Genomic DNA, 256,395 nt, shown 5'->3' on the forward strand with positions numbered 1-256,395 from the left:
ACACAAATAAACACTGTCAATTAAAAACAAATGAAAAGAAAGAAATCTGTTTAACTGTTATATAATTAGTATTGACAGCTACTTGTTTGCAAAACTTACTGTGTCCGAAATTAATGGGTTTGTAAACTTATTATGATTACGAAAATGAGTTATTCGATGAATGAAACCAAGTATCATCTAGTGTTCTAAATGTTATTGAAAATAAATGTGAACAATATTACATTATAACAATTTACAATTATGTAGACTGAATGACCAAGAAATGTTACTGTTGTTTCTATATAAAGAGTTTTTACATCACTGATTGGAACGATCTAGTTCGCGTTGTCTCTTAGCCAATAATGCTTCAGAACATGACCTGCCTGCGAGTCGTCGACGTCCGCGTCGTTAATCCACGATCCTTGAGCGTGTAATCCAATAATTTGTATCGTCTTGCTTAGCTCCCTGATCGTGGCTGCGTCTTGCGAATCTAACAGGAACGCTCGTTGTTTGAGAATCAATCTCAGTTTGCGTATCTGCATGCAACGACGAGCACAAAACACGCTTCTTTCCAATAACGCGTGGCATAATCTGATGTCATAATTTTTGTTAGGCACAAAATTTTTGTTAGCCACATAATTTTTGTTTACCGAGAGTTTTCAGACCTATGCTTTGCGATAGCGGCGCGTCAGTTTTCATCGTATATACGTCCGCACTACGGAAGTAGATCAAATCGGTTGTGCTGTATACCATTAGTCCGCGATTTAAACAGAACAGTAAGTGACGTGGGCAGTTGTATACGTAATCATTTGATCACTCGGTGATCAGCACACCGTACATCCAGAGTTGAAGTTTTTTGTACCAATATACCATATTCTGTGTTTCATTCCGCAGTTCGTGGTACGAACTAAGTAGTTTTCTATAATCGAAAACATCTTTATGGAGTGCAGACAGGTTACCATACTGCACATCAAAGTTTTATACTTAATGAATTAACACGCAGTTCCGGCAAATGAGCAATGTGACACGTAAAGTCGCAGTACACATCACCATCACAAACCTAGCACTGTCCAAGCACTGCCATTTCTCTCCGGCCACGAACACAACCTGTACCAGAACACGCGCGGCGCTACAATCACTCTGTACCTCCCACTCTCGACTCTTTGTTGACGCTTTCTGTGTCGACGTATCGATATGGTTCTACGCCGCTCATACGTAACACTTTCTAAGATTCTGATTAACACGATTTACAGTTTTATACAAAACCTCAATTTCATTAAAATAACATGTTAACAACTAAGAAAGCACACAACATTACAATAACTGAAAATAGCAATCACGTTCATAATAGCTACATTACGGAAACAGAAACAAGATTGTACCGAGAATTAAATATAGAAAACCTATTCTGAGATAACCTTTTCTATGTGTGATGAAAATAAAGCAGGAAATAAGTAAACGAAAATATAACATTTGCCCCCAAGATGGCCTTATCTCACGTACGTGAATGTTTTGGTGGAGTTTTGTGACAGACTTTGTCTATGTGCCTTCCCTTCCGTCGCCTTTCACAGTGACCTTTAAACAAAGATAAATGACATACCGATCCGTGGTAGTCCATCTGCACCAAGCTAGTCGCAGATTTATCCACGTGTTTACGATGTCAATGACTCCAAATTAAGTACCCGCTTAGAGTACAAATGCCTGTAAACGATGACATAACGCCCCTGTTCCTTAATTAAATGCACGTCTTCATGTTGGATCAAAAGAAAATACCGAGTCGACCGCACTCTACACTTTCACATGGCTGTGCCCATCTGTCTGTTGTCGTTGACTCGTAGATAACGCCTTTCCAGTGGAACATGTTACTGAATGCCACCGATCGACAGACAGACTGATGTCGCACCGACTCCCTCGTGGAGGACAGAAACTGAAACAGTTGAAAACAAGTAAGTCGCCGTGTCCAAACAGAATCCCAGTTCGGTTCTACAGGGAGTATACTACGGCGTTGGCTTCTTATTTAAGCTTGAATTTTTCGGGAATCTCTCGCCTAGCGAAAAGTACCTCGCGTCCAGAAAAAAGAGCAGGTCACTTCTGTGTATAAGAAGAGAATAGATCCTTAAAATTAGAGACCAACATCCTTAACGCTGGCTTGCTGTAGAATTTGCAGCATATTCTAATTTCGAACGTAGTAAATTCCTAGAAAAAGGAAAGCTTCTGTCCGCAGACCCGCACGAATTTAAAAAGGATCGCTCGTGCGAAACTCAGCTTGCCCTTTTCGCGCACGATATTCTGCGAACATGGAGGAAGCACAACAGGCAGATTCCATATTCCTAGATTTCTAGAAAATTTTTGACACGGTGCGCAGCTGTAGACTTATAACGAAGCTTCGAGTATACAGAATAGGTTCGCATGTATGTCAGTGACTCGAAGACCTCTTAAGTAAAATAGCATAGAAGGTTTTCCTTGGCGGCGAGTGCTAGTAGAGGTAGTGGTAGTAGAAATAGTAGTAGTTGATTAGAGACAAGGGTATTGTCAGGGGAGCGTGGCACGACCTCTCTTGTTCTCTATATACGAAAATGATATGACGGATAGGTTGAGCAGCAATCTGCGACTGTTTGCTGTTGACGCTGTAATATACGGGAAAACATCGTCGTTGACTGGCTGTGGGGCACAGGACGAGTTAAACAAACTTCAACACTGTTGAGCCAAAACATTATGACCACCAGCTTAATAGCTTGTCTGTAAGTCTTTGGAACGAAATACATCACTGATTCTCCGTATCAGGGATCCACCAGTTTGTTAGTAGGTTTGCGAAGGTATGCAGCACTGGATCTCTACACGCACAGGTCATGTAGTTCACTTAAATAACGGACCGCTGATGGCGACTGATAGCGACCCACATGGGTTCCATAGGATTTACGTCAGGCCAATTTGGTCGCCGAGACATCAACGTGGGTTCACTGCAATGGTCTTCAGACCACTGTAGTACAGTTCTGGTTGCGAGACTCGGATGACAACGCTGTCGGGGAAGACATCAAGCGGGAAGGGATGCTAGTGCTTGACAGTTGTCAGCGTGTCTTCGATTACTACCGCAGGTCCCATACAAGCACAAGAGAATGTCTCCCATAGCACAGTACTGCTCCCAATAGCCTGCGTCCGTAGCGCGCTGCACGTTTCGATCCGCCGCTCACCCGAATGCCTGCGTTTGTGGAGACGACCATCGAGCTAGTGTAGCAAACATGTGATACACACGGAGATCCGACACGTTTCCCTCGATCGACGGTCGCATCCCAATGGTCCCGTGCGCGCTACAATGGTAACTGACGATGTCGTTGAGTCAACTCGTGTAAACGTAGGTACATTTTCAACAATGTACGATGAACGGTGTGCTCCGAAACACTTGTGCGTGCACCAGCATTGCGCTCTTTTGGCAGAGATGCTGCCCTACTTTACAGGGCAGATAAGTCTCCGAACCATACGTTCTGTGAAGAATCGTGGACGTCCAATCATTTAGCACCTAGTGGTAGTTTCACTGTCCTTCTACCTCTCTGTCCGTAGATGCCAAGGACAGTAGACCTTAGCCGTTTTCGAGACACTCGTTCACAGGCTCTGTGTAATAATAATCTGTCCTTTGCCAAAGTCGCTTATTTTAATGGATTTCCCCATTTCCATCCAATATTTTCTCCGGGGTGGTCCACCGTTCACGTCTGCTCCGCTAATGCAGTTTTGTTGCCGCGTCACGTGCCCGCAACACCGACAGCAGGCATCCAACATAGCGGTGGGCAGGGGTCACATTGCTTTGGATCGCCAGTGTATTTGGTGTGGTGGATGGCAAATGTAGAAAAATGGAAGTGGGTGCAGATGAGTAGGTAAAGCAATCCTGTAATGTTCGAATACAGTTTTAGTTGTGTTATAACTGCCCCCTGCTTCCCGGGATTTGCGAAATTACAACTTAACAATGACCGTGAATTATGAATTTTGACCCGTGTCGGGATAACGCGTCCGAATCCGAAGTAAATAATTGTTATTCCGCGGGAAACAGGAGACGTTATAACTTGATCGTTATTGAATGAGTAATTTAATTCAATAACGATCGGTAAATGAAATAATGGAAATAATTTGGAAATAAATTTTGCCAGTGGAAATTTTGCCGAAAGAAATGATTAAGTTGTAAAAGCAATCAAAAAATCGATCTCCAGCTCAACTGATGAGCGATAGTACTGTTAAGTACGTGAATAATTGTGTCAAAAATAAAGTTTACCTGTGTGTAGCGCAGCAGGTGGAATGGCAACTTCTACGTAAGTGCTGTGTCAGGCTCAGTAGTCATATAAAATAATGTCATAACAATCTAACTACACTTAAACATTAATCGTTAACTTTCAATAAGTATTTTGATAGTTATTTTGTTCATAATTTGTCAGCTAAGTGCAATTATCTATCGACATTTTGAATAATGGACTGTCACTCTGTCTCTAAAATTACGTACTTTGCACAGTTTCATCTACTGATAATGAAATATATTGCCAATAATTGATTAACTATGTTTTGAATGATGATAATTCATTAATTGGGCGATTGTCAGGTGGAATAAGCTTTATAGTTGCATGAAATATCCTTGAACTAATTTCAGCTGAATATGCATTGAAATAAATCTTAATAATCAAATTTATTACTTCAGTCTATTATTAATGGTTGGCGTAAGCTTATTAGGAGCAACAATTAACTACGATAACCAATCGTTCAAAACAGTCTGAAATTTACTCTTCACCGTCTATGCAAATAATTTGATAATTAACATATTTCCTCTTGATAATGGCGTGATACACTCTGTTCAATAAGGTAAGGATCGGAAGGAACCTACTTGGCGTTATTGTCGGGTGGAATGTAACTGCAATACTTCGATTATAAAGTGCTTGTTATTAGTTGTTCAACTTCAGATAAAGGCACAGTCACTGGCAAGCCTTCTACAATTTTATCCTACGAAAATTACGTAGATCTTACTTCCCTCGTTGTCGGTGGATCGACGGAAGTCCACGGCGGCGACACAACGTGGCAGCGGGCTTTTACTGTTACGACTTGGGCCCACAGTGCGCTTCACATTTAAATTCTCGTTTCTTCAGCACTATGTCCATTAACCCATAATAACTTGCCCGGCCATGCTTCCAGGTATGCCGACCATTACTTTCCCGTCGTACTTAGATCCACACACTAGCCGTTGGACGTTAACACAGCTAGGACTAGCAGCACTCGACTGTATTTCTTACTCCGAGCACGGCGTCACTGCTACTACTGCCCGCTGGCGCGCTCCCGCGCCCAGAGGCGCGACAAAACAATCTCTCTGACTTCAGCGTTAACTAAATATGCCCTGACTTGCCAGTGTTAAATATTACATAATTTAAACATAGGCCTAGTATTTACAATACATATTTACACTAGACAATACATCGTACACAAACAGTTTCATGTGTTACGTAAGCGAAAAAATTCATAGCAAGGACTGCGTTGTAGCGTGACAGTGTGCTGTTTGGCAGAGTCAAGTCGATTAAGTGACATGAAATGAAAAGAGCGCATAAGGACATCTTAGGGGCTTCAGTTTATTGGGAGAATTTTAATGAAGAGTGGCTTTTCTAGAAACGAGACCATGTGTAGTAAACTTGCCGAAACATTCTTGAGTACAGCTCGATCGCCTGGGATACCCACAAGGTCGGATTAAAAGAGAACATCAAATGGTTCAAATGGCTCTGAGCACTATGGGACTTAGCATCTGGAGTCATGAGTTCCCTAGACTTAAAACTACTTGTACCTAACTAACCTAAGGACATCACACACATCCATGCCCGAGGCAGGATTCCAACCTGCGACCGTAGCAGCAGCGCGGTTCCGGACTGACGCGCCTAGAACCGCTCGGCCATTGCGGCCGGCAGAAGGACATCGAGGCAGTTTGAAGCGTGCCACTATATTCGTTACCGATATGTTCCATGAATACGCGAGACTTACAGAGATGCTTCGTGAACTCAAGTATTAATTCCTGAAGGGAAGACGACGTTCTTTTCGTGAAACACTATTGACAAACTTTAGAGAACAAGCATTTTTAGCTGTCTGTAGAACGATTCTGCTGCCACCAAAGTACATTTTACGAATGGATCACGAATACAAGAGAAATTAAGTCTAGTGCAGCGGCATATAAATAGTGGTTTTGCCCTCGTTTTCTTTGCGAGTAGAATGGGCAAGGAAATAACTAGCGATGGTACATCGTGTCCACCGCCATACACCGTACGGTGTCTAGCGGAGTATGTGTGTGGATGTAGCTGTGGATGTTGATCCTCGGATTAGGACAGAAGCTGCCTGAATGGTCACATGCCAGCCGCACATTAAAGCAGTTTGATCCGATATTGTAACGTACAGAGGCTCCTAGTGCAGCACCGTACAGCTTCATCAAATTTCGGGAAAGTAATATTGTTCCATATATTTCATAATATTGTTATAGCACTATAAAGTGTTCTAGTTTCTGATGATTATTTCATGTTACAATTTATATAAACGGTAACGTGTGTAGTACTGCATCCATAGTGCAGGTCATTTTCATGGCGATATTTTCAAAAGTGTGTAACCGTATAGTATATATCTAAGAAGGGCATTATTGCCAACGAATTAAATATCCGTTGTTTATTCCTTACCAATCCCACTTGACTCTAAGTTCATTACGACAAATGTATATTAAATAAGCGTCAACGATAATTTACCGTAAAAGAAAGGTTTCCAGCAGTAGGTGATATAAAGAGACTGTTCTTAGAGTTTAACAATCTTAAACACTCTACTCTTATTGTTTTAGCTGAAACAACGTGATCAATCATTCGAAGCTCAAAAGTGAGCCGACAGACAGCACAATGCGTAATCCAGAAATTTTCGAGGATGGAAACAAGTCGTTTTGGCTAATGCACGATTTATCATCACTGTCGTAACCGAAGGCCTCCAATCGGTACAAAAACACCGTTGACTGTTGAAAAGCGAACTTCTGAAATCATGTAGACGCACCTAATTTACATGGTTCACCAATAGAAACCAGTAAAGACGTCGAACCAAAGTGACGTTTCCGTTAATGGAATTGCTGCATACTCAGCACGAAAATGCTTAAACCAAAATAGCTAATTCTGACTTGCTTGAAGACGCAAGGAAGAGTGAGGATTTATGTACCAAAGATAACGAAAGCGTCAGATAATGATCAAGCTACAAATGGACGATTACGAGGAAAGAAACTGACGGATCGGTTTTCAATTACATTACCGCAGCATTTGCCACATGTGATTTAGGAAAAGCACAGGAAACGTCCATCTGAAGGTTAGACAGTAGTTGGACCCCATCTCTCATAGAATGCGAACCCAGCAAGCGTAGTCATTACTATTATCATCATTAGCTATGTGACGTCCACATCTGAATAAAGGTTTGCTCCACATTATTTTGTGTCAGTCTTCAGCGACACGCATTCGCATTACTTTGCAAATCTTTCCAACGTCTTCTACCCACATGGCGTCAAATCTTCATCTCGACATTTTCTTATCCGTTTGGAAGTTGACAAACAATGATTTTTTTCAATGAAAGGTCTTGCCTCCATTTCATAGCACACATTCCAAACATACTTTACATGAATATTGTTCTTCGCCATTTTTTTGTACTTCCTGCTGTTAATTCACAGAGAACCAGTGTACATTGCGTATACACTAGCTGCCAACAAAGTGTATGCTGTTGGGAAAACTGAGGGACTTGAAACACATCCATCCTATTCACCAAATTTGGTAGCCTCTGACTTCCGCCTGTACCCGTATCTAAACAAGTGTGTGAATGAAAAACTTTCAATCAAAAGTTTGTAGCAGCAGTAGACCGATATCTTGCAGACTTTTGCAAGTGCACTTTTTATCTGATGCACTTTAAATAATATCAAACTTGAATATAAAATATTTTTTGACAAATCTCACTTTTCATTACGCCATAGTTCGCTTGAATGCTTTTCAGTACCTTAAAAAGCAAAAAAGAGAACGTGTCAGAACTTTTATTGTAATTTGTTTCCGAGTATTAATGGCTGAATTTCTCACTTATCTCTTGAACAATGTCCTCTACAGCTTCTTCATATACTTTGCACAGCTAGTCTCGGTGTATGATATTACCTGTTTGACGAAGGAGGCTATTGTGCCCATAATATTTTTTGTAATTAATTTTAAATGAAAAGTCAAAGGAATTTAATTCGTTCCTTAATCATTTTAATTAATACTTCTTATATTCAACAGTCACAGTACAATCTGCCTAACTGGTACGCACAACAACTTACGAACACAGTCCCACACGATCCCGCCAAAAAGTGAAGAAAGATCATTTAGTTATAGAGAGATACTACCTCACAATTAGATCGCTAGATAAAGAGAAAATTGCCTTTGTGTATGTTTCATTTACAGTTTAGTATCTCAATGTTATTGTTTTGCAATTCAATAAGAGATCAAGAAAACCAAGCCGTGGGTATCACCGGTCAAACAAACCGTTAGGAGAATACCAAATCAACGATTTAGCAATTAGACAAGAACCACAGAGAAATCACGAATCTACCAGTCAGAAGAGGGGCAACATCTGATCATTATCTGACCAAAATTAAAATCAGGTTGGGACCAAATAGAATGCGTGGTAAGGAAGAATCAGCCACGAGACAGAGAAGATAATCAGTAAAGCGAAAGAGAAAATTCCTCTAACCGAAAAGAAGAGGCATCCATGGTGTAATGTCTCATGCGATAACGCATCTGAGAACAACAAGAATACAGCATATAACAAATGGAACAGTGACAAACCAGAAGTTAATCTGGCAATGTACATAGAGGCGAGGAAGGAAACGACAAGACACATCAGGAGAGTCAAAGCAGAATATCAATAACATCAATGAAAAGGAATACTAGAGGATTCCCGAAACTATAACAAGAGAGACTTCAACATTTAAAATGAGAATCGTAGGATACCAAACACAAAGTCTGTGTTTCAGAAAAAGAATGTAGAACTGACACTAAACAACAAAGATAACTGCGAGACACTGGCGAAATACTTCAGTGAGCTCCTGAATTGTCCTGAACCGGCAGCGAAATTCCCAAGGAGCCAGCAGATAAGGAGAAATGATAATCCAAAAGCACTAGACGAGTTAGATGTCAAGAGATAAATCATGAAACCGAAAAACGGAAGAACAGCGGAAAAAGGTGGTAAAGGAAACTGGGCCGAGTAACTTCGGAGAAATAACAAATATCATTCAAAACATATGGGAGACTGAAGCAATACCAGGAAACAGAAGTGAGCTGTTACACAGCCAGTACGTAAGAAAGGGGATAGGTACGATGTTAACGACTGCAGAGGGATATCTTCACCGCTCGTCACGTAGAAAATTCTGTCATAGTGCGGAGGCGCTGTTCTTTCCGTCCCTTTTACGATGAACCTGCACCTACCCGTGAACATTGTCTCAGCAGATCATCAGTAGGGAAGCCGAGCGAAATCTACTGTACTTCGACGTGAACCACGCTCCAATTAAAGTCAGTAATCTACGTTTCGGGAAAAAGTTTTCACAAGAAATGAAAGGTTGGAAATTTTGTCCTCAATTAATATATTCTGAAACTTAGGTGAACAAGTATCACTGCCAAGCCCGTGCTAGTCTTAACACAGTCACTCACAATCCTTTTCACTCACGTTAGCAAGTTTATGGTGTTGTATTTCCCGAAAACGTAATAGCTACAAAAATACTGATTGTTTTTGATTGAGAATGCTCGCCAAATATTAAGTCTGTCGGTACCAAATGCAGTCACAGTTTTTAGCCACCGACCTGCTCAATACGCCACGCGGAAAATATGTCCTTTCTCGACACTTTAACATATTTTTGATGTATGTAACACTGCTAGATTCGGCAACTTATCATTTCCATCGGAACTACTACTACACACGTCCGAACTGTTTCATGGCTAGGCTCCGACTCTTCTCGAGAATACTCTAAGTCTTCTCTACCAGCAGAGAAAGGCGCGCGAAGAATATTGGAATATTGCTTTACCATTGGTCAGTTTACTCAACAGCCAATAGCAAAACGACATTCTCTCGCGTCAGTCCGCGCTTTTCATCAATAACCAATCGCAAAATAGTAAACCTAACGCCTGCACTTTTTACCGACATAATTATCTAATATGCTGAAGTTTTGTTTATGCATAAAGTTATTTACTATTGTTATTTATACCTGAATTAACTTTCCCTTTACCATAAACTTACTTCACAAATCTGTTCTACAAAAATCCCCTTTGTCCATATCCATACGTCTTCAAAATGTTCCCACACTAAATCCTACTACATAACTCGCTAAACAATTATCTTCATATTAACCTTAAGCCACACTCACGCGTCATTCATACTGCTAAAACACATTTATAACATTTTACATACACAGAAAGACATAATAACACTTTATGAAAATACTAGAACAGTTTATGAAAAAGATTCTATTACTTTAGTGCACTCTAGTGGGCACAATCGAAACTAAATCACAGTCCCCTGTCCGATACTGTCCTCCATCGGCTGATACATAAACTACGTGCGCGTCCAGTCTCGCGTCACCATCTGTCACTGTCCAGCTCTGAGGCACATCTCCCACTTAACCGCCTCCAAGGCAGGATCGGTATACGGCGCGACGCCTCAATAGGGCCTTCTATATATTGCACATTTCCTACTCGAAAACAAATAGAAGTATACCAAGAAGGCATCAGGCCAAGAAAATCCTTTGCTGAACAGGTACTCAATTTAAAGGCAGTCCTGAGATACCAAGCGATGAGAAGCAGGGAGACCGTGTGCACCGTTGTACGAGGGACGTTCAATGAGTAACACAACACATTTTTTTCTCCGCCAATTTCGGTCGAGAAGTGCGGAATTTGTTGTGGGAGATCGTGGAACATTCCCGCTTCAGCCCCTGCAGTTTAATGAGCTTCAGACTGGTGGTGGCGCTATATATAGTCTTCAAAATAGCGTCTTTAACGGAGGTATGTTCCATCCAGAGAGCTGGCATTGAGTTTCTTGTGGGTGAAAATCAGAGCACTGCAGATATTCATAGGCACTTGCAGAATGTCTACTGAAAACCGGTAGTGAACAAAAGCACGGCGAGTCGTTGGGCCAAGCGCCTGTTATCATTGCTACAAGGTCACGCAAACTTGTCCGATGTCCCGCATGCCACCCGGCCGTACACAGCTGTGATTCCCGCAATGTTGGAACGTGCGATCACTCTCGTTACAGCTGATTGACGGATTACAATCAAACACCTCGCTGTTCAACTGGATATTCTGTTGGTAGTGTTGACACACTCTTCCATCAGATGGGATACTCAAAAGTGTGTGCCCAATGGGTTCCCCGCCGCATAACAGAAAACCATAAAGAGCCTTGAAGGACTCTCTGTGTAGAATTCCGCGCACGTTGCGAGGTTGATCGTGACAGTTTATTGCCGCAAACAAAGATTCATGACTTCGAACCGGAAACAAAACTGTAATCCATGGAGTGGCGCTATATCATCCATCCTCCAAAGACAAAGTTCAAAGCCGCACTGTGAGCCGGTAAAGTAATGGCAGCGGTCTTTTGGGCCTTTGAAGGGGCCGTTATGTTTGATGTCCTCGCTCATTATGCAACGATCAGCTCGGAAGTGTATAGTCCTATCCTCAGGAAATTGAAGTAACTTCAACGTGCTTGTTACCACAAAAAATGCAAGCGAACTTTCTCCTTCTCCATGAAAACGCAAGGCCTCAGGTAAGTCTGCACACCAGAGAGGAGCTCACGAAACTTCATTGGACATTTCTTCCTCATCCATCCCACAGCCCTGATCCCTCACTTCCCGACTTCCATCTGTTTGGTCCAATGAAGGATCCATTCTGCGAGAAACTACGTGGATGATGGGGAGATTGTTCAAATGGTTCAAATGACTCTGAGCACTATGGGACTTAACATCTATGGTCATCAGTCCCCTAGAACTTAGAACTACTTAAACCTAACTAACCTAAGGACATCACACAACACCCAGCCATCACGAGGCAGAGAAAATCCCTGACCCCGCCGGGAATCGAACCCGGGAACCCGGGCGTGGGAAGCGAGAACGTTACCTCACGACCACGAGATGCGGGCGGGGAGATTGTTGATGCAGCCAGACGTTAGCTGTGACGTCGGCCACTAGAGTGGTACCATGGGGGCATACAGGCCCTGCCAATAAGGTGGCATAAGGTGATCGCTTTGAAAGGAGATTATGTTGAAAAACAGGGTTTTGGAGTTAAAAGAGTGGGAAATAATATGATGTTTTGGAATACCGAACAAAATCAACTTGAAACTTCCTGGCAAATTAAAACTGTGTGCCCGACCGAGACTCGAAATCGGGACCTTTGCCTTTCGCGGGCAGGTGCCCTACCATCTGAGCTACCAAAGCACGACTCACGCCCGGTACTCACAGCTTTACTTCTGCCAGTACCTCGTCTCCTACTGTTCCTCAAGGTTCGCAGGAGAGCTTCTGTAAAGTTTGGAAAGTAGGAGACGAGGTACTGGCAGAAGTAAAGCTGTGAGTACCGGCCGTGAGTCGTGCTTCGATAGCTCAGATGGTAGAGCACTTGCCCCCGAAAGGCAAAGGTCCCGAGTTCGAGTCTCGGTCGGGCACACAGTTTTAATCTGCCAGGAAGTTTCATATTAGCACACACTCCGCTGCAGAGTGAAAATCTCATTCTGGAAAATCAACTTGTTTTTAGAAAAAAAGTATATTGCGTTACTTACTGAACGCCCCTCTTAGATTTCAAAAAGGCATATCTCTAATTCAAGAACTGGAAGAGAAGGTCACCGACTAGGAAACGGTGCACATAATCAAACAGGCACTAACAAACACCAAAATTAAATTCATGGGAGGGTTATCAGAGTCCTTCGAGATTAGAACAGGAGTGAGACAGGTCGATGGTATTCCGCCACTATTACTCAATATAATATTGGACAAAGTTGTCAGGGAATTGGATAAATGAGACACAGGGACTTTGCAAATCAGTTGGGCTAGGAAGGAAAACTAAAGGACTATATCTTAACTATATGGCATTCACTGATGATCTGACAATACTCACAGATAACTCAGAAGCTGCAGTAAAGCAAACTGAGGTCCTGAAAGAGAAGGCTGAAAAGGCCAGACTACAGACCTCCTTCGGAAAAGCAGAATACATGTTAAACCAAAAAGATGCACCAGAAAAGATCGCGGCAAAATATGGTGAGATCAAGAGAGTTTACAAATTCCATTACTTTTGGGAGGAAAATGGGATAGAGAAAGAATCTTCCGAGCAGTGCAGCCAAAAGGTGAGTAAAGCATTCTGGAAGACTGCAAACATCTACAATAAACCATTGCTATCAAATAACGTAAAAGTGGAACATTAAAATGCTGTCATCAAACCAGAGATCTTACATGCATCAGAAACGTTGTTCATGGGTCGGAAAGGTGCTGTATTCCGGGGAAGACAGGAGGCCGAACTGGTACTTAACATAGCATATGATATGAAGAAAAATCGACTGAAACTTTAGGGACATGTCAACAGAATGCTGGACACCGAGAAAAAAAAATACAGATAGTATTAAGAACATAAAGTGGATCACCAAAGTGAGAAAATACCTGAACGATGGTGGCATAACAGACTCAGATATACAAGGAGAGCAAATATTCAAGTACAAAGTACCCAAGTGAAAGTGAGTCAAGAAGTCAAGAAATTGGTCGGAGGAAAGGCAGAAAATGCATAGTGCGAAGATGAAAGAAGTGCGGAGCCTTAGAATATCTCACCTCAGATAGACATTTCGCGTGGTCCTCTAGTGGGCAACATGTGTATAATCATAATAATATTGACTATTGTCACTAGTTTTAAAAAATACGAAATATATTTCTTTGAAAATAGCTTTGAAATTACTATCTTTCTATGAAAAACAACACTTTCATATTAGTACACAATCAAACTGCATATCAAGATCTGTACAAATGCAGCCGGCCGGGCTGGCCGAGCGGCTCTAGGCGCTACAGTCTGGAACCGCGCGACCGCAACAGTCGCAGGTTCGAATCCTGCCTCGGGCATGGATGTGTGTGATGTCCTTAGGTCAGTTAGGTGTAATTAGACCTAAGTCTAGGGGACTGAGGACCTCAGAAGTTAAGTCCCACAGTGCTCAGAGCCATTTGAACCATTTGTACAAATGCAAATAAAAGTGAAATATTATGTTTTGCAAGAAATATTACTGGACTGGGTGGCAAATTCATGTATGTATCGTGTTGTATACTAGAGAGTTTAAATCTGTTATTGACCGATTCCACTACACACAACAGGGATGGAAGTTTCTCCTCGGAAAAACTTTGGAGACAGAGAATGATGTCGGAAATCCAAATTTAGGTTTCCCGTGGTTTTTCTAAAACGCTCTGTGTAAATTCTGCGGTGCTTCCTTAGAGAAGGGCGGCTGATTTCCTTTCCCATCTCCACCCACAAGGAGCTAGTGCGCTGTCTCTAATGACAGCATCGTTGGCAAGACGGCAAACCTTAATGTTCTATTCACCATCAGAAAAATAACCGATTATTCAGTCTAAAAACATTTACTCACTGTAATCCCAAAAAAATGTGGTCTTTATTTGTAATAAATATTAAGAATCTAAAAGATCTAAATTAATTTGGAGACTTTGTAGCAGGCAGTTCGAAAGACGCTACTAAGGGGTAGCCATTCCTACTATCTCTTCCTGATGCAAAGAGCTTTAAGAGAACCAAATATATAATTAGATAATTTGACGACCGACAGTAAGGAAATAGTAAAAAAGTAAAAGCATAATTTAAATTAATGTTCACAAACTTTAGAATAATATCTTTCATGTTTTTTGTGTGAACTGCAAACTCTGCTCGCATTTGCAAGCTACTTAACAGTGTAGTGTAAATTAATTACTCTTCGCTAAATGAAACAATACGAACTTTCCAGAAACAACTTGCTATAATAGAAAACAAATATTTATGAACATCTGAATTTGAAAAATCAGTAAAAATTGGCAATACATATGTTAACGCAAAGCTATTCATTAAGCGGACTGTTTTGCGAACAGTTAACTTTTATTTGCATATGTTCAGTACAAATTATTTTGCTGGTTTCCTGATTAGTTTACGGTATCAACTGTGTTTTTGCATTTGAGTGCGAGTCAGTGTTTTTGGCTCCCTTATCGCCTGATTAGTTAGTAACATAGTTATAAACAATATCATACAGTAATTATTTCCCATACAATGACCTGGCGCCCGTTCTTCAGTAATTGCAATCTAAAATTATAAAAATTCAGATTATTTATTCCAAATTTAGCGAACTATTTCTTATTTTTGCCTTTCTGTCAAAATTTCTTTCGATCGTGATCGTGTAAAAGTAGTCGCGGGTTGACGACTCTAATATAACTGTATCTGCACTTATGCAGATTTTAATTATTTTTAGGAATAGATGCCTGTCCCAAACGATAGGCAAATTAGATGCACTTGTCATTTAAAAATCCTAATTAAGTGTAAGTGAAGGTCCGTTATAAGCTGTTATATTTATACTCTTCCGGTTCCGATTGTTACCATCATGACATTCCCGTCATATATGAGCCATATAAATGTAGAACAAATCTAATTTTCATAATATTCTGACTTAACACAGTGCTTGGGAAAATACAGTAGCACACATTTGGTAATACGTCCACATTTAATAATAGACCAATTAAATTATTAAGTATGGAGTATCAACAAATGTACGCTACCGTAATTGTGCCAAGGTACAACGTGTGTATACGGACTATATTATGACACTCTATTATGACAATTATATATGTTCTACATTTGTATGGTTCATATATGAAGGAGATGTATGGTTGATCCATTGATGTGCAATGTTTTTCTGCTTGACGACGACTGTAACAATCGAAGCCGGTAGAGAATAAAACTAAAATTGTGCAGCTGATGACACAAAATGCTTTTTCCAAATTATTTAACAGGTGTAGACAATCACGTACCGGTACGAAAAACCATATTACCATTGCTTGGAAACATTTTCTTTTGCTGGTTGTACGGTGGAGGTGAAAGGCGTTCTTGTAGTTGCAGTCCTCTGTTTTATTTGCCCAAAGGTTTCGTTGAGCGAGAGGAAACAATACTGAGAAAATACTCGGTTAAAAAAGTGCTCTCGTCAGTAAACAACACTGAAAAAGAGAGTAAAAGATTAAGAAGAATTCTTCTAGTATACAGCCGGTGCTAAAGCGCGTTTCGAGTTCATCTTGTTAGAAGATTTTTATACCGACATCTCTTCGGCACATTAACTGCGAAGAGAATCTCTTATGGACGTTAGTTGCTCATCGTTTTACTTGTGCGGAGGAGAGCAAACGATCCAGAAAATGTCGCGGACCTCGTTAATCACGAGGGTCATTTGTCACTGGAGCACAGAAGCACGTAACTGCCAGTGCTACCAACAAAATAGACTACTGTAACACGGACCACAGTGTTCAAGAATTGCACGAGCGAATATGAGTTTTCGACTAGTGTGTCTTTCTCTCGTAGGCGACCTGTATGTTGGAAGGCAAAAAGGAGGAACCCGACAACATGGCTGACCGACTGTTGCCCCGCGCACAGCAGGGTGAGGGGGAAGCAACCTATTGTGCTGTTACTAAAGGAAACATCACGACATTCAGCTCACGCCGTTTGAAAAACCAAAAGCAACGTATTTCGGGATTGCTTGACGTACTGGAACCTTGCTTATCTCCTGTACATCTACATCTACATGATTACTCTGCAATTCACATTTAAGTGCTTGGCAAAGGGTTCATCGAACCACAATCATACTATGTCTCTACCATTCCACTCCCGAACGGCGCGCGGGAAAAGCGAACACCTAAACCTTTCTGTTCGAGCTCTGATTTCTCTTATTTTATTTTAATTATCATTCCTACCTATGTAGGTTGGGCTCAACTAAATATTCTCGCATTCGGAAGAGAAAGTTGGTGACTGAAATTTCGTAAATAGATCTCGCCGCGACGAAAAACGTCTTTGCTTTAATGACTTCCATCCCAACTCGCGTATCATACCTGCCACACTCTCTCCCCTATTACGTGATAATACAAAACGAACTGCCCTTTTTTGCACGCTTTCGATGTCCTCCGTCAATCCCACCTGGTAAGGATCCCACACCGCGCAGCAATATTCTAACAGAGGACGAACGAGTGTAGTGTAAGCTGTCTCTTTAGTGGACTTGTTGCGTCTTCTAAGTGTCCTGTCAATGAAACGCAACCTTTGGCTCGCCTTCCCCACAATATTATCTATGTGGTCTTTCCAACTGAAGTTGTTCGTAATTTTAACACCCAGGTACTTAATTGAATTGACAGCCTTGAGAATGGTACTATTTATCGAGTAATCGAATTCCAACGGATTTCTTTTGGAACTCGTGTGGATCACCTCACATTTTTCGTTATTTAGCGTCAACTGCCACCTGCCACACCATACAGCAATCTTTTCTAAATCGCTTTGCAACTGGTACTGGTCTTCGGATGACCTTACTAGAAGGTAAATTACAGCATCATCTGCGAACAATCTAAGAGAACTGCTCAGATTGTCACCCAGGTCATTTATATATATCAGGAACAGCAGAGGTCCCAGGACGCTTCCCTGGGGAACACCTGATATCACTTCAGTTTTACTACCCCATAGGCCCGCAGCTTGATTAGAAGTCGCTTGTGAGGAACGGTGTCAAAAGCTTTCCGGAAATCTAGAAATACGGAATCAACTTGAGACCCCCTGTCGATAGCGGCCATTACTTCGTGCGAATAAAGAGCTAGCTGCGTAGCACAAGAACGACGTTTTCTGAAATCATGCTGATTACGTATCAATAGATGGTTCCCTTCGAGGTGATTCATAATGTTTGAATACAGTATATGCTCCAAAACCCTACTGCAAACCGACGTCAATGATATAGGTCTGTAGTTCGATGGATTGCTCCTACTACCCTACTTAAACACTGGTGCGACCTGCGCAATTTTCCAATCTGTAGGTACAGATCTATCGGTGAGCGAACGGTTGTATACGATTGCTAAGTAGGGAGCTATTGTATCAGTGTAATGTGATCCCAGTGTCTTAAAACCTGTGGTATCTCGTCCGGAGGGAAAAAGAAAGGATGTTAGCACATACTTTTTTTCTGTCATTATTCGGAAAAACTACTGGCCTTCCTGATACGGCAAAATATGTTACGAAGTTACGAATCAAATACATTCAGTCAGAACGGCACCAACTGAAACTGCAAGAACAAAGAAGAAATGGAAAGCTACAAAGATTACAGAGAATAGAAAGAAACATTGAGGAAACTTTGGTCGACATTGCACTACAGCTGCAGAAAAGGTAAAAGTCCGTTACAAGAAGCGCGAAGGAGCGGAATAAGAAAATCGTGGCTGTGGATGTAGTAATATTGGTCTCACCGCGGGCTTCTAGTACTCAGCCACACACAATTGATATCATCAAAGTGTACCGTCCTGAAGATGACGTTGACGTAACGTCGAAACTAGTAGCCAAATAAATATGAAAACTTAAATACAGCTGACGGAGATTCATTTTCAACAAAAAAAAAAGAATAATAAAAGGCCGGTGGCGGACAACTATTCTGTGGCAGTGCTAAAGTGCGTACTGTGCGGGCTGCGGGGGGGGGGGGGGGGGGGGGGGGGGGGGGGGGGGAAGACGTATCGAGGAAACATATAGTAACTCTATTCTGTACATGCACTGCAATATGAACTAATGGTAATATCAACGCGTGGGACGACGAGTGGTAGGAATCATCTGCAAAGATGGTTACGCCTTCTTTAGCTATAATCTCTCAGCACAGGGCCGTCAGGTAATTCAAAATTTGTTTCTTGGAAACGCGAGCACAGCCTCTTGTGTGGATCCACAGCACCGGCGTAATTTCTGAGTGCTAAAACCATTTTTATGTACACTGCAGGCTGTCATAGATTTACATTCAGATGAATTGTATTGCGTGATGCAGTACATTACTGGACTACAGCCACTTTCAAATGCCTCCCAGTATCAAATATTACACTTTTCTAACATCGCTGCAATTTGCAAATTACAACTGCTGTTACTTTGCTTACAGCTGCGATGGCGAAATTTGTGTCGATATATTTAAAAACTATTTCATGCCAAGTGGAAACAGAGACCTGTTCGCACAGGCACGTCGAAAAGATTCGTAAGTCATTTTGATCATCACATTCTGCATACAGAAACGCATTGTGGAGTACGTCATGCAACTGAAATGCTGCTGACAAATGATTTTAAAGTCCTTGAATGAGCTTTTTAACAGGAAAACGCGTCCTTTCACTTCTGTAGACGTAAACGCGAAACAGGCAACGCTCTAAAAAGTATGCTGCGCGGGGTAGCCGAGCGATCTGGGGCGTCTTGTCACGGTCCGCGCGGCTCCCCCCACCCCCCCCCCCACCCCCGCCAACCTCCCCGTCGGAGGTTCGAGTCCTCCCTCGGGCATGGGTGTGTGTGTGTGTGTGCTGTCCTTAGCGTAAGTTAGTTTGAGTTAGATTTAGTACTGTGTAAGCTTAGAAACCGATGAACTCAGCAGTTTGGTCCCAGAAGACCCTACCACAAATTGTAAATTTTTTTGAAAGTATTTTTGTGCCATAACATTCCTCTGCCACGCACTCCACAGTGGTTTGCAGAGTATGGATGTAGATTTCGTAGAGGTTTGATAGATACCGACAGAGTGAGCTATAGTCATCTCGCCACAGTATTTGCATGCAAAAGTGCCCTGTCATTATTCTTAATAAAACACATTTCATGATGTATGTTATAACTGTTTACAACAACGTTAGTGGTAAAATCAATTACACTTACCGCTGCATTACATGTACAGCGCTATTACAAATGATTGAAGCGATTTCATAAATTCACTGTAGCTCCATTCATTGACATATGGTCACGACACACTACAGATACGTAGAAAAACTCATAAACTTTTGTTCGGCTGAAGCCGCACTTCAGGTTTCTGCCGCCAGAGCGCTCGAGAGCGCAGTGAGACAAAATGGCGACAGGAGCCGAGAAAGCGTATGTCGTGCTTGAAATGTACTCACATCAGTCAGTCATAACAGTGCAATGACACTTCAGGACGAAGTTCAACAAAGATCCACCAACTGCTAACTCCATTCGGCGATGGTATGCGCAGTTTAAAGCTTCTGGATGCCTCTGTAAGGGGAAATCAACGGGTCGGCCTGCAGTGAGCGAAGAAACGGTTGAACGCGTGCGGGCAAGTTTCACGCGTAGCCCGCGGAAGTCGACGAATAAAGCAAGCAGGGAGCTAAACGTACCACAGCCGACGGTTTGGAAAATCTTACGAAAAACGCTAAAGCAGAAGCCTTTCCGTTTACAATTGCTACAAGCCCTGACACCCGATGGCAAAGTCAAACGATTTGAATTTTCGGCGCGGTTGCAACAGCTCATGGAAGAGGATGCGTTCAGTGCGAAACTTGTTTTCAGTGATGAAGCAACATTTTTTCTTAATGGTGAAGTGAACAGACACAGTGTGCGAATCTGGGCGGTAGAGAATCCTCACGCATTCGTGCAGCAAATTCGCAATTCACCAAAAGTTAACGTGTTTTGTGCAATCTCACGGTTTAAAGTTTACGGCCTCTTTTTCTTCTGCAAAAAAAAAAAAAAAAAAAACGTTACAGGACACGTGTATCTGGACATGCTGGAAAATTGGCTCGTGCCACAACTGGAGACCGACAGCGCCGACTTCATCTTTCAACAGGATGGTGCTCCACTGCACTTCCATCGTGATGTTCGGCATTTCTTAAACAGGAGATTGGAAAACCGATGGATCGGTCGTGGTGGATATCGTGATCAGCAATTTATGTCATGGCCTCCACGCTCTCCCGACTTAACCCCATGCGATTTCTTTCTGTGGGGTTATGTGAAAGATTCAGTGTTTAAACCTCCTCTACCAAGAAACGTGCCAGAACTGCGAGCTCGCATCAACGATGCTTTCGAACTCGTTGATGGAGATATGCTGCGCCGAGTGTGGGAGGAACTTGATTATCGGCTTGATGTCTGCCGAATCACTAAAGGGGCACATATCGAACATTTGTGAATGCCTAAAGAAACTTTTTGAGTTTTTGTATGTGTGTGCAAAGCATTGTGAAAATATCTCAAATAATAAAGTTATTGTAGAGCTGTGAAATCGCTTCAATCATTTGTAATAACCCTGTACTGTGATTTTGATAAAATTCTTTTGCTTTCTTCCTTTTATTGGTCCGATTCCATATCTTTCGAGGAGTTGGCAAGTTAATTTTCGAATTTGGCAACGGTAGTGATAGAGGGTGGCCGGATTCCGTTCCTTGTCGCCAACCCTTCCACCTCTACAAGAAAATTGTGTATCCCAGTTATCTGCAGCTAGTGAAATGAAATCATGCTATGGCAATGATGACCAGCAGTCCGCACCGGAGAAGTTCGGTCGGCGGCATGCAAGTCTCAGTTGTCGACACATTACCCGATTGGTGTGTTGATGAGGATGAAATGATGACGAGGAAAACACAACGCCCAACCTCCGAGCGGAAAAAATCTCCGAACCGGCCAGGAATCGAGCCCAGGTCTGCTGCATGACAGAACACTGACCACTCAGCCAAGGGGGCGGACCGCACGTACTGCCATCCTGTGCGAAACTGCGCAAACATTTTCTAACTGTCTCTGAAAGTTATAACTGAGGTGAGGCGTGGTTGCCGAACCAGTATTCGCCTAGTCGGATGTGCGAAAAACCACCCATTAACCACATCGCAGCTGACAGCATACCGATCCTCACCGTTAATATACCGAGCGAGGTGGCGCGGTGGTTAGCACACTGGACTCGCTTTCGGGAGGACGACGGTTCAAACGCGCGTCCGACCATCCTGATTTACGTTTTCCGTGATTCCTCTAAGTCACTTCGGCAAATGCCGGGATGGTTCCTTTGAAAGGGCACGGCTGATTTCCTTCATCCTTCCCTAATCCAATGGGACTGATGACCTCGCTGTTTAGTTCCCCCCCCCCCCCCCCAAATCAACCAAGCAACCACCTTTAATATGTCAGAGGGATTCCATCCGAGGCCGACATACCCCGTGCTAATACTCGCGGCTATCAGCGCTGGTGTTAAAATTCTGCTGAGTCAGTGGTAAAGGTGGTTTCCCGTACTCATTACTTTGTATGATCCTTACAAAATTCACAATAACGTCACTGATATAGTAAAATACAGTGGTGATTACTACTTAAAACGTAACGTACGTAGTTTGGTAACATCTTACACAGCATGATTCAGCTTCCCCCACCAATATTTTTTTATGCAACCTACAATGTTATATCTCACCTTCAAAAGGTACACATGAGTTTTTTGTAATCTCTCACTCACTACGCGTAAACTGTTAGTTCTGTAGAAAAACGAACAGGACCCTTTTTCTAGGAAGATTACTTTAGTTAAATTCTGTACCGAGATACGTTTTCACTAGAAGCCGTAGTTTTGCTGGTTATTCTAGGCAGACGTAAAAAAGTAACCTTCAAACGCACTCCCAGCCCTCTACAGCCCCCACCTGTCTGGAGTTGTAGTATATTGTTCACGGCACTCTCTGCTACCACCATAAAAAAATTTTGACTGCCCGAATTATTTCTCACATTCGAGCTTTTTTGGTCTTCACTGACTGTCTTTCTTATACAACCAGCTTAGACGAGCAGTTACAAATTGTAAAATTGACTTTTGTGTAAAATTTTATTCAGCAGTTTTGTGTATTTTAACAACATAAAATAAACAATTATTTCGTTATATTGGTTAGACCTTCTGAACTGAATTGTCAACATAATTAGTTTTAGTGTAACGATTACAAAAGTTTTTATGAAGGTTTCTCGGGTCTCCAGCCGGGTGGTAGCGTTGATATCTCGTGACGTTTAAGAGTCAAACTACACCAGAAGATGGGTAGTAGGACACTTCCCGAAACGTCGCGACATATCAACGCTACCACCCGATTGGAGACCCGAGAAACCTTCATCAATGGATTACGCCGGGAAAGCCTGCAGTCACGATTACAAAAGTTGTGTCCGTTAATGACCCTCACGGGTACGTTTGCAAAATAGCCGACTATGCTGGTGGTGTAACAGCCCAATCAACAGAGACCAACAAAAGGTCGAATACTGGGAATAGTTCGTGTAGTCGGAAATTACTGTACAGTGGTAGGACAGAGGGTCATGAACGACATGGAGAAATCCTGACTGGTGAGGGATGGAGCTGCACTTGAAGGTCACTGTAATAAGTTTTTCTTGAATACCTCCAAATCGTGACCTCCAGCGGGAACGCGTCCCAATACAAAATTTAACTACATTGAATCTACCACAAAAATGTCACGCTACTTCTGTAGGTTTAATAGTTCGCGCGTAGCGAGCAAGAGAATATGAAAATCTCACACCTGGTTTTTGAAGGCCACATATAACACTACTGGCTGCATAAAACGACATCGATAGAGGCAGCTGAATCACTTGATGATGAATGCAGTCCCTCGTGTTCATTGGTTCACATGAGACTTAAAACATGACTAAAGTCGTTCAACTGCAATTCAGCTATATCAGGTGCTACAAAATGAACTCTTGTATATGATATGTGATGTTCAAGAAACTATATAAACTTTATAAAAGTTTCCATCCATGGATGGGCCTCCCAAATAGAACCTATCTCCAGGTAAGGTAGAGCCATTCTGGTACTAGCCCAATAGTTGCTATTCATTGTCGTCGTCGTGCGTCTCGCCTAGGCTGGCTGGAGCTACTCTTCAAAGCTTGGTTTATCACATCCCATCTCTTTGTCTGTGCCTCAGTTCACAGTGTGGACTATCACCACAGTGCTCCAACATCTGCTATCCATCTGCTGTTGATCCCCTTATCACTGCTGTCTTTTGTCCCTGACTCATCTACATGTCCACCTACTCATCTCTTCGCCATAGATATCATCTCATCACGTTTGTGTCCTTATCACCAAGAGGCGAACGGCTTCCCTATGTATCTCGTCACCAACCACATGTTCATCCGTTCAGCTTCACAGACTTCCAACGAAATTCCCAACTACAACGTTTATCTGCACATTACCTTCTCCAGTTCCCACACTCACAACAAGGAGAACTTCCTTCACTCCATCACCTTATACCTTCCCTCCCCATCCTACACTCTTGTCTCCAAATTCTTCCCTGCCCTTACACAACCTCCCCTGTCAACATTTCCCTTTGTAGAAACGTCCTCAGAACCATCGACAGCCATCCCAACAAGAGTATACATCCAAAGAGCACTCCATCATGAGTCATCTCGAGGAACCTGCATCACCTTCAGGCAGCGTACAACACTGACATATAACGGCACCTCCCATGCCAACCAAGTCTCCGACCCCCCCCCCCTCCCCAATACTACTGCAACTATAAAGTGTTCGTCAGGATAGATGTCAAGAGCAGAAAATTGTGGGCGTTGCAATAATTAAAAGTAATTAAGCTCGAATGGACCCTATTTATTCATGTAAAGATGGTACATGGGTGCCTATGCAGGGCTGAGCAGCCCCAAGAGGGGTTGCCGTCTGTTCATCAGGAGGTTTGAGGAGAGAGGCAGAGGCTAGAGGAGCGACTACTCGGGGCCGAGGTCTGAAGCTAAGAGGGCGCGGAGCTGTTTCCGAGCCGCCCTCGCCGCTCCCGACCGCGTCCCCACGTGATCACACGACTAGTCTCTGATTGGAGGGTCGATTCCGCCAACGCGCTCTGCTAGTAGCGTACCATCGTCAGCGCAACCAACCCGTGGGACTGGAGTCTGACCGAGGAGCACGTGGCAGGAATGTGCCGACCACGGTCTTCCGGCCAGCACCTTCCACCACAGTATGCCCCCTCTTGGGGGCTCTCCTCCCTGCACAAAAGCCTCCTAACCGAGTCAGAGGTATCCGTTCTGGCAAAACCACCAAAAATCGAAACCAATCTAGATACATACAGATACATTACAAACTCCACCATTCAGCAAGTAATGCCCAGGACGGATTCAGTCCTGACCAAACCAATCTGAACCTCCATACTGACCTCCTCCATGAACTCTCACATATTACGTTTGGTCCCAATACCCATCTAGCTTCACTCACCACCAACCACCTCCCAGCCAAGACAACCACAATCCCCCCACTATCCCCTTTCCTTCGCCATTGTGATCACACAGGTCGAGCTTGAGGCCGGTGGAATCAGAATTTGCTTCTTATCCAGACATCGAAATCCGTAAATCTCTTCAAAGCAAATATAACTTTGGTCCCATCTTCCTCGTCCGAATTATCAACAAATCCGTCTCTACAATAGAAACTATTTTAGAGAGAGAGAGCCCTGATTTACCCTCCAACGTCAATAAAACTGAACCTTCAAAACCCCGATCCCAAACGCAGACCTGCCATGACCAAAAGTGCATAATGTACAAAGAACACCTCACTGCCCATTGTAAAAACTCACCAACCTGCTCCCTTTGCAAAGCTCCTCATTTTCTAAAACAGTACTCCAATCTCACACCCCTTCCCACCTACTTGTGACCAGTGCCGTCCTTCCTATTCCTCCACCTTCAGACCCAAACCAGCTATTCTCACTACAGGTATCGTTCTTTTATAACCTCTTTGACACTGTAGTCTAGACCCCTATCTAAAGGTTTGTCATGGCACTGTGGTAGTAAAACATCCTTTCCACAGTATCTGCTCTTTCCCAAAGTCAAGTTCATACTTTTCTTCTCATTGAAACCTTCTTCCAACCTTATCACACCTCCCCATATTTCCTACGTCATACAGATAACGCACGTCCCCTAGCTTGAGGTGGAGTTGCTTCTGGATACCAGAACAACACCCCTCTTCACTCACAACTGCTACGCACTACACCCACCGAACAACTCTTCTTCAGCTCTACAATCACAACCCCTATAAGACCATCTTTATACAGATTGTTGCGGGACCTCGGCTGCTCAGTATAAAATGTCGAATCAAAACACCATCAGCCGTCTAAATTTCCAGTTGTTGTTTAATTGGGGCAACCAGTTTCAGTACTATATTACCCCATGTTCAGGCCTCGTGACCGAAGTTTAGGAAGACACCTACGTCCAGTGTAGTCAAAATAAGGGAGAGCATTCAGTGACTGGCATCTACAGATTTCTTCTTAACACGGCAATCCCTTCGATCATGAATTACCGACAATATAAAACTTCATGAAACCCTGGACCTAGGAAAAGTCTATTCTCGCATATATCATTACGCTCTCCACCTCGAACACCAGACATGTGTACTTCCAATTAACTAAATCCGCCTAATTGGTTCCTTTCTACCTAAGTATCCACCTTTTGTCACTATTAACACTACTAAATTCTGTGTATTCTAGCCTGCTGGAGGTGTGCCCTAAGGCTCTGTCCTCTCTCCACTCCCAAATGTCCTTTACACTGTTGACATGCCAAAACCACCAACTTCCTGACTGTGTCCTCCAGTAAGCCGATAACATCGCCTTCCTAGCCCTCTAACCTACTCCCCAGAAATCCGAACGCTCCTTCCTGGTCACATTGTGGTGCGACCAGTAGCACCTCATGATTAATCCCTTCTAAATCCAGGCAATAATTATAGAGGAAATCACTTGCAGTTGCTGTCTCCATGACTTATTTGCCTTACCGTTTTCAATCGTCCTATCTGCTTCTCAGAAAAAGTAAAATATCTCAGACTAACACTTAATTGTAAACTAATGTGGGTGCCCCACCTCCCACAGAACACGGAAAGCCCACGATAAAGGAAAACTACTAACTGACCGAAGATGGGGGTTGCATCCCTCCATACCTACAAAGCCTTGATGCGACCTATCCTCGCCTGGGTACCTGCCCCACCAACATTCTATCAATCCCTCCAATTCCTTGAACGTCAGGCACTTCACCCACCCTTAGCGTAATCCTTTACCAGCTCGTTTCTTTTCCCCACCTTTTCGTCCACATTAAACACCTTTTGTCTGTCCTATATGTTCCATAAACTTGACTCCCACTATCCTAATCATAAATCCTGGCATGCTGCCTCACATATATCAACACATCCCACCCACCCTACGTTTACACACTCCCCATACGCTCTCCCATAGCAATTTTAACGGACTCCCACTCTCTGAGAACGAAATCCGCTCTGCTTCTATCCATCCTGTAAGATTTAACCTGCTGCTCCCTATCTTTTTCCGATTTCAGGACTCCCCTCCCTACTCTCGCTCCCCATTACTCACTTCTCTTTCCTTCTCTTGATCTTGGCCTGGACCCATCCTAGCTACCTTGTTCCAAATCCCATGTTTTCCTATTAACCATCCTCCCACATTGTAGCTATCCCCAAAACCCAACCCACCTGAACCTAATAGCTCTGTAAACAGTTTAACTAACCCAAAGGACTATCCTACTGGCCTCGCCTCATTACTCCAGCTACATGCAGATTCCTCACAAAAGATTACTCTTAAATGTTATAAACGTTTTCCTATCTGTTATTTAAAAGATTATCAACGAAAAGTATTCTTTTATATATTTTAAAATATCTGTGTTTAGGTCATCAGTTTGATATTTTTATCCCATCTTCGCATCTTTCAAAAGTTCTTCTGGCTGAAAAGCGGAGTAGAGTTACATTTCTGGCCTACTCTCGCCCTTCTCCGACTAGGGAATGAAAAATATGACAAAGAAAAAAATTCTGACTACCTACGGTACACACAAAAACGGTTTCAGCATTGATATCTTCCCCGTGCTACTACTCTGACTTCCTCAACATGTGCTCCAAACCCATTTACATTCTGTTGTACAAAGGGTACAATCTTAACAGTGACACTTCGTGCTTTCTTTGCCCCAATCTGTTGTGTGACAGGAGGAGGTCAGTTCGAGGGGCTTGTTTCTTGTCTTAATCAAATTTCAGGCTCTGTAAATTCGTGGTTTATTCTTCATCAGACTCACCACACAGGATGAGTGCACCTTAGGGTTATTTCATTTCGTTCTCCTTCGGTGATTTGGTCACTGTGGACACATTCTTTAGCTTTGATCTACATACCTGTTGCTGCGAACTTGCAGCTTGAGAAATACGTTGTCTGTGGAATTTGTTCGTTGCGTGGGGGACATACACTATGTGATCAAAAGTATCCAGACACCCCCAAAAACATACGTTTTTCATATTAGGTGCATTGTGCTGCCACCTATTGCCAGGCACTCCATATCAGCGACCTCAGTAGTCATCATACATCGTGAGAGAGCAGAATGGAGCGCCCTGCGGAACTCAAGGACTTCGAACGTGGTCAGGTGACTGGGTGTCGCTTGTGTCACAGGTGTGTACGCGACATTTCCAAACTCCTAAACATCCCTAGGTCCACTATTTCCGATGTGACAGTGAAGTGGAAACGTGAAGGGACACGTACACTACAAAAGCGTACAGGCCAACCTCGTCTGTTGACTGACAGGGACCGCCGACAGTTGAAGAGGGTCGTAATGTGTAATAGGTAGACATCTATCCAGACCGTCACACAGGGATTCCAGACTGCATCAGGATCCACTGCAAGTACAATGACAGTTAGGTGGGAGGTGAGAAAACTTGGATTTCATGGTCGAGCGGCTGCTCACAAACCACACATGACGCCAGTAAAAGCCAAACGACGCCTCGCTTGGTCTATCAGAGGCGGTGGTGTTATGGTGTGGACGTATTTTTCATGGAGGGGGCTTGCATCCTTTGTCGATTTGCGTGGCACTATCACAGCACAGGCCTACATTGCTGTTTTAAGCACCTTCTTGCTTCCCACTGTTGAAGAGCAATTCGGGGATGGTGACTGCATGTTTCAACACGATCGAGCACCTGTTCATAATGCACGGCCTGTGGCGGAGTGGCTACAAGACAATAACACCCCTGTCATTGACTGGCTTGCATAGAGTCCTGACCCGAATCCTATAGAACACCTTTGGGATGTTTTGCAACGCGAACTTCGTGCCAGGCCTCACCGACCGACATCGATACGTCACTGCAGCACTCCGTGAAGAATGGACTGCCATTCGCCAAGGAACCTTCCAGCACCTGATTGAACGTACGCCTGCGAGAGAGGAAGCTATCATCAAGGGGCCAACACCATATTTAATTCCAGCATTACCGATGGAGGGCGCCACGAACTTAAGTCCTTTTCAGCCAGGTGTCTGGATACTTTTGATCACATAGTGTAAGTGCAACCCCGTCATTGCAAGTGCAAGAGTTTGTTGCGCGAATTTCTTTTCTGAACCGCTGTTGTTGCCAGTAAAACAAAAGATGTTGTAAATTTGGCTATTTCTGAGCGACATAGATAAGTTGCAAGTACAATCATGTTAAAAAGAAAAGAAAGCAGAACACCTTGATCTACTAGAGATAGGGCGTTCATATTCATAGGAGGTGTACATTAGTATGCTCTGCAGAAATGATTAGCATTTCGGTCACCTCAGCTCCTGTTGGTTAGTAGGTACAAGGACTGCCATGAACCCTCGTAACTTGCTCCATGTGTGATGGAATCGTTGCGTATAAGGCGCAAATTGCGTCCTGTAGTATAGCCATCATGCTGCATTCACAAGGTTCCAAAGTTCATCGTGGTGGTCGACATTGGGTCACAGCACTGCACTTCTTATTTCACCATCCACCACACATTTTCTATTGGCGACAAGTCTGGAGAGCTGGCGGGCCAGGGAGAAAGGCTGACACCCTGTGACTCCGAGAAGGCACGTGTTGGCGCAGCAGCATGTGGTCGTGCATCGTCTTGCTGAAAAATGGCGTTTGGGGTGTCCTGCAGAAAGGGTCGGAAGGTGTCATTCACGTAGGTCACACCGGCCACAATGCCCTGGAGACGCACCAGTCGTGATTTGTGGTTGTACCCTGTAGCACACCATACCATAAGCTCTTCGCTTGACGCCGTATGTCTTGTGCAAATGCAGTCACTGTCAGGCCGTTCCCTGTGTTTGCAAAGAACCAAAATGCGGCCATCATTTTGAATCAAACAGAACCCGGCTTTGCCAAAAAACACTATCTGCTGTCTTTTCTGTCCCCAGTGACGTTGTTCCGTACACCATTGCCCTCAGGAATGTTTCTGCACTTGCGTCAAAGGTAGGTGGAGAAGTGGGCGACGCACACGTAACCCATGCAGTAATAAACGGCGACGGACTGTCACCCCTCATAGTGTACGGTGTGTTACACCGTTCCACTGTTGCGCCACAGCCGAGGATGACCTAGATCTGTCCTGCAATGCCATTCGGTTGAGGTATCGATCTTCTCGGGGGCTTGTCTGGGTAGTGCGACTTGACCCATCTCGCTGTGTTCTACGGCCTTCCGTGAACCATTCTGCATGGACCCGTTGCACTGGCGACACACTTCGCCCCACACGAGCTGCGATTTCCCGGATGGTTGCATCACATTCTCTCATGCCAATAATGCGCCCTCCTTCAAACTTACTAATTTGATGGTATGGTTCGCACATACGTCTGCGAGTCATTTTGCAGGTCTGCTGAAGTCACACTGATCCATTACCTTTAGTTTACAGCGACAACGAGAGCCGAAAGCACATTTTACCGGTAGATGCTGTTGCGCCGCCGTGTCGATGCTGACCTTGAACCAGTGGGCCGACATGGTTCAAATGCTAATCATTTCTGCAGAACTTACTAATGTACATGTCCTATGAATATGATCTTCCTATCTCTATTTGTTCAAAAAATGGTTCAAATGGCTCTGAGCACTATGGGACTTAACATCTATGGTCATCAGTCCCCTAGAACTTAGAACTACTTAAACCTAACTAACCTAAGGACATCACACAACACCCAGCCATCACGAGGCAGAGAAAATCCCTGACCCCGCCGGGAATCGAACCCGGGAACCCGGGCGTGGGAAGCGAGAACGCATTTGTTCAAGGTGTTCTGTTTTTTTATGAACACTAATGTAGTTTATTCTTCTAGTGAATGTTACTTCCTGAAGTTTGTTTTCATCGAAGAATACTTGACAGTGACAACTAGAAACTGCATGGTAACCATTGCAGTATACACAGAATTGGGGAGCGTAACAATGGCTCCCGTCTTCAGCGCAGCTTGCCAACATTTTCCACATATCGCACGTTTGTTACGCTGTGTGCTGCAGTGGTGAGTCCATAGAGCAGAAAATTGAAACAGTGCACTGGCTTACTTATCGGTGCATGAACGCTGCGGCAATCTGCTAAGGTGAAACTAGAGAAGTGTTGTCAGATGGTATGCAGCCATCATCTCTAGTTTCCTATTATGTTTTTGATTTCTGTTACATCAACTTCCTCCTTCTATTCTTGCACATCAACACGCGTTGGATCTCTCGAGATTACTAGAATTTAGGACTGCAGTAAGCCAGGACTGGGTATTCCGCTAGCGCTTTTGCTTCCTTCATCTGTTCAGGTTGACATATTCCTTGCATAGTAGTCTCCTATTGGCTAAAAGCTTAACAGATTTCAGTGTGCTTGCACTTTACTGCAACCCTTTATGTACACACTGAGGTGACAAAATTCATGGGATCCCCCCTAACATCATGTCGAACCTCCTCTTGCCACCGGGCTCGCATTCGGGGGGACGACGGTTCAGTACCGCGTTCGGCCATCCTGATTTAGGTTTTCCGTGATTTCCCTAAATCGCTCCAGGCAAATGCCGGGATGGTTCCTTTGAAAGGGCACGGCCGACTTCCTTCTCCGTCCTTCCCTACTCCGATGAGACCGATGACCTCGCTGTCTGGTCTCCTTCCCCAAACAACCCAATCCCAACCCTGCTCTTGCGCGGCGCACTGCAGCAGCTGGTTGTGGCGTAGACTCAACAAGTCGCTGGAAGCCCTGTACAGAAATATTCAGCCACGCTGCGTCCATAAGACTAAATTTACACTGCCCGCGATGCGATGCGATGCGATGCCGAGCCGAGCGGAGCGATGAAGCGCTGAAATCGCGTGACAATGGGCAGGCTTGGTTTAACAGTGGCAGCAGAGCGGTGCCCGTTTAGACTGCAGGCTGGGCCGAGCGATGTGATGAGGTGCGATGCGATGACTCCGCCGTAGTCGCAACCGAGTTTGCGTTTCGCGCGAGTGTTTGGAGCGATTGCTTGTTTGCGCTTGAGTCTGGAGTAAATGCTTGCTTGCGATGGACGTCGAAAGACTAATTAACAATGTGCGTGAACGCCCCGTGTTGTGGGACCAGAAAAATGAATATTACCACAATAGGGATTTTGTTCGTCAAGAACGGAATGAAATAGCTGAATATTGTGGAAAAGACAGTAAGTACAAAAAAGTAAAATAAATAGCTACAAGACTCCAAGAAATAAGTAACACAAACAACTTCGTTTATTTTCTAATTTTAATTGTGTATAGATGCTATTACAGTATTTTGATAATGAAATGACGTTCGCAATAGTTACAGTATTTGATAATTTCGACATGAAATATATTTGCATTAATGACTGTTGACATAGTTTTTGAAGACCTCTCTGACACTCCTCGCTCTTCTTGAAGCACTACTGTTTGCTCTGTCATTTTGGAAGCATGGTGCTAAAGCACTGTGTTCTGTTATGTCCTCGTCAATAGACAATTGAAGGGAAATGTCAGGCCCATCTTTATCGATTATTATATTGTGCAAGACGCAGGTGCACTGAATAATAATGTCTGCATGTTCTACAGAAGTTTCAATTTCCTTTCGGAGAAGACGCCACTTGCTGGCCATAATTCCGAAAGTGCGTACCACGACCGTTCTAGCCCTCGATAGCCTCCTGTTAAATAACCTGTCTTCCTCAGTCAGTGACAGTCCAGGGAAAGGGCGCATTAAGTTTTCCAGTAGTGGAAAGGCTTCATCTCCAACCAACACTAATGGGGCTTTTACTGAAGTACCTGGTAGGTCTTTCGGTGGAGGCCGTTTTCAGTTTCGTTCAAAATATTATTGTACAAGTTACTTGCTCTACATGTGCCACCATCTGATTGCTTGCCATAGCCTCCAATGTCAACTGCTATTAATCTGCAGTTAGCATCGGCTACAGCCAGTAAAGCAAGCGAAAAATATTTTTTGTAATTGTAATACATTGTCCCAGAATGAGGGGGACATTTAACCCGAACATGCTTACCATCAATGGCCCCCACACAATTCGGAAAATTCCAGTTGGCATACATGTGTTTTGCAGCGGTTTGAAGCAGTGGTATAGTAGGAGAAGGCAGGTGTACAGGGCTCAGAATTTCACATATTGCGGCGCACGTTTCATGCACACATTGTGCGACTGTAGTTAGACCCATCCGAAACGACTGTGGCAGTGCATGGAAAGACATCCCAACCGACAAATATCTCAAAAAGAATGAAATGAGCCTAATTGAAGGATGTGTAGGATCTCCGTAGTATTTGCAGTTAATGTGCTAAGGACAAAAATTGTATTAAGTATACAGTGTACTTAATTATTTACGCATGTTTTCACGTCTTTATTTTCAGGCGAGGTACTGAAGAATAAATGGAAGAACCTACGTGACACTTTCCGCTCTGAACTCAAAAAAACTCGTGCTGAAGGTTCAGGAGACGAAGGTGGCATGCCGCCTTTCCAGACCAGTTGGCCGTGGTACGAGCTAATGACCTTCCTGACTGACATAATGACGCCACGGAAGACCAAGACTAATAATGTTCATCACAGTAAAAGAACAGCATCGCAACTCGACGACGCACACGACGACGTACCATTCTCACCAGCTCTTACAGAGAGGGAGAGTGTTTCACCTGATGAAACCAACCAAGCCAGCTGTTCAAGACTGTCTGCAAGTTCAGAGGGTAGCGTTTCTATGCCTCCTCCCTCACCCAGCCTACACACAAGTCAAAACAAGAGATCCAAGAAATCGACAAACTCTGAGTTGCTAAATATAGAGAAGCAAAAGTTGAAGCTAATTGAGCAGCAAATGTCGAAATTAGAAATGCAAGATGACAGCTATTATTTTGTAGTGAGTTTGCGAAAACTATCACCAGCAGCTCAGTTGAGAGCCAGGATAAAAATTCAGCAGGTTCTTTAGGAAGAATTGGAACAATCAACCACTTCCACTGCATATTCGTTGATGTCACCCTATGCACCTGAAAATCCAGTCGAAATCGTAATTGCTGGAAATCCGCAAAATGAAATAGTCATTTCTGAAATTCAACCTGATGACATTGTTATTTCAAGCCACCAAGATTCTAGATTAGATTAGATTAGATTAATACTAGTTCCATGGATCATGAATACGATATTTCGTAATGATGTGGAACGAGTCGAATTTTCCAATACATGACATAATTAGGTTAATTTAACAACATACTTAAGTTAATATAACAACTTTATTTTTTGTGGTTTTTTTATTTTAATTTAATTTTATTTTTTTTATTTTTTTAATATTTTTTTTCTTAATTTCTATCTAAAAATTCCTCTATGGAGTAGAAGGAGTTGTCATTCAGAAATTCTTTTAATTTCTTCTTAAATACTTGTTGGTTATCTGTCAGACTTTGCATACTACACTCCTGGAAATTGAAATAAGAACACCGTGAATTCATTGTCCCAGGAAGGGGAAACTTTATTGACACATTCCTGGGGTCAGATACATCACATGATCACACTGACAGAACCACAGGCACATAGACACAGGCAACAGAGCATGCACAATGTCGGCACTAGTACAGTGTATATCCACCTTTCGCAGCAATGCAGGCTGCTATTCTCCCATGGAGACGATCGTAGAGATGCTGGATGTAGTCCTGTGGAACGGCTTGCCATGCCATTTCCACCTGGCGCCTCAGTTGGACCAGCGTTCGTGCTGGACGTGCAGACCGCGTGAGACGACGCTTCATCCAGTCCCAAACATGCTCAATGGGGGACAGATCCGGAGATCTTGCTGGCCAGGGTTGTTGACTTACACCTTCTAGATCACGTTGGGTGGCACGGGATACATGCGGACGTGCATTGTCCTGTTGGAACAGCAAGTTCCCTTGCCGGTCTAGGAATAGTAGAACGATGGGTTCGATGACGGTTTGGATGTACCGTGCACTATTCAGTGTCCCCTCGACGATCACCAGTGGTGTATGGCCAGTGTAGGAGATCGCTCCCGACACCATGATGCCGGGTGTTGGCCCTGTGTGCCTCGGTCGTATGCATTCCTGATTGTGGCGCTCACCTGCACGGCGCCAAACACGCATACGACCATCATTGGCACCAAGGCAGAAGCGACTCTCATCGCTGAAGACGACACGTCTCCATTCGTCCCTCCATTCACGCCTGTCGCGACACCACTGGAGGCGGGCTGCACGATGATGGGGCGTGAGCGGAAGACAGCCTAACGGTGTGCGGGACCGTAGCCCAGCTTCATGGAGACGGTTGCGAATGGTCCTCGCCGATACCCCAGGAGCAACAGTGTCCCTAATTTGCTGGGAAGTGGCGGTGCGGTCCCCTACGGCACTGCGTAGGATCCTACGGTCTTTGCGTGCATCCGTGCGTCGCTGCGGTCCGGTCCCAGGTCGACGGGCACGTGCACCTTCCGCCGACCACTGGCGACAGCATCGATGTACTGTGGAGACCTCACGCCCCACGTGTTGAGCAATTCGGCGGTACGTCCACCCGGCCTCCCGCATGCCCACTATACGCCCTCGCTCAAAGTCCGTCAACTGCACATACGGTTCACGTCCACGCTGTCGCGGCATGCTACCAGTGTTAAAGACTGCGATGGAGCTCCGTATGCCACGGCAAACTGGCTGACACTGACGGCGGCGGTGCACAAATGCTGCGCAGCTAGCGCCATTCGACGGCCAACACCGCGGTTCCTGGTGTGTCCGCTGTGCCGTGCATGTGATCATTGCTTGTACAGCCCTCTCGCAGTGTCCGGAGCAAGTATGGTGGGTCTGACACACCGGTGTCAATGTGTTCTTTTTTCCATTTCCAGGAGTGTATTTGGTAAGTGACCAAAGACTTTAGTGCCAGTATAATTCTCCCCTTTCTGTGCCAAAGTTAGATTTAATCTTGAATAGTGAAGATCGTCCTTTCTCCTAGTATTGTAGTTATGCACACTGCTATTACTTTTGAATTGGGTTTGGTTGTTAATAACAAATTTCATAAGAGAGTATATATACTGAGAAGCTACTGTGAATATCCCTAGATCCTTAAATAAATGTCTGCAGTATGATCTTGGGTGGACTCCAGCTATTATTCTGATTACACGCTTCTGTGCAATGAATACTTTATTCCTCAGTGATGAATTACCCCAAAATATGATGCCATATGAAAGCAATGAGTGAAAATAGGCGTAGTAAGCTAATTTACTAAGATGTTTATCACCAAAATTTGCGTTTCAGCAGATCATCAATGTGTTTCTTCCAATTTAATCTCTCATCAATGGACATACCTAAAAATTTGGAATATTCTACCTTATCTATATGCTTCTGATTAAGGTCTATATTTATTAATGGCGTCATACCATTCACTGTACGGAACTGTATGTACTGTGTCTTATCAAAATTCAGTGAGAGTCCGTTTACAAGGAACCACTTAGTAATTTTCTGAAAGACAGTATTGACAATTTCATCAGTTAATTCTTGTTTCTCAGGTGTGATTACTATACTTGTATCATTAGCAAAGAGAACTAACTTTGCCTCTTCATGAATACAGAATGGCAAGTCATTAATATATAATAAGAACAACAAAGGACCCAAGACTGACCCTTGTGGAACCCCATTCTTGATAGTTCCCCAGTTTGAGGAATGTGCTGATCTTTGCATGTTACGAGAACTACTTATTTCAACTTTCTGCACTCTTCCAGTTAGGTACGAATTAAACCATTTGTGCACTGTCCCACTCATGCCACAATACTTGAGCTTGTCTAGCAGAATTTCATGATTTACACAATCAAAAGCCTTTGAGAGATCACAAAAAATCCCAATGGGTGGTGTTCGGTTATTCAGATCATTTAAAATTTGACTGGTGAAAGCATATATGGCATTTTCTGTTGAAAAACCTTTCTGGAAACCAAACTGACATTTTGTTAGTACTTCATTTTTACAGATATGTGAAGCTACTCTTGAATACATTACTTTCTCAAAAATTTTGGATAAAGCTGTTAGAAGGGAGATTGGACGGTAATTGTTGACATCAGATCTATCCCCCTTTTTATGCAAAGGTATAACAATAGCATATTTCAGTCTATCAGGGAAAATGCCCTGTTCCAGAGAGCTATTACACAGGTGGCTGAGAATCTTACTTATCTGTCGAGAACAAGGTTTTAGTATTTTGCTGGAAATGCCATCGATTCCATGTGAGTTTTTGCTTTTAAGCAAGTTTATTATTTTCCTAATTTCTGAAAACTTTGATACTTAAGTGAGTGAACTGTGATGTATTTTACTTCTCGTTGTCAACTACGTCAAAATTTATTAAAAGAAAGTTTGAATCTATCACAATTTGTAAATTTTTCATAATAAAATGATTGCTGTAAACTTAATATTGTGTACTTACCTGATGGTGATCATAACTTTCTCTTCAGGGGTAATAGCCATTCTGAAATTTGTGTTTTGCTTCTGTAATCTATTTGAAACAGACGACACTATATAATCAAATGTCTCTGTACTCATTCTAAAATAATTCCAAAATTTATTCTCATCTTTTCTCAAGTCACTGTAGAAATGATGAAATTCTCCTGAAGCCCTCCTCTCCTTGTTGATTTCATGCACCCATTCACGACTGCGTTGAATTCTCAGAGCACTGTTTTCAAATAAAAAAGAATTTATCGGGTCGAGGAAACACGACATCGTGCCGAGACTGCTCAATTGCTGGCCAGATCGCGCGCGCGCGCGCTGCGTCGTGTGCAATGTGAACGCTCCATCGCATTGCATCGCTTTGAACATTATACCTCGCATCGCATCGCGTCACAGGCAGTGTAAAAGTACACTTAACTCTGAAGGTGCTGCCATTACAGGACTTTGTGCACGAACTGACCTCTCAGTTATATCCCATAAACGTTCGATTGGACTTGGGACGAGTGATCTGGGCGGTCAAATCATTCGCTCGAGTTCTCCACAATGTTCATCAAACCAGTCCCGTCGACTGTGACCTGGTAACATTGTCATCCACAAAAATTCCACCGTCTGTTTTTGGGAACATTAACTGCATGAATGGCTACAAATGGTCAATCGTGTCTTCCGTTGGGCCAGAGGACCCATTCCATTCTATGCAAACGTTGCGCACACCATTGTGGAACCACCACCAGCTTCTACAGTGCCTTGTTGACAATTTGGGTGCATGGCTTTGTGGAGTCCGCGCCACACTCAAAGCCTACCATAAGCACTTACCAACTGGAATCGGGGCTCATCTGATGAGGCCGCTGTTTTCGAGGCGTCTATGGCGCAACCGATACGGTCACGAGGCCAGAACAGGCGCTGCGGGTGATGTCGTGGCGTTAGCAAAGGCACACCGAGTCGGTCGTCTGCTGCCGCAGCCCACTGAAGCAAAATTTCGCCGCACTGTCCTAACAGATGTGTTAGTCGTACGTTACACACTGTAATTCTCCCGGTATTTCACGCAGTGTTGCTCATCTGTTGGCACTGACAATTCTGCGCAAACGCCGCTGCTCATGGTTGTTAAATCAAGGCCGTCGGCCACCGCGTTTTCAGTGATGAGAGGTGATTTTGGAATTTGGTGTTCTCGGCACACCCTCGACACTGTGGATTTCGGAATATTGAATTCCATAACGATTTCCGAAGAGGAATGTTTCATGCGTGTAGCTCCAACTACCATTCCGCGTTCAGTGCCTGTCAATTCCCGTCGAGCGCCTATAATCACGTCGGAAGCCTTTTCACATGAACCACCAGAGTACAGAAGGCAGCTCCGCCAATGGACCAATGTACTTTTACACATTGTGTACGCGATTACTATGGTTAGGTTAGGTTAGTGTTTTTTAACGTCCCGTCGACAACGAGGTCATTAGAGACGGAGCACAAGCTCGCGTGAGGGAAGGATGGGGAAGGAAATCGGCCGTGCCCTTTCAAAGGAACCATCCCGGCATTTGCCTGAAACGATTTAGGGAAATCACGGAAAACCTAAATCGGAATGGCTGGAGACGGGAGCGATTACTATTACCATCTATTATGTAGTAGTAGTAGCTGTATTCGTCCCTCTTCTTACAAGGATATAGGATATGTCACGGTATTTACAGGTCTACATCAATTTAAAATAAGCTAATTCGTATACACATACATTTACAGACTTCTAGTTAGAGACGATCATTAGCTTTACTCCTGGTACACAATACTTCTTTTACAAATAACTTATTAAATATTGTAATGCCACACTGTTCACTCATATCTCAGTCACTGCAGACACTGTACATACATTGTTTCATAACACTTCACCCACTACACGCACAAACACACACACCTATCGCTGTCGCTTGATTTTTGTCATCCCAGTGCAAAAAAGAGATTTTTTCGAAGCTCCCCTCCTTTCTCTTAATGATCAAAAAACACATTTTGAGACACATTAAGTATGCCGTTGAGGACTAATATGCTTTCTTCAACAGGAGCTCTCTGTGGCTTCTCTGAAGCTTTTTTCCTCGAGATGCTCTACTTCCTAGGTGCTACACCCATCCTGTAAGTTTTTTGTCTTGGATTCACAGTGATTTCCTCACTAGTAGCTAGGAATATAAAAAATCACGTAGGCAGAGACCCGATTGCCTGGTTATTCTTCATACTACTTAGGTGCGGCGTTTTCTGCAGAGGTTGCCCACTGACAAACGTTTCTCTTTAGCTGATAAAGAGCAAAGTGTTATAATCACCTCTTTAATAGTGTGTTGACTTATTTATTATTTATTTGTTTATTGTTCCGTGGGACCAAATTAAGGAGAAGTCTCCATGGTCATGGAACGAGTCAATACATGAAATTATAACACGATAGTAGAAACAGATAAAATGAAACATAAAAAACATATTCAGGCGACAAGTCGTAAGTTTAAATAAAGAAAATCAACAATGCAACACTGGAATTTGCTTAATTTTTTAGCTCTTTCAGGAGCTCCTCGACAGAATAGAAGGAGTGAGCCATGAGGAAACTCTTCAGTTTAGACTTAAAAGAGTTTGGGCTACTGCTAAGATTTTTGAGTTCTTGTGGTAGCTTATTGAAAAATGGATGCAGCAGAATACTGCACTCCTTTCTGCACAAGAGCCAAGGAAGTGCATTCCACATGCAGATTTGATTTCTGCCTAGTATTAATTGAGTGAAAGCTGCTAACTCTTGGGAATAGGCTAATATTGCTAACAGCAAACGACATTAAAGAAAATATATACTGTGAGGGCAATGTCAGAATTCCCAGACTATTGAATAGAGGTCGACAAGAGGTTCTCGAACTTACACCACATATAGCTCGAACAGCCCGTTTTTGAGCCAAAAATACCCTTTTTGAATCAGAAGAATTACCCCAAAAAATAATACCATACGACATAAGCGAATGAAAATATGCGAGGTAGACTACTTTTCGTGTTGAACTGTCACTTATTTCAGATACTGTTCTAATGCTAAATAAAGCAGCATTTAGTTTCTGAACAAGATCCTGGACATGGCCTCTCCACAACAGCTTACTATCTATCCAAACGCCTAGGAACTTGAACTGTTCCGTCTCGCTTATAAAATGCCCATTCTGTCTGATCAAAATATCGGTTATTTTTGAATTGTGAGTTAGAAACTGTAAAAACTGAGTCTTACTGTGATTTAGCATCAAATTATTTTCCACAAGCCACGAACTTATTTCATGAACTACATTATTTGATACTGTTTCAATTTTACACACAAGATCCTTCACTACCAAGCTGGTGTCATCAGCAAACAGAAATATTTTTGAATCACCTGTAATACTAGAAGGCATAGCGCTATGTGATTCCCTGTTGGAATTAGGTTTCTATATAGTTCACCTGCTATATTCAGAAAGTGATTATTAAATACTGTACATATATGCGACTTATCAGTAACACGGACATTCCCACTACGCACTGATTCTGTGTCCTCGACCTGTCTCTGCAGACCAGCCACTTCCTTTACGACTGACCATATGGTTTTAATTTTATCCTGAGACTTAGCTATTCTATCTGCATACCACATACTTTTTGCCTTCCTAATAACATTTTTAAGCACCTTACAATACTGTTTGTAATGGGCTGCTGCATTTAGATTTTGCCTGTTTCTAACGTTTTGACATAATTGCCACTTTGTTCTACAAGATATTCTTATCCCTCTAGTCAGCCACCCAGGCTGCCTGTTTATGTTAGTACCCTGTTGTGAACGTTCTAACGGAAAGCAACTTTCAAAGATCACGAGAAAAGTCTTGAGAAAAGCATTATATTTATCATCTCCTGTATCAGCGCTATAAACGTCTTGCTACTCTTGTTCCTTGATAAGGTTAACAAAGGTCTCTACAGCAACTGGATCAGCTTTCCTGAACAGCTGATGACTATATTTAACACGTGTTGCAGCACAAAAATCTTTTAGACTTAAAATTTGTGCATCATGATCTGTAAGGCCATTCACCTTTTTGGTAACAGAATGCCCTTCTAGTAATGAGGAATGAACAAAAATGTTGTCTATGGTTGTTCTACTGTTCCCTTGCACTCTCGATGGAAAGAATACGGTTTGCATAAGATTATATGAATTAAGGAGGTCTACCAGCATCCTTTTCTTCCACAATCACTTGTACAATTAATGTTGAAGTCACCACATATAACTAACTTTTTGTATTTCCTATAAAGTGAACCAAGAACCTCCTCTAGCTTTAGCAAAAATGTTGTGAAGTCGGAGTCTGGGGATCTATAAATAACAACAGTTATAAGTTTAGCTCCATTAAATTTAACCACACCTGCACAACATTCAAACACCTTTTCAGTGCAGTACTTTGAAACATCAATTGACTCAAATGGGATACCGTTTTTCACATACATGGCTACTCCCCCACACCGCAAAGAGCTCCTAGAAAAGCTGCCAGCCAACCTGTATCCTGGTAAAGGAAGCCTCTGAATTATCTCCTTATTTAAGAAGTGTTCAGATATACCAATAATTTCAGAGTCAACATCCATAAGCAGTTCACTAACTTTATCTCTAATACCTTGTATATTTTGATGAAATATACTAATTCTCTCATTACTCGGATACCTAAGCTTTGTCAAAAGTGGTTCCTTTGTTAGAGAGACTTCCCTTAAGCAGAAATACCTATCAGCTGACTTCAATCTAAAAAAGGTGCAGCTCTAACATCCACTACTGCAGGAATTTTCCCATGAGTGATCCCACCACCCCCACCTATGCTGTCACCTATAAGCTTTGCTAACCTCCCCTTCCCATACCTGTTGAGGTGCAGGCCATGATCCACATTAAGAACGCAATATAGCTGCGATTCTGCGTTGCTTGGATTCACAAGTCTTTCCGGACGTAAGTCGTACCAGTGGTAATTATATCAAAATGTTAATAGTCACAACAGTAGCCTATCACAAAAGTACTGCAAGATCCTTAAAAATGTTATTAGGAAGGCAAAGAGTATATGGTATGCAAATAGAGAAGCTAATTCACAGGATAAAATTAAAACCATATGGTCAGTCGTGAACTCCCTGTCTGGTGAGTAGCACAAGGTAGAGGATATAAAGTCAGTACATAGTAAAAATGTTTCTGTTACTGATAAGTCAGCTATATGTACACTACTTAAGTCACTTTCTGAACATGCTGGATAATTAAATAAAAACTTATTTTCTGTGGCGAACCATACAGCTGCCTTGGAAAATGGCTTTTCGAGACTGATATCTGCAACACTCCTCCGTGATACTGACAAGGGGCAGATTGAGTCAGTAATTAAAACACTGAAGCCTAAGGACTCTCACGGATATGATGGAGTATCTAGCAGAATACTAAAGTACCGTGCTGCACATGTTAGCCCTGTACTCAGCCATATTGGTAATCTTTCCTTGAGGAATGGTCCGTTTCCTGAACGATAAAATTGCTCGGTTGTAAAGTCGTTTTGTAGAAAGGGAGAAAGGGACAATGTAAACTATTTTAGACCTATTTCTATGCCACAAGTGATTGTTAAAGTTATTGAAAAGGCTGGTTATGCAAGGATAATTGATCATTTCACATAATTTGCTGTCAAATGTATAATTTGGTTTTAGAAGCGGTTTAACAACTGAAAATGCTATATTCTCTTTTCTCTGTGTGCTACTGCATGGATAACCAAAACGATTCGAACGCTAGGCCTCTTTTATTATTTAATTAAGGCGTTTTATAGTACTGATCACAAAATATTGCTCCAGAAGTTGGACCATTATGTAATACGGGGAGTAGGTCACAAGTGGTTCACCTCTTAACTTAAGAACAAACAGCAAAACGTCATTCACGACAGTATTGAGACTGGCTATGATGTGGTTTCCAAGTGGGTGACGGTTAAATGTGGTGAGGAAGGGGGGGGGGGGTGTTTGCCCCAGGGATCAATGCTGGGACACTCCAGTTCCTTACTCATGTGAATGAATGCCTTCTAGTATTACAGGTGATTCTAAAGCATTTCTGTTTGCTGATGACACTCGCTTGATAGTAAAGGATCTTGTGTGCAACGTTTGCATTATTTCAAATAGCGCAGTTCAAGACATAAGTTCACAGCCTGTCGAAAATAAACTAACGTTAAATCGTAATAAGACTCGGTTTTTACAGTTTCTGACACACAACTGAACAAAACCTGACGTTCTAATTAGACAGAATGGGCATATAGTTAGTGAGATTGAAAAGTTCAATTTTCTAGTTGTTCAAATAAATAAGAAACTGTTGTGGAAAGTCGATGTTCAGAATCTTATTCAAACACTTAATGCTGTCATTTTTGCTATGTGAAGCAAGTGATAGTTCGACACGAAAACTAGTCTACTTTGCTTATTTTCATTCGTTGTAGCCTCTCCCCGATGTTATTCAATCTGTATATTGAGCAAGCAGTGAAGGAAACAAAAGAAAAATTTGGAGTAGGTATTAAAATCCACGGAGAAGAAATAAAAACTTTGAGGTTCGCCGATGACATTGTAATTCTGTCAGAGACAGCAAAGGACTTGGAAGAGCAGTTGAACGGAATGGATAGTGTCTTGAAAGGAGGGTATAAGGTGAACATCAACAAAAGCAAAACGAGGGTAATGGAATGTAGTCGAATTAAATCAGGTGATGCTGAGGGTATTAGATTAGGAAATGAGACACTTAAAGTAGTAAAGGAGTTTTGCTATTTGGGGAGCAAAATAACTGATGATGTTCGAAGTAGAGAGGATATAAAATGTAGACTGGCAATGGGAAGGAAACCGTTTCTGAAGAAGAGAAATTTTTTAACATAGAGTATAGATTTAAGTGTCAGGAAGTCGTTTCTGAAAGTATTTGTATGGAGTGTAGCCATGTATGGAAGTGAAACATGGACGATAAATAGTTTGGACAAGAAGAGAATAGAATCGTTCGAAATGTGGTGCTACAGAAGAATGCTGAAGATTAGATGGGTAGCTCACATAACTAATGAGGAAGTATTGAATAGGATTGGGGAGAAGAGAAGTTGTGGCACAACTTGACTAGATGAAGGGATCGGTTGGTGGGACATGTTCTGAGGCATCAAGGGATCACCAATTTAGTATTCGAGGGCAGCGTAGAGGGTAAAAATGGTAGAGGGAGACCAAGAGATGAATACACTAAGCAGATTCGGAAGGATGTAGGTTGCAGTAGTTACTGGGAGATGAAGAAGCTTGCACAGGATAGAGTAGCATGGAGAGCTACATCAAACCAGTCTCAGGACTGAAGACCATAACAACAACAACATGACGTATAGTATAATAATTTTGGGCGGCCCTGCTCATCCTCAAAGGGTATTTCTGGCTCAGAAACTGGCAGTTCGGGTAATAAGTGCTGAAAGTTCGCGAACCCCTGTTCATTAATCTGGGTATTCTGACACTGGCCTCTCAAAACATATTTTCTTTACTGTCGTTTCTTGTTAACAGTATTCCCAAGAATCAACACTTTCCACTCAGTTAACACTAGGCAGAAATCCAATCTGCATTTGGATCGCACCTCCTTGACTCCTGTGCAGAAAGGTGTGTAGTATCACGCTGCATCCATTTTCAGTAAGCCACCACAACAGGTCAAAAATATTAGCAGTAATACACCCACTTTCAAATCTTAACTGAAGAGTTTCCCCATGGGTCACTCCTTCTATTCTGTCGAGGAGTTCCTTGAACTTGTCAATTGCATTTATATAAACTTATAGCTTGTTGTCTTTTTAGGATTAATAAACATTTTATTTTATCTACACACATCAAAAAAATTTTGCATCACCTCGGTTCCGAGAGTTTCGGAACCTGTACAGAAAATCTAAATAGAAATCAACATAAACACCATTTCCGCCCTTTTTATTGCTCATGAAAACCACACTTTGCATGTTATACCACCATACAGCGAGACCATCAGAGGTGGTGGTCCAGATTGCTGTACACACCCGTACCTCTAATACCCAGTAGCACGTCTCTTGCATTGATGCATGCCTGTAATAGTCGTGGCATACTATCCACAAGTTCATCAAGGCACTGTTGGTCCAGATTGTCCCACTCCTCAACGGCGATTCCGTGTAGATCCGTCAAAGTGGTTGGTGGGTCACGTCGTCCATAAACAGCCCTTTTCAATCTATCCCAGGGCTGTCCGATAGGGTTCATGTCTGGAGAACATGCTGCCCACTGTAGTCGAGCGATGTCGTTATCCTGAAGGAAGTCATCCACAAGAGGTGCACAATGGGGGCGCTAATTGTTGTCCATGAAGACGAATGCCTCACCATTATGCTGCCGATATGGTTTCATTGTTGGGCCCATATGTACCGTGGTGCATGGTGTCTTGGTTGCAAAGATGGGCCTCGCCATCGACGTCGGGAGTGAAGTTGCGCATCATGCAGCCTATTGCGCACAGTTTGGGTCGTAACACGACTTCCCGAGGCTGCACGAAAAGCGTCATTCAATATGGTGGCGTTGCTGACAGGGTTTCTCTGAGCCATTAGGTAGCAGTCATCCACTGCAGTAGTAGCCCGTGGGTGGTCTGAGCGAGGCATGTCATCGACAGTTCCTGTCTCTCTGTATCTCCTCCATGTCTGAACAATATCGCTTTGGTTCACTCCGAGACGCCTGGACACTTCCCTTGTTGAGAACCCTTCCTGGCACAGAGTAACAATGCGGACGCGATCGAACCGCGGTATTGACCGTCTAACTGTGGTTGAACTACAGACAACACGAGCCGTGTGCCTCCTTTGTGATGGAATGAGTGGAACTGATCGGCTGTTGGACCCCCTCCGTGTAATAGGCGCTGCTCATGCATGGTTGTTTACATCTATGGGCGGGTTTAGTGACATCTCTGAAAAGTCAAAGGGACTGTGTCTGTGATACAATACCCACAGTCAAAGTCCATCTTCGAAAGTTCTTGAAACCGGGGTGATGCACACTTTTTTTTATGTGTGTATATTTAGGATTTAAAAGTTTTTGTTAAAACATTTTGGAACATTGTTCCAGGAAAAATAGCAATCTGTAATATTGTAACTTACTTTAATACAGTCGTCTGTCTTTAGACGACCGGTTTCGAGCTTCTAAGAAATCATCTTCGGATCTTACGTTCCAGTGGCCATCAAGGAACGTAAGATCCGAAGATGATTTCTTAGAAGCTCGAAACCGGTCGTCTAAAAGCAAAAATAAACAACTTAAATGCGATCACGGCTGTGTCTACTGAAATAAGTCACATTTACCATTACTTGATAGTCATTATCATCGTCATTATTATTATTATAATTATTGCATTACTATGCTGATGCTCACCTTTGCAATCAAGCAAAACATGTAACAACTGTCCTTGTGGACAGTTGGGAATGTGGGTCTCACTGGAAGCGTGCAAGGCATAAGTCCCTGCAATCGCGGTATTCATCTGTGTCCTCGGTGGCTCGGATGGATAGAGCGTCTGCCATGTAAGCAGAAGATCCCGGGTTCGAGTCCCGGTCGGGGCACACTTTTTCAACTGTCATCATCGAGGTATATCAACAACACCTGTCAGCAGCTGAAGGTTTCAAAAAATTATCTTTTATCCTAGAGAAGCTGCACGGTCATCAATGGTATCTGTTCGTTCGAAAACAGTTACTATCCTCATATATATATACTTTCAATAATAATGAATGACTAGCAACACTTCATGGAAATTGGACTGTATTATGCAGCTTACTATAATACTATCTGTTTTAAAATATGCTTAGTCGTGACAAAAATGATTATTATTTTTCACTCATTAATTTGCAAATGATTGCTTTTTAAGTTACATTTTCATAAACAGCAATTTCTGACAAAATTTCCTAATCCATACATTTGCAAAAAATGGTTATAAACTCGGGAAATTTGAAATATACATGAGGTACTGGATTGTAGTGTTACAGGTGAAGACAGGAAAGGAAGACTCAACGATAAAATAAGAGACGCAAAGCAGTTAAGCGGGAGACAGAGGGATAGAGCTCAGGAAATCTATTTTCTTAAGATGGTATGCTGATGAGATGAATTTTCAGGTACGGAGAGTTAGGAAATTGTGAAATAGAGAAAATCATATAAGGCTAATTGACGATGAAGCATAGAGACACTGCAGACGCTGAATGCAGCAAATGTTCAGAAATAAAGAGATCTGCACAAGGCAGAGAGGAGGACGCCATCGAGCCATTAGAGAGACCAGTGATTGTGTACAAGCTTCCAGCGACGCAGTCTATCTAAAGAGATTTGTTGCAGGGAGGCTGACGAGACAGTGTGAGTGATGGCAGCTGTTACGAGGTCCTCCACACAAGAGACAATTACACACCGACGGCAGCGCGACAACGCTAGAATGCGACCCATCCTCGCAGCTCGCAATAAGAAACAATATCTCGCGAAGAGCGCTCCCGACGTTAATTGCCATTTCGCCTAGAAATCAATCGAAACAGAAACTCTTTTTAGAAGTGGTGCAACCTTTCCTTTCTTTATTAAAGACCAGAACACCCTAACGATTACTCACGTATATTTCTAGTACTTTCCGCTCTGTGCTCTTGCTCTTTAGATAAATTTTTTCTCGTATTTTCTGCAAGGGCAAAGTAAGAGCATTAAGCGCTCTCTCTAAAACCTTGGGCGCCCTGCACTCCATATTGATTTCCACATCCGCTTTCTTTACCTCATCTCACGTGGATCCTCCAGCATCCCATCAATATCTACCACTCTTCAATGACACTGAACACCTCCACATGCCCAACATTATTCACGAACTGAAGTCCAACAACCTGTGACGTCGGTGGCATTCGTTACGTCATATACAAAATAAATTACACACACACACACACACACACACACACACACACACACATATATATATATATATATATATATATATATATATATATATATATATATATTTTATTTTTAATTTATCAGCATGATTCTTTCTCTCAGGGATATTGTCTTTTCTTCTCACTTTTACTTACGTGCCTAAGTAAATATGAAACGGGTTCTTGAAGGGCCTCAGTTGTTCATGTACCAACTTTAGATTTTGAACATGATGACTAAAATATAGTTGCCGTTAACTGAATTGAATGTAATTTTATTAATTTCTATTTATTGATTGCAAAGCAAGGCTCGAGAGCATTTCGATTGTTGCCGTGGAGCGGCCAAGATAAAACTTACTGAACTCATGCAATCTGTATAATTTAAAAAATTAACTTTAACGTAAATTAATTATCTGTTGCAATTTAAAAAGGTTCTTACAACGAAATCTCTCGCATTTACATTTACTGTTAACACCTTGAAAAATAAGTTAATACTTCGGCGCGTAATGGCCGGCCAGAGACTGCATCGGAAGATGAGCTTCTCGCAGCGCAAATTACTGAAAAAATTCTTATTAAAAATAGTTAGCTACTGTGAGCATTTGAGGTGACAACTATTACAAAGAAATTCATTTTGTGATAATAACAATTTTATTTTAGCAGAAATACGAATAACTTACATAAAATATGTGTAGCCGCTCAATGGCTGCTTTCCTTATAGCGAAACAAAACAGTGTGTGTCCCATAAAATACGTTCTTCCCCCTCGGCCGTACAATCGCGTCTCTTTCGATCCTTTTTTATTTTCATAGACATTAAATAAAGATGCTACTCTTAAATTATCGCTGCATATCAGTTGTTTCAAGAACATTAACTATATCTTTTACACTAATTATATTCATAAAATACTTTAACTGCGGTTTACAACCGATAAAAATGTCAATATTTATGTGACGTACCGTCACAAGCCCTATTGTTTCCCCCCTAATCACAAAGTATGGTATGCTTATGCACGCACCCCCACCCTATCCCAACGAAACTTCCAATAACTTCCCCTCACAGAGAATGAAATTCCCCATCATTATCCATCCTATAGTAGTGGGTCTGGGTACATTCATGCCCAAAATTCAAGGCCACAATGTAACTCATTACCCTGCCCACGCCTTTAGGGTAGTTGTTTGTAGTAAATTCATAACGATGTAACCTGATACCTATCAAGCGTAAAAATACACTCCTCCCTTTCCATGGCGCCACGGTCGCGCGGTAGAACAGATTGCGACGGCGTCTAGGATGACGTCGGTGTGATGGCTCTGTCCGCCGTGGTCGTCACAACTATACGTCTGCTCGATTTACTCTTGATTAACCCGATCGCTGGTTCCCAAGCCTTGCTAAGATTATAGCCACAGTCACGGTTAATGAGGTCGTCATTGGTGCGAATTTCGATGGCGCTGGGCGCGGACGGCGGAGGTTGCGCGCCGCGGGCGGAGGGTATTTAAATCGGCCGCCGCCGCGACCGAACCCAGTTCCCTCTGAGCAGCCATAGCGTACGGATCTCCGTGCCGGCACGTTCACAGGAGCTCAGTCCGTCAGTTCACCTGATGATGGCGACATGTTTGATCGCCGAAATATTGTGCCCGTTGGACACTATAGACCGGCAGCATACCCGTGGATATTTTTATAAATGCTGCTTTATTTAGCATTAGAACAGTATCTGAAATAAGTGACAGTTCAACACGAAAAGTAGTCTACCTCGCATATTTTCATACACTTATGTCATATGGTATTTTTTTGGGGTAATTCTTCTGATTCAAAAAGGGTATTTTTGTCTCAAAAACGGGCTATTCGAGCTGTATGTGCTGTAAGTTCGAGAACCTCTTGTCGACCTCTATTCAATAGTCTGGGAATTCTGACATTGCCCTCACAGTATATATTTTCTTTAATGTCGTTTGCTGTTAGCAATATTAGCCTATTCCCAAGAGTTAGCAGCTTTCACTCAGTTAATACTAGGCAGAAATCAAATCTGCATGTGGAATGCACTTCCTTGACTCTTGTGCAGAAAGGAGTGCAGTATTCTGCTGCATCCATTTTTCAATAAGCTACCACAAGAACTCAAAAATCTTAGCAGTAGCCCAAACTCTTTTAAATCTAAACTGAAGAGTTTCCTCATGGCTCACTCCTTCTATTCTGTCGAGGAGCTCCTGGAAGAGCTAAAAAATTTAGCAAATTCCAGTGTTGCATTGTTGATTTTCTTCATTTAAACTTACGACTTGTCGCCTGAATACGTTTCTTGTATTTCATTTTATCTGTTTCTACTATCGTGTTATAATTCCATGTATTGACTCGTTCCATGACCATGGAGACTTCTCCTTAATTTGGTCCCACGGAACAATAAATAAATAAACAGGAAAATGTGATTAACACTGTGGAAGGTGACTGCTGTGTCAGTACCAGGCAGTTGGCCCGCCAGTACAGGGTAAGCCAGACGACCGTGTGGAACATTCTCCATGACGTTACTGCCCTTATCACTTAAAGCGTGTGCAGGGCTTACTAGCGACAGACTTTCCACATCGGGAGCACTCTTGTCACTTGTTGCTTCACCAGGCAACCACAGTTCTGGGATTTGTGTCATCCATCCTATTCTCAGATGAGGCCACCTTTACACTGATTGTATGTTCAAGTTTCATTAAACTCATCTGTAGGATAGTATTCATAACCTCCATGCTAAGATGACAGTGAATCATCCGCATCGGTGCAGCCGGAATGTGTGTGCTGGGGATAATTGGCGAACATATTTTGGGACCAGTCTTCCATCCACATTCACTAACATGTGGGTTACTTTGCTCTCCTGCTGGAAGACGTTCCACTGATGATTTGGAGGGTTATATGTCTGCTACATGATGGTGCTCTTGTTCACTTCGCCATTAACCTCCAGACGCATCTCAATCATGTCTTTCCTGGTTTATGGATCAGATGAGATGGTCGAGTTGCATGGTCTGCTCGTTCACTGGTTTTCAACCCGTGTGATTTCTGCTTATGGGGCCATCGCAAAAGTATCGAGTATGCTAAGCCCAATCCAGATGTGGAGACAGTGGAGCAACGTATTCATGCTGCTTTTGACACTGTTCGGATGCAGCCTGGTCGATGTGAATGTGTGCGACAGAACACGCTACAGTGCATACACCCATGCATTGAGGTGCGTGGAAACTGGTTTCAACACGTACTGTAGCTATGGCTGTATAGTACAGAGCGTGTTAGACTGCTGTCTCTGTAACAGTACATGATCGAATAAATGATCTCTAGCACCGAAACCATGTATTTCTGGACATAAGCTCATTAAATCTCTTTTGTTCCGTATCCTCTCATCGATCGGTCCCTAGAGTTTGTACATGGTGGAAAAAATCCCCCTGTGTAAGCAAATTAATTTCAGCTTTATTCACAATATATATTTTCTTCGCTAACAATGTTATTTGTGCTATATGCATTTGTTTGGCAACAATTTTTTTTGTACGGAGATACTTGAATAATGAATAGAAAGTTACACATATGCTGAGGGATACTTTCTTTACACTAATACTAGCAAAAACGATGAAAGACAAAAATAGAGTCCGTGCGCCATGTTTCCCATGACAATCTTTAAAAAATGTTTATGGCAATCATTCTTTTCTGACGCAGTCATCACATAACTTTTGTGATACAATTATCATCCTTTTTTACCAGTGTTTCAACATATAAACCTTTATTATTTACGTGGGAAATGAGACATATTAAATAATAATACTGACTGCTATAGATAAAAGCAGGTGAAAAAGTTATAAAACACACACACACACACACACACACACACACACACACAATATACTCAGATGTGTACAAGTATATAGTACACACACACACACACACACACACAGACACACACACACACACACACACACATATATATATATATATATATATATATATATATATATATATATATATATAACACATTGCATATAGGCCTGCATATCTATACATATCTATTTATACTATGACAAATGAACCATACAATTCCACTTACCCTTGACCACACAACCACTACTTATCAATAAATTAAATAAATACGCATCCACTATCTTTCTCTCTGTCACCCAAGCAAATAGTGTATGTGAGGGTTTTGGTTTCTTCATTATGAATGAAACGTTTACCCACACAGCGTGGCATCAACTTTTACACCCAATACAGTGTGTAACACATACTCCCACGATCGAGTTTTGGTCCACCATATGCAGAGGTTGGTGCAGAGCACTGTCAAGACCACCGAGCAGACGCTCTGTGTAAACAGCAAGCATGAAAGCCTTCCAGCCTAGTACCAAATTTTGGATTTATTTTTTGAAAATAGGCGAACGTAACAGAGATATCAGGAAACTGGCTCGCATGATAACGAATGAACAGGTGTTAGACAACGTGTTAAGTAAAGTCATTTAGACTATACAAATCCAAGACTTATCTAGTAATAAGGATGGAAATTGGTTACTAGATAATAGAATATTATACTGGAGTTAAAATAATCAAAGGGTAACGTGGAAAATCTGTGTCCCAGGCCATGTTATAAGTTAATGGAGTACATCCATCAACGTTATGGCCATTTTGGATCTATGAAATGTACACAGCACATGGTGAAACATTATGACATTAATAATGTGTATAAATTTATAAAAAACGTAATTCGCACTTGTCAGCTGTGCCAAAGAGTAAAAGAACTAAAAGTAAATAATAGAATGTACCCATAATCCCCACAGGGTTATTGGATCTGGTATGTGCTGATTTGTATGGACCTTTACCCAAAGGAAGGAGTGGATGGAGACATATATCGGTAATCATTGAATGTTGGAATATTGGTCTAAGTATGTTCGATTACATCCATTAAAAATAGCAAATGCTAGAAGTGTCTCAAACGTCTTTTATCTGACAGTGGAAACCAGTTCGATAGTCGCTATTTCAAGAGTGTATTGGAGAGGTATAATGTTAACCATTTAATGACTTCAAAGTATCTTCCTCAAAGTAACCCAGTGAGAGGAGTGGCGAAAGAATTGGGGAGGTCATGTCGTACCTACTGTTGGAGAGATATACCAGGTGGATAGACATCTTATCAGAATTTGAAACCATTCTCAATGAGACGCCTCATCACAGTCCTAGGAGCACCTTGACTTCCTGTGTTAAAGTGGTTTGAAGCTGTGGATAGTCAAGTAAATGTTTCCTCTTCTACAATAGAAGAGAAGTTGAAAAACAATGTGAAAAATAGATTAAATAAATAAAATAAAGTTACTTTGGAGTCTGAAATCATATAAGTGATAGGGTTATAGTTCAAACCCATAGATGGAGTTACAAGTTTCATAAGGAGGTCGGAAAGTTTTTTATCTTTTCCAAGGGCGTCTGGAACTGATTCATATCATGCACTCATAAGTCTTGCTGTTGCAGGAACCAGCAGCCCAGTCAAGTTAAGGATTTTGTAAGAGGTATGGGAACTGTTATAAAACATACTGGATGTCAAGTCTTACACGCAAGCTAAGCTCACCATTGAAACTGTGATACAGGTATGTGAATAGTAACCTGAAAGTTCAGGATTCTTTAAGTCAACAATAGAGTCTGACCATGCTTTCAGATAGAACACCTATGATAAAGTAATTTCTGTTGTGGCCTATGTAAACACATAAAAATTGGTGCAATACAGGTTTATCAAGGACAAGTGGTTTAGTAAATTATAGCATCTCCTGGAGCAGCATGTGGCAGCTATGAGCCAGGATGGTGCGTAGTTGGTGAAGATGAGGTGGGAACCCAGGTGGCTCCAGAGAAAGGCAGCTGAAAATGTAACAAGTTCTTTTATTGACACATCTGCACTGCTCAGTACGCTTGATTAGTGGCTGATTGGTCACTGAATTCTGCTGGGCTGGCTGCCCACACACCCCATGTTGCTGACACTACACCACGCTGGAGGTCTCGTCGCGTGTTCAGGTTGTAAATACAGACCCCACACCAGGTGTGCGAACTCGATGCTGCTGTGGCCACTATGACTCCTGCAGCCGTCCAGTGGCTTCATGGCGAGAGATGTCCACCTCATTGAAACGCCCATCCAGTGGCGGCAGACACTGGCTGGAGTGCAGGGGAAGCGACCCTCTGCTTCCTGGGTCAGGCGTTGGCCGTGCTGCTGGAGATGGTCAATTGTGGGCAGTGGCTCTGTGTCGCTATGTCCAGGGAGGGACTTAGTGCACAGAGCTGTTGTCCTGCCATGGTCTCGAACCGGTGACCAATGCTGGCAGGTCCGTGTGGCGTCCTCATCTGGCACAGTTCCGACGTCCTGGTTGGGTTGTGAGACTCAAAATAATTCTATTACAAGAGTGACCAGTACCTACAGTCACCAGCAGCGCACTCGTTGTGTATATGCGCCACTACCAGTCACGTGTCTTAAAACTCTACTGCTACTGTTGGTGTGGAAATCTGCCTTGCCCTAGTCGATGCAGTGCCGCTGAGTTCGCCGCTTCAGTAAGCTAACTCGCCTAGCAACATTTTGCTGGCCTCATTGTATTATTTCAGTGACAAAATCCCACGATCGCCCACCTTCAGTACTGTTGCAATACACTGCTCAGACTCACAATAATACGCCCATAGAAGGTTGTTATGCCACGTTACTCCCCTCTGCGTACATGACCCAGTCCCTTGGGTCGATCTTAAAACCAGTTTCCTATCAAAGTACATGTCCATATGGAATACAGAGAAATTATGTAACTAAACAATTGCGACCTGCTCATATGGGTTGGATAGGGCACCCAATCTTACTTACTGTGCTGCTTTTTACTACTTATTTATGAGTCAACTTCTTACATTTGTTTTGCACTTCAACCTTCATAGCATGTCTTGTTGCTTCTTTCCCTCTTAGCTCTATATTTCCACCTATTCTGCATTCACACCACAAGGTTTCACTCTCACTGTCTCATATGCTCTATGGATCCAGTCTTTTGGAACCTGGACTATTGGTGGTTTATGCTGATGGTTGGCTCTCCACCTCAAAAGAATACAAGCCAGACACAGCTGAGTTAGAGCCACAGTACAATCAGTTGATTAACAAGGTATATTAAGATTTCCAACATTAAAGGTTTTTAATTGCTCAACTGGATCTTACTTTAAGTTAAAATTATTTAATCACAGACTGTATCAAGTACCTCCACTATTCAATTTTGATGTAACTAAAATCAACATATAGCAGACAGCTGGATGAAATGGTCGGATCAGGATACGATCATGACAGTCGTGAATTGACAGGTTTCTGTGGCCACATGCCCACTCATCATTGTAGTCCTTGGAACTAATCAGAACATGGCCGACAGCCATGTACAAGGGCACATGGAAGAATAGAACATCTGAGTTGAGGTATCCTGCCTTCTCTATTTTTCATTAAATAATATTCTGACTGCTGACCATGAATTTAGGTTGACTCCAATAAGCAGTCAATGAGCGGTCATATAAGAGCACAACACAGTTTGGTTACTTTTTTCATTTATTCTCGAACAGTAATTGATGATAATAGTTCATGTCTTTATTCCTTATGTGACAGTCATTCAGTGTCCACACCCCTAGCTCATTAGCCTAACAATTAGGCATCGTTTACCTTCCTACATAAAATTAACCACAAAATCCTTTGTCAGTTTTTATTTTTCACCCACTACTTCTTGAAGTATTCTTTACATCTGTATTCAGGATATATACTAAGTTTTAATTCGAAACATAACCAACTACTCGTAAAAAAAGACCTTAAACGAGGAAGATCGACACCCAAGTCATGACTTACCAATTGCAAAGATTAGTATGTAGCAACTATATAACGAATAGCTTAGAAAACATATGTACTATTACACTCTCTCTCTTTGACCCATGTAAAGCCAGTAATTTACTATGGAGTAGGTTAATTATTAAAATCTAGACAATGAGGCAATCCTGAAACTATATTCCTCCTAAAAACTTAATCAATATGTTCCTTATTACTATTGAAAATCACAATCATTCATAATCTTATGCTTAAATAACATTTTCTATTTGATCAGCTTACACTAGTCTACCAAATAAGATAACCAATCATACTGTACATATATATATTCATCGATAAACCTTTTATCACAACTATCAGAATTAATTAAGATTACCACTATTCTATCTATAAATTCTCCAGTATTATAAACAGTTGGTGATATTTTCTCTGTTATCTAATATCACCTCTTATCATTAATTTGTTTCTGTACTTATGTTCAATTTTCCTTCGAATTTTATGTGGGTACAACCCTTTCATTCTTCCAGTAATAGGGTACATCAATAAATAGGCACCAGGTATTGGATATCCACTATTCGAAATGGTCCAATATAAATCAACTTATTATTTTGACATTTACACCATGATAATTTTGGATGACTACATAAAAGGAGTTTTGTTCTTGTACTACACCATTGCATTCTTGCAGTATTATGTACCTTGCTTTCCTTTGACTAAGTTTTGATATTAAGGTAACTATTACTTCTCATACCTTTTGTTCCCATACCTCAGTGTTCCTGGGAATGTGGGGTTATTTATCCACCCATTCATTTCTCTCATACATCTGTAACATTAATTCTGATGGTGTCCTATTTGTTGAGGTACAGATCAAGTTGTAAATCTCATCGAACGGCTACAGATACTCAAACCATGAACTGTGCACATGAGAACTGTAACTGGTTTAATTCCCCGATGAACTGGTTAATGGGGTTGGGTTCAGGGTGGTGTCTTGAGGCTAAAATTTGTTTTTCCCTGCATAAAATTCCTACAACGGAACACCGTGAAATAAGATGCGTTATCTGATAACAATAGTTCGGGCTTTCCAAGCTTATGGGCATTGTAATGTTACGCGTACTTAGCCGAGCTAATCGGCCGCCTAAAATTAGTGCAAGATAAGAGGAATTTGTTTGCGGAGCTGTGCGGTCCCTGGACCAACAGAATTACGCGGCTGGGCGGGCCGCCACGGCAGCTCCAGCTGAGCTACGTGTGTTACCAAAGGACCGGATGTGGAGAAAGTCAGGAAGCTGCGCGTTTGGACGGCTGTTACTCGCATGTCCTTTGCGTAGCAAATGCTCCAGGAAATGGAGTGTCAGAAAATGTGAAAGATGGCTAAGTTAGAGCTCTTTGACATTCGACAATAACTCACAGATATTAGCGCAAATCTGAATATATCTGCGATCTCCGGAAAATGAGGCACATCCAGAGACACAATAATGTCGCAATCTCTTTAAAACTACACAAGTTAATATCTCACAGCCAATAAACATGTTCACTATAGCCCGCTGAACTAACAAGTTTTAATCGCTTTATGCGATTTCAACAAACGATACCTCAGATGACAGCATTGTACAACAGCTGTCACCTCTGAAAGCTACATGTCTGTGTCTATCTTAATTATTGGTTTACGACGTCTTTTACATCTTTTTCACTATGCAAATGTTTGCCAGAACATAGTATTCTCCACATTTACACAACAAATGAACATAGCATGAATAGTCACATTTTGTCATTCTTGTGTATTTATTGAATAAACAGTTTACTACTTTGCCAGTAAGTTTATTTAAACGTTGATTGCAAGTGCTGTTCAAAAACTGTGATAATTTAGAGGTGGTTAGTCGCATGCGTTAGCGGACACCACAATTGAAAAGAGAACGAAAAGAGGCTTCTATCAAGAAGGCATAATAAATTGTTTAAAAGATATTTCACGACAATTCGTTACAGTACCATTTAAAATGAGCGCACTTGCCCGAGAACGCTGACTTATTTATTTATGAGTCAACTACTACTTATGTTTATCGTAAATGGTATGAATGTAACCGAATGTTTATAATATTTCTTTTATTTAAATATTGTTATAATATATTATTTTAGTGTGGGAAAGTGGTCAAGAGAGTCAAACGTATCTGTAAAGCTTGAAAACGTTGTATTTTTGGTGGGGAAAATATTCAGCCAATAAGAGTTGGACAGTGGCGGAACACTACTGGAGTAAAGTGGAGACACAGACTTTTCGAGTGAAGAGCTCAGGGGAGCAATTCTGCTCTTTATGTCAAGTGCTGGAGGAAGGCAGACTGCCGAAGGTAACGTGCGTCATTATTTGGTGTGGTTGATTGGTTCTGGGCGGTGAACGGCAGGTACAATATTCTAACTTTTGAAGGGAGTCTAACTCACGAGAGATCTAAATGTGCTCCACTTATATCACGAAACTGAGGACAGACAGAGTATGGGTTACTATTCTCTGTATCGCTTATGTTAATTTGTGAATCATCATGTTGAATTCTGAACTGTTTTAATCTCATGAATACACTCCTGGAAATTGAAATAAGAACACCGTGAATTCATTGTCCCAGGAAGGGGAAACTTTATTGACACATTCCTGGGGTCAGATACATCACATGATCACACTGACAGAACCACAGGCACATAGACACAGGCAACAGAGCATGCACAATGTCGGCACTAGTACAGTGTATATCCACCTTTCGCAGCAATGCAGGCTGCTATTCTCCCATGGAGACGATCGTAGAGATGCTGGATGTAGTCCTGTGGAACGGCTTGCCATGCCATTTCCACCTGGCGCCTCAGTTGGACCAGCGTTCGTGCTGGACGTGCAGACCGCGTGAGACGACGCTTCATCCAGTCCCAAACATGCTCAATGGGGGACAGATCCGGAGATCTTGCTGGCCAGGGTAGTTGACTTACACCTTCTAGAGCACGTTGGGTGGCACGGGATACATGCGGACGTGCATTGTCCTGTTGGAACAGCAAGTTCCCTTGCCGGTCTAGGAATGGTAGAACGATGGGTTCGATGACGGTTTGGATGTACCGTGCACTATTCAGTGTCCCCTCGACGATCACCAGTGGTGTACGGCCAGTGTAGGAGATCGCTCCCCACACCATGATGCCGGGTGTTGGCCCTGTGTGCCTCGGTCGTATGCAGTCCTGATTGTGGCGCTCACCTGCACGGCGCCAAACACGCATACGACCATCATTGGCACCAAGGCAGAAGCGACTCTCATCGCTGAAGACGACACGTCTCCATTCGTCCCTCCATTCACGCCTGTCGCGACACCACTGGAGGCGGGCTGCACGATGTTGGGGCGTGAGCGGAAGACGGCCTAACGGTGGGCGAGACCGTAGCCCAGCTTCATGGAGACGGTTGCGAATGGTCCTCGCCGATACCCCAGGAGCAACAGTGTCCCTAATTTGCTGGGAAGTGGCGGTGCGGTCCCCTACGGCACTGCGTAGGATCCTACGGTCTTGGCGTGCATCCGTGCGTCGCTGCGGTCCGGTCCCAGGTCGACGGGCACGTGCACCTTCCGCCGACCACTGGCGACAACATCGATGTACTGTGGAGACCTCACGCCCCACGTGTTGAGCAATTCGGCGGTACGTCCACCCGGCCTCCCGCATGCCCACTATACGCCCTCGCTCAAAGTCCGTCAACTGCACATACGGTTCACGTCCACGCTGTCGCGGCATGCTACCAGTGTTAAAGACTGCGATGGAGCTCCGTATGCCACGGCAAACTGGCTGACACTGACGGCGGCGGTGCACAAATGCTGCGCAGCTAGCTCCATTCGACGGCCAACACCGCGGTTCCTGGTGTGTCCGCTGTGCCGTGCGTGTGATCATTGCTTGTACAGCCCTCTCGCAGTGTCCGGAGCAAGTATGGTGGGTCTGACACACCGGTGTCAATGTGTTCTTTTTTCCATTTCCAGGAGCGTATTTCGTATACTGTGATCAAGAAGTAGACTTACTATTCGTGAGTCTTTGATGACTGTTTAGTTTGGGGACTTTTCTACCATTCTCGTAACGCTCTTGAAATAACTTTGCTGCAGTTGATAAGGCTGTTTTTTGTCTGTATTTTAACTGAATATTGTAGGGGCACTTCCCGTTTATTTGAGATGTCCTTCGTTGAATGAACATTACTTAACATAATTCTCTGTCGCCTACATCACTTACAGACGTTAGAACAGAACTTTTGTTATTAAATTACTCGTTTAACGTTTACTTTGTATTTCAGTGTATTTTATTAACTCACAATTCTACGCAATGCATAGTCTATTTGACTGCATGATCATGGGTACAGGTAATAATTTTCAGCGAATTAGCTTTGAGGCATGAAAGCAGACCTGAGCGATTCGACCCTATGACTGCATGAAGATATTTTTTTTTTAAACAGAACCGTGCACAGCCCCAGTGCCTAAAGTACGAGTAACCACAGGTAAAGACGAAACCAGTTTGCTCGTATGGTATCCTGTTTCGAAGCAACTCAGCAGCAGTAACAGTTAGGTACAGTCCCAGCATACATGATGCAGATTTTAAAGGATGAAGTGTGATGTACTTTGAGAATAGATAATCAAATCCTACAATTTATTATAAGGTCCAACTAAACCAACATATACAATCTGCAGTGGTCTTTTGCTTATCATTGAGTGTAGCATGTCTCAAAATCCCTGACTTGAATGGTTGACCTTTTATCCTTCGTACTTTACATAGTAAATTAGGTGTATAACAGTATTTTCCAGTCTTATCAGCACATCAAACCACTGCATAATGTCCTTATGTGTGGTGAGTCCATGAAATCAATTTTTCCTGGTATTCAGATTGAATACAAACACACCATTGTTCTGATATTTCAAATCGTCTATGAAACTGCTCTTTTATATTCCTGATAGGAAATGTTTCCCTAGCGTTTTGTTTCAAAGCAAATTCAAATGTAACAGTGTGTCAATTCCTAAGGGACCAAACTGCTGAGGTCATCGGTCCCTACAAAACAAATTGCTCTTGGACATAAATCCACCTTGGATGCTACTTCTGCAATGAAACCATGTTGTTACACGGCAATATCCAGGACCTTTCATGAGAAGAAGATGGAATTCTGAAGATGGTCTGTTTATTTCGTGATTCTCCCTCAGTCCCTCAGGCAATGCTTGCAAAAGCTCAATGCTTGATGGTCGCAGTATACTTTTGTATTTGTACCTGCCAGGTAGTAATTGAACTTTTTAAAAGAGCAAACGACCAGAAAGGCTTCTAATTCAGTCATGATATAAGCTTATTCACAATCTGTCAACACAAATGCGATTGTGCGGAAGGTAGGGGTACCAGGTTAATTGTATCTGGAATAAACACAATCCCAATTCGTACAATGAAGAATCAGTCACTAAGCAAATATCAAGATCCATGTTGGGATGATGCAATAATGTAGCATTCTCGAGTGCTTCCTTAATTTTCTCAAAGGCATCCTTACTTTCACTAGTCTATTGCCACTGAACATCCTTCTTCAAAAAATTCGGTAATGGTTGTGCATTCATCAATTGCATATCAAGAAATCTTCGACAGAATAATGCTAATCCTAAAAATTTCTTCACTTGTTTTGGTGTTCTTGATGTAAGCACATTCTAGACTGTTCTGATCTTCTTTCGATCTGGTAACATTTCAGTTTCTGTAATGTGATTTCCAAGATATTTAATCTCAGTGAATCCAAATTTAGATTTCTTAAGATTGGCTGTTACACCTGCCTGATCAAACTTATTGTGTAGCAATTAACAGGTCATCCATGAATAAGAAAGATTGGTCTTTAATCTTAGGATCCAAGACTGATATAGATACTCCAGCACTTATGTTCAGTCCAAAAGGCATAACAGTAAATCGCTAGTTCTGCATATTTCCTTGTTCCTTTACCAACCGGAACCTGCAAGTACAATGATCTCATATCAGTACTAGTTAAGTATTTATCATACAGAAACTTTTGTATCAATGCGTCATAACTGCAGGGTCAGGTGCATACTAGTAGAATAATTGTACTGATTGTACTAGCATTCAGTACCAGGTGCACTCTACCTGCTGCTTATGCCACCACTAACAGTTGAGTTCAATGTGGACTTTCCGATCGCTCAGTTATTCCACATTGTTATATGTTCCTTACCTTTTGGTCAGTGACTGTTTCTAATGCCCAAGGTACTACATATTAACCGTAACAATACGTTTTATGAGTTTTCACTTTAAAATGGCACTGATATCCCCAATAACATCAGGTTTTTCATCAAAAACCTGTGCAGAACTCATGAAAGTAGTAATAATACATTCCTTTCCTCTTGTGACAAAGTATCTAATCCAGAAATTTTTTCTCTTATCTGTTCAAGTATACTTCATATATCACTGACAACAGGAGATGATTTTGACTTGACCCAGTGTCTATGACCAATACATCTGATGCTCAATCCCTGGAAATATTTTCCATCCTTCACTACTAGGTCAGCTGAAGTTGAGCTGTCACCATTCATAAATTTCAGCTTGCTGGCAGGAAAGTAGGTCGATGCATCTTTCCCTTGTAACCAGGCAAGTCTGAGAATACATTTTATGACGAGATTTGATATGGCTAGCACTTGTATTCTGTAACTCCATTACCTAGTGTCAATATTAGTCATGTCTGTATTTTTGCCAAATGTGACTGACCTCCAAAATCACCTATTATACTACAATTTGTTAGAGGGAAAACCAGTAGATTTGTTCTCTTCTGAAGTTTTCTGAAGAGCGTCGTTGAAACTGCACTTATAACAGCGCCTGTGTCTGAAATCACCTTTGCTATCACTTACTTAAATACATCCATCCCAGTGGAGTACTGGATTTAAGCTCGTGCTGCTTGGAACCTTCTGTCAGTGCCTCACAAATTTGCCTCCCATCATTATAGTGCAACATTAACATGTATTTATTATGTAGCACCTAGCACAAACCTTGATTAACATATTGGGGCAAAATGAGGTTGTTCTAGTTAAATGTCAAATTTGGTTATCTACCTCCATAACTATAGTAGATTATTATGTGATGCACTATGCACTGTTGCTGAATGAGATTGTGATCATTTATCTTGTCCATCATTGTTGTCATCTCCTGGATTAATTTGATTTCGCATCTTCAATTTCTGAATCAGTTGTTGTTCAGTGTGTTTCCATTGCCATTAACACTGTTATTATTTCGATTCCTGTGGTTACTTAACTGTTTATGTTAGCTTTGTGCATTGTCATTACCTAATGCTCTACTCTTCCCTTTGGAACTATATCCTCTTCCATTGCCCGAACCATTCAAATTAGCTATATGAAATGAATTCGTCGCACCGTTTTTACTGTCTACCTATAGCATCCCTATTGTGACAGGAACAAATAGGAACTTTTCCAAAATAGATTCATTCACATCGATTAATTTTTCTTGAATGTGTATTGGCAGTTTCGCCTTTAAATCCTCATCATATCTTAGTTCAATATTGGTGCCATCCAAATGTTTCTCGTTAATGTACATCTCAAATTCCTTGTGCAAACTATTTTGTCTTGCATTAAACGACTCTACATTGAAAACTTCTTTACGCAAGCACTCTTGAATCACACGTAACTAACACTTTACTATGAAAGCCTTTTCAAACTCTTCATACATACGAAATGCTTCTGCTGCCTCAACAGCCCTTTAGACTCCATCACAGTGTTTGCATCCAGTTATAAAGCTTATATTTTGCTCCTCTGTCCACATCTTTGGCAACGCTTCCTTAAAAGCATTTGTAAACACGGTAGGGTTAATAGTTTTCTTTTCAGCCGTAAATACCGGCAACTGTTTGTGTTTTATAAATTTCTCTTCCATGATACATTAAGTGTAATAAGGCCTCGGATGAATTGCATGTGTGGTAAGAAATTTGGTTGCCTGCTCTTATGTTGATCTAAAGAAAACGTCGGTTACAAATGTTATACATACCCATGATCATTCTCACTCACCATAGACATATTGTCAAGCAATTCTCTTCTTAGGCTTGTAACTTCACAATTCATATTATCAACACGTTAGTAATCTCAGCCTCCCATTGTTCAAAATTTTTAATTTTCCTTTCTTTAATCGTTCCAGGACCATTCTATGTATTTTCTGCTCATCATCCTTAATATCTTCGCTGAACTAACTTTGGAATGCACTTTTTCCGCTAACTGCGAATCCCTCTGTTTAAGTCAGGACTGAAAAATCTTTGTTACATCTCTTCTTTTGATCTGTTTACTGCTCAGCCATAACTCTTTGTAATTCTAGATACTTGTTCTACTAACCCATCCTACTGCCAGCTAATGATTCATGAATTTGCTTTATAATGTATACCCCTGTGTACACTTTAGTAAATGCTTCAGGAAAATTCCTATACACTTCTCGAAATTCAGCTATCTCACTGACAACTGCTGAATGTGATTCTGTTATCTCTATTACCTTTCATTGCAATACCATACGTGAATCTACTATTTCCTTACGAAGTGTCTTTCATACTTCTTTAATTTCAGCATTAAAACTCATTCATGTATCATGCATCTGTAACGCTAATTCCTATTTCATACCATCACCTACTTTTTGTTTTACTCTATCCTATTCGTCAAACGTTTCCTATTTATGTTATCTTGATATGATGGCAGATCCTGCTTAATATTATAATTGCTGTGCCCACAAATCATGTTTAATGTTATCTTGCTGTGCCAACTACTCTTGGTCATTGTTATCTTCCCATGCCAGCAGCTATTGTTTAATGTTATCCTGCTGTGCCAGCAGCTCCTGTTTAATATTATCTTGCTTTGCTGATAACTCTTGTTTAATGTTATCTCGCAATATCAACAGCCCCTGTTCAATATTATCTTGCTACACTGAGGCACCATACTAAGGGATCCTGCAACATTTGACTACTCGCAGTGATTTCTACGCTTCTTAGGCCTGCTCGATGTTGTATTCCGATTGCTCAGATGTTTTATATTGATGTCGAGTTTTTACCATGTCATAAAGAAAATTTGTCAGTTGACCTCAAATAATTTCTCAAAGTGACATAATTAATCCTTATGTCATTAATTAAAGTCGTTCCACTTTCAGCTGACTTAAATAACAAGACGGAATTTTATTTCACAACAAACAATATTGTAATGACTTTAGCATCATAGTCCATTCATCCTTGAAAACATATGTAATTCTAACCAAGCCTCACTAATACAACAGAAAAAAACAATTTACCACTGAACAACCCACTAACACACTTGGCACCAGTAGAATCTGAAAGGAATTCAATGTGAACAAATACTCGCAGCTCTACTGCGACACTGTGAGCAGGCTTACATGGACTGGATCTCATAGATTTTACACTCAGTTACCAATTTCCATACACTGGACATGAAATAAAGCATACATCGGTTGTGCACTATATAATATTGTAGAAAAACAAAAAACATAAATCAGTTATTGTAAGCACTCTCCTGGGTGTAATTGGTTGACAGATTTTACGCTATCTCGTCGATTTTGCTGGCATCTATCCTCAGCAAAACCTACAGTAATGTATTATGACAGTCTCTAACAAATTTCTCCAGATTCTTCTGAAAATAGATTGTCAGTAAATCAGTCATTGGTCTTGGCTCGGTGCAATGTGATCTAGGTATAGGAACTTGGAGCTCATTGCGGAGGCTTAGAATCCTGCATAGACCGTGTGCTGCAGGCTCAAGTGTGGTGTCCAAGCTCCTCACCGTGCATCCTAATGTCCTCCAATGTCTTATGTAACATTAATAAAGTACAGAGTAACATAATTACTGTTTCATCACCGTCAGTCTCATGGATCTGTTTCTTTTTAATTATTTTCGTAATGTTGCAGTGTGTTATCATAGCACTTCATAGAAACAACCTGTAATTCTTCTGAATAATTCCATATTCGTTGATCACTTAACAGAAAATATTCTTACAGGTATCATCTTTGTATGATAACAGATACCCTCTCTTATATTAATGAATAAAACCTAGGGCATGACGAGTATAATACAACTATAGCACATTCACATAGCGTCTTGGTCTACATAGTAGTGCATTTTCAGTGCCATGAATTGTAGGCGTTTTAGTTTTTCAATCTAAAGTCCTCTACTCTATTAATTCATAAATGTGATGTTATGGAGGATTATAACTCTATAAGTAGCGAATGCGTGATTAATTGTAGGGGATAGATTTAATATTACAAATACAGAGAGAGACTTTGCTTATTGACAGCAAATGGAAGACTGAAAAAATTGTCAGTTATTATTAAGGACCTGTCTGATATAAAACAAACTTGAGTGTTTATTTGTAAAACACTAAATAACATTTAATTTGCAACATTTAAAATTTATTAGTAAATTAAAAACATACTTGAACAGTTAGTGCTATGACACTAAAAAGTACTGTGAAAAGATAAGGTTATTTTGGAAATTGTGGTGATCTGATGGTTATATGAATCTTACTGACTTCAAAATAACGGTTGTGCACTATGTATGTTATTGATTGTATGAGAGAAATGATTTCAACTACACAGATATTAAAGTCTTTTGTGTTTCAGATCCTTAATACAAGGATAAAGTGATTATTAAATTTTCTTATTTGTTAAATGTTGGTACTATAAATGAAAGTGGAACTGCCTGAATGGATTATAAGATACAGAGAAAAATGAATAGAATAATCTTTGATAATAATTCTGTATGAAAGTACTTATATGTTTACATTACTGAAAACTATGGTTTTGTTATATTATGTGAAAAATATTGATTAGTACTTGTGTTTGTGATTCATATGTAAAAATTACATGACATATTTTTTCAAGAGATTAATGTAAATGTAAAACTTAGAAATGGAGGAACTTGTGTAACTACACACACATTGCTAACATTGTCGATCAATCAGAATCAGTTTTCATTTCATGAGGTGGCAACATGTGTATTCAACACGGATGACTAGTCTGACTTCCAATACCAGTTGGGTGACGACTTATGTGTACACTTATGACATCTAGTTACAGTAGTGCGAATTAAAGAAGCATAATGTAGTATGATTTGATGCTGTAAGAGCTTTACTGCATGGTGCTGTCACCTAGCGCCAATGATGCGACAAAATTAAATTTATTCTTCATTGTGTTTTAGAGTAGAGTACTGATACTGTAGTGTGTTGAAAACAAACTACTAAATAATGTTGTCCATGTATTTATTTATTTCACAATAGAGCACTGGCTATTAAATATGGTTGGTTACAGGGAAATATTGTGGGTCCATGGATGTTATATGAAGCCTGCTTTTCATTAGTCGTTCAGAGATGTGTTCGTCATACAAAAGCCAAATGTTTTACAGGAGATATTAGAGAATTACGACACTCATCCCAGATGTAGTCGGAGATAGAGAGCGCATTCAATAAGTAATGCAACATTTTTTGTGTGTTTAATTAGGTTAGTTTTATTCAGGATCCCAGTAAATTATATCATTTCTCACTCTTTTGGCTACAAAACCCCATTTTTCAAAATAATCTCCATTCAGTGCGATAGCCTCACACCGCCTTACTGGCAGGGTCTGTATGCCCTCATGCTACTACTCTACAGGTCGACGCAGGTGTCAACATCCTGCTGCATCCACAACCTCCCCACCATCTATATACTGCTTCCAGCAGAGTGCATCCTTCATTGGGCCAAATAGATGGAAGTCGGTATGTGCAACATCAAGTATGAAGGGTGGATGAGGAAGGACAGTCCAGAGGAGTTTTATGAGCTCCTCTCTGGTGTACGGACGTGTATGAGGCATTGCATTGACTTGGAGAAGGCGAAGTTCGTTTGCATTTTGTGGCTACGAACACGCTGAAGTCGTTTCTCCAATTTCCTGACGGTTTCACAAATATCCTTTCAGAGTTGATCGTTGCACCATGAGGGAGGAATCAAACAGAATGACCCATTCAGTGTTCCACAAGACCATCACCATGACTTCACTTGCTGAGGATGCAGCTTTGGACTTTTCCTTTGGAGAGATTTGGTGTGGTGCCACTCCATGTATTGCTGTTTTGTTTCCGGTTAGAAGTGATGAACCCGTGTTTCATCACCTATGACGATGTTCGACAAAAGAAATCAACCTCGTAATGCGCAAGCAGTTCTGCACAGATTGTCCATCGTTGCTCTTTATGGTTTTTTGTTAAGGGGGGGGGGGGTGGGAGGGGGGACCCAGCGGGCGCACACCTTTGACTGCAGCAACTGGTGGACTAGTGTGTCGGCACTACCAATGGAGACGCCAAGTTGAGCAGCTTGGCGTTCGATTACAATCTGTTCGTCACTAAGAATGAGAGTGTCCGCACGTTACAACACTGCAGGGGTCACAGCTCTGTGCAGCCTTCTGGCGTGCAGGAGGTCGGACAGGTTTGGGCGACCATGTTGCGATGATGACAAACGCCTTGCCCAACGACTCGACACGCTTTTGCTCATTTCTGGGTCTTTGTAGACATTCTGAAAGCGCCCATGAATATCTGCGATGCCATTTGGAAGGCCATGTATAGCGCTGATACCTATTGGAACCTCACGAAACTACATGGGCTGAGGCGAAAATATCCCATGATGCTCAAAAACAAATTCCACATTTTCTCGACCGAAACTGGTCGAGAAAAAAGAAATGTGTTACATTACTTATTGAAATCCCCTCCTACAGCACTTGGAAGAAAGCAGTTCTCGGCATTTTCCCTATCATTTTCAAAAAGTGCGCATACATGAGTCGCTAATGAACTCATGTTGTTTGATAATGCCGTCTATCCTGTTTATTTACAACCTATACAGACATTTTTGAAAACCCCCTAAACAATAACATGTAACGATAGTAAAAACAAAGGTCTGATACCCCCAAATACATCAAAACAGTGAAAAAACCATTGCAAACAAGGAAAACTTCAGCAGCGGTCGCATCAATGCTTTTTCTGCGCTATAGCAATGGAGATACTATCGAAGACAGTGCTGTCAAAGCAGAGTTACTAAACACAGCCTTCCGAAATGCCTTCACAAAAGAAGACGAAGTAAATATTCCAGAATTCGAATCGAGAACAGCTGTCAACATGAGTAACGTAGAAGTAAATATCCTCAGAGTAGTGAAGCAACTTAAATCACTTAAAAAAAGGAAGTCTTCTGGTCCAGACTATATATCAATTAGGTTCCTTTCAGACTACGCTGATGCATTAACTCCATACTTGACAGTCATATACAACCTTTTTCTAGACGAAAAATCCGTACCCAAAGACTGGAAAGTTGCACAGGTCACCCCAATATTCAAGAAAGGTAGTAGGAGTAATCCACTAAATTACAGGTCCATATCATAAACGTCGATATGCAGCAGGATTTTAGAACATACACTACTGGCCATTAAAATTGCTACACCAAGAAGAAATGCAGATGATAAACGGGTATTCATTGGACATTTATTATACTACAACTGACATGTGATTACATTTTCACGCAATTTGGGTGCATAGATCCTGAGAAATCAGTACGCAGAACAACCACCTCTGGCCATAATAACGGCCTTCATACGCCTGGGCATTGAGTCAAACAGAGCTTGGATGGGGTGTACAGGTACAGCTGCCCATGCAGCTTCAACACGATAGCACAGTTCATCAAGAGTAGTGACTCGCGTATTGTGACGAGCCAGTTGCTAGGCCACCATTGACCAGACGTTTTCAATTGGTGAGAGATCTGGAGAATGTGCTGGCCAGGGCAGCAGTCGAACATTTTCTGTATCCAGAAAGGCCCGTACAGGACCTGCAACATGCGGTGGTCCATTATCCTGCTGAAATGTAGGGTTTCGCAGGGATCGAATGAGGGGCAGAGCCACGGGTCGTAACACATCTGAAATGTAACATCAAAGTGCCGTCAATGCGAACAAGAGGTGACCGAGACGTGTAACCAATGGCACCTCGTACCATCACGCCGGGTGATACGCCAGTATGGCGATGACGAATACACGCTTCCAATGTGAGTTCACCGCGATGTCGCCAAACACGGATGAGACCATCATGATCCTGTAAACAGAACCTGGATTCATCCAAAAAACGTTTTGCCATTCGTGCACCCAGGTTCGTCGTTGAGTACACCATCGCAGGCGCTCCTGTCTGTGATGCAGCGTTAAGGGTAACTGCAGACATGGTCTCCGAGCTGATAGTCCATGCTGCTGCAAACGTCGTCGAACTGTTCGTGCAGATGGTTGTTGTCTTGCAAACGCCCCCATCTGTTGACTCACGGAACGAGACGTGGCTGCACAATCCGTTACAGCCATGCGGATAACATGCCTGTCATCTCGACTGCTAGTGATACGAGGCCGTTGGGATCCAGCACGACGTTCCGTATTACCCTCCTGAACCCACCGATTCCATATTCTGCTAACAGTCATTGGATCTCGACCAATGCGAGAAGCAATGTCGCGATACGATAAACCGCAATCGCGAAAGGCTACAATCCGACCTTTATCAAAGTCGGAAAAGTGATGGTACGCATTTCTCCTCCTTACACGAGGCATCACAACAACGTTTCACCAGGCAACACCGGTCAACTGCTGTTCGTGTATGCGAAATTGGTTGGAAACTTTCCGCATGTCAGCACGTTGTAGGTGTCGCTACCGGCGCCAACCTTGTGCGAATGCTCTGAAAAGCTAATCATTTGCATATCACAGTATCTTCTTCCTGTCGATTAAATTTCGCTTCTGTAGCACGTCATCTTCGTGGTGTAGCAATTTTAATGGCCAGTAGTGTATATTGTGTTCGAACATTATCAATTACTTAGAAGAAAACGATTTATTGACATATAGTCAACATGGGTTTAGAAAACATCGTTCTTGTGAAACACAACTAGCTCTTTATTCTCATGAAGTGTTGAGTGCTATTGACACGGGATTTCAGGTCGATTCCGTATTTCTGGATCCCCAGAAGGCTTCTGGCACTGTACCACACAAGCGTCTCGTATTGAAATTGCGTGCCTGTGGAATATCGTCTCAGTTATGTGACTGGATTTGTGACTTCCTGTCAGAGAGGTCACAGTTCGCAGTAATTGACGGCAAGTCATCGAGTAAAACAGAAGTGGTTTCTGGTGATCCCCAAGGTAGTGTTATAGGCCCTTTGCTGTTCCTTATCTATATAAACGATTTGGGAGACAATCTGAGCAGCCGCCTTCGGTTGCTTGGAGATGACGGTGTCGTTTATCGACTTATAAAGTCAGCAGAAGATCAAAACAAACTGCAAAACGATTTAGAAAAAATATCTGAATGGTGCGAAAAGTGGCAGTTAACCCTAAACAACGTAAAGCGTGAGGTCATCCATATGAGTGCGAAAAGGAATCCGTTAAACTTCGGTTACATGATAAATCAGCCAAATATAAAGGCTGTAAATTCAACTAAATACCTAGGAATTACAATTACGAAAACATAGAGAATGTTGTGGGGAAGACTAAACAAAGACAGGACACTTAGAAAATGTAACAGACCTACTAAGGAGACTGCCTACACTACGCTTGTCCATCCTCTTTTAGAATACTGCTGCGCGGTGTGGGGTCCTTACCACATAGAACTGACGATCGAAAAAGTTCAAAAAGGGGCAGCACGTATTGTATTATCGCGAAATATGGGAGAGAGTGTCACTGAAATGATACAGGGTTTGGGCTGGACACCAACTTTCTCCTCCGAATGCGAAAATATTTTGTTGACACCGACCTACATAGCGAGGAACGATCAGCACGATGAAATAAGGGAAATCAGAGCTCGAACGGAAAGATATGTGTGTTCGTTCCTTCCGCGCGCTACACGAGATTGGAATAATAGATAATTGTGAAGGTGGTTCGAGGAACCCTCTGCCAAGCACTTAAATGTGATTTGCAGAGTATCCATGTACATGTAGATGTAGATAAATTTGGAAACTTTTATTTAATTTTTTCTTTTTTATGTTTTGTCGACATATAACTCTAAATTACACAGAGGTGGTGGGTTCTCACCATTCACAGTAGTGTATGCTAGAAAGTTCCCTCACATAGTCAGATAGTTAAGCTTAAATCGAGAAAGCATTTGGCAGTTGTATGAGGAGCACGTTTTTGTACGACTAACGGAAGGAGGCCTCGCATTGCACGGTCCTGCAGTATTTTCCTGTAACCAACCCTATTTAATAGCCAGTGTTCTCTCCTACATCTGCTTGAACTAAACCCACTGTTTCACGCGAGAGGGTAGTTGCAATAACATTTTTATTCCCAAGAGTGCAATCTACTGTAAATAGTAATTCTTGGAGATACAGTGCCCATTGTGGCAGTCTCCCATGTGTCAACTTAGCATCTACAGGAACTGCAGAGCTTGTTGATTGTTAAACACGCTTGTCATCCTACCAGAATTTGGTAAACGCCCATGCAATTGAAAGTGCCTCCAACTCTGTCACAGATTAACTTCTTTCGCAACGCGTGAGCACCCAGCTCACAAAGGAGAGTGTTTTCCAAGAAGACGGCTAGCTGTCTTCTGCCACCTGGAATAAAACATGTACGCTCTACTATAAACTGTAATTCTTGGAGGTACAGTGCCCACTGTGCCAGTCTCCCATGTGTCAACTTAGTAGTTATTAAAAATTGCAAAGATTGTTGATCGGTAAACAGCTTTGTTGTACTACCAAATAAGTATTACCGAAATTTGGTAAAGTGCCTCCAACTCTATCACAGAATAACTTCTTTTGCAACGTGTGAACACCCAACGCACAAAGGAGTGTTTTCGAAGAAGATTGCTAGTTACCTTCTACCACTTGGAATGAAACAACGGCCACACCTGACAATGAGCTATGTGCCATAAGGCAGGAAACCTGCGACAGATCTGGATGTGCAAGGATTGGTGCATTGAGTAACACATCCTTCAGTCTCATGAATTAATCTTGTGCCTGCTGGGCCCAAACCCACAGAACATTCTCCCCAATCATGGAACAGAGATGTGGTGTGGAAGTCAGCTTTAGAGTCACGAAGCTCTTATAGAAATTGTATAAATATAAAATTCTCCTCAATTGATTTTTCATGGTTGGAACTATGCATTGTGCAATTGTGCTAATTTTGTCTAGGTAGGGCTGTATTGTCCCAAGAATTTTGATGTCCTTCCTACCAGACTGTGACTTTTCTAAGCTCAGGGTTACTTCACGTTTTCAAATGCCTCTAACAAGTGGTGCACTACTCCGTTATGATCCATTCACGACTTTTCTGCCACCAGAATGTCATCTACATACAGTGTTACTCATGATAACAAAACCTCTGGAAGAATATTGTTAAGGCCTGTAAAATAAAGGCAGCTGATGAAACATTCAGACCAAATGGAAGGCTTTTAAATTTACAGCAACTCCCATAACAGGAGAATGCAGTATACAGGCTGCATGCGGGGTGTAATACTATTTGCCAATAGCTTTAGCATAAATCAGTTGAGGACATCACCATTGTAGGAACTCAACTCTGTGATCTGTCTGTAGCATGATGCTAAAATTCACTTGACTAGAATCTAACACATAGATTGCAGATCTACTACGTTTCGGCAGTACTAATTGTGATGAATTGTATGAGCTCACCACTCGTTCAGTCACACCTTGGTGCAGAACATCGTTAATTTCACACTCTACCTGTGCCTTATACATCAGTGGAATGGGGTATGGCTTGAAAAAAAAATTGATTGTACTCACACACCCTAAACTGATACACGAATCGTTTGGTTGCACAGGTGCGTCTGAAAATACACTAGCATGATCTCGCAAATTGAGGGACAATCTATTTCAGTCCACTTTTAATGCTCCAACACTGGTAAAGCACCTTTCCGCAAGCTTCGCAAAACAGCATAGCTCTGCCGTTTGTTGGATGGACAGCTCAAATCACTACCGTAGTTGATGAGGACCTCTAATTCGGGCCGTGATCTGGATCGAGAAGGAAACCCCAAGCAGCTGACCTCGGGCTCGCTATGCAGCGCACATTCATTAAAAACTAAAATTATGGGACCTCACTCAATTTTAACAGTTATCATTCCCCCACCCAGGTCAATCATTGTCTGAAGGATATTTATAAAATCGGTCCCTATAATTGATTCTACTTTCAATAATGGTACAATCAAGGAATTACACTTACGTTCCTGCCCTTGAAACATAAAAATAACTCGAGCTTTCCGATTTCGAAATTCTTTCCATGGATTGCTCCCCACACTTCCATCCATCGCACAGGAAATCACCTGCCTTCTCGCATTTTCAAAACGCTGTTTCATTCAGAATACTGAAGGGGCTCCCAGTGTTCAGAACACACGTCAGTCACCAGAGGACTCACAGTTGGAACCGTTACATTAGTAGTGTCAAAAGTAGTACACCTTCCTCATGTCTTCGCTTGCAACAAACCGAACATCGCTGGTTCCTGTCACATTACGTTCTGCCACAATGCCCTCTGCATCAGTCAGTCATTACTGCAGTGTCCGCGATCTATGGTTTGGTCAACTATAGTGGGGATTTAGCTAACCAAATCTCAACGCCAGGTGCCGGAACAGTGTTTTGTAATGATTCTCACCACACTCATTACGGAAATGGTCACGATTGGCGCAAGTATACTGAGCTCCATTCAGTAATTTGTGCTCACCACGGCTGCAGCTTTCTGAATTACGATTCCAATCACTGGCGCCGTTATGACGCCAGATGTCTTGGCATGGTCGGTGTCGGTTGCCATGCCGATCGTGACCAGTCAGTCCCTCCTTCTATTTCTACTCTGTCTGCGGCTGTTATCGTGATTCATCGTGAGATTCCCATTTTGTTCGATACCTTCTTTCGTTTCGTTACCAACACATACTCATGCCCTGGTTTAAGACTTTTTTGTGCTATGGCTTCTGTGACCTTCCTCTTATCTGTGCATTTAAATTAAATGTTTTTCTTATCTCATATTTTGATCCTTGTTAATGTACGTCAATGGTAAATTTCCATGTTAATTCTGCACGTTAAAATCCCTTTTTTCGCTGTGTCTCGTCATGGAGGAGTGCCTTTATTTTTTTCTTTTCTCGGCTGTGTAAACCTCATTAACTGCATGTGGGTCTTTAAGTACTTGTATGCTTAACCCATCCTTAGATTATTCCCATTCCATAACCCACTAATTTAGTAGTGGACTCGGAACGAAGGTTTAAGATTTATCAAGTATGAAACTTCATATATATCAAGTACTAGCAATTGTCACATTTATTATGTTCACAAGCGTTTTAATTAATATATGGAAGTTAATAAATGTTCATTTTATCTTTAATTATATTGTCTTTCCATAAATCAAAGCCATCCTATCTTCCATCCGCCTCTGATCCAGGGTGTATTCTACAGCACTTCCTTGCGTGATAATTAAATACAGACCATTCTTTTTCATGAATCATGAATTATTTAAGCTAGCCCAAGGTGCGATAGGTTGGATCGTACATTCTCAAATCCCCAGGCGTAAGTAGCAAATCAGAGCCAAGACTATTTAGGCAGCAGCCGCGATCTTTATTTGAGCAAATTTCAGCGAAAAACGCTAGCTCTAGGTAGTGACAGACATCACTACAACTTTATTTAGTGTTGCAACCCTGTTAACTCAAAAAGTAGCAACCTTTTATAAGGCAACCCTGACTCTGGATTATGCTCCTCAAATGGTTCAAATGGCTCTGAGCACTATGGGACTTAACATCTATGGTCATCAGTCCCCTAGAACTTAGAACTACTTAAACCTAACTAACCTAAGGATATCACACAACACCGTCATCACGAGGTAGAGAAAATCCCTGACCCCGCCGGGAATCGAGCCCGGGAATCCGGGTGGGGGAAGCGAGAACGTTACCCCACGACCACGAGCTGCGGACTATGCTTCTCCCTGTGAATTTTTTGACAATTATTTAGGTTTTTGTAGAATACATAAATGTGTTTCCCTAAGCACTTGGACAATTTCTGTGTCGTCTTAAGCAATGACCACTGTGGAAACGGCGTTGTGGTGAATTTTTCGTTGTTTCTCTAGTTTCTATTTTATACATGAGTGTATTTGTGTGTTAATTTAGGCTCCGATAGTAGGATCATTGTCATTTGCGTGTGGAGAAATTCACTGGGTCGATTGTATTTGTTGCAATCTGTGCGTAGCACTCTGCAATATTTGTATTCAAAGCGTACGAGGATATTGCGTATGTGAAGCACCGTTCTTGTGTTAGCCATTTTGCTTGCAGAATCATTCCTGTGTAGACAAATTATCTGGTAAAAAATGGATATGATTAGACATTCTAAAAGTAATTCTAGATGAAACAAACCCGAGAACAATACGCCACGGAGAGAAGTTGATAACAGAGAATCGGAAAATATGGAGAATGTAGGGAGCAATGTTCCTGCTTCTCAGATTGTTCGCAGACCAAATGAGTCGTTCAGCGTACTGAATTTTAGTGGCTCTGCAGAGCAATAGGTTCAGAGGAGCGACTTGAGACACAGAGTTCTCAGAGAAGAGGCAAAATTCTTGCAGAATTCGATAATAGCACAGACACGAACCGAGAACCGTGTTTATTGGATTGAGCACAGTTTATATCAAGATTTGAGACACCTTTGGTTACGAACTCCTAACGTATTGAGAGTTTAGGGGCGCAAATGGCCGCAAATAATGAAAAAAATGTCTGAGGCCAACGCAAGAGTCGAAGGTTTAGGACCGCAGATGACTACAAATAATGAGCTAATGTCAGCGGACAAATAATGAGCTAATGTCAGCGGCCAACGTGCGGATTATTGATGTACAAGGCGAATTGAGAAACATGGCAATGATTAGTAAAGAAATTATCGTCGCTGAACTTGAGTCAAGGTCTGAGTAGCGCAGTGGCTTGACACAATACAAGCGACTCAGGTACACGTGAATAGGGTGTGCGAGGATCGTAGAGACTGTCTTGAACGGGGCTTCTGGGCACTTTCGGACAAGTGTGAACACGAACACACGAGGATGTTAGCCTCGGCGGACAGCTCGAGAGCTGAGGACAATAAGTGCACGCGATGATGAGAAGCTGAAAGAGAGGGTGAACAACTCAGATGCATCTGAGGGTGGTGAACGAACCTCGCCGATAGCAGCAAATGACAGAGAGGACGTGCAGTCCTTGCTGAGGTTTCAACAAGGGCAGTACGCGATCAATAAGAGACAAAGGGGGCTACGGTAGATTTACGTGATATCTCTGCTTGAGAATCGGATAAGTAGTGATGAAGAAAGGGATACATATTACGAAAAGGCTGGGCGAAATAATAACAGGGGCTCGGGGTATGAGGATGAATTTGATCTGAGAGAGGAGTGGAATCGCGTGAAGGCGAGGAAAATGTGGGAATTCTTGCGAGCGTTCTGTGAGAGGGAAGAATGCGACTTCGATTAAAAGCATTTCGTCACAGCGAAACGATTCAATGTTCGCTGTGCTCAGAGATGATAGCATCAGAATTCGCCCCTGGGCCTGAGTGGATCAATTTCAGTTTTCCTCGCCTCCCGCATGATCCAGTGCACATGAAATTGGATTTATGTGCGGATATCTAGAAGCAGAAACTGCTCTACTAATGAGATCAGTTGTGCATGACTGCAACAACGTGTACGAATTTTATGAGGCATTCCTTGCGGCTTACTGGTCGGAAACGGTTCAGTACCAAGTAAAAGATGGCATTACGATGCCAATAAACCTAAATCAGTCCAGTTTTACGAGTCTGGTGTGCCTATTCAAACAGGTGGTTCAGCGCAGACAGTTCTTGTACAGTCCGTATGGGCCAGCAGAACTTATTCGCAAATGTATGACAAAACTGCCGCCACATCTCCGGCACGTACTTTTAGCCAGTAGATGCAACGACCACGTAAAAACCCTACGGCAAGAGCTGGAGTCAGTGCACGCTGAACAGAGCGCACGTCGCACAAAATCAGAAAATCATTATAAGTTTTATTTTTTACTAACTGCACTGTAAACCAAGATACTAGAGACATTTAGGTGAGGTTACTTTAAATATAATATCGTGAAGAGGCTCACATAGATACGCCCATCGTGATGCTCTATGCAGAACCGAGACACGTCTGAATAGACAACATGGTGCCACTCCTGAGTTGAGTGTTATCTTTGGGTGTCGGCGCGCATAAATCTACTGTCACATCAAAGCCAGCGGCAACAATCGCCGTCATATAATCGGCCTGCCAGTGCTCCAGAAATGGCGCTGCCCATGTGGATACTTGTCTTGCTGCAAACAACTCCACTTCCTGACTCAAGGTGTGCGACGACATCTGTGACTGACTAGGACTTCACGCAAAGGACAAGCATCCAATGGTTCAAATCGCTCTAAGGACTATGGGACTTAACATCTGAGGTCATCAGTCCTCTAGACTGAGCACTACTTAAACCTAACTAACCAAAGGACATCACACACGTCCATACTCGAGGCAGGATTCGAACCTGCGACCGTAGCAGCAGCGCGGTTCCGGACTGAAGCGCCTAGAACTGCTCGGCCACAGCGGCCGGTGAAGCATCCAATGGATCCAGAATGTTGCCTCCACCATAATACGAAATTGCTGGGCGGTAGCGCTTGTTAAATTCTATTCCGAAGTGTCTCTGACTTGTCGAAATAGTTCGCGGGTGAACTGCCGGATGTCAATGTCGAACCGGCTCAATATTTCGCAAACGACCACGTTGCCATCATCAGATGCGCTGATGAACTGGCTGAGAACATCTGAGAGCGGTTTTCCGGAAGAAATGCTACAAGGAGTGGCAGAGTGTGAGAGCCCTACATCCTACACCTTGTGTACAACCGGCAGAATCAGAAGAGCATTCACAAGAGTATGCGGCCATTGCATTCATTCCTTTTTACAGCGCGTCATCAGGGAAGATAGGGAGAATTCTCTGGAAACTCGAAGTGAATATGGCCTTCTGCACATCAGCCAAAACACGGGCACTGTTTGGTAGTCTGAAAGACGATCTTGGAATACAGAAATCCGGAGATGTATCAGATACCCTGCGAATGTGGTAAGACATACACAGGTCAGGCGGTACATACTGTAGAAGATCGTTGACGAGAACACCAACGGCACACCAGATTGCAGCAGCCTAACAAGTCGGCAATCGCACAACATTACCTGACGGAATGACGTGGAATGGATTATGACCACACCAAGGTTCTGACACAGACTTCAAACTTCTGGGACTGCGTCATTAAGGATAGTATTGAGATTCGAGTAAGGGAACCGTTGATAAATCGTGATAGCTGTTACATCCTTCGTAAGACATGAGACCCCGCTATGAGGATGGTCAAGAAGAAAAAAGATACCAGACATCGAACTGACTTCAGGGGCAGGTGGAGGAACAGCAGAGATGCCCCCAACACGCGCACCTGGGAGCGGACGGCGGATGGAGCGGCCGATCTGAGGGACAACGGGAGGAGATAAAAGCGTGTCGCCGGTCCCCCAGCAATCAGTTTATCAGCGTCACGGTGGCAACGTTATCGTTTGCGGAAATATTGTGCACGTTGGACACTGACTTCCGGCAGTTCACCCGTGAACTGCTCGACATGAAGTACGCCTGGAGAAGCTAAAGAGTCATGTCTCTGCCTTGTTACAGTAATCCTCGCTTGTGTAAACTGCATCGCACAAAAGGCTCTCTTGTTGTGAGGCCGCCATTTAACAAACAGTAACAGTGCTTCTGGTGACGAAACTTGCCAATAACCAGTTTACAAAGATCGGCATCAATGTGTACCACTGTTGACCGAGTACGTCTTTAAACAGACTTTTGGAATTTCGTTTCTGTATAACTCTATCGGGCCGTACGAATTTACCTTTTTTGTTTGTAAAACGCTGTACTTATATGATTGACATCAGCCACTCCACAAACACAGTAAGGGCCGATGTCCCTGTCGACCAGATGGCCATAACAAGTCCTCTGTTATATGCAATGCCAAGAAATACTGATGTTTCTCAGTCATTCATTTCCCATACGTCTCCCGTCTATGTGCTCAGGATTGCATTTTTATACTTGACGAACATCATGTAGTCACGGGACTGACGTGATTTGTTGATGAGTCGCTTATAACTCTGTGATCGCTTATTGTGAGTAACAGAGCATAGCTATCAGTCAAACCGTGAAATGCCTTTTACTTACCACAACGTGTGTACATCTTTTTAGAGGTTTCCGATTCACTCAAGATTTATTGTTGCAACAGTGCATATAGAATACATGAAATTATTACATTTACAGACTTATAGCACAAGCGTTTCTGAGGTATCAGGTATCTACATCTACATCTACATTGATACTCCGCAAGCCACCCAACGGTGTGTGGCGGAGGGCACTTTACGTGCCACTGTCATTACCTCCCTTTCCTGTTCCAGTCGCGTATGGTTTGCGGGAAGAACGACTGTCTGAAAGCCTCCGTGGGCGCTCTAATCTCTCTAATTTTACATTCGTGATCTCCTCGGGAAGTATAAGTAGGGGGAAGCAATATATTCGATACCTCATCCAGAAACGCACCCTCTCGAAACCTGGCGAGCAAGCTACACCGCGATGCAGAGCGCCTCTCTTGCAGAGTCTGCCACTTGAGTTTATTAAACATCTCCGTAACGCTATCACGGTTACCAAATAACCCAGTAACGAAACGCGCCGCTCTTCTTTGGATCTTCTCTATCTCCTCCGTCAACCCGACCTGGTACGGATCCCACACTGATGAGCAATACTCAAGTATAGGTCGAACGAGTGTTTTGTAAGCCACCTCCTTTGTTGATGGACTACATTTTCTAAGCACTCTCCCAATGAATCTCAACCTGGTACCCGCCTTACCAACAATTAGTTTTATATGATCATTCCACTTCAAATCGTTCCGTACGCATACTCCCAGATATTTTACAGAAGTAACTGCTACCAGTGTTTGTTCCGCTACTGAGACACCAATATCAGTACGACGTGTTGCCACTACGGGTGGTATTGCAAACACTCACTCTGGGATCCAGTTCCTGGTACAGATGGCGAATACTGTCCTGGGGTACGTTATTCCACTTCTGCTCGTCCTGTTCTTGTAGTTCTGTAGGAGTTGTTGACTGACGAGTCACACAAGCCATTTCTCATCCGATCATACCCCACACGTGCTCGATTAGAGACAAGTTCTGAGATCCTGCTGGACAGCGAAGTTGTTGCACGTCTTGCAGAGTACGTTGAGTTTCACGGGTAGTGTCTTGCCGACCATTATCCTCTTAGAACAATACACCACCTTCCCGCTGCAAGAACGACGAAAGAACAAGTTTAACAATATTATGCGCTTACAAGGAGCTGGTTAGCGACCCCTCCAGAAACACCAAAGGTGAAAGTTCTTGACATCAGTCACGATATTAAACACCTTGTCTCACGCTATCGTCACCATGGAACAAAATGTGTAGACAAATATCGTACTTAATCTCAGTAGTGTCTTATCTTCCACGATGTATCATTTTTCAGAATCAAGTAATTGTCGAATACTTCTAAGCTTAAAGGAATCCTTGATCTTCGTTTTATACTGAATCCACAATTTTATTAATATTTGCTGTCAAAAACAGTCTTGATCACAAATTATTTATTCCGGTGACCGGTTTCGACCACAACTGTGGTCATCTTCAGAACAATGAGCAAGAACCTCCTTCTGGTGGTAAACCACTACCAGCAGAAGGAGGTTCTTGCTCATTGTTCTGAAGATGACCAAAGTTGTGGTCGAAACCGGTCACCGGAATAAATAATTTGTGATCAAGACTGTTTTTGATAGTAAACATTAGAAATAACATTGATCACTGCTTGCTCCCACAATATATTCAAAAGCCACAATTTTGTATTTTACTGCCACATCACCCCCCCCCCCTCCTCCCCCCCTCCCCTCCCCTAGTCGATACTAGAAGATTTCGATAGCATATGAAGGAAAAAAATTGTATACTCGTTCATAATAAACAAAGATATCATCAATATATTTGCGAAAAACTACTTTTCAACAAACTTCTTAAACTGGAAGATAATCCTTGTGTAGATTATGAAAGAAATTTGCAAGCAAATGTAATAGCGTCACAAAGAGTGCACCATGCGAGTACTCGTACTTTCATCCGCAAAGGAAATTTTATTTAGAAACCAACACTTTTTAGTTACTGAATGGAGTTGCGTATGAATATAAAATGACATGGCAACCTTACACTTATTACCGAGAAAAACATAAAACTAGGTAAAGTTGAATTTCTGGTGATATATACACGCACGGCTCGTTTTGGCAAAGGTATAATTTTAGAGGGCTTCGCGCTTGGCTGGTACAAAGCACAACTCATCCGTCAGGGAAGAAGAGCAGTCATTCGCAAGAGTGGACGGAATGCGTGCGGTGTGTGTGGTGTGGGCGGCCCTGTTATTTATGGTTCTAACCTGCGCAGCAGCCAGTAGGTGCTTTGAAACTGTTACTCAGTTTAGCAAGACAACCTAACAACAGAGTAGTGACTTTCAATTTTACATTGTTTCCCATAAACTGGAAAAAAATCACAAAAACAGCAATTGCTAGGAAAAACATACACTTATGAGTAATAGAATTAAACAATGGCGGCAGTTTGTCGCAAGAGAATTCAGTGGTTGTTTTATTGCTTAACGAGCAAAACAATGTAGATATCACGTTTTACTAACTGTTAGAAAGGTTTCGTCCGAATTAGTTGTTCTACACATTTATCACAAAGATAAAGAGAAATAAAAACATTAGTTATACCTTGTCATCTAAACTCTTTATAATAATATACGAAGGGGTGTAGAAGGTTACCTAAGATACAGGATTGTTGCTACCGCCGGCATCGGCTGGTGTGCTTAGGAACAACTAATCTATACTAGTGTCATAAATTATTTATTTATTTATTTCTCAAGTAAAGACCTGTTTTCTGTTGTTATATAGCAGGTCGTATATGGTGTGATTTTTACATGTTTTTTTTTTAAATAGTTTTAACAGATTTGTAGTTTTATCACTAGTACAGTTTTTTTTGAGAATTTTATGAAAGGATAAAATAAAAACAGCAAATAAAAAATATATAAAAAGTACAACTGCAGATACAATTTTGTTTAAACTTGTTGCTAATATTACAAATACAAAAGTAACTTTTTTACACTTTCACGACTAAATAGCTTAACCGATTTTGATGAAATTTGGTACAGAAATGGCTGGAGCGCTAAGGAAGAACACAGGCAACTCTAGAAAGTGCGTAGTACATCATATTTGCTTATTTGAAGAATATAGCCTGAAATATTAAACAATATTTACTCTCTGAAAAAGATGTTTACTCTCTGCCTCTTGAACTTTTATCATGTTTGTGAAAATGCTTTAATTGATTGATATGTTCTACATAATACGATTCAACGTGATGAATGCAATGGCTTATACAATCCTGTACATGTTACATCCGTACTTCCTTCTTTCAGTCAGAAGTCCTTCGCATTGTAATCCTAAGAAGGATTGCGATTTGTGTGAACAGCTCGTGGTCATGTGATTAGCATTACCGACACACGGCCATGCGGTCGCGGATTCGATTCCCGGTCGTGTCGTGACTGGATGTGTGTATTTTTATCATCATCGACGTCCAAATCACTGAAGGTGCGGTCACGTTTCAGAGACAGCCCTCTGATGTCGCTGCACAAGTTAACGGGCAATGCCAGGAAATGGCTCCATAATCTTAATGCTACTGTGTAATTAATTGTCTTCAATTTATGTGATTTTTGTTCCATTTAATGTAATAATGTAGTTTCCCTGACATAATTGTAATGTAATAACTGATATAATTTGTTTCCACATTGTAAGTTCCAAATGTTTATTGTGATTTATATTAATCTTATCTGTTCTTTGTAAAATGTTTCTGTGCAGATCGAACGAGAAATATGATAAGGTGCGGTCAAAGGAAAAGGCTTGCACCAAGCTCCCGAACACCCTGACCTGTATCTCTCGACCATTAAAGGCATATGCATATTTCATTCCATTTTACTGATACCTGAGGGCAGCCAGGGTAACAGCTAAAACACAGTGCTTCTACAATTCCCAGCATGTTTGATCCATATCAATCCACACTTCCACACTAATATTATAAGTACGAAAGTAACTCTGTCTGATACATTTTCACGATTCTACCGCTGAATCTGTTCCGATGAAATCTACTCTGGAGATAGCTCGAACCGTGAGGTCACTTTAAAAAGTTTTATTTTTCCTAGTATTACTGCCATTTTTAAATGTGGTGTACGTGAGTGAGATGTGGACGACTCTGGCACCAATGTTGGCGACTCTTATAGTGTTTGCAGATTATTCCAGACAGTGCTGATGCAATGTTATTGTGCGCGCGCGGTTTACCATATTGAATTGCTACTCCACTTGGCATAGCTGGAGAGCTTTTGCGGAGATACAACAATAAAACGCGACCATAAGCGCGAGAATGCTATTTAAAATTATTACGATAAGCCTCGCATACGTAAGTCTGATTAACCACGTAGTTCTAAAGGAGTTAGAGTTTCGAACGTTACTCGAATCCAGCAAACCTCAGAGCATTCTTAGGTCCGCCGGAACTTCGATACGGAACGTTATGCGGCCTTGAGAGCTACAAAGACAGTGGAACAATCACAAACTGGTCGCATTTTAGAAGCTGAACGTCATGCATCTCTAGCAGCTTCCGAGACGCTTAAAGACTCACGACCATGTTAATCGTAAATAAGTCATCTTAGTGGGGTGGATCAAAAATTAATGCGTTGAAATGGAAGCGAGAAACGGTTAGTATGTGTCCCTCTGGTAGCAAAATCTCACATCCAGTACTAGATGAGCCTGACGAAACCCTAAAAACGGTATTTCTGCACTAATGTAATGAATCGATGCATTTTTAAATATAATTAGAAAAGTAATGCATTCTTTAATGTTCGATATGCGGCAAAATAATAGAAACACATTCATTATCTACCTACATACCGCCATTGCACACATTTTATGTCTCTATACCACTGTATACACAGTAATTTATAAAGTACTAGCTTACTTACTCACCATCGCTCATCAGATGAAAACTACTAATATCTGAGCGCAGCCACCAATAAGGCCTAAAGAGAATACTGAGTCAGACTCATCGGTACTGTTATGGTAGAATGGTCGCCCCAATTCACGGACGTATTGATATGCGCTGTTGTGTTTCTTACACATTTGTTACAAAAGTTACAATACGGATAAAATGAGTTAAAATACAGCAGTTTAAATTTTAGCAATGAAGGTGGCCTTTAATAGCACGCTAGTTTCGTTATCAAGAAAGTCGAAAATCTTAAGCAAGTACTTAACCAGCGGAAAAATGCTCGTGTAGGAGCACAAAATGGCCAACATGTTCGTCTTGAAAAGGCTCTGACAGAATACTGGGGAATCAGCTGGCTCAATCCTCGTTCCAACTTCCTCACCAAAAATTTTGGCATGGGGTAGCATTCAAGCCGTTTTAACACAGAACATTTTATCCAATCTCTCTTTGATTGCCATTGCTATTGTCTTCGTGCGTCTCTCTCTTTCGCTGTCACTGTCTCTTTCCTAACATCACTGTGTCCTCTCTCCTTGTCTCCCATTGGCACTGCCTCCTCTCTCTTCCACCATCATTGTCTCTCTCCTACAATTTTTCAGCACAAAAACCCGAATTGTTCGTGTTCCTAATTTTTTGGTGTGGAAGGCAGAATGAGGATTGAGGCAGCTGGTTCCCCACTTTTCTGTCAGAATCTTTTAATGTGAAACGTATTTGCCAATTTTGTATTCCGACAGGGGCATTTTTCCGCTGGTTCCCTTCCTTTCCCTGCTACTGCAGGCTGTGCTGCTTACACAGCACGAATTCTAGGTCAGTAAAGTTTTGATAGGTTTTCTTATATACTTCGACACGTTCATAAACTTCGACACATGTAGACAACAAGTAGGTACGCACAATATAAGGTTAACACAGAATGCAGGAAAGGCGTTCTTTTCGTCCAAACGGGGATTTTCGTCAAAACAGAAAAAAATTAATTTTTTCACTATATTAAAAAAACTTATGGAAACACCGCCTAAGGAATAAAAAAAACAAGATTTTAAAGCATTGCTATAAACGTATGGTGCAAAGTGACCATACACAAAACAGAAGGTTCCTCTAGCTCAGTGTGAATGCACGAACCCATCCAAGGTAAGATCACTTCACACTACTTCGAGCTTACGCCTCCATGTGGAACCGTCAAATAAGTCCCAGGTCGAGACAGACTGTACAGGCGTCAAGTATCAATTACACACAGACAGCGCGTCATGAAGGTTTATTGGTGACAAAAAGCTGACTGCAAAGAAGGGCCGGCCGAAGAGGCCTTGCGGTTCTAGGCGCTGCAGTCTGGAACCGCGAGACCGCTACGTCGCAGGTTCGAATCCTGCCTCGGCATGGATGTGTGTGATGTCCTTAGGTTAGTTAGCTTTAAGTAGTTCTAAGTTCTAGGGGACTGATGACCTCAGAAGTTGAGTCCTCTAGTGCTCAGAGCCATTTGAACCTTTTTTTTTTTTTTTTTTTTTTTTTTGAAAAGAAGGACTGGTGACCTCAGAACCCTTGTTGTGACTCCAGAACCTTTGAAATTTGTTCAGAACGTCAGTTGTAACTGAATTTGTCCCTCAAACCGATTATAACGTACGTATTTTACCTGCGTAAGTGCGGTAACTTTGAACCTCTGGATCTCGATGACAGATAATGATATCTAAAGGAGTTCGAAGCTTACCTGAGGACGTCATCTTAAGAACATATGAAAAGTTTCAACGATTTGCCATGAATACAAACTATAGAAGTGGCCATTCCCACAATGGTACTTTAGGTATTCAAAAATCATGGTTTTTCAGGTGTACCTGGATAATGGATAACTTACTCACTTACTTATACTGGCCACACAAACCGCAGCTGGTCCTTGTCCTCACTCAGTCCAGTCCCCCACACTTTCCTGTCATCTCCGTCTTCATCTCCCAGACCCAGTATCTGCATGTCTACCATGATATTATCGTTCCATCTCATTCTCGGCCGTCCCAGTGGTCTCTTTCCTTCAGATTCTCCATCCATTACAGCCTTTATTGTCGTGTTCTCCCCTCTTCTCCTCACATAACGGATAAAGATTTTCGAAAGCGAGAAAATAGTGTTTCTAGGCAAATGTTAAAATAATATACTGTTAAAATTTGAGCCATTAACTATTGTTAGTTATTTAGATAATTGCGACCCACCGTGCAGTAACAAGGCCAGAACAAGTTTTTACTGTTTTCTCAGGTACCGCCTATGAACAAATGGTGCGTTTGCAAGCCGCATGAGGCCGCCCTAGACCACATGTAGTTCAGAGGAACCAACCGATTTGCTCAATATGCGTGGGCTGGAGGTGGTGTGGAACGCATAAGTTTGGACCCTGTACTGCCCGATAGCCACAGTCTGTCCTTTCTTCCGGTAGGTATACAAATGGTCACTAGACCGAAGCTATCCGTAACACTTGACTGCTTAGCTCTGTGATCAATAAAACCAGATATATGACCCCCTGAAATATCGCATTTGAGCGCGTGGCTTCTTGGAACATCTTGCACCGTGCACTGTCGAGCACGGACCGTTAGGTTACAATAAAATGACTCTAACATCATACAGCAAAGGACAAAATACAGAGCTGTATCATCCGTTAGAGAGTTGGAATCCTTAATTCACTCATGGTAGGCTGGGCTACTCTCAGGGTCACATCCTTGAAGGCGCTGCTTGATCTCTGTGCTCACCGTCGTCTAATATCACTGCAGTCTTTGTCATCACTGCTCGTCTGTGTTGCTGCAGCTCTGCCATCGTCTGCCATCCGTGGCTACTCATAAGCTGCCATCGCCTGTCAGTCTCGGAGCAGCAGCCACCGCAGTCATTCTCCGTCTGTCTTGGTGGCCAACGATATCGCACATCTCTTCAGCTGTCACGTCGTTTTTGGCATCCGCCATTACCAACACCAGCTTCACGATCTGACTTTCTGCCTATTAATTTCTGAAACAACCGATCTTTCTTCTACCACAACTTGCACTGTTACCTAAAGCCACCAATATTCCATTCCTACTATCACACGTTCCTTTACCCCTCCCCCCTGTTCTTTACTGTCTCATGGATTTCACACCTTATCTAGCTATCGCGCCGCCAGGGCAGTTCCTGCAATCTTTCTCCTCACAGCTTGACATTCATTATTTTACAGTATCTGTAATTCTTGGACGTCCAGAAGTTCTACTAACATAATCACCACCACACACAGCACCACAGCTACTCCATCATCATATGCAGCAGCCACAGCTGCAGCACCACCATTTGCAACAAACACAGCCACAGCAACAGCATTTCTGACTGCCAAAGATGTAACATCCCCATTTGTAAACATCACAGCTCCACCACCATAATCCACAACAAACACAGCCACAGCAATATCATATGCAGCAGTCACAACTGCATTACCATCATTTGCAACAGTCTCAGTTGCACCACCACCATTTGCAACACTCACAACCATACCACCAAAATTTGGAACAGTCATAGCTGCAGCACCAACATTTTCAACGGTCACAGTGGCACCGAAATCGTTTACAACAGTCACAACCAAACCAACATCATTCGCAACAATCAAAGGTGCACCACCATTATCTGCAACAGTCACAGTTGCACCACCATCGTTTGCGACAATCACGGCTGCCAGAGCAACATATCCTACAGGCACTCTCATCTGCAACAGTAACTAGTGCTTGGCAACACACATAACCACAGCTGTTACAGCCGTTACAACTGTTACAGCCGCACCACCAGCATTTACAACAGTCACAGGCACATTACCATTATTTGTGACAGTCACAGCTGAACCACCACCATTTTCAATAGTCACAAACACACCATCATCGCAGTGACAGTTGCTAATTGTAGTGGTGCACTTGTCTCGTGGACATGCAGCTCTGACTGGTGATGTGGCTGTAACTGTCGGGAACGATAGTGCCGTGCTCATGTTTGTTGCAAATGATGGTAATGCAGCTGTGACTGTTGCAAACAATAATGGTGTGCCCGTGACTTTTGCAAAACATAGTGACGTGACCATGATTGTTACAATGTTACAAGTGATTGTGGTTAGGCAATGGCTCTTGCAGATGATGAGACCTTATCTACACTACTGGCCACTAAAATTGCTACATGCAGATGATAAACGGGTATTCATTGGACAAATATATTATACTAGAACTGACGTGTGATTACATTTGCACACAATTTGGGTGCATAGATCCTGAGAAATCAGTATCCAGAACAACGACCTCTGGCCGTAATAACGGCCTTGATACGCCTGGGCATTGAGTCAAACAGAGTTTGGATGGCGTGTACAGGTACAGCTGCCCACGCAGCTTCAACACGATACCACAGTTCATCAAGAGTAGTGACTGGCGTATTGTGACGAGCCAGTTGCTCGGCCACCATTGACCAGACGTTTTCAATTGGTGAGAGATCTGGAGAATGTGCTGGCCAGGGCAGCAGTCCAACATTTTCTGTATCCAGAAAGGCCCTACAGGACCTGCAACATGTGGTCGTGCATTAGCCTGCTGAAATGTAGGGTTTCGCGGGGATCGAATGAAGGGTAGAGCCACGGGTCGTAACACATCTGAAATTTAACGTCCGCTGTTCAAAGTGCCGTCAATGCGAACAAGAGGTGACCGAGACGTGTAACCAATGGCACCCCATACCATCACGCCGCGTGATACGCCAGTATGGCGATGACGAATACACGCTTCCAACGTGCGTTCACCGCGATGTCGCCAAACACGGATGCGACCATCATGATGCTGTACACAGAACCTGCATTCATCCGAAAAAAATGACAAAAAAATGGTTCAAATGGCTCTGAGCACTATGGGACTTAACATCGATGGTCATCAGTCCCCTAGAACTTAGAACTACTTAAACCTAACTAACCTAAGGACATCACACACATCCATGCCCGAGGCAGGATTCGAACCTGTGACCGTAGCAGTCGCGCGGTTCCGGACTGAGCGCCTTAACCGCGAGACCACCGCGGCCGGCAAAAAAATGACATTTTACCATTTGTGCACCCAGGTTCGTCGTTGAATACACCATCGCAGTCGCTCCTGTCTGTGATGCAGCGTCAAGGGTAACCACAGCCACGGTCTGCAAGCTGACAGTCCATGCTGCTGCAAACGTCGTCGAACTGTTTGTGCAGATGGTTGTTGTCTTGCAAACGTCCCCATCTGTTGACTCAGGGATCGAGACGTGGCTGCACGATCCGTTACAGTCGTGCAGATAAGATGCCTGTCATCTCGACTGCTAGTGATACGAGGTCGTTGGGATCCAGCACGACGTTCCGTATTATCCTCCTGAACCCACCGATTCCATATTCTGCTAACAGTCAATGGATCTCGATCAACGCGAGGAGCAATGTGGCGATACGATAAACCGCAATCGCGATAGGCTACAATCCAACCTTTATCAAAGTCGGAAACGTGATGGTACGCATTTCTCCTCCTTACACGAGGCATCACAACAACTTTTCATCAGGCAACGCCGGTCAACTGCTGTTTGTGTACGAGAAATCGGTTGGAAACTTTCCTCATGTCAGCACGTTGTAGGTGTCGCCACCGGCGCCATCCTTGTGTGAGTGCTCTGAAAAGCTAATCATTTGCATATCACAGCATCTTATTCCTGTCGGTTAAATTTCGCGTCTGTAGCACGTCTTCTTCGTGGTGTAGCAATTTTAATGGCCAGTAGTGTATTTGCAACAGTCATAGCCACACTATTATTATTTACAACAGTCACAACTGCAGCTAATCCATTTGCAACAGTCACAGCCACACCTCCATCATCTGCAGCAGCCACAGCTGTCCAGAATCATGTGCTACAGGCACTACTGCACCACCATCAACTACAGCATTAACTGCTGCGTCACCATCACCTGCAACAGCACAACGTAACCACCATCATTTGCAACATGGTAACAGTCATAGCCAGATCACCATCAGCCACAGGCAAACCACTATTATTTGCAACAGTCGCAGCTGCATTACCATTATTTGCAACAAACACACGCACAGCTCCATCATTCCCAACAACTACAGCTGCATCACCAGCATTCGCAACAGTCACAGCTGCATGTCCGCAATACAGCTGCAGAACTACAGTTAGCAACTGTCACATCCACAATGCTGACATGAGGAAGACAATCACAGCACCACCATTTGCAACTGTCAGCTACACCACTACATTTTGCAACAATCACACATCAGTCATCATTATTTGCAGCAGTCACAGGTGCACCACTAGATTTTGCAATGGACACAGGTCAGTCATCATTTGCAGCAATTGCATCTGAACCACTATCAACTGCTATCATTTAGAATATTCATAGCCACATTTATTTATTTCTTTATTTGTTGTTGTACATCCGACTCCACAGTCTGGTGAGTCTAAAATGGGTTGTCACTTTTTATACATTTCTTTCAGTTTGAGATGGAACACACCAAATAAAAATCTGGAACTAAATTCTACAGCCATTTTAACAGAAAAATATAAAACAAAGGAAGAAGAGTGAAGTAAAAATGAAAGAAAAACGCAACATAACAGGACCCTCTTTCTCAATCCCTTTACGATGATAATGGGCAATCTTGGAATAGGTTAACTTTACTAACCATGAAATTTGCTGTGCTACATCTAAGTTTATCCCCATAATAAACTACTGCCAAATGATTCTGCGTTGCTTGGCAGCACTAAAGCCTTCTCACTGCCATTTGGGTTCTTATGACTAATGTTTTTGTGCAGTTTTAATAATTCTGTATAAATTAACAAACTACGTCACTGATTAGCCTAATCATCAGCATTCCATTCAAGTCGCCATTATCTCCTTCTGAACTTGGAAAGTTCGATCAAGTTTCTTCCTCAATGGTCCATTGTTGAACTCCTTCTCGAGATTGTCCTGCTGCTGCTGTTCTTCTTGTTTGCATACGATAAAAATCTCATTGATCTTGACCCTTTTGGTTACCATATGTATTAACCTACACTTCATCATAAATATCCCTATACTCCCTACTGTAAATGCCTTCTGCAACGGTCTTGATTTTCTACTAATAGCAGAGTTAAGTCATTTCCATCCATCATTCTCTTGACCTATTCTGCCCAAGTTCAAATCATGCAGTGTGCTCCCCCTTCCTAATTGCTGTAACTAGCAATGATGCCTTGATGTTCATGTGTCCCTGTTTCTCCACAGTTACAGGGAGCTGTTGTCCATCTCCCAATTCCATGTAACTGGACAGGGTAAGAATCTTTTCCAGTCTCTTAAATGGATCATCTAGGGTTGACTGTAGTATGTCTTTAACATTTGGGACAAAGTTATACATACGCCTACCAGTGGTCCTATCGTTCTAGTCGTACCGCCTTTCATTTGTTCTCGAGGCCTTGTGTTGAAATTTGTTACTGATATTTACCACTGTAAACTTTGCATTCGATCAAGTCTACTTTGACCTAACCAGTAGCCCACTGCTCTATACCGGATATGTCTATGGGGCAGATCCCCAGTATTACCAATATACCTTTGACAATTTTTATACCCAAGTCCCAAGTAAGGCTGAGGGGTACCCTCCTCTGTGCTCGTCTAAGTATTGGTCTGCAGCTCTCGAAATGCAGACGAGGTGCCCATCCGCCGACTGTGAAGATGAGTATGACACTGAAGAGGGCATTGTGGTACGCCCTGACGCCATGCAATAGTATCGCACAATTCATGATAAAGTTTTGCACAAACTTGCGCATAATTTTCACTGCTTTTTCTGTGGATAGATTAATATGCTTCACAAAACTGCTTCTTTCATCCAATTGGACTTCCAGACCTTGCTGCGTCATATAGAGGCGCTGTTAGTTCTAATCATAGGGATTTATTTGGTTGAGGTAATTGGCTGTTGATTAGAATGTAATAGCTTTGTGTGGTGCAATGGCTAGTTTATTACTGAACACCATGACTTCATCCACTCGAGCATACCACTAGCCGTTTCCTCCAGCTTCGAGAGTCTGCAGACACAACCACCAAGACATTGTCTACGTATGTCACTACCCCACTGACAGTGCTCTCATGAGAAGAAACAGGAAGGGTCAATAGTTAAGGCGCAGAAGATAGGACCGCTTATAGGTCTTTGTGGGCAGCCATTTGTTATCTTTTTTAACAACTTTTTATTCCAATGTGCTAAACTGAACAATATGCACATAGCAATAATCTTGAAACCTATTGTACAGACATTTTGGGACCCAAAGATCCTTGAGATGCTTGAACATTGTGGGCCACCAGACATTGTTGAACGCGGCTGCACTGTCACTCGCGATTGCTATTACATACTTACTTTGGGGGCCATAGCAATATAAACGCTCTACTGATTCCATCATTAACAGATCTTCTTTTCTGGGAGCCATGTTGCCACCGCCTAAGTCGCAGGAGCTCTCTGTGTGTCTCCAACTGATCGCACAAAAGGCACTCCTGGAATTTTGCCAGACTGTTCGACAGGCTTATCGGTCTGTAGCTCTTGGAAGCAGTCGGATCCTTACCTGTACCCTTGTTCAGCCTTATGGTTCGTGACACTTCCCAGTTCACGGGAAGCCTTCCCTGTGCTACAGGCTCATTACGACTACAGGCTATATTCCGTCCAGACTTGGTGGCACATTGTTATTTCCTGTACAAAGGGTATTACCATAGTTGGTACGCTGGCTTCCCTGAGCCTTACATGATCGTCATTGTCGAGGTTAGCGTCATCGTCAGGTAAAAGCGGGAAAATCAGATACTGTACTGATTCCCTCCAGCCCGTTATCTTATTACCGTCCGCTCTTCTGATAGTGGACAGAAATATTAGACATCTAACTGTCTTCGTAATCAACCTATAGGGTTGAACTCAAGCTTTGCACCACATTATTTCCCTTATATATTTTCTCCAGTGTGTCCGTTTCGTTTCAGACAGCATTCTTCTTTAGCTCTTCTGTACAGTTATAATGATCTTTCTTCCTGCTCTATAGTTGAATTCCTTTATCTTGGCGGCTCGCGCATGCCCGCCCAGACGCGGGAGATTGCTGCGTTGCCAGTTGGACACGACGTACGCGCCAAGAGAAGCAGCGCCATAGTATAGTATAGTTCGCAAACTTACGTTTAGGGGGGAGCGCACAGTTTATGAAGTAAAGCCACCATGGCCGCATTAACCCTTTCGCTGCTACAGAGACGTGCTCCCCGCATTTTGTCACTGCACTGCTCGCCTGTGCTGACACATGGTGTTTCTGACTGCTTTGACACACTTATCATTCGATTCCACAAAAACTATTTGGCCCAAAAATTAGATTTTTACACATCTTTTTGACTGATACCTTCCCCCCACTTCCTTTGACTGATTAAAGTGCTTTAAAATAAAGCCAAACGCGCCCGGTGTAAATAAAACTTTTATTAAAGTCGCGAAAGACGGAATATTTCTCAATATTACATATGACACCTATGTGGTACTTACATTAAATGAGATATTGTTATACGGTAAATTTTATATGAAATTTAGATACATTGTCCACATTTCATTCTCAACATTGTGGCAACTAAAATCGACCATACGGAAAGTATACGCTATGGACTTTTACCTCTGCAAACTCTTCAAAATTTCGTGCAATGGTTTTCTACATTTAATGCTGCACAATAACTGGGTTGAACATCGAAACAAAATTAAGTCATTTATGGGGGGAAGGTATCAGTCAAGAAGATGTGTAAAAATCTAATTTTTGGGCCAAATAGTTTTTGTGAAATCGAATGATAAGTGTGTCAAAGCAGTGGGAACACCGTGTGTCTGCACAGGCGAGCAGTGCAGTGATGACAATATCGTGCACAGCACGGAATGCGGGGAGCACGCAACTGCAGCAGCGAAAGGGTTAATGAAGAGACAAAGCACTAGAAATTTCAAAAAATTGCATTCAAACGAATAAAATTCGTGAAGTAAGACACTTCGATATTGTTTTTAAATAAAGAAAATACTTAGCATCGCACAAGGTTTGAACTCTTTACCTTTCACTTACTAATCCAATGCCCTAACCATTACGCTAGCGCAGCTCGTCCTGCTATGTCCCTCCATAAGGAGTCTAACAGGTTACGCAAAATTCTGACAAACACTGTTGGTATGCCTATGAATTACTCGCACTTCGTCGAAGTAGAATAGGAAATAAACAATTACCGCTGTTCTTTATTGTGAAAAAGCGATTCGTGAAATTGATACAAACACCTTTCCTTGCTATCGCCTGAATTAGGAGTCTTATTGCTTGTTTGGTTTAATTAATTAATAGAAAATGAAGCAACTGGTATAAAGAATGGTTTTTCCAAACTCTCTATAAAACAAAGTCTGCTATCAAGACATTGCTTTTGATCTATTAATTTATCTATGACTGAACGTTTCTAAAACTGAAGACACTGGTCCCTGCTCTGCTCTGCAGTCGAGATCTGGCAACGTCGTTCTCTGTTCATTGGCTGACTGTATTTTTTGACGTCAGATGCGCAGAACGAACCTAAACTCGGCCGCCAACATAAATGACGTGCACTTTAATCAACATTGCTACATTCTCCATGACGCCCTAAGCCTTGACTTTAAGTGCGACACCTCTATGCTCCATGGTGTTTTAGCTGGTACACTCCCTCGTTTCTTGGCAATATAGACTTTTTGGGTTTTAGAGTGTGCTGTGTAAGCAGCTGTGCAGCTAAATCAACATTCAGGTGTATCGATCTCACAGGTGGGGCAAGATTGGCACAAATTCCTTCCCAGTCTGCTTTATGAAGATCGAGCCTTATCGACTGCACTGTATCTTACATGAAAGGAGCTCAACTAAATGTGCAAAAAAATCTCCTATAACACCTGCCTGCTAAAACGCCTTTCTAGCGTAATAGCGCCACCTGTCTTAAGACAAATCTATTTTGGAATCATACTCTCCCACCTACAATATAGTAGCGAGATTTGGAATGCGGCACCAATCGTAACATGGATAGGGCTTTCAGAACCAGAAAAGAGCAATTTGCATAATAGATAATATTAGTAATCGTCAGTCTTGTAGAGAATACTTCATTACATATAACATACTAACAGTGTATTCATTGTATGTTCTCAGGGCTACACTGTTTGTAAAATATGAAGCATAGCATAATCGACAATGAAATCCATGATTATAATACAAGAAAAAGAGGGATTACCACGTAAAATTTAGCAACGAAAGAGCAACAGATCGTAGTCTATTCTCTGCTGGAAGACATTTTTATAACAGGCTGGCAAATAATATAAAACTGTTAAATGGAAACATATTTAAGGCAAAATTAAAGCAACTGTTCATTGCTAAATGTTTGTGCTCTATCAAGGATTTTTAATGTTGTTGTGTATAATTTATCTTTATTTCTAAATGTTATGGACAAATAAACTATTTATTTATTTATTTATTTTTATTCGATACTCTAATGTCATTATTGGGAGATTGCAGCTTAGGTTCGATAGCGTTGCGTTCACTCGAAGTACTGAAGCACCTTCGACTCCTCAGATCTCCCTGCTGCTGCTCTGATGGCAAATGTTATATCTATAAGGTCATGCAGCTATGACTAGCCCCCCCAGATATATGAATAAATGTTGGATGTCCATAACTAAAGTTCCAGTTTCAAAATGCTGTATAAACAGAACTAGTCCTCAGAATGATGTCACACTTTTTAATTTTTGTTTATTTATTTATATCCCATAAATCCAATACTATAAGGCATTTGCATGGATGTAGGATGTGTCAGAATTATTACAAATAATACAAAAGGAATGCATAAGAGGATATCTGGTATAAGACAAAATACACAGTAATAGGTATAGAAAAAATTACATTAAAAATATGGTAGATCTTAATAGCTAAATGAAAGACACAGTAATGTTAACAGTGATTGTAACATAATGCACAATAGCACATCAAATTAGTAAATGAAAAAATCAATTACAGTTAACTCTATTGAAATATTCTCCTTCCGAATAGAAGGAATTATCTAATAAATACTGTTTGAGCTTTTGTTTAAATTTGGGAAGCTCGTGGATAAGTAATTTCAGTGATGGTGGGAGAGCATTGAACACCTTGCAGCTCATGTAATGGACTCCTTTTTGTACAATAGTAAGGTTTTTTGATTCATAATGGAGGTCCATCTTCCTCCTGGTATTGTGGGTATGGTATGAATCATTGGTTTTGTACGATTGTCCATTTTTACCAATGAAACATAACAGGGAGTAGATATATTGGCATTCAGTTGGCAGTATCCCTAATTTTCTGAAAAGGTTCCTACAAGAATGTCTAGGCTGTTCTCGGCTCATTATCCTAATAACTCTCTTTTGGGCAATGAATATTTTTTGGATAGTAGCTGATTACCCCAGAAAACTATGCCATACAGCGATAATGCATGGAAATAACTAAAATAAGCAGTTTTTGTGGTGTCTCGGTCACATACAGTGGAAATAAATCGAACAGCGAATGTTTCTGAGGTGAGTTTTTTGTGGAGGTGCAAAATATGTTCAGACCATTTTAGACTGTTGTCAATGTGTACACCCAGAAACTTGGTTGACTCAATTTTGTAATAACTCACTACCATTAAATGTAATACTTAATTGATCCTCGACTTTTTTCCTTGCTTGGAAATGCACAAACTGGGTCTTATTAACATTTAGTGATAACACATTATTTACAAACCAATTACATACTTCAAAAGACAATATTGGCCGATTCCTCAAGATTGAGGTTGGGAGGTTTGTTGATGAGGATAGAGGTGTCATCAGCAAAAAGAGTAAAGTGAGTTTTAAAGCTAGTACACAAAGGAAGGTCATTGATAAAGATGAGGAAGAGAAGGGGGCCAAGTATAGAGCCCTGAGGAACACTACAGCCAATAGAGCCCCAGCTAGATGACACAGAGTACCCCTCAGAGTCGTTCGACGTGACCTTCTGCTTTCTTCCAGCTTGGTAGGATTTAATCCATGAGCCAACTGTGCCACTTATACCATAATATTTAGCCTTTGCTAAGAGGATTTCATGATTAACACTGTCAAAGGCCTTAGAAAGGTCACAGAAGATACTAACAGGAGACAATTTATTATTAAAAGACTCTAAGATTTGATGGGTGAAGGAAAAAATAGCTTGTTCTGTTGATACACCTTGTTGAAATCCGAACTGGCTACTGTTTAATGCCTTATAATGCATGAGGTGTTCAATAAGTCTTTTCTGAACCAATTTCTCAAGAATTTTAGAAAAGGTTGTTAAAATTGACATAGGCCGATAGATGGCAACGTCGGCTTTACCGCCTTTTTTAAAGAGAGGTTTGACAATAGCATACTTTAGTCTCTCAGGAACAACCCCATGCTGGATGGATTCATTGAATATGTGGCACAGTATTTTGCTTATCGGCTTATAGCACTCCTTCAGCATATTATTGACACAGGGGGAAACGTCACGAAACAAAATATCAGATCAAAAAAATTGGTTTTTAATTGTCTTGGAGCCAGAAACCGCATACAAAACAAAGTGACATTGGTTTCTAACTGTCGTGAGACTGACTCAAGATATGCTCAGTGTGCTGTCCACCGTTTTCTGGCACAAGGTGAAATCGAGAAACAGCATGTTCCACAACAGATTGGCATATGACTAATTTCCTGACGTTTACAAGTAATTTTTGATAGTTTCTAATCGGCGAATTACGAAACCGACTTTTTGTGTAATGGAACTATATACTTTTTTCTGTGGTATTTGAAAGAAGTATCTAAGAGACCTTCACTGATATAACATGTACGGGACGTGAGCAAATAGTATCGAGATAACAGCGCCGCAAACCTCTGTCCCGCCGTCAGAAGAAGAGGTTCCACAGACGCCTCACCTGTTACAACAAAAGTAAGCAAATGCGTAACTCAGATACAATTCGTTTGTTTAGTATCCGGTTGTCATACGATGTGCTGAAAATGTTGATCTTGAAAATTGCTACACGCTATAAAGTGATTCTGAAGAAACAAGATTGCTCGTTGAATTTCCTCTGGAATTAACAGCACAGCATTTCACGGCTTCGGCAGTCATCGACGATTCCTGATACAGCTCCAGTTTTAATTTTCGTCACAGATAAAAGCACAGAAGTGTTACGTTTGGTGGGTGTGCAGGCCATTTTGCGTTTCCTGAACGACCGCTCCAATGTTCTCCAAATGCGCTTTTAAGGGGGTCTCTCACTACACGTACCACACTGATTGCCTTATGTCCAGTGGTTGTCTTCCAAATGACTGAGGCAACAGCATTTCGTAGGAACTCGAGATACTTGAATGCATTTAGATTCTCATAAATACAATAGCAATACTGGTCTTGAAAAACAAGCACCAAACGTTGACAGACAGAAGAGCGTTGTGCCAGCCAGTGTGGCCGTGCGGTTCTAGGCACTTCAGTCTGGAACCGCGTGACAGCTATGGTCGCAGGTTTGAATCCTGCCTCGGGCATGGATGTGTGTGATGTCCTTAGGTTAGTTAGGTTTAATTAGTTCTAAGTTCTAGGCGACTGATGACCTCAGCAGTTAAGTCGCATAGTGCTCAGAGCCAAGAGCGTTGTTTTTATCGATTTCTTTGAGTCAGTTACAAGCGGCGGGTACCGTGTACCAGTCTTCTAGCCGAGATTACATCCGTGTCGCTAGTTGGTGCCTAACGTTACACCGAGCTGTTGATAGCTTAGATGCACGTCCATTTCGAATCTCTGCTTATTCCCGGCCGCGGCTGCCACAAGTTGTCAACAGTGTAGCATTTCATTACCCACAGTACATTTATTTAAAGTGCACTTGTGTCAACTAACCTCTTTTGTTTGCCTATAGAGACAGATCCGTCTGTCCACCTTCCACTCATTTATCATTAGCAGCAAGAACGTAACATTTGGATCCTCTCCATATAATGTCTACCAACACGCATCATAACAGTAGCCTCAAAGATAACACCATAGAGATGCCCAGTCGATATGGATCATGACACCCAAAGATAACTTCAAGATAAAAACAACCTCAATTACAACGTTTATAAACTAAAGTCATAAGTAATATTTGTACAAAAGAGAATAACGGTATGCGTACATTGTTACAAGCATCAACTATCAAAAACATTTTAATTTTCATGTTTTTAGTACAATAAATGTTATAAGCACATCAGTGTCCTATCTGTTTAATGTGCAATAAATGGTAATTATGTCATCTGTAACACCAACCTGTGAAATATAATTAAAACAAAAGTGCCAATAGTATACATTATATATAATTTTGAGTACAATGTACAATTCAGTGTGCTAGCACTTGGATGGATGTTGGCAACCAGGTTGCACTCAGCTGTTGCGAGGCCAATTGAGGAGCAGCTTGACTCCAGTCAGGAAAGCTGACAATGGCCGTGAGAGCAGTGTGCTGACCACGTTCCCTTCCATATCTGCATCCAGTGACACCTGTCGGCAGAGGGTGACAATGTGGTCAGTCAGTACCATTGGGAGTTTAGATTAGTATCACTTGTCCCAACAGACAGGGACTCAGGAACAAATGATTGAGGTTGGGGTTCCCAGTATATTACTAAGAGGCCATGTCATCACGGACCTAAGAAAAAAAACTAACCAGGTTTAAATGGTACATGGTACACAGTAGTAAAACTCAGCATTTTAATTAACGTTGCCTTAATGATAGTATGCAGAAAATCTATAATAAAAGGATTATTTGCTGTTCATACATGTGGCTGAAATAATGTAGTGCACAACATCTAACTTATAATCAAACAGGAATTATATGAAATCCATTTACATTAGAGGGATCAGTGCACAATGTCAAAATGTGTGAGATCAACATGGAACATCAGACAAACAGCAAGTGGCACATAATAATTATACAGTAACAAGGGAGCACTAAGGTCATCTGGTTTAGGCAGCTGACCAGTGTATAGAATGGGACGAAGAGTCTGACCAACCAGTGAATAAGTAAAGTCTTGGATTAGGGAAGTGGTTATAAAGAAAAAAATTTAAATCACTTCTTAACCATCACATCTTAAATAACTAATAGACAACATTGTGCAGTGCTGACAGGAGACATCATCATAACAGAGACAAGAATACTTCAACTCCAAAAATCCATACACCAATTATGAAGTAATCCCACTAAATATTGTAATATAAAATCCCGTATTTTTCATGAGGGACCAGAAGGGATACCATAACTTATCTGTATGAACCATATGTAACAGTATTAGAGAAAATTGTAACAATAAAATTAACAGGAAATGAATAAAGTGTAAATACATACATTCTAACTGACAAGCTTGAATATCTCAAGACATTCCTTTGAAAGAGAATAATACAAAATTTCTTATTTTACCAGGGGAAACAGAAGAAGTAATGTAACTCATGGGCATATGCACATGAACCATCTACAACAGTACCAGAGTAAAAGGCAACAGAAAATTACCAAATAGTACAAAAGGGTAGTACACTTATATGATAATGGACCAATCTAAATAACAACTATCATAATTTCCAAGAAGTGATCTGTCACATAATATGAGGCCACAACAGCTGAACAGAAAGTCCACAGAGTAAATCAATGTAAAAAAAAAAAAATTAAAAAAAGCAGCTATCGCCCTTGAATTAAATTCAAAGTTGAAATAGAAGATAAGTCTTGATTTAAGGATTTCTATAAATGTTAGTAGACATCACTTTCATATTTTCAGGAAACATACAACTACTGATACTATTATACATATCCAATTACGTATAAACATGCTTACAGACACTGCCTGTGGCTGATATACATCCTGAGCCAGATGAACTCATTTGTCCCATTTCGGAGGAAGACTCTCAGCCTGCAAAATTTGATCATTCTCAGAGGGTGGGATTACAGGTAGTTGGAAGCTCCAGTGTTAGGCATGTATTGGTACCCCTTAGGAATATGGCTGCCAAGGGTGGGAAGAAGTCGAGTGTGCACTCTGTGTGCATAATAGGGAGAGTCATCTCTCATATGGAACTGATGTTTCAGGATGCCATGGAGAGCACTGGGTGCAGCCAACTGCAGCTGGTGGCTCATGTCACACCTACTGATGTGCGTCACTTTGAACTGAGAAAAATTCTCTCTCGTTTCAGACAGCTATCAGAAGTGGTAAAGACTGCCATTCTCACTTTGGAGAAGAAGGCAGAGCTCACCACCTGTAGCATTGCCAACAGGACAGATTACGGACCATTGGTACAGTAACAAGTGGAGAGTCTGTATCAGTCTCAGACAGTTCTCTGACTGTGTAGGCTACGATTCCTCGACTTGTGCTGTAGGGTGGTGGGCTTTAGTGCTCTGCTTAGTAGGTTAGATGTCGATTATACCTGGGAGGCCACTGGGTGGTAGTGGAGACTGTGGAATGGACTGGATGCTTTTTTAGGTTAGAGGGTCTCAGTGGAAACAGGCCAACGGCCTTGTGACAGTGGTAACACCAGTTCCCGTCAGATCACTGAAGTTCTACATCTACATCTACATTTATACTCCGCAAGCCACCCAACGGTGTGTGGCGGAGGGCACTTTACGAGCCACTGTCATTACTTCCCTTTCCTGTTCCAGTCGCGTATGGTTCGCGGGAAGAACGACTGTCTGAAAGCCTCCGTGCGCGCTCTAATCTCTCTAATTTTACATTCGTGATCTCCTCGGGAGCTATAAGTAGGGGGAAGCAATATATTCGATACCTCATCCAGAAACGCACCCTCTCGAAACCTGGCGAGCAAGCTACACCGCGATGCAGAGCGCCTCTCTTGCAGAGTCTGCCACTTGAGTTTGTTAAACATCTCCGTAACGCTATCACGGTTACCAAATAACCCTGTGACGAAACGCGCCGCTCTTCTTTGGATCTTCTCTATCTCCTCCGTCAACCCGATCTGGTACGGATCCCACACTGATGAGCAATACTCAAGTGTAGGTCGAACGAGTGTTTTGTAAGCCACCTCCTTTGTTGATGGACTACATTTTCTAAGGACTCCCCCAATGAATCTCAACCTGGTACCCGCCTTACCAACAATTAATTTTATATGATCATTCCACTTCAAATCGTTCCGCACGCATACTCCCAGATATTTTACAGAAGTAACTGCTACCAGCGTTTCTTCCGCTATCATAAAATCATACAATAAAGGATCCTTCTTTCTATGTATTCGCAATACATTAGATTTGTCTATGTTAAGGGTCAGTTACCACTCCCTGCACCAAGTGCCTATCCGCTGCAGATCTTCCTGCATTTCGCTACAGTTTTCTAATGCTGCAACTTCTCTGTATACTACAGCATCATCCGCGAAAAGCCGCATGGAACTTCCGACACTATCTACTAGGTCATTTACATATATTGTGAAAAGCAATGGTCCCATAACACTCCCCTGTGGCACGACAGAGGTTACTTTAACGTCTGTAGACGTCTCTCCATTGATAACAACATGCTGTGTTCTGTTTACTAAAACTCTTCAATCCAGCCACACAGCTTGTCTGATATTCCGTAGGCTCTTACTTCGTTTATCAGGCGACGGTGCGGAACTGTATCGAACGCCTTCTGGAAGTCAAGCACTTTCGGGCTGGGCTAGCACTCGGATGGGTCTGCCGAGTGCTGTCGGCAAGCTGGGTGCACTCAGCCCTTGTGAGGGAAACTGAGGAGCTACTTGACTGAGAAGCAGTGGCTGCGGTCTCTTTAACTGACATACCCCCAGGAGAGTGGTATACTGACCACATGCCCCTCCATATCTGCATCCAGTGATGCCGGGGTGGGCTGAGGATGAGACGGTGGCCGCTCAGTACCGTTAGGCCTTCGTGACCTGTTTGGGTGGAGTTTAATATTTTTGTTGGGAAAGAACCAGAGCCCTAAGTTCTAATGGGGACCACTTATGCTCAAAGTGTTGTAGGAACTTAAAGCTGCCTAAAGCTGTAGATAAGTTCAGCACAAATATTTACAAAGGACCTAACAGTGTCCAGAACGGATAGATTAAATACAATTGGTGGTGGCATGTTTGTTGCTGTTAGTATATCTTCTTGTGAGATTGAAATAGATAGTTCCTGTGATTTAGTATGAATACTTCACAAGCAGAATAAATTAATAATTGATTCCTTTTACCTCCGCCCCTCCAACCTCCCCCCTCGATTCAGGGGATACAGTTGCTGAACGTTTCAAAGAAAACTTGAGTCTCATTTCAAATAGTTATCTTACTCATACAGCTTTAGTTGCTTGTGACTTCAATCTACGACCGATAAATTGGCCAAAACACATGTCTGAAGTTGTTGGTAGGCACAAAACATCGACCAACATCGTACTAAATGATTTTTTCGAAAACTGTTTTAAACAGTTAGTTCAGGAACCGACCTGCAGTGTAAATGGTTCCGAAAACATACTTGATCTTTTAGTAATAAATAATCTTGGGCAAATAGGGAACATCATGACGCAAACAGGGATTATGGTGGTTGAAAGGAGACTGAACGCTGTAACATCCAAACCTATCAAAACTAAAAACAAAATATATCTATTTAAAAAAGCGGGTGAAAATCGCTGACGTCTTCCGAAGAGATAGTCTCCATTTCCTTCAAACAAACTTTTTAAGAGTAGACCAGAAATAGTGTTGACAGTGATTAAGAGATTTATACCAAATAAATTATTAAGAGACGGAACTCATCCCCCATGACGCACAACAAAGGTCAGAAGACTGTAGCAGAAGCAACGGAAGAATCGTGCCAAATTTAAAAGGACACAAAATCTTCAAGACTGGAGATATTTTGCTTAAGCCCGAAACTTAGTGCGGACTTCAATGCGAGATGCCTTTAACAGTTTCCATAACGATACTCTATCTCGAAATCTGGCAGAAAATCCAAGGAGATTCTGGTCGTATGTGAAGTAGACCAGTGGCAACACACAAACAATATCTTCACTGTGCAAGAGCAATGGTAATGTTAACGAGACAGTTGCACTAAAGTGAACACGATTTTCCGAAATTCCTTCACCAAAGAAGATGAGGTAAATATTCTAAAATTCGTGCCAAATCAGTAACAGCAGTCAGCATGAGTAACTTAGAAGTAGATATCCTCACAGCAGTGAAGCAGCTTAAATAACTTAATAAAGGTGAGTTTTCCAGTCCAGATTGTATACCAGTTAGATTCCTTTCAGAGTACGTTGATATAATAGCTCCATACTTAGCAATCATATACAGCAACTCGCTCGACGAAAGATCCGTACCTGAAGACTGGAAGGTTGCACAGCTTTCACCAATAACCCGGAAAGGAAATAGGAGTAATCCGATGAATTACAGACCAGTATCACTGACCTCAGTTTACAGTAGGATTTTAGAATATATGCTGTGTTGAAAATCATGAATTATCGCAACAACAAAAAACGATTTATTAACGCACGGTTAACACGGTTTTAGAAAACATATTTCTTATGAAACACAATTTGCTCCTTATTCACTTGAAGTAATTAGTGCTACCGATAGGGGATTTCAAATTGATTCCATATTTCTAGGTGTCCAGAAAGCTTTTGACACTGTTCCACACAAGCACCTTCTAACCAAACTACGTGCCTACGGACTGCTGTCTCAGCTGTGCGACTGGATTCGTGATTTCCTGTCAGGAAGATCGCAGTTCATAGTAACTGTTGGAAAGTCATTGAGTAAAACAAAAATGATATCTGGCATTCCCCACGGAAATTTTATAAGCCCTCTATTGTTCTAATTTTTATAAACGTTTTAGGAGACAATCTAAGCAGTCCACTTAGCCTGTTTGCAGATAATGCTATCATTTGCTGCCAGAAGATGAAAACCAGTATACTGACAGCAGAACAAAAGCAACTGTAAAATGATTTAGAGAGGATACCTGTTCGGCGCGAAAAGTGGCAGTTGACTATAAATAACGGAAAGTGTGAGGTCACCCACATGAGTTCTAAAAGGAACTAGCATCAACTTTCTCCTCGAAATGCGAAAATATTTTTTTAGCCAACTTTCACAGACAGAAATGATTATAATAATAAAGCAAGAAAAATCAGAGCTCGTATGAAAAGATTTAACTCTTCGTTTTCCCGCTCACTGTTCCAAGAGTGAAACTGTAGAGAAGTAGTCCGAAGATGGTTAGATGAACCCTGTGCCATGCATTTAAGTGTGAATTGCGGAGTAATCATGTCGATTTAGATGTAGACTGCTACCACACTGACAGCCAGTACCCAGGATTCCACTGCTACTGTGTAACCACAAACATGACTGAGTTCAACTTGCAAGGTGACAACTTACACATATCAAAAAAACGTTTTGCATCACCTCCGTTCCGAGAGTTCCGGAACATGTACAGAAAATTGGAATAGAGATCAACATAAACAACATTTCCGCCATTTTCGTTGCTCATGAAAACCACACATTGCATGTTGTACCACCATACAGCCAGACCTTCAGAGGTGGTGGTCCAGGCTGCTGTACACACTGGTACCTCTAACACCCAGTAGCACGTCCTCTTGAACTGATGCGTTCATTTGTCGTAGCATACTATCCACAAGTTCATCAAGGCACTGTTGGTCCAGATTGTCCCACTCCTCAATGGCAATTCGGCGTAGGTCCCTCAGAGTGGTTGCTGGGTCACGTCGTCCATAAACAGCCCTTTTCAATCTATCTCGGGCATGTTCGATAAGGTTAATGTCTGGAGAAAATACTGGCCTCTCAAGTCGAGCGATTCGTTATCCTGAAGGAAGTCATTCACAAGATGTGCATGATGGGGGCGCGAATTGTCGTCCATGAAGACGAATGACTCGTCAATATGCTGCCAACATGGTTGCTCTATCGGTTGGAGGATGGCATTCACGTATCGTACAGCCGTTATGGCGCCGACCGTGACCACCGGCGGCGTACGTCGGTCCCACATAATGCCATCCCAAAACAACATGGAACCTCCACCTTGCTGCACTCGCTGGACAGTGTGTCTAAGGCATTCGACCTGAGCAGGTTGCCTCCAAACACGTGTCCGAAGATTGTCTGGTTGAAGGCATGTGCAACACTCACATGCCAATCCTGAGCGGTCGATTCGGCATGTTGTTGGGCCCATCTGTACTGAGCTGCATGATGTGGTTGCAAAGATGGACCTCACCATCGACGTCGGGAGTGAAGTTGCTCATCATGCAGCCTATTGCGCAGAGTTTGAGTCGTAACACTACGTCCTGTGGCTACACAAAAAGCATTATTCAATATTGTGAGGGTTCCTCCAAGCCATAATCCGTAAGTAGCGGTCATCCACTGCAATAGTAGCACTTGGGCAGCTTGAGCGAGGCATGTCATCGACAGTTCCTGTCTCTCTGTATCTCCTCCATGTCCGAACAACATCGCTTTGGTTCACTCCGAGACGCCCGGACACTTCCCTTGTTCAGAGCCCTTCCTGGCATAAAGGAAAATCGATCGAGCCGCGGTATTGACCGTCTACGCATGGTTGAACTACAGACAACACGAGCCGTGTACCTCCTTCCTGGTGGAATGACTGGAACTGATGGGCTGTCGGACCCCCTTCACCTAATAGGCACTGCTCATGCATGATTGTTGACATCTTTGGGCGGGTTTAGTGACATCTCTGAACAGTCAAAGGGGCTGATCCTGTGATACAACATCCACAGTGAATGTCTACCTTCAGGAGTTCCGGGAACCGTGGTGATACAGAACAATTTTTGATGTGGTTTATGGGCTATGCATTGGGAGTGCAAAGCACACATCAATCCCCATTTTGCATTTTTGAATAATTAATTAGGTCTGTAATGACAAGTAGCTGCATGTATGTGCAGTTGGTCATGCTACACTAACAGAGATGCCCAAGGGATGAGCAATGAGAATGTACTGCATTGCGTTAAGTGCAAAGAATTTTTGCAGATACTGTTTCATGTGAGATTGGACTCAGGGTGCCAGTGGTGGGAAGCCTGCAGAGCATTAGCCCAAAGGTTGAATTTTAAGACCTCCAGCAGCCCAGGTGTGTTGGCACCACTAGGGTGATCCCCAGCAGCAGGGCTTTGATACTACTGGACAGGCAGGCAGCATTTCCGGCAGCACCCTGTGAGGCAAGCAGAATGCCGCCCCAAAGTGAATAACGTAGGGAGATGCTGTCCCCCCCCCCCTCCCACCGTGTCGCCCTGGGCTCTCAAGCGCCAAAGAATGTACCTCCACAAATCCCCCAGTCCATATTTTTTGAATGTGGGACAGAGGAGCGAAGTGTTCCCTTAATAGACACTGGCGCCAAGGAAATCTGGAAAGTTATTTGGGGGACAGTGATTCCCACAGGCGACTGCGATTGGCCAGATCGATGTGACGCAAGCAATGTTTCCCGCGCATTCACAGTTGTTCAAATGTTGCGATTGGACAGCCACACCAGCGGAGCGGCACTCCGCACTAATTTTTGGTAGAACGAAGAGTCTTTCATGTCAGTGTCCACCTGATAAGGATGCAGTACTCTGTGCCGGGCGATACAGAGTAATTGCGGAGTAGCTGTGTACCTTATACAAAAACTCTGGGTAATTTCGCAGAATTGTGTCGTGTACGCGCGCTGCTGTGGCTGAAGAGACATCACACCTGGTCGGCGTAACAACACAATGAGAGCAGCCGGCTGGGGACCCTGTCGTGGAGCAGAAGAGCAGAATAGATAATATGTGCCTCTCAGGCTGTACCACGAACAGCCTTGCAGTTTATAAAAGTTAAACAGGTGGTCATTGACCTATTGAGCATAGCAGCACATTCTCGCGCTATTTCGCTGATTAGATACAAATTAAAATATGTGACCTAGAATCTTGTGCTTTTATTCAGTTAAGGGACAGTGCCAATCTGCATCGCTAGGTTTTATGGTTATCGGTTAGTATTGTGCTCCTTCCTCTTTATTAAGATATTAATTTGTCCACACTCAAGAGGCATCACCTCATTAATTCAGTTTGTTAGTATGTGTAATTCTCAAATGGAATAAATCTGATTGTCTTTCCTGATATTTCAGACTACACGTATATCGAAACACCAACCTTTCCTAAAAGCAAGTCACAAATTTTGGTAGGGTTAACTTCATATTAATTATTTATGTGCATTACTACTTTCTATGAGGCAAGCGACCTCACCCAATCCAATTTTCAACGGAGGACGGGATTGCATAGTCAGATGTCATTAAGTGGTTAAGAATCGCGTTGGGGGAATTTATAACAGAATTCCGAGTTTAGCAAGTAGCTCATTTCCTTATAGCCTCATGGTAGCGAAGGAAACTCGGAGGTCACTTCCCAAACTTCAAATCCAAAATTCTGGGTCATGCAACCGCCTTTCTCCATGTGGAAGCTGGATTCGGCACTGTCTGGGTCTCATGATACTGCGCCTGGTCACTACCAACTCCAGTACAGCACGCTGCAAAACTTGCAACCAGTGTCAAAGAAAATCCTATTAGAATGTTTTAATTCGATATGGCGGACAGGAAAATTCCCAAACTCATGGAGGGAGACAATTTCGATCCATCTTGTCACACTAGGAAACATATCCCAGTAGTTACTGGGTAGTCATCTTATCGAGCTGTGTAAGAAAGACAGTGGAGTGAACGGTCAACAGTCGTCTGGTCCGGATTCGCGAGATGTTGCTCCACTGTTGACAACATTGTCACGCTCGAGGCGGCTCTTCAACAGACCCTCCTCCGCAAACATCATTGTACAGGAATCTTTTCTGACACCAATAAGGCATATGACACTATCTAAAGGCAAAATATTCTAGGACAGCTCCAGAAATTGGGGTCTCGTGGCCACCACATTCATTTGGTCCTTCTTATCAAAATGTTCTTTCAGGTACCGAATTAGTAACATGGTGTCAGATAGTTTTGGATAAGAGAAAGGTGTTCCCCAGAGAAGTGTTTCAAGTGCTGCCCACTTAGCCATACTCACACACAGTACAACGTCTAAGGTAAGGAGTCCTGTGCAGTGCTCCCTGTATGTGAATGATTTTGCAGTTTTCTGTTCCTCCTCTGAAACTGCAATGGTCTCTTGGGGATTTGGCAGAGCGTGTGTGCTCCTGTTTTATAGGATTTTCACAAGATCCAGGCTAGACTATGAGTTTACAATGTACCGATCAGTAAGACCTTCTGACCTGAGGATCAATGATACTCTCCATCATGAAGCTATTGGGCTAGCTACGTGTTCTTATAGGACCAGCCCCACACCCAGTCTCTGCATTAAGCCTGGGTAACAGCCATTCACCATCCAGTGGCAACTCCTCATGCTACATCAAGCATACAGGATTCTCACTGCTCCCAATTCGCCAGCATACCAGCTGCCCATCCAGCTATGGAATAGCTTTTCTTAAATCGTCCACGAAGAACAAGACCATTAGGGATCCACATGAAGCATGTGCTGGAGCCACTTGGTGTGGGGTAGGTACAAACCCAAATCCATGGTTGGAACCGACTGCCACTCTTGTTACTGCAGAGACCCAGAGTAATTTTCGAACTAGCACGATACAGGAGAAGTGCGCTCCTGCATATGTTTTTCATACAGTATTTTACGACATTTTAAGTGAGCACCACAACTACATATCTGTGTTCACAGATGAGTCTAAAGAAGGAATCTCCATTCGTTTGTTTGTTGTTTCTCCTGATTATGTCCTCAGGGCCCGATTGCTTCAAAAACTCACCGTGTTTAATACAGAATTGTATGCGAACTTTGGGTTATCAGTGACTGTATCGGCTTTACTCCGCAGATGATGCTGATTTGCGAAAGCTTAACGATCACCGATGTCTTCTTGCGTCAGTATCTATCTGATCTGTTCTTCATGCCAAGCCACAACTCTCAAGATTAATTCCTATTTGAGCTTTTCATATAAATTTTGGTGTGGCGGCGCAGCGATTAGGTCTTGTACCTCTTCAGCATAGCGATGATCTAGTGGGCTCGCTATGAGCACGAATTTTGTCGAGTTGATCGTAATTCCTGCGTAGTATAAACTGGCTTCGAATTGAGTGAACCGTAAGACCAGGTTGTTTGGCAAGAATCAATTACACTACCAGCCGTAATACCAGCAGCAAAATCAACAGCAAGAGCAACAGAACCATCATTAGCAACAGGAGAATGATCCATGATAGCAGCAGAATCAACTCCAACATTAGCAGAACCAGGACTGTCAACTAAAAAGCCTTCAGACAGCAGACATAAGCCAGTGTCTCCATCCCATCTAAACGATTTTTTAATGAAAACCAGAAAGAGAAGAAAGCCCACAAGAGAAACAGAGATCTGACCTTATTTAAGTTGGAAAAGCAGGGAAATCTACAACAAGGTATCTACAACTTCAAAATAATCCACCAGAATGTACAGGGCCTGAGCAATAAATATGAACAGTTAGATGTGTTTGTAAATGAAACTATGCCTGATGTGCTTGCCATTAGTGAACACTGGTTATCTGATGCCAAATTAGAACTTTTTAAACCTATAAACATGGTAATAGCTAATAAGTTTTGCAAATCTCCCTTCAGAGGTGGGAACATGTTACTGTATGTAACAATCACATTTGATTTTAATTCTGTAAACGTAAGTAAATATTAATAAGAAGGGGCAATTGAATTATGTGCAGCATGTATAAAGATACCAAGTGGTAAAATTTGTTATGTTTATACAGACCACCAGATGGAAACTTAGAAGTTTTCTTAACAAAGTTTTGTGAAATAATAGAGAATGTTTTAATATCACACCTGAATAAGTTAGTAATTACAGGAGATTTCAACATAAATGTATTAGTAGATAAGTTACACACTAGACTATTCAAGTACATTCTGCTTCTACATAATGTATGATGCCTGATAAATACTGCAACCAGGCAGACTGTAGCATGCCAATCTGCAGTAGATAACATAATCACTAGTATTCATGTTTGTGATCATACATTTCGTGTTATTATGAGTGCTTTGTCAGACAACCACATAGTGGAGCTAGGTGTGAACATAAAAAACATTTCTACACACAGTTACTATAGATATATTAGGATGAATACAGGCCAAAATATAACTCATTTGAATAACACACTAAGCAATGTGGATTGAAACAGTATTCTAATGACACATTACAGTTATGGCAAATTCTCAAGTGAACTACCATATACTACATTCTCAAGATGGTATGAGTATGCTATGTTAAATGACTGAGCAATAAAAAATTAAAATAAGAGTTCAAAAAGTACCAGAAATGCTGCATAGACCGCCTAATTTCTGGAAAACAGAAACATTTAGAAAGTGTCATTCAAAACTCAAATAATATTTCCAAAACATTATGGTCATTAGTCAATAGAGAAATAGGTAAATCTGGGAAACATACAACCAAAAATCACTTGCTGATAAATGGCACTATACAAAATGGTCAGAATAAGGTAGCATATCTATTTAACAATTATTTTTCTTCTGTTGGCTCCAGCATAAACAATCAGCTTACAAATCACCAATACAAATTCAAAGGAACACCAGAGTCAGGAAGAATATTTTTGACACTGACAAGTGAAGAAGAAATAATTAAAATAGTGAGTAGCTTGAAGAATTCTCCTGCAGCAGGGTATGGTGGTCTTAGTCTGGACACTTAAGAAATGTATTCATAAAATTGCATCACCTTTATCAGCAATTATGAGCTTTCATATGGAAGATGGTCTGTTTCCAGATGAGTTGAAACTTGGTCAAGTTGTGCCTATTTTTAATAAAGGAAATAGAAATCTAGTAGAAAACTTTCTGCCCATACCTGTTCTTCCAATAATATCCTAAATCTCTGAGAAAGTAATGTACATAAGAATCTGGAACATCCTGATAAGCAAAAAAGTTATTTCTAAGGGGCAATATGGGTTTGTCAAGGGGTCATCCATCATTACAACAGCATCCAACTTAATCAAAGATGTCACTCAAGCAATAGACGATAAAGAGCATGTATGTGGCATCTTTCTAGTCTTACAAAAAGCATTTGTTTTTGTTGACATGATCATACTGCTGGATAGAAAGTGGAACTATGGCATTCGAGACTCAGCGCATAATCTTATTATATCCTACTTAACAAACAGGAAGCAGTTTGTGTCTATTAACACTACTGAGGGAGAATAAAAATCAAACACCACTGACATTAATTTTGGTATTCCACAGGGGTCAATATTAGGACTATTTCTTTTTATTATTTGTGTTAATGATATTCAGTCTATAGCAAACCCCACTACATCTATCTTATATTCAGGTGATAACACATTAACACTCTGCGATCCAAGCTTATTGCAGCTCGAAACGGAAGCCAATACTGCAGCACACATGATCTGCTGTATTTTAATGTAAACAAACTAAAATTAAATACAAATAAATATTTCTAAATTGAATTTGATCTTGGGAGCCAAAAAACTCATGAAACTATATTTTAATGGATGATGAATACACTAAAAAAGAACACTCAACCAAATTTCTTGGCCTGACACATGATGCAGAATTAAACTGGTCTGATCATGTAAATGATATTTGCAATTGCTATCTACTACCAGATGTGCACTAAGAAAACAGACACATTTTTGTAACATTACCACTCTGAGGCAAGTATATTTTGCACTATTTGAATCCCATCTAAGCTATGGGATAGAGTTACAGGGAACCAACAGAAAAGATAATATGAAAAGTGTACTTATCCTACAGAAGAAGGCACTTAGAATTATGGGAAAGAAATGTTCCAGGAATCCTGCAGAAATTTGTTTAAAGAATTTAAAACACTAACTGTTCATAACCCGTATGAACTTAAAATAATCATTATGGCAGTAAACAGTAAGAAAACGCTTAATAGAGAACTACACAATCACAGCACTAGAGGTAGAGAGAGACCCCACAGTGTCTCTCATAGAACAACACATTATGGGAAAAGTCCTCACTAAGCAGGTGTAAAACAACTGAATTACTTCCATCCTAATATCTCCAAACTGCCCATTAAAGAACTAGAAAATAAATTAAAATTATGGCTCCTAAACAATCCTGTGTATTTAATAGATGAATTTCTCAATGTAGTACACTTGTATGGTGGAAGACCATCTATCTAAAAATATATGAATCTCAGATCTTAGACTGTGTCACAAACCGTAAATATTTGAATCTCAGATCTGAGGACTGTGTCACAAACTGTAAATTTCTTAATTACGTATTGTAATAGCAATTTGTTTTTATGTACAGTCCATATATGTAACATTGTTCTCTCAACGAAATTTAGAAAAAGGTCTGTAGATAATAAAGCCAGACAATAATATGTAACTGTATTAAGTAAGGCTTTGAGTTATCCAGAAGACTGGAACAAAAAAACTTTGTAATCAGTTGATATTGAATCAAAATAAATAAATAAATAAATGGAGGTAAAAGGATCGCTAGTTTACACACTGTCAGCATGTCTGTATCTTGCATGATATATAAATTCCACATTAGTCACTCAACCTTCTTGTTCAGCCCAGATCATGTCGGGGTCATCAATTGTTGAGATTAGCATGATTTGAGTTAACCGACCTTTCTTTGGTGTGAACAAAACTGAGTCTGGAGATTCCATGGAACAATATTTTTTATTTAGGTAACAGTGTATGCTGAACGGATTGGACAACCAGTTACTCTAAGTTGAGTACGAATGGGAACGTTAAACTCGGAGGTGAAACGTTGTGAAAATGGGTATAACCCAGGAAGATGTGAAACAGAAGACGCTCGTTAACACTGTAACACTGTATCCCTGAGAGACTGGGACTCAAGGAAACATAAAAAATAAAAACATGAAACAAACAAAATTATATAAAAATTCTTATGTTAAAGAATAGGCAATACAAAAGACCATAAAACAAATTATTGGCGCAGAAGCTGTTTGACACACACACACACACACACACACACACACACACACACACACACACACACACACACACACACACACCACTGCACTACTGAACACAATGACATCATCGGTTGGCACGAACGTCGTAACAGACTCTAAAACTCCTACACATTACGATAAACTCGGCAGTGAACTATCTAGAGGCCTGACGGGTATCTGTCATTGTAAAATTCACTCTGCACAAACACATGAGAAAAACTTGACTGTACAAATAACTTCCTTAAACACGTTTTAGCACCGGATTTGCAGATATCTCCTGTCCACAGCTCCGGTGTGTCTGTGCAGATGTGATTTGAACCCACAGATATGAGCGATTTCGCTCAAACCTTCAACGCCTACTTCCTGGTTTGCACATATCTCATTTATACACAAATACTCTTCATACGCAACGATCTATCTGCGCAGATATTATGTGTGCAGTCTTTTGCGCAAACAGATCGTTGCGTATGAACGGAACTCTACACCGCTATGTTGGTAACAGTTAATTTCGATTTCGTTATGTATCGAAACCAGTGACTGTAGCTCAATTGACAATTGTACATGTTTGGTATGCCTGAGCCTGGAGTCATATGATTGTATACAAATATTTTACATGTTTATCAATCATGTGAGGTGTACATAGGGCATTACATGAAATTATGTCAGCGTAAATGACATCGGAGAAGTGATAATTTTTTCTTACTTGTGTTGCCTAGTAAAAAACATGCAGGGTTTACTAAAGAATTTTTTTAGGAAGTTCCGGGGAAAACAGAACATTGAAACAAGAGCTATTTGTCAAACGGACCAGGACACCGGGTTCTGTAGAGAATCAGCAGCTGATTTTAATAAATGTGGCAATGATACTTTACCTACAGAGTCGCACGCTGAAGGACATTCGCGGAAATGCGACTTGTCAAACTGTGCAGTTTATTTCGTTTTTATGCTCCTGTTTGGAATTTTCGTTATTGTTCCGGCAGTGTATTTACTACACTGTTTCGATATTCTAAATAGCAAAACACCTGCGTATGTTGATATTCCCATTCGAGGCTATCAGCCTCATCGTGCCCAAACTCTGCACCCAAAAAGCAGACCAAAGAATCTACCGGACCCGCCTGCTCCATCCGTAAGTCAATGTTCAGTTGAAAACAGTCTTAAGTTTGACTGTTATCCAGAGGACGGATCCAATGAAGAAGGTTGTCGCAAGAGGGGATGCTGCTGGAAATCCGTGTCTGATAGAAATATCAACGAAACACGTATTTCTTTGGGGATACCATACTGCTTTTATCCCCAAAACTATGGTAGTTATAAAATAATCAACAGTAGTGAAACTCAAACTGGAGGAGTAGTATTTTTACAGCGTATGTTTCGATCACCATATCCTAATGATGTGCCTGTTCTACGAATTGATGTAAAGCACTGGAAAGAAAATAAGTTGCGAATTAAGGTATGTTTTGTAAAAGAATTGTATATCTTAGTACTATAACTAGCCCTTGAAGTTTATTTTAATTAAGAAGATAATGTTTCAAGTCAGCTGTTCACTTAATGTGTCGTGTCTTGGTAGCTCATAGGACTGATAAGTGAACTTGAACACTATCCATGGAGGGAATAGTAGAACATATTATGAGCTCAAACATTGTGAGCTATCTTGAACAGAATGTCCTCAATGTTAACCAGTATGGATTCAAATCCAACTCACACTTTTCTCACATGACGTACTGCGAGCTTTGGATCAACACAGTTAGGTACAAGCAGTATTTCTTTATTTCCGAATAGCATTTGACTCAGTACCACTTGTACTCTTATTGTCAAGAGTATGATCGTATAGGGTATCAAGTGAAATGTGTGCATGTTATCTTGGATGGAGAGTCATCGTCAGATGTAGAAATAACTTCAGGTGTGCCCCAGGGAAGTCTATTGGTACCCTTCTGTTCATGTTATGTATTAATGACCTTGCAGACAACATTAATTGTAACCTCAGACTTTTTGCAGATGATGCAGTCATCTACAATGAAGTACTATCTGAAAGAAGCTGCACAAATATTCAGTCAGAGTTTGATAAGATTTCGAAGTGGTGCAATGATTGGCAACTTGCTTTAAATGTTCAGAAGTGTAAAATTGTGCACTTCATAAAATGAAGAAACGTAGTGTCCTATGAGTATAGGCCTAATATCAGTGAGTCACTGTTGCAAATGGCCTACTTATACAAATATCTGTGTGGGACCCTTTGTAGGGATATGAGATGGAATGATTACATAGGCTCAAATGTGAGTAAAGCAGGCAATAGACTTCAGTTTATTGGTAGAATACTGGGGAAGTTTAATCAGTCTACAAAGGAGATTACTGACAAATCACTCCTGTAACTGTTTCTAGAATATTGATCAAGTGTGTAACACCTGTACCAAATAAGACTAACAGGGGGTATTGAGCATACACAAAGAAGAGCAGTACAAGTGGTCACTAGTTTGTTTGATTCGTGGGAGATAGTCACTGGGATGTTGAAAGAACTCAACTGGCAGACTCTGGACAATAGACATAAACTATCACTAGCAAGAGTACTAACAAAGCTTTTTAAGAACTCTCTTTAAATGATGACTCTAGGAATATACTACAATCCCCTGTGGAGTGCTCACATAGAAATTGTGAGGCTAAGATTAGGATAATTACTGCATGCACAGAGGCAATCATTCTTCCTGCACTCTGTATGTGAATGGAATGGGAAGAAACCCTAATAACTGGTACAGTGGGGCATGCAGAGTATATATGTAAAAGTAGGGGGCTACAAGGAGGGAAAGAGAGAGGAAAAGACAAAAAAAAAAGCAGTTAAAAATTGCATTAGACATATCTTTGTGATGTTAGTCATGAAGACAGGTATACATAATGGGTTCACAAAGAAATTAAAATATTTTTATTGAGAAAACAGAAAGCTTTTGAGCTTGTAATTCCGTATCTGTCCCTGTTTCCTAAACATCGCCATTTCTTTTCCTACATCCCTCTTCCTTTCCATTCTGCCAGAAGAAGGAGCCACCTGCTCCCAAAGCTTGCCCATTTCCATATCTTCTGTATGTTTTTTCTCCTACTACCATTTGGCGAGTAGACTGTCATCTACACATATTATATTAAATTTTCAAGCATTTCTTACTTCCATGGATATAATGTAGTAATGTGTTTGACTTCCATTATAAATGAAATGCCATCACTATCAGTCTTATTAAATGTGGAACTCATTTGTTGGGCTACAAAGATGCAGAATTTTTAGAAGCAACATTTATATTGAAAACTTGGTTCTTTATGTGGAAAGTATACAGTTATTTTTTAGCCAAATGTCTTACATGAAATTTGAATTTCAGGTTTCTGATCCTAACAATATTCGGTATGAACCACCAGTGCCAGAAGTTCCTGCAGAAGAATTGCTGTCTGTTGAGCCAAACTACAGACTGCAGTTTAATGGAGCCACCATTGATGTGTTGCACAAGTGGACCAACAGAACATTGTAATTATGCAACGTTTATAACCATTCTGTTGCTTGCTTTTTGTTCTTGAGGAGAAGTGGTCCTGATTCGCATATCTGTGACTTTTACCTGTCCGATTTTCTGATCATCAAATGTGTAAAGTGCAGTGAATTAGCAGTCGATTGGGGGAAAATTTATGAATAGGGACTGTGCTAATACTTGGTTATTTTATGGAATAATGTTGGCAACACTCCCCTTCAGCTGTGAGGGAAAGCGAAGGGTTGTTTTAACAGCTTGTATTAAGCTACCAATCACAGAATAGTCTGCATACACCGTGCTTTGTACTGGGGAATTGAAACTAATCTCTCTTCTTCCACTCACAGTACAAAGACCTACACACAACGTATTTGGAAAAGAAAGCCATGACCAGTAATATTTAGTAGTTTTTGCAGAACTATGAAACCCAGAATCAGATGCCTGAACTCTCATGTCCCTACAACTTCATTTCAAAATTGCAATGTCATTGAAGAGAAAAAAATGGTGGTGAGCGAACTATAGAAAGTACTGCATAAGTGTAAAATGTGATCAAAAGCATTTACCTTGTGTTCCAGCCTAGTCACAAACTGAGGCTGTGCAGTGTATGAATAGAACTAAAGTAAGCAATGTGTGGCAGCTACTTCACAACTGCTAAGCCTGTCCACTTTGATGGCAGCAGTTTAAAATAAGATCTCATGTCCCAATATTACCACAACCACAGGATATGCTGTATGTTTCAGACATTACCAATTATTTTCCATTTCAATGCTGAAAACACAGCACCTCTTCTCATCACGCGTAATTTATCTATAACTCCTCCCACTGTCTCTGTGAAATTCACTTGTTTTTATGTATGGCGTGTGGAGAAACAGTAATATGGTGTACATTGCTGATTGTTCATCAGGTGGACTCTGAGAGCTAAGTGTTCAATGGGAGGCCAAGATGTGGTGGGCACCCTCAGGAATGTAAATGGGATGTGGAGACCCATAGTGGCTTCCATAGGATGGTACTAAGCAATTCTTGTGTGTCAGATAGCCCAACTTTGCTCCTGCCTCTTACTTGGAAATGGTATATTGGAAGTCTTGCCTGAGGAGATTACGGACGCCACTAGCCAGTGTGACAGTAGCTTCCCTAGTTGTTTCCTGGCAGGGAAAGTTTGGAAACAGGAAAATTCATTAGGCAGTGTCTTATAAAGGTCTTGCTTTGGAAAACTGAAAATCCCTACCCAAAGCTGTGCCAGGGCTAGAAGAGCATCATTTCTTGCAGAGGGCCAATATAAGAGAGATTGAGAAGCGGATCTTATTCGGCAACCTTTAAAGAGATTCATATGTATAAAAATTGTAACATGGCTAAATGTAAAACTGGCTGAATGACTAGTACAGGGGAAATTGTTTCTCGTGGCTCTAATAAATATATGAAAGAAGCCTGGATGCCTTATGCCATCCCACAGTATATTGTGCTATGGTAATGCATGTCCTTTTTATGGTCAGCAGTATCTATTCCTTCAGTTCCAAGGCCTAGTTCTGTCATACACTATCCTCTTGAAGATGCCCCACCATAATCCTAGCTCACAGGCCTCTCACTTGAGCTAAAATCTTCCAGATGTTGTGGTGCATCTGTACATTCAATCATCATCTCTAAGGTTCGCAGGAGAGCTTCTGTAAAGTTTGGAAGGTAGGAGATGAGGTACTGGCAGAAGTAAAGCTGTGAATACCGGGCGTGAGTCGTGCTTTGGTAGCTCAGTTGGTAGAGCACTTGCCCGCGAAAGGCAAAGGTCCCGAGTTCGAGTCTCGGTCGGGCACACAGTTTTAATCTGCCAGGAAGTTTCATCTCTAAGGCTGTTTCAGTGCTGGTACCCAGCCCTGTGACTTGCCAGCTATCTTCTTCATTTCAGCATTTCTGCTGCATCCCACATCATTGACAGTCTACTGAGACCTGCCTATTCCATAGCCCCTTTAACTACATTTTGTAACACAGATTCGTGTCATAATATGTGCCCAGCTGGTCTATTCCCTGAGTTAATTATGTTCTGTATTATGAATTTTTTACTCACTAACTTGCCGCAGCCCGCTGTTACAGTATATTTTAAATGCATTTCATTCCTGTTTCTCCATCGTCCACAGTTTTTCTGCCTGTACAGAGCTGCACGCTACATATAGCTTTTCATAAACATTTTCTGATCTCAGGACTCATATAATTCGAAGTCAGCAGCTGCTTATTTTTGTAGGTAGTCCTTTATGTCTTGTGCAGTACCTGGCACTATGTCTGTTTTTGTCTATTCCACTTCTTAAGTAATACAGTTCATCCACCACTTAAACAGCCCTGCATTCAAGAGTAAAATTTAGACGTGTACCACGGGTTCATGTGCTACACACACTTTTACCTTAATTTACTTTTTGTTTAGTGTATATTAGGGGCATCAGTTAATATACAGTCTATTTCGTTAAGTACCTAAGTCTAATCCTGTTCACGTATGGTGAGTACTGCTGTGTCATCAGTGAAGGGTATCATCCTGATTTTATGTCTGTGACAAACAACTCCCTCATTGAGGTAGTCCTTTAATTCCCTAAATTCCTCTTTGTGATAGATACTATGTCTTAGATGTGGCACTTTTATTGGTGGATATTTATGGATTGCAAGTTAAGGCCGTTATTCTGTTAAACTTGTTAACCAGTTAATGATTGTATTGAAAGAATGTTGACAGTTTTTACTGGGATCTTCTCCTTCTTCTTTTCCCTAGCATTTATCCATCAAGTAAGAGGTCCACTTTTTCAGGATCTGCAAATTTAAATTAGTATTCAACTTTGTGGCCAGATGCCCTTCCTGACACTACAGTCATCAAGATATCTTAAGGGAAGTAATTTGTGTGCTTCATCTGCCTACAGATTGTGGTAGGTTGTTCTGTGTATTATGGTATTTTAACTGTTTGTGTAATGTATTCTCTGAAGCAGAGTTTGAGGTCCAGCACAGCATTTGCCTAAATGAGCATGGGAAACTGTCTAAAAATCACACTCAAGCTGACAGGTGTACCACCCCACAATCATTAATAAGCCATGCAGATTCCACCTGGGTCTGCTATAGCTCCCTTTCTTGTAAGCTAGTGCACTACACATTTCACTGTACAAGCAGGGTACAGTGTCGACTGGAATACACTTTGAAGTTCTGAAGATAGCAGGGATAAAATACAGAGGGCAAAAGAATATTTACAGCTTATTAAGAAACCAGAATGTGGTTACAGGAGTCAAAGAAGCAGTGATTGAGAAGGTAGTGAGACAAGGGTATATGTAGCTTATCCCCAACATTATACAATCTGTTCATTGAGCAAACTGTGCGGGAAACCTAAGAGAAATTTTGAATGACTTGGAAGAGTAGTTAAATGTAATGGATAGCATATTTAATGGAGGTTATAAGATGAACATCAACAAAAGTAAAGCAAGGGCAATGGAAAGTAGTCATATTAAATCCGACAATGCTGAGTCAGTCAGATTAGGAATTTGGTTGCTAAAAGTAGTAGAGCAGATTTGCTATTTGGACTGCAAAATGACTGTTGATGGCTGAAGCAGATAAGATATAAAACACAGACTAGCTATATCAAGAAAAGAATTCCTGAAAAAGAGGAATTTGTTGACACCTAATATTGATCTACATGTTAGGAAGTATTTACTGGAGGTATTTTTCTGAAGTGTAGCCTTGTACAGAAGTGAAACTAGAGCAATGAGCAGTTGGACAAGAAGAGAATAAAAGCTTTTGAAATGTGGTACTAAAGATTAGATGGACAGATTGAGTAAATAATGATGAAATACTGAATCAAATTGCATAAGAAAATTTATGGCACAGTTTGACTAAAAGAAGAGAGAAATTTATAGGACACACCCTGACATATCAAGGAATCTTCAATTTGATGATGTAGGGAAGTATGAGGGGTAAAAATGGTAGGAGGAGACCAACGTTTAAGTACGGTAAGCAGATTCAGAAAGAGTAGGTCACAGTTGTTATCTGGAGATGAGGGGGCTTGCACAGGATAGACTAATTTGAAGAACTTCATCAAACCAGTCTGCAGACTGAAGACCAGAACAATAACAACAACAAATTCTAAGAATGCGCACCAGGTGCCCGTCGGCAGTTGTTCCACTTGAAAATAGCCAAGGATAGCTCGGTCAAAAGCTCATAGTATTTTAAACACTTGATGCAGCTGGGGGCCCGAGAACATTTTATTCGACAGGCGTATTCACTGTGCAATAAAAGTTATGACTACCTGTTCTACTTCATTCGCACAAGTGACTCCCTACAGTCAGTGTGCTCGAATATAACTGACAACTAATTGGCTCCAGCCCAGTACTAGACAATGTGGTTAGCACACTACACTTGCACTAGTGAGGATGACAGTTCAAACCCATGTCCAGCCATCCTGATTTAGGTTTTCTGTGATTTAGCACCAAGTACAAAAGGGGCTGTACAGAAAATGAATTTTTCTCCATTATACATAACTTAGTGTCCATGATACTTTCACACCTACCCAATGGTCTGTCACTGGAGAAAATAATTTGAACAACATTAATATTGTTAATAGAAAATTTGGAAATGTACAAGGGCGGTTTCAAAAGTTCTCGGAATCACCACGAGAGGTCAGCACTAGCGCAACAAGTTGTTTGTGTGATATTCATTGGACTGTTGCATGTAAACACATCCCGTGTCAGTGCTCTCGGAAGAGAGCTGTGGCGGTGACGTGGCTCTGTTGTTCCCGTGTAGTATTTGCAAAGATGCAAAAAAATCGAGTATTTCGTAAGGAAAGGTATGAAAGCAAAGGACCTTCATGCCGATTTCCAGAATACACTGGGGGACTCTGCTCCTTCATATTCAACTGTTACTAAGTGGAAAAATGAATTTAAATTTAGTCGGAAGAGCTTAGATCATGATCCGCGGGGTGATTGCTGAGATGTGTCACTAAACCCAGGAATCACTGCAGAAGTGAACAAAATGGTCATGGATGATCACCGATTGAAAGTGCGTGAAATTGCTCATGTTTGCCAGATGTCATCTGAAAGGGTATATCACATTTTAACTGAAGAATTAGAAATGAAAAAAAAAACTATCTACAAGATGGGTGCTGCGACTCTCGATGCTGGATTAAAAACGCATGAGAATGGACATATTGGAAAAATGTTTGGCCCATTTTAGGAGAAACGAACAAGATTTTTGCACCAGTTTGTGACCACAGATGAAACTTGGGTGCACTACTATACCCCAGAGACAAAACTATAGTCAAAGCAGTGGAAACTTGCTGATTATCTACCACCAAAGAAAGCAAAGACAATTCCTTTGGTGGGAAAGGTCATGGCATCAGTGTTCTGGGATGCAAAGGAGATTCTGTTTGTAGATTATCTCCCTACTCGGCAAACAATTACTGGAGAATACTATGCTAACCTCCTGGACAATTTGCAACAAAAGATACGTGAAAAAAGGACAGGTTTAGCAAGGAAGAAAGTGATCTTCCATCAAGACAATGCACGCCCGCCCACATGTGCCATCTCCGTGGCAAAATTACATGAACTAAGGTATGAATTGTTGCCACACCTACCTTGTTCACCTGATATGGCTCCATCAGCTTCCATCTCTTCCCAAAACTGAAAATTTTTCTTGGTGGTCAAAGGTTCACTTCAAATGAAGAATTGATAGCCGGAGTTGACCACTATGTTGCAGATGTGGAGTAAACTCATTTTCGAGGTGGGATCAAGGCACTGGAACATCTTTGGACCAAGTGCATTAATCTGCAAGGAGACTACATTGAAAAATAAAAAAAAAAAGTTTCAGTGATGTAAGTACTTTTTTTGTATTCCATTCCGAGAACTTTCCAAACCACCCTCGTAGTACGTCAGAAGAATGTTGAAGATTAATTGGGTATGTTAGATAAGAAGTTTATGGCACAATGTAACTAAAAAAAGGGATTGGTTGATGGAACACGCTCTAAGGCAGAGCTGGCCATGGTGGGTCGAACCCCTTGGTAGCCAGATGGGCGGGCTGCCTGCAGACCAAGGCTCAACCTGTCTCAGCTTTGCTAAACCATTCTTGGAACTGCCTGGTACAGTGTGACATACCATTTGGTATTACAGTATGGCATTTTTTGACTTGCACAACTTTTGTCAGTTCAGCAGAATCATGGTGTCAAGTGCTGTTTATCCTTTGCTATTTGTGTGTGATATGAAGGATGTTCACTGGCCCAGTGGCTGTTTGCACAAAAAGAGATAGTCTAGCAACTTGTCGTCACAGTCCTGTAAAATGAATGGGAATGAGAGAAGAGAGGCATGAGAATTCTCAATACCTATTTTGCAGCCACATAATCAACAAGTATTGCAAATGTGCTATGAAATGACATTACAATACCATGCAGAAAGAATTTAAAAGATTTAGCTGACAATGAAAGAGCATAACATTCCAGTGATAGACAGACAGGATTCATCGGGGAGCACTTTGTGCTAAACTTGCAGGGATGCAGCACGTGTAGAAATAGGTGGTACAAATAGTAAAATTTCTTAAGCCCCATGCGTTATTCCACTGGTGGAATTGCATGAAGAGTATGGAGATTTTATATAGTACTGCAAAGTACAATGGTTAAGTCAAAGGGCATGCCTGGAATGATTTTTTTAAAATTTAAAATCTGCTTTTGTTGAATTTATTAAGAAGAAATGGAGTGCAGGAACGAAAATTAGAACGCCTGGAATAGATTGCAGACCTCACATTTTAAGTGGACTTGACTGCACACTGTCTACAGTAAGACACTACAAGATGAGAAATGAGTTATTTCTAGTTTTATGAGGATGTGTTTAAAAAGAAAATTGCAATGCAGAATGGAAAAATTGTGACAACAGTCAAGTTCCCAAGCTCACTTTCATTAAAGAAATCGCAAGGCTTGAAGAATTCATTGTGGCTTTGAAAGAGATGCAAGGTTAGTTTCCTAAACTTTTTGAGGTCACTGTCAGTCTTACATTTGTTTTTGAGCTGTTTTAGAGACTATTTCCTGTTTGAGTTGAAAGAACCACTGTTCTGTTAACTGATTGATCTGCATTAAAACTGCCCAGGTGTCTACTTTTTTTCCTCTTGCAGTTTCCGTGTCTCCTTAACAAGGTTGCAAAAGTGCTAAAATATTTTGATCAACCTATGTGAAAGACTCTTTTTTTGGTTATGAAATCAAATAAGTCAGGATTACTTGGCAACCTGAGTGTGAAAGGCTCTGAAGTTGTCTGCATCTGCCCATATGCTGACAGTTTCTACTAGATAAAAATTATATTATGTCTTCAGTGTACCAAAAATAAATAATACTGAAAATTTGTTTTGTTTGTGATATATGTTATTGAGAAATATGCAATATGAAACCAAGTCATATGCAGTGTGACTGCATTGCCATCTAAATATGGTATGTTCACAGTTTCCCCCTCCTTCCACAAAGACAGGATGGCATAGCAGTAGGGGAAGTGTGCAACTGGCTGTATGTTATGACACGTGGACCAGGGCATGGTTCATGAACTGAATTCTTGGCCACCCTGCTTTAAAGCATAAAGGAGTAGCTAATTTGGTAGTGGAGGGAAGCGTTGGGGGGAGGGGGTAAAAACTGTAGAAGGAGACTATCTTACTGCAGTAAGCAGGTTCAAATAGATGTAGGGTACAGTAGCCTTACAGGGTTGAATACACTTCAACAGACGAGAGTAGCACTGAGTCATACCTGTAACATCACATCTTTTATGCAATGATTTTTTCGTGGGAATCCATATGGAGCTTTTCTTACATATCATGTGCATCAAGGTAATCAGATAAATGCAGTGTTTCTTGACATTTAAAAAACATTTAACTTGGTGCCACACCAAACTTGTTAACAGAAATATGATGTATGTGTTATCAAATCAGATTTGTGGTTTGATTGCAGACTTCTTGATAAGGAGAGTGCAGCATGTTATCTTGGATGGAGAGTCATTCGAGAGATATAGAAGTAATTTATTTTGGGGGAAAGGGGGGGGGGTGCCCCAGGGAATTTTGTTGAGATCCATGTTCTTTATATTGTATTTTAATGACTTGGCTGACAATATTAATAGAAATCTCAGACTTTTTGCAGGTGATGCAATTATCTATAATGAAGTACTGTCCAACAAAAGTTGCCCAGAATTCAGTCAGATTTAAATAAGATTTCAGATCATTGCAAGGACTGATAACTTACTTAAATATTCAGAAATGTAAACTATGTACTTCACAAAACAAAACAAAAATTTAACATTATATGAAGTCTCCTTTATGCTTGGCCACAGTCATGCACTATTTTTGAAAGAATAAACTGCCATTTGACTGTATATTAATGTATTTTTCATCTGTACTACTTAGATTTCAGCTTTTATGCCATTATCGAGTACAATGCTAAAAGTCCTTAGACCATTAATGTGTCATATCTGGTACTCAGCCCAAAGCAGGTAAATGAGACTAGCACATGCCTTTAAAATGTAACTATTAAAGATTTATCATGTATTTAATTATATATATGTATATTTATTTAATAGTTACATCTTAAAGACAAGTTCTAGTCTTGTTTACTTGCTTTGGGCTGAGTACCAGATAAGACATGTTAATAGTCTAAAAACTTTTAGCATCATACTCGATAATGGCGCAAAGGCCAAAACATAGTGTGTGCAGGAAAAAAAATACAGTAATATGCAGCCAAATGGTGGTTTATTCTTCCAAAAAAATAGTATTTTATGGTTACAGTATGAAAAAGTCACAATTGTATCAGTTACTCGTACAAATATCTGGTTTTAACAATTTTCAGGGTTATAAAAAGGAATGATCACATAAGCTCAGACTTAGGTAGAGTAGGTAATACACTTAGATGGGATACTGGGAAAAATTAAGTTCATAAAAGAGACTGCTTGTGACAAGACACTTATGTGAGCCATCCTAGAATATTTCTGAAGTTTGTGGGATTCACACCAAATAGGACTCTCAGGGGGATATAGAATGTTTACCAAGAAGGGTAGTATGAATTTTTACATGATTGTCTGACCTATGGGAGATCATCATGGAGATGCTGAGAAACCTGAACTGGCAAATTCTAGGAAATGTACACCAACTAACCTGCAGAAACCCATCTACAAATTTTCAAGGACCAGTGTTAAGTAAAGTATCTATGAATATACTACTGCCTTATGTATCGCTCCCCTAGGGATCTTGAGGAAAAGAAGACTGAATTGGTTACGGCATGCACAGACGCTTTCCAGCAATCACTCTTACTGCACTCCCTACACAAATGGAAGAAGGAGATGCCCTAACATGTGATATAATTGAAAGTATCCTTTGCCCTATACTTCAGAGAGGACTGTAGAATATGTCTGTATATGTTCAAAAGTGCCAAATTGCTGAATATGTGAAATTTTATTTACGAAAACAATCATTCTGACCTAACTCACAGACCTGCATGGATTGCAGTGGTTCAGCTGATTTGAAACAGTTTCTAGTAAAGTCAGCCAGCAAATGGACTTGTCACTATTGCCTCTCCACCCGTTGGAAATGAATTATAGTTACGTTTCAAACAATGGAAAGTCCAGGATGGAATGTAACAATATTACGAAAAGGATAGTTGCTACTCACCATATAGCGGAGGTGCTGAGTCGCAGATAGGCACAATGAAAAGACTGTCACAAAATAATCTTTTGCCAACAAGGCCTTTATCAAAAATAGACCCCACACACACACACACACACACACACACACACATACATACATACACACATACAAATGCAACTCTTTGTGTGTATTTTTGACAAAGGCTTTGTTGGCTGAAAGCGTATTTTGTGACAGTCTTTTTGTAGTGCCTATCTGCGACTCAACATCTCTGCTATATAGTGAGTAGCAGCTATGCTTTAATATTGTTATAGTTACCTCTTATATTCCAGCTTTAATGGATTTTTTAATTTTTAATGATGTACTGTTGTAGAGTCAAATACTTGTGTTTCAGTTTTACCATGTAGAGTTTGGCAGTACAAGTACTACAACAAAGTCTAATCCATGTATCAGTAAGACTACTGGCCAATGTGCGTTGATATATAAATGGTGCAATCAGTAAGACTGGTTACTGGAGGTATGCTCTGTTTCAAAACATCGTTGTCACTGTATGAATTTTGAGCTTACGTATCACATGTTCAGGTTACTAGGTTCAATATATTACTCAGCAATTTTCTTTCAGCCTTAATTTTGCTCTCTGGGATATATGAAATGTATCATATACAACATACCAGTTCACACAGATAAGTAATTGATCAAACAATGGAAACTCCAGGTAGGAATATCAACAATGTAGGAAAAGACAGATTGCTACGTACTGTAAAGAAGACATGTCAAGTTGCAGACAGGCACACTTAAAAGACACATACACAGAGCTTTTGGCCACAGCCTCATCAGTAAAGAGACACACACACACACACACACACACACACACACACACACACACACACACACACACACACATACCATTCACACACACAAGCAAGCACACCATACACACTAGACCACCAACCCCAGCACCTCAGGCTGAAATGCAACTACCACATGGGATACAAGCAGAAATGTGGAGGGGGTGGGGAGGGGGAGGGGATAGCAGTGTGTGGGTGGGGAGAGAGGCGAACAGTGTCTGGTAGAGTGTGCAGGGGCTAGAATGCCAACAGACACAGCGTCAGAAAGTTTTGGGACAGGGAGATGGGATAAAAGGAGAGGAATGGGGAAAGATGTACAGCTACATTGGCAGAGGGCCACAAATAAGATGGGAGGTGAGAATGGGGAGGAGATAACAGGACAGAGGGGGTGGAAACTTGGGTGGAGGGTGTGGTGAAAGTGTGTTTCTGTAGGTTGAGGCTGGGATAATTACCGGAGCAGAAAATGTATTGCAAGGATAACACTCATCTGCACTGTTCAGAAAATCTGGTGGTGGAGGGAAGCATCCAGATGGCTCTGGTAGCGAAGCAGCCATTGAAATCAAGTGTTTTATGTTCAGCTGCATGTTGTGACACGGGGTCGTCTACTTTGCTCTTGGCCACAGTTTGGTGGTGGCTGTTCATCCTGAAGAACCGCTCGTTGGTAGTCATACCAATACAAAAAGCTGTTCAGTGATTGCAGCAGAGCTGGTAAGTGATATGACTGCTTTCACAGGTGGCCCAGACCCTGATGTGGTAGGATAAACCAATGACTGGACCGGAATAGGAAGTGCTGGGAAGGTGGATTGGGTAGGTTTTGCACCTGGGTCTTCCACAGAGATATAATCCTTGTGGCATGGTTTTGGGATTTGGCGTGGCATAGGGGTGGACTGGGAGTACTAGGATGTTATGGAGGTTGGGTGGGTGATGAAAAACCACTTCATGAGGGGTAGGATGTCCCTCATTCCAGGGCATAATGATAGGTAATCAAAGCCCTGGCGAAGGATGTGTTTCAGTTGTTCTAGTCCGGGGTGGTACTGGGCGATGAAGGGGACACTCCTTTGTGGGTGGTTCTTAGGGGTGGTGGGAGGATTCCAGGTGTCAGGGGAAATGGCATGGGAGATCTGTTTGCGGGTGAGGTTGGGAGGATAGTGCCTGTCTGTGAAGGCCTTGTTGAGACCCTCAGCATACTGAGCAAGGTAGTTATTGTCACTACAGATATGCTGTCCCTGGGTGGCTGGGCTGTGTGGGATGAATTTTTTACTGTGAAGGGAATGACAGCAGTCAAAATTCAGGTACTGTTGGTGTTGGTGGGTTTAATGTGGACAGAGGTGTGGACGGAACCATCAGAGAGGAGGAGGTCAACGTTTAGGAAGGTGGCACACTGGCTTGAGAAGGACCACGTGAAGTGGGTGGGAGAGAAGGTGTTGAGGTTGTGAAGGAACAAAGGTAGGATGTCTTGGCCCTGAGTCCAGATCATGAAGATATCACAATGAATGTGGATGAACAGCCACCACCAAACTGTGACCAAGAGCAAAGTAGACCATCCCATGGCACAACATGCAGCTGAACATAGCACACTTGATTTCAATGGCTGCCTCAGTGCTGGAGCCATCTGGATCCTTCCCTCTACCACCAGCTTTTCTGAACACTGCAGAAGGGAGTTATCAATACAATACATTCTCTGCTCCCGTAATCATCCCAGCCTCAATCTATGGTAACAAACTGTTCCCACACCATCCACTCAACACAACAGTTTCCACTCCCTTTGTCCTATCATCTCCTCCCCATTCTCATCTCCCATCTTGTTTATTTGCAGCCCTCTGTGAATGCATCCTCCTGTCTTTCCCCATTCCTCTCCTTTTTCCCCAACTCCCTGTCCCAAAACTTCCTGACACTGCATCTGTTGCCATTCTGGTCCCTGCACACTCCACCAGACACCGTTTGTCTCTCTCCCCACCCATGCACTGCTATCCCTTCCTCTTCCCCACCCCATCTAGATTGCTGCTTGCGTCCCACGTGATAGTTGCATTCCAACCCGAGATGCTGGAGTTGGTGGTCATGTGCGTGAAGTGTGCTTGTTTGTGTGTGTGAATGGTGTGTGTGTGTCTCTCTTTACTGATGAAGGCTGTGGCTGGAAGCTCTATGTATGTGTGTTTTAAGTGTGCTTGTCTACAGCTTAACGTGACCATTTTATGGTAAGTAGCAATCTATCTGTTCCTACATTGTTAAGGAATTGATCATGATTTTGAATGAATTCAGCAAAAAGTAAATATTTGAAAGGGCGAGGCAGCTGCTGTTATGACTCGAAATGGCAACCGCTGTTATGACTACCAGTCACAGTCAAACTTCCCTGCCTGCCATGTCTAAAATAGTGCAAGACAAAACAGTATTTGGCTATGACCATAACACCATCAATAGTGGCACAAAAATCCCAAACAAAATATGCTCTGCTACCAGTGAAACAGTAAGAATTTAACTTACAAGAGGCAAGGAAGTGGTTGGCTGGGGTAAACACATAAAAAGAGTGCCACTGTGATCAATCTTGCAATTGTCAAAGTTAATATAGACTATGGTTTAACTCCACTCAAGCTTTGTATTTATTAATAGGATAATTCATTTAGAGTGTGGATCCACAAAATTTATAAAAGTATAATAACATTTCAAATAAATAATTTAACATGAAATGTTTTCCGCAGTTACTTTATCCAGACATGCAAAACATAACAAACAAGTCTAGGTTCACAGGTTTGAAGAAGTAAGATTACATTGAAAAGCACTCAGGTCAAGATTATGTTACAGATGGTCACTAAATAATCTTACACATAAAAGGTATTGAAAACTGTATTATAAAAACTATAATTACTTATCCTCCTTTTTCATTCAGGACAATATCTCAAACTGTATTCCTGGAGTGAGCTGCTGGTTACGAAAATGGGAACACTGTACAATGTCTTATGGAAAAGTAGTAAGCCAGTTGCAAGCAGAGCAACAGGGGTGCAGTGAAGTCCACGAGAAACACCGTCTAAACTTACACTTGCTCACCGAAAGACTGCTGCAGTCGACCTTGCAATCCGTGACCAGATCACAGAATTGCATAAAAAAGGCCTACTGCATGACCACTGGAGAAATATTTATCGTGGCTCTACTGGTAATCCACAAGTTCAGCAATTTCAAAAGTTTCTTTCCTGCCCAACCGCTCAACCATCGCCCTTTGCCTGGTGCCGCTCTGCTTGCTGCTGGTAGATGCTTGCTGTACTGTCACCGAATACAGACTCTCCCGTCTTATGCTGTCATAATGATCGAGCAGCCTCAGTGATGCCAGTCAGCACTGCAACATGGCAGTGGCCGACTATTTCTAAATGCACACCATTGTTGATCTGAATTAACTGTTGCTTTAGCATAATAACAAAAATAATTAATTTTTGATAATACAATGTGACTGGATAGATAACAAATGTACTCACCAAGCAGCAGGAGGAGACCACACATATAAAAGAGGGATGCAAGCTTTCAGAGCCAGTGGCTCCTCCTTCCGGCAGAAGGGTCGAAGGGGAAGGAAGGGGGAGGGGAGGTTGAAGGAAAAGGACTGTAGAGGTTTAGGGAAAAGGGCTGGAGTTCAGAAAAGACTTACCGGATGGTATGAGAAGGAAAGACTGATTGTTGGTGACTGCACCAGTTGAGATATGGAAACCTGAGATCTTAAAGGTGGAACAGGGTAATACACACAACAGTGATTACTGCTAAAACACTGTGCACGAGTTAATAAGAGTGAAAAGCTAACTGCATTGTATGTAACAGAGGAGGGAGGGGGATGGCGAAAAACAGACAGGTCAGGAAGTGAAAGATGTAGAAAGCTAAAATGGAGTGAAGAAAGGAGTAGTTACTGTGAAGAAATCCCTGGTGGATGGTGAGAACCGAGGATACGTAACTCTAGTTCCCATCTGCGGAGTTCAGAGAAACTGGTTTGTGGAGGAAGAATCCAGATGGCGTGTGTGGTGAAACAGGTGCTGAGGTCACAGCTGTCTTGCTGTAGAGCATGCTCTGCAACAGGATAGTGTGTGTTGCGAGTACATATGTGGCTCTGTTATGAATCCAGCGCCACTTTCCTTCATGTTGATCTCATCCTCGCTGGAAGACCCACAGCACACTTCTGTCCACATTAAAACTACTAACAAACAACAGTACATACATTTGGACAGTTCCCATACTTTCCGTGTCAAACGTTCCCTCCCGTACAGCCTCGGCATTCGAGGCAAATGTATTTGTTTAGATGCAGACTCTTTACAGTCTCCCTTATTGGATGTAATTACTCCTCCAGCCTAGTTCAGTGACCTCAGTGCCTGATTCACCACACACACCACCTGGGCTCTTTCCCCAGACACCAGTTTCTCGGAACTATGCAAGTGGGAACTACCACTACAACATGTCCATGGTTCTTGCCACCCACCTGGCCTTAATTTACATTAATTTTTTCTGTCTCAGCATTTCTTCACAATAACTACTCCTTTCTTCACTCTGTTTTAGTTTTCCACATTTTTAATTTTCTGACCTGTCTAGTTTTCTCCGTCCTCTGTGGCATACAGTGCACTTAGCACTTCACTCTTATTAATTCCTACACAATGTTTTAGCAGTAATCTCTGTTGTGCGTATTACCCTGTTCCACCTTTAAGCTCTCAGGTTTCCATATCTCAACTGGTGCAGCCCCCCAACAATGAGTCTTTTTTTCTCATCCTGTCTGTAAGTCTCCACTGACCTGGGGTTCTGGGTGACGTTCCCAAACTCTAACCCTTTTCCTAGACCCCTTCAGCCCTTTTCCTTCACCCCTCTTCTTTCCCCTTCTGCCAGAAGAAGGAGCTACTGGCTTCAAAAGCTTGCATATGTAAAACCCTTTTTTATATGTGTGTTCTCCTGCTGTCACTTGGTGAGTATATTTATTATTTATCCAATTACATTTAACTGCTGCTTTAGGATAGAAATGCAATGCGGTATTTCTTTTCTTTTTGTTTAGTAATTAGAATCAAATGCACTCTCCTGTTGCAGACTGAAATTCGGTATAAACACATTGACCTTCGCTGACCAGTTTCTGCAAGCATCAATGCTGCTGCCAGGTGGCAGCAGTATGTACGGCCTGGGTGAACACCGTTCGTCTCTGAAACTCTCCACTGATTGGCAGCGATTTACTATGTTCAACCATGACAGAATGCCTTTAGAAAATGTGAGTATATGAGTTAAACTTCATTGTAGATTTATTTTGACTACTTTGTGGGGAATGTTATACTCAGAACTAAGAACAACAAACACAATCAATTACTGAAAAAATTAGTTAATAGGATAGATAAAAAATCTACTCACCAAGCAGTGACAGAACACACACACAAAATATGAAAGCTTGCCAGTTACAACTGTCTTTTATGTGTGTGTTATGCTGTTGCTTGGTGAGTAGATTTTTTTATCTATCCTATTATATAATTTTTTCAAAACTAAGAACATTAGAGGCAGTCTTTTATACATCACTATATTGTTTCATGTGATTTTATACTTTTGTCCTGTTTGTGATGGAGATAAGTTTCATTTCACTGGATTCGTTCGTAGACAAATGTCAACCGGGAGATATATATTAGTGGAACATATTCAACAATGTGTAACACTATCTTTGCCTTCATTAACTGCATTAGTTATGTGTCGTAGTCTCCATGTGAAGGATTAATGTGCAACAACTTACCTACATGTGAAGACAATTTTGTTTTCTAACCTGGCTGCTATACAATCACTGTCCTTTATATTACAAAATCAGCTGATTTTGACATGCAGCCATTTTCAGGTGCTACTCTTAGCATCATAATTTTACCATGTCATCCTGTGTGAGTGTTGAAAATATGCATCAATCATTTTAATAAATAACCACTGTTGTAGTAGGCACAAGTGAGAACAACATTACATACTCTTTAACACCAGCTAAGGTGGAAAATAGAATTGTATTGTGGGCTGTGACACACGACATGAAAAAATTTGTTAGATGTGAAGGTTCAGAAATTTCATTATGTTAACAGAGACTGGCTATTATGAATTGAATTCCTAAATTTGACTTGATGTAGAAAATTAATATACCTGCTAAGATGAATATGATCATGTAAAGTTCTGGGTAAAATACAAATAATGGAAGGAGTAAAGGTAACCAACCGTGTATCACATAGTTGAGGTACTGAGCAGTTGACAGGCTTAAATAAAAATAAAATAAAAGACTGAGATTTTTGCTGAGCTGTTGTACAGTGTGCTTCTAGTTAATTAATAAAACACACTCGGCTACATTGTCCTGACAAAACTGCGTAATCCTAAACTAAAGTTAGTCTCTCTCTCTCTCTCTCTCTCTCTCTCTCTCTCTCTCTCTCTCTCTCTCCACCAGTAGATGGCAATATTGTTAAAATGAAAACATTTGAAAATGTTGCTTATTAGCTCAGTTTTCAGCTTCTGATGCCATCACTTGGTAACAACTGGATGTTGCAATTACACTTAAAATAATGTGCTATTTACACAGCTGTTATTGGTACATATACAGAAGATGCATTAAATGATGAGATTTAAGAGTGTTTGCAAAGTGAAGTGTTACTTTTTTTGGTTACGGGGAAGTCAGTTTGACAGGAAATGGAAAATAAAGTTGAATTTACTATTATAATCTAAGATTTGCATAACTGAAACTATTTAACCAAGGAAGAGTTGTGTTTTGTTATTCAAAGCTAAGCTGACATTCTGTATCCTATATTTATTGATGTCAAGTTTTTCCAGTCATCTTTTCACTGGTTTGATGGGGCCCCACCACAGCTTCCTCTCCTGTGCCAACCTCTTCATCCAATGTCCTCAGTTATTTGTTGGATATATTCTTATCTCTGTCTTTTTCTATTTAATGCAAATTGACTAATGGGTACATAATATAAAAATGTTTTCACTTTTTGTTAAATGTAGTGTTTTCTGCATGACATAGAAAAGTAATATATTCCTTTGTAAACACTACAGCTCATCATTTTAGGTATCTTCTGTTTATTTAGCAGTAATACTTGGGTTAATCACATCTGTGGTTACAACATTCAGTTGTTGATGATGGCCTAAGAGTGTTATATTGAACTTGAACTCCAAATAAGTGTTTTGTGCTAATGCCTCCTTTCTTGGTGTTGTATTTTGATGCAGCTGTCCACAGTAGTCTATCCTGTGCAACCCTCTTCATTTCTGCATAACTATTCCAATCTAAATCTGTTTCAACTTGCTTAGTGTGCTCAAGCTCTGGTCTCCTTCTACAATTCCTCCCCCCGCCCCACTCTTCCTTGTGTTATCGAATTGATGATTCTTTGATGCTATAGTATGTTTTATATCAACCAATCCCTTTTCTGAGTCAATTGGTGCTATACATTTCTTATCTCCTCAGTAGTTATTCTAGTTATCCATCTAACATTCAACTCTCTCCTGTACCACCACATTTAAAACTTTTCTATTCTCTTGTCTGAATTGTCTATTGTCCATGTTTTACTTCCATGCAAGGTTACACTCCAGACAGATACTTTCAGAAACAAATTCTGAACATTATATTTGGTATTGATAAATTTCTCCTTTTCAGAACTTCATTTTACCTCTTTCAGTCCACATTTTTTGTCCCCTCTAATTTGCTCATTGTCACTTCTTTTGCTGCCCATATAAAAAAAAACTCATTTGATGTTTTTGCTAATTTAACTCCTTGATCTAATTCAACTGCATTCCATTATCTTTGTTTTTCTTTTGGTGATGTTCATACTTTAACCTCTTTTTCAAGATGCCATCCATTCTGTTAGCTGCTCTTCCAAGTCCTTTGTGATTTCTGCATGAATTGCAATGTCATTGGCAAACCTCAAAGTTTTTGCTTCTTCTCTGTGAACTATTAATTTTGAAATTTCTCCTTGGTTTCCTTCACAGCTTGCTCTGTGTACAGATTGAATTACGTTGGGGATAGGCTACAAACTTGTCCTAATCTCTTCTCAACTGCTGCTTCACTTTCGTACCCTTCAGTTCCTATAACTGTAGTCTGATTTTTTAACAAGCTGTAGACAACCCTTCACTCCCTGTACTTTATCCATGCTTCCATTATGATTTTAAAAGAGAATACTCCAGTCAGTACTTTCAAAAGCTTTCTAAAAATCTACAAATACTATACATGCAGATTTGCCTTTCTTCAGTCTATCTTCTAAGGTAAGTTGAAGTTTCAGTATTGCCTCATGTGTTCTTCTATTTCTCAGGAATCCAAATTTATCTTCCGTGAGATCTGTTTCTACCAATTTTTCCATTCTTCTGTAAATAATCCATGTGAGTATTTTGCAACCATGATTTATTAAGCTGAAACTTCTTTAATATTCACTCCGTGCTACACATGCCTTCATTAAATTGGAATCATTACAGTATTCTTGATCTAAGGAATGTCATCTACGCCAGGTCCTTGTTTTGACTTATGTCTTCACCAGTGGTCTGTGAAATACTTCTCGCAATATTGCATCCCCCATGTGATCTTCATCTACTCCCTCTTCCCTTTCTGTAAAATTCCCGTCAAGTATTTTTGCTTTATATCCCTTCTTCGTTCTGTTCTTTGCTTCATATTGGCTTTCCATCTGAGCTCTTGATAGTCATACAGCGGCTTCTCTTTTCTCCACAGGTCTCTCTAATTTTCCTATTGCCAGCACCTGTGTTTCCTCTAGTGATTCTGTTATAACGTCAAGTTTAACAAATATATTTCAGAATGACACAACACATATAAGTCACAGAGTAAGTTGACAAGCAAGACATGTGTTCACGTTAGCATTCGAATGAGCACTGAGTCCAAGTCTAGCGGCCGCTGCTCGGCTGGCCGCTTAGGTGGCGCAGCTGCTGCATGGCTGGCAGACAGCGCCGCACGTAGAGGACGCGCGTAATTGCGCGGCGGCACTTTGAATGATCGGCGAGTCACCTGGTCTTGATGGAGGTGTCCTGGAGATGGCTAACGTCCATAGGCGTTGTTTGACTCGCCGTAAAGTCTCGAGGAGGAGGCTTCCTGTACGGACGGAAGTGTCCCCGATGATAACGGGTCGAGATGACAGGAGACGTAGGGGTCGAATCTGCTGGGGCCCCGTGCACCAATCTGCCCGTTGCGGCAAGTCCAGTTGATATGACAGGAGACATGGGCGATGTGTCGGCATCCGTTGGAGGAGGAGGCGAGCAGATTTGGTCTGACAGAGGATGGTCATCTGGTTCCTGCATGGGCACATCTCCTGGTGGCGTCTGTTCTTTTGCTGGCATCGCGATGACGGTGAGAGGGCTGCGTTGTGAGTATTGAGAGATACCAAGATCCCAGGTAGGGCCAAAAGTGGTGTAGCGGCATTCGGAACAGGCGTTGCTGGCACACGAGGCCGAAGCTGGTCCGAATGACGAACTGCAACACCCGTGTCCGTCTGGATTTCATACAGGCGTCTGCCACGGTGTCTTAAGATGCGGCCCGGGCTCCATTTTGGCCGCCTGCCATATCCCCGTACCCAGACGAGGTCGTCAGCGGTGAACCGGCCAAGGGAAGGCACCCGCGGCTGTGAGGTGGAAGGCCGCAGGAGATGAAGTAGCGTGCAGGGCTGTCGGCCATGTAAGAGCTCAGCCGGGCTGTGGTCGCCCATGGGGGTGAAATGGTAAGACGCCTGAAACAGGAGAAGCGCATCATCAGCAGCAGAAGAAGTCAGAAGTTTCGGCATCTGAGCCTTAAATGTGCGGACCAGTCGTTCAGCCTCACCGTTGGATTGTGGATGGAACGGCGGGGCCGTGACATGCATAACGCCATGATGAGCACAAAAATCCGCAAATTCGGAAGAGGCAAATTGCGGACCATTATCAGTAACAAGAGTAGAGGGGAGGCCTTCCAAAGAAAAAAAGCGGGCGAGAGCACTGGTTGTTGCCGCGGTGGTAGGCGACGTGCAACGGACAATGAAAGGAAAGTTAGAGTAGGCATCAATTACGAGGAGCCAGTAAGTACCTAAAAAGGGTCCCGCAAAGTCAGCATGAATGCGCTCCCAGGGCTTCAGGCGAAGGCCACGGTGACAAAGATGACTTCGGGGCAGCGGCCTGTGACGCACAAGGGCCGCAGGCAGCGAACATGTTTGTTATTTCAGAGTCAATGCCTGGCCAGTAAACATGACGGCGCACCAGAGATTTTGTGTGAGACACACCCCAGTGCCCTTGGTGAAGGAGAAGCAAGACCGAAGCATGCAAAGGCGCAGGTACCACAACACGCGGCGAAGCACTGTCGGTAGAAAGGAGGATACCACCATCCCTAGCCGTGAGGCAGTAACGCAAAGCGTAGTAGTTCTGCAACGGATCAGGAGTCTTAGCAGAAGGGCGATCTGGCCAACCCTTCTGAATACAGCGTAAAACCCGGCAGAGGGTAGGGTCAGAACTCGTAGCAGCCGCCAGCCTGTCCCCCGGTGATGGGGAACCCGTCCACAACCCGCTGCTCGGCAACATCCAGGTGGAAACACAAAAGTTTGTCCCTATTGAATGCCAGATCAGGACCCATGGGAAGGCGAGACAGTGCATCAGCATTCGCATGTTGAGCCGTCGACCGGAAATGAATCTCATAATTGAAACGAGACAAGTAAAGAGCCCAACGCTGGAGGCGGTGTGCAGCCTTGTCGGGAAGTGACGTTGATGGATGAAACAAGGAAACAAGTGGTTTGTGATCCGTAACAAGATGAAATTTTGAGCCATAGAGAAAAACACCAAACTTATGAAGAGCATAAATAATGGCCAAAGCTTCTTTCTCAATTTGAGAATACTTTTGTCAGGCATCCGTGAGCGTTTTGGAGGCATAAGCAATGGGTTGTTCCAAACCGTCAGAAAAACGGTGCGCAAGGACTGCACTGACCGCGTATTGAGAGGCGTCTGTGGCAAGAACAAGATGTTGGCCAGGTCGATAAGTAGCCAGGCACGGGGCCTGTTTCAGCATAGTCTTCAATTTCCAAGAAGGACTGCAGTTCCTTAACATATGTAGGGCGAGGGAGGGCATCGATCGCAGCGACAGTTTGCTGAAGCGGACGAATACCATCCCGAGAGAGTTGAAACCCCAAGTACATGATAGACACCTGAAAAAATTGTGATTTCTGCAGATTACACTTAAGACAGGCAGTCTGTAAGATATGAAAAAGTGTGTGGAGATTTTGAAGATGTTCTTCAGTGGTGGAGCCAGTGACAACAATGTTGTCCATGTAATTGATACACCCAGGGACAGGGAGCAATAATTGTTCCAAGAATCGCTGAAAGAGAGCAGGGGCACTAGCAACCCCGAATGGCAAGCGTTGGTATTGATAGAGGCCGAAAGGTGTGTTAAGGACCAGAAACTGCCGGGAAGCAGCGTCGAGAGGAAGTTGATGATAAGCTTCTGACAGGTCAATTTTAGAAAAATACTGGCCTCCAGCAAGTTTAGTGAACAGTTCTTCAGGACGGGGCATAGGGTAAGTGTCGATGAGGCATTGAGCATTTACAGTGGCTTTGAAATCGCCACAGAGATGAATACCACCATTTGGCTTAGCAACAACAATGACAGGAGAGGACCACTCACTGGAAGTGACAGGAAGCAAGACCCCTGAAGTAGTGAGACGATCCAACTCCCGTTTTACCCGATCACGAAGGGCCACAGGAATGGGTCGAGCCCGAAAAAACATAGGCCGAGCAGTTGGTTTGAGCGTGATATGAGCTTCAAAGTCGTTTGCATGGCCTAACCCAGGAGAAAAAAGAGACGAAAATGTCGTCGACAAGGAATCCAGTTGAGCATAAGGAATAGCATCAGAGACAATATTGACAGAGTCATCTATGGAGAACCCAAAAACGCGAAAGGCATCGAAACCAAAAAGATTTTCTGTGTTGCTCTGGTTGACCACAAATATGGGAACAGTGCGAACGACGGATTTGTAAGATACCTCAGCATTAAACTGTCCCAAGAGAGAAATCTTCTGTTTATTGTACGTCCATAACAGCCGAGTGACAGGTGACAGGAGTGGAGAACCCAACTGAAGATACGTCTGAGAATTAATTATAGTGGCAGCAGAGCTGGTATCCACCTGCATACGAACATTCCGACCAAGGATTTGGACAGTGAGGAATAACTTCCCTGAAAGGGAACAAGTGCAATTGACAGGCAACACAGAATCAGAATCAGCGTCATGTTCATGAACATCATGTATGCGGTCGGATTTGCAAACGGAAGACACATGACCTTTCTTTTTGCAATTGTGACACACAGCCCAACGTTGGGGACAATCCTCGCGTGAATGTTTCGTAAAACACCGCAGACATGAAGAAAGTTGCCGGGGGTTTTGCTGCAGTTTCTTAGTGGGTTGTTTACGGCTAGGGCGAGGCTGCGCGTGGGAGTGCACTGCGGCCACGTCGGCCGGCAGGGACGTGCTGCACGCGCTGTCAACAGTGCACAGAGGTTGTGTTTCCCCGGCATCACCCCACACCTCTATTTGCGCCCCAGTGGCGCGAGAAATTTCAAAACACTGTGCAATGGAGAGAACTTCATCTAGAGTCGGATTCGCCAACTGAAGGGCACGTTGCCGAACTTCTTTGTCAGGCGCTGACCGGATAATAGCATCCCGTACCATGGAATCGGCATAGGATTGTTTTTGAACGTCAGTAACAAATTGACACTTTCAACTGAGGCTGTGAAGTTCAGCAGCCCAAGCGCGATAGGATTGATGTGGCTGTTTTTGACAACGATAAAAGGCAACACGGGAGGCTACCACATGCATTTGCTTTTGAAAATAGACAGACAGAAGTGAGCACATTTCAGCAAAGGACAAAGATGCAGGATCCTTCAAACGAGCCAATTGCGACAACAACCGATACATTTGAGGTGAAATTCAGGAAGGGAACAGAGACTTACATGGTTGTTCGTCCGTGACTTGAAATGCCAAGAAGTGCTGTCGAAGACGTTTTTCATAATCAGACCAGTCTTCCGCCATCTTGTCGTAAGGGGGAAAAGAAGGTACAGCCAACGAGAAGAAACGCCCCACATTTGATGCCGCGACGAAATCGTGAATCACCGCTGTTAGAAGCGTTTGCTGTTCAAGGAGATTTTGCAATAGTTGCTCGACAGTAGCCATGGAACCCTGTGGGTCAACGGTGAAAAGGAAAAATCCACTACCTCGTCGCCAATTGTTATAACATCAAATTTAACAAATATATTTCAGAATGACACAACACATATAAGTCACAGAGTAAGTTGACAAGTAACACATGTGTACACGTTAGCATTCGAATGAGCACTGAGCCCCAGTCTAGCGGCTGCTGCTCGGCTGGCCGCTTAGGTGGCGCAGCTGCTGCATGGCTGGCAGACAGCGCCGCACGCAGAGGACGCGCGTAATTGCGCGGTGGCGCTGTGAATGATCAGCGAGTCACAACAGATTCATGCTTTGCCATATTGCACTTTTAGTCGATCACTGTCTGTTTCATTTGCTTCATTTTCATATTTTCTCCTTTTGCCAGTTAAATTCAGTATTTTGTAAGTTATCCAAGGATTTCTATTGGGATTTTTCTTTTTGCCTACTTGATCCTCTGTTGCCTTTCTCTGATTTCACTCAATCTTTGACTAACCAAGCCTTTGAAACTTTTAATTATGTCTGGTCCTTTCAATTTATCCTGGTTTCATCTCCATAATTTCCCATCTTTCTGGAATTTCTTGTTTTAATATGCAGGTCATACCAATAAATAATGGTCAGAATCCCCACTGCACCTGTTTTTTTTTTTTTTTTTTTTTTTTTTTTTTTAATCTGGTTCCGAAATCTCCGTCTTACTGTTATGTATTCTGTTTGAAACCTGGTGTCTCCAGATTTCTTCCACATGTATGTTGATCTTTCATGATTCTTGAAAGAACATTAAATTGTGCTCTCCGCAAAATTCTACTAGACTTCTTTCCTTTTTACTCCTTTCACTCAGTCATTGTTCTCCTCTACTTTTCCATCTCTTCTTTTTATTGCTGTTAAATTTTAGTCCCCATCACAATTGAATTTTCATCTCCTTTAACCATCAGAATAATTTCTTCTACCTCCTCATATCTGCAGCACTAAATGGAATGAACAGTTTAATTGGCACACACCATGAATTGAGACTGAAGTAAATACAGATAAAAAGTGATGAGGAGTAGCAGAAATGAAATTATCAGAAAACTTAACATCACAATTGGGGATGAGAAGTAGCTGAAATGAAGGACTTCTCTTACCTTGGAAGAAACGCAACACAACACATAATGGGCAAAGCAAGCAGAATAGCACAAGGAAAGAGGGTGTTTCTGGCCAAAAGGTGTTGTGGTAGCATTAAAAATCATGTGAACTGATAAGATAAATGAGGAGGTTCTTTGCAATCAGTGAGGAAAGAAATGTGTGGAAAATATGTGGAAAACAGTGACTAGATGAAGGGACAAAATGATGAGCTCTGTGTTAAGACATCGTAACTTTCATAGTACTTGAGGGAAATAAAGAAGGTAAAAACTTGTGGGAGAAGACAGAGGTTGGAATCTCTCCAACAGATGATTTAGGACATTGCACGTAAATGATACCTGAGATGAAGAGGTTGGCATAGGGGAGAAGTGGAAGAAGTATGTGGTAGGCCTCATCAGACCGTCCTGACTATGAAAACTACCTACTCAGGTAAGGGGTCTAAAATTCCACATTCTGGCTCATAGCTTGCCAGGTTTGTTTTGAATTATGTCAAGATTCTCTCTCCCTCCCTCCCTCCCTCCCTCCCCTTCTTCTTCTTCTTCTTCTTCTTCTAGTATTCCTACCCAGAGATCTGGATGTGGGACTATTTTACTTTCAAAATATTTTACACAAGTGGATGCCATCACCATTAAACAATACAGTAGAGCTGCATCTCTTTGGAAAATGTAATGGCTGTAGTTTCCACTTATTTCAACCATTCACAGTACCAATACAGCAAGGCTATGTTGACTAATGCCACAAGGCCAGATCAGTCAATCATCCAGATTGTTGCCCCTGCAGCTACTGAAAAGCCTGTATAGTAGCCCTCTGGGATCTACCGGTACACAACACAGTAATTGTGGGCCTGACAGGCTGCTGGCAACACTGTCCCGGAGATGCAGGGTAAACAGTATGAACACAAACATAAACACACCGTATTTGTTATCGAGCGCATATCCCGCAGCTGCCACAGTAATATATGGCACCAGCTTGTCTGCTAGAGGTGCGACAGGTGTTGCAATCAGTGCCGTAAATGTCACCTTTTCTCTTCCATGATCACATGCCAACCAGACCATGTAGTTGTAAAGGATGCTACCTGGCTGACCAGAGTCAGTTGGCACTGGGAGTTGCTCCAGGTCATAGCACCCATTGCCATTCCCAGTTCTTCAATCGGAGCATCCATCTGAGCAGTTCCGCCTGCTTTTTTTATTTTGTTTGTTGTCCTCGGCGTCGACATACTGCATTGCTACACTGGCTGAAAGATGGGGTGTGGAAGTACAACACAGACTACTTTAAATAATGTAGCAGACAGGTTCACAGTTGCGTTTCACCCTTCTTTAGTTTCACTGTTCACAACCCCCCAATAATATACAGTTATTTGACCAGTTCATTATTGTTTAACTTTTGATAAGCCTCATTAATAGTTTGCAGACAAACCTCCTCATGTTGCTACAGTAGTTTACTGTTGAACATCTACAAGCAGTAAAACCACTACCACAAAGTTCACAGTTCTTGAAGAATAGAAAGGTACGTATGGAGCAGGCAGGGCCTATTGGTGTAACACTTATTTCACTGTTAAGTTGATGCATTGTTATCATTCTAAGCAACACAGATTCCTCATCTGAAACTCGGCCGTGGACCGACTGTCTCGTGACCAAAAATTGTGCCCTTATGCATCATCACAATAATAGGTACTGAAACTACACATTGTTCGAAGTTAAATTTACAGACATTACAATTAAAACTTAACTCATTAAGTTAACTGAATACATCAAAAAATTTGTTCCTTTGAACAGTTTCATCCACTACAAGGGTTAGGCCGAATTATTTGTTTAAATCATGAAATTAACAAATATAGTTATGCAAACAATACTTTTGACAAAACTGTTAACTATTTTGGAATTAACTAAGGACTGGCTTTGCTAACATGTTTTCGAATAGAGCCAAATAGGTCCTTTAAGAATGCTAGTGTTTCATCTTCCAAATGTTTATAATTAGTACAGAATTTATATTTGTTTATAAATCAACAATAGAATCTAAGTTAAGAAACAATTACTGATTTCACCCTATAATAAAAGATACTAATTTGTAATAGTCAAAATGAATTAGAAAATCAATTACATACATAAAACTAAGCACAAAATTAGATCTGGTTTTATATTCTTTCAAACTGAGGGTCAATCTTTCTCTTTTATGAAAATGGAGATTATATTCATGTATGTTAATGGTAAACATGAAAATATGAATTTAAGGAGGCAGATGGCAAAACAAGAGGGGAATCAAAATTGTCCCACCTTGCTTCATCACACATTGCCCAGCACTGCTATACACTCAGAGTCGCATCCTAGTTTTCAATCCAGGTCTCACCTGAGTTCTCCATACTGACCACTGACACCTTCACTCTGAGTCCAAGCCACCACTCCACATCTCATAAAAGTTTCTCCACGCTGGGCCTGACACCAGCTGCACCTGCGCGGTCAGTCTGTGTGCATCTCACTGTCACTCCCTCATTGTCGGCCGCATCATAGGTCCATCCGACAGAAGATTTATTCCCAGCAGCTACATTTGTCTCCTAGCAGCTACGAGTTTCCGCCTTGCGGGGACCTCTCTATTCGACCATCCTCAATTTCTACTGTGCTACACAGATATAGCTGCACTAACATTGTCATTGTAAGAAGTCTCCTAGTGCAGTGTTAGTGACTTATCAGCAGATTGGAACCAAGTGTGTATTCATGTCCAAATGACTGTTTTGTTGTATTCAGTTTGAGTGTAAATGAAGTTCATTTATTTCTTTTTAATTGGGACACATTATTTGGGGTGGCTGTCTGAGCCACGACATAAAAACCTGTTGATGAGGAGTGGATTTTGTCCAACCAATGACAGTTAGACTTTCTGCTGTGCTCTCCCAGTGAAGGTACTTATCTCTGTGCACCACTTACAATGGTTGCAATTCTTTTTTTCTCATTCAGTATAGCTTTGTCACCTTCGACATTGTCAGCGCAGTTTCTGCTGCTCATACAATGGAAGATTGAACTTCTGTATCACTAACTTGCTTACTGTTCATCATCATAAGTGACACTTTCACTGTTGCTCTCATCTGAGCCCTTCAACAACCCTGTTGACATCTCACCTGCATATCGACAGCTGGGCAAGTCCCACCTGTCCGTCACTTATAGCCACAATGTCGACACCTTTCTGACACTCACCAGTGCAGCAACATCTGACCAAGCCCATCTGCATCCTGCAGATGTCCCACTGGTGCATCAGCATCAAGCCTAGTTTGTCATTTCCCAACCATCATCCCGCAGGCCTGACATTCATCTGACTAGGCCTATGGCTTTCGAGCCAACGTGCTATTAGCCCGTTGCTTCCCTGCCGACGTAGCCGAGCCCATTGGCGTACTGCCGACATCCCACTGTCCCAACACCTGCCACGACCTTCTCCTTCACAGCCATTCCTGTCACTAGATACTTCCTCCTCCGCTACCCTTGACACTGTCTTGGCAGATTTCTATCATGAAGAACAGTACTTCTACTTATGGCTTGTATCGGTTAGAAAAATGCACCGATGGTGACAGATATCAGTCGAAATCAATCTGCAACAAGATAAATAAATTATATTTCCGCAACTTGTTGCTACATTATTTATAATTTTACATACTAACTAGTTATTTTGTTTTAGTTGGATAATCCATGAATGAAGATGCTTTGTAATTTTTGACATATGAATCTATTCCAGCACTGTAAGAAGTATGCTTGAGTATTGGAGAGGTGCTTTCTTACTTCCTGATAATATATGTTATATAGTTTGGTATAAGTGTTTAATATTTTGCAGATTATTAACATATCTTTCTTGAAAAATAAAATTCAGTTGTTCACACAGTCAGTCTTGACATACATGGCACCCACAGTTGTATTTGTAACAAGTACATTAAGTAATCAAGTTGGAGAACAATGCACGAACAGAAGGAGGAAATTTTTAATTTTTTAACTATTACCCAACTCTTAATATTATTATTTTCATTTAGTAATTTAATAAAACAGTGCATATTTATACATTTCATAGATTTAGCTGCATGAGCAGCTCTGCATTCAGCCTCTGACTACAGCTTATTCATTTATACAAATAATTAAGAATGTTGTGTTTGCACAACTAAGGCAGTGGTATTTGTTTGTATCTATGAAACCACAGATCTGTAAATGTACTTGCACTCACGCTAAGTGCTGTTGTATCTACGTGGATGTCTTTATAAAATTTCTAATTTGAATTGCAGTGCAAAACTCACTTTGCATTGGTAGAACACAAGTAATTTAGGTTTATTAAACCATGTTACACTTAAAAAAATTTAGCCTATTCAGTTTAAAAATACTTTTTACCTGAGAATGGTAGCTGGTTTTTCAGTGTTGATTTGTTCCACATTTTTTTTTTTTTTTTTTACAAGAATTTTCCTTGTGTACATGCCTTTACTAAACTGATATAGAAGGATCTTCTTTGATTTAAGTAAGTTGTGTAGTCCTAGACCACTTTCAGTTTGTAGCTTGTGCATTTGTATAGTGTATCCCATGTGACATGTACATCCTCAATATTTTACAATTTATGTATTTATTTTATTCTCTTGTGTAAAATTTACTTTTCAATATTCAATATGTAGTTCTTTGTGACAGCTTGAAACCGAATCATTTATGTAATTTATCTGTTGTTTACAGAAAAATCTGTATGGCTCTCATCCTTTCTTTTTACTTCTTGATGAGAACAATAATAGTTCTGGAGTTTTTCTTCTAAACAGCAATGCTATGGGTGAGTATGTAAATACTTTAACTACACATTTCTGGTAGTGCAGGATAATCCTTCATTCAGTACATATATTGTATGACAAGAAGTTGTGTTTGACTTCGGTTAGTATTGTTGACAGTTACTCTGCGATATTTATTCCACCTTATTTGCCAGTGAAATACCAGAGACATGGTGCATAGTGAAACATAGCAATACCTTTTCATCGTTATGCATGTTTTAGAAACAAATAAACCAATGCTCTAACATTGAGCTCAACTGATGAATTGATCAGTTAGTGGAACCACAACTGATTAGTAGGCTTGAGAGACATAATATAATTTTATCAAAAGTAAAATTCACCTGAGAAAATTGTAATATTGGAAGGAGACTGGCTAATACATACCTGGATGAGGTGAAATTCCAAGTACTGCCGATAGACACAGTTATACGTAAATATTTCGTCTGTTGAAGGTAAGCACTGGCCAGCTTTTCCGTCTCCTTGTAATCATATTATTTTACACCCCTCATTTGTCAGTTTATTAATCAATTGAATTAAAGAACCTACTGGGTTGTTGTGACAGCTTTTGTTAATTTTTGGTAATAATAAATAAAATTTATCAGTATTATGTGCAGTCAAGCAAAAAGTGAAGTGGTGTATGCACACTGTGGGGTCAAGAGATTCTGGAGACAAATGAAAACAGTGAAACATTAAAGGGGTTGGGAAGACAGAATAAGTACCAGTAGTTTAATCCTGTCATTTTTTAATATTTTTATCGATCTTCCTTTGTTGTTTGTACAATACCACTCCATATTATTTATTGGTTTATATTTGATTATTAATTGATATAGTCTGGCTAATTGGAAAATTAGGCATCAGACGTTCATAAGTAGCCAGTTTTGGAGGATGAACTTACTCCCAAGGTACCAATAACTAAAGTTCTTACTGTGTGCTTACGACCCGTGCCTATCTATTCTCCCCCATTATTTTGTAACTCATCCCGTCCAAAATTTTCTAATAATAATAAAGAGGTTGCAATATCTAAACACTTTTTTATGACACAGTAACCTTATTTCACTTTAATTTCGAGTATCACGTTCCTACTTGTTCTGATCCCCCTCACACCACGATTACAATTACTTATTTGTCACAATCTTATACTAATTACCATTGCCGATTTCTTATGGTAGGGTTGCCGTATATATAAAAAATAACTCCCGCAATATGAAATTAATCTTGTGCTTCATAATTACCATTTTAACAACAATTACTTTACTCACATACATGAAAGTCTTACTCACATGATGTCTTTGGTGCAACGCTCTCCCTTCTTTACACCACACAATGTCCAGATGCCAACCTAGGCCTTCTAGGTCTATGGGGCATCCCCATCAGCAGTGCTGCTTTGTTGTAGCAAAGAAGCATAAGCATTCAATCTGTCAAGTAGAAGATCGATCCTGTACCTTTACAGGTTCACTTTTTTTCATTAATCCCTGCTAATAAATTCCTGCCTAATTCTTGACTTGCAGTGGATTTTTATTATGTGCATTTGCTGCCCTAATTCTTACTGTGTCAATATGCCAACCACTTCTTGTTTATGTCATACATGTACTAATCAGTTTCTTTTTAAACATTTCCTGTATACGGTAGTCCTGTTTTTAATTGTAGTATTTAACTACTAACTTTTTTTAACTTCTTTCATATTTTTTTACAAGTTGTTTTTCTTATGTTGTGCTTTCAGATAAGGTTCTTGAAAATACTTGCGTTCTATAAGTAACTTATGCTACATTAATTAGGAGATAAATTTAAAAAACTTGTAGTTAAGCTTAATAGAGAAGACCAGAAATTGAGTGTTGCTCTTGAATAGAAGTGATGACTGTTGTTCACTAAAAGATATCACCAAATATCAGAGAGAAATCTGCATATACATTTTCGTGTTTATGATAGCAACAGTTAACAATTTATTGTAAAACGTAGCTTACTGTCTGAGGGAATGTAAATAAATCCAGTATGAAATCAAATTGAAACAGTGCAATCATCCTTATCCTCCCAACTTCCCGAGTGTGATGCATAGCAATGTCACTGTTCCATTTATTATAATTCTGTATTTATTCTGCCATCTGTTTATTTAGTATCCAACAGTGATTTGAATTCCCCTCCCAGCTTGAGTATTGATATGGAGGACAGGTGAGAGATACCCGGGCTTCATATTCTGGCTGCAGTGTGCTCCTGCGAGGGGTCTCATTGCAACTACAGACATATCATGTGGACCCATTCATTGATGCGAGTGTGCTGGTAAATACCACGGCCTGACACTTGCCAGTCAGTTTCTCGCTAGTTTATTGAAGACTTAAGTATGTGCCATTGATCAGTAAGAGTTTTGATCCTGCCTATATTGTGTTTTTTATTTGAATTGCTCCCTGGGCTGTGTGTACATGCTTAATATGACTGTACTACACTTCATGAACTCCACTGTCACCTATCTCAGGTACCGCCTGTTTGTTCCATTGGTCTCTTCGTTGTCATCAGTCTGAGTGCTCATGAATTACATTCTGCCTGCCATAAGTATGACAGAAAAGTGGTGACAAGAACTTTCCTACCACGCAGCTATTCCAGTGAAGCATGGATCCTGAGTTTCAAACTTTTGTGGCAGCAGCTGTTGCAGTTACATCATCATTGACAGCTGCCCTCGGCCGGCGGGGACACGCCGCACGTGTCCTCAACAGGAGGTATACATCAAATGAGGTATAGACAACAACGAGAAATGCCCCGCATTTGATGCCGTGACGAAATCGCGAATTGCCGATGTGAGAAGCGTTTGCTGTTCAATGAGACCTTGCAATAGTTGCTCTAAAGTAGCCATGGAAACCTGTGGGTCAACGATGAAAAGGAAAAATCCACTACCTCGTCGCCAATTTTTATAATGTTAAGTTGAACACATATATTTCAAAAACGACACAACACATGTAAGTCACAGAGCAAGTAGACAATGTAAGACATGTGTACACGGTAACATTCAAATCAGCACTAAGTCCAAGTCTAGCGGCCGCTGGCTGGCTGGCCGCTCAGGTGGCGCAGCTGCTGCATGGCTGGCATACAGCGCCGCATGTAGAGGACGCGCGCAACTGCGCAGCAGCACTTTGAAAGATCGGTGAGTCACAACAGCAAATCAGTGGCACAACATTGACAAGTTCCCAGTTACAAGAAGCAAATTATCAGGGGAAATGGGCCACGATCCGCTACTATTCAGGTGCTGTCTGCTGTACATCAGTGTTGTCCAGAGCACCTGGCCAAGGGGACTGACTCAGAATGGTGCACCTATTTCTCATTATGGTGTTGTTTTGTTAGCTATCGATGATTCTGAATGCTGGGAATGCTGGGTGGTAGTTCATCTCACTCTCTGCCCCTGCGTACTGAAGCTACTCCGCACCACACATTGTGGAATTTGCAGGATGAAGGCAATAGCATGGCATATTGTCTATTGGCCTGGTGTTAATGCCGCCATAGGGAACATAATCAGGAACTGCTTGGCTCGTGCCCCCAGTCATGTAGCCACAGCCTGCCCTGACCACTCCTGCCAAAGAGTACATGTTGATTTCGCCAGACCATTCCAGAGAACAGTGTGGTTGCTAGTCGTCAGTGCCCTCTTTAATTTTCGATATGTGGCAATGGAAGAGACCCCTTCTACCCTGCTCACTTAGCCCTCAGCAGGGTGTATATGGCCCGGGACATCCGGGAGATCCGGGAAAAACCCGGGAATTTTTTCATCCGGGACAAATCCGGGAAAAACCCGGGAATGTTTTAGAATTCCAGGATTTTTCATTGTTTTTGATTTCAATTAAAGTTTTGTAGGTTTGACGTGTAAGATCTGATACGCTGACAAAGAACTTTAATCCACTACTGCTGATTAATACTGCAGCAATGAAACATAATCAGAGAATAACACCAAAATAAAAGTTTAGTTGCATAGAAAATGGGTAATTTACACAATGCACAGACCAGAGCGCCAACACCGAAAAGTGTCAAAGGCTTTAGGTCGAAGATTATGCAGCATGTCCATAACAACTAACGTGCATTCGATGTTCATGATGTCACAATTGTTTACATTTCTAACAGATCACCAGAAAATATTACGAATAGTGGCTTGAGATGCGTTACTTTTGTAGAAACGCACTTTGCCGAGTTGAGCAAGTTCGGCCTACCTTCGTAACGTACGCGCCGCGGTCTGTCTTTCCTGTAGGCCTCGTGCTCTGAATAACTGCCATCATTCGCTAGCGAGAACACGTGACATGAGCTATGACTGGCTGACAAAAGTGCATCGCTCAACGCAATCTCTATTTTAGAGTTTCGGAAGCTACCGTGCTGTAATTTGTGTATATACTTTCGCAATACGAAAATAAACTCTGTGCATATTGTCTCGCATCAAACAACTTTCCAAACGCATTGTTTTTCCTGGATTTCGTTTCCTAAAGTGCTGGGACGTCCTCCGCCGGTAGAAGACCTTTATGATTCAAAGGACTGATTGGTTTTACAGCTCCGAGGGAAAGTATACTGTTACTTAACACGGATGTATTTTCACCCACTTTATACGTTATTTCATCTGGGAGAAATTGTGTTTTTAACCGTGAAATCCGGGAAAAAGCCAGGAATTTTTTTTTCTTGTCCACGTAGACACCCTGCCTCAGTGTACAGCATCTGCGTTTTAGGATCTTCGTAAATGTGATGGCATTGGGAACCTGATCACTGCTCTTTCCCATCCTTCATCTAATTTGGAAGGGGAATGGATGGTCAGAACCTTAAAAATGCCAGTGCACAAGATCTTTGACAGCGACTCCAGGCTGCACTCACCAGCCTCCTCACCACCTACTGGTCCACCCCCATAAATGGACATTGTCTGGCCGAAATTTTACACGAGCACAGATCCTAAATCCTCTTCAGTGTGCTGTGCCTGATACAGCAGGCTCACTACCCAAGCGTGCATCCTTATAATAGGGGCTCCCACATCTGGACTTGCACTTCCTGCCTTGCCCCAGGTGCACTCAGGGTGTTGTTATCAGCAATAAGGTGCAGTAAGTGTTTAAAGGTTGCAGCCATCCTGGAGTGTGTAGTCAGGCATCGCAATTGCCGCCAACTGCAATGAGATCGGTTGGTAGATAGCTGGAGCACTCTCTTACTTCTCTTTTATCATTCCAGGTAGGCATAGTTATACTAGGTTGCCAGATTGAAGATAAGCTGCCATGATCAATGATACATTTGAAGAACAAAGTAAAAATTTGAGATCTTCTTCATTCTAATATTTTCTTACTACACAATGCTTAAGACCACCTTTATTTTAATCAGTAGTACAGTGCCAGTTCTTGGGTTGCTGCACAGTAAAGCAGAACATGGAAATTCTTCATTTCATAGGTCGGAAGTAATCTGTCCGTGGATGTAAGTTGGTAGTTGCATTCTGAAAAGGCTGGTGGCTAGCCTCTTTGATCTATATAAATTAATTAATATTTGCAGCCTAATGTTGGGGTTTTACAAGATGACAGATCTTATTCATATCATCTGTTGTATGTAGCATGTGGTGTTTCTGTGTCCTGGTGACAATTCTATGAAAGTATATTAGGTGACCCATGTTCATATGATGGTATTGTCTTTGTTTCCTGTAAAAATAACACTTCCACTTACAAGGCTGGAAATTCTGAATGGTACTTTGAAAACCACCTACTAGAAATAATTCACATCCCCTTCCCTCCACTATCACCATATTTTAATGTTATCAAATGGCTGCCATCTATGTTGGAAAAACAATTACAGGTCTGTTACTAGCAGAATGCAAGAAAGGTAGAAATCTCATTGCTCACCTTTCATTAATCCCCTGAAGGATTTCAGAATTTTTTAGATGCATGGTATGTTTGACAGGTGTTTGTATTATTTTTCTACCAATTAGAGATCAAGTTTGCTGATAACAGTATTTAGTTTCACTCCTACAAAACATTTTAAATGCTTATTTGTGTTTTTTAAGCATTATTGATGGGGCAAAGTCGTAGTTCAACGAAAGGCTGGGTCTCTGAATTTGAATAAATGTCTAAAAAGGTGTTTACTATTTTTTTAGAGGTGATTCTGCAGCCAACACCAGCAGTTACTTTTCGCACAATAGGAGGAATCCTGGACTTTTTCGTGTTCATGGGTCCTTCACCGGCTGAGGTGGTACAGCAATACCAAGATATAGTGGGCTACCCTGCCATGCCACCATACTGGGGGCTGGGTTTCCATCTCTGCAGGTAATTAACTCACAGTATCAGTTGCCTTAAAAAATTGTGCTAAATTTTATGTAGAATCAGCTGAATACAGCTGATAATTGACATTACAGAGCCTAGTTTATATTTGCTTATTGCCTTACTGATTACTTGGACAAGCTTGCTTCGATAAATGGGCCTTCAGAGAAAACTGACACTGATTAAATTAAAAGTTTGTGTAGAAATAGTTGTAAGTAGTGTGTAGTCATAATAATAGCCTGGTTATCAGGAACCAGAATTCTTGTTGTTTGTAAATGTTATTGCACTATGTCTTTGAGACTTCCTTCTCAAATGCTTTCATGAAATATGGATGATGATCTTTTTTGCTGTGATATCAATGTCAACCTTCATTCAGCTGGAATTGCTCAGCGATTGTGGAATGAGATGACTTGACATTTAGACTCAATCGGTTCACAAAGGATAGAAGGAAAATATTGGAGTTCAGGTTCCATGAAAAAATGCCACAGGCTTGCAACTACCTAATATTAATTTGGAAATTATTTGAAACCCCATGAATGTAAATATGTAAATCAACAAATCCACATGTTTGGTCAATATAACTTAGATCACTGAGCATATTTTTCATTTAGAGTTGCAGGTCCACAGCTTCTTTGAGGTTTTGTGGATTTTTGTTAGTATGTGCACTGCCGTGACAATGCTGCTACTCTACACCATTGGCATGGGCACTTCATGGGCCAGCGGTGGTTCAAACAGAACCCCATGAGAGGAAACGAATACTCACCACGTGAGTCAATCTACATGAAACAGAAAGTCCCAAAGTCATAAAGACTTGCATCGTGATAACTCGGCACACAAATGGCACGGGTGGCTGTCGACTGAGCACGAGACGACAACACTCGACGCAATGCTCAGTGTGAGGTCCGTGGTAGTAGGACTCGGCATAACCACTGGCCCTGCTCGGCTTATGGCCACCCACAGGTAAACGTCTCCATCAGTGTGTCTGCCCATACTAAGCTCAGTGTGTGCCCTCAATGGGAGGTTTCCCCACTATTCTGCAGTGCTACCCAGCCCAGCTCATCTGCCTCCATCACAATGTCTGCTGGTGGGGATACGAAATCCTTCTTCCCTGAAAAGGCCCCAAAGTGATGAAAATGGCCAGGCATGGGAAGCAATCTCCTGCACAGAGCCAAAGAGGCTGCCAGAGAACCTGCCAGCAGGTCGACCACTGAAGGAAGGAGCACTGTCACCATTAGTTCTCAATTATTCAAAAACAGTCATAATCGTATTTATTATTATTATTATACTGCCAGCCGGTTTCAACCCGGTCGACTGCTGGTGGTGTCACTCCTGTCTACATAACAGCAGGAAACTATCATCTTGGCCTGCTGCCAGGTTCTCTGGCAGCCTCTTTGGTTCTGTGCAGGTGTCTGCTACCCAAGCCTGGCCATTTTCATGGTTTCCTGCCGTTATGTAGACAGGAGTGGCACCACCAGCAGTCAACCAATGGTGTAAATGCCCAGAAGATGACCCCTACGTTGGGTTGAAACCGGTTGGCGGTATAATAATAATAAATGCGATTAAGACTGTTTTCAAATAATTGATTAATTGTACTAATCGCTGCTTCATCTCCACAACCATGTTGTCCAAAAACCATTAGTTCTGCTGGAAGGGTGGAAGGCGCAAAGACTGAGGGAATGGGATGTCCACTGGCAGCAGTGGAGGTGAGGCCACCTCCACTCTTAAGAGGGGGCGGAGGAGGAGGGCAGATCAGAATCTGTGGGCTCCACCTCGGTAGGTGCAGGTGTGAGTCTCAGTGGGGCCTGAGACTACAAACGACGAGAGGACCGTGGAGGCTGCAGAAACGGGGAAGCCCCCCACTGCAAGTGAGGCCCTGCACCACGTCGCGACCACAGTCACCCAGCAGGCCAGAAGACTGTGGCGGTGACATTCCGACAGGGAGCGACTGCAGCTGAATTGCACGACCGACATCCACCACAAATAACTGATACCTTCGTAGCTCATCACGACAACCGACAGCCACCCCTATTGCTGCCGGTAGGACAGACCCAGAAGGCAGCCTGGGGGGGGGGGGGGGGAGGGGGAAACGAGGTGGACCACTGTGTTCCGTGGGTTGTGACTCAGGGTGCAACAAATTGAGGAGACCGTGCCACTGGCCGTCGTGCAGACATTGCACCAGATGACTAGCGTCATCCAGTACGTAGCCAGAAACCTCGACAATGTGTTGTGGAAGAGGCAGACGATGGCCTCTTCATTTGAGTCCTGAATGTACACGCAAAGAAAGTCAGTGAAATACACAGCAGCGACCCATGTGGGGCTGCGGGGACAGTCCCACAGTGTAGCGAAAATACAGGTGTCCGAAAACTGAGTGTCACAAGCAGTTTCCATGGCTTCCACACGTGGGCAGTCTCAATGAACATGCAACAAATTACAGTCAAGGGAGGACTGCTGGTCTACCCAATGAGCAGAAGGAGAACGATGCCGATGACCCAAAAACTGTCGCAAGTGGGAATTACAAAGCTGCAACTAATGCAAACCCAATGAGCTTGGTTGTTTGAGAGACACCATCATATAATGTCAGGTACTAAGTTCAAATAAGGAACACTACATAAGATGAAAATTCAGGACATTCCTCTATCTTTAAAGTGTGTTTGGGGACACCAGGACAATTTCTTAAAAATAGGGTCTGTCACATAAAAATTGGAGCAGAGGATACACTAATGGGAACCATAACCATATAATAAGGACAAAGTTGAAGTGGAGCATAAAGTCGGTCCAGATGTTGCTGAAATTGTAAGGGTGACAAATATTTGCTCTTGATGTGGGGAGAAAATAATAGGTATGGTGAGCCTTATGACTGAAGTTGACTTCAGGAAACCACAACTCCATTGGAGATGTTAATTGATGCCTTCTGTATCTGAGAAATATTGAGTGAAAAGAAGTACACACTTTTATTGTTTTAAAAATGATTCAATGGGATTTGCAGTTACCTGCCTGTTGTCTGTTAAGAAGTGTGTGTGTGTGTGTGTGTGTGTGTGTGTGTGTGTGTGTGTGTGTGTCTACTTTTGTTTTTGACGAAGGCCTTACTGGCTGAAAGCTTTATTTTTGACAGTCTCTTTGTTGTGGCTATCTGTAAATCAGCATCTCTGCTATATGGTGAGTAGCAACTTTCCTTTTCATAATATTGTTACAGTCCATCCTGGACTTCCCATTGTTTGAAGTGTATACCTGTTATAGACTCCTGCAACAGAATGAAAAAGCTCCATTCTGAATCCTAGGTAGCAGTGCACAGTCTGTGTGAAAATTATTTTTACTCCTTGTATTGTGGTTGGTTATGAACTTCGCAGCTCAACTTAAATTCACTTTTCCTTTTAACTACTGATATTTTTATGCAGTAAATGGATTGACACACAGTAAGGATCCAAGGGTCCCTGAAGAGGCTCCTGCAAGACTTTTTGGTTATCTGTTTTACATTCTTACTGCATCCTTCTGTAGAATAAATACTTTTTTATCTTAGCTGCATTGTTCCTGAAGATTAAGCCAGGGGGCAGTATTCAGCGTAAGTATGCTGTGTATGCTAGAAATCCTGTCTGTAGATCCAGGCAATAAACAGAGATTTACAAGAGTAGAGCAGGCAGGACTGAGCTTTTTGATGAACTGGCTGGTGCCAACTCAGTTTATTATCCATCTGGATACCTAGGGATTCCACACATGGAGCCTCTTACAGTGGGTCCCCATTGTCATTACTTCTGCAAGTCATTTTTATTTTTTGGGCCAGTATGTGGTGTGTGAAACTTGTAATCTTCAACTGCTAATATATGAACGTTCCCTCTTTGCACTTGTCTCAATGAAAATTGTATTGTTTTCCATTTCATTGTCTTAGCTTCAGACAGAATCAGCTGAAACCAACCGAGATCCTGACTCAAGTGATTGTAGCTGAAACCTAACAATGGAAAGTTCAGGATGAAATGTAACAGTATTATGAAAAGGATAGTTCTTACTCGCCATGTAGCGGAGAAGCTGAGTCGCAGATAGGAAAAAAAGAAGACTATCACAAAAGGGGCAGGCTGGGGTGGGGAGAGTGAAGGATAGCAGGGAAGGGTTGGGGGATGATGCGCACTTCTGGAGAGTGTGCTGGAATGAGGTGGAGGGAGGGTGGGGAAGGGGTGGAGGGGGTGTGGGGGAGTAGCGGAAAAGGAGAGAAGTAAAATGTGGATGGGTGAAATAAAGGAATGTGTAGTGCTTGGCAATAGGAGGAAATAAGGAAATAAAAATTGTGCTGAATGGAGAAACACTAGAACAGGTGCAAAATTTTAAGTATCTTGGCAGCAGGATAGACACCGACTGGAAGTGCACCACAGAAATTAAAACAAGGATAGCAATGGCAAAAGAGGTGTTTTATAAGAGAAGGAGAATCTTCTGCAGCGGTCTGGACAGAGAACTCAGAAAGAGACTCATAAAATGTCTTGTATGGAGTGTTCTTCTATATGGCGCTGAAACACGGACTATGAGGAAAAAAGACAGAGAAAGGCTGGAGGCTTTTGAGATCTGGACATGGCGGAAGATGGAAAGAATAAGTTGGATGGACAGAGTAAAAAATGAAGAGGTACTGAGAAGAGTGGGAGAGAAAAGACAGTTACTAGATGTAATAAAGAGAAGAAAAAGAAATTGGATTGGGCATATATTAAGAAAGAATGCCTGACTGATAAAAACAGTTTTAGAAGGTTACGTAGAAGGGAAAAGGAAGCGAGGAAGGAAGAGATTCCAGATACTGGATGACATGATGGACGGTACAACATACAGCAGCCTTAAGAAGGAAGCAATGGATCGCAGAAAATGGAGAGGCAAAGGACCTGCTGATATAGCAGATAACGGATGATGATGATGATGATGAGTGCTGGAATGGGAACACAGAAGGGGCTGATGGGTGATGATGCTGACTAATGAAGGCTGAAGCCAAGAAGGTTACAGGAATGTAGGATATATTACAGGGAAAGTTCCCACCTGTGCAGTTCAGAAAAACGTGTTGGTGAGAAGGATCCATATGGCCCAGGTTGCGAAGCAGTCATTGAAATGAAGAATGTCGCGCTCAGCAACAGATGGTCCAGTTGTTTGTCGGTGGCCATTCATGTTGACCGATGGCTTGTTAGTTGTCATAGCCACATAGAATGTGGTGCAGTGTTTGCAGGAGTAGCTTGTAGATCACATCACTAGTTTCACGGGTAGCCCTGCCTTTGATAGGACAGGTGATTTTTGTGACCGGACTGGAGTAGGTGGTGGTAAGAGGATGTATGGGACAGGTCTTGCATCAAGGTATATTATAGGGGTATGAGCCATGAGGTAAGGGGTTGGGAGCAGGGGTTGTGTAGGGTTGGATGAGTATATTGTGTAGGTTTGGTGCACAGTGTAATACCACTGTGAGAGTGGTGGGAAGGATAACAGGCAGTACATTACTCATTTCAGGGTACGACGAGAGGTAGTTGAAACACTGGCGGGGAATGTGAGTCTGTTGCTCCAGTCCTGGGTTGTACTGAGCTACGAGGGGAATGCTCCTCTGTGCCAGATGGTGAGACTGTGGGAGGTTGTGGGGGACTTTAAAGATAAGGGATGGGAGATTTGTTTTTGTAGAAGGTTTGGAAGATAATTACGGTCTGTAATGGCCTTAGTGAAATCCTCGGTATATTTCAAGAGGGACCGCTTGTCACTGCAGAAACAGTGACCACAGGTGGCTAGGCTGATGGAAGGAACTTCTTGCCATGGAACAGGTGGCAGCTGTCGAAGTGGAGCTATTGCTGGTGTTCAGTAGGTTTGATATGGACACAGATAGTGATGCATCCATCTTTGAAGTGGAGGTCAACATCTGAAAAGTTGGCTTGTTGGGTTGAGAAGGACCAGGTGAAGCGAATGGGTGAGAATCTGTTGAGGTTCTGGAGGAGTGTTGATAGGGTGTCCTCACCCTCGATCCAGATCACGAAGATGTCATCAATGGATCTGAACCAGGTGAGGGGTTTAGGATTCTGGGTCTGATGTCCCACATTACTCCTGCCAATACCATTAATTCTATATGTTCAAATAGATCACTCTTCCTGCACCACAGACCCATACTTTCACATGCTATTTCCCGCACCTTTCTGGTGCTTCTTGATCTTGTACCTCATCCTACAAACCCTCCCCACTGCCCACTCTTTCTCTTTTCTATCCTAGTTCGCACCTACTAATTTCCCCTCATCCAGTTACATCTGCCATCCCCCTTCTTCACACTTATCCACCCTCAGATCTGCAATCCACAGTAAAATATTTTTTATTTATATCTTTTCTGTGATCTCATTGTGACTTCATGACAATTATAGTGGGCTTTCGCCTTTTACTATTGTCGTACTCTCTCAGATTTCATCTTGTTTTCCCCTTTTCCATCTGTTTCTTCCTTTTCATGATTTTTCCAATGTATTTGGGTGTATTTTTGCAAATTTTTTCAGATGTAATTCTGCGTTTGTTACGTATTTCTTCGTGTTTTTTCCAACACCATGGATCTTTGCTCCTTCCATCTGTATCAATACAGAAAATGTTTCTTATCCCTAACCAGAACCCAGTCCCACGTACTGTTCCTGCATTGTTGCTTTGCTCATGGAATCCCCCCAAATGGCCTTAACCATCAAATTACCCATCTCCGGCTGACACCCATCCTTCCGCTACGATCTCCATCTGTTCAGATTCCACCAGACCTTACCCCTCATCAACATAGTCCTTCAAAACCAAGTCAACCGAGCCCAAACCTCCTTGCAATACCTTCTCTCCATCCGTAAAATTCTCCTGCTATGCAATCCCAAATTCCTTTGTCTGATAACACAAATTGAAACTCTTGCCCTCAGGGAACTAGAGCAACATACACAACACCACCCAAAAAACCTCTCCAGCCTGCTCACTACCTACTACCACGTTGGAGTACCACTGTCCACCACTCTACATCCTCCAAACCTCCCCCACATCCCCTCATAGCTGACAAACCTTGTCTCACAGGCCTAGTAGATTTACTCCACCCTCCAAAACTCCCTCCCACCATTGCACAGAACCCAGAACCTATACAGACCCAAAACACAGTCATGAACCTTTCCTCCAAAAGCCTTAACCCTGCAGAAATATCAGTCCTTTCCAAAGGCCTCACCTTTTGCTCCCTTCTCAAATTCAATTATGCAGGACTTGTTAAATAACTTTTCTCCTTCCACCAGTCCCTACAGTGGAGACACTTTTTCCCCACCAACCCTACCAATCGTATTCAACCAGAGACCAATGTTGAAACCTGCCTGACTCAGTTCACTCCACCATCCAACTGGGATCCACCCCCCTTGGCCCCAAATCACACCCTGTTAGCTTTCCAGAATTTCTTAACCTTGAACCTTGGCTCACCATCATACCCCAAATCCCTCAACATGCAAATGAACCTTACACCTGCAGAAAGAACCACAGCCCACCATCTAAAACCTGATGCTGACCTCATAATCCTACCTTGTTTCACAACGCAAGGATTACCTGGCAGAAGGACACTGCCGGCTGTCAGATACATCCACCTACATACCTTGCCACAGTGACCCCATTCCAGTCCCTCCTCAAATCCTTAGGCCCTTCCCAGAACCTCCCCCCAGAGTACATCTCCCTCCTCACCCCTACCACGACCCACACTCCTACTTTGTATGTGCTTCCTGAAGTCCATAAACACAACCATCCATGACGCCTCATTGTGGCCAGTTACTGTGCTCCCACAGAGAGAATTTCTGCTCTCGTAGAACACCACCTTCAGCCTATTAACAGGAACATACCCTCCCATATAAAAGATTCCAACTATTTCCTTCACTGAATCTCCTCAGTTCCTGTCCCTTTACCACACATAGCCCTGCTCGTCACTATTGACTCAATGCCTGTGGTCTTACTGCTATTAAACGCTACCTTTCCCAACACCCTGCAGATTCCAAACCATCCAACTCCTTCCTGGTTGCCATGACCAACTATATTCTCAGCCACAATTACTTCTCCTTTGGAAGCATTACCTACAAACAAATCTGGGGTACGCCTATGGGCACCCGCATGGCTCCATCCTACGCCAAGCTATTCTTGGGCCATCTAGAGAAATCCTTCCTAAACCCCTCACCTTGTTTGGATTCGTTGATGACATCTTTGCGATCTGGATAAAGGATGAGGATACCCTATCCACATTCCTCCAGAAACTCAACAGCTTCTCACTCATTCACTTAACCTGGTCCTACTCAACGCAACGAGCCACCTTTCTAGATGTTGTCCTCCACTTCACAAGTGGCTACATCACTACCTCTGTCTGTATCAAACCTACTAACTACCAGCAATACGTCCACTTTGACAGCTGCCACCCATTCCATACCGTGAATCCCTTCCATACAGCCCTGCCACCTGTTTTCGTTACATCTGCAATGACGAGCGGTCCCTCTTGAAATATACTGAGGGTCTCACTGAGGCTGTTACAGCACCGTGATTATCCTCCCAGCCTTGTACAAAAACAAATCTCCCGTTCCTTATCTTTCCAGTCACCCACCACCTCCCAAAGTCTTATCCTCTGGCCACAAAGGAGCATTTCCCTCATAACTCAGTACCATTCAGGAGTGGAGCAACTGAATTACATTCTCTGCCAGTTTTTTTATTACCTCTCTTAGGGCCCTGAAATGAGAAATGTCCTGCCCACTATCCTTCCCACCTCCTTCCCCCTCCCACCTCCCCACCCCCACAGTGGTACTCCATTCTCCACCAAACCTACATAATATACTCTTCCATCCCTACGGAACCCCTGCTCCCAACCCCTTACCTCATGGCTGCTCATATCCCTCTAATAGACCTGGATGCAAGACCTGTCCCATACATCCTCTCACCATCACCTACTCCAGTCCAGTCGCTAACATCAACTATCCCCTCAAAGGCAGGGCTACCTGTAAAGCCAGTCATGTGATCTACAAGCTAAGCTGCAACCACTGTGCTGCATTCTATGTGGGCATGACAACCAACAAGCTTTCTGTCAGAGTGAATGACCACCAACAAACTGTGACCAAGAAACAAGAGGACCACCGTGTCGCTGAGCACACTGCCCAACACAACATTCTTCATTTCAGTGACTGCTTCATAGCCTGTGCCATATGAATCCTTCCCACCAACACCAACTTTTCTGAACTTTGCAGGTGGGAACTATCCCTTCTCTCTGTCCTACGTTCCCATAACCCTCCTGGCTTCAACCTTCATCAGTCATTGTGCTCACCCATCTAACCCCTTCCCTGTTCTCATTCCAGCACTACACATCCCTCTATTCCATCCACACATATTTTACTTCTTTCCTTTTCTGCTAATTTTTTTCATTTAAACAGTATTTTATCAAAGATCAGTAATTAAGGATTTATATATGCAATGAAAATGGCATTTTGTGTGTGTATTTAATTAGAAAAAAGATGATCTGCATTTTTCATAAAAATGACAGATAACATTAATTACACTCCTGGAAATGGAAAAAAGAACACATTGACACCGGTGTGTCAGACCCACCATACTTGCTCCGGACACTGCGAGAGGGCTGTACAAGCAATGATCACACGCACGGCACAGCGGACACACCAGGAACCGCGATGTTGGCCGTCGAATGGCGCTAGCTGCGCAGCATTTGTGCACCGCCGCCGTCAGTGTCAGCCAGTTTGCCGTGGCATACGGAGCTCCATCGCAGTCTTTAACACTGGTAGCATGCCGCGACAGCGTGGACGTGAACCGTATGTGCATTTGACGGACTTTGAGCGAGGGCGTATAGTGGGCCTGCGGGAGGCCGGGTGGACGTACCGCCGAATTGCTCAACACGTGGGGCGTGAGGTCTCCACAGTACATCGATGTTGTCGCCAGTGGTCGGCGGAAGGTGCACGTGCCCGTCGACCTGGGACCAGACCGCAGCGACGCACGGATGCACGCCAAGACCGTAGGATCCTACGCAGTGCCGTAGGGGACCGCACCGCCACTTCCCAGCAAATTAGGGACACTGTTGCTCCTGGGGTACCGGCGAGGACCATTCGCAACCGTCTCCATGAAGCTGGGCTACGGTCCCGCACACCGTTAGGCCGTCTTCCGCTCACGCCCCAACATCGTGCAGCCCGCCTCCAGTGGTGTCGCGACAGGCGTGAATGGAGGGACGAATGGAGATGTGTCGTCTTCAGCGATGAGAGTCGCTTCTGCCTTGGTGCCAATGATGGTCGTATGCGTGTTTGGCGCCGTGCAGGTGAGCGCCACAATCAGGACTGCATACGACCGAGGCACACAGGGCCAACACCTGGCATCATGGTGTGGGGAGCGATCTCCTACACTGGCCGTACACCACTGGTGATCGTCGAGGGGACACTGAATAGTGCACGGTACATCCAAACCGTCATCGAACCCATCGTTCTACCATTCCTAGACCGGCAAGGGAACTTGCTGTTCCAACAGGACAATGCACGTCCGCATGTATCCCGTGCCACCCAACGTGCTCTAGAAGGTGTAAGTCAACTACCCTGGCCAGCAAGATCTCCGGATCTGTCCCCCATTGAGCATGTTTGGGACAGGATGAAGCGTCGTCTCACGCGGTCTGCACGTCCAGCACGAACTCTGGTCCAACTGAGGCGCCAGGTGGAAATGGCATGGCAAGCCGTTCCACAGGACTACATCCAGCATCTCTACGATCGTCTCCATGGGAGAATAGCAGCCTGCATTGCTGCGAAAGGTACACTGTACACTGTACTAGTGCCGACATTGTGCATGCTCTGTTGCCTGTGTCTATGTGCCTGTGGTTCTGTCAGTGTGATCATGTGATGTATCTGACCCCAGGAATGTGTCAATAAAGTTTCCCCTTCCTGGGACAATGAATTCACGGTGTTCTTATTTCAATTTCCAGGAGTGTAGTATATATTTGATGAGTTTTACATTTAAATGACATAGGTATTTGAACTAAATGAAGGGAAGAAAAAAAAAAAACAAAACAGATAAAATGAGATTCTAACCAGCGATCATCAGTCTCATGCCATACCATTTTTCCCCCATCTTTATATATTTCACACATCATAGAATCTTATGTTTAAAAATTTTCATTGGTTGGGAATCAAATGGAAGACATCCACATGGCAGTCAAGCATTCTACCAGAGAGCCATGCGACCTCCAGGAAAATCGAGCTAGCCTTAAGGACACTCAGGAAACTTTAAAGTCGATTTTGTCGATAATTTTTGACAGTTGTATTGAACTGTTATGACTCTCCCCCTCAGTCAGAAGACACTTATTAGTCTATCATGTCTGTTCTCTTTATCTCTGCATGACTACCCTAAATAACTTCATCCATCCACCTGTAACTAACAGCCCCCCCTTTCCCTTTCCTTTCCTTCTTCCTTCAATTACCAGATTAACTATTCCTTGATACCTCAGGATATTTACTATCTGTTTATCACTTCTTCCAGTCAAGTTGTCCATCAGAGCTCTTGATTCAGTTCAATACCTCTTTGTCAGTTATCCAGTCTTATATCTAAACATTTAAATAATGCATTGTTTTAGAATAGAATACAGTACTTTTCTTTTAACATGTTCTACAGTAACTTACCGCTAAGTTTTAGCCTTCAAGAAGCATCATGTTTTTATTTCAACTTTTTGTGTTGCTTCAGAGTAAAAAGTTCTACTATATTTGTTATATAAACTAAATAAAATATCTGGAAGATAATCGTGTTTATTAATTAAACTTAAGTGAAATACATAAATGTCATATTATGTAAAAAAAAACAACTAAAAGGGAGAGAAATGTTGATAATTCTTGTGCATTTTTGGTTGCAGATTTGGCTACAAAACACTAAATTATACAAAGGAGATACTGAAGAAAACACAGGCAGCTGGTATCCCAATAGTATGTATAATTAATTTGTAACTTTAAATTGAAAATATGCTCTTGGAACTCATTTAATTCATCCATATACATATGCCATAAAAATCAGTATATACTGTGTGTGTGTGTGTGTGTGTGTGTGTGTGTGTGTGTTTTTCCCCACATCTCCTATACCAGTGGACTGACTTCAACCAAACTTGGTAGACATATTCCTTTCTGTCAGACAACAATCGCTGTGGGGGTAAGAACCACCTACCTATCATAGTTTAGGATATATGATGTCATAAACAATGAGATATGTGAAAAACTGCCGTATCATGCGTGACATTCAGATTTATTACTTTAGTTCTACTAACTCTATTCACAATAAATTTTGTGGACAGTATCCTCATGTGCCACTATACACACCTACAAAATTAGATCATGGCACCACACACAGTTCAGGAGAATGATGACATAAACATTGGGATGCATGAAAAACTGCCACATTATGCGTCACATGTAAACTTAATAGTTCTTTGCTGCTGAATCTATTCACAACATATTTTCAAACAGTATCCGCATAAGCTGCTGAATGTATGCATACACATATATTGCTCTACCACACATAGTTCAAGAGATATGACGTCATAAGCACAGAGAGATGTGAAAAAATGCCACATCAGTGTTTTAACACATTTACTCTTTACTGCTAAGACACTTCTTCAGTCGTGTCAATTAAGGAAATCACTGACACCTGGAAACACATTTGGCAGCTTTCAATTGCGAAGTGCAAACAGCTATAGGCAAAAACAATAACCATCTATAGAGATATGAAGAGGTGTTGCCATTGAGGCGTTTACAAAATCACATTGGTAGACATGTGAAGCAGCTGCATCCAGCATACAGAAACTGTCTGGGATCATCTCACACCAAGTCTACTGCAGGAGTACGTATAAGGTTTTGTTTATAATAAAAAATTGGCAGAATGAACACCTAGGCAATGCTGTGCTTGTCAGCTAGTTGCACTATAAAATGCAATTTGATTATATGAGATAATATTAGGTAGTTATTAGAAGTTGTATATGATCTTTAGTGTGTTTGTTCCTTTGGCTTTGTCACTGTTATGCTTCTTCTTAAATTACTACTTTTATTTATGTTTAAGTACCTCATTCTAGTAACTGCTTGTATTTGGTGTTTTAACAAATCTTTGCTGGGTTTCTTCCTTTGGCTTTGTTAATGTTGTGCATCTATTTAAATTACTTTTTTTTATTTATATGTAAAAACCTCATTCTAGTAACTGCTTCTGTTTGATGGTTGTACCCTGACAAGTGTTGTGCTTTTCAACACATCCTGTTTCTCTTCTCCTGCCTTAGGATGTGCAGTGGCTGGATCTGGATTACATGAATGACAGTAATGACTTCACTTATGACAAAGAAAGGTTTGCAGGCCTGCCTAAGTTTGTTGAAGAATTACATGAGGTGAGCATACCCGTGTTTCTGTAGGTAGTTGTTCTCATTTATTAATGTTGGTTAATATATATTTTATTTGTTACCAGGCAAACATGCATTTTGTACCATTAATCGACCCAGGAATAAGTGCAGGGCAGGTGCCTGGTACATATGCTCCTTATGATATGGGTCTTCAGATGGGCATTTTTGTTAAAAATTCCTCAGGGAAACCATTTGTTGGAAAAGTAAGTCATTAATACTCATAAGTACAAAAGTAGAAAATGAAAACTGTATTAAGATAAATGAAATTCATCTACTTAGCTTATGTAGTGAACCTGAAGCACTGGTACATGAGAGATCCTTCATGTATTCATGACAGGAGTCTGTGCTGAAGCAAAAGCTTTATTGTCAAAACATGGAAACTCAAGATTGTGAAATTATTTACCAGTGATCTTTCAGCTAGCACATGAAGCAACGCTGCAGGTACCAAATGCAGAGTGACAACGAGGGGAAAGTGTCAATAGTGTCAATATATTTCCTTTCTTGAGATGCTCTAATGGTGTGAACTATTCATGATGTAAAGTCACAGCTGCTAAATAAACATTGGAAAAACCATCCAAGAATTTGATTGATGTTAAATTCATGTTTTTAATTCATTTTGATGTTTGTGCTTAAGCTGTGTTAATACTAGTGTTGACCCCAATAAAAAATGCATTACAAATATCAAATTTCAAGGAATATTTCTAAAAATATATAATTTAAAAATTTTAGTGGTGGCTATGTCACAAGCACCCTGTCTTATTTTGTGTTCTGTTGTGTGTCTGTAATAAAGTAGGCAGTAGTACGAGTACTAACTAAAAACAGATGCCCTCATTTAATTTGAGTAACTTGAAAAAACAAAAGGATTCAGTAAGGCAATGATACTGTAATTTTGTGCATTATCATTGATAAGACAAGTAATAAACAACATACTGACTTAGACTTTTAATTCTTGAGTAACTGTCTTTGTTTGAAACTTACTGACAGATAAAAACTGTAGCGAACAGGGACTGAGCCCCAGAACTTTCCTGTTTGCAGCTAACTCTCTTACTGAGTGAGCTATCTGGACACTTTAAAGGTTCTCTCTCTGCAAGGGATGCAGGAAAATGTCCGTAAAGTTTGGAAGGTAAGAGGGAGATATTGGGAGAAGTAACGTTGTGAGGCCAGGTCATACATTGTTTGTGGATAGCTCACTCAGAGAGAGCATTACCTACGAAAGGCAAGGTTCCGGATTCTAGTCTCAGGTGGGCACACAGTTCTAATCTACCAGGAAGTTTCGAAGCAGCACACATTCCACTGCAGAGTGAAAGATTGATTCTGTCTTTCTTTCTTTTATTTGGCTTTCTTTATGAGAACAGGTGTGGAATCGAGTTTCAACCGTGTGGCCAGACTTCACCAACCCGATGACTACTACTTACTGGTTGAAACAACTTCAAAACATGCATGACTTATTCCCCTATGATGGTGCTTGGATTGTAAGTATTTTAACAGTTTTGTTATCTTTGACCTATCTTACCCTAACAGCTCTGGTTTTGTTTACATGACTGCAGTTAATTTCTTTTTAATTTATAGGATATGAATGAGCCGTCTAACTTCTATTCTGGGACAGCCGCAGGGTGCCCTCTCAACAACCTGGACTATCCTCCATACTTGCCTGTTCTAGAAGGCGGAAATCTTTTCTATCACACCTTGTGTATGTCTGCCAAGCAGTATTATGGCAACCACTATAATTTGCACAACTTGTATGGCCTAACAGAAGCAATTGCAACAAATTTGTAAGTTGAATAACAAATTACCTCTTATATCTTATATACAGGGTGTTACAAAAAGGTACAGCCAAACTTTCAGGAAACGTTCCTCACACACAAAGAAAGAAAATATGTTATGTGGACATATGTCCGGAAATGCTTACTTTCCATGTTAGAGCTCATTTTATTACTTGTCTTCAAATCATATTAATCATGGAATGGAAACACACAGCAACAGAACGTACCAGCGTGACTTCAAACACTTTGTTACAGGAAATGTTCAAAATGACCTCCGTTAGCGAGGATACATGCATCCACCCTCCATCACATGGAATCGCTGATGCAGCCCTGGAGAATAGCGTATTGTATCAGAGCCGTCCGCAATACGAGCACGAAGAGTCTCTACATTTGGTACCAGGGTTGCGTAGACAAGAGCTTTCAAATGCCCCCATAAATGAAAGTCAAGAGGGTTGAGGTCAGGAGAGCGTGGAGGCCATGGAATTGGTCCGCCTCTACCAATCCATTGGTCACCGAATCTGTTGTTGAGAAGTGTAAGAACACTTCGACAGAAATGTGCAGGAGCTCTATCGTGCATGAACCACATGTTGTGTTGTACTTGTAAAGGCACATGTTCTAGCAGCACAGGTAGAGTATCCCGTATGAAATCATGATAACGTGCTCCGTTGAGCGTAGGTGGAAGAACAAACTAAAATGAGCTCTAACATGGAAATTAAGCGTTTCCGGACACATGTCCACATAGCATCTTTTCTTTATTTGTGTGTGAGGAATGTTTCCTGAAAGTTTGGCTGTACCTTTTTGTAACACCCTGTATAGGTGGCATACCTTACGCCGGCCGTGGTAGCCGAGCGGTTCTAGGCGCTACAGTCTGGAACCGCATGATCGCTACAGTCGCAGGTTCGAATCCTGCCTCGGGCATGGATGTGTGTGATGTCCCTAGGTTAGTTAGGTTTAAGTAGTTCTAAGTTCTAGGGGACTGATGACCTTAGAAGTTAAGTCCCATAGTGCTCAGATCCATTTGAACCATTTTGGCATACCTTATGTTTTTCATTTACTTTAAGTTATGAAAATAATTATTGTAAAACAGTAAAGCAATTTTGGTTATACTGTTTTCACAGGTCACCATAGTTAATGTGCATGAATCACAATAATCTAACTGTGTTTCATTTATATTAAATGAGTGGGCTAATTTTGTGTGTGTATGGGGGAGAAGGCAAATACTTACTGCTTCCATAGCTTACCTATGCTATAAATGCCCCCTGGGTCATTCTAAATGGTGATCACCCCAGGTAGCAACAGTGTTAATGCCTCTGGCTGTGCAGCTCCCAAGGAATGCTGCATTGTCAACTTGGCTGAATGTGCATAAACAGCAGCTGTGATATGGACAGCTGCAATAGCAAAAGTTTAACCTACCTCCTACCTTGCTACAGTCTGGTTCATTGTGCACTGCAAATCATTTTATGATAAATTTATTAATGGTGCCTAACAAATATGAGATACACTTTACAGAATGGAATGTCTATTCAGTCTTTCCCACCCTTAATGACATGAAGAAAAAGCAGTGGCACTGATTCCAGCTCTGCAGAATGGATTCTATAATAAAATGCACCTGAAAGAACACATTACACTTTCTGTTGTCTCCTACTTTTTTAGCAAAACAACAAAAGAATCAATTGTAAAATATGAGCAACAGGATGAAAAGCATTTTAAGTGATGCTATGTTGTAGTCAGAATAGCGAGATAAGTAAAATAAAATTTTGATTATGGAACAGATTATGCACTGAACTACTTTCTACTGCACAGACAGCTTGATAAGAAAGCAAAGGTTCCATGAAAACTACAGAATAAATTTACATCGTATTCACATACAGTTTTATTCAGGTGTTTCCCTGTCATTGCCTTCAGAAGTGGAGTCAGTGGATGTGGGTGCCAAACTGACAATTAATGAATCTATTATTCTAACATCTTTTTTCTGGGAATCTTCTTCTTGAAGTTTGTCAGTGTGACTTATGTGAGCTTCCCAATAAGCAACAGCGATTTTGTCTATTGCTTAGTGGGTTAATCTTTCAGTGTCTGCCACATATCTCATCGCCTGTGTCCACACCAGTTCTGTTGGATTATAATCGCAATGATAAGGAGATACTCGTATCACCCTGTGATCATGTTACAGAGCTGTGGGATCAATTTCGTATTTTTTACCACTGCCTTTTGAAATATTAACAAGCTTCAACAACTCCAATATGTTGTATATTATTACTTCACAGTCATGAAAGAATATCACTTTTTCTTCTGTTTGTAGCAGGAGGCCTGTCAATAATAGCAGAGTGATAAATTACTATGTCCATAACAGGGACAGAGCCTGGATGCAAATAAGGCACCAACTGATTCTGAAATCATTCTCGAAATGTTACTCCATTAGTTTTGGAGGGATAGTCAGAGTTTGTTTTCGATTTTGATACGAATACAAGTTTACTTTCAGATACAAATCCAGGCATGACGTATTATAAGACACCCTCCTTTACCTGCTGGAACATTCAAGCTGCATGGCCCCTTTGTTGTTTGTCAAATAAAATTTGTAGTTTGGTTTTGATTTACCCAGGTCTTGCCAAGTAATATATAGTTGACATTGCTTTCCATCTGACTTCATGCACAGCTCTTAGAAACATCATTCTAGCAGCAGCAGCACCACTTCGCTCCATTAAAAATTCCCCATCTGTCATCAGGTTTTACATGTTTAAATATTATGTTCTTCAATATTCTCTGGATTGACCTCGCATTTGCTTCAAACCTAGTTTCTTGCATAACAGTGAGCAATTTCCCTGCCATCGGGGAACTTGCCCCTTCTGTAGAATTAAAAAATCTTTCAATGCAAAAGATCTCGATTGAAGTTGTCGATTCTTGGTACCCACTTTAGCATGCTATGTTTCTTCCCTGGGGACTGAAATTCCACATCTCCAGTTGCCTGCTGTGACAGCTTAGCTTCCTGCATAATTTGTCTCACAGTTTGTGCACCAGTATCGCCCTAGGACACTGCAGTGTGTTCCTGCACTTTGGCAACCTCGTAGATTGGCTTGCCTGAATCTGCCTCAAGTTTGAAGAACGAGTAGACTTTAAAAATAAGGTCCCTTGCCTGTTTGTTAGACGTTTGGCACCTTCTAGGTGTTTCAGCCGTTATGAGAAAACTCGCAGAATATCACAGAAACCAGTCACTCGTAGTTTTGCACACATACGATGGAAGTTCACGAAACACAGGACGCGGAAACCGAATGAGCGCTGATTGTCTAGCTGCACAGCTGTCTACTGCACATCCCCAGCCCAGAGGCCATCAACACTGTCACAGATTTAGATTAGATTGGATTAATTATTCATTCCATAAACCCACAAAAGAGGGGATCCTCCTGGGTATGGAACATGTCAGATAAACACATTACAAAAATGTAATTAGAAAAACTTGAGTTTCATTAATTTTAATGATCCTCAGTCAATAAAAAGTAAAATTATGTACATTAATTAAAATTAAACTTGTAGTATTTACAGATCTAATACTTACATTAACAGTACGCACCATCAAAGATTGTTGCCGAGAACATCAAAGACACACTCGACTGAAATATCCAAATAAGTTGGCAGTAGCAGAGCACTGTTTGTCCGAGAAACACGAGATGGATTATGAGCATACCAAGATCCTGGTTCAGACCTCTAAATATTGGGACAGCGTTATAATGGAGGCTATCGAAATTCGCTCCAGGGAAGATCTTATCAACTGAGACTGTGGCTACAATCTCAGCAAGGCTTGGGACCCGACATTGAATGTAATTAAGAAGACTCTCAGCAAGAAGTATGAACTGGTGACCAGGGCGGACATAGCAAGCACATCGATGCTACGACAGATTCTGGGCGCGGATGGCGAAGAGAGCGGGGGGAGGGGATTTAAATCGGCCGCCCGCCCTCAGGAGCTCAGTTTGTCAGCGCACCTGACAATGGCGACGTGTCTGATCGCCGAAATATTGTGTCCGTTGGACACTATGAACCGGCAGTATACCCGTGGACTGTTCGAGCAGTGACAGTATAGTTTGCAGGGGTTGAGTTCTTTTACACAAATCTTGTGCTCTTTTGGCTATGGTATATGCCAATTCATTTCCCCTGATTACCACATTGTGTGCTACCCAACAAAACTGCACAACCTTTCCTAGTACCTTCGAATGGAAGAGACCATCCTGAATGCTTTACACTGATTTCTCCACTGAGTGACCTGCATAGGACGCGGTGAATTAGACCAGGTGTGGAATTTTTCCACACAAATGTGGGTAGTGGGGGTACATGATGGAAAGAAGGAGGCAGGCTAGGGATGTCCTTTCTACCACTCAACACCTCCCCTATGTGGTTGAGTAGCAATCTATCCAATTCATTTTGTGTGTTCATTTTGTATGCGTAACCTGAGGGCACAGTTGTGAAAAATAGAGCAGCCAACCTTGTCCCATCAGTGTGCACTAGTGCATAAATGCATACTTACTTTAAATATCATAAAACTGGCTATTAAAAATGTAACTGTGATGAGGGACATTATGAACTCTGTCAAATTCAAAAACAACTTGGACCTTATCAATAACCATGATGGAAATATATTCCAAGCAGAGATTGAAACTGGTCAATTTTGCCAGTCCTCTATAACCATCAGCTCTGGAAGTGTTTCTGTGACCCCTTCTTGACTGGGTAGTGGATAATTGTGATTTGTTAAAAGTGTAGATTTTGTTTTAATTGTCCAGAGTGTGAGGCTGCTAGAAATCTCTGTGAAGATGCATCAACCACAAGGTGTTCTATGCATCAATGAGGCGGCAGAAAACATGGGGTAACTGCTGCACCACACTTGTGCGGGTGTTAGCAAAATATTCAAGTAGTTTCTATCTCCTTGTCTGATTAAATGCAATTTTTATCCCTGGAGCTTGCCTGCTGATTTTTTGGGTATCTCTCTGAATCTGTTTGTGGGAAATATGTCAAATTTGGGGAAAATCAGCTGTTTTGAACAGGAGACTTCTAGAATTACAGTTGAATTATCAGAACATAAAGGAATTACAGACATTGGCTACAAGCGGTCATTGATGTAAATCAATGGGGAAAGCTGAAAATTTGTGCCGGAACGGGATTCAAATCTGGGTCTCCTCCTTACTAGTCAAATGCACTGACCACTGTGCCATCTGTACTCAGTGGTCATTGCAACTGTACGGACTACCCTATCACACCTCCCACCAGGCCCAATTTCTCAACTTATGCACACGCTACAGATGTAGTGCCACTTGCCCGTATACTAATTACTCACAGCATTTTGTCGATTCCCATAAGAGTTCGAGGCTGGTGAGCATCTGCACTGAAGAGATCATTGCCTGTCCTCGACTTAATTATATATTTATGCGGTGTCAGTTCTTTTGGACAGGTGCAGTGGTCAGTGCATCTGCCTAGTAAGCAGGAGGCCCACATTCAAACCCGGGCCCGGCACAAACTTTCAACTTACGCATTAAATTTATATCAATGCCCACTCACAGCCAATGTCTGCGATTCATTTGTGTCTTGACTCATGGTGGCTGCTGGATCAAAACAGTGTCTTCTTTTGGATGTGTCTGAAAGAACAGTCACCACATTTATATAACTTAATGTATGTTTACAGAACATATTATAGATATCCTCTTTGAAGTAATCAATGCACTGTGCATACATTGTATGTTTCTTGATGCGCTACATCCTGTCAAGGATATTCAGCTCTTTCAGAATCTCCACATTCATGTTTTCCTCCAGGAAATAGTTGGAAATTCTTGTGTGTTTTACATGTACACTGATGAGGGACTGCTCAAATTTTTTGAAAACCATTTAAGGTCAGTTGTCAGAAAGGACTCCAAATGCTACCTCAACCTGGGTCAAGTAAAATTCCTCTAAGTTTGTCAGCCAGAATTTGTGTGTTGATCTGTATGATGGGATGCAATTTTATGTACTTCATGAACTAACCTGTAAAGATTTGCATCCACTTCACTATGGGCAGGGGTGTATGGTTCCATCAAGTGAATTTGTTCTTGTATTATGATGTTTACATCCTAAGCATCTGACAGCAATTGAGTAGCTCAGAGGAAGAAGAGTCCATCCAGTCGACAGTCTGAAATGAGTTGCACACACGGCATATGTACTGACTCCATTTGTAATCCAGTCACTTAATATCATGTTTGCATTGAGGGGAAGTTTCTTTTGTAATACACGGTTCAGTTTTTCCACACATGACTGGAAAAGGGCCCATTCTAACTCAGAGTATTTACAACATTGTTGTAGCAATTGAAATATTTCTGCTCACAGTTAAGATGAAAACTGATTGTAATTTTCAGTTAAAAAATTGCAAAGCTTTCTGTACTGTACATGCAAATGACAGAAAGTTTTTGGAACAAAAAATGATTCATTGACATACAAATACTTCTTTTGATGAATCAGAGGTGACAACAATTTTTGATCAAAGCATATCATTCTTGTTTGCTGCAGAAGCCCTGGGGTTGCTTTTGAATTATCCATTTCTAATGTAAGTCACGTTTCCTTAACTTTTTGAAATCACTTTTCAGTACGTAGGAAGTGGTTTTTCCTTCTTTGTCAAAACTTATGGTATAATTGCAGTTTATAATCCAAGTAATTTCTCTGCAAGATACACAGTAAATTTTTGTTACAAAACCTTCCACATTTGTCTTTCACTCTTCATAATTTAACACTTGGATAATCATGCTTCCAGTAGATACAGTTCTTTAAAATTAACAACTTTTTATGAAAATTATATGAATTGTGACATTAACAATGCAATGTTTAACATATCCTAATTATTGTTTGACTTTGTTAACCACTTCATCATGGAATTATGAGTATAAATAAAAGAAAAATTACAGAGAAATGATCATTGAAAAGTGCCTGTGAGGTAATACAGGGACTGAAAGGTGAACTATGAAAAACATCTTTTGTGTTCTTTACTATTTGCATGTGTTGTATCCTACAATGTGTGAGTCTCGGTTTGTTATATTAAACAGTGAAAGACAGTTTCAGGATTTTCAGCAGCAGCCGTAGTCTGGCTGATTTTCCAAATGTTCAAAGTGAATGTAATTAGTGATCTTCATAGTGGGAACAAATCTAGAAAACAAAACGTGAAATCTATGGATGGAACAAACTGGAGAATAAAATTTTGTGCAGTTATGGAAAGGAATTCATTTCTGCTTCTGCAAGTAGTACAACTTAGAAGTGGAATCCAAATGGAAAAGGACAGTAGATCTATTAGACTACTTTTGATAAGGTAGTAGGGATGCTGTCAATGTTTTCTCAAAATTTTCAGTTATTACTATCAGTTTACTTACAATAACCTTTCAGACAGAATTGTTTTTGAAGAACAAACTCTACAAGATACCTACACAAATGATGTTGACAGGCAAAATAATGCTTTTCAGACAGAAATAATTTGAGTTTATTCACTATTCACTGAAGTTAAGTTTTGTATTTGGATGTCATCAATTAATTATTAACATTAAAGGTTCTTTGCCTGAGAAAGAGCATTGTATTTAACATAGATTTTTACTGACCCTTGCAGAAGGTTCTTCAATGTCCAGTGTGTATACTTATTTAATGCAAAAGCTAATGTTTGGCATATTTACTTGTAAAACTTCATTTTTCTGAGTGTACTGTGCATTACATTTTGTTTTGGTTTTTCAGTGCCCTGGCAGAGATCAGAGGAAAAAGGCCATTTATCATATCTCGTTCTACATTTTCTGGTATCGGCCACTTTGCAGGCCACTGGAGTGGTGACAATTTATCTGGATGGTATGAGATGAAAAAGAGTATATCAGGCATGTATAAATAATTATGCATTTTTGGATATTATCATTTAAAAAGTTTTTTGTGTGTGCCTGTCAACAACTTAGCATTTCAGCTGTACAGTGAGTGGTTATATCTACTCATTTTTTAAACATTTCAGTGACACACTCACACTAATTAAATAATTCTGTGATGAATTGTGCAGATCTTCTTAGAATGTTTTCTATCTATTTCATTAATAGAGATTGGCAAGGGTTCCAGATTGGCAAACAGTACTCAAGAATTGGACAGGGGTCTTGCAAGTGACCTCTTTTGTGCAGGAATTACACATTCTTAAAATTCTACCAATAAACATTAACATTTCCAACAGATTTATGTGGTAGTTTCACCTTAAGTCGGACTCACCCAGATACTAGATAGTTGTGACTGATCACAAGGTCAAACAGTATCAGATCTTTTCATCTGTTTGCACACGTAATGTTACATTTATATATGTTGAGAGTCAGCTGCGGACTGCTGATCATCGCAAGTCTGTATGCATTTTGTAACAGGTTTATAACAGTGCCTTCTTGCCAAAATCAACAACAGTGTAGGAGGATTACAATTGTGCACATTGATTTTGCGACCCTTCTTACAAACCAGAATGACCTACACCTTTTCCCAGTTACTTTCCATGCTATGCTGCTCCAGCAACCTATCGTAAACAGCTGTTAGAAGAGGGGCTAGTTTCTTCACATATTCAGGGTAGAAAAAAAAGACAGACCATCAGGTCCTATGGCCTGTCTCTACCAGTATTTTCCAATCTACCCTACTTTATTTCTGCATCTGTAATTTTTGCATCCGTATGATAGTTGGGTGAAGGGACTGCATCATTGTCTTCTGTGGTGAAGCATTTTGTAACGAAACGTAAACGTAAGACAGTTTACCCATTGTGTTCCTGTGGATTGTCTTGCTATATCTTTTATCTCTCTGACTGATGGTAACTTCTCATAGACTCATGCAGCATATGTGTCACAAATATTTAATTATTCTCTTTTTATTTTGCAAGTACTTAATACATTGATGGAAAATCCAGGATGGAAAGTAATATACAGGGTGTTCATTTTAACTGAACTCATTGAAATATCTTGATAACTACCCATCAGATCAATAAAAGTTATAATTCCAATGTGTTTGTCTTGGAGGGGGACATCCTGTGATACCACACTCAACTGGAGACACCACCTGTTGCGTGGGTGGTGGGGACGGCAACTTTTAAATCTTCAATGGAAACCCCCATTTTTATTGCAGATTATGATTCTACAGCAAAATCTACATATGTTTTTTCTGAAGCATTTTGTTCATTTTCCAATGGATGGCACTGTAATTGGACAGGCCAGTATTTCGTAACTTCTAATTGGAAACCCCATTCGTGTTGTTGTATTCCTCCAAGATATCATAGGGGACTACTCGAAGCGCCACCATGGCCATGTAGCGAACTACAACGTATCATAACAGGCAGTACACAGTGGCCGGAGCTCACATATCGTACAGACATAGGACAGATAACGACACTAAACATTACAATGCTTACACAGTGTTTATTTCCTGTGTATCTGCCTATCATTTGGAGAACATACATGCAAGTGGGAGATGACTGTTGCAACCACAGAAGAAAAAATTGAAATGATCCTGTGTTATAGAGAATGTAGGAGAAATGTTGAGGCTGCTGTTGCCTTCTTTGCCGAGCATTTTCGTGAGAAAGCTCGCTCTTGTTTGTTCTTTTACAAGGTTGTGAACACTTTTATGTATGGTGGCATTGTACAGATTGGCAAAAGGAAATGAAGCTAACATCTTACAGGAAAAGCTAATGAAATAGCTGTACTAACGGCAGCTTACCACAACCCACAGATTAGCATCCAACAACTACACCATGATTCTGGTATGTCCATAGGTAGTATTGTCACAATATTGCATTATCATAAGTATCATCCATAACAAGTATCACTGATCAAGAATGTGACGGCACCGATTTCCATAAGCAGGTATGTTTTGTAAATGAGCATGTCAACAATTGCAAAAGACCCCATGTTCTTTGCCGGTGTACTATTTTCCAATGAGACTATTCATTTACCAACCATGGTAGCATTAATGAGCATAACATGCATTACTGGAGTGTAGACAATCCCCAACATCCTAAGCTGGTTCACATACGGTATGGCACCATGGGGAATAAACTCATTGGTCCAAATTTTATCAATGGAATGTTGAATGGGTGCAAATATCGAATGTGTTTGTAACAGTGACTACCAGTATTATTGCAGGATGTTGGTTGGGATGTTTGCTAACATAAGTGGCTTCAGCATGAAGGTTGCCCAGTGCACTATGCAATTGAAGCATGAGCTGTATTCAGGGTTGCCATAAGTTTCCCAAAATGAAATTCCGACATTTCCCTGATTTCCAGACAAGTTTTAGAATTTTTCCCTGACAAAATTTTGGGATATCAAGGATACGTAAAGACATAAGTTGACAAAAAATTGTAAGGCCTTCCGTATTTCTCCCCTGTGTGAGCGAAACTCTTAAGTATTAACATCAACATCTTTTGTAATGAACTGATTTTAGATGGAGAAAGAAAGCCAAATGGTATACGTGTTTCATTAAGACCAATGTTGGTATTTTATTTCATCAAAACGAAACACATTTGGTGACAAAAATACACATTTCCTTGGAGTTGCAAGACAGATTTGAAATACGTTCACTGATTTCAGAAATAACCTCAGAAAAAAGTAGGCCCTTGGAAGAAGTGTACAAGGCAGGGAAGAGTTGTGTAAACCGACGCTGTAGGTGACCACCAATAAAATGTTGGTTCTACTATGTTCATTATTGTCAGTTATTTGTCACTGTGTCACGTCTATTATTTTACAGGTATTGTGTGATTTTTCTTCCAAGAAATATATGAGTACATAGTGTACAAACCACCAGAGACTGCCACAATTTCTTCTTCTTATCGTCCATACTTTCTAATTTTAAAAATGCCAAAAATGTACTAGAATTAATGACTGTCTATAAAACGCCGCACTGTACAGTGTACTTGTGAGACCCGCAATTCCTGAAATCCACTGCCTGTGGCCTCTGGCCTGCCAAGGAGCACCACAGTCCTGGATCCTTCTGTAAACCACAAAAATCCACCACATTACGCCACACACAAACAGACCTGGCCTGCAGGCAGATCGGAGAGATCAGATCCGATGGGCAGGGCGGGCCCGCACATTAGTGGGAAACAACTGGCTTCAGGTCGACAGGCCCGACCTGTCAGAGATACCTGCAGAAATGACCTGCAGTGTCAGCCCATCGTGGAAGTCCGGCCGTGTGACCAGCTATTCGTGTGCCACGATGACCATGCTGATGAAATTAGAGCGCTGTGATCAATCTGTGCAACAGATAACTTGCACAAATACTCAGAGAATCAATTCTAATAAAGGTAGGTAGCAACTCATCGTAAAGTGGTTGCTGAGCTGTGGACAGGCGTGCAGAAAAGACAATCGCACTCTCACAATCAAATTTTCGGCCATAGCCTTTGTCAGAAAATGAGAGCATACACACAGTCACTCAGAAACAACTCATGCACATATGTCCGCAGCCTCTGGCCTCTGCGTCAACAATCTCTGAGAATCAGGTACCAACAAACCACTCCTTACACCTCCATGCCCCTCATCTGCAGCTGCTAGGCTAGTAGCAGGAAGCGGTGCGGTGGCAGCAATGACTGCAAGCTGAGGGGAGTGGGAGGAATGGGAGAAGCAGCAAGAATGAGGGAGGAGGGAAGCGGTACACGTACTCAGCTGTGCCCTGCCACCAGCGATGATGCAGGACATCTCAGTATACAAACCGTTTTGTTTTTTGTCTTTACAATAACTTATTATTGTGATCGTTTCATAGCTTTGGTTACTGATAATATCATGACACCAGTGCCTATGAGTTTTAATTTGTATACTACAGCACTGAAGATGATCATTATGTAATTGAAAATCGATTCTACTGTCAATAAACCATCAAAATTACGGCCATTGTTGATCTTCCTTCTAATTTCACGTATATGGTGGTTGTGCACACAGCACTCTATGGCGTCGCCAATCAATTGTGGATGGGGTTTCCAAGTAGAAGTTATGCAATGCTGGTCTATCTTATCCTTGTAGCTTGGATGTGGGGTCCCAGCCAGCCATTGGATATTCGAGGGCCATTGAACAGCGTGTCGTAAATTACGATTGTGTACCCATTTCTATTCCTCCGATTACAGTGCCATCTGTGACAAAATGAAGAAAATGTTTCAGACAAAATGTATGTAGATATTGCCACAGAATCGTAATCTGGAACATAAAATGGAGGTTCCAGTTGAAGATTTCAAAGTTGAACCCCCCTTCCCCGCCCTCGCCACTTACACACAGGGTGGGATGGCAAGTCGAGTGTGGTATCATTGGATGTCTCTCTCCAAGGCAAACAAAGAGGAATTATAACATTTTTGACCCGATGTGTAGTTTTTGACATATTTCAATGTCTTCAGCTAGAATGGACAACCTGTATAAGGGGTAGTCAAATGAAAACAAGGCATATGGATAAGAACTAAGTTAATGGTTTCAAATGTAATCATCATAACTGTCAATACAGTTATACCACTGTGTGAGAAGATGTGCAGTGCCTCCATGAAAGAATGTCTACAGTTGCATATGGTACTATGATTGTAACCAAGCATGCACTTCTTTGTCCTATACAAATCAGTGGCCACAAATGTCTTTCATCAGGGCTCCAAAGCCATGGACATTGCACGGGAAGAGGCTGCATCTGTATGAAGGGTTTGTATGGACTTCCCAAGAAAATTTCTGTTGCATTCTGGAAGCAACCGTGGCAACATTGGGATAGCCCAGAGTTGTTTCAACTGTGGTGCAGAAGTTCCGCTGGGAAGCCCTTACACATCCTCCATTAAGAAAAGGCTTTGTGGCTGTCGATTTGCTTGAACGAATGAAGAGGTGCGTGCCTGGGTACAATCACAGTCCTGTAGGCTACAGCAAACATTTGTCCATGAAGGTATTGATTATCTTGTCACACAGTGGGATAAATGTATTAACAGTTGTGGTTATTACTTTTGAAACAATAAACTGTTTACTTACTTTTTCCATATGTCTCGTTTTCATTTGACTACCCCTAATATGACTGGGGATAGATCACTACTCGTGATATAGAGTAGGCACTGGGCTGTGGACAGCACCTTCTTTGTGATGAGCATTTATATAAATTACTAATTGTACTTCATGCTATATGTGGCCTCTACAAATTGTGGCAGCTTACCTCTAATGGAACTTAAAACTGCTTTCATGTTTATGAAAGTTTCTGTACACCACTCATTTCTTTCATCACATATCATCTGAGTCTCATATTTCACTCAAGTTCCTTTGGGACTGTTGAAAAATCCCTGACTAAACTGAGTGTATAATTTGTTATTAAACTGAATGTACAGTTTGTTCTTATCAGCCTATAATGGGGAGAACCTTAAGGACATGAAAAATGATAGAAATTACAGACATTCTTTCGTTTAGCTATTAATCAAAAAGCTCATCAGAAATATTTAAATGTACAAATATTGAAGTACATAAGAGATTCCAAAGTTAGTATGACCAAGCATAATCAAAAACAGACAGTTTGCAAGGCTAATTCACACAGATATCCTTACTGAAGCTGTGACGAAGTCAGGTATTATATTGCATCCACGCTACACATATAATTTGTAATAATCACGTCAATTGGTTCTCTTAAGTTATTCATCAATGGAGTAGAACGAGTTGGTCAACAATAAATCCTTGACTCTTCACCAGTTGTATTTTGTTAGCAGCAGACCCCTTTATGGTTGTTGGTAAGCAATTGAAAATGTGTGTTTCTGATGAATGGTCACACATCTGGAACAAAGTGAGGGACTTTCAGCCCTTGTGAAGGTCACTTTTACTCCTGATGTTGACTCCATCAGTTGGTTTCAACAGAGATGTTTTGATTATGACAAATTTCACCAAGGAATAAATGTACTCAGACAGAATACTTAGTATACTCACTTTAATTTGTATTGTGTACTACTAGACCTGTCTTGATGAGTTATCTCAAAATATGATGATGCATGACATTATAGAATGAAGGGAAGCAATGTGCTCTAGCTATTTTTTATTTTTATATAATGTATATCTATAAATGTTTTTATTGCAAACCAAGATTTATAGGTAATTCAATGGCCCCATTGTATGCTCCTTCCAACTGTCCTCATATTTTACACGTATGTACTTTTGCAGGTTCTCAGGTGCACAAGTGATTTTTTTCAATGTTTAATGACAGTGGATTGATCACTTGCAAAGTACTATGTCCTCCAGCTCTTTTATTTTTACACACAAACTCCAAAAAAACAATATATTTAAATACTATGTGCCATATTTAATATCTGATGAAAGAATGTTTATTGTTGCCTTCAAATTATTGATAGTTGTGAGAAAAGAAAATTCTTTGAAGAGATTGAATTTTTTTTTGCATTCCAAGAAGTGAAACACGCCCAAGTGGGGAATGTTTTCATGCAATAGTCATGCCTTCATGCTTCAGGAATACGACACATGCTCATTTAGAAGTGCTGCATCCAGTCATATGGCTAGTTTGATATTCCATGACATCTAATGTCAGTTAATCATTAGAACACAGTCTACTGTCCTTCAAGGTGGTATCTCAACTAGTAATCAATAACAGGAAATCGAGGATGCGATGTATAAATAAAAACATGGAAAAGCATTGATGTACAGGATGACCTAAAAGTCCATTACCATTTGAAAATTCTATACTTCATAGAATAATATAGGTAGAGTGGTAAAAATTGACACACATGCTTGAAATGACATGGAGTTTTATTGAAACCAAAAAAGTGCACAAAGTGACCAACAGATTGCACTTCCCATATGATATAAAAGCAATAATCAGCTTCACAATTGATTTTTAACAAAGACTATGTTCTTCGTAACAGATGTTGAGCGTTGTTGTTGTTGTGGTCTTCAGTCCTGAGACTGGTTTGATGCAGCTCTCCATGCTACTCTATCCTGTGCAAGCTTTTTCATCTCCCAGTACCTACTGCAACCTACATCCTTCTGAATCTGCTTAGTGTATTCATCTCTTGGTCTCCCTCTACGATTTTTACCCTCCACGCTGCCCTCCAATACTAAATTGGTGATCCCTTGATGCCTCAGAACATGTCCTACCAACCGATCCCTTCTTCTGGTCAAGTTGTGCCACAAACTTCTCTTCTCCCCAATCCTATTCAATACTTCCTCATTAGTTATGTGATCTACCCATCTAATCTTCAGCATTCTTCTGTAGCACCACATTTCGAAAGCTTCTATTCTCTTCTTGTCCAAACTATTTATCGTCCATGTTTCACTTCCATACATGGCTACACTCCATACAAATACTTTCAGAAATGACTTCCTGACACTTAAATCAATACTGGATGTTAACAAATTTCTCTTCTTCAGAAACGCTTTCCTTGCCATTGCCAGCCTACATTTTATATCCTCTCTACTTCGACCATCATCAGTTATTTTGCTCCCCAAATAGCAAAACTCCTTTACTACTGTAAGTGCCTCATTTCCTAATCTAATTCCCTCAGCATCACCCGACTTAATTAGACTACATTCCATTATCCTTATTTTGCTTTTGTTGATGTTCATCTTATATCCTCCTTTCAAGACACTGTCCATTCCATTCAACTGCTCTTCCAAGTCCTTTGCTGTCTCTGACAGAATTACAATGTCATCGGCGAACCTCAAAGTTTTTATTTCTTCTCCATGAATTTTAATACCTACTCCGAATTTTTCTTTTGTTTCCTTTACTGCTTGCTCAATATACAGATTGAACAACATCGGGGAGAGGCTGCAACCCTGTCTCACTCCCATCCCAACCACTGCTTCCCTTTCATGTCCCTCGACTCTTATAACTGCCATCTGGTTTCTGTACAAATTGTAAATAGCCTTTCGCTCCCTGTATTTTACCCCTGCCACCTTTAGAATTTGAAAGAGAGTATTCCAGTCAACATTGTCAAAAGCTTTCTCTAAGTCTACAAATGCTAGAAACGTAGGTTTGCCTTTCCTTAATCTTTCTTCTAAGATAAGTCGTAAGGTCAGTATTGCCTCACGTGTTCCAGTGTTTCTATGGAATCCAAACTGATCTTCCCCAAGGTTGGCTTCTACTAGTTTTTCCATTCGTCTGTAAAGAATTCGTGTTAGTATTTTGCAGCTGTGACTTATTAAGCTGATAGTTCGGTAATTTTCACATCTGTCAACACCTGCTGTCTTTGGGATTGGAATTATTATATTCTTCTTGAAGTCTGAGGGTATTTCGCCTGTTTCATACATCTTGCTCACCAGATGGTAGAGTTTTGTCAGGACTGGCTCTCCCACGGCCGTCAGTAGTTCCAATGGAATATTATCTACTCCGGGGGCCTTGTTTCGACTCAGGTCTTTCAGTGCTCTGTCAAACTCTTCACGCAGTATCATATCTCCCATTTCATCTTCATCTACATCCTCTTCCATTTCCATAATATTGTCCTCAAGAACATCGCCCCTGTATAGACCCTCTATATACTCCTTCCACCTTTCTGCTTTCCCTTCTTTGCTTAGAACTGGGTTTCCATCTGAGCTCTTGATATTCATACAAGTCATTCTCTTATCTCCAAAGGTCTCTTTAATTTTCCTGTAGGCGGTATCTATCTTACCCCTAGTGAGATAGGCCTCTACATCCTTACATTTGTCCTCTAGCCATCCCTGCTTAGCCATTTTGCACTTCCTGTCGATCTCATTTTTGAGACGTTTGTATTCCTTTTTGCCTGTTTCACTTACTGCATTTTTATATTTTCTCCTTTCATCAATTAAATTCAATATTTCTTCTGTTACCCAAGGATTTCTACTAGCCCTCGTCTTTTTACCTACTTGATCCTCTGCTGCCTTCACTAGTTCATCCCTCAAAGCTACCCATTCTTCTTCTACTGTATTTCTTTCCCCGATTCCTGTCAATTGTTCCGCTCTCCCTGAATCTCTGTACAACCTCTGGTTCTTTTAGTTTATCCAGGTCCCATCTCCTTAAATTCCCACCCTTTTGCAGTTTCTTCAGTTTTAATCTACAGGTCATAACCAATAGATTGTGGTCAGAGTCCACATCTGCCCCTGGAAATGTCTTACAATTTAAAACCTGGTTCCTAAATCTCTGTCTTACCATTATATAATCTATCTGACACCTTTTAGTATCTCCAGGGTTCTTCCATGTATACAACCTTCTTTCATGATTCTTAAACCAAGTGTTAGTTATGATTATGTTGTGCTCTGTGCAAAATTCGACCAGGCGGCTTCCTCTTTCATTTCTGTCCCCCAATCCATATTCACCTACTATGTTTCCTTCTCTCCCTTTTCCTACACTCAAATTCCAGTCACCCATGACTATTAAATTTTTGTCTCCCTTCACAATCTGAATAATTTCTTTTATTTCATCATACATTTCTTCAATTTCTTCGTCATCTGCAGAGCTAGTTGGCATATAAACTTGTACTACTGTAGTATCTATCTTGGCCACAATAATGCGTTCACTATGCTGTTTGTAGTAGCTTACCCGCATTCCTATTTTCCTATTCATTATTAAACCTACTCCTGCATTACCCCTATTTGATTTTGTGTTTATAACCCTGTAGTCACCTGGCCAGAAGTCTTGTTCCTCCTGCCACCGAACTTCACTAATTCCCACTATATCTAACTTCAACCTATCCATTTCCCTTTTTAAATTTTCTAACCTACCTGCCCGATTAAGGGATCTGACATTCCACGCTCCGATCCGTAGAACGCCAGTTTTCTTTCTCCTGATAACGACATCCTCTTGAGTAGTCCCCGCCCGGAGATCCGAATGGGGGACTATTTTACCTCCGGAATATTTTACCCAAGAGGACGCCATCATCATTTAATCATACAGTAAAGCTGCATGCCCTCGGGAAAAATTACGGCTGTAGTTTCCCCTTGCTTTCAGCCGTTCGCAGTACCAGCACAGCAAGTCGAGGGACTATACTGTGAACAGCACTGTATAGCATATCAATAGGTCTGCTGAGAAGTTTGTGCCGGATGTTGCCTTTTAGCATCCCTAATGATGTCGGGCGATCTTAGTAGACATGCGACTTCAGGCAACCTCACAACCAATAATCACACAAATTGAGGCCTGGAGATGTGATTCCCTCTCTCACTGTAGCTCATTTTATACACAATTCTCATGGAGCATCACTGATGTGTTGCTGTTCAGTGCCATCTGTTCACTGGTTTTTACACTTGTTTTTGCTTTCAATAAAAAAGCCCTTGTCATTTCAGATGTGTGTTTCAAGTTTTACCACTCTTCCTCCATTATACCATGAATTAGTGCAGTTTCAAATGTTAATGGACTTTTGGGTCACCCTCTACAAGTAATTAATGTGTGATTCATTGACACTTAGTAGTCTTCGAGCTATGGCTCTTTCCCTAATGTAAGTTCTCTCTCTCTCTTACTCTCTCTCTCTCTCTCTCTCTCTCTCTCTCTCTCTCTCTCTCTCTCTCTCTGTCCACACACACACACACACACACACACACACACACACACACACACACACACACACACAGGTAAATTTGTGAGTAACTTTGCACTGTGTTTATTGTGGGTTATTTCCTTTGCAGAGTTACTTAGTTTCAGTTTATTTGGTATACCACTCATGGGTTCTGATATCTGTGGATTCAATGGAAATACCACAGTGTCCCTCTGCCAGAGGTGGTCTCAACTTGGAGCTTTCTATCCTTTCAGCAGGAATCACAACACAGATGATGGAATAGTGAGTATTCAGCTGAGGTAACACCAACTGCCTCTCCATTCCCTATTTTTGTCTTTGCTGTCTGTACGATAAGAAGTATAGGTATCAGTTGAAACCATAAATCTTAACATGATGAACTGTTATAGTTCAAATGGCTGTGGTGATAAACTTGTGTTTAATTGAGTAATAGTGTTTAATTGATTAATAATGTTGTCTGAAAATGGGTCTCATTTCTACCAATGTGTCATTCGTTCACCATGTGCTATAGATCTCATTGGGAACAAAAATTTTCAGGGATGTGAAACGAGTCAAGGTATACGTCAACAAAGGACAAGGAAATCATAGAAACTTAACCCTGTGGCACATGATTTTCATTGCAATGGACAGCTTTTAATGGTTACTTCTCTGGCATTTTTTATCAGTCATGAGGCTGCAAATGCTTGCAGGGCATGACACCAGTAAAGAGTGCCCGCTGCAATATACTGTGTGCATCTGCAGCCTCGAGATTAATTGAAAACATCAAAGAAGTGACCATTAACAGATGTGCATTGTAGTGCTGTATTAACAATAAGCTATCACTCTACTGCTTAATACTGCTTATGCTGATGCCGTCTAAATGTAATTGAGTAAATCAGAAAGGAAACTGCTACTCTGAAAAAAGCTGCTGTTTATCTGTTGTTAGTAGTTTAATATGTACTTGATTGCAATGGAGTTTCTCAAAGAAAATATGTACCTATGTTTGTAGACACTAAGTCCTATTTACAGTACATTACTGCTTGTTATGCAGCTAACAGAACTTTTCAGTCCTCAAATCCAGGTATTGTAATAATCAGTACAAAGTGTGACGAATGAGATGTATTTTTAACTTTCTTTTGAATTGATAGAGGCTCCCAATTTCTTGCTTTGTGTTGGACAGGACCCTGTTAAATATCAGTTCTGAATCCTATATAAAGAGGCAATGGCTTTTGTATATTTACAGTGTAAATCACAGTTCAGCTTTAACTGATTTTTATCATCAGCAATAGATACTATTAACATGTAAATATATCATGAAGTGAGTGTAAGAATTGGAAGCTCTTCAAAAAGGCTTCTGCGAGATGTACAAATATCTGCATTACACAGAATTCGTACAGTTCACTTCTACTGAACAATTTTATTTGCATTGCCCCAGAAGGTAATTCTGTACGACAACAGGGAGTGAAAATATGCAGATTAATACATCTCGACCAAGTGCCTGCACACGCAAGCAACCTGCACGACAGATCCATCAGACTGATCCCGGACCGAGTAGGAACCAACCTGTTGGCCATCAAACAGAAACCAGGGCAATCCAGCTGCCACTAGGAGGCATCAGATACGCCACTACAGGTTGTGATGCTCACAAGCTAGTTCATTACACATAGCCATGTGACTGAAAACAGTGCACGAAGTATTCAGCTGCTTGCAGCCCATTTAAGGCTGCACACAGGCCACAGAAGGCAGTCTTCACTGAGTAACCTGCAGGGCCAGGCACAGAGAACAGCAGCTCTTCCACATTCAGGGGTTTACTACGATCCAGCCAGGGAGACATGTCACAATCCACAGCCAGCTGCACCACTGAATGTAATCTCGGTAGAACCATAAGGGTCTGGACCATTACCAAGTCGATGAGTGGCCTATGACCCTGAATCAACAGTTTGCACTTGTAATTAATACTGGTTACTAGTTACACTGAACTCTAATTCTTCTCACCGATTGTAGATCTTGATTATCTGTGATTGGTGTTCAACTCCAGAAACAGAAATTGACCTACTTGCTATTATGAGGGAGGACATTGATAGCCATCAGCCTAATTTCAACTGGTTCAAGTACTTTTCAATTCTGGCCTTCTGCCATAACTAATTAGTTGATGTGTTAACTGTTTCTCTTATTAGAATTAGTCATCTTCCAAGAATTATTTTGATGTCTGGACATTTAGCCAGAAATTATTTGTTATTGTAATTCGGCCTTCAGCCCAATTATTGTTTCTTTTTTAAGCCTTCAGTGCGGTTCATCACCACCATGAAGAGCTTGTGTTTATTTTCAAGAAATAAACTTTGTTTCTTTTGCATCTTGAGAATCATTCCTGCCCTCTGATTGCAAATGTAGTGCAAATTAACCGAACGCTCATGTCCTTAGGTCAATATAATGAGAGATACATCTAAGGCCCTGATATTCTGAAACTGAAGTTCTTGGTTATCTATATGTTGACTCTGTTTTAACTTGTTATCCAACTGGATGACAAGGAATTTTACACAGTGTGTTTCATTCAATATACAATTATTTCCGGATCAATAACACATTTAAAAGTAAAGTAATGTATTGATATGCACTTAGGAAAGGTAGGACAATTAGAGTTTATGATGACATAATTAGAGACAAAGCACAAACTCGGATTGTAAAAGTATTAGGAAGGAAAGCATATCCTTTTCAATGAAGCTCTCCTGGCATTTGTCTCAAGCAATTAAACCATGCAAAACCAATACACTCAGAAGTATCTCTCATTATGTTGATTGCAAAATGAGTGCCAATGTATTTCTGCTCAGTTATTGTGATGGATAATCATCCTTTCTTGTTCCACACCCTTAGAAATACTCCACTAGAATAATAAACACAGCATTTATGTGAGACTGCTAATGCTATTATGAAGTTATATATTAAAGCATGAGGCGTCTTTCATTTGTATATGTTTTCTAAGGGATAACTGATTTTTACTCAACGCCTATATGAGTTAAACACTGTAAAGAGAATGTGCAACTTAAAATGATTCCCATATTCATACGATGTCAAACATCTCACAGCCACAAGACCCCGTGTCGCTGGGCCCTGCAGTTGTGGAGTCGGCCCGCAAGGCACTTCTCACGCGGTACCGCCTGCTCCCCTACCTGTACACTCTCTTCTGGAGAGCTCATGCCTTTGGTGACACTGTTGCACGGCCTTTATTCTTTGAGTAAGTTGTCGCATTTTTATGCACTATATTAAATTTCTTTTTTTTTTTTTTTTTTTTTTTTTTTTTGTTTTTAAGACTGGCTTTAAAATATAAAATTTTATTTCTATACTCATTTCAGAACTATTTTAGAACTACTTTCCACCATGTAGAATTACTCTTCTGTAGGAGCTCATGGAGTTGGGGAGCAGAAATGCCACATAGTACACATGCCTAGTCTTACATTTCCCTTCAACTCATCCAAACCCACAAACCATTCAATGTAGACAGGTACGTTCTGTATCAGGTGCACTATGTTTTTCATTTTAGTTTTGTTTACAGAAACAAATTTTAAGAAGATACGTATTTCTTGATCACATTTACAAACTTTCCAGTGAATAACATTTTCAGTGTTGAATTTAGATAAGTGTGACATTGTTGTTTTGGTCTTCGTTCAGTCTGAAGACTGGTTTGATGCAGCTCTCTATGTCTATTTTGTACCTCCTCATTAGTTGTGTGATCTACCTATCTAATCTTCAGCATTTTTCTGTAGCACCATATTTCAAAAGCTTCTAGTCTCGTCTTGTCTACACTCTTGATCATCCATGTTTCACTTCCACACATGGCTACACTCCATACAAAATTTTCAGGAAAGATTTCCTGACACTTAAATCTGTATTCAGTGTTAACAAACTTCTCTTCTTCAGAAACTCTTTTTCTGGCCATTGCCAGTCTACATTTTATATCCTCTCTACTTTGGTCATAATCAGTTATTTTGCTGCCCAAATAGAAAACTCATCTACTACTTTAAGTTTCTTGTTTTCCTTAATCTAATTCCCTCAGCATCATCTATTTAATTTGACTACGTTCTATTATTCTTGTTTCACTTTTGTTGATGTTCATCTTATGTCCTCCTTTCAAGACACTGTCAATTCCATTCAACTGCTCTTACAAGACTTTTGCTGTCTCTGGGAGAATTACAATGTCATTGGCAAAACTTGAAATTTTTATTTCTTCTCTCTGGACTTTAATTCGTACTCCAAATTTTTCTTTGGTTTTCTTCTCTTGTTGCTCAATGTGCAAACTGAATAACATCAACAATAAGCTACAACTCCCGTTTGCCTTTCATGCCCCTCAACTCTTTGCCATTTAGTTTCTGTACAAGTTGTAAATAGCCTTTCACTCCTTGTATTTTACCTCTGCTAACTTTGGAATTTCAAAGATAGTATTCCAGTTGCAACGATTCATGTTGAATGTTACTTAACTTAAGTTTCTTCTGCCTGGTCCATTGATGAATGAATGCGAAATTTTAACGCTTCAAAAAATTTATTCACATTAATTGACATCCAAACTGCACACTCGTCATGCAAACAAAACACTGACTGACTTCACTGATCTCTTTGATTTCCAAAAGTAACTTCAAAACTGACTCATCACAGCATCATTCCATTGCTTTATACAGAATTTTAACAATAACTTCCAAAATAAAGCATTATTACTTTTATACAATTTTGATGTTACAATTAAAATTTACAAAACATAAAGAAACTGATGTTACAGCTGAATAAGGTATAAAATACAATATTCAATGACAATCTTTTAGAGTAATATCTTTAGTTTTCCACAAGAAAATCATTCTGAACTTTAATTACAGTAATGTATCTTGTATTATTTTAGTTACATAATTAATTACAGTTTAGATTTGGTTACTAACATGTAATAGTAGTACAGAGCTCGTGCTTTGCCTGATTATATAAATAGAATGTACACAAATAATGCCACAAATTCTGAAAATGGAAAACTGTATTTGAACAATTGGAGAGTTAATTAGAAATGTTATTACAAGGAATATTAATTATAGAGGAAGACATAAAAATAAATAACAAATGAAACTACATTGCTTGGTAATAACTTTTAAGCTGTTTCTCAAGATAGTGAGGTCTAAGATTACTGGATTTTTAGATTGAAATTTTGTTAATTAGAAGCATTGATTTTTCATGCTAACATCTCAGCAATCTCTAGTTATTTATTTATAAGGATTTATTACTTCAATTACTTTTGATTAGTTATTTAATTTATTATATGTGCATAATTTTAAAAAAAGGTGGTGTCGGACATTTCATTTGACTCCTGGGGTAGGCTGTACCGTTATACAGTTAACATAATCAAAAGCTGGAGGAATGTGGATAGGGTGTCCTCACCTTCAATCCAGATAACATTGATGTCATCAGTGAATCTGAAATAAGGTGAGGGGTTTAGGATTCTGGGTTTTTAGGAAGGATTCCTCTACATGGCCCATGAATAGGTTGGCATAGGGTATTGCCATGCGGGTGCCCATAGCCCTACCCCGGATTTGTTTGTAGGTAATGCCCTTTTTTTTTTTTTACCTATCTCGACTCAGCATCTCTGCTGTAGGTGAGTAGCAACTTTCCTTCTCTAATATTGTTACATTCCATCCTGGATTTTCCGTTGTTTGATAGTTCATTAATATTCACACCTGTCAGCACCTACTTTATTTGGATGTGAAGTTACTATATTCACCCTGAAGTCTGAGCGTATGTCGCCTGTCTCGTATATCTTGCATATCGGATGGAAGAGTCTTTTTGGCTCTCCCACATTACGATGGGATGTAGTTTACTCCCGGAGCCTTAGTTTGACTTAGGTCTTTCAGTGCTCTGTCAGATTCTTCTCACAGTATTGTATCTCCTGTCTCATCTTCATCTACGTCCTCTTCCATTTCTGTAACACTGCCCTGAAGTACATCTCCCTTGTATATAGACTATCTGTGTACTCTTTCCACCTTTCAGTTTTCCCTTCCTTGCTTAGGACTGGTTTCTTATATCAGCTCTTGATATTGATACAGCTGTTTATATTTTCTGCAAAGCCCTCTTTAATTTGCCTGTAGGTGGTATCTATCTTGCCCCTTGTGATAAATGCTCCTAAATCTTAACATTTGTCCTCTAGCCATTCCTGCTAAACCACTTTGCACTTCCTGTCAATTTCATTTTTTTATACGTTTATATTCCCTTTCATCTGCTCCATTTACTGCATTTTTATATTTTCTCCATTCATCAGTTAAATGCAATATCCCCTGTTTTATCCAAAGATTTTTTCTAGGCCTTGCCTTCTTACATATTCAATCTCTGCTGCCTTCACTATTTCATTTCTGAAAGCTACCCATTCATCCTCTACTGTATTCTTTTCCCCTGTTCTTGTCAATTGTTGCCTAATACTCCCTTTAAAACTCTCAACAAGCTCTGGTTCTTTCAGTTTATCCAGGTCCCATCTCCTTAATTTCCTACCTTTTTGTAATTTCTTCAGTTTTACTCTACAGTTCATAACCAATATATTGTGGTCTAAGTCCACATCTGTCCCTTTAAATGTCTTACAATTTAAAATCTGTTTTTTAGAGATGTTATTGTGTTTTTTGACTCTGTAGCAAAGGGCACTACTGTCTGATTCTTATTTTGACAATGGCTTACCAATGACTTGAGCATACCTCACTTCTGAAGATGACAGTATAAACTTACGAAGTCAGTAAACCAAATAAAAGTTTTCTTGTGTAGTTGACTACTGACTTTTCATATTTGTGGATTAAATAAAGTTCTCGCAGAACTCTACCTCGTTCATTCCTGTTGCCCAGTACATATTCAGCTACAATTTTTCCTTCTGTTCCTTTTGTTACTGTAGAGTTCTCGTCCCCCATCAGTATTAAATTTTCATTGCCCTTAACTATCTGAATAATTTCTTTTATCTCATCATAATTTTTCTTCAATCTTTTCATCATCTGTGGAGCTAGTTGCATATAAACTTCTACTACTGTGGTGGCTTCATCTCCATCTTTGCTACAATAATGCATTCACTATGCTGTTCACAGTAGCTTATTTATTTATTTCATGTTCTGTGGATCCAGTTAGTGATTCAATCACAAGGATATGGAAAGTATCAAATTGCACACGTTTCAATTTAAACTTACAATAAATACAAGGGCAATTCAATGCCAAGTTTAAGTAAGACATACTATAAGTACAGTAATAGATACAATGTCAGCTAGATAACATGTTGTTGTTGTGGTCTTCAGTCCTGAGACTGGTTTGATGCAGCTCTCCATGCTACTCTACCCTGTGCAAACTGCTTCATCTCCCAGTACCTACTGCAGCCTATGTCCTTCTGAATCTGCTTGGTGTATTCATCTCTTGGTCTCCCTCTACGATTTTTACCCTCCGCGCTGCCCTCCAGTACTAAATTGGAGATCCCTCGGTGCCTCAGAACATGTCCTACCAACCGATCCCTTCTTATAGTCAAGTTGTGCCACAAACTCCTCTTCTGCCCAATTCTATTCAATACCTCCTCATTAGTTATGTGATCTACCCATTTAATCATCAGCATTCTTCTGAAGCACCCTTTTTTGAAAGTTTCTATTCTCTTCTTGTCTAAACTATTTATTGTCCATGTTTCACTTCCATACATGGCTACACTCCATACAAATACTTTCAGAAATGACTTCCTGACACTTAAATCTATACTCGATGTTAATAAATTTCTCTTCTTCAGAAACGCTTTCCTTGCCATTGCCAGCCTACATTTTATATCCTCTCTACTTCGACCATCATCAGTTATTTTGCTCCCCAAAAAGCAAAACTCCTTTACTACTTCAAGTGTCTCATTTCCTAATCTAATTCCGTCAGCATCACCTGACTTAATTTGACTACATTCCATTATCCTTGTTTTGCTTTTGTTGATGTTCATCTTATATCCTCCTTTCAAGACACTGTCCATTCCGTTCAACTGCTATTCCAAGTCCATTGCTGTCTCTGACAGAATTACAATGTCATCGGCGAACCTCAAAGTTTTTATTTCTTCTCCATGGATTTTAATACCTACTACAAACTTTTCTTTTGTTTCCTTTATTGCTTGCTCAATATACAGATTGAATAGCATCGGGGAGAGGCTACAACCCTGTCTCACTCCCTTCCCAACCACTGCTTCCCTTTCGTGTCCCTTGACTCTTATAACTGCCATTTGCTTTCTGTACAAATTGTAAACATCCTTTCGCTCCCTGTATTTTACCCCTGCCACCTTCAGAATTTGAAAGAGAGTATTCCTGTCAACTTTGTCAAAAGCTTTCTCTAAGTCTACAAATGCAAGAAACGTAGGTTTGCCTTTCCTTAATCTTTCTTCTAAGATAAGTCGTAGGGTCAGTATTGCCTCACGTGTTCCAACATTTCTACAGAATCCAAACTGATCTTCCCCGAGGTCGGCTTCTACCAGTTTTTTCCATTCCTCTGTAAAGAATTGGCATTAGTATTTTGCAGCTGTGACTTATTAAACTGATAGTTCGGTAATTTTTCACATCTGTCAACACCTGCTTTCTTGGGGATTGGAATTACTATATTCTTCTTAAAGTCTGAGGGAATTTCGCCTGTCTCATACATCTTGCTCATGAGATGGTAGGGTTTTGTCAGGACTGGCTCTCTCAAGGCTGTCAGTAGTTCTAATGGAATGTTGTCGACTCCCGGGGCCTTGTTTCGACTTAGGTCTTCCATTTCCATAATATTGTCCTCAAGAACATCGCCCCTGTATAGACCCTCTATATACTCCTTCCACCTTTCTGCTTTCCCTTCTTTGCTTAGAACTGGGTTTCCATCTGAGGTCTTGATATTCATACAAGTGGTTCTCTTTTCTCCAGAGGCCTCTTTAATTTTCCTGTAGGCAGTATCTATCTTACCCCTAGTGAGATAAGCCTCTACATCCTTACATTTGTCCTCTAGCCATCCCTGCTTAGCCGTTTTGCACTTCCTGTCGATCTCATTTTTGAGACGTTTGTATTCGTTTTTGCCCGCTTCACTTGCTGCATTTTTGTATTTTCTCCTTTCGTCAATTAAATTCAGTATCTCTTCTGTTACCCAAGGATTTCTACTAGCCCTCGTCTTTTTACTTACTTGATCCTCTGCTGCCTTCACTATTTTATTCTCAAAGCTACCCATTCTTCTTCTACTGTATTTCTTTCCCCGATTCCTGTCAATTGTTCCCTTATGCTCTCCCTGAAACTCTGTACAATCTCTGGTTCTTTCAGTTTAGATAACATAACAACCATTTAACAGAAAAAGGAGTTTCAAATAAAGGTTATAAATAAGAGCACAAAGTTAAATCAGATATTAGGCCTACAAGAGTAAATACAGGTACAGCCAATCTGTTGTCACAAAAAGTGTGATAATGCTCAAATGCTCAATAAGATCAATTGAGCCAGTTCTAGACACAATAAGTTTAGTAATGGTATACATCTTCTTTCAAATATTCATCCACAGTATCAAAGGATTTCTCTGTCAGGTAATCTTTGAGAGAACTTGTGTAAATTTTGGTAGTTCTGTATGAACACATTTGATATGTAGTGGGAGAGCAATGAACAGATTAATGCTGGAGTAGTAAACTCCTTTTTGTACCAGGGTGAGGCGTTTCATTTCGACATGTAGATTGTTTTTGTTTCTGGTGTTGTCTTGGTAGATAGAATAATTTTTGCACACAAAGGTCAGCAAGGAAAAAATATACTGTGAGGCAGTTGTTAGGATACCTATCTTTCGAAACAAGTGCCTGCAAGAGTGTCTTTGATGGACCCCACACATTATTCTGATTGCTTTTTTTTTGGACGGTGAGAACTTTTTCTCTGCAAGTGGTTGGTTCCCCCAGAATATGATAGCATATGACGTCAATGAGTGGAAGTAGCCAAAGTAGGCAACCTTAATGGCATCAACTTCAGCCACTGAAGAAATTACCTGTAATGCAAATGTTGCTGAGCTAAGTTTTCTACATAGATGAAGAATGTGAACTGACCAATTACATTTGCTGTCTATATAAGCACCCAGGAATTTTGCATCTTCAACTTTCTGTATTGTTTGATCTCTACATTTTATGTTAATTTCGTCGAGATTACTTTGTGATGTATGGAACCTCATGTAATGAGTTTTATTTGCATTGAGTGAGAGACCATTTGAGGAGAACCAATTTAAGATGTCATTAAAAACAGTATTTGTAGTTTGTTCAAGATTGTGATCTATCAAATCATCAATTAGAATTATGGTATCATCAGCAAACAGGGTAAATTTGCTGTTTGTCTCAGGACAAAGAGGAAGATCATTAATGAAGATGAGGAATAGCAGTGGGCCCAAAACAGAGCCTTGAGGCACACCACACGTTATCGTGCCCCATTCAGACGAGGCAGGTTCTCCAGAAGAGCCATTTAGCATTACAGTCTGCTTCCGATCCTTTAGATATGATTGTAGCCGCAAGCCAACAGCACAGTATTCTGCCATTTTCAAAAGAATTTGGTGGTTTACACAGTCAAAGACTTTCGTAAGATCACAAAAAATACCCACTGGAGACATTTCTTTGTTAATGGCTTCCAAAACTTGGTTTCTGAAAGAGAAAGATCATTAATGAAGATGAGGAATAGCAGTGGGCCCAAAACAGAGCCTTGAGGCACACCACACGTTATCGTGCCCCATTCAAAGAGCAGCACGAAAACCAAACTGATTTTTGCTTAAGATACTGTGGAAGTTGAGATGGTCTACAATCCTCCTGCGGATGAGTTTTTCAAGAATTGTCGAGAAGGTAGTTAATAGGGATATAGGGTGATAGTTTGTAGCATTATTTTTATCACCTTTTTAAAGAGAGGAATCACTACAACCAATTTTATCCACATTCTTATTTTGTTATTCATTATTAAAGCTACTCCTTCATTACCCTATTTGATTTTGTATTTATGACCATTTATTCACCTGACCAAACTTCACTAATTCCCACTATATGTAACTTTAACCTACCCATTCCCCGTTTTAAATTTTCTATTGCCCGATTAAGGGATCTGACATTCCACACTCCAATCTGTAGAACACCAGTTTTGCTTCTCCTGATGATGACATCCTCCTGAGTAGACCCTGCCCAGAGATCTGTGTAGGGGACTATTTTACCTACATAATATTTTACTCAAGAGAGTACCATCATCATTTAACCATACAGAAGAGTTACATGCTCTGGAGAGAAACTACGACTATAGTTTCCCCTTACTTACAGCTGTTCGCAGTACCAGTGCAGCAAGACAACTTCTGCCCCCTTCAGGAACCACATGTCTGTCTGACTCTCCCCACCAACAGCAAGGTCCATGGTTCATGGCGGGGGGATGAACGTGATATATGAACAAAATCAAAAGAATAAGACATATTTTTATTTGCTCCAAACTCAGACTTACTCACAGATATCTGACACAAAATAATTTGAGTTACATGTGTTGCATAATGCTTCGATCAAGTGCTAAGAGCTGTCCTATCGCCTGCGTTGCAAAGTTTGTCTCTAATTAAATTATTGCCCTGATCAGCCTACATATTGCTAATGCAGCACAAGAAATAATGCATGTTAATCAAGACGTGAAAGCATATCTTAAATAAGGCAAGTGGTGTTGGGATAAAAGACAGCAACGATACAAAAACAGTATTTCCTTATTGGAGAAGTTATATTGCAAATTTATTTATTTATTTAGTTATTCATTGTGTTCCATAGAGCCCATCAAGAAGGAGAACATTCAGAGATGTGGAACAAGTCAAGATATACGTTGAAAAAAGACAGAGAAATTATAGAGATTTAATCTTATGGTGCTGAACTCAAGAGACTGCACATAGGTAGGAAATTAAGGAGACTAGGCCCTAGTAAGTTAAAAGAACCAGAGGTTGTTGAGGGTTTCAGAGGGAGTTTTAGGTAACTATTCCAAGGGAAATACAGAAATACCAATAAACAATTTTCATATGCCTATTCAAAACAAAATTAATTATACTATTTATACAACACTTGCAAGTTTAGTGATTATATGCATTTTCTTTCACATATTCATCAATTGTATAAAAAGATTTCTCTATCAGGTACTCCATGAGAGTTTGTTTGAATGCTGGCAATCTATTGTTAAGGCATTTGATGTGTGGTGGGAGAGCATTAAACAGCTTAATACTGGAGTAGTAAGCTCCTTTTTGAACCATAGTGAGACTTTTCAATTCAATGTGCAGACTGTTTTTGGTCCTTGTGTTATAGTTATGAAATTGGCTGTTATCTTTGTAGATAGAATGGTTATTACAGACAAAGGTCAACAAAGAAAAGATATACTGTGAAGCGGTGGTAAGGATCCCCATATTTCGAAACAAGCATCTACAAGAGTGTCTGTGATGGACACCACTCATTATTCTGATGGCTCTTTTTTTTTTTTGCGAGAGGTTGGTTCCCCCAGAATATAATAGCATATGCCATTAATGAATGAAAATAGCCGAAGTAAGAAGCCTTAATGGTATCTACGTCAGCCACTGAAGCAATAACCCGTAGTGCAAATATTGCTGAGCTAAGTGTTTGGTAAAGATGAAGAGTGTGTGTCGACCAATTACATTTGCTGTCTATGTAAGCACCCAAGTATTTTGTAACCTCAACTTTTTGTATTGCTTGATCTCTACACTTAATGTTAATTTCTTCCAGATTTCTTTGCGGAGTATGGAATCTCATATAAAGGGTTTTATCTGTATTGAGTGAGAGACCATTTGAATAAAACCAATTTACTATATAATTGAAAACTTCGTTTGTAGTTTGTCCAAGATTGTTGTTTGTAAAATCATCAATTAGAATTGTAGTGTCATCTGCAAAAAGAATAAATTTATTCTTTGTATCAGAATAAAGTGGGAGATCATTAATGAAGATGAGAAACAGCAATGGACCCAAAACAGAGACTTGTGGCACACCACAACTTACTGTGCCCCACTCAGATGAGGCAGGTTCTCCGGATGTGCCATTCAGCATTACAGTCTGCTTTTGGTCCTTTAGGTATGCTCTGATCCACAAACCAATGGTACCACCCAAACCATAATATTCTACACAATCAAAGGCTTTAGAGAGGTCACAAAAAATACCTACTGGAGACATCTTTTTGTTCATGGCTTCCAGTATTTGATTAGTGAAAGAGAATATTGCTTGTTCTGTACTAAGAATATTGTAGAAGCTGAGAGGATTGACAATCAACCTGTGAATCCGTTTTTCAAGAATTTTTGAAAAGATAGTTAAAAGGGAGATTGGGCGATAATTTGTAACATTGTCTTTCTCACCTTTTTTAAAGAGTGGTATCACTACAGCTAGTTTTAGCCTGTCAGGGGCAATTCCTTCTTGTAGCGAAGCATTGAATATGTTGCATAAGACTTGACTTATATATTTATAGCAACATTTCAATATTTTACAGGATATATTGTCCACACCGACAGATTTTTTATTTTTTAATGGGGTAATAATTCTTTCAATCTCTTTTTACTGTAACATGAGATAAGGATACCTGTGACGGTCTATTACTGATAGCTTTCTGTAGAAGAGCCAATGACTCATCTCCAGAACCTTTACAGCCTGTCTTCTCTGCTGCTGACAAAAAGTGCCTGTTGAAGATCTCTGCAACCATTTCAGGTTTTTTTACAATATTGATACCTTGTTTAAGTTCTATGGGTGTCCTGTCCCCTGTTTTTTTTTTTTGCCAGTTTCCCGCTTTACTACATTCCAAATTGTTTTTATTTTGTTTTCTCACTTTCAATTTCAGACTTAATGCACATATTTTTTGACGTATTTATTACCTTCTTTAGGATGCTGCAGTAAAGTTTGTAGTGCTGACGTTTTTGTGGATCATTACAAGTTCTGAGGGAATTGTATAGCACCCTCTTTGTTCTGCAGGATGTTTTTATCCCTGCAGTGATCCATGACTTATTGATAGTTACATGACTGTTTCTAATTATATATTTTTTATTTTGTTTAGGAAAAGTGGCTTCAACAATGGACATAAATTCATTTAGAAATGTATTATACTTTTTGTTCACATCTGCTTCATTGAAAACTGGACTCCAATCTACACACAGGCTTTTGTTGAAATTTTTGATGGTTTCATCATTTATTATCCTAAAAGATTTCCAAGAATTCTCAGAACTGTTGCACAGATTGATGTCAGTGAAAGTAAACAGCTGACCTCCATGATCAGAAAGGCCAAGAATTGGACGTACACCGATATTGTTGACTCTTGTCTTATCTATAAATATATTGTCAATCAGACTTTGGCAGTTCTCTGTAACTCTAGTTGGAGAATTTACTACTGTCATCAGATTAGAAGAATCAACTAGATGTTCTAAATCTGCTTTAGCATTGCTTTCATTTAGGAAATCTACATCGAAATCACCTGTAATTATTAAATCCTTAGATTTTGAGTAAACTTGGGATAAGACAGAATCTAAGTGCCTCAGGAACACATTAGTGTTCCCTGAGGGAGCTCTGTATAGTGCTAACACTACAACTGTACAGTCACTTATAGTAATTTCTACACCACATATTTCAATACCTTGTTCAATACAGTGACTCTTTAAATCTAGTGTGGTATATTATATGTTATTTTTTAAGTGTATTACTACTCCACCATTCTTCATGATAGACCTGCAGTAAGGTGCTACAAGGCAGTAACCACTGAGCTGTAACATTTCGACATCTCTCATGAGGTGTTCACTAAAGCATAGAACATCAGCATCCTTTATCTCTTGTGGGTCATCTAAAAGAACAGAAATTTTGTTAACTTTGTTTGTAAGTCCTCCTACGTTATGGTGAAAAATTGTTACATTCACAGATGCTATTATTATTATCCTTTAATAGTCTGACAAGACATTGCTATCTTTCAACTTCATTCCACTAGTTCCTCCAGAGTCTAGCCTATCTCTTCAACTCTCTTTTTCAGATTCTCCAATTTCCTTGCAATATTCAGAGACCTAACTTTCCAACATCTGATTTTGTAGAGCATTAAGGTTATCCATCCTCCTCAACACCACCCAGGGCAGTCCAACCCATAGATCCAAACAGGAGACATAATGAATTCTTTGCAAAGTAAATGGTCACCTTGGGCTTGTTTTCTGAAGTCTGCATGTCCTACAGATACACATTTTCTTTTGTCAATGAATTTGTTTCCATTGCCTCTTGTGTCCTCATGTTGCTGATTGTTACTGATTCTTCCACCTTTAAAGACAGTTTACCACCCTGAGGGCAAGAGGATGTCCTTAACCTCTATCCATTTCTCTATCCTTTTTTGACAAGACTGTTGGCAGAATGACGGTGACTCCTTGTACTGCAGGTGTTTGCCATAACTGATGATTTTTATTCAAAATCTTGGCAGGGGTTGGGATTAACTCAGCATCTCTGGTGTCATAGTCAAAGATCCTACGCTTAGACCATGGTCTTAAGTACAGTATTACTGTAGTTTTGCATGTATGAATATGTGTGTGTGTGTGTGTGTGTGTGTGTGTGTGTGTGTGTGTGTTTTCTACATCTGAAGAACAACTTTGTCCAATAGCTTATAATTTCCAATGTCTTCTTTCAATGTATCTATCTACCTCTCAATACCTCTCCTGTGTGGTGACTAGCAATCTATCCTATTTCATAAATGTAAATAGTTTAGGAATAAAGGTAACAAATCACATACAACAGGCACATAAATGAGTCTGAAAATGTTGCTAGCTTTCGGACAAATTATAGGGAGGAAACACACACCCAGATGGTGTTGGGGAAGGGTTGCTGATGCAGGTGTGTGGTAAAGGAATATGGTAGGGGGAGCAACAGATGCACAGAATAGGAATGTAGGTGGAAGTGATAGGAATGCGATACACCAGCACTTGCGCCAATGAGTTCATGCAAAGGAATATGGTAGGGGGAGCAACAGATGCACAGAATAGGAATGTAGGTGGAAGTGATAGGAATGCGATACACCAGCACTTGCACCAATGAGTTCATGCAGTATGCAGTGACCTGGAGGCGTGGATTGGGAAGAGGCAACAGAACAGAGGAAGGGGAGACTATTGGGTAGAGGGCATGAGTGCAGTGTGAGTAAAGTTATGCTCCTGGGGCAGGTTGAGGTGGGTGTGGGGCAGAGGTTTAGTGGAGATTTAAGCGAAAGGAATTACTGTAGAACACCCTCACATGGTGTGGAAGCAAATAATCAAAAAGAATATTACCATGCAATCGTAGTGAATCAAGATTAATATTGTATATTATTTAAATTCCACTGTAAGTGTGTTATACTATAATATTCTGGATTACTTATCTTTCACTTGCAACAGTCATTTAGGGGCTGTAATAATTCATCCCAGATTTCCGTTATTCAGGTTCAGACTGAAATAAACTCTTTTATTTTGATTTTTTGATTTATTACAATGTTTCATCAAAAACCCTTGTGACTTACCTGTTTCCTGTCACAAAGAAAGGTTTACATATATTGCACTCAAACCTCCAACAGTTATATCAAACAGCATACCATGACTGATTTAGAACAGTATATTTGTCTGTCTTGGCACAACCACGTGACCAAAGATGTTAATGTATAACAGTGTAATTTTGATCTCATTGTAAATATAGAGGTATATACTGTGTTATTTATTGCATACAATAAAAATAGAACTTGTGCATCAATATGTGATGCAAAATTATTTTAGTGCTCAAAAGTTGTGATTTTATTTATTTTTATTTAAATTACAAGTAGTATCAGGATGTTAATTTTCTGAACTTTTCATTTTGTGGCAGTGTGAGTATACAAAATGTCCCCATTAGCTTCAAACATAAAGCAAAGTTGTGACAGCTGAAAAGTATATTAAAATACCAGGCTCCCCTGTAAAAACTGAGAATTGTGCAAATACGCCAAAATTGGCACTGGAATATTCTTGCGAAAAGATGGTGTCGATAGATTCCATTTAGATAAGATATTATCAACCTAGGATCATTCCCATGGGAACAAAGGACATGTTGTAAAGGTAACTTACATCTAGGTTGTTCAGAAAAGCTGGTGTGGGGGGAAGGAGCCAGATGTCTTGCATTGTAAAGCAGCCATTGAAATCGAGCTTGTTGTGCATAGCAGTGTGTGTTACACCCCTTGACGGTCAACTCTGCTCTTGGGCAGTTGAAGTTTGGTGTGCAGTTCTGGTTGTCAAATCATCAGTACAATGTTCTTTGAAACCACTGCCAATACATTCTAATATCTTCAAATTAATATCCTCAGTTAAATGAACATGAAAGCAAAGTGAAACTACATGCCACATATCTTGTCAGTCACTGTCTTGTATTTGTGAAGCCTTCCCAAAAGAATGCACTACGAGCAAAGCTTTGGGGGAACGTAGCTTGCTCGATTTGTCTGCTTGCGATTTTTATCTGTGGAGTTATTTAAAAGATAAAAGTGAGTAAAAATAACTATAAATCTGTAAACAAGCTGAAAGAAAACAATGGTGCTGTAGACTTTAGTCTGAAGACTGGTTTAATGCAGCTCTCCATTCTAGTCTGTCCTGTGCAAGTCTCTTCACCTCTGCATAACTAATGCAGCCTAAATTCATTTGAAACTGCTTACATTATTCAAGCTTTGGTCTCCCTCTACAATATTTACTCTCCATAATTCCCTTCATAAACAGACTCGTTATTCCTCGATGATACCTCGGGATATTTCCTACCAATCAATCCCTTCTCTTAGTCAAGTTGTACCATAACACTCTCTTCTCAACAGTGCAGTTGAGTATCTCTCTGTGGGGAAACATACACTTGAGTATTGAAACAATCGATATTACAGTAGTTCTAACCGAATTTGATGTGATTTCATGAGCATAAAAATTCATAGAGTAGAAGAGTAACCATTTTAAAAGCATTTTCAAATTTTAAGTAAATGATGTTTTCCCATGACTGAATGTGAATTGTTAACAAGAGGGCATGTTTATTTTGAGCATATGTATAATAACAACTATTGACAAGGAATTACTTCCTATCTTGCCACATGTCAAGAGCACAAGGCCAATTTTGTGTAATAACTTTGAGCAAGAAAATGAAGTAATTCCAGTTCAATTTAATATTAATATATGGTTACAATATAATGGAGGGAAACATTACACGTGGGAAAAATATATCTAAAAACAAAGATGATGTGACTTACCGAACGAAAGCACTGGCAGGTCGATAGACACACAAACAAACACAAACATACACACAAAATTCTAGCTTTCGCAACAAACGGTTGCTTCGTCAGGAAAGAGGGAAGGAGTCATTCCAATCCCGGGAGCGGAAAGACTTACCTTAGGGGGAAAAAAGGACGGGTATACACTCGCGCACACACACACATATCCATTCACACATATACAGACACGAGCAGACATATTTAAAGACAAAGAGTTTGGGCAGAGATGTCAGTCGAGGCGGAAGTGCAGAGGCAAAGATGATGTTGAGTGACAGGAGAGGTATGAGTGCCGGCAACTTGAAATTAGCGGAGGCCTGGTGGGTAACGGGAAGAGAGGATATATTGAAGAGCAAGTTACCATCTCCGGAGTTCAGATAGGTTGGTGTTGGTGGGAAGTATCCAGATAACCCGGACGGTGTAACACTGTGCCAAGATGTGCTGGCTGTGCACCAAAACATGTTTAGCCACAGGGTGATCCTCATTACCAACAAACACTGTCTGCCTGTGTCCATTCATGCGTATGGACAGTTTGTTGCTGGTCATTCCCACATAGAAAGCTTCACAGTGTAGGCAGGTCAGTTGGTAAATCACGTGGGTGCTTTCACACGTGGCTCTGCCTTTGATCGTGTACACCTTCCGGGCTACAGGACTGGAGTAGGTGGTGGTGGGAGGGTGCATGGGACAGGTTTTACACCAGGGGCGGTTACAAGGATAGGAGCCAGAGGTTAGGGAAGGTGGTTTGGGGATTTCATAGGGATGAACTAACAGGTTACGAAGGTTAGGTGGACGGCGGAAAGACACTCTTGGCGGAGTGGGGAGGATTTCATGAAGGATGGATCTCATTTCAGGGCAGGATTTGAGGAAGTCGTATCCCTGCTGGAGAGCCACATTCAGAGTCTGGTCCTGTCCCGGAAAGTATCCTGTCACAAGTGGGGCACTTTTGTGGTTCTTCTGTGGGGGATTCTGGGTTTGAGGGGATGAGGAAGTGGCTCTGGTTATTTGCTTCTGTACCAGGTCGGGAGGGTAGTTGCGAAAGCTGTTGTCAGGTTGTTGGTGTAATGGTTCAGGGATTCCGGACTGGAGCAGATTCGTTTGCCACGAAGACCCAGGCTGTAGGGAAGGGACCGTTTGATGTGGAATGGGTGGCAGCTGTCATAATGGAGGTACTGCTGCTTGTTGGTGGGTTTGATGTGGACGGACATGTGAAGCTGGCCACTGGACAGGTGGAGGTCAACGTCAAGGAAAGTGGCATGGGATTTGGAGTAGGACCAGGTGAATCTGATGGAACCAAAGGAGTTGAGGTTGGAGAGGAAATTCTGTTCTTCACTGTGAGTCCAGATCATGAAGATGTCATCAATAAATCTGTACCAAACTTTGGGTTGGCAGGCCTGGGTAACCAAGAAGGCTTCGTCTAAGCGACCCATGAATGGGTTGGCGTACGAGGGGGCCATCCTGGTACCCATGGCTGTTCCCTTTAATTGTTGGTATGTCTGGCCTTCAAAAGTGAAGAAGTTGTGGGTCAGGATGAAGCTGGCTAAGGTGATGAGGAAAGAGGTTTTAGGTAGGGTGGCAGGTGATCGGCGTGAAAGGAAATGCTCCATCGCAGCGAGGCCCTGGACGTGCGGAATATTTGTGTATAAGGAAGTGGCATCAATGGTTACAAGGATGGTTTCCGGGGGTAACAGATTTGGTAAGGATTCCAGGCGTTCGAGAAAGTGGTTGGTGTCTTTGATGAAGGATGGGAGACTGCATGTAATGGGTTGAAGATGTTTATCTACGTAGGCAGAGATACGTTCTGTGGGGGCTTGGTAACCAACTACAATGGGGCGGCCGGGATGATTGGGTTTGTGGATTTTAGGTAGAAGGTAGGGGTGCGGGGTGTCGGTGGGGTCAGGAGGTTGTTGGAGTCAGGTGAAAGGTTTTGCAGGGGGCCTAAGGTTCTGAGGATTCCTTGAAGCTCCGCCTGGACATCGGGAATGGGGTTACCTTGGCAAACTTTGTATGTGGTGTTGTCTGAAAGCTGATGCAGTCCCTCAGCCACATACTCCCGACGATCAAGTACCACGGTCGTGGAACCCTTGTCCGCCGGAAGAATGACGATGGATCAGTCAGCCTTCAGATCACGGATAGCCTGGACTTCAGCAGTGGTGGTGTTGGGAGTAGGATTAAGGTTTTTTAAGAAGGATTGAGATGCAAGGCTGGAAGTCAGAAATTCCTGGAAAGTTTGGAGAGGGTGATTTTGAGGAAGAGGAGGTGGGTCCCGCTGCGACGGAGGACGGAACTGTTCCAGGCATGGTTCAATTTGGATAGTGTCTTGGGGAGTTGGATCATTAGGAGTAGGATTAGGATCATTTTTCTTCGTGGCAAAGTGATATTTCCAGCAGAGAGTACGAGTGTAGGACAGTAAATCTTTGACGAGGGCTGTTTGGTTGAATCTGGGAGTGGGGCTGAAGGTGAGGCCTTTGGATAGGACAGAGGTTTCGGATTGGGAGAGAGGTTTGGAGGAAAGGTTAATTACTGAATTAGGGTGTTGTGGTTCCAGATTGTGTTGATCGGAATTTAGAGGTTTTGGAGGGAGTGGAGCTGGAAGTGGGAGATTGAGTAGATGGGAGAGACTGGGTTTGTGTGCAATGAGAGGAGGTTGAGGTTTGCTGGAAAGGTTGTGAAGGGTGAGTGAGTTGCCTTTCCGGAGGTGGGAAACCAGGAGATTGGATAGTTTTTTGAGGTGGAGGGTGGCATGCTGTTCTAATTTACGGTTGGCCTGTAGGAGGATGCTCTGAACAGCTGGTGTGGATGTGGGAGAGGAAAGATTAAGGACTTTTATTAAGGATAGGAGTTGACGGGTGTGTTCATTGGCTGAGTTGATGTGTAGGTGAAGGATTAGGTGGGTGAGGGCAATGGATTGTTCAGTTTGGAACTGGTATAGGGACTGATGGAAAGAAGGGTTGCAGCCAGAGATGGGAACTTTAAGTGTGAGGCCTTTGGGGGTAATGCCAGATGTCAGACAAGCCTGAGAAAATAGAATATGGGAGCGTAATCTGGCTAGGGCGAAGGCATGTTTGTGGAGGGCATGTAAATAAAACTTAATGGGGTTGTTGTGGGGGTGTTGTGAGGGTGACATGGTATTAGATGGAAAGTGTAACATGAGGCTGAAATGAAAATGAAAATGAAAATATATGGGGAGAGATAAAGGTGAACTGGAAAGTAACTGGAGATTTGGTGTGAAAAAAGGCGAAAAGGTGTTGGTTACAGCTGGGCTATGTTGGACTTGGGTTGGTAGACAACGATGTGCACGAAGGTTAGGTGGTTATGTTGCTGCCAAAACACGTTATAGGACGGAGAAATTCGGGAAAATTTTGAAAAAACTGCGTGTAATATATTAAAAGGAGTGGTTTTGTGGTGGCAGATTATGAAAATGAGGCTAACAATTGTCTGAAGAAGAAATAATGACGTTAAAACCTGTGGGAAGCGGCTAAAAATTATCAGTGATGTGGGAAAAACGGAAATGGAAATAAAGCGAAAGTTGTTAGAACTAGCCGAAATGGTTGTTCAAAAGGTGAAAGGAACTGTTTGTGAACTAGAAATGGTGGATTTTATAGCGGCGGTAGTGTTGAAAGCGGCAAAAAAATTTTTTTGGTTATGGTTTGGAAGTGGGTTACGTATTATTGAGTATATATAGGCGGGATAAAATTGTATAGCAGATTACGGTAAAAAGGAGAAGGTGAATACAAAGTGAAACTACTGGCAAAAACAGAAAGAGAAAATAAGACGACAGAAAAGATTTTGAAATGCAACAGTGACAATAACAAACGTAATTGTTGGGTTCAAATTAATGATATCAATATAATAGAGGGAAACATTCCACGTGGGAAAAATATATCTAAAAACAAAGATGATGTGACTTACCAAACGAAAGCGCTGGCAGGTCGATAGACATACAAACATACACACAAAATTCTAGCTTTCGCAACAAACGGCTGCTTTGTCAGGAAAGAGGGAAGGAGAGGGAAAGACAAAAGGAGTCATTCCTATCCCGATAGCGGAAAGACTTACTTTAGGGGGAAAAAAGGACGGGTATACACTCGCGCACACACACACATATCCATCCACACATATACAGACACAAGCAGACATATTTAAAGACAAAGAGTTTGGGCAGAGATGTCAGTCGAGGCGGAAGTGCAGAGGCAAAGATGATGTTGAATGACAGGTGAGGTATGAGTGCCGGCAACTTGAAATTAGCGGAGATTGAGGCCTGGTGGGTAACGGGAAGAGAGGATATGTTGAAGAGCAAGTTCCCATCTCCGGAGTTCGGATAGGTTGGTGTTGGTGGGAAGTATCCAGATAACCCGGATGGTGTAACACTGTGCCAAGATGTGCTGGCCGTGCACCAAGGCATGTTTAGCCACAGGGTGATCCTCATTACCAACAAACACTGTCTGCCTGTGTCCATTCATGCGAATGGACAGTTTGTTGCAACACTGTTGTCCATTCATGCGAATGGACAGTTTGTTGCAACACTGTCATTCAACATCATCTTTGCCTCTGCACTTCCGCCGCGACTGACATCTCTGCCCAAACTCTTTGTCTTTAAATATGTCTGCTTGTGTCTGTATATGTGTGGATGGATATGTGTGTGTGTGCGAGTGTATACCCGTCCTTTTTTCCCCCTAAGGTAAGTCTTTCCGCTCCCGGGATTGGAATGACTCCTTACCCTCTCCCTTAAAACCCACTTCCTTTCGTCTTTCCCTCTCCTTCCCTCTTTCCTGACGAAGCAACCGTTTGTTGCGAAAGCTAGAATTTTGTGTGTACGTTTGTGTTTGTTTGTGTGTCTATCGACCTGCCAGCGCTTTCATTCGGTAAGTCACATCATCTTTGTTTTTAGATATATAATATATGGTTAGGTATATTCAGTTTTTATGTTCAAAGTTAATATGTAATGTCATCGTGGTGCTTTGGGAATGTGATAATGAAGAAAGTAATGGCTTGTAATTAATTCCTAATATACCATGCACTGAATTATTATGCTTATAGAGACTGCAGGTTTAACTGGCTCAGTCATTTGTTTCAAACAGCTGTCCAAGTATAATTCAAGGCTGGTAGTTTATACTTTGCTATGGGATTGTAATTATCCACTTTAAAGTAAGTTATAATTTTGGGGAAAATATTGTAATGTTACAGTATTGATTTGAGATATTTTATGGCTGGATTGTTTCAATAATGTAATTCTGTTTGAACGATTCTTCAACATGGAGAATTAATCTTCCAAAACTGATAGTGTTGTTAATAAATGACATTGTGGTATAGGTGGAATTTTGTTTACTGCTCATTTTACACATTTTTTTCATTGCACAGGAGATCCTTTTGATTTTTTACAAAACAATTAAAGGATACAATTTTCTTGTAAAAATGGTTTTATTGTTTGTCAAGATATTTACTGTTAAAATTTATGTGCTATTCCATCTGTTGAAGCCAGTTCTAGAAACCATGATTTGAAAGCCAGTGTTTACAATGAAAAATGATGCAACATTTTTGCTTGTTGTTCCTGACCTCTTTGGTGTCTTGTGGCAAACAAATTGTTGTATACAATTCAGTGTTAGCTGTTCTTCAATCTTCTAAAGCAGTGATTGCAACATCTCCAGTGTAACCAAGGATACAAACAACCATTTCCTTGGATGTGCTTTACAAACTAACCAATTTTGTTGGTTTTGGTGAATTGTGAAACATTCAGACAGTTAACTGCCATTTAGTTCCCAGCTTGTATGAATACATAGTTCCAGCTTGAATGAATACATGCAGACTTTGCCTCCTGCTATGATCTCGTATACAGATATCTGTCTTAAAATCTCTAAAAGACATTCACACAAAATTTTCATATTTTCTCCAACACTGTGTCTGTAAATGCTCACTATAAACATATTATTCGGTCAGTTTATGAGCTTCTATTGTTTTTGCAATAACAAATGACAAATTGTTAAACAGCAACAATGTTTTACATACCAGTAGTGCCATCTAGTAGCTGCCTGTAAAAATGTGTGAAATCTGGGTTGTTTTTTGCAGATTTGTGCAGGATGCAGCTACCCATAGTTTGGATGAGCAGTTTTTGTGGGGTTCAAGTCTAATGATTGTTCCTGTTCTGGAAGAGGTAAATATACTAATTTAATTTGTCCTAATTTGAATCTGATTCAAAAGCAAAAACTGATCTTAACAGATTTCCGCTAACATACAAAGGAACCCCTTAATTTCAAACAGTTAATTTTTGTAAAGTAACTGAACAGAAAAGTAATTCTGAATTTTCTTTTCAGTCTCTGGGGGCATGAATTTCAGTTAAGAAAAGCACATTAAAAGAAACTTCCTGGCAGATTAAAACTGTGAACCCGACCGAGACTCGAACTCGGGACCTTTGCAAAGGTCCCGAGTTCGAGTCTCGGTCGGGCACACAGTTTTAATCTGCCAGGAAGTTTCATATCAGCGCACACTCTGCTGCAGAGTGAAAATCTCATTCTGGACACATTAAAAGAAATTGTAGAAAGGAGGAGATTTCACTTCCCTTTTTTGGAAGTGATAAATAAACTGAAAATAATGTCTATTCTTGAAGCTTATTGTCAAGCTACATGGAAGTACATTTGACACATCTCCATCAAAAAATAACCTTACAATGGGTTCACGCAACTTAGAGTGGAGTATAATGCTACTTTGAGTAGTTATAAGGGTTGTATTAAACCAAAAACTTGATTTAGAAGTAATTTTTAATTGACATTTAACATACATAATGTGGGAAACATGAAAATTGCATTCAGTGTTTATAAACACAAGAGTAACTTACTAACAATTTTTCTGAGAATGAAATACATAAGCTCGCGAAAATAGCCATGAAATTTCTGACATGAGAAGGTATATAGGTAAGTGTGTGGCTGAGACTTGAGAATGTGTAAAACGCATCTCCCAATGCTCCAGAGCAACAGAAAAAGATTTAAAGCGACTTCCAACGTACAAGTAGCCCAAAAATTGTATCTGACATGATAACAGCATGCCCCGAAGAATTGTATGGAAAGAGTTATACACACATGTTGCATCAGCCGTGGCTGAGGCCTTAACACTGTACATGGTTTTGCTGTCCATTAAGCATGAAAGTAGTGGTGGTAGTAGTAGTAGTAGTAGTAGTAGTAGTAGTAGTATCAGCATCAGCAGCTTTATTCATCCATAGATCTCTTTCTACAAGGATATAGGACATGTCAAAGTATTTACAAATTTAGATCAATTTAAAATAAGCTAATTTGTATACACATATATTTACAGACTTGTAGTTAGAGACAATCATTAGATTTACTCCTGGTATACAATACTTATTTTTACAAATAACTTATTAAATAATGTAATGCCACATTGTTCACTCATAGCTCACTATCAGTCACTGCACACACTATACACACATTGTTTCATAATACTTCACTCACTCACTACACACACACACACACACACACACACACACACACACAGGTGATCTCTGGGCCATTTTCTGTACTGCAACTTCCCATTTGCTATTCTGAAATGGTGGGTCAGCATCCCTCCATACTGAGCGAGATGTTTTGCTCAGAAAGAGGAAGAGATGTTAGTATTGTGCTATTCATAGCTTGGGGGTAAGTATTTCTAGAAAGGAAAAAAAGAAGGAAAAAGCATGAAGTGAAGGTGTTATGTGAAATGTTGAATATTTTATAATCATTGTTATTATTATTTATTTGTATAACATTTTTTTTTTAACAAACCCCTACTCTGTTTTAGCTAAGTAATCCTTCAATGTATAAAATATATTGCATAACAGGTACTTTTTAGCTGCCTTTTTAAATAAGTGTAATTTTGCAATTTCTTTAATCTCTTTTGATAATTTATTGTACAGTTTTATGCCTTGGTAGAAAATGCTGTTTTGAGTTTTATGTTTATTTTTTATTTGTGAATGTAAGTTGAGTCTATCTCTTGTTGCATGGTCATGGACAGAGCTGTTTGTGCAGAAATTACTAATGTTGAAACTTCCTGGCAGATTAAAACTGTGTGCCAACCGAGACTCGAACTCGGAACCTTTGCCTTTTGCGGGCAAGTGCTCTACCATCTGAGCTACCGAAGCACGACTCACGCCCGGTACTCACAGCTTTACTTCTGCCAGTATCTCGTCTCCTACCTTCCAAACTTTACAGAAGCTCTCCTGTGAACCTTGCAGAACTAGCACTCCTGAAAGAAAGGATATAGCGGAGACTTGGCTTAGCCACAGCCTGGGGGTGTTTCCAGAATGAGATTTTCACTCTGCAGCGGAGTGTGCGCTGATATGAAACTTCCTGGCAGATTAAAACTGTGTGCCCAACCGAGACTCGAACTCGGGACCTTTGCCTTTCGCGGGCAAGTGCTCTACCAACTGAGCTACCAAAGCACGACTCACGCCCGGTACTCACAGCTTTACTTCTGCCAATATATCGTCTCCTACTTTCCAAACTTGCAGTTCTGCAATGTCCGCAGGAGAGCTTCTGTAAAGTTTGGAAAGTAGGAGACGAGATACTGGCAGAAGTAAAGCTTTGAGTACCGGGCATGAGTCGTGCTTCAGTAGCTCAGTTGGTAGAGCACTTGCCCGCGAAAGGCAAAGGCCCCGAGTTCGAGTCTCGGTCGGGCACACAGTTTTAATCTGCCAGGAAGTTTCATATCAGCGCACACTCCACTGCAGAGTGAAAATCTCATTCTGATTACTAATGTTATTTTTGATGTATATAACTGATTGGTAAATATATTCACATGGAGCAGTTAAAATCTCCATTGTTTTGAACAGACCTTTACAATAAGCTCAACTACCATTTTTGGTTATGGTTCTTATGGCTCTTTTCTGGAGTTTGAAAATTGTGTTCATATTTTGTGCATTTGTTCCCCAAAAATGAATGCCATAGCTAAGAATTGAGTGTACATATGAATAATACGTAACTAAAAGAGACTGCGTGTTACACACTGATGATAGGATTCTAAGGGCATAACATGCTGATGACATTCTGTTTGCAAGTATCTTTGTGTGCCCACACCACTTCAGCTGAGAATCAATATTCATTCCTAGAAATTTTGCATTTGTAACACAGCCTGTAGAGGTGCCATCTACATTTAATTTAACATTGTCATTTTTCCTCTTCAAACTGAAATTCATGGCATTAGTTTTCTTTATGTTCAATGTCACTTTATTACTTATTGACCAATCATAAATTTCCTTGAGAGTTTCGTTTGCTTTCTCGGCAAGGAGTTCTCTTGTTTTCTCAGTGACTATAATATTGCTGTCATCAGCGAAGAGGATTTTTTCACCGTGAGTGACACTACTGGGAAAGTCATTGATGTATATTAGGAACAGTATTGGTCCTAATATGCTACCTTGCGGAACCCCTATATTAACGTATTTTGGTTCTGATAAGTTTTTACTAAATGTTTAGAACTATTTGAACTATGTGTTATCTCTACTCTTTGTACCCTATCTGTGAGTTATGATTGAAACCAGTCATTAGCTACTCTTCTTATTCCTAATGCTTCTAATTTATTTAATAGAATCTTGTGGTCGACTGTATCAAACGCCTTAGAAAGAGCCAAAAATATGCCTGTGACACACTCATCTCTATCAAGAGCATCAAGTACAACTTTTGTGAATTCTACTATGGCTGACTCCATATTTTTTCCACTTTGGAAACCAAACTGTGATTTGCTTAAAAGATTGTATTTTTTTCAGGTAATTCATTAATCTGTCTTTCATAATTGCTTCTATTATTTTTGAGAATGCTGGCAGCAGGGAAATGGGCCAGTAATTTTCTACGTCTTCTGCATTACCTTTCTTAATCGAAGGTACTACTCTTGCCTGTTGTAACTCCCCTGGAAATGCCCCTGATGTGAAGGATTCATTTATTATATTTGTTAAAGAGCCTTGTATAATCCCTATGCATTGTTTCAGTACACACATTGGTACTTCATCTAGGCCTACTGACTTTTTATTTTTTAGTTCTCAAATGTTTTACTGACTTCATTCTCTGTGGTTGGAAGTAACATCATTGTATTTAGTGCAACATTATTTACAGGTGTTAAATTTGTTTGGGGGAATTTTTGCTGTACCTTCTCTGCAATACTTGAAAAATGCTCATTTACATAGTTTGCTAAGTGCTGCGGATCATTTATTACTTTATCCCCCTCCCATAGCAGTATGTTATTCTGTGTTTGTTTGCCTCTCCCCATTTCGTTTTTTATAGCATCCCAGACTGCTTTGCTTGTATTCTCTGCATTATATATTACTTTGTCATTAAATGACTTTTTTGCAGCAATCGGCACCTTCCTATAGATATTTTTGTATCTATGATAGAAATCTAAGAATTCTGGATCATTGCAAATCTTTTTCATGGAATTGAGGTGTTTAAGTGTTCAGGAGGACTTCTTAATACCTGCTGTTATCCATCTGTTTTTGTGAGATGTTGATACAGACATGCAAACTTTTGGAAATGCTTTTTCAAAGTTCAATTTAAAGAGAATTTCATATTCACATTGGTTTCCTTATACACTTCGTCCCAGCTTTGTTTTCTAGTTCTTTTGAAAAATCTTTTATTTTGATTTCTGATAGATGTCATTTGTAGGCTTGTAGTTAGGGAATGATTCGATGCCTGATTTTACTGTTGTTATTTGACAGAGATGGTCTGACAGTTCGAGATCTTTTACAGCTACATCACATTTTTCCCTGTCGGTATTTGTGGCCACATGGTCAATTACTGATGAAGTCGTTGTGGTAACCCTTGTTGCACTATTGACCAATAGGGACATGCCCAAAATTTGAAGGATGTTTATGAAGGTGCTGCTGGATTCATTTGTGATGTTAGTGTTGATGTTAATATCCCCACACAGAATTTTGTTGACCTTTGTACTTGAGACTTTATGTAGAACTTCTGTTAACTTATTGAAAAAAGTGTCCACACTACCACTGGGAGATCTATACACACACAAAATGATTAATTTCTTGGTGATATCGAGCCCTGTTAATTCAATACCTGATATTTCAAAGTGTTTCTCTCCACTTACGGTACTGAGGTCATGTCTTGATTTGAACTATGTTCCTTTTCTGATATAAATGCATGATCCTCCACCCCTTGATGTAGTTCTGCAGTAAGAGTTTGCCTTTGATAAATCTACATGTTGGATTTGTGTCTACTCCAGTTCTCAGTAATACAAACTACTGTGCAGTTCAGAGATTGGAGCTCAACTTCTAATAGTTGTATTTTTATTTTTTATTGATTGCATGTTTTGATGGAGGATTGTTAAGTCTGTGAAATGCCCCATGTTACTATTTCCAGTGGTTTGTTTTTCTTTGTGACATCCGGTATATGTGATATTTGAGGTGTTAAAATCTGTCTTGTGCGTGTTTCAGTATTTTTTAAAGTGCTGGATATACTCGTTAGGCAGGGGAACCTGTTGTCTGGATTTATCCTAAAAAAGACCTACTTTTCCTACTATGACAACAGGTATTTGACCATGTGTGGCCTGAGATCCAGCCCCTATACTTTCATGAATCAGCTGTACCAATCTTCCCTTCCCAGTCCTGCTTAGGTGTAGGCCAGGCCTAGTGAAACCCCATCTGTTGATAGTCCCAACGGACACCAGAGAAACATGAGCAAAGTTGGCTGCCCTCAGAGCCATCCATAACCCCACATTGATTTGCCTCTCAGCTGCATCAAGGTGTGGTCGATCTTGACACCAGAACAGCTCAACAAAGCGTATGTTGGTGCCATGAGTTAGGGAAGCTATCTTGTCCAGGTCACCACCTATGTCACATGCCCCATGCCTGTCCAATCTGTTTCCTGCCCCACCCACTATCACTACATCATCCTCTTTTGTAAAGTCCTCACATAAAGACCCTAGATCCTCCATCACATAACTAAGCCCTGCATTTGGCTTGAAGATACTGGTGGCCTGGTATGCTGCCCCTAAACTTTCCTGTAACTGAGGGCCTAAACCTTGCCCATGGCTGCTACCTAGCAGCAGCACTTTCTTCTTCCTAACACTTTGTACATTCCTAGGCTTCTTGGCCTTGGCTGAAGTGTGCTGCCCATTTCCTGCTCCTCGTTCTACCTGATGCTCATCTCCACTTAACTCTGGCAGTGGTAGATACCTGTTTTTGGTGTTGATGATAAAACTGTCAGATCGCGTTCTCTTTCTTCCTCTCCTCCTACCAGCTGCCAGTTCCCAATCACCCTCCTCCCCCCTATCTCCCTTGATTCATTTGAGTTCCTTCCTTGCTTCCTCCAACTTTTCCTGAAGGGCACAGATTTTCCTTTCCTGTCCCCCAATCAAAATGTTCCTACTGCATACTCTGCAGTTCCAAGTGAGAGCCTCTTTTGTTCTCGCAACATTCTCCCCACTGCATCCCCCCCAGTGAAAATATTTCCTACAAGATTGGCAACAAATTCCTCTACTCACTATAACAGCTCCCATATTTCTCACACATGGTCAATTTCGAAAAAATAAAGAATGTTTTAAATTTGTCAAGGACGCGAGATTGGCTGTGTGTAAACAAAAAACAACAGAGGTCTTATTTGCATTGGGTGTTTTTTTGTACTGATTTAAAGGTACAATGACAGAAGAATGAATTTGTAATTAATTTGGTTTTAGAGAATTACGTTATCAGGCGTGTTTGGTCACGTTTGTAAACGTTTATAACTCGGAAAATTTAGGCCTAGATCGCGTCTAACTAGTAAACAATACGAAATTTGTTAGTTAAATATGATTTAGAAACGTTTAGTTACACTTGTATTGTGACAATAGACAATGATGAAACTAGTAGCAGTCTTGCACTATCAAGAAAACTTGAATATAATTTTTTGTGTTTGTCACACAAAATTTCGGATTATATCACGATTATCGGGACTTCAGCTGAAGAACAAGTTTTTTCAAGAACAAGCACTGCTGGGACGCTAATATTCAGTTGTGTGACAAGAAAGGACACTACAGCAAGTATACGAAACAAAGAAAATTTAAATTTGACACTATTACCTCTTAAATAAGTTCTTTTAGCAGACGAAGAAAATACCTGTGATCTTACTCGGTGGCCATCTTGGTTCTGATTAGCTACACAAAAAGTGACAAGTGTATGGTTTTGTTCCGTACTTCCTGTTAATTTGTATAATTCTTGAATGGTGCTGTGTACAGTGTTGTGGACATTTGTTTAGTGGATGTCATTCAATAAAATGTGAATGATCGCAAGATATCTTCCAGTGAGAGGAAATATTATAAGCAAAGATAATCATTATTTTGGACCTCAAGACAGAAATCTCTGTGATGACAGTGCATCAAATATAAAACAATAATTTGCGTGAAACATAAATTTCAAACTTCGAAGATAATAATGGGACCCACAATTAGCACCTGTCAGTCTGTTTTCCAACACGATTTTAATGTAACAATGTTGTTCAGTAATGACTAAACCTACTTCTCACAATTATGGAGAAATGATATTGGGGAGAAAAGAGCTTTACAGTGCATTTTGAGTAAGTGTGTTGTTATGATGTGAGCAGTGGAGTGCATGCCGCAAGTGTTACTGTATTGGCTATGCTGTTAACCTGGTGGACTCCAGTTGTAACATACAGAGCTCTGATGTGACTTGGACTGTTTTTTGTGTGGAAATGTGAATTTAAGAAAGTGTGTACTGTTCCTAGTAGCATCTTGTATTTATCTTTTGTTACGAATAAACTGTGTTGTTTGTGTTGAGTAGATCACCTTTCTACAGAAGTGGTGGAGACTTGGGACCTGTGACATGTGAAATCAGACTTTGAAAAATTTTGTAATTAGGCAAGAATGTAGATTTTAAATGCTGGAACATGTACAACAACTCCTAACACAAACCATGCAGGGTTAACATAAGCTAATGGCACTTATATAACAAGCAGTCCAAGCAGTAGTGAATGGAACAGGAACAAATCCTGCACCATCTTGTCCATTGTTTTATGAACAACATGAATGCTGACAATTGCAGTTATATGTTTTGGCTTGTCACATTTCTGACTCAGAAGGACAAAAGATGTGGTTTTACTTATCGCTCTGTTAGGGTGATGTGTAACCCTATGTCTACCTAGCTGACGAATGACTGTTGAAATTATTAACCTGTATAATAGTTTAATAGTTAAGAATAGCTGTTTGTAGGTTCTTAGGATGTGTTTTGCATGTGACACTTAATGTGGATGGACACCATGCAGCTTTAAGGTGGGGAGGCAACCACAGTATCATCACAAGTTGTGGTACGTGTGAGTGCTTTATACTTACAACTTTTGTTGTTGTCATGCCAGGCTTGGAGCAGTGTGATGCATCATAAAGCAAAACAAAAAAAAATCTTTCGTCGGGACAATGGAACTGCTCATAAAAGTGCTCAGTTTATGGAAAACCTCAGAGATTTGAAGTATGAGTTCATGACCAAATTTGACACTCTCTGATTATGACCTGCTTTCATTTCTAAAGAAATTTATGGCTGATAAATATTTTAATACAAAGAAGAGATTACTGCCACTGTAATTGGGTATACTGCAGGCCTTTCCTAAGGACTGAATGTACACTCTGAAGAAACACGGAGCAAACTGTATTCATCTGCATCTACAAACATACTCCATAATCGACTGTACAGTGCATGGCAGATAGTACCTTGTACCTCTACTGTCATTCCCTTTCCTGATGCACTAACAAATTGAGCAAGGGAAAAATGACTATCTATATGCCTCCATACAAGCCCTAATTTGTCTTGTCTTGTCTTGTCTTCCTGGTGTTGTTGTGGTCTTCAGTCCTGAGACTGGTTTGATGCAGCTCTCCATGCTACTCTATCCTGTGCAAGCTTCTTCATCTCCCAGTATCTACTGCAACCTACATCCTTCTGAATCTGCTTAGTGTATTCATCTCTTGGTCTCCCTCTACAATTTTTACCCTCCACGCTGCCCTCCAATGCTAAATTTGTGATCCCTTGATGCCTCAGAACATGTCCTACCAACCAGTCCCTTCTTCTAGTCAAATTGTGCCACAAATTTCTATTTTCCCCAATTCTATTCAATACTTCCTCATTAGTTATGTGATCTACCCATGAGTTTTCACAAGACTCTCTGTCTGTACCATCTACAATGAATCCAAAAATATCCCAGTCTATATTTGGTCAAAGTTGCCTAAAACTAATATTGCATGATTGGAATGTGTCAACGTTACTCAGGTTAGGCTTTCTGTGAATGATTTTACAACTTTAATGATGGGATTGGGTGGCCAGTAAAAAAATGTCACGGTTAACTTGAGTAGTTCACCTAGGCAGATTACTCGTGTCCAGATAACATTGCGGTTAGACTCAATTTCGATCTCCATATATAGAATATTTTTGTCAGTTGCAGTGAATACTCTCCCTCCTATGGCATCTTACCTGCCTTTTAGATACATGTTCCATGCCTCATATTTTGAAGCTTTCTGCTTCTGGTTTCATCTAGCTCTCGTTTCCAAAGATAATTTGAGCTCAACAGCTTCCCTGGAGGGTCGTAAGTTTTGGAACAATGCTATGAATCATTCAGCAAATTTTGACATTGGAAGTGTAACTTTGTAACCAGTCTGATTTCAGTTTCTGCATATTGACTGATGAGCACTCATCAGAAGAGCTCACACTGTTGGGTAGCCCTAAAAATCCCCATCTGTGCCCCATAAGTACTCTGCTACCCGAGCAGCTGCCTTTGTGTAGTGCATCCCTGACCTATAAAGGGGAGTCCTACAATTCTACACCCCGTAATGCAGGTCCAGAAATCTGCAACTAAGATCATCACAGAATTGACGGAGCCTCTGGTTGAGACTGTCCTCTCGGCTCCAGATCGAAGGACCCCCATCGAGTCTGTGTATCTGCTTGTACCCCTCGAGTGAGACTAGCAGTTTTCTTCTGCTACCTGAAAGAGACTGAGAAATACTTCTGGGCTGATAACACTGTATTTCACTACCTCACTGAGAACTTCCCACATACTACTTCATTTGACATTTTTTCTGTTTCTCATTTCCATTGTGGCACTTGTGAGGAAGACAAGAAAATAGCTATACTGTGTAGATTGATTTGCATTGTTGTTGTTGTGGTCTTCAGTCCAGAGACTGGTTTGATGCAGCTCTCCATGCTACTCTATCCTGTGCAAGCTTCTTCATCCTCCCACTACTTACTGCAACCTACATCCTTCTGAATCTGCTTAGTGTATTCATCTCTTGGTCTCCCTCTACGATTTTTACCCTCCATGCTGCCCTCCAATACTAAATTGGTGATCCCTTGATGCCTCAAAACATGTCCTACCAACCAATCCCTTCTTCTAGTCAAGTTGTGCCACAAACTCCTCTTCTCCCCAATTCTATTCAATACCTGCTCATTAGTTATGTGATCTACCCATCAAATCTTCAGCATTCTTCTGTAGCACCACATTTCGAAAGCTTCTATTCTCTTCTTGTCCAAACTATTTTGCTCCCCAAATAGCAAAATTCTTTTACTACTTTAAGTGTCTCATTTACTAATCTAATTCCCTCAGCATCACCCGATTTAATTCGACTACATTCCATTATCCTCTTTTTGCTTTTGTTGATACTCATCTTATATCCTCCTTTCAAGACACTGTCCATTCCGTTCAGCTGCTCTTCCAGAATTACAATGTCATCAGCGAACCTTAAAGTTTTTATTTCTTCTCCATGGATTTTAATACCTACTTCGAATTTTTCTTTTGTTTCCTTTATTGGGGATAGGCTACAACCCTGTCTCACGCCCTTCCCAACCACTGCTTCCCTTTCATGCCCCTCATCTCTTATAACTGCCATCTGGTTTCTGTACAAATTGTAAATAGCCTTTCGCTCCCTGTATTTTACCCCTGCCACCTTCAGAATTTGAAAGAGAGTATTCCAGTCAACATTCTCAAACGCGTTCTGTAAGTCTACAAATGCTAGAAATGTAGGTTTGCCTTTTCTTAATCTTTCTTCTAAAATAAGTCGTAGGGTTAGTATTGCCTCACATTTTTCAATATTTCAACGGAATCCAAACTGATCTTTGCCGAGGTCAGCTTCTACTAGTTTTTCCATTCGTCTGTAAAGGATTCGCATTAGTATTTTGCAGCTGTGACTTATTACACTGATAGTTCGGTAATTTTCACATCTGTCAACACCTGCTTTCTTTAGGATTGGAATTATTATATTCTTCTTGAAGTCCAAAGGTATTTCGCCTCTGTCATACATCTTGCTGACCAGATGGTAGAGTTTTGTCAGGAATGGCTCTCCCAAGGCCGTCAGTAGTTTTAATGGAATGTTGTCTACTCCCGGGGCCTTGTTTCGACTCGGGTCTTTCAGTGCTCTGTCAAACTCTTCACGCAGTATCGTATCTCCCATTTCATCTTCATCTACATCCTCTTCCATTTCCATAATATTGTCCTCAAGTACATCGCCCTTGTATGGACCCTCTATTTACTCCTTCCATCTTTCTGCTTCCCCTTCTTTGCTTAGAACTGAGTTTCCATCTGAGCTCTTGATATTCTTACAAGTGGTTCTTTTTTCTCCAAAGGTCTCCTTAATTTTGCTGTACGCAGTATGTATCTTACCCCTGGTGAGATAAGCCTCTACAGCCTTACATTTGTCCTCTAGCCATCCCTGCTTAGCCATTTTGCACTTCCTGTTGATCTCATTTTTGAGACGTTTGTATTCCTTTTTGCCTGCTTCATTTACTGCATTTTTATATTTTCTCCTTTCATCAATTAAATTCAATATTTCTTCTGTTACCCAAGGACTTTTATTAGCCCTCGTCCTTTTACCTATTTGATCCTCTGCTGCCTTCACTTCTTCATCCCTCAAAGCTACCCATTCTTCTTCTACTGTGTTTCTTTCCCCCATTCGTGAGAATTGTTCCCTTATGCTATCCCTGAAACTCTGTACAACCTCTGGTTTATTCAGTTTATCCAGGTCCCATCTCCTTAAATTCCCACCTTTTTGCAGTTTCTTCAGTTTTAATCTACAGTTCATAACCAATAGATTGTGGTCAGAGTCCACATTTGCCCCTGGAAATGTCTTACAATTTAAAACCTGGTTCCTAAATCTCTGTCTTACCATTATATAATCTATTTGATACCTTTTAGTATCTCCAGGGTTCTTCCATGTATACAACCTTCTTTCATGATTCTTAAACCAAGTGTTAGCTATGATTAAGTTGTGCTCTGTGCAAAATTCTACCAGGCGGCTTCATCTTTCATTTCTTAGCTCCAATCCATATTCACCTACTACGTTTCCTTCTCTCCCTTTTCCTACACTCGAATTCCAGTCACCCATGACTATTAAATTTTCGTCACTCTTCGCTATCTGAATAATTTCTTTTATTTCATCATACATTTCTTCAATTTCTTCGTCATCTGCAGAGCTAGTTGGCATATAAACTTGTACTACTGTGAGGCTTTGTGTCTATCTTAGCCACAATAATGTGTTCACTGTGCTGTTTGTAGTAGCTTACCCACACTTCTATTTTTTTATTCATTATTAAACCTACTCCTGCATTACCCCTATTGGATTTTGTATTTATAACCCTTTAATCACCTGACCAAAAGTCTTGTTCCTCCTGCCACCGAACTTCACTAATTCGCACTATATTTAACTTTAACCTATCCATTTCCCTTTTTAAATTTTCTAGCCTACCTGGCCGATAAATGGATCTGACACTCCACACTCCGATCCGTAGAAAGCCAGTTTTTCTTTCTCCTGATAACGACGTCCTCTTGAGTAGTCCCCGCCCAGAGATCCGAATGGGGAACTGTTTTACCTCTGGAATATTTTACCCAAGAGGACGCCATCATCATTGAATCATACAGTAAAGCTGCATACCCTTGGGAAAAACTATGGCTATAGTTTCCCCTTGCTTTCAGCCGTTCACAGTACCAGCACAGCAAGGCCGTTTTGGTTAGTGTTACAAGGCCAGTTCAGTCAACCATCCAGACTGTTGCCCCTGCAACTACTGAGACGGCTGCTGCCCCTCTTCAGGAACCACACATTTGTGTAGCCTCTCGACAGATACCCCTCCGTTGTGGTTGCACCTACAGTACGGCTATCTGTATCGCTGAGGCACGCAAGCCTCCCCACCACGGCAAGGTCCATGGTTCATTGGGTGGGGGGATTTGTATTGACAAAATAAGTTTTCCTAGAAAATGTTGTGTTTGACTTTTTTCCCTTATACTTCCAGTACACAAAAACATTTTGCTGTAGATGATTGTTTTAATTATTAACATTTCTTTCAGGGTGCAACTACAGTAGATGCCTATCTGCCAGCAGCGCTGTGGTATGATTCACACACCTTGACAAGTGTGGAATCGAGTGGTAAATGGTACACCTTCAATGCCCCTTTAGATACAATACCAATTTTTATTCGAGGTGGCAGCATTCTACCAACACAGGCTCCTAACATGACAACCATAGATAGGTAATGTATTTTTCTCTTTCTTTTTGTGACTACCATCAGAGTTATTAAATGAGTCGAATAACCTGAAGTTATAATTTTTGTCATATCATTATTTTAGCACAGAAAGAAATATCTCTGTCTCTTTACAGAATTTCCTCTTTATTTCTATGAATTTACTGCACAAAATGGACAGCAGTTCAAATTGCTTAAAAACATATTTTTTTACACTAAATGTTTGGACCCATAAGTCATTATCAAGTACTCCGTTATCTCTCCTGTACATAAAGACAAACTAGAAGTGTCTTTAAACAAGACAGTAGTAGCCACACATGCATAGCTATTTGTCATAAGTAAATTTTATTTTAAGATATTGTATAATAGGAATCATGTTGTGACTCCACAAGTATTCAGGATATGCTGGAGGAGCAGGAGAAGCTGCTGTAGTTATCAGGCAGAGAGTGTATAAGAGCCAACCAGCAGAAGTTGGGAAGGTTGGAGTGATCAGCAGTTGACTGCAAATAAAATCCTGAAAACTGCAGTTTAAAACCAAATGGTGATACACTAATATACATTGCTAGGTTTTTATTTGCATTCAAGCACTGTTCAATCTTCATTCCCTGCCCTGCTCTGCTGGCCCCCAGTTCTTGATAAAGATCTAAGGGAACAACCTAGTTGTGTAAATAAATATATTTTGATGCATCTAGGGCTGCCATTTAAGAAAACTGCAAGGAATGCTTTCCTTCATGAAAGTCTTGACCAGAAATATTGGATTTTGACTCCAATCAGTCCTTATCAGTCCTTTAAGAATGAGTTCATGTGCTCATTGACAAACCCTTTTTCCGTTACCTGTTGAAAAAGCACTGCCAGAAAAAAAAAATAGTACTAAACCTGGAAAGATGACATTGATTTCGATCTGATGACAGCTTATGCTACGAGGGTGATAGTAGATGTATGGATTAGTGGTTTCAACATTGTCTGCCTACAGGTAGCATAGTGGCATAGCTACCAGAACACCATCTGCATGTATGCTCACAACCAGAAGGCTTAATGTGGAGTAATATGTGAAGCAAGCAGGTAACCATGCCATGGAGACACACTTGTACTTCCTACAGTCAACTTAGTGAGTTTGAAAGGGGTCAAATTGTGGCCTTTGCAGTGGCAGGATGGTCGTCTAAGAAAACTGCCACACGAGTTGGACATGCTGTGTCAGTTGTGCAACAATACTGGTATCAGTGGCCACGTGAGCATTCTCACACCCGTAGATGAGGTTCTGGACATCCACGCAGCACAGGTACCCGTCACGGAATTGTCGTATTATAAGGACAGCAGTGGCAGATTGTGCAGATATCACAGCACAGATAAGAGGGGTTGTGAGCCCAGACGTGTCTACGTGAAATGTTGCAGACTGGTTGTTAGCAGTGGGACTGTAGGCACGAACACCTCTAGCACTACTTCTACTCACACCTTTTTGCCATTCTTGCAACAGGAAGGTGATGTGGTGCTCCAAGAAGGTAATGCTCACCCACACACTGCCTGTGAAACTCATTGTGCTGTGCAACACGTGCAGCAACTCCCCTGGCCAGCACAATCTCCGGACATGTCTCCAGTCCGGCACGTGTGGGATGTGATGGGACGGGAACTGACTCGTGCAGCTCATCAGCCTACAACTCTTACAGAACTATGAGATCAGGCGTGACACTAATGTGTCCCAGGACAGTACTTTCCATCTGTACGATCGAGTGGATGCCGGTGTCGGCACCTGCGCTATTGCCTGTGGTGGCTACACCGTGTACTAAAATGAGAGTTTCAGCATGGGTCGATACCTGGACCTCAGAACTGCTCGTGCTATTGATCTGTAAATGTACTAATTTCATGTACTCGATATGCACTGTTGCAACAATAATCTAGAATGAATTGGAAACCTCGAAAAGTATGTATTACTTTTTTCCTCCTGGCTGTGTATTTTAATTTTTGACCAGTTTAATTTTCTCATCTTGTTCTGAACTAAATAAAAGTATTCCAGATTTCTTTTGTTGATTTTAGCATTTAACTGAATGACTTTTCTAGAGATATCATTCATAAAAGTGAGAAGATACAAGCACTGAAACATGCTACATCAAATAACTCTTTCACTCTTCTATTTGATGGTTTAGGGAAAAGTTATGAATGTTTTTCTTTTATGCAAAATATACATGAATCTGAATTGATGTTCATCCAATTTGGTCCATCGGGCTGTTTTTCCTCGAAGAAACGCTTGCTTACACGATTTAAATGTCCCAGTCTTAGATTGAATTTGATACGAGACAACAGTTCCATACACTCTAGAACAAACAGAGTTACGGAGAGCGTGAATTGCATCATCACTGAAAAAGAGAGACTGGTGTTGACAGATCCAAGATGAAGGAAACAGTTTTGGTTTGAAGCTAATATTGAATAAGAAACTTATGTGTGATTTTGAGTGTATTTTACCGTCTCGATTACAACACTTGAAAAACAACGGTCCATTTGCTGAGGATGGATTTATGTAGAGATCATTGTTTGTGAAAAGTTAATGCTTTGTGGTGAAATTTGCATATAAATCTGAATTTACACTCTGCAAGCCACCATATGGTGTGTAGCATAGCATACATAACAAACCAGTATTGTTTTTCCCTCCTTTCTTTTTCATTTGTGGGGAGGAAGATTGTCAATTTTAGTGCGTACAATACTGGAATTTTGTGATGAGAATTGGTGTCTTTATGCTATCATAAGGAAAAGAAAGGCATGGTCGAGCCCAAACAAAGCAGCAACTCCTCGTATAAAGACCTGCGCACATCCACGAAAAATAATGTTATGCATCTGGTGAAACAGCGACAGTGTGGTGTTTCCCTGAGGTGTAACCATCACTGCCATAATTTATCCACAACAACTGAGACATCTTGCAGACGCAATCCAAGAACAGCAGCAAGAAGATTGTGTGAAGTGATGCTATGCCACGATCGCACTCAGCTACATTCTCGTAGACTGACAAAAAAACACTGTACAAAAGTTGAGTTGGGAACATTCTGCACCTACCTTCTTCACCTGGTCTTGTGCCTGCAGATTTTTCACATTTTCCTCTCTCTATTGAACAATCTTCAAGGAACTGCCTTTCCAGATGAAAATATGCTGTGAGGATAGTTCAATGAGTTCTTCACCTCAAAACCACATAATTTCTACAGTCACAGAATGGAAAAGTTACCCCAGCATTGGCAGCCTCTTGTAAATAGTGAAGGAGAATATATTATGTATGACTAAAGTCTCATTTTATCTGTTGCATTTATTAAACTTATGGGAAAATGCAACAAATTTATGCTGTAACCTAATAAGTTATTAAGAGTAGATGTCACTTTCAACAGCTGTCTAGATATGCAGTTGAAAGGTTTGTTTAGAAATTGCAGTCATATGTACTATTCGCCCAATCTTAAACTTGTAGTCTGAATTTGATATTAATGTATGAGATGCTTACTGCGTACTAAATTATGCTTGGTAGCTTAAGGCATGTTTTGACAGTTTTCCTTATTGTCCATAACAATATTCAGCAAGAGCTGATACATGGTTGACACAGGGTCATGTGAATAAAAAGGAGAATGCACTATATAGTCTCCGAATTTCAGAGAATATACCTCACCTGAGGAATGTTCTGAGCTTGAGTAAAAGGGTGGGAGAAGTTCCCGAATGCAAAAACCTTGGTCTATTTTGTATGAATGAAACTAAAGGGATCTCTCACAAGTGGAGAATCTTATCTGTTCTGAATTTTTTTGGTAAAAATGGCAGAATTCAAGTTGCACTGAGGGGAGAAAAAAAAATACATATTCCAAATAAATATTTTGAAGAGAGGAACCATAGAAATGTCTACAGGTTTTGGTTGGTGAATCACTCTACCCAAAACATCATGAAGGAAGAGGGGGTGCCCTTCAAACAAAGCAAAAACATTTTTGCTGGCAAACCCAAGTTTTCAGACTGGTATAGGAAAAGGCTTATGTATACACCAGACATTGTATCACTGACATTCTCAGAAGTTCTTGACCATTTTATCCAAAAAGCACCTTCTTGGATCCAACATCCCAGAAGTGTAGGAGAATTAGAAACAGTTAAGTGGCAATCAAGCTCTCAGTTTCTGTGTGGGGTGGGGTCCCTCAATTGCTCACACATACCGATAATGAAACCTCCTGTATTTGGAGTCCAATTTAGTAATGAAATGGATTTCCAAGTATTAGTGCTTAGGTGATGTGTGATTGTATTGTATTTTATTTATTGGTCTTTTTGTCTACAAAAGCATCTTTTGCATAAGACATTGGAAAAGTCAAGTTATAGGTACACTCCTGGAAGTGATTTGTAGGCATACTTACTTAAAGTTACAATAAAACACATTATGCAGTAAGTATTTATATAACACACTTCATAATTTAAATAAGTAAATGTGATTAGATGTTAAAGTGAAATGTTTGCTAATGTCGATGCTTAATGCCTTTTGTCAGAAGTTTTGAAATTCTGATAAGAAGCCCTTACCAGTAACTAATTCCAAGTGCAGTTCATCTCAGTAATTCAGTCTGTATCACACAAAACAAATGTTGCAGCAGTAACAAACTGCTGTTCTTGTATCACTTTTGTTCTTCCTCCCAATATTGGGTGGCATATTTAAGGTACGTTTACTCACAGCATATATCTTTTTTTTTATGTTAGAAATAAGTAGATGGATCATCAAAATTACTAAAACAAGTAGAGATTGTTTCTTGTAACAAAAGTGCCCAGGAGCCCATTCAGTACTTGATGACGCATGAGCAGACCATTGCATGTCATACTTAATTGAAATTATTTCCTGTTAGAAAACTCTAACAGACTTCCTGTTTGGAGTAAATGAATATTTCGTGTAATGTGCTCATCTAACTTCAATAACAAAAATGTTTACTGCAGCTCAAAAATTGGGAAACATCATCAGAAAGTGCATTTTCGTAAACTGTCCATATATTGTTTTAATAATCCGTTGCTGCACATAAAACTAAAATCAAAACATAGAACAACTCTTCCAAAATCTGTTGATGCCAGTTTCATATTTGTACATTATATAGTTTGCGTGTTTGAGTGAGGCGAATGGAATGTAAAATTCTGCATGTGTTCTGTGCCGGATATGGCAACACAACACACACCAAGAACTTTCTTAAGAAGAATGGAAGGTAGTGAGAAAGAAGTCCCTGGACTTGAGTTATGCACAACCTCCAGGCATGCTGAAAACCACCTTCCTTGCATCCTCAAATGTGGTATGACACAACAAACATTTGCATGGCTTTTTGACTGCGTGCGTCCAACCTCTTCAGTTTGGTACCAGCAAAATACACTTATTGCAAATGTTCAAAGTCACTTCCTACACGAATGTAACTCAGACAACATTACTCACTTGGGATGGACATCAACATTTTGATCGAGAGCCTCTTTCATGCGTATGTCCCAGTTCAGCAATGCACCATGTCTCCCCTTTTAACAGTAGCCATGCATCCCTCTTCTCACTTCTGGACACTGAGAGTGATGTCAGCCATCATCATTTATTGGATATCTAATGTATTTGCAGCTCTCACCTTCTCCTTTATGAATGTACATAGAGCAGGACATGAAACTGAATTTTAGTGAAGGTGGCCAGTCTCCCACCATCCAGCACGACAGACCTTTTAAGGGGCTACTTTTCCACCAAAATGTGACACCTTATCGACTCAGCCATCCAAAGCCAAGTAAAGGGGCGTTGTCCCTCTAAACTACATTTTATCTTTCTGCTTTGGGCCTCCTTCCGTATCCATGCGCATCTGTCTGCCAGCTATGAGCCCTGTGGTCACCAGCCGCCACGCTGATTTTGAACATTGAGAGCTGGTCCCCACGCTGTGCCATCAGCACACTGCAGCTGATACCGCTGCCCAAATTCTGGTACAACCACAGAATTAAACTGAGAATTTTTCTTTCACCGTTTGATTGGGTTGGGTTGGGTTGTGGGGGAGGAGACCAGACAGTGAGGTCATCTGTCTCATCGGATTAGGGAAGGAAGTCGGCCGTGCCCTTTCATAGGAACCATCCTGGCATTGGCCTGGAGCAATGGAGGGAAATCATGGAAAACCTAAATCAGGATGGCCGCACGCGGGATTGAACTGTCGTCCTCTCGAATGCAAGTCCAGTGTGCTAACCACTGTGCTACCTCGCTCGGTCACTGTTAGACTTGTCAGAATTTACTACTATACTGAGAAGGGTTTTTAACTAGCTTACTCTCATGATTCGATACATACAGTGTTGTATTTCTTTTATCTAGGCTTTGATGGTGCATAATGATATGACAATACACTGCCACATCTCAAGCAGAAAAGAATGAATTGATGAAAATGTAAATGACACCTGTAGTAAGAAGCATGATTATTAGAATGAAAGTAAGAAATATAAACATACAGAGAAGAAGGATGGTAAAGCAAAAATCATAAGCCCAGCAGAGGTTTTTTGTAGCCAGCTTTTTCTGTAGACAGCTTTTTTTTTTTTTACAGATATTCCAAGGACATGTTCTACATAGTTCGATCAGGCAGGGTACATTCCTGGAATGACAAAACATTTTTGGACCAAATGTTCATAGACAGCATAGGCAGCTGCATTTAAGATTCCTTGATGCTCTCAGCATCAGATTTCCCATAGCATTGTGAGAATTCTCGCTTGTAGCCAAGCTCAGATTCCACACATTGTTGTCATTGTGCACTGGGTGAGAAATTTTATGCAGCATATTGCTTCAAAGAATTACTAGGAACCATTCATCTATTATTGGACCAAGGTCAGTTTTCTGCACTGCTACACTTATAAAGTCAATCAAAGTAAGGACACCAGATGCATTTTGACACGGGAAATAGGATTCAACTTGTCAGTGCTCAAAAGTCGATAATTAATGCCCTATAGCTATGTAGCTGCATTATGAAAGATTCTGAGATTTTACCACTGGATGCGAAAACATCCACCACTAACGGTTTGTACACTGCCCCCAGCTGGCTTGCAGCAACTTCCATCAATAATCTCCACAAATGAAACAGGGTAACAGTTAAAGGTCAAAAAGTAATTAGTCCCACAAAAAGTCACATTTGCCATAGAAACAAATTTGGGCATCAATCAAGCTTCGCCAAGTAAGTCATTGATAATAAATACCACATCCTGCTAACTAGTGGTTCCAAGCTCCAAGATCAGGTTCCTTCTTACCAAGCATATGTATGCTCAGTAAATTGCAACCCCTATCAGAAAACTGGAGAATCACTAAGCAGAATTCCACACCTGCACAAGTGGATGAGCTTCTGAATTCTGGCAGTCTTTCTGTAGTACTAACAACATAACTTCATTGATTATAAAAGATCACTAACTCTCAACTAGAGAAATGCATAACAGTTTGCAACACCTCCTCTATCTCAGAGTCATCTGACTTGCTTCCAACATCCATAAGGGCTGTCTGCCATTTCCTTGATTTTGTGAGCTCTGCGCAGCTCCGTGGAACTGTTTTAACATTCTACCTTTTAGCCAGTTGGTAAAAGTGGACTTACAGTGTCTGCAGACTTTACAAGAAGTGCAGCAGTTAGTAATTCGGTAATGAACCATGGGAAATCTAGACAACCAGTCATGAGTGGGGTGTTGATAGCCATTCAAGACATGCTGGACGGAGGAGGAGGGGGAGAGAGGAGAGAAGGAGAAAGGACTTGTTGGTGTATTGGGGAGATTGGAAAGATGTGTAGTATTGGTGTGGGAGCTGGAAAGGGGATAGGTAGATGGGAGACAGTGACTACCGAAGGTTTAGACCAGAGAGGTTACCAGAATGAAGAATATGTTGTAGGGAGAGTTCCTACCTGCGCAGTAGAGACAAGCTGGTATTAATAGGAAGAATACAGATTGCTTGAGCAGTGAAGTAGTCATTAAAGTGAAGCGTGTCATGTAGGGCAGCATGTTCAGCAACTGGGTGGTCCAGCTGTCTCTTGATCACAGTCTGATGGTGGCTCTTCATGCAATGTGGACAGAAAGTTTGTTAGTTGCCGTGCCCACGTAGAGAGTGGCGTAGTGGTTGCAGCTTAATTGGTAGACCACATGCCTCCTTTCATGGGTGGCCCTCCTTTGATGGAGTAGGAGATGCTACCAACAGGACTAGAGTAGATAACGGTGGGAGGATATACGGTACAAGTCTTGCATCTGGGTCTAATGCAGGGCTACGAGCCGGGGGCAAGGGGTTCTTAGCAGAGGATGAAGTAGGGACAGAGAGGGATATTGTGTAGGTTCAGCAGGTGGCGGAATATCACTGTGCGATGGGTGGGGAAGATATTTCTCATTTCATAGCATAATGACAGCTAGTGGAAATCGTAGCAGAGAATGTGACTCACTTGCTCCAGTCCGGGGGGGGGGGGGGGGGGGGGTTACTGAGACTGAGTCATGAGAAGAGTGCTCATTTGTGGCTTTTGGACAGTGGGCATGTGGGAGGTGACTGGAGACTCAAGGCACAAGAGATCTGTTTCTGGACCAGGTTTGGAGGATAATTTCAGTCTCTGAAAGCCTCCATGAGACCCTTCGTATTTTTGGAGACAGACTTCCCATCACTATAGATGTGGTGACCATGTGTGGTATGCTGTATGGAAGTGTCTTCCTGGTATAGTATGGGTGGCAATGACTGAAATGGAGCTATTGTTGGTCATTGATTGGTTTAAAGTGAATTATCACCACACTGTCTTTTTTTGTGAGTTTTGAACAATCTTCGTTAACACTTTTAACCACATTGTCAAACTGGCACTTTACAATGCCTGAGATTTGAACATTGTTATTTACACTGTTTGTCAAGAGTTCCCATATGTTGCGGCCGTGACTGTCGCCGAATATTTTTGCTTTCTTCTTCTGTTGTATCTTCTTTGTAAAATCAGTTCTACATGACGCTGAGAAGACTTCTTTCGACGTTTCTTTATGTCCATAATCTTCCTTAATCAAGAAATCGTCTTCTCTTACCGAGAAGGAGTCTGGTTTGTTTACACCTGGTTCCTTGTATTGAAGATGTACCTCTGCGCCACATATACACTTATTCTACAGAGTTGCATATTTGTTGTTTAGAGTAAGTAAATCACTCTGAAGTACTCTGATTTTTTCGTCATTTTCCTTGATGGTGTTTCTAAATTTGTTTTCCACAGCACCACTAACACATGTGAAACAAGTCCATATGTAGTACTCGTTTACAAATTTCAAGCTTAATTTAGCGCACTTCTCGTGAAACCAGCGGTAACAGCCTTTACACTGAATACCTTTAATCACATTTTTGTCACACATCTTACCAGGCAGACATTCCATTCACCTGAGCCGTACATTATCTTGTTCTGTGATATTCTAGACACTGAAATAATATATCATCACTTGCATGCTTTATAAGTAGTTTCATGTATTAACAAACTTGTATACTCATAAAACATGTACATCTTATTATTTTACATGTGCAGTCGCAAAAATGACTTTGAGCTCATTGTAGCAGCTGATGAAGATGGTCATGCTGAGGGCTCTTTGTACTGGGATGATGGAGATTCTATGAGTAAGTTCAAATCTTTCATAAAATTATATGAATTTTAAATCATATATAAATTCAGTCCTTACATTATCTGATGAAAAGTACCGGGATACCCCTATGTAATGCATAATTGACCACTAGATGGCCCAAGAGGTTGACCCACTGATGTAAAAGAAAGTGAGGAGTATGGCGTTGTGGGTAGAGAATCAGCAACAGCAGAATGGGTCAGTCAGGAGAGCTGCTGACTTAAAATGTGGAGTAGTCATTGGGACATTTCAACCCTTCTGAACCTGACCAGCCATCTGTTGGTGATGTGATTTTGAAGTTTGAGATGCGAAGGAGCAACCAGGTTCAACAGAGACCAGGCAGGCCACGTGTACAGATGGATGGGGACTCTCAAGCATTGCAGAGGCTAGTCGTAAAAAACCACAGGATATCAGTGAAAGAAATCATGTATGAGTTCGGGAGTGCTACCAGTAGTCCGTGCACACGGAATTAGAAAGAATGGATACAATGGCCAAGTGGCTCCATACAAACCACACATTGCTGTAGATGTAAAGAGTGATGGCGCTTGACAGGGGATGATTGGAAACAAGGGATTTAGAGGAATGACCAGTGCTGTACTGTGTTGCACCCCATGAAAGCTTTTGTGTTTGGCGAATTCCTGTAGAACATTAGCTTTCACCAAGTATTGTGCCTGTAGTAAAGTATGGAGTAGGTGGTGGTGCAGTAATGTGTGCGTTTTGTAGTTAGGTTGTGGTCCCCTATAGTGTTTAAGAAAATGCTAAATGCAGAAGGAATATGAACACAGTTCACAGTATTGCGTCCTGTGTGCAGTAGAGAAACTGCTCTGAGATGATAGTTTTTTGTGTCAGCATGACAATGCACCCTGCCACAAAACAGCATCCATGAAACAATGGTTTGTGGGCAACATTCTGAAATGGACTGGCCTACCTAGAATCCTGACCTGAACCCATTGGAACATCTTTGGGATAAGTTAGAATATTGACTTTGCTCCAGACCCGAGCAGCCATAATCACTACTGTCTCTGGTTTCAACTCTCAAGGAAGAATGCGCCGGCACTCCTCCGGAGGCATTCAAACACCTCACTGAAAGTGTCCTCAGCAGAATTCAAACTGTCATAAAGGCAAATGGAGGGCACATCCCACATTAATGCCAACAATAGGTGTCTGAATGCTTTTGATGATATAGTAGTAGTAGAAGTAGAAGTTTGTTGTCTCATAACATACAATTTCAAGCCATTGACTTAAAAGTACAAGAGACTCGTCAAAACACAAAAATTGGTTTTCTATTTTCCTTATTATACCAGTAATATAATGTACAGTACTGAATAATTACTTAATTAAGCAATTAATAATTTTTCGTCAAATGTAACAAACTTTTAAGATGAACAGTTCTAAGTACTTTCTCTCTCCTGCTCAAATTTTCAGGTTGTCATTTATGAATTATTCTACTGAATAATAACATTCCTGCACTAATTTCTCATATAAGGATTTTTTCAGTGTTTCTAAATTTATGCTGAGCAGTTCTCTTCCTTTCACTTTGTTATAAATTTTCATACTCATATAATGTGGAGTTTGAGCATAAAGTTTTAAATGTTGGGTGGGCAGCATAAAATTATTTTGATTTCTGGTGTTGTAATCATGTTGAAAATGATTTGCTACAAGTAAATCAGGGTTACTGTGTACAAAGATAATCGGCTCATGTATGTATAGTGAGGGAACACTAAGTATACTCAGATTTTTTAGGAGTGGGCGACATGATTTTCTTCGCCCTACATTGTGCATATTTCTAATTATGGTTTTCTGAAGGTTTAGTATTCGACACATATGGTTTGAGGTACCCCAAAACACAGTTCCATACCTTATTACTGACTCAAAGTAGCTATGATATACTACTTTTCTTATGCCCATACTGGTAGCATTGTACAATATTGTCATTGCATATGCTAGGCTATTTAATTTATTTGCAAGGTACTGTATGTGTGACCCCCATGATAGATTTTTATCTAGTTGCATTGCTAGGAATTTCACACAGCTAGCTTCCTGCAAATCCTGGTTTCTGTGACTGACCTGAATATCGTTTAATTGTGCTTGTTTATTTTTAAATTGCATTAACTGGGTCTTTTCCATGTTTAGTTTTAACCCATTTAAATCAAACCAGGTATCTAAGTTTTCTAAAGTATTTAATACAGTTTGCGGAATTTGATCTGTAATGTTACTTTCAATGATTAAATATGTGCCATCTGCAAATAGAAACTGAGTGACACTCAGTATTAAGTGACTGATCATTTATGTAAAACAAAAGCAGAATGGGACCTAAGACAGAAACTTGGGGTACTCCTTGTGAAATGGTTTTCCATTTTTAATAAAAGTTCCTCTCTCTGATGTTATAACCACTATTTATCTTTGGTTGGTTCGATAGGGTTTAAACCATTCTAATTCCGTGCCCCTAATTCCATACTTTTCCAGTTTACAGAGTAGCAAGGACTGATTCACACTATCAAAGGCCTTTGATAGATCACAAAAAATTCCTGTGGCATGCAGTGAGTTGTCTAGAGACAAGTTAATTTTATCAACAAAATTATTTATAACAGATGTTGTGGTTTTGCCTTTTTGAAATCCATACTGATTCTTTGAGATTATTTTAAATTTTTCTATGAAGTTTTGAATTTTTATGGTGACTACCTTCTCAAATATTTTTGACAGTGATGGAAGAAGAAAGACTGGCCGATAGTTTTCCATGTGTTCTTTGGTGCCCTTTTTGAATAGTGGCTTAGCTGCTGTGTACTTCAGTGTTACTGAAAAATGACCTTCTTGAAGGGACTGGTTAACTATTGTAGTTAGTGGCTGCACAATTATTTTAGAGACTGTTTTTAACACTTTTGCTGGTATCCCATCCCATCCTGCTGGTGTCTTACTTTTTAGTGACAATATCACATTTTTTATATCTTTTACCGTAGTTTTTGTAAATGTGCTGAAAAATTCACCGTCAAGTTGCTCACGGTTGAAGAAATTTACCGTGTCTGGATACTCTGCTACAGTGACATTAGATTTGTTTACATTTATAAAGAATTCATTAATCAATTGAGAAATTTGAGTAGGGTTTACAGTAGTTTCATCTTCTATCTTGATGTCAGAAATATTATGGCCTCTACCTGTGGCACCTGTTACAGCTTTGATCACTGACCATAATACCTTTGATTTGTTTTCACTATCCAATATAAATCTATTATTTGGCTGTTCTTTGGCTGCCTTTACAACTTTTTAAAAATATTTTTGTAATCTTTTACATATGTAACAAAATCAAGACTTCTGTTGTTTTAGTTCCCTATGTAGTCGTCTTTTTTTTGCACTCAAGATTTTTATTCCTTCAGTAATCCACTTTACTTAATTTCCTACTTTTTTATGATGTGAAGTAATGGGGAAAGTTTCATTAAAAACAAGCAGGAATTTTTCCAAGAAAGTAGCAAAATTTTCAGAGCATAAAATATTGTGATCTATAGACCACTCCATCTTTTTTAATCTATGATAGAATAAGTTTATATTTTCTTTGCTTAACTGGCATTTGGTGTAGGTTTTTTTCGAGCAAGGATCTATTATTTTTGGTAACTCCATAAGCAGAGCGCAATGATCAGAAAGTCCTAAATCTAAACAAAAGTTATTTGCCTCATTATAAGTGTAATTGGTTAAAATATTATCTATACATATTGCAGACACTTCTTTTACTCGAGTGTAATTGGTGAAATTTGTGCTGAAACCCGATGTTTGAATCATATCAATGAATTTTGTTGAGTTATTGGCTTCACTGGCTAGATCTATGTTGAAATCAGCGGTAATTATGACTCTTTTCTTGGTTTCTTTTTGAAGTTTTTGCAATAGGCACTGGAATTTTGACAAATAATGTTTCATTATTTCAGTGCCTGGAATTCTGTACACAGATAAAATTACAATATTTTTCCCTAACTCTACGCAGCGGCTTTCAAATATACATTCTTCGTAAAGGGAATCGAAATTGAGTTTTGCGTTATATTCCATTGATCTTTCCACTAGTATGGAAAGTATATACATATTTAAGTAAAAAAAATGAAAATGAAAGTCAGATGGAACATTAGAGAGCTATTTAAATACAGAAAGATAAAGAAAAGGAAGGAGTAAAAGAGCTTGTAGAATTTACAGAATGGGAAGTGAAACCTGTTTCTAGTTCCTGGAGCAGGGAAGCTAGTTATTAACACTGTGTAACAATCTCGCAGTTTCCTTTTGAAAATATGGTGCAATTTGTCCAAAAAATATTCAACACAGCAACAAGTTGAAAATGGGTAGTGTTTGCAAGGATTAAGGGGTGAGTTTGAAAATCTTTTAATTTAATCAAAGAGATGTGCCTTCTGAAATATAAGTGATGGGGAACACAGAGTACCAAAAGCAATTAGTAAAGTTTTTTCCAAGTTTGTTTACCTGCTGTCTGAAGTCTTGTTTATTTACATTCTACGATCTTTGCAATATTCTAGGAAATTTGTGGTAAGGAAGCTCTTGAACTGCTTCTGTTACAAGGAAAATGCTGAGAATAATGTGCAATTGTTTGCAGATACATATGAAAGTGGGCAGTACACTTTACTGAATTTTACTCTGGATACGTCAGTGCTGAGCAGTAATGTAGTACACTACGGTTACCACACACCGATGATTCTTGATGGTGTGCTCATTATGGGAGTGCCAGGTCCAGTTAACACAGTTATTATCAGTGATGAGAAATGGCCTTTTTCATATGATACAACTAATAAGGTGAGTACATTGAATGGTAATTTTTGTCACTAATTTATATTCTGCTTGTAACTAAAGAAGTATTTTGATGTGGAAGGTTTGGCTAGCAGCAGCGCACAAATTGTAAACTCAAATCTTTAATTCCAATTCAAGCAGTTTCTCCTGTGGAAACTAAATTGAGTGAGAAGTGTGTGAAAGTGCACAGTTGTCATGAGACTAGGACCTTTGTGATACAGTACAGATTCTTGTGATATGGTGTTTTGAGTAATATGTCTTCTGTACAAGTTGTATCAACTACTTACATAATTTCTCTCTCAATGTCTGGGAAATACCTCAATCAAAAATCAAAAGGCCACTACAACATTCTAGGTGTTACTCTGAGGTGGAAGCAGAGCTCAACGTTTGTAGCACCCATCTTCAGGACCCACTGCAATTTTCTAGTTTGTACCTAGGTGGCAGGCATAAACAAGAGACTCCATTGGTTATTTGATTACCTCAATTTCAGCTTTCTTGACCTGTGTGATAAGATGGAGAATTCCCCCTCCCCTCCTTAAACCTCTGCCGCATACAACTAATAGGTCAGGGATAAAATATATCCAAGAAACAGGTACTTGGATAGCAGAGACTGTGGCATAGCTGTGAAGGGGAGTGGAGAATGTCTAACACAAATTTAGACATATTGTAGGCTTTCTCTTAGATAGTGTATGCTGTGGAAGATACCGGAAGTGGAAAGACCCCTCCATAGTTTAGTAACATTATTATGTAATTATTTTGAAAACAGAGACAGCTGCATAGCAGATTCAAACAAAAACAGATCCTTTCTGGCAGTACAAAAGCTGAACAAAGTTAAAATAAGTTTAATGATAGCTACACGAGAAATATTCATTAACTTGCATAGCAAGACCATTGAGTTGACATGAAAAACTAAAAAGGTTTGTTACTACATATAATCAGTTGATAGAATGAAGTCATCTGTCCATATGCTCACTGATTATGATCACACTGCAACAAAAGATAATAAAAAGTCTCGACTACTGAACTGTCATCAAAATGGCTTTACTGAAAAGACCACAACACAGTTCCTTTTTAATTGTTGCATAGATGCAAAAAAAGACAAAGATAGTAATAAGTGACAATAAAATTGAAAATAGCTCAAGTCATTTGATGCAGTGGGAGAGTGTCATATAAATACTGAAGAAACTGAACTGGAAGACTCTTGAAGACAGACATAAACTATCCCAAGAAAATCTATTAACAAAGTTTCAAGAACCGTCTATAAATGATTACTCTAGGAATATACTACAACCCCCTATGTATCGTTCACACAGTGATCGTGAGGATAAGATTAGAATAATTACTGCATGCACGAAGGGATTCAATCATTCTTCCTGTGCTCCATGTGCAAATAGAACAGGAAGAAACCATGATAACTGGTACAATGGGACATACGCTCTGCCAAACGACTCACAGTGGTTTTGCAGAGTATAGATGTAGATGAAGATATATGTACAGCCACTGGACCTTATGGTGATGGACGTTACATTGTGTATTATGAAAGAACCGACCACTCCTTTAGCTTCACTCTACTGTTGATCACTGCATCAGTGGAGTGTGCCACACTATTGGGTACAGGTGTAGACCATTCCAGTCTTTATTGAATTGAAAGTAATTCAGCATTCTTTGTTTGTTCACAACATACTAAGGTTGATGCTGTGTGTTTTTTCTTCCAGGAAGCCTTTGGTATTTTTTTCTATCATCACTTTGTATACATGGTATGTGCATGAAGAATATCAGAACAGGCGTGTGATTGGATTGAAGACTTCCTAACTAATAGAACCGATAAAATTTTTCTTAGTGGGAAGACATCATCAGAAGTGAATATAATAGCCTTTGTATTTCTACGATGTGTAGTAGCACCATTGTTGCTCACAATGTGGAATGAACTGTTTGCAGATAATACAGCTTTATACAGGAACTCACATTCTTAGAATACTGTTAGGAAATCTAGGAAGAATTGAAGACAGCTGGTCCCTGGTTAAAAGATTGTCGGTTCACCCTCAACATAAATAAACATAATTTAATTTTACACATAATTTTTAATACTCTGTGTACAGGGTAAACATTAATAAAACTGGCAAACTGCAGGGTTGGATTCCTGAATGGAAATGAAGGGGAAAAAGTCCTATGAACAGGTGACTGGAAATGGACAGTGTGCGTGCAACGACAACAAATAGTACCAGAACACAGTACAGAGTTGCATCGCATCCAGCTCACAGCAGATGTTCATAGTGGCCTCCATTGGACCGCAGATGGTGGGGGTAGTGGCACAGCGACCGTAGACTATAAGGAAATAGTGGCTTTCGTGCAAGATACACTTAATTGTACATGTTGGCGGGCAACTTACCTGGAGCTTGTACAATGGTTCGTCTCACATCCTGTAGAACCTGGTGCTCCAGATCTGATTTGCAACACAATTACATCTTACTGCTAGAATTGTTTGGTCCATAAGGTGGGAGGGAGTTCAGAAGTATTCAGTACGTCCCAATAGGAGACACTATGAGAAAGGCAATGTGCATCACAGAAAGTCTTATTCTCAAATTTGTGGTTACCCATATTCCAATGTGAGTAAAGATTCGTATTCCTTCATTCAACCTGCATCTCACATATAGATCATGGGGGCAAACTTAAAGAAATTTGGGCTAATTCTGTGTGGTGCCAACAGTCTTTCTCCCCATGCACTGTTCACAGGTACTGTGTGCATTCACACAAAAACTATGAACTTGTACTGCTTCTCAACATCTCGTTCCAGCCTTACACATTTATCAAAACTTCTATGTCATGATTTCATGACTGCTGCAAATGCTTCTTTAGCATTCTTGTCTAGTTACTGGAAAATCAGTGATGCATTAGTGGGCATGACTAGTAAATGTGCAACAATGGAGAGTGTCTTTCATTGTGCAAAATGTATCTCTTTTTTCCAAATTTTGTATTAAAGTAATGTATAAAATAACACAGTTATCATCTTCAAACTTGTGTTTTTTAATGTCACTGTTGCTAATTCATTTTCAGTGTCTACTCATAAAGGACATGAAAATCTCATTACACAAGAATTTCTCAGTCCACTGGTCATAAAACACATTTAGAGACTGAGAATAGAAGAGTCAAGAGGCTGCTGTTTTTTCCAATAGACTAATCATTGCTTCTGAGTCTTAGTGATTCTTCATTATCGTGTCTACATTTTATGTACCATTCTATAATAAACTTGGATAGGACAATACTGATGCATTGTATTAATTTATATATCTTATTATTGTGTTTATCATTTACTGTATTCTAGCAGTCTGAGTTATTTGTGGCTTATGCATCATAATTTTTATTTCAAGTGCACTATTGTATTAGTGTTTGATTCCCAAATGTACAGATCTTATTTTTCTTTGATTTCTTCATTATACAGTTCGCCAAACTGAAAAAGAATTCCCTGATAATTGCTCTAATTTATAATAATTTTGATTATTTATGTTCGCACACCCTGAAACAAACCATAACAAAACTGGTAACCATTCATTTCAAACTAACTGTGGTATGCATGTTAATTGTATCGTGTATCTACAAGAAATGTACCATTTTACATTAGTGTTAAGACACTATTTTCATTTTGACACAAAGTAGATCACTTTTACAGAGACAAGAATGATATTACCACGTAAATAGAAACTTAAGTGTTTGGCTTCTGTCAGCCAAATTTTCTTGATCATTGTAAAAGGGAAGACTGAGTCTAATAATACCTTTCAGTGAAACTGTCAGTGTTTTTGCCTACTATTGTATTTAGTCATTCTGTGTGATTTGTCAGATAAAGATTATGTATACCAGACTGACTCTTTTCTGTGATTAAATTAAAAAAGAGAATATTATGCTCTCTGCATGGATAACTCTACAGTGGATGTTCCTATTTTTAATTAGATTGTCTGTGATGTTGTATGAAGTGATTTTAGAATTTTTTCTTAGTTGTGGAATAATTGTTCCCACTGTACAAACTCTGTGTGACAAATGTTGTAATCAAGAACATTGTGATATATGCATTAAAGAATAAAAATTGTTACCATATCATTATTTAATTCCATCCGGAGTTTTCCATTATTGTTTTAATTAGGATTATTACACCTTTGAGTAATTGGTACAATCTTTCTGTGTTTTATTGCTTCCAGTGAATAATGGTGCTCTTCCAGGTGTTCTGTCGAGTTGTTGTTTCCATTTTACACACAGTATTTTGATGGCCAACCCAGCCATGTTCTGTAGGTGCTACAAGTTTTTCTGTTATGTGTACTCTCTGCCTGCACTCCAACAAGATTTTAAGTACTGCTGGTATTGCACTGCTTGTGATGAAGCAAGCTGGGATAAATTTTACTTCCCCTCTTGTTTTGCCATCTGCCTCTTTAAATTTGTTTTTTTCAATTTGATCTAATTACCATTAACATACATGAGTATAATCTGCATTTTCACAAAAGAGAAAGGTTGGCCCTCAGTTTTAAAGGATATAACAGTGTATCTAATTTTGTGCTTAGTTTATATTTTAAAAAAATGGTTCAAATGGCTCTGAGCACTATGGGACTTAACATCGATGGTCATCAGTCCCCTAGAACTTAGAACTACTTAAACCTAACTAACCTAAGAACAGCACACAACACCCAGCCATCACGAGGCAGAGAAAATCCCTGACCCCCGCCGGGAATCGAACCCGGGAACCCGAGCGTGGGAAGCGAGAACGCTACCGCACGACCACGAGATGCGGGCAGTTTATATTTAAAAACAAAGATGATATGACTTACCATACGCAAGCGCTGGCAGGTCAATAGAAACACAAACACACACATACATACACACAAAATTCTAGCTTTCGCAACCAATGGTTGCTTCGTCAGGAAAGAGGGAAGGAGAGGGAAAGACGAAAGGATGTGGGTTTTAAGGGAGAGGGTAAGGAGTCATTCCTATCCCGGGAGCGGAAAGACTTACCTTAGGGAGAAAAAAGGACAGGTATACACTCGCACACACACACATATCCATCCGCACATACACAGACACAAGCAGACATTTGTAAAGGCAAAGAGTTTGGGCAGAGCTGTCAGTCGAGGCGGAAGTAAAGAGGCAAAGATGTTGTTGAAAGACAGGTGAGGTATGAGTGGCGGCAACTTGAAATTAGCGGAGGTCGATGCCTGGCGGATAACGAGAAGAGAGTATATACTGAAGGGCAAGTTCCCATCTCCGGAGTTCTGTACCAGGTCGGGAGGGTAGTTGCGGGATGTGAAAGCTGTTTTCAGGTTGTTGGTGTAATGGTTCAGGGATTCCGGACTGGAGCAGATTCGTTTGCCACAAAGACCTAGGCTGTAGGGAAGGGACCGTTTGATGTGGAATGGGTGGCAGCTGTCATAATGGAGGTACTGTTGCTTGTTGGTACAGAAGCAAATTACCAGAGCCACTTCCTCATCCCCTCAAACCCAGAACCTCCCACAGAAGAACCACAAAAGTGCCCCACTTGTGACAGGATACTTTCCAGGACTGGATCAGACTCTGAATGTGGCTCTCCAGCAGGGATACGACTTCCTCAAATCCTGCCCTGAAATGAGATCCATCCTTCATGAAATCCTCCCCACTCCACCAAGAGTGTCTTTCCGCTGTCCACCTAACCTTCGTAACCTCTTAGTTCATCCCTATGAAATCCCCAAACCACCTTCCTTACCCTCTGGCTCCTACCCTTGTAACCGCCCCCGGTGTAAAACCTGTCCAATGCACCCTCCCACCACCACCTACTCCAGTCCTGTAACCCGGAAGGTGTACACGATCAAAGGCAGAGCCACGTGTGAAAGCACCCACGTGATTTACCAACTGACCTGCCTACACTGTGAAGCTTTCTATGTGGGAATGACCAGCAACAAACTGTCCATTCGCATGAATGGACACAGGCAGACAGTGTTTGTTGGTAATGAGGATCACCCTGTGGCTAAACATGCCTTGGTGCACGGCCAGCACATCTTGGCACAGTGTTACACCGTCCAGGTTATCTGGATACTTCCCACTAACACCAACCTGTCAGAACTCCGGAGATGGTAACTTGCCCTTCAGTATATCCTCTCTTCTCGTTATCCGCCAGGCCTCAACCTCCGCTAATTCTAGTTGCCGCTGCTCATACCTCACCTGTCTTTCAACAACATCTTTGCCTCTTTACTTCCACCTCGACTGACATCTCTGCCTAAACTCTTTGCCTTTACAAATGTCTGCTTGTGTCTGTGTATGTGCAGATGGATATGTGTGTGTGTGCGAGTGTATACCTGTCCTTTTTTCCCCCTAAGGTAAGTCTTTCCGCTCCCGGGATAGGAATGACTCCTTACCCTCTCCCTCAAAACCCACATCCTTTCGTCTTTCCCTCTCCTTCCCTCTTTCCTGACGAAGCAACCATTGGTTGCGAAAGCTAGAATTTTGTGTGCATGTATGTGTTTGTTTGTGTTTCTATCGACCTGCCAGCGCTTTCGTATGGTAAGTCACATCATTTTTGTGCTTAGTTTTATTTATGTAATTGATTTTCTTGTTTATTTTGACTGTTCCTAGTGAGTATCGTTTGTTATAGGGTGAAATCAGTAATTGTTTAGTAACTTAATTCTGTTGTTGACATATAAACAAATATAAATTCTGTACTAAGTATAAACATTTGGGAGACAAAACAATAGCACTCTTTAAAGGATCTATTTGGCTCTATTAGAAATCACTAAAACCAAGCCTTAATTAATTCCAAAGTAATTAACAGTTTTGTCAGAAGTATTGTTTGCGTAAATATATTTGTTAATTTCAGAGTTTAAACAAATAATTTGGCCTAAACCTTCTAGTAGAAGAAACTGTTAAAAGGAAAGAATTTTTCAATGTATTCTGTTAACAACATCGAACAATGTGCAGTTTCAGGGCCTGTTTTGTGATGAAATACAAGGGCCCGATTTTTGGTCACGGGACAGTCAGTCCATGGCTGAGTTTCATACAAGGAACCTGTGTTGAATAGAACGACAACAATGCATTGACTTAACAGTGAAATAAATGTTACACCAATAGGCTGTGTGTAAAAACAATGACATTATCTGTTTCCATATGTACCTGTTTATTCTTCAAGAACTGTGAACTTTGTGATTAGGTTTTTACTCCTTGTAGATGTTCAACAGGAAACTATTGCAGCATTATGTGGATGTTCACCTGCAAACTATTAATGAGGCTTACGGAAAGTTAAACAATAGTGCACTGGCCATATGAAATGTGTATATTGGGGGTTGTGAAAAGTGAAAGTAAACATCTGTGGAACGCAACTGTGCACCTGTCAGTGTCCAAATTACAAGTCCCATTTTTCAGCCAGTGTAGCAATGCAGTATGTCAACACAGAGGACAACAAATGAAGAAACAAAGCAGGTGAAGCTACACGTATCTTAATGAACTTTTGTTTTTCGGAGGTCATGCCTACATTCCGTGAAATACAAATTCTCTCAGTGTTTTCCCAGCCTTGTGGCTCTGATGGCCAATGAGATTTTAATAAAGTGTGTACCAGAACACAAGCATTATTTAAAGTGAAATCTGACATCTTTATTTCAGTAGATTCCTTTATTATGCTGTCCCAGAAATTTGGCATTTCCACCAAAATACTGGTCACATTATATTCCATTTTAGGACTATATTTGAGGCAGTGCTTGAAAATGGCTGATTTGCTTGGTTATTTTAGTCACTAGAACAGGAGGGAACTAACTGACAGACATGTGACATGTGTGGTCACTGCCTGCACTTAAGCAGATTTTTAACTATTGTTGGTATTGCACCGCTGTTTATAGCAGTTCGATTCCTGCTGTGCACCTTACACTTTAATGCTCTCTTGTTTTTTGGAGGTTGTGCTGATATTCTGTGAAATACAAGTTCTCTCCGTGTTTTCCCACCCTTGATCATGCATTTCTCTAAAATATACAGGGTGATTCAAAAAGAATACCACAACTTTAAAAATGTGTATTTAATGAAAGAAACATAATATAACCTTCTGTTATACATCTTTACGAAGAGTATTTAAAAACGTTTTTTTTCACTCAAATACAAGTTCAGAGATGTTCAATATGGCCCCCTCCAGACACACGAGCAATATCAACCCGATACTCCAACTCGTTCCACACTCTCTGTAGCATATCAGGCGTAACAGTTTGGATAGCTGCTGTTATTTCTCGTTTCAAATCATCAATGGTGGCTGGGAGAGGTGGCCGAAACACCATATCCTTAACATACCCCCATAAGAAAAAATCGCAGGGGGTAAGATCAGGGCTTCTTGGAGGCCAGTGATGAAGTGCTCTGTCACGGGCTGCCTGGCGGCCGATCCATCGCCTCGGGTAGTTGACGTTCAGGTAGTTACGGACTGATAAGTGCCAATGTGGTGGCGCTCCATCCTGCTGAAATGTGAATTGTTGTGCTTCTTGTTCGAGCTGAGGGAACAGCCAATTCTCTAACATCTCCAGATACTGTAGTCCAGTTACAGTAGCGTGCTACATTTTCATCACTCGTTCTCGGCCGTCCAGAACTTTTCCCTTTGCACAAACACCCATTCTCTGTAAACTGTTTATACCAACATTTAATACACCACCTATTAGGAGGTTAACACCATACTTCGTTCAAAATGCACGCTGAACAACTGTCGTCGATTCACTTCTGCCGTACTCAATAACACAAAAAGCTTTCTGTTGCGCGGTCGCCATCTTAGCATCAACTGACGCTGATGCCTAGTCAACAGCGCCTCAAGCGAACAAATGTACAACTAAATGAAACTTTATAGCTCCCTTAATTCGCCAACAGATAGTGCTTAGCTCTGCCTTTTGTCGTTGCAGAGTTTTAAATTCCTAAAGTTGTGGTATTCTTTTTGAATCACCCTGTATATATAAAACAAATCAATATGTATTCTCATCAGGTTACCTTCCATTAGGAAAGGGGGTGCACTCAGCGACCGTTATGTGATTTATAAATGATAGAGTGCAGCAATCAGTCGTCCTTTTTTGCAGGTTTTATTATGCAAATCCAGATTTTGCCTAGTGCCTAGCCATTACACAGGCCAACAAATATTTATTTATTCCCCCGCCCCCCCCCCCCCCCCCCTTGGTAGCTGATCTTTATAGATTTTTATGAGCTGAATCCAAATCTAGCCTTAGTTTTTCTGTATCACCCATAGTTTTCAAGCAATATGCTTTTTGTTATATAGTATAAAGATCCAGTGCTATGGTAAATGGGGAAATTAATGAAACGCTTTGTTACAACATAAGCATAGTTTGTATTTACAGTAAGCTACTTAAAACAATGATATGTGTTAATAGAGGTTTCACTTGTCACCTGGAACTGGTTTGTATTTTCTTTTTCTTTTTTCTTTGAAGCTTCTTTCATAGCTTTTTCTACAATGAGTCACTTGCTGAACTTCTCGGTGACGTGACCAACAGTGGCAGATACTTAAAATGTGGTCCATCTTTAGGCAAAGCCTTTACAAACTGTTTCATTAGGCCTAACTTTATATGTAGAGGTGGTAGGAATATGTTTTTTGGATCTATGAGGTTTTTGCATAAAATGTTCTCACCAGGTTTTAAAGACTCCCTCACAGTCCAGTTCTTTCTGCACCAGTGTTGATCCCAAGCCCTACTGTCCCATTCACACAAGAAACATGGAAATTTGGTAAAGCAACCTTGCTGACCAAGGAGCATGAATGTTAACTTTTAGATCGCCACATATCATACAACCACGAGCAGAATAGCCTATTTTATTTAGCATTATTTCTAGGTTTTCATAGCTTTCTTTCATATGTACAGAATGTCCAACAGGTATAAATGCATACATGTTACCATTGTATAGTAAAACAGCCTTTAAACTAGTTGTGGATGAATCAATAAACAGCCTCCAGTCTTCCTTTTTGTATTCAGTACGAAACTCATTCACCTACTGGGAATGTCTGAGCAGTATACTAAATCACCTTGTTGGAAAAAACTTGGAAAATTGCTGCTCTCTCTTTCTATACATGGTTTCAACTGCCAATAAGTTCTTTTTTTTTAATCTAGAGCCAAGCAATCCGGCTTTTTCTTTCGTTAAGCCCAGATCCCTAGCCAAATCGTTAAGCTCGGTCTGAGTAAACAAATTGGGCTCTAGGCTTCCTGTATTACAATAGAATTCACCATCATATAGTTAATCTAGATCACATTGTACATCAGAAAATACTTTCGTTGGAATAGAATTTAAAGCGTCTGGTGGTTCAGGAACTGGCAAATCTACACCATGCCCTACTGGTCGGATGGTGGACAGAAAGTTAGGGTAGCTTATTACCTTCTTGTTTTTTGAATTATGACCAGTAACATCAACACTGCAAAAGTGAACAGCAAATCTGAAGGCCTTTTTCTCCTTTTTGGACCATTTTCTCAGATCTTCAACATACACATAACATACCTTATGTGGTACCCAAGATTTATCTTGATCACCAAGTTTAGATCCAAAGTATGATAGATAAACCTTTTTCACAAAGTCTGCAATGTTTCTTTGGTGTTTTTTAATCGCAAATTCACCATGGATATAACAAAAACTGTCAGCAGAGTTTTTACAACCACAATTAGACATTGTGCTGAGCACATGTCCAGGAAACAGGAAAATGAGGTTAGCTTGTCAGTAAACAAAACACCATCTGTTTACACAAAAATAGAAACGACCTTTTTTTGCCAGCAACTGCTTTTCAGCAGTGCTACCAACGTCATTTACATTCATTAAACCTCCTTTTTAAATTATTTTAACTATGTAAAATCTGTTAAATTCTTTAAAAAATCACTTAATTTAATAAATTTAACTGCAAAATGTTAAAAATGGTGGGCGATACAGCTTTTTAAGTATCATATTTGGATTTCTCACCCTAAAAAACATATGTATAAGGTATTTTCAGCAAAAAAGTTATTCGATTGTTGGCCTGTGTTATCAATGCACTATTTTTTAAACTCAATGCATGTTAGTTCCATGATGTTCTGTGACTGACGCTCGCACAACAGGGAACAAACACGCATTGAGTTTACAAAATAGTGCATTGATAATGGCTAGACACAAGCTGAAATCTGAATTTGTGTTATAAAACCTGCAAAAAAAGGACAACTGATTGCTGCGCTGTATCGTTTATAAATATGTATTCTGCTTCAGAGAAAGGCACCTGTTATTTCAGTAGATGCAGTATGTCAGTAAAGTCTTCTCAGCTCCTTGTGTATTTTCATACTTGTCAACAGACAATTTGTAACAGTGGTTGACTGATAGGCACCTTCTTTTCAACTATAGTCATCTGGAGTGAGAGCAGGGAAGAGGGTAGGCAGGAGAAGGACAGGGACTGGCGAAGGTTGAGGCCAGGCAGTTACAGGAATGTAGGACGTATTGCAGGAAGAATGCTCACCTACACAGTTCAGCAGAGCTGGTGTGGTAGGAAGAATACAGATGGTCAGGTTGTGAAGCAGTTATTGAAGTGAAGCACATTGTGTTGGGCAGCATGGTCAGCAACTGGGTTGTCCAGCTGTCTCTTGGCTAGGTTGTTGGTGGCCCTTGATGCCTCAGAACATGTCCTACCAACCAATCCCTTCTTCTAGTCAAGTTGTACCACAAATTCCTCTTCTCCCCAATTTTATTCAGTATCTTCTCATTAGTTACGCGATCTGCCCATCTAATCTTCAGCATTCTTCTGTAGCATCACATCTCAAAAGCTTTTACTCTCTTCTTGTCTAAACTATTTATTGTACATGTTTCACTGGGCTACACTCAATACAAATACTTTCAGAAACAACTTCCTGACACTTTAATCTACACTCGATGTTAACAAATTTCTCTTCTTCAGAAACGCTTTCCTTGCCATTGCCAGTCTACATTTTATATCCTCTCTACTTCAACGATCATCAGTTATTTTGCTCTCCAAATAGCAAAATTCATCTACTACTTTAAGTGCCTCATTTCCTAATCTAATTCCCAAAGCATCACTTGATTTAATTTGACTACATTCCATTATCCTCGTTTGGCTTTTGTTGATGTTCATCTTATATCCTCCTTTCAAGACGCTGTCCATTCCATTCAACTGCTCTTCCAGGTACTTTGCTGTCTCTGACAGAATTACAATGTCACTGGCGAACCTCAAAGTTTTTATTTCTTCTCCAAGGATTTTAGTTCCTATTCTAAATTTTTCTTTTGTTTGCTTTACTGCTTGTGCAATATACAGATTGGATAACATTGGGGATGGGCTACAACCCTGTCTCACTCCCTTACCAACCACTGTTCCTCTTTCATGACCCTCGACACATATAACTGCCATCTGGTTTATAAACAAATTGTAAATAGGCTTTCATTCCCTCATTTTACCCTTAACGCCTTTAGAACTTTTGTTCCCTGATTTTACCCTTGACATCTCTAGAATTTGAAGGAGAGTATTCCAGTCAACATTGTCAAAAGCTTTCTCTTAGTCCACAGATGCTAGAAACCTAGTTTTGCCTTACCTTAATCTATCTTATAAGATAAGTTTTAGGGTCAGTACTTCTTCACGTGTTCCAACATTTCTACGGAATCCAAACTGATTTTCCCCGAGGTCAGCTTGCACCTGATTTTCCATTCACTTGTAAGGAATTCATGTCAGTATTTTGCAGCCGTGACTTATTAAACTGATAGTTCAGTAATTTTCACATCTGTCAACACCTGCTTTCTTTGCGATTGGAATTATTATATTCTTCTTGAAGTCTGAGGGTATTTCACCTGTCTCATATATCTTGCTCACAGGATGGTAGAGTTTTGTCAGGACTGGCTCTCCCAAGGCCGTCAGTAGTTCTAATGGAATGTTGTCTACTGCCGGGGCCGTGTTTCGACTTGGGTCTTTCAGTGCTCTGTCAAACTCTGCATGCAGTACCATATCTCCCATTTCATCTTCATCTACATCCTCTTACATTTCCATAATATTGTCCTCAAGTACATTGCCCTTGTATAGACCCTCTATATACACCTTCCACCTTTCTTCTTTCCCTTCTTTGCTTAGAACTGGTATTCCATCTGAGCTCTTGATATTCATACAGGTGGTTCTCTTTTCTCCAAACGTCTCTTTAATTATCCTACATGCAACATCTATCTTACCGCTCGTGATATATGCTTCTACATCCGTACATTTGTCCTCTAGCTATTCCTGCATAGCCATTTTGAACTGCCTGTTGATCTCATTTTTTAGACGTTTGTATTTCCTTTCACTTACCTCATTTATTGCATTTTTATATTTTCTGTGTTCATCAATTAAATTCAATATTTCTTCTGTTACCCAAGGATTTCTACTAGCCCTCATCTTGTTCCTCTGGTGCCTTCTTTATTTAATCTCTAAAAGCTACCCATTCTTTTTCTACTGTATTCCTTTCCCCTGTTCTTGTCATTCATTCCCTAATGCTCTCTCTGAAACTCTCTACAACCTATGCTTCTTTCAGTTTATCCAAGTCCCATCTCCTTAAATTCCCACCTTTTTGCAGTTTCTTCAGTTTTAATCTACTTTGTATTTGTATTTGTATTTCTTTATTGGTTCTGTTAATCGTGTTTAGGTACATATTTTGCACAAACGATGTAGGACAAGTCAGGTTGGTACAGTATATACAACATCATACACATTGTTATTTTGAAAGGATGAATAATTAAAAATTATTCAATACATGTTGAATATCGATGACAAATTTAATATGATAAAATAAAATGATAGACTTATTAAGAATATTTGAGCAATTACTCTACACTTTTCTGGTACTCTAAAAACTCAGAAACAGAATAGAAGCAGTGGTCAAGCAAGTACTCTTTCAGTTTTACTTTAAACTTTTGTAAATTTTGCATCTGTTTTAAATAGGATGGCATGTGATTGTACAGCATTATGCCAGTATGATACACTCCTCTCTTACAAATGTTTGTACTTACTGTATTGACATGCAAGTAATGCTTCTGCCTAGTATCATGAGGGTGGTAATCACAGTTATACTTGAAGATATTTCCATCTTTTAAAATACTTCCTTTTGTGAAATTTAATATTTCATACATATATAAGCAAGGAAGAGGCAGTATACTGAGATTTTTAAATATTGGTCTACAGAAGTCTCTGTACTTAGCATGGTTTATTATTCTAACAATCTTTTTCTGTAGCCTAAATGTTTTGTTTGTACCTACGGAGTTCCCCTAAAAGATAATGCCGTGCGTCAGCAGTGACTGAATACTGCCATGGTACATTGTGATCACAGATGCACAGCTTGTATTTTGTGCAAGGATTCTTGCTGCGTACGTAAGTGTGTTTAGCTTTTTATTTACATGGTTAAGATGTGTCTCCCATTTCAGGTTTTGCTGAATATGTATACCTAAAAGTTTTGTGTCGCTCACAGATGAGACAGTTTTTCCATCAATTTTAAAAATTGGTCTTGCAGGATGTAGTTTCTGTGAATTGTAGAAATTGACTGTCACTGTTTTTTCATTATTTATTATTAGCTTGTTTGTTCTGAACCATTGTGTCAAATTTTGCATTATACCTGTAGCTGTTTTTTGTTGGCTTTCCTCATCACGTGATTTGATTAGGATATTTGTGTCATCTGCAAAAAGTACTGTTGTCCCTTTAGTTATTTTTTCTGACAAATCATTAACATAAAGAATGAAAAGAATTGGCCCAAGGACTGATCCTTGAGGAACTCCATATGTAATGTTTTGTGCATTACTGTAAAAATTACAAATTTTTTGTGTTTTTATGTCTTTGTATTTTATTTGAGTGATCTGTTGACGGTCATGAATGTAGGAATGTATCCACTTGTTTGGCAGGCCTCGTATTCCACAATTACCTAGCTTCTGCAACAGAATATTATGATCAATTACATCGAAGGCTTTACTGAGGTCAAGAAATATGTAAGACACATGTTTCTTATTATCTACTGCAGTTAGAATTTCATTTAAGAAGGTATAAATAGCTGACTGTGTTGATCTGCCAGTTCTGAATCCGTGTTGTGCATCACTTATTATGTTTTCTTTATTTAGAAAGGCTGTCAGCCTTCTAAGAAATAGTTTTTCAAGAATTTTACCAAAGCCTGACAATACTGATACAGGTCCATAGTTTGCAGCTTCATGTTTGTCCCCTTTCTTGTACAGTGGTGTCACTTTTGCCATTTTCAGATTTTTCAGGAATATATCACTCACGAATGATGAATTGAAAATATCCATTAATGGTTCTATGATAGATGTTACACTTGCTTTGATGATAATATCTGGTATTTCATCAGTACCTGCTGAATACTTATTGGGTAACCTTTTTATAATGACAGATAATTCCTCAGGTGTTGTTTGGGACATGAATAGGGTTCTTGTAAGAATTTTTGTATCTGACTGGAGTGTATTGCTGTCTGGTTGTGGGTTGTAATGTTTGATAATCAGGTGGTGTGCTACATTAGAAAAGTAGTTGTTAAATTTATTAGCCACTACAGCTCATGACCAACAGTTTGTGGTCAGGGTCCACATCGATCCCTGGAAATGTCTTACAATTTAAAACATAGTTCCTAAATCTCTGTTTTACCATTATATAATCTACCTGAAACCTTCCAGTGCAGGCCCCTTCCATGTCTTTCATGTGTCTTAAACCAAGTATCAGCTATGATTAAGTTATGCTCTGTGCAAAATTCTACCAGGCAACTTCTTCTTTCATCCTTGCTCCCATTCCATATTCATCCACTACTTTTCCTTCTCTACCTTTTGCAACTATCGAATTACAGCCCCCCATGACTATTAAATTTTCGTCTCCCTTCAGTATCTGAATAATTTATTTTATCGGAGATTTCTTCAATCTCTTCGTCATCTGCTGAGCTAGTTGGCATATAAACTTGTACTACTGTGGCTGGTATGGGATTCATGTCTATCTTGGCTACAATAATGTGTTCACTATGCTGTTTATAGTAGCTTACCCACATTCCTATTTTTTTATTCATTATTAAACCTACTCCTGCATTACCCCTATTTGATTTTGTATTTATAACCCTGTATTCACCTGACCAGAAGGCTTGTTCCTCCTGCCACAGAACTTCACTAATTCTCACTATATCTAGGTTTAACCTATCCATTTCCCTTTTTGAATTTTCTAACTCACCTGCCCAATTAAAGCAGCTGATATTCTACACTCTGATCCATAAAAAACCAGTTTTGTTTTTCCCGATAACGACATTCTCCTGAGTAGTCCGTGCCCGGAGATCTGAATGGGGACTATTTTACCTCTGTAATATTTTACCCAAGAGGATGCCATCATTATTTAACCATACAGTAGAACTGCATGCCCTCGGAAAAAATTACGGCTGTGGTTTCCCCTTGCTTTTAGCAATTCACAGTACCTTGACAGCAAGGTCATTTTGGTTAGTGTTACAAGGCCAGATCAGTCAGTCATCCAGACTGTTCCCCCTGCAACTACTAAAAAGGCTGCTGCCCCTCTTCAGGAACCACACGTTTGTCTGGCCTCTCAACAGATACCCCTCC

General features: G+C 40.9%; 1 protein-coding gene and 2 non-coding genes across 3 annotated transcripts; all 3 read left to right on the top strand.

Moving 5' to 3' along the window:
* The first annotated feature begins 12,586 nt into the window (after positions 1-12,586).
* On the top strand, positions 12,587-12,661 carry Trnas-cga. Its single transcript has one exon. It is a non-coding gene; the product is annotated as a tRNA-Ser (tRNA).
* A 34,341-nt stretch (positions 12,662-47,002) lies between these two features.
* Trnat-ugu lies at positions 47,003-47,076 on the top strand. Its single transcript has one exon. It is a non-coding gene; the product is annotated as a tRNA-Thr (tRNA).
* A 68,606-nt stretch (positions 47,077-115,682) lies between these two features.
* On the top strand, positions 115,683-243,535 carry LOC124789394 (lysosomal alpha-glucosidase-like). The gene is made up of 18 exons (XM_047256730.1): positions 115,683-116,565; positions 118,469-118,611; positions 134,092-134,266; positions 147,980-148,070; positions 154,145-154,313; positions 166,147-166,216; positions 167,551-167,655; positions 167,733-167,870; positions 169,023-169,139; positions 169,237-169,439; positions 177,150-177,283; positions 187,979-188,130; positions 190,929-191,077; positions 212,130-212,214; positions 225,356-225,537; positions 235,002-235,090; positions 239,672-239,868; positions 242,917-243,535. The coding sequence occupies exons 1-18, from the start codon at positions 115,846-115,848 to the stop codon at positions 242,977-242,979; spliced, it is 2,982 nt and encodes a 993-aa protein (XP_047112686.1). The 5' UTR covers positions 115,683-115,845; the 3' UTR covers positions 242,980-243,535.
* The last annotated feature ends 12,860 nt before the right edge of the window (positions 243,536-256,395 follow it).

This window comes from Schistocerca piceifrons, chromosome 3, assembly GCF_021461385.2.
Source record: "Schistocerca piceifrons isolate TAMUIC-IGC-003096 chromosome 3, iqSchPice1.1, whole genome shotgun sequence".
NCBI lineage: Eukaryota > Metazoa > Arthropoda > Insecta > Orthoptera > Acrididae > Schistocerca > Schistocerca piceifrons.

Coding starts and splice junctions, on each gene's coding strand:
- LOC124789394 (XM_047256730.1), top strand. CDS start 115,846: ATGCAGGGTTTACTAAAGAATTTTTTTAGGAAGTTCCGGGGAAAACAG. Junction 166,217..167,550: donor AGGCAGCTGGTATCCCAATA/GTATGTATAATT, acceptor CTCCTGCCTTAG/GATGTGCAGTGGCTGGATCT. Junction 167,656..167,732: donor TTGTTGAAGAATTACATGAG/GTGAGCATACCC, acceptor ATTTGTTACCAG/GCAAACATGCATTTTGTACC.